General features: G+C 40.3%; 4 protein-coding genes and 4 long non-coding RNA genes across 9 annotated transcripts; 5 read left to right on the top strand and 3 right to left on the bottom strand.

The window, feature by feature from the left end:
• Nucleotides 1–34,272: 34,272 nt before the first annotated feature.
• On the bottom strand, nt 34,273–144,277 carry hsf2bp (heat shock transcription factor 2 binding protein). 2 transcript variants are annotated; one of them, XM_060040526.1, is made up of 9 exons: nt 144,196–144,277; nt 127,343–127,475; nt 123,979–124,082; nt 99,029–99,178; nt 36,529–36,673; nt 36,054–36,171; nt 35,684–35,787; nt 34,841–35,078; nt 34,273–34,688 (listed from the first exon to the last, which is right to left on the bottom strand). In XM_060040526.1, the coding sequence occupies exons 1-9, from the start codon at nt 144,214–144,216 to the stop codon at nt 34,655–34,657; spliced, it is 1,047 nt and encodes a 348-aa protein (XP_059896509.1). In that variant the 5' UTR covers nt 144,217–144,277; the 3' UTR covers nt 34,273–34,654. The 2 variants fall into 2 exon arrangements, with proteins under 2 accessions (XP_059896509.1, XP_059896508.1); XM_060040525.1 differs by having other exon boundaries at nt 34,278–34,691.
• On the top strand, nt 53,356–54,559 carry LOC132448965 (uncharacterized). Its single transcript, XR_009523466.1, has 3 exons — nt 53,356–53,506; nt 53,624–53,728; nt 54,242–54,559. It is a non-coding gene; the product is annotated as an uncharacterized LOC132448965 (long non-coding RNA).
• LOC132448970 (uncharacterized) lies at nt 64,744–65,167 on the bottom strand. Its single transcript, XR_009523471.1, has 2 exons — nt 65,086–65,167; nt 64,744–64,875 (listed from the first exon to the last, which is right to left on the bottom strand). It is a non-coding gene; the product is annotated as an uncharacterized LOC132448970 (long non-coding RNA).
• Nucleotides 65,210–66,059, top strand: LOC132448960 (piggyBac transposable element-derived protein 4-like). Its single transcript, XM_060040531.1, has 2 exons — nt 65,210–65,297; nt 65,582–66,059. Exons 1-2 carry the CDS (start codon nt 65,266–65,268, stop codon nt 66,021–66,023), a joined length of 474 nt encoding a protein of 157 aa, XP_059896514.1. The 5' UTR covers nt 65,210–65,265; the 3' UTR covers nt 66,024–66,059.
• LOC132448952 (uncharacterized) lies at nt 69,847–78,152 on the top strand. The gene is made up of 4 exons (XM_060040510.1): nt 69,847–71,167; nt 71,307–72,386; nt 72,581–72,749; nt 77,554–78,152. The coding sequence occupies exons 1-4, from the start codon at nt 70,963–70,965 to the stop codon at nt 77,684–77,686; spliced, it is 1,587 nt and encodes a 528-aa protein (XP_059896493.1). The 5' UTR covers nt 69,847–70,962; the 3' UTR covers nt 77,687–78,152.
• LOC132448855 (E3 SUMO-protein ligase ZBED1-like) lies at nt 140,499–142,333 on the top strand. The gene is made up of 2 exons (XM_060040403.1): nt 140,499–141,350; nt 141,452–142,333. The coding sequence occupies exons 1-2, from the start codon at nt 140,499–140,501 to the stop codon at nt 142,331–142,333; spliced, it is 1,734 nt and encodes a 577-aa protein (XP_059896386.1).
• Nucleotides 144,278–151,106: 6,829 nt separating the features above from the next.
• On the top strand, nt 151,107–152,681 carry LOC132448691 (uncharacterized). Its single transcript, XR_009523408.1, has 2 exons — nt 151,107–151,293; nt 152,378–152,681. It is a non-coding gene; the product is annotated as an uncharacterized LOC132448691 (long non-coding RNA).
• A 26-nt stretch (nt 152,682–152,707) lies between these two features.
• LOC132448692 (uncharacterized) lies at nt 152,708–153,616 on the bottom strand. Its single transcript, XR_009523409.1, has 2 exons — nt 153,296–153,616; nt 152,708–153,224 (listed from the first exon to the last, which is right to left on the bottom strand). It is a non-coding gene; the product is annotated as an uncharacterized LOC132448692 (long non-coding RNA).
• Between the last annotated feature and the right edge of the window lie 134,742 nt (nt 153,617–288,358).

The following is a 288,358-nucleotide window of genomic DNA, read 5'->3' on the forward strand; positions in this document are numbered from 1 at the left end:
CTTAAAGATCTTCCTCTATATTGTTCTATGTCTTTACGTCTTTATGTCTGTGCGTGTGTGAGGGAGAGGGAGAAAGATAGCGCACGTTGAACTGTCAAATGATACGATCACACTCAATCACAGTGGTGCGATTAGTCTGTGTTGTTACTGTACTGTAAACTTGCCTCGTACGGGACCGCAACCACCCCAACCCGTGCCGAAAATGTCTTCCCGGCCGTGCCTCTGCCAAATTCAGGTGTTTTGATCAAGGTTTTTTTTTTTGACCAGCAACCTCTTCATACAGCAACTGTTAAGCAACTGCAACAAATTATTTCTGGTGCCGCCACTGATAGATAGATAGATAGATAGATAGATAGATAGATAGATAGATAGATAGATAGATAGATAGATAGATAGATAGATAGATAGATAGATAGATAGATAGATAGATAGATAGATAGATAGATAGATAGATAGATAGATAGATAGATAGATAGATAGATAGATAGATAGATAGATAGATAGATAGATAGATAGATAGATAGATAGATAGATAGATAGATAGATAGATAGATAGATAGATAGATAGATAGATAGATAGATAGATAGATAGATAGATAGATAGATAGATAGATAGATAGATAGATAGATAGATAGATAGATAGATAGATAGATAGATAGATAGATAGATAGATAGATAGATAGATAGATAGATAGATAGATAGATAGATAGATAGATAGATAGATAGATAGATAGATAGATAGATAGATAGATAGATAGATAGATAGATAGATAGATAGATAGATAGATAGATAGATAGATAGATAGATAGATAGATAGATAGATAGATAGATAGATAGATAGATAGATAGATAGATAGATAGATAGATAGATAGATAGATAGATAGATAGATAGATAGATAGATAGATAGATAGATAGATAGATAGATAGATAGATAGATAGATAGATAGATAGATAGATAGATAGATAGATAGATAGATAGATAGATAGATAGATAGATAGATAGATAGATAGATAGATAGATAGATAGATAGATAGATAGATAGATAGATAGATAGATAGATAGATAGATAGATAGATAGATAGATAGATAGATAGATAGATAGATAGATAGATAGATAGATAGATAGATAGATAGATAGATAGATAGATAGATAGATAGATAGATAGATAGATAGATAGATAGATAGATAGATAGATAGATAGATAGATAGATAGATAGATAGATAGATAGATAGATAGATAGATAGATAGATAGATAGATAGATAGATAGATAGATAGATAGATAGATAGATAGATAGATAGATAGATAGATAGATAGATAGATAGATAGATAGATAGATAGATAGATAGATAGATAGATAGATAGATAGATAGATAGATCATAAATCATTTTCTGAACCTGTCTGTCTTCTCTATGTAGAATATATTGACACTGTTTGCACTATTGTCCACTGCACTAACACAACACTGACACTACCTTACACATAGCATCACTTAACCCATTCAATCTCAGTCTCATTTCAATTAATCTAACACCAGGCCACATATGAATAACATTTAATTATTTGCCTCAGATATACAACTAACATTGACAACAATCTTACATGTAATGATCATGCTTCAATATAAAATGAAAAAGTTGATAATGCAGTTTCTTGATGCATGTAATTTATAAGCGCTAAGTGACAGGTCTAGCTTGTTCCAGGTTCAGGTTGATGCACCACACTTCCAGAAGATGCTGATTCTTGATGTCCCTGGTGTTCTTTGGCCTCTGCATGGTAAACTCTTCCTGTCACGATGTCTTTGAGATAAGGCAAAAGAAGATAGACAAAGAAGGAAACAAATCCACAATGAAAAACAGAAATGGAATGGAAAAATTGTCTGTTTTAGTAGTAAGCCCACTCACCGACGTCAAGGTACAGACCTTTAATTTTTAAGGCTGACGCAACTCAACTCAAATGTATTTATAGAACACATTTAAAAACAAAAACGGTTGACCAAAGTGCTGTACAATCAAAAATAGCAAAAGCGTTAAACATATATTATTTATTCCAGAAATTAATCATTTATCAGGCTATATTATACTGTTTAGAAGATGCATTAAATATATATACAATATCCATAACATACGAACAGCAATATTGACAGTAGAACTATTAAGGAAAATCTGAATATTAACAAGAATCAAATAAGTCTCCAGCAAATGGACTCATGCCTACCAGTCCTACAAAGGAAGAAGACTGTGCAGAATAGTTAGAATATGATTTGACAATTTGGACAAATGTATTCATAAATATTCTGTACATTGCCCGATGGTCCGTCTGCAGAGGCAGTGCACATCCACATCAATGGCGAATGGCTCGGCAGTGGGGGACCTCATGGCTCTAGGGAAGAGTTGCACTTCTCCAGCCTGAAAACAGGAAAAGAGGTGACTGCGCATTTGTCCTTGATAGTATTGGAATGTGGTGGGACCCTCACCGCTGCAAAGAGCAAAACTGTTGGCAATAGCAAACAGTCCACAATCTGATCCACCTGCCTGCTGCTGTATGTCAGGCCGCTGCAGTCGGACACTCTTCCCTGGAAAGCAAGCAGACCTGTGACCTGTTCAATGAAGACCTCTTTTTGTCCTAGGGAGTCAAAAATGTTTACTGAACCTCCCTGGCAGCCAATTTCACTTACCGTAACCCAGTGATTTGCAGAAACACATTGAGTATCTGTACAAACCCTTGTGCTGGCTCGGTCAAAGTGGACAGCAAGGTAGGGAGGAGGTGGCGTAGAGCCCGTTGACGTTGGGGTACTTAGCCTTAAGCAGGGCCTGAGCATGGTCCATAGCATGGTCATCCAACCAAGTACTTGGGTTGCTGAGCATGGCCCTGAAGTCCTCCACCCTTTTGCTCAGTGAAGCTGGATAAGACTGGCCTGGCTGGACACTAGTGATGAAAACATCACAGTCCTGATACCAAAAAAACAAACATCTCACTCATTTAGCAACAATGTGAGCATGTAATAGAGCAACCAAAGTATTTATTAAGTGAAATTAAGACTGACTGAAATATTTACCTCTAGTGGGTCCTCCTCCAACTTTTAATCTGCTGACACTGATATATTGGACACAGTCTCCTTGGTGGGCCAGGCAGCCTGGGATCCTAAAAGGGAAAGAAGCACCTTATCAAAAAGCTTCATAATCACTTCTTAGTATAGTCTATAGTCTAGATTTTAATCATTCAATTAACATACTTCTTTGCACAGGCTTCACTGAAGCATAGGGTGTCCTGGTCTTCAATGGTTTTCCGTCCATGGTCTCGAGCTGCACAAGGTTATTGTCAGTAACCTCAGTAACTCAGAAAATATCAAACATCAATGTGAGAGCTAGATGATTTTTTTTTTTAATATATATAATTAAAGAAAGGATACGTGTTGGAAAATTTGACATAAAGTCAAACCTTTAATTAAATTTTATTGGCAGGTTAAGCCCCTTGAGATGAAGCTTCTTGTTTTCGAGGGGGTCCTCGAAACCTGATGCCTTTGATGTCTTAAAATTTTTTGGGTATCTTAACCATTTACCTGTACACAGTTGGCCAATCTGGGTCCATGGTTTGACCATGCCTTCCACGCTTCCTCTCATTCTTCTTCAGGACCTCCATGCCTGGTGTGATCCTGAAGCGCTTGGTCCCCCTCTTGGTCCTCCTCTTGTATGCCTCTTTCTGTCTCTCCTCGGCCTTCTGTATGTTGGCAGTCACCTGATACAGGATAGTTAATCGATATATTAATATTCTGCCCTCGCAATTGCCTTTCTGTGCACATAAATACATTATGATAATAATATAAACTAGAACTGCAAGCAGTTATGCAGGGGTCCAAGAAGTGTGCATTTCGCCGGCACAACGCGAAGCATGTGTTCGAAATTGAGAAACGGCGTATGCCAAAAGATGCAGCTGACTCCAGTGAATCTGTGAATATAAAGGTTTTGACTGTGGGAGGTTCGGTGTGGGAGTTATAGCCCAAAACGCGTTTTCAGAACATTCCATTGGGCAATTAGGAGATGTATTATTTCGTCGTTTTTTTGCGCCCTCTTGTGGCGAAATTTTCCAAAGACAATTTTCCTATTCCAAATAACTCCCGCCCACATTAATAATTCTTGGCCATAATTTTTATATAGACTCGGGTTTGCCCCTTGATGGTTCCCTCATAGTTTGAAGAACATTCCTTTGGCCAATTAGAAGATATACAATTTCCTCGTTTATTGCGCCCCCTAATGGCGACATTTTCCAAAATTTTTATCTAACGTCATTATGGTTAGCACCAACATGTGTGTAAAATTTGGACTCGATCCGATGTCTAATTTTGGATTCTTTGGGATTTTTGATTTTCCACGTCTAATTTAGCTAATAAACCAATATTCAAAACTCTACCGTTTCGTCGTCGAAGGTCGGATCAAAAGGAACCGACGATTCCTTTGCGTGTGCGTCTGAAGATGTCGTGTGCAAAGTTTGGTGTCGATTGGTGAAGAAATGTGGGAGGAGTAGGGAAAGAACAGTTTTGCGGTTTTCGCGATTTTGTGAAAAATATGAATAGACGCAAATGGGCGTGGCCTATGCCAAAAGATGCAGCAGACTCCAGTGCATCTGGGGGTACAAGTTTTTGGACTCTGGGAGGTTCGGTGTGGGAGTTAGAGCCCCAAACGCGTTTTCCTTGGTATAGCGCCACCTAGGGACCGGCGTGTCTGGATTTTGTCGTCTGCGTAGTCCGAAGAGATCTGGATCTAGTCATGCAATTGGCGTGTCCGCACCATTTACGGTTTGGGCTGTGGTACCAGTTTTAGGGAGGTAAGTATAGGAAGAAAACACTACAAAAACAATAGGGATCCAATCTGTTGGCTTGGACCCCTAATAATGATTTGCTTCCCATTTATAAAACACTTGCCTTGTCAATGACCTTTCCATCGCTCTCAGCCCTTGCCTGGACGTACTTCTCAATATCCTCCTTATCTGGAGAAGCAATGTCCACATCATCTGGAAGATCTCCAGTGGTCTTAAGTAACAGGAAAAAGAAAGGCAAAGGACAAGCAATAAAAGTATGCTCCAATCAGCCTCATAGAAATGATTATTTTGACACATATACTTTTCATGTTGATTCCCCACTGTTAAGTTGTCTCCTCATACCATACAAAGTGTAACTTCCTCCCTGAAGAGTAAAAATGTTGATTTAGAAATTGTTAACATGGTAACATGAAAAAGTCAACCACTACACACCTCTGAAAACAGACGTGGCTCCCGTCCATACATCAGACGAAAGGGTGAATACCTGGAAGAGGCTTGGACACAACAGTTATTTGAAAAAACAATTTCTTTTAATTTGTCTTCCCACCTCTCCTGTTGTCCATCAAGGGTCTTGCAAATGGACCTCTTCAGTGTCTGATTGTTCCTCTCATCCAGTCCGTTGGTTGTAAAAATAGCAAAGTACAAGCAAGGGGAATAGAGAATTGAAAGAGTGGCACAGATATGTATAAGTTAATAGTAACATTATTTAGAAGCTTATCGATCTTTCTTTTATGTCAGTTATATTTCTTAATTACACAGCTTTGTTGAATACTCGATTCTGATTGGTCAATTAGGGCATTCTACGGACTGTTATTTCTGCATAGCAGACCGCTGCTATGAATAACAGACTTTTGCTATGGTCGCCATTCTGATCATATTCGCGTCGGGGTCCTGCATCACCCTGTTGGGGTTTATTTCTCAATAATGACCGTCTCACAGTACATTATCCCATACATAATATACACTATACCTGAGGATGTTATGCTGATGTGATTCGGTGCTAGACACCAAACTCCTCAAAAAGGGACTTGTTTACCTGAATTAAGGAATTCAACAGTTATTAGATTTCTTGTTTGCCAGTGTTAATCAATCACTGTTAAATGACACATCTATATGTGTAAATACTTCACCTTGTTCCAGAATTCACGACCCTGGTCTGTGAAGATGACCTCAGGAGAACATGGGTGTAGAAAATGTCCATCATAGCCTGTGGAACATCAAAAGAAGCTGAAATCATTCTCCACCCCACCCCCCCAAAAAAATAAACCAAACTTTTCTGTCGGTTGTAACTACCTTCTGCATTCACAATATGTGGCTACGCTGCAAATGTTGCTATGACTTACACACCTGTGATGTGGCAGTTGCAGTCTTGTCCTTCATGGGCCTGGCCTCCACCCACTTGGTGAAGAAGTCAGTTGCTGTCAGACAGAAGCGGTTCCCATTCTTTGAGGCTTTGAATGGTCCAATTAGGTCATCACCTAGGGTAGGGACAGACATAAACACATGCCCACAGGCCATGACGTTAGAGAGATAGAAAAGGCAATACAGTACATTAAGAAAATAATAAAAATTAAACTATGACTTCGAGAGGTTGTAGCCATTTCACAGAACCCAAAAGCAAGATATCTCACCAATCATATGCCATGGTGACTTTGGTTTGATGGGCTTCAACTCTTGTGCCTCTGTTTTCACTCGCTCAAACCTCTGGCATGACATACAGGTGGGTTTAACATGTTCAGCTGTAATATCATCCTGACCACAGGCCTTGTTATCTCTTAACTTCAATATAGCTTCATGGAATTCAGCAGCAGTGACAATAACATCATCATTAAAATCTACACTATCCACTACAAACATATGACCTTTTACACAGTTTAACAGTTCATAGTATTGTTTCCGCCATAACTGTGAAATTTCATCAGGACCACTCACACCATCTATATTAGGGCCTGATATATTCACCCTACTACCGTAGGGTGAATTATATTATATTCCCGGTGGGAATCCCAAAAGAGATTCTCACTGACCAGGGCACCAATTTCATGTCACGCACGATGAAGGAACTTTACGGGTTGTTGAAGGTCAAGGCCATCCGCACGAGCGTCTATCACCCAGCCACTGACGGCTTGTGTGAGAGGTTTAACCGGACTTTAAAGTCCATGATCCGGAAGTTTGTACTGGAGGATGCTCGAAATTGGCATCAATGGCTAGACCCTCTGTTGTTTGCGGTGCGGGAAGTTCCTCAGGCTTCCACAGGGTTTTCCCCGTTCGAGTTGCTCTATGGGCGCAGGCCCAGGGGCGTCCTGGACCTCTTTAAAGAAAACTGGGAGGAGGGGTCCAGCGACAGTAAAAACGAAATCCATTACGTCATGGAATTGCGTGCAAAGCTCCACTCACTCGGGGTAATGTCACGTGAGCATTTGCACCTAGCTCAGGAGAATCAGAAACACCTGTACGACAGAGGGACTAGATTACGCGATCTTACACCGGGGGATAAGGTCCTCGTTCTGCTGTCCACCTCTAGCACCAAATTACTCGCGAAGTGGCAAGGTCCCTTTTTGGTCACACGGCGAGTCGGGGACGTGGATTACGAGGTAGTGCGGCCGGACAGGGGCGACTCCCGACAGACCTACCACATCAATCTGCTCAAAAGGTGGATTGATGTGGTCCCGGTCACGTTCGCCACGACACTACCGGAGGGAGAGGAGTTCGGACCGGAAGTCCCTACTCCGGGGCCTGTCCCTCCGGTCGGACGAGGAGAGGATCTGTCGGGGAGTCAGGCGGCGGACGTGGGCAGTCTGCAGCTCCAGTTCGCCGATGTCTTTTCGCCCCTGCCTGGTCGCACCCCGTTAATAACTCACAACATCGAGACGCAACCCGGGTTAACGGTGCGGACACGTCCCTACAGGCTGCCCGTCCACAAGCAAGACGTGGTACGGCGTGAATTGGCAGCAATGTTAGAGTTGGGCGTCGTCGAGGAGTCCCACAGTGACTGGTGCAGTCCCGTCGTGCTGGTGGGGAAGCCGGACGGGTCTGTCTGGTTCTGTGTCGACTACCGTAGGGTGAATGTGGTGTCAAAGTTCGATGCCTACCCAATGCCTCGGATCGACGAGCTAGTGGACCGGCTTGGCATGGCCACGTATTATATGACCCTGAACTGCACGAAGGGCTACTGGCAGATTCCGTTGTCTCCAGCAGCCCGAGAAAAAACTGCGTTCTCCACTCCGCTCGGTCTTTACCAGTTCAAGGTGCTTCCGTTTGGGTTGTTCGGGGCCCCGGCCACGTTTCAGCGACTGCTGGACCGTGTGTTACGGCCTCATGCTGCATATGCTGCCGCTTACCTGGATGACAGCGTCATCTATGGTGACGAGTGGGGGCAGCATGTGCAGCGGGTGGCAGACGTCCTTCAGTCGCTGAGACGGGCGGGGCTCACGGCCAACCCGAAGAAGTGCGTGATCGGGCGGAGGGAGATTCAGTATCTGGGGTTCCACCTGGGGCGGGGGAAGGTCCGGCCGCAGGTCGGTAAGACCGCGGCGGTCGCCGCCTCCCCTCGACCCAGGACCAAAAAGGAGGTGAGGCGGTTCATGGGGCTGGCGGGTTACTATCGGCAGTTCGTGCCGAACTTCTCCGACCTGGCCAGCCCCTTGACTGACCTCACCCGGAAGAGGGCCCCAGATACAGTCCAGTGGTCGGACCAATGCCAGGTGTCGTTTGAGGCTATTAAAACAGCCCTCTGTGGGGAAGCAGTCCTGTGTGTGCCTAATTTTGCTCTCCCTTTCTCCGTCCAGGCAGACGTGTCGGATAGGGGGTTGGGCGCGGTCCTGACCAAGCAGGTGGAGGGGACCGACCGTCCGGTGCTGTACCTGAGCCGCAAGCTGTCGGACCGCGAGGGTCGGTACAGCACGGTAGAGAAGGAGTGTCTCGCCATCCTGTGGGCGGTCGGTGCTCTTCGCTACTACCTGCTGGGTCGCCAGTTCACCCTCTACTACGACCACGCCCCCCTCCAGTGGCTCCACCGGATGAAGGATGCCAACGCGAGGATCACCCGGTGGTACCTCGCATTGCAGCCTTTCAATTTCCGGGTGGCCCACAGGCCGGGGGCGCAGATGGTCGTGGCAGACTTCCTCTCCCGTCCCGGGGGGGGGGAGGAGGTTTACGGCAGGATGGGTCCCCGGCCTGTGTCGGGTGGTGGGGGTATGTGGAGGTGGGGCGGCGTCTGGCCTGCAGGGGGAGTATGGAGCACCGGGTCTGCTGGGGTGATGGGGTCTGATTGCGGACAGGTGTCTGCAATCTGACCCAATCAGTGTGTATTTATGTGCCTGCTTGTCTTTCAGTGAGTGTTGGAGAGAGAGCGAGGGAAGACGATCTCTGCGAGCGAGAGAGCGTTGAAAGAGCACTAGACGGACGGAATGAACATTCAACGTTGTCCTTTTTTGTTCTTGTGCCATTGTGTTTGTTTGCCCGAAGGGGAATTAAACGGGAGTTCGCTCCATTTCGCTAAAGAACTGTGTCCTGACTCCGGTGAACCCGTTACAGTGACTATCAGATGATTTAATATTTCTGCTAGACATTTTTTTTTTTTATGCACTGTCCCTATTTATCTTTCTCAAATGTCAGGCAGAGGACAAGCTCAACCGCTCAACAGTTAGATGGTTATCTGTCTGAAGTCCCCATCCCCAGACGTGATAACCCTCTTGCCATAACAAAGGCCGCTTTCCTGACCTGGCAAAGATGGCACACAGGTACTTGTCTGCTACGTGCACAAGCACTGACAGCGAGAGACTGTTCAGTGCTGCAGCTCATATTCCCGATGAGAAGAGGAACAGACTTCACTGTGATAAAGCAGAGAAGCTATTCTTCATCAAGAAAAACCTGCCACTTTACCTGAAAAAGTAGAATGGGCTTGTGTCTGGTGTTTTAATATTTGTTTTCCACTTTGCAATTCTTGGTGCATTTGTTGTTAAAGGGCTATGGTTAACATATGGGCTATGGCAATCTTTGTTTTGATGTTATGTTGTAGGCCTACAGAGAAAGTATTGTTATTGTTGTTATTGTATCGATATATATATATTGTGTACTGTTGTTGCAGTCTTGTTCTGAATGCACTTTGTTGTAGCAGAATGCACTTTATTTAAATGCACGGTTTTTGTAATATATCTCATTTTACAATCTTTCAGCAGGCCCGTCAGTTAAAGGCCTGTAAATTATTATTTATTTGATGTACACATGAGTGGGGTCAAGTTAAACATTTTATTTGGAATTTTATTTTATTTTATATTGTGCCTTGTTGTAATGTCAGTGCTAAATAAATATTTTCATACATTTGGAATTTATTTATTATTCTTTGAACTGCAATGCTTTGATTTTAATGAAGTTGGTACTCAGTCATAGGCATAAATGCAATGGTACTAATAATTGGCATAATAATTTCTTTCGGTGTTTCGGTTTTCGGCCTTGGTTTCCTCATTTTCAGTTTTCGGTTTCGGCCAAGAATTTTCATTTCGGTGCATCCCTAATATATGTACTTCAGTGGAGGCTTCTCCATTGAGGAGAGGGAGGAAGATCCTCCCTAACATTGTTGAGAATAAAAAATGTAGATTGCCCAGACTACTGTAATGAATTATTGCCCTTAAATATGACTACTTTAATGCCTTTGAACATATAATGTTCGTTTCCCTGGGTAAAGGGTATTGACAATTACCTCAGGGAGGAAGGTCCTCCCTCAGCTTCCGTTGACTGGCGGCCGGTGATTTACATATTCCATGGCAGAGAGGAGGAAAGTCCTCCTCTGACTGGGTGTGACCTTAAAGGGAAACTTCACCCATTTCCATTAAGCTTTGTATCGTTAGAAACCCACTCATATTTTTGAATGGTCGTGCATCATTCCCTTATTTTCTGGAGAGACTGGAGAGATCCGTATCGATCTCCAACACTTCCTGTTTAAGATGACGCAATATGACGATTTTTGCGTAGAAGTAAATAGGAAGTGTAAGAGGAGAGGATTCTCGTAAGACTACAACCACTAGTCCCACCCCTCTATAGCGGGTGGGACCCACTGACGCTACAGACCTATTAGAGCAGTGCCAGTGGGTGGGACTTCACCAGCAGAAACTAACATCCACAACGTCTGAAGCTAAGCTAACAGAGGCTGTTGATAAAACTGAAGTACAATGGCGGAGGGCACTGGATCTGACATAGAAGATGGCACCATGCAAAAGTTCACCATTTCGAAAGAAATACAAACGAGGACTACCGTATTTTCCGCACTATAAGGTGCACCGGATTATAAGGCGCACCTTCAATGAATGGCCTATTTTAGAACTGTTTTCATATATAGGGCGCAACGGATTATAAGGCGCATAGAATAGAAGATACTGCAGTCAAACGTTTGACTGGGGTTGCGTTATGCATCGACTAGATGGAGCTGTGCTAAAGGGAATGTCAATAAAACAGTCAGATAAAGTCAAACTTTATTAAGCGTTCTGACAACTCCGTTCACTCCCATGGTAACGATGTTCAAACGTTAATGTGCATATTAACAATATCTCCCAGCCTTGTTCAGTTGTAAACACGTAAAAGAAACACAGTCTGATACCGCTAATTCAAACGTTAGTGCATAACTCAACATTGTTCAGTTACGTATAACACGTAAAGCTCACTTTTTCAGTTCATTCCCCGTCCACGAATCCCTTGAATTCTTCTTCTTCAGTGTCCGTTGGGCGAGTATGGCATCCAACATGCCCGGCTCGCTCTCGTCATTATCCGAGTCAGTGTCGCCTGGCAGTTCAGTGATTATTCCTGCCTTCGTGAAAGCTTGGACCACAGTTGAGACTGATATATCAGCCCAGGCATCCATGATCCATTGGCAGATAGTGGCGTAAGTCGCCCGGCGCTGTCTCCCCGTCTTGGTGAACGTGTGTTCGCCTTCTAAGGCCCCGTCCACACGAAGCCGATTTTATGGTGAAACCGCATAAGTCTTGTCCGTTCGGCCGACGTCCAGACGGAGCCGGCGAATCCGGTGCTTCTGAAACCACCCCCGGTGGTGGTTTCAAATCTATCCGGACCTATGCGGTTTCGTGTTATGATTCGTGTGGACGTCTGAAACGCTTGATGGCATTAGCCCCCTGTCGTGGAAATATCAATCATAACTATAAATATACAATCACATAAAAATTATATTAACCTTGTTTATATAATTATTACATTAGAAGGAACTGTATTCATTCTCCCTGTATCTTAAAACACATCCCTTCCTCCACTGGAGCCAGCCAGTCTGGTATTGAAATCAGGCCAATCTACTGACTTCTTTGTTGTGTAAACTGCTTACAGCCATGTCTTACAGACCTGCAGACATGTCCAATATCCACCTATTGTATTACAAATTTACTTGGCCTAAGGTCACTCCCACTCCCTACCCACAATGAAAACGTTTGACTATAAGAATCTTGTTCACCTATTGTCTCGGCGAATGTGTTCTTGGTAACCTTTGGAGCCAGTACTTTTCCCATGATCATGCCTTAAGATTAAATCAAATATTTCGCTGTCCAACGTGTCCGTGAGAGAACTTTCTCTTCATCACCCCCCAACCAGCTGGGGGATGTCAGAGTTGCGTTGAATTTTTTGTTTATTTTTTTGTATTCTTTTTGTAGCTTTAAATAAAGCCCCTTGATAAATGTAATTAGTAACTGTACATTAAAAAGTATTTCTGCTCAATTTAAAAGGTTGAATCTCCTCGTGACTGAATGTTTGTATACAGTGCTCAGGCTTGATGCGCTCCACTTTTTTCTGTGGAGAACAAGCGCCTTGAATATTTACTACAGCGTTTCTACAGCTCGACGCGGTTTCGAAATGACTCTGATCATCAGAGATATCCCTGAACCTCATAAACGAAATCGGATAGTTTTCACCAACTAATACTCTTAACTAGAAATGTTGTGTGAAATGATTTTCAAGCAGTCTTGCGGTATCAGCTTGGTAGATGGAACAGCGAGGTGTCCGATAGGCGGAGATCTAGATCAGCGGGAGTGGCCAGCGAAGCTGTGCATCGTGGTGCATGGTGGGAGTTGTTGTCTTCAATCCACAAGCGCCAAAAAGTCACTTTCTGCATTTTCTCGGTTAAGACGGCACCAAATTAGAATTCTATTTTATTATTCGACTACATATAGGACCCAATTTCAATGCATATTCATTCCTCCACCGGTGAAATGCTATTTTAAAGGCAAGGCCACACTGGACCGAAAATCGGCGTCGGTGACATGAGTCTATTTGGTGTGGTCGCTCAAATCGGCCACGTCTGCGTTCATTTCAGCCGATTCAAGATGTGTAATTGGCCATTCGATTCGGTCATTCTTTTACCATTCTGATTGGTGGAGGGCTAGCAGCTCGACTAGCGAATCAGGGAAGACCGGAAGTGAGGATGGTAAACATACCCATAGATATATATATTAATATGTTAATATATTAATATATATATCTATGAACATACCAGATAAACAGTGTAATCGAAGAAGAGGACCTGCTACTTCCGGTTTTCGTGTTTTTTGGCCCACAATACAGATTAGCGCCGCCTGTTGTTTTGGAGACATTACATTTCGCGCAAGCGCGGAACGTACGGCGTCGGCTGTAATCCCGTAGGTGTGTACCGCCCATGTCGGTGATCAAGTCGGCCAGATTAAATAGTCCGACTTCGGGCTGCGTTATGAACCAATAAGCAGGATCCCTGGCTGGTGAGCAGTGTTGCCAGAATGGGCAGATTTCCCACTCAATTGGGCTACTTTAACCACGTTAGGCTGGAAAAATTATCATTGGTCGGGAAATCTGCCCAAGCTGGCAACGCTGTCGAAAACAAACCCGCTCTGCCTGCATTGCCGCTCAGTCTAAGCGGCGCATAGCAGGTGAAATCATCTGGAGGATGACGAGATTCTAACAATTGCGAATAAACTGTACAAGGGAAACAATGGAAACGGAGGACATTGTTCATGTTTAATTACAAAGCATTCCATTCACTGAGTTACAGTGCTAAGTTAGCGACCAAAGAAAAGGTAGACCACTTCGCAAAATCGAGATCACCAAAAGCAATTGCAACGTCAGTGTTGTGGGTGCTACATGGTTTGCTAGGTACTCATGATAGCATTACTAGCAATCGACTGTATTGCTGGCCCTGTTTGCTAATGAATAATGGCAAATCTCCAACGTGGGCTGTTCATGGTTTCCCTGATGTGAAAAATCTTGATAGGGCAACCAAACGCCACGACAAGTGTCAAGTTCACGTTGGTGCTGCTATGCAACATTACTTGCTAGGCACCATGCCGATAGATCGGGGGCCGTATTCACAAAGCATTTTATCTTACCGCTAGGAGTACTCCTAACTCTTTTCTTAAAAGTTATTCACAAAGCCGCTGAGACCTACTCTTATTGGCTGGTTGGAAGGACCAAGTAGAAGAGCTCCATGCAGAGGCCCGAAATGCTTTTAAAGAATGGGCTGAGTCTGGAAAAAGCAGGCATGGCCCTTTTATTTGAAAATAAAAAATGCACTAATGCTAGATTTAAAAATGCACTTCGCTACATCAAAAGAAATGAAAACATGATGAGGTCAGATTCACTGGCAAGGAAGCTGCAAAAAAAATATTTTAATGATTTCTGGAAAGAAATAAAAAATATTAATAATTGCAAAAAAACTCTTCCATCTAATATAGATGGTGTGAGTGGTCCTGATGAAATTTCACAGTTATGGCGGAAACAATACTATGAACTGTTAAACTGTGTAAAAGGTCATATGTTTGTAGTGGATAGTGTAGATTTTAATGATGATGTTATTGTCACTGCTGCTGAAGTCCATGAAGCTATATTGAAGTTAAGAGATAACAAGGCCTGTGGTCAGGATGATATTACAGCTGAACATGTTAAACTTGCCAGTAAGAAATTATACCCTCTGGTGGCTCTATGTTACACAGGCCTTTTTGTTCATGGAGTGTTACCAGATTCTATGCTCTCTGTTGTGCTAGTACCAGTGATAAAAGATAAAGTGGGGAAGCTAAACAGCTCTGATAATTACAGGCCAATAGCTCTGGCCAGTGTCATGTCCAAAGTAATGGAGACAGTTATACTGAGTAGACTTGAGAGGTATGTCCTGTCTACTGACCACCAATTTGGTTTTAAAAGAAAGCATGGTACTGATTTATGTATTTTTGCACTAAAGGAAATTTTAGATAAATATAATAGGCAAAATTCCACAATGTTCATGTGTTTTATTGATGCTTCTAAAGCATTTGATCGTGTTAATCATGGGAAATTGTTTATAAAATTGTCTAAAAGTGGGGTCCCTGGTTTTTTAATTAGAATCTTGGTCTAACCTTCCCTGACTTCTATCTGTCTGGCACTGCACTCAATGTGTGCAGTGAAATTACATACTTGGGCCATATTATGTCAAATGACCTGTCTGATGACAAGGATATCTATAGGCAGCGTCGGAAGCTGTATGCAAGCAAACATGCTCTGCCGTAGGTTTAGTATGTGCTCTGTACCTGTTAAAATCTCACTCTTTCGAGCGTATTGTACGCCGCTGTATACTGCCCACCTGTGGTGTCGTTATAAACAAGGCAGCATTAGAAAGCTTACAGTGGCCTATAATGATAGCATGAGGCTACTGCTGAGAGCTCCAAGAAGCTCCAGCGCAAGCCAAATGTTTGTAAGTGTTGGGGTCCCTACCTGCTCTGCTGTGTTACGTGGCCTGATGTATGGATTTATGTGTAGGGCATCTGAGTCCGAAAATAACTTAATTGCAGTTTTGGCCAACCCTCTACGCAGTTCGGTTAGATTTTCTTCCAGACTGATTGGCGATCATGTCTGTATGCTCGGCACTATATATTGTGAATTTGTGTATTTTTTTTACTCTGTGTTTGGTTATTTGTTTATTTTGTTTGTGTTGATATGGATCCTCCTGGGTCTGAAATAAAGAATTATATATATATTAGGGCTGTAAAGATACGCGTATCAAACCGAAAATCGCGATACTCAAAGCCACGAACCTGTCTCGCGGTGTGAGAAGGCAGAAGCGCGATATGCCCTTTCTAACTCTTCGGTCAAATTGTCAGATTGAAATTTGCTAATAATTTGTCTAAATAATAGTCTGCTGACAGCGCCCCCTCCTATCGATGCCGTAAATATGTGACGAGATGCCCTCTCTGTGATCACAGCTCTCCGTGGCTACGGAGGATTGCATTTCTCCACAGCCGTCGAAGTCCTCATATGCGATATGAACGACATTTATCCAGAGTGGGCCAAGCGTGAAAAAAATTGCCTCCTCACACAAAAAAATCACACAAAACTATTGTTTTGTGTGATTTGACTGGCAGTTTGTCTGCTTATAGGTCGGAATGAAGCGGCCACCGATTATTGACAGGATGGGTACTTTATTCTACCGGACTCGTTCGCTTCTTCACCAGACACACTCGCTACCGCTCGCTCTCCTCGCTCGTCCACTCACTCGCTGACGTCACTCACACACGCATACGCACACTGCCATTCTCCCGCACACACATATGCTACTCGTAACAAATCTGTTCAGTGTTCCAAATTATTTGTTATTAAATGTTACATTAAGATAATTTGTATTTAAGTGTTGTTTAAATAAAATGCTTTTTAAATTTAAAAGAATCGTGGGATGTATCGAACCGTGGGTCAAAAATCGTGATACAAACCGAATCGTGAATTTGTGTATCGTTACAGCCCTAATATATATATATATATATTACTAAGGATAAATCACAAAGAGTGAACTAAGAGTGACGCGCCGTTGCTATAGATTACGTCAATTCTCGTGCACGAGTTTAGAAGCGGTCAGTTCGGTGATTGGTTGTTCAGACGAGCCCACTGAATCACCGAAAAACAAGGAAATAGCCTAGGCTAGAAATGAATTCCTATTAAGTAGTTATAGAGCAGTTAGCAGAATTGCATACCTGCAATTGCCATGAAGTTGGCTTTGATCCTGTGTAATTGTTGAATGGCCAAAGGAAAGTTTATGGCACGTGACTGATGGTTGCGATAATTTTAAATCGTCGGCATTGCAAAGTTGCATTTCCCCTGTTGCTAAATAACGTAGTGTGGCCAAACATTTTATTTCCGGACTAATCGGATTATTCCTGTTAGTCGGGGATGTTATTGCATCGCGCATCAACTCCACAACAAGTTGAATAATCTAACATTTCGTCTCGCAGGCATTTTACGATTCTTTGTGAATAGGTCTTACTGAGTTAGGAGTCCTCTTGAGGACTTTTAAGCTCTCCTAGACTTAGGTGCTACTTATAGGCCTAAAATACTTCGTGAATTGCTCTTGGTGAAAAAAGTTAGGAGTCCTAAATGTAAGAGCGACACTCCCATTATTTTTAGGAGTTACTCCTAAATTCGCCAGTTAGGACCTACTTTTAGCCCTAAGATCCTTTGTGAATACGGCCCCAGGTTGTTTGAAATAATGTTTGCATTCTTTTACTAGTTTGTTACTCTGACTGTTCTGTTTGTTATTGTGGAAAGGGTGAATGATTCAGATCATGATGCATTTTAAATGGCATCACTTTTGGTCTTGAGGCTTTTCTTAAAACAATTGTAACTGAAAATAAACATAGATAAATTACAACCAATAACTTCAGTCATTGAGGGCAAAAATAGGCTCCGATTTTTTTATTTACAAATCAAGAGTAGGCCTGATTTGACTAATGGGCTTTGCATCCTTTCCTTCCGCCCTTGTAGTCCATTTCAAAGACATGCTTCCCACCAGCTTTCAAATTACAGTGATGCCACTGGTGGCTTTGTATACATTTTATTCACTTAACTATCCCTCCCTACTATTTTGTAGTTCACGTAATTCACCCTGAACTTGAGTCTCACATTCTTATGTCACCATCAGGCCCGGTTCTACGGGGGTGTATAAGCATGCATTGCACCCCCAAAAAAATTGTTTGCACCCTCAATTGAAAAAAAAATCTTTTTTTTATAAATATGATAAAAATAATAAAATACTTGCTCACAAAAAAAATTGTAATGAAACTTGTGACAATTTCCATTAAATACCGTTGAGATATGAGCATCCGAAATCACTCTGACTGTTCACCAAACTGACAAAATCACTCCGCATTTATGTATGGTGTTTTGTTTATATGTTGCTTGGCAACAGTCCGCTCAGTGGGGATCTATTTTTGTTGCCGGAAGCAATTTCATTCGTTTATATGATTAAATAAACAAACAAATCACAATCTATTGTCAATTAACAGTACATTTTACTAGTATATATTTTGCTTTATACTGTTGTATAAAGCAATATCACACTCAAGGTCGCAATGTTGTCGCTCTATATCAGCGCTGCTGTGATTGGCCGCCGGCCGGCATCGTGTGTCATGCCGGCGTCGTTTGCAAAATGCACGCACCCATAGTATATCTATGGCGCGCACGGTAGTGACGTTGAACTTCTTCGGCAGCAACAGATATATCCGTTGGATATCCATTTAGCAATGGATATCCAAAAATGGCTAAAAAATAACACAGCAGAAGACATTAACCAGAGCAGGGAGGAGGATGGAGACAATGTGGGTCACGCGGCAGCCGGAACAGTTGACGTTACTTTGGCTTCTGTCAACGTCAGCGCTATAACCGTTGTGGAGGCTAGCACTAGCAACGCCAGCTCAATCCTGCCCGACTCGCTGCCTTTGCCGGCGCCGCCCTCACTCCCGGACAAGCAGCCTTCGGCTTCGTCACTGCCACCCGTTGGCGGCCCGCAAGTGCCAGGGGATCTCGGATCAACACAGCCTACCCAGGTATTTCTTAAAACATATCCGACTCGCCTGTACAGTGGGGTAAAGCGGTCCTTTTGCAGCTCGTGGTTTGCTGCTAGAGAATGGCTAGAGTATTCGTGTGAGAAAGATTCAATTTTCTGCTATGCCTGCAGAAACTTTGGGTCAAATATAAACAGCACCGATGCTTTCACCATGACTGGCTACAACAACTGGCGCCATGCTCTTGTACGTGGAAAGGGGCTGGGAAGGCACGAGTCCAGCAAAGAGCACATGAAGTCAGTGGCATTGTGGAAGGAGAGGCGTACAAGGAGTGTGACTGGTACAGAGATCTCCACACTTGTAAATACAGCACAACTGGAGAGGAACCGCACCTATGTAACAGCTATTGTTGACATCATTCAATTTATAGCTTTAAACCAGCTGCCTTTTCGTGGCTCAGATGATGCTTTGGATGCAAGAGGTTAGGTGGGCAGTGGCATTTTTCTTGCATTGATGGACTACACCCTTAAAAAGGACAAGGACCTTGCTAGGATTTTTAGCACCATCCCTGCGAATGCCACATACACATCACATCCAAAATGAAATTATTGAAATCATGAGTACAATCATCACAGAGGAAATAGTGAAAGATATAGGAGAGGCTTGGTACACATTAAAGGTTGATGGCACCAAAGATCCCACTGGCTGCGAAAATATATCCATAGTGCTTCGCTACGTGGACACGAGCAACACTGTAAGGGAGCGACTTGTCTCAATGGCCACTACCAAACAATGTGATGCCAAGTCTCTGACTCAGCTGGTTTTGGCACAGTTGAGAGACATTGGGCTAAATACAGTGAAGGTGCTCAGTCAGTGTTACGATGGGGCAAGTGTCATGTCTGGAGTACACGGAGGGATGCAGAAAATCGTGCAGGAAGAATTGCAGAGAGAGGTGCCATACGTACACTGCTTTAATCATCAGTTGCATTTGGTTGTGGTGCACGCCATGTCTTCTGATTTCGCACTGGAAAACATTTTCAGTGTATGCACCTCACTCTACAAGTACTTCAAGAAACCTACAGTGGCTGCAGTGTACACGGGCGAGAAGTTGAAGAGGTTGCTTGAGCAACGGTGGACAGGCCACCTGGCCACAGTGACGGTGATCCTGAAATTCAATTCAATTCAATTCAATTTTATTTGTATAGCCCTTAATCACCATTACAGTCTCAAAGGGCTTAACAGGCCAAATATTTGTGACACCCCCCTTTACCCATGCCCCCACACGGGCAAGAAAAAACTCCCTTGAATCAGCAAGGAAGAAATCTTGAGAAGAAACGCAGTGTAGGGGATCCCTTCTTCCAGGGATGGTCAGGAGTGCAATGGGTGCCACAAATGGCATACAGGTAAATACATGTACATCATATTAAAATGGTGATGGGGTTCTGGCCGGTTATCCATGAGGAGAGTCCAGGCATCCAGTCCAGCACCCGCAGCACGCTACAACTGACAGAATAGTGAATTAGAACGGAAAAGTACATAGTGGGAATGTATAATGTAATAAGAAAAGCACAAGCAAACAGAGTAGTCTTCACTACGCATCTGTTGTTTTCACACTCCAAATGCAAGATTGTAGAGGTGCGTTTTGAGCTTCCCTTTGAATAGCTCCACAGAGTCAGCTTCCCTGATCGCTGATGGCAGCCTATTCCATAAAAAGGGGGCTCGATAGGCAAATGCTCTCTGTCCAGACGATTTCTTTTTAACCTTCGGCAATGAAAGAAGGCCGGCTCCCGAAGACCGGAGAGACCGAGAAGGACTATAAGGAATAATCAGGTCCTTCAGGTACAATGGAGATAGTCCATGCAAGGCTTTATAGGTTAGCAATAGCACCTTAAAGTCTGATCTGAAAGTTATTGGTAGCCAATGTAAAGAGGCGAGAATAGGTGTAATATGATCAAACTTTCTCGTTCTGGTCAGCAATCTAGCTGCCGCATTGTGTACCAGCTGTAGACTCTTTGTAGTAGAGTTCGGTAATCCCGAGAACAGTGCATTGCAATAGTCCAGTCTTGACGAGACAAACGCATGAATCAGTGTCTCTGCATCCACTACAGATAACATTGATCTGATTCTTGCAATGTTTCTCAAATGGAAAAAGGCAATTCTAGTTATACTTCTTATATGCTGATCAAAGCATAGTTGAGGGTCAAACAAGACACCAAGATTTCTGACGGATGCACTCTGTGGGATGGCGAAGCCATCCAACCACAGAGAGACATCCTCAAACTTTTCCCGGTCCCGCTTCGAGCCGATAATCATCAGCTCTGTCTTCCCAGTATTAAGCTGTAGGAAGTTTTGTGACATCCAGCCCTTCACAGCAGCCAAACAGGACTCAACCTTTTGAATCTGGGCAGAATCCCCGGAATCTACAGGAATGTAGAGCTGGGTGTCATCCGCATAGCAATGGAAACTAATTCCGAAGCCGCGGATAACGTCACCGAGGGGAAGCATATAAATTGCAAAAAGCAATGGACCAAGAACCGACCCTTGTGGTACGCCAAAGCGCAATTTACAATGCTTCGATTCTGCACCCTCATGAAGCACAAATTGGGTTCTATCTGTGAGGTACGATTCAAGCCAACCAAGAGCCGTGCCCCCGAAACCAACATAGTGTTCAAGACGGTGAAGAAGAGTGCTATGGTCAATCGTATCAAACGCAGCGCTCAGATCCAACATCACAAGCATTGTGCTTGTGTTTTTATCCAAAGCAAGAAGGATGTCATTTACAACTCTTGTAATAGCAGTTTCAGTTGAGTGGAAATTCCTGAACCCCGACTGGAAAGGTTCGAAGAGATTATTCCTCGTCAAATAATCAACAATTTGCTTTGCTACAATCCTTTCCTGTACCTTAGACAAGAAGGGCAGATTCGATATAGGCCGATAGTTCCTGACTAATTCAGGATCTAGGCCAGGCTTTTTGAGTAGCGGTTTTAACACCGCAGCCTTGAAATTGGAAGGAACAATTCCTGTTGAAAACGAAAGATTCATTCATTTCTGAGTGAGACTCCTCACCGTGTCAAAAAGAAATGTAGGATTATTTCTATTCAAATTAATGATACTAGAAAAGTAGGCGTTCCTGGCGATAGTCAGCGCACCCTTATAGGTGATCAGACTATTATGCCATGCAAGATGAAAGACCTCAAGTTTAGTCGAGCGCCATTTGCGTTCAAGGATCCTGCAATTTCGCTTCAAAATGCGAGTTTCTGCATTAAACCAAGGAGCTGGTTTTTTCAATGTTCGTTTTTTAGTTACGTACGGAGCAACTGAATCAATGGCAACAGACAAGGCAATGTTGAGGTCATCAGTAAGGCACTCCACAGAACCACTATAGTTACAGAGAGGTGCAAGTGAACCAGATAACTTATCTTCCATAGCTGTAATGGTTGCAGGTGTGATGCGGCGACAGCTGAAAGTAGCTTGCTGATCGTCGCAGGGGCAGGATACCACCACCTGGAAAGTGAGCAAAAAGTGGTCTGATAAAGCTGAGGTGTAGGAAGAGACCACTAGCTGCGAAATGTCAACACCGCGGGTCAGAACGAGATCCAACGTGTTTCCACCGATGTGGGTTGGTTGCTGGACGAGCTGTTTGAAGCCAAGCGTATCTGTAATGGACAGAAAAGCCCTTGTGAGGGCATCAGACGGGTTATTCACGTGAATGTTGAAATCCCCAATAAGCAAAATATTGTCTGAGTATGTAGCCAAATCAACTGCAAAGTCAGAAAACTCATCCAGAAAAACTGAATACGGTCCTGGAGGACGGTATACTACAGCTAAAACAAAAGAGTCTGGAACTCGTTTTGCTTCTCGAGGAGCTGAGGTGCAGAGCGCTAGCACCTCAAAGGATCTGAAAATATATCTATTCTTCGGCTTTAAATTAAGCTTAGAATTAGATATCAGGGCTACTCCACCACCTATCTTAACTTCTCTAGATACTTGGGTGCTAACGTAATGGGGTGGAGTAGCTTCGTTTAAGGCTAGAAACTCATCTGGTTTTAACCAGGTTTCACAAAGGCCCAGTATGTCGATCTTTTTATCAATAATTAAATCATGGACCAAGAGCGCTTTAGATGAAAGCGACCTTATGTTCATGAACCCTATTCTGAGTGCTTCCTTTTTATTATTTTCAGAGGGAGTCTGGTTAACACTCAGCTCTGAAGCGGTCAAGGGGATACCGCGGTTTCGACATACTGGTTGCGGCCCTCGTCTGCGGGTTTTACACCTCGAGACAGCGCGAGGCCGCACCACCGTACATATAGGTACAGCGTTATTTTCAGACGGAGTCTGGTTAACACTCAGCTCTGAGGCGATCAGTGGGATCGCCAGAGTTGGACATACTGGTCGCGGCGCTCGCCTGCGGGTTTTACACCTCGAGACAGAGCAGGGCCGCGCCACCGTACATATAGGTACAGTGTTAATTTCAGGGGGAGTCCGGTTAGTTGTTAGTATTTGATTTGACATGCGGTTTATCATGCGATTTGCCAATGCGATTTTGCACGCCTGTACTAGGTACAGCGTTAATTTCTGAGGGAGTGTGCTTAACACTCAGCTCTGTCATGCGAGTTAACATGCGATTTTGCACGACTGTACATATAGGTACAGCGTTAATTTCATGCGATGCGTCATGCGTCATGCGATTTACCATGCGATTTGACATGCGGTTTGACATGCAGTTTTGGCCCACCGTACATATAGGTACAGCGTTAGTTACAGAGGGAGTCTGGTTAACACTCAGCTCTGAAACAATTGGTGCAATAGATCCTGGTTCAGCTAACCCATCTGCTATTCTAAACTCTGTTCTAGACTCTGCAACGTAGACTATCATGTTGCTAGCAGGTTTACTAAACTCCTGCAGCCCAGCGTGCTGTGAGTGGATGAGTCACGCCTGACTAAGACATCTATCTATGTTTTTTGACATAATTGAGGCACCTAACCCAGTAGGGTGTAGGCCGTCTCTCATGAGCACACCAGGGCGACCCCACAGGGAGGGCCAGTTATCTATGAAACCAAAGCCCTGCTCTGAGCTATATAGGGCCAGCCAGCGATTTAGAGACAATAGTCTACTATAACGCTCATCATTACCCTTATCGGGTAGAGGGCCAGAGAGAATTAATCGATGCCGACACATCTTTCTGGCGAAGTCACAAAGCCTAGCTATGTTGCTTTTTGTGACCTTAGTTTGTCTTGTCCTAGCATCGTTGGTGCCGACATGAACTACAATGTTGTCGAAGCTAATGTCGGTGTTTGGTGCATCTAATCTAACTCCGTATGAGGTCTCACCGCATGTTAGCACCCTAAATTTAGCTTCAATGTCGGGAGCCCTGGCCCCGGGTAGGCAAATAACTGTCGCTGGCGAGTGTAGCCTAACTTTACGTGTAACAGAGTCACCTATGACTAGCGTTTCTACCCCCGAAAAAGACTTGCGAGGCAGGGTACTGACCGCAGCCTGCCTCGCAAGTGGTTCTGCCGACAGGATTGCCTTGACGGAGTCACTGCTAACGATAGCGTTAGCTCCACGAGTCCGCCTGGCGGGTCTCTTCTCTATACTTTCTGGAATAACTGTTTTCTCTACTCTCGCTACCCTTTCGTCCTCTAACTGAGAGATACGTCTCTCTAACAGAGCTATCTTATCCATGAGAAAGGCAGAGCAAGAACAATCCTAATCCATGCTTACCGTGGTTGATGCAGACGGAGCTCCAGCGAGGAAGCAGCGAAAACAATACAGAGTATGCAGAACAGGTCACAGATATAAATACCGAAAAGTAGATACAAACCGAGATAGCAGGTCGACGCTAAGCGTCCTGCTAACCAAACCAAACAAACCAAACCAAGCCGGCTACCCGGAAGTTGCGTCTGCGGCATCACACGGCAGCCTCGGGTCAGCCTGTGGAGAGAGAGCACAGGTAATCCTTGCAAGGGCAAAGGAAATCAATTGACAACATTGTCCACTTGCTTCGTGGGATCGAAAGCACCCAAACCAGTGCAGCAGAGGTGCGAATGGAGGCCACAGGGCTTTTGAAGGCCATTACCCAGCCCAGCTTCCTGTTCATTGCCTGCATGACGCATCAAATATTGAGTTTGCTTGATCCTCCCAACACTGCACTCCAAGCCAAATCCACAGACCTCTACACTGGTGTCAGACTGGTCCAAAGTGCCTTGGCGTGTGTTGAGAAGCTGAGATGTGATACTCAGTTTGACATTTTGGGAGAAATTCTCTCAAGACAGACAGACCACAGAACCTCCTGCAGCAGCACCCCCACAGAAACGACCAAGAAATTTGAGCCACTTGAGTGACTATGTGGTGGACACCACAGTTGGTCACCGTCAAAAGGAAGCGGAAGAGAGGACTGGGTGTAAAAGACTGTATTTCAGTACTTTGGATGCTGTAGTGGGAGAGATTAAAGCAAGATTCAGCGTAAGAAACAGCCAACTGGTGCAGGCCCTGTGCACCTTACACCCAGGGAGTGAAGATTTCCTGAACACAAACAAAGTGAGACCACTGCTTGACCTAACAGGCACAGAGATGAAGGAAGCTGAGTTTGCTGTAGCACAGCAGTTTCTGCAGGACGAAATGGCCAAATCAAATGAAAACTGGACTACACAGGACATTTTGATACGATACTGTGAGCCTCTAGCAGCCATGCCTACTGTGCTAAAAACACTCAAGCTGAGCCTTACCTTCGGTGCATCAACTGCAACATGTGAAAATTCATTTTCAACTCTCAAAAATGTGTTCAGTGAACACAGAAGGAGCATGCTCCACAAAAGAAAAGCCTGTCTCATCCAGATTGCTGTGGAGAAGGACCTCACCAAGAAGTTAACTGGAGAGTGGAAAGAGACGCTGCTAAGAAGATTCAGCACAGCTTCAAGGAGGCTGCAGCTCTTCTGAGGGTAAGAAATATGTTTTGTAATCACATTTCAGATTTTATTGTATCAAGTATTATGTTTATTTTAACATGATTATGTATCCTACACTGCTATAGTTGTTGGGTAATGTTAGTCATTTTATTCTACTGAGGGGGGAATACCTCGTTTGTATTAAATATAATAATGTACAATTTGTTATGTACATAGTTTAACCTAGGGCTGGGCGATATGGGCAAAAATGAATATCTCGATATTTTTTTACTATATCGCGATACACGATATATATCTCGATATATTTTGAATCTCCTCTAGAGCACATCATAAATGCTCGATTCAACCATGTCTGGCATAATGTTACTACACGTTATAATAATTCGAGTATTCCTGAAACATAAGTCTGCATGTAGATTACATGAAACAAGATATTGTTTAAACTCATTAGTGCTTTCTATTGGAAGAATTTAGAACTTGCACATTTAGAACAAAGCATTTATTCAAACAGTTAATTATTTTCGAGCAAAAACAGAGCTCAAAGCCAAACAAATGTGCATTCAAAACACTGACAAGAAATAATGATCATAATACAAAATTAAATCAAAGTGCACCTTTTTTCCATCATGTTTTTTATGACTGGTTAACAAAAAGAGAGCTCAAAGCCAACAAAAAAATGCATTGAGCAACCCCTGACAAATAAATAGTAATAATAATTAACTAAATTAAAGTGCATCTTGTTTGCATTGTTCATTACAACATTAAATCCAAAAAAATTTCAAATAATATGTGAAGAAAAGAAGCTAAGGTCAGAAATGTCACTGTAAAACAAACACTTACAGGACAAGAACAATCATGTCACAGGTGTGTGGCAACATATGAAATGAGCTACAGGTTCTGTGCCAAAAACACAAGCCTATCCACAGTTTCAGGCTTGAGAGATGCCCGCTGGCATGTGACAATGTTCCCACTGGTACTGAATACCCTTTCCGAAGGGGAACTGGTGGCAGGCACACATAGATACTTAATGGCCAGATTTTTAAGGTTTGGGAACATGTCTTCATGTTTCTTCCACCACTGCAGGGGATCAGACTCACTGTCAGCAGCGGCAGACTGCAGGTAGGTGGACATCTCTGTGTGTATCTGGCCTCTCTGTGATGGTGTGGCAGAGGCAGAGCACGGCGTAGCTTTTTTGAAAAAACTTCCAAGAGTTTTCTTCTTTGGTGGCTCTTCTTGAGGCTGTGAAACAGTGGCCTCAGCTGCACCCTGGTCAGACAGCATTTTCTCCATCTCAGCCATGGCTCTGAGCTTGATGTCCTCGATATTTTCCTCTGCAATGTAGGTCGTTTTGAACCTGGGATCCATGAGAGAAGCCATGTCCAGCAACTTGTTTGTTTCAGGGTCAGCAAATTTCTCCTTCAGATAGTCCAGGATGGAGACTTTGATTGACTTTGTCAGTGGAGTGTCATCCTCCTGAACAGCCAAGATGCTGGACTCAAAGAGATGGAGCACAGGCTTGACGTAGGACACTGTGACATAGTCTTCACCTGATAAGGCATCAGTGAATTCGACTAGGGGTTTTAGAGCCCTATTAACGGATTCAAGGACTTCCAGGTCTTGCCAATGAAGAACAAGATGCCTTGTTTTTTTGTCGGAGCCCAAGATTTTGGAAATGGCACGCTCCTGCTCCAGCACCCTCTCTATCATTTTTTGTCTGGATCCCCACCTGGTAGGAGACTCGCTGATCAGCTGGTGTTCAGGAATGTTCAGCTCTTGCTGAGCTTTGGCCAGGTCTCTCCTTCTTTTCCAGCTAAAAGAGAAGCTGCTCACCACCTTTTTGCATAGGCTGACAGCACGGTCTATCCGGGGGTCTTTCATACTTCTCTCTGAGATTAAAAACAAACAAACATTTTAATGTTATAATATTTGTAAAGAAATCCATAATTCTTCAGCAACACCAAATTTATTTTTTCAAACATAATTTATAATTATCTTTTCATATTTTGTACATTTTATATTTGATTTTAAAATGAACTCTAACTTCAAATAGTTTTCTTTCAATATACACATGAATATGCATAAATCACATTATTATTTTTATTCTAGTCAATTTTAACATGGCTGATAAAAAAAAATCTAAAATAAATGATGACTTTACTACCACTAGGTGGATACCAGTACTCACCAATTGACAGGTGCAGCCGGTGGCCAAAACACTGCAGTCTTGTCCAACCAATCAGGTTACAAGCTTTAACGATGTTGGCCCCGTTATCTGTGGTGATGCTGACTTGACGGGCTTGTTGTAAATTCCATGCTGCCAGTACTTCCTCCAAGCCGTGTGCCAATATCTCGCCGGTATGATCTTCCGGGAAAAAGCTTGTTTGAAGGCACGCGCTCTTCAACTCCCAGTTGGCAATGTAGTGTACTGTGAAACTTAAATAAGGATCACACGTCCTGCTCGACCACAAATCGGTGGTCGACGCGTAAAAAGTCACGTCTGTGAGCGTGTGGGCCAGCTTCTCTCTCTCTGATATGTATAGCTCTGGTAGAGCTTTTTCGGCAAAAAACTTGCGACCAGGCAACTCATATTTAGGGTCAAGCGTCTTAACGAGGTTTTTGAAACCAGGCTTTTCAACGACCCTTATTGGGGCCATATCTTTGGCTATGTAGTGTGTGACAGCGGCAGTAATTTCTTTCCATTTCTGACTTTTTTTTTCATACGGGACTGCTTTGGAAAAGGACGCAGCCAAAGTCATTTGCTTCTGGGCTGGTTGTTTGTGTGTTGATGTGGATGGAGATTGGGCCATGCGCTGTTTTTGGCATTCTTCGTTTTGCAGCGGGTGGCATTTCAAATGGTGAAATAAATTTGTGGTGCTGCTTGATCTCGTGGCAATGGTTTTGCGGCATATTTTACATAACACCGTTTTTTGTTCCACATCTTCCTTTCGGTAGCCAAACCACTGCCAGACGACGGATCCTGTACTATTCTTTTTTGAAACCAAATCCTCCGTTTCCATCATCTTTTCTCTCTCTCTCTCGCTGTTCTCACTCAACGGTAGGAGATGAGTGACCGGTCGCTGTTCTCACTCACCGGTCGCGTGTGTGACGTCACACACGCGCGTAGAATCCTAGAATCTCGCGGGGGGAGTGAGTGTGTTTAATGCATATGAGTCTGTGAGGCAGAGAGCCACAGGAAAGAGCGAGAGAAGGGAACACAACGAGTATGCCGGCGGCGGCAAAAATAAACATATTACGTGCCAATTTGTATTCGATGTTCGCGACAGGGGCATTTTATACATCGCCTGGAGAACATCTCGCGATACACCGCATATATTCGATATATCGCCCAGCCCTAGTTTAACCTTTGACTTTTGACTGTCCAACAAGGATCCTGTGCCCCCTGGTGGATCAAGTGTGCCCATGTCTTGGAACCTGGGACAGTTTGAGAAAATGGCTGCTGACAGCCTGATGTCTACATACTGGTAGTTGTTACAATTTGAATGACATTGTAAAATTATTTGTTCATATATGTCAACAACAGCTTATTTTATTAATGTATTAAATGTATTATGTTCATAAGAACCCATATTTATTTTTATTGTATTTATTTACTGTTATGTTAACTTTAAGAATTATACTGATTACTTTTTGGACAAAGTTCAAAGTCTGAAAGTGTTCTTTCCTTGTTCAGCTAAAATCTGTTTTATTTTTAAGTGGCAATGTACAATTATTTGTTTTGTCAAATATCCTGCCCCAATTTATAAAAAATAAACGTTATTTTTGAATTGCAGTCACATGTTTATTTTTTTGTGTAGAATTCTGTTCTTTTTTACACATCACACATATCAAAAACCTATCTCATATTCAAAGCTATCTAAGATATCAATAAGCTAATGTTGCAGCTGAAATGTTCTCCACATCACAAGACATGATATGATACCATCTTTTAAGCACAGTAATTGTTTGTTGTCCCAACATGTCAGTAGAACTACGCAGAAGTGCTTGTCTATGGTAGAAAGGCCTGTGTGTAAAAAAGCGAAGTCTGAACTGAAGCTGGGTAGCTGGTTTGTATAGTACTGGTGCACCCCCTGTAATCTCAGATGCACCCCAAGGCATTCTGTTCTGGAACCGGGCCTGGTCACCATACACCAACGGTGCAAGCAGGCCAATGACAACCGAGCGCGCAGTCCTTCCTCCCTCACTTTAAAAACCACCAACCTCCACCGATGTACATATATATAAACAAACATATTGATATTTATTTATTTTGTTGTATATAGATGTTTATTTATTATATACAGAGACCACCAGACCTCCTCGAAGCAACGAAAATGATCTATTAAATTCAAGATGGGTGCATGGGCGAGAACAGGGATATATTACCATACCGTCAATCTGAATTTCATTCATATATATATGTATAGGCTATGGTCATTTCACGTATCCCGGTGAGACCAGGTTGACTCATTAGTTGAGACGGGATCTGTGTGTGTGTGCCACGGAATGAGTGTCATTATCATTATTATCACCAGTATCATTATCATGCCTCCGTCAACTTCATAGGCTTCCAATAAAACAACGCATCAATTTCAAGATACTCCTCACCACCTACAAAGCGCTAAACAACTTTGCACCCTTGTACATAACAGATCTCCTCCATCGCCACTCTCCCACTCGCAGCCTACGCTCCACTGATGCCAACCTTCTCACCTCCATCACCAAGACCAAGTATCGCACCCTGGGGACAGAGCCTTATCCATCGCCGCCCCTACCCTCTGGAATTCTCTCCCTCTGGCCATCTGAAACTCTGATACACTCTGTTCATTCAAAAGTCAACTTCAAACCTATCCCTTCAGGACCACCTACAACATTTACAACATGGAGGTTTATTCTCTGCTGGGGTCACGATGCATCCCAACGGTCACGACGCATCCGACGCATCCAAATCCACCGAGACGCACTTACGCTAGAGCGGACCTTCTGGAGCTTCAACTCGCTTGCCAGACAGTTGATTTATCACCCGAACAACTGGATTTCATACCATCAACTCTGATAAAGAAGACAATACGGAGGAAAAGAGGATCGAGAGGAGGAATTAGGAACAGGATTAGGAGACGAGGTAGTAAACTCGTTGCCAGGGCGGTGCGCATAGTCGCAGCGGCCCCTCTTGAGATCTGTGAGATTGAGATTGAATGTTTGAGTGTGAGACGTCCTACAAACATAGTTTATGACAGGGAAACATTATTAAACATTAGGACATTGCAAGCGAGTAACATCACTGGCATTCGCTGGCATCTGGACATACTACGCAAACACAGGATACTAACGGACACTGTGACACTGTGCCCGCAACTGCCCGGAGGAGGAAGCAGCAGAGACGGGGTGGACGTAAACAAAACAAAACATATCAAAACAAAACGTAAACTAAAGCGGGGAAAGAGGGCTGGCATCAAAGCTAGGCTAAAAACTAAACCCACCAGACCAGCAGTGCCAACAATCCTACTCTCCAACTTCCGATCTCTCGAAAACAAACTGGATGAGCTCCGTCTGATGAGAGGATCACTAAAGGTATGGAGAGACTGCTGTCTATTCATTTTTACCGAATCCTGGTTACATAAAAACATTCCGGACGAGGCTGTTCAGCTAGAGGGAACAACACTCTTCAGAGCTGACAGAGACGCGGCAAGTTCCGGTAAGAGCAGAGGCGGGGGGCTATGCATTTATATCAACAAAGACTGGTGTGTAAACGCTGCGTCGGTGGCTCAACACTGCTCTGAACTGGTGGAATTTTCCATAGTGATCTGTCGGCCATTCTACCTGCCAAGGGAATTCACCAGTGTGATTGTAGTAGCTGTTTACATAGCCCCTTGCGCCAACGCCAATGCTTACGAAGTACTCCGCCCCCTGTTTGACGTCATCAGCGCACTGTTGACAAAACACCCGGACAGCTTTGTGGTTGTTGCAGGAGACGACTTCAACCACATTAGCTTAAAGACTGTGCTCCCCGGATTCAAGCAATATGTGGAATTTAAAACAAGAGAAAATATACTTGATTTGGTCTATTCCAACACTGCTGAGGCATATAAGGCCATTCCTCAACCCCATATTGGCCTTTCAGACCATAAATCTGTGCTGCTGGTTCCAACTTACAAACCCAGGCTGATACGAACTAGGGCAACCCAGTCACACATCAGGGTGTGGCCAGATGGAGCAGTCTCAGCGCTGCAGGACTGTTTTAAATGCACTAACTGGGAGATTTTTAAAACAGCAGCATCTCAGGGTGAACATCATATTAACATTGAGGAATATGCTGAAACGGTGATGAGCTACATTGCCAAGTGCACAGAGGATGTTACTGTGATGAAGACCTATATAGTACGGAACAACCAAAAACCCTGGATGACTTGCCGCAGAGACTGATGGATAAACTTCTCCTCCTGGGCCTAAACCCCACCCTCTTTCACTGGATACTGGATTTCCTGTTGGAGCGACCACAGTCAGTTCGTGTTGGGGAAAAAATCTCCAAATCCATCACACTGAGTACAGGATCCCCCCAGGGATGTGTGCTCAGTCCTCTGCTGTACACGCTGCTGACCCATGACTGTGTGCCAAGGCACAAGAACAACATGATTGTTAAGTTTGCAGATGACACTACAGTCGTGGGTCTCATTCATGGGAATGAGGAATCCTATTACAGAGAGGAGGTCAATCTGTTTGAGAGATGGTGCAGAGACAACAACCTGGTGCTCAATGCGGAAAAGACCAAGGAAATGATCGTGGACTTCCGTAGATCAAAACCTAAGCACACACCCCTCTGCATCAGTAATCGTGAAGTGGAAAAGGTGGAGAACATCAAGTTCCTGGGAGTACAGATCTCTGACAACCTTTCCTGGTCCAAAAACACCACTGGGCTAGTGAAGCGAGCCCAACAGAGATTGTACTTCCTGAGGAAACTCCATCAGGCCTCACTACCTCCCAGTATCCTCACCACATTCTACAGGGGGGCTGTGGAGAGTGTGCTGACGTACGCCATCTCTACCTGGTTCTCCAGCTGCAGTGCGGCGGACAAAAAGGCCCTGCAAAGAGTGGTGAGATCAGCGGAAAAGGTCATTGGAGCCTCACTTCCCTCTGTCCAGGACATATTCCTAAGCCGCTGCAGGAATAGGGCCCAGAAAATAGTAAGAGACCCCTCTCACCCTCTGAACAACTTCTTTAAGCTCCTACCCTCCAAGAAGCGCTATCGCAGCTTAAGATGCTTCACCACCAGGCTGCGGAACAGCTTCCTGCCTCAAGCTGTCAGGATGCTCAATGCACCAGCGTCCTAAATCTTCCCACTGGACTTTATTTATTTATTCATCATTGGGACGTTTGTTTGTAATGTATGTGATCTTGATCCCTGAGAAACGCCTTCTCGTTTTGTTGTTCAATCAACAAAATGACAATAAATTTGATTTGATTTGATTTTGATTTGATTTGACAAATCATCCTCCGCCATCTTCTACTCTCTCCCGCTCTATATTGTTGTGGTGTTGTTTATTTATTTTTCCCTTTTGTTTGATTGTCTGTACTGTCTGTATGTATTCCTTTCTTATTTGTAAAGCATCTTTGAGTACTTAGAAAAGCGCTATAAAAAACGGATCAATTATTATTATTATTATTAACTTGCATTGGTGCAAATTCCGGTGGCATGTCACAGACAAATAAGTGATTCCGTGAGGCCACCAAGGATTACGAGTTAAGCGCCCGTGTTTGACTCGTTCATTGAAACGGGGATCTGTGTGTCTGCTACGGAATATGAGTGTCATCAACTTGCATTGGAGCAAAATCCGTGGCCATACCACGGAAATTGGCGTGTTTCCGTGAGGATTCCACGGATTTTGAGTTAAGCATCCGTGGTCATTTCACAGAATCCCGTGAGACCATTTTGTATTTAGCACGCATGTGTTCATCATCAACATCTACGTATACCTCCAACTGTTTTACAGTGTCTCACAGAAACTCAGTAGTAGCCCTACTCACATGATCTGGTAAAAACACTCATACCTATACATACATAAATTCACATGGTGCTGCTAGCTCAATGTTTAAGAAATATGCATATATTGGCATTGTGAAAAGTTGATCTTACCTTTTAAAAGGAGCAACAACACCAACAGTGCCATACTGAGTTGAACCATTGTTTGGCCATAAAGACCGGGAACCTGGGAACCTATACGTGTCTTTCAGTCCAACAAGCGCCACCAACTGAATCTCCATCTCACATCATATCATGCCACTTTTTTTAATGTTTAACCTAGATAACAGGTAATGATTGTGAGGTATTCTCTGAATATACTAGAGGAACTAAATTGAGGCTGCCTTCTCACCCTCCATACAGGCCTGTCTTACCCTCTATACAGGCCTGTCTCACCCTCCATACAGCCCTGCCTCACCCTCCATACACTTGCATGGGCCTTCACCCTCCATACACTTGCATGGGCCTTCATAACTTCCGGTGGTGAATAATTTTTTGATAATTCACCGTTGCTAAGCATATATTGACCGCTGTCAAGGAAAGTGATTTTTTTCTGTCATATCACTCCGCAAGTAGTCCGGTAAATTATCAACCCCAGCGTCCTCGGTTGCTAAGCGACGTCAACGTCTTTGGCGGAATATTTCTCTGCTGATGAACACTCCGAATGCTGGTAACAAATAAATTGTACACACCGTGTGAAATTATTTTTTTGCCCATAGTTTCCATATGCTAAAGACGTATCTAGTTCACCGTCATGCAGGCTGTGTTCAGTAAAATAAATAGCGATCTGCTTTCGGCGGAGGTAGGCCTATCTGCCTAAGCCCAGGTTGAAATGATTTTGATGTGTTGATGGTGCAGTTGTTGAAATAAACAGATTGATTTCATACAAATCATAAAAGCCTCACCCTGTGTCATTGTGTGTGCGTGTATACGAGGTGCTTGGGGGGTTCTTGATTGACTGATTTTTGAATATTATTCGAAATATTATTCAAAGCAAACTGAGTTTATTTAAACTCCAATTTTGTTTATTTCAAAATGTAAACATTACTATTAACAATCTAAAACTTGTTGTCTGAGCCATCAGGGTAGGGTCCTTAAAGAGGTTTACACATCCCTGCTTGTAGGAGGAAGGAGAAGGAACATCATGGTAGGGTCCTTACAGGGGTTTTCGTCTCTCTGCTGGTAGGAGGAAGGAGAAGGAACATTAGGGTAGGGTCCTAAAAGAGGTTTTTGTCCATCAGTTAAGTTGTGTCCTATGTAATGATATGTTTCTAATGACTGTTGGAAGCTCCTCTGGCGATCAGGTTTACTGAAATGTTAATAATTACTGTTGGAAGCTACTCTGGCGATCAGGTTTTCCTAGTTTGCAGAACAAGGCCTGAATGTCCTCCAAGGTGTCGCAGGCGGTCTGTTTGAGAGCAGGCTGCTGGCTGGAGGTCAGGCGGCAGACGTGCTCCAGACACGGAGAGGTCAACAGAGCCGCTCCCATGGTGGTCTCCACCTCCTCCTCCAGGAGCAGAGACTGCAGGAGGCGCAGGGAGTGAAGACATACGTCTGGGTCCTGGTCTAAGAGGGAGGGGGAGATAAAGGAACATTACCTGACTAACAGTCCTGTAAGCATCTCATTGTTTTCAAGTGATTCATCACTAGCAGCCAGGATTCTATTTATTTTAATTTCCTGGAAGTCGACCCCTGCCTTGTTGCAATCGTTTCATTTTCAGTTATACTGTGAAGGTGATTCAAGAAACACCAGGACAAACAGAACTCTGAAGTGGAGTGGAAACCAGAAAAGTAGGTCAGGAGTTAGAGAGCTAGATGTTGAAGTAATAGTAGCAATAGTAATAGTAGTAACAGTAGTAGTAGTCGTTCCTTATCCTCCAGCAGGGTCCAGACCATAGGTAGTAACACTAGTAGTAGTAGTGGTTATAGTAGTAATACTAGTAATAGTGATAGTAGGTAATAATAATTGGATTAGTAGTAGTAGTAAGTAGTAGTAGTACCTTATCCTCTAGCAGGGTCCAGACCATAGGTAGTAATAGTAGAAGTAGTACCAATAGTTATAGTAGTAGCAGTAGTCCTCAACCCCCAGCAGGGTTCAGACCAAAGGTAGAAATAGTAGTACTAGTAGTACTAATAGTAATAGTAGTAGTAGTAGTAGCAGTAGTCCTCACCCTCCAGAAGGGTCCAGACCATAGGGAGCAGACCGGGGCTCTGGCTGATGTACTTCAGTCCTCTGACACTGATGCTGACATTGTACAGAGCCATCAGCATCAGCCTGGAACACATCATAGCTGAATGAGGAGACCATGCAGGACAGGGATTGGCTGAATGAGGAAACCATGCAGGACAGGGATTGGCTAAATGAGGAGACCGTGCAGGACAGGGATTGGCTGAATGAGGAGACCATGCAGGTTAGGGCTTGGCTGAATAAGGAGACCATTCAGGACAGGGTTTGGTTGAATAAGGAGACCATGCAGGATAGACATTGGCTGAATGAGGACACCATGCAGGACAGGGATTGGCTGTGATTGTTTATCATACACTTTGAGTCTTGGCAAGGCGCCAGGCTTCCTGGGCTCCAGCAGCTGCATCAGTGTGCCCAGCAGCCCATGACCACTGCTTGACAGGAAGTCCCGCCCACAGGGCACCGCTGCTACGTCTACCGAGGAGAGGAACGAGATGGAGGCGTTGAGCTGCTAACGCTCAATGATATCGAGGTTCTTTTGGCAACTGGTTTACGCTTAACATACGGCAGTTGGTTTCTGCCAAGGTTGGTATGCGCTTTTCATAATTTCAATGTTAACTTAGCACTCAGAATGAAAGCACTTAGCATGTAAGCACTTAGCATGTTGGCACTTAGCATGTTAGCGGTTAGCATGTTAGAACTTATGTTAGCAATGAGTCTAGGGGTGTTGAGTAATAGGACCGAGTAGTCCAGGTCCCCCTGGGTCTAGTGGTGTTCTCATTGGAGGTCTGGTCTAGAGGTCAAGGGTTAGGGTCATCATACTGGACTCACTTGTGATTATCCCAGCCAGAGCAAGGACAAACTGGTGCTCAGTGGAGGTCTGATCTAGAGGTCCAGGCGTGGAGACATCCTCCCCAGACTGGACGAAGCTCTGAAGGGTCTGACCCGCCAGGTCCAAGAAGGAGGGCAGCTTCCCCTGACACAACATGGATCATGTACACATAAAAATAATGTTATATAATATATATATATATATATATATATAACATAATATAATATATAATATCATTTAATATATAGCCTCTTTATTGAAATGTGTCTTATTGTTCATATTAATATAAAGTGGTCTAAAGCAGGGTTTCTCAACCGGTGCCGGGCCATGGAGCATTGGCCACCGGGCTGCAAAGATTTAGAAAAAAAGTCTGACCCAAAAAATACATAATTTTATTATCAGAGATACTTTTATGAATAAATAAAACTTTTTTAATGATTAACACAACATTGTACTATTTTGCAGCTGCTGACAACACCGCGTTATTTCAACAAGATAGCTCGTCTTTTGAATAATAATATATATGCGGACAGCTCAGCAATGACGATATTTAGAACGATCTTCAGAAGAACAGTTATCTATTGGTCAAATACGGGGCAGGTGAGTTTGTCTGAGAATTCACACATTTTCCCAATGCCTCACTAGAAACAAGCTTTTCTATTTTTTCTAAGGGGATGTCAGACTCTGCACCACACAGACCTTAATATATTCCCGTCATGAATCTGCGGATTGCTTGCTCTAGTGCTGATGTTTTGAGGAGGCATGCTCTGGTTACACGCAACTGTTCCTTGTTCTTTACATGGGCTTTAGACTTTAAGTGGTCATCAAGCGTTATCTTACGGGTCCAATCAACAACATGTATGTTGACAGAATTAGCTTGAATTGGCTTGAATTCAAATTTAATAGTTTTTAAGAGGACTTGGCCGTCTCAGACAGCATCTTTTAGGGTTGAAAAAAAATAAGGGTTGAATAAAACTGAAACCTATTTTTTGCATGCTTCCATATTGTGTTATAATGCAAGCTGCATTCATTATTGCATTGTTCATAGAAAGTCATTTTTGTGAGAAAAGCTTTCTCTATTATGAAATAAGTTAATTCAATTGTTGATGTCTTTAAAGGGACACTGTGTTTACTGTGACACAGTTTGCACTGTGTTACTCCCATCTAGTGGTACAATTGTATATTGCATTCAAACTAATAGTACTCGCTTGTTCAAAAACTATGGTGGGCAGTATGTGCCAAGAAGCTGTGTCATGACATCCAATACTACCTCATCGAGTCATTCGAGTGACGATGGGGTTCGTTATTTCAAACAAATTTCAAATTGCATTGAATCATTAGTGTAAGCTAATGATGTATGAGTAATTATTCCTCGAGCAAGATGCTGAATTATTTCAGTCATCATTCACGCTGGCTTAGAGTGAAAACGCGTTTGCATTTCCTGTACCACGTAGTGCTTTTTGTCCCTCTCGGTAGTTCATAGACCGGAAGAACATGGAAGCCTCCATGAAGCTTACCCATCCTATGTAACTACATATTAATTATTCTTCGCTCTGGAGGATAAGTGAGATTTTTGGCAGAGATAATTTTACACCAATGAGGACTTATTTATGAATGAATACGTTGATTTGAGGTAATAAATGACTTAAAATATTACACAGTGTCCCTTTAATGATCATCACAAAAGTAGGAAGTGATTAGAAAACTGAGTAGCAAACCCAAATGTATATATATATTTTTGAAAATCACGCATGGAAATGTACATAAAAAAAATGGTTGCATCGAAATGCATCGATAATCGCTTCAGAATCGAATCGTTGACCTCATAATCGGGATCGAATCGTGAGGTGTAGGGCTGTAACGATACGCGTATCAAACCGAAAATCGCGATACTCAAAGCCACGAACCTGTCTCGCGGTGTGAGAAGGCAGAAGCGCGATATGCCCTTTCTAACTCTTCGGTCAAATTGTCCGATTGAAATTTGCTAATAATTTGTCTAAATAATAGTCTGCTGACAGCGCCCCCTCCTATCGATGCCGTAAATATGTGACGAGATGCCCTCTCTGTGATCACAGCTCTCCGTGGCTACGGAGGATTGCATTTCTCCACAGCCGTCGAAGTCCTCATATGAACGACATTTATCCAGAGTGGGCCAAGCGCGAAAAAAATTGCCTGTGTGATGCTGTCTCTATTGTTTTGTGTGATTTGACTGGCAGTTTGTCTGCTTATAGGTCGGAATGAAGCGGCCACCGATTATTGACAGGATGGGTACTTTATTCTACCGGACTCGTTCGCTTCTTCACTAGACACACGCGCTACCGCTCGCTCTCCTCGCTCGTCCACTCACTCGCTGACGTCACTCACACACGCATACGCACACTGCCATTCTCCCGCACACACATATGCTACTCGTAACACTATGCCTCGTTATTGCGACGTTCATGTTTTTCCTCATCTATTGAAAGTTAGGCTATTAAACATGTTGCATTCTATACGGCCTGATTATGTCATTATTTAAGCTACATAGCCTAATAAGAAGCGCTAATAAGGATATTTGAATAAACCAACCTAACAGTTAAAGGGGCCCTATTATGCCTACCAGCAAAAAGCATCCTCCAACTGCAATCTTTGGTTATTTCTTTATTAATTTAGCTATACTTTAATAGTATTCTTTCGGTTCAAATCTGTTCAGTGTTCCAAATTATTTGTTATTAAATGTTACATTAAGATAATTGGTATTTAAGTGTTGTTTCAATAAAATGCTTTTTAAATTTAAAAGAATCGTGGGATGTATCGAACCGTGGGTCAAAAATCGTGATACAAACCAAATCGTGAATTTGTGTATCGTTACAGCCCTAGTGAGGTGCCAAGAGATTCCCACCCCTATTTGACATGTTTCGTAAAGTAGTAACGATCCTCCGCCCCCCCTCCCAAAACTATCGGAAATGTAATTATGTATTTATTAATTAGCACATTAATAACGCGTTATTGCAATCATATTTTAACGCGATTAATAATAATTAACGCATTAACAGATGTTTTTGTTTTACTTCTGCTTTTGCCCACAGAATGTCAACATTGATATCAGAAATCATATGAATCTCCCTCAAGATTAATTGGTCTAGTTTTTGCTTATTAAGTACATTTGGTATGAATGACAACGTGTCATTCCATTTGATAATCTCATTTAATTTAAATTTAAAATATCCAGAGTCCAGAGTCTTTTCTGATCTCCTACCTGACGAGTGCTCCTATTTCAATTCTCCCCGGTCGTCTGGTCGAGGAGGAGGAATTGCGACTGTTTATAAGAGTGACTTTAAATGCAAACAAATATCACGGCCATCCCCCGTGAGCTTCGAACTGAGCGTGTCATTCCATTTGATAATCTCATTTAATTTAAATTTAAAATATCATTTTAAAGTGTGATTAATCGCGAGATAACTCACAAATACCATGCGCTTAATCACGATTAAGAACATTAATAGTTTGACAGCTTGTGAAGATGTGAATGGCATCTTCACTGTTTTATACCATGTTTTAAAAGATGCACATATTCCTGTCTGGCTGTTAGCCGTAATAGTCTGCAGCAGTGGAGGCTTCTTCATTGAGGAGAGGGAGGAAGATCCTCCTTAACATTGTTGAGAATAAAAAATGTAGATTGTCCGGACTACTGTAATGAATTAATGCCCTTAAATATGACTACTTTAATGCCTTTGAATATATAATGTTCGTTTCCCTGGGTAAAGGGACATTAGCACCCCCTATCGCCTTTTGACAATTTCTTCAGGGAGGAAGGTCCTCCCTCAGCCTCCGTTGACTGCGATTCATTTCCCAGAAAGTACTGGCGGCCGGTGAATAACATGGGTTTCAATGGGAGAGAGTGGGTGTGACCTTACAGGCGTCTGATTCGGGCAAAAATCTAGTCGCGCTGCGCTATGAACCAATAAGCAGGATCCATGGCTGGTGAGCAGTGTTGCCAGATTTCGCACCCAATTGGGCTACTTTTAACCACGTTAGGCTGGGAAAATTATCATTGGGCGGGATATTTGCCCAATCTGGCAACGCTGTCGATAACAAACCCGCTCTGCCTGCATTGCCGCTCATGAGACGCAAAGCACGTGAAATCATCTGATGGATAACGAAATTCTAACATTTGCAAATAAAGTGTACAATGGAAACATTGGAAACAGAGGACATTGTTCATGTTTAATTACGCAAAGCATTCCATTCATTGAGTTACAGTGCTAAGTTAGCGACCCAAGAAAAAGGTAGACCACTTCGCAAAATCGAGATCACCAAAAGTAATGGCAACGTCAGTGTTGTGGGTGCTACATGGTTTGTTAGGTACTCATGGCTTACTGGTAGCATTACTAGCAATCAACTGTATTGCTGGCCCTGTTTGCTAATGAATAATGGCAAATCTCCAGCGTGGGCTGTCTTGATAGGGCAACCAAACACCACGACTAGTGTCAAGTTCACGTTGGTGCTGCTATGCGACTTTCCTTGCTAGGCACCATGTCTATAGATCAGGTTGAATCTAGAATTATGTTCTTGTTCTTTTACTAGTTTGTTAATCTGACCGTTCTGTTTGATATTGTGGAAATTGTGTGGAAAGGGTGAATGATTCAGAGCATGATGCATTTTAAATGGCATCACTTTTGGTCAGTCTTTTCTTAAAAAAATTGCTACTGAAAATAAACATAGCTAAATTACAACCAATAACTTCAGTCATTGAGGGCAAAAATAGGCCCAGATTTTTTAATTTACTTTTACAAATCAAGAGTAGGCCTGATTTGACTAATGGGCTTTGCATCCTTTCCTTCTGCCCTTGTAGTCCATTTCAAAGACATGCTGCCCACCAGCTTTCAAATTACAGTGATGCCACTGGTGGCTTTGTATCAAAATTATTCACATAACTATCTCTCCATACTATTTTGTAGTTCACCAAAACACCCTGAAACAACTTGAGTCCGACATTCTTACGCCACCATACACCAACATTGCAAGCAGGCCAATGGCAACCAAGCGCGCAGTCCTTCCTCCCGCACTTTAAAAACTACCAGCCGCCACTGGTCTGCAGCTGTGGCTCACACCCATTCTGGTGCTCCTTAAGAGGGCCAGAGTTTTAGACTGGAGGGAGGCTTGAGTTAGAGTGGTAGGCCAAGATGGCGCCAGTGTGTCAGGCTCGCCGTCAGGTGCTCTACCTGTTGTGTTTGTTTTTGCTGCTTTTAACGCTTGTACATAACATCAACGCTCTTCTGGTCTATGATCGCCAAACATTGCTAGATCTGAGAAACGCTACTATAAATTTTCAAAAATCGGACTATTGTGAAGGGGGGACACCTTTCCCACCGGATCTCCCGGCCGACCTCCGCCGCACGCTTGCTCCACTACCTCGGAGAAGAAGGTACCGGCGACGGGGGAAACGTAGCGGCTATCTCGTGAAGCTGAGGTTGGGGTTGGCACGTCCTGATCGATATGGTGGATATGGTGCTGCCCCTCGCCTGTGTGTCTCTCAGCGCTTCCTGGATCCTGTTGCTTCCTCTCTGGTGAAGGTGACGGGCTGCGATGAGGCCTTCCAGCCCCACCGTCCCTGCTCCCCTTGTTTACGCTGGCGTGGAGCAAATCTGGAGTATCTTCGGCCCCTGGCTCGCGCCCCATCGTCAGCAGGTTGTCCGCCGGCTCCTGCTAGATTTGGCTTGGTTAACGCCAGATCACTTGGAAATAAAGCTTTTATCCTCAAGGACTTCTTCGTTACGCGGGAGCTGGACTTTCTTTTTATCTCCGAGACCTGGCTAAGTGCGGGTGAGTCCAGAGTCTTTTCTGATCTCCTACCTGACGAGTGCTCCTATTTCAATTCTCCCCGGTCGTCTGGTCGAGGAGGAGGAATTGCGACTGTTTATAAGAGTGACTTTAAATGCAAACAAATATCACGGCCATCCCCCGTGAGCTTCGAACTGAGCTTATTTGAGCTGGGTCATCCCCACACTGTGTTGTGTGCTGTGATTTATCGTCCTCCCAAATATAACAAAGACTTTTTGATGGACTTCTCTATATTCCTGTCGGATATTATGCCGAATTATGACCGGGTCCTCATCGTGGGGGATTGTAACATTCACGTCTGTTGTCCTGAGAAGAACTCATTGGCGAGAAACTTTTTAAATATCATTGACTCGTTTGACATTGTCCAAGCTGTACTTGGGCCGACACATGAACGCGGTCATACACTTTACCTCGTCTTATCCTATGGTTTGCCCGTTTGCAATCTGGAGATCTGTGATGCCTTTTTCTCTGATCATATGCCTGTTCTGTTTGAAGCCGCTGTGAACCGTTTGACAGCTAAACCTTGCGCAGTCGCTCGCAAATGTCGGGTTATGAACCCCTCCACTGCCGCACGTTTTTCCACTGTTTTCAACCAGAACTGTGTTATTCCTGAAAATGTGTCATATGATACTGAGTCACTGAACTGTTGGTTTCTCAACTCCTGTCAAACTGCCTTAGACATTGTGGCTCCACATAAAATCAGACGGCAAAAAACTAAATCGGAGGCTGAACCCTGGTTGAATGAAACCACCAGGGCTTCTAGACAGGAGTGTAGAAGAGCAGAGAGAAAGTGGAAAAAGGACAAACTACAAGTGTCTTTCCAAATTATGCGAGATTGCTGGCGCCCCTACCAGTCGTCTGTGAGAGAGGCCAAAAGAAAATATTTTTCTGAGATCCTCATCATCCTCATCGTCATCCGCTTATCCGGGGTCGGGTCGCGGGGGGAGCAGCTCAAGCAGGGGGCCCCAGACTTCCCTTTCCCGGGCCACATTGACCAGCTCTGACGGGGGGATCCCGAGGCGTTCCCAGGCCAGTGTTGAGATATAATCTCTCCACCTAGTCCTGGGTCTTCCCCGAGGTCTCCTCCCCACTGGACGTGCCTGAAACACCTCCCAAGGAAGGCGCCCAGTGGGCATCCTTACCAGATGCCCGAACCACCTCAGCTGACTCCTTTCTAAGTAAAGGAGCAGCGGCTCTAATCCGAGTTCCTCACGGATGGCTGAGCTTCTCACCCTATCCCTAAGGGAGACGCCAGCCACCCTTCTGAGAAAACTCATCTCGGCCGCTTGTACCCGCGATCTCGTCCTTTCGGTCATCACCCAGCCCTCATGACCATAGGTGAGGATAGGAACGAAGATCGACCGGTAGATCGAGAGCTTTGCCTTGCGGCTCAGCTCTCTTTTCGTTACAACGGTGCGGTAAAGCGAACGCAATACCGCCCCCGCTGCTCCGATTCTCCGGCCAATCTCACGCTCCATAGTACCCTCACTCGCGAACAAGACCCCGAGGTACTTGAACTCCTTCACTTGGGCTAAGGACTCATTTCCTACCCGGAGTAAGCAATCCACCGGTTTCCTGCTAAGAGTCATGGCCTCAGATTTAGCAGTGCTGATCCTCATCCCAGCCGATTCACACTCGGCCGCCAGCCGATCAAGTGAGTGCTGAAGGTCACAGGCCGATGATCCAATGAGGACCACATCATCTGCAAAAAGCAGTGACGAGATCCTCAGACCACCGAACTGCAACCCCTCCCCACCATGACTACGCCTCGATATCCTGTCCATGTATATCACAAACAGGATTGGTGACAAGGCGCAGCCCTGGCGGAGACCAGCACCCACTGAGAACGAAACTGACTGGCTGCCGAGAACACGAACACAGCTCTCGCTTTGGGAGTACAAAGATTGGATGGCCCTGAGGATAGACCCCCTTACCCCATACTCCCGCAGCACCTCCCACAGTTTCTCCCGGGGGACCCGGTCATACGCCTTCTCCAGATCCACAAAACACATGTAGACCGGATGTGCATACTCCCAGGCCCCCTCCAGGATCCTTGCGAGAGTGAAGAGCTGGTCCGTAGTTCCACGTCCGGGGCGAAAACCGCATTGTTCCTCTTCAATCTGAGGTTCGACGATCGGCCGAACCCTCCTTTCCAGCACCTTGGAGTAGACTTTACCAGGGAGGCTGAGAAGTGTGATACCCCGGTAATTGGCACACACTCTCTGGTCCCCCTTTTTGAACAGGGGAACCACCACCCCGGTTTGCCACTCCTTTGGCACTGTACCCGACTCCCACGCGATGTTGAATAGGCGTGTCAACCATGACAGCCCCTCAACACCCAGAGCCTTTAGCATTTCTGGCTGGATCTCATCAATCCCTGGGGCTTTGCCACTGCGGAGATGTTTGACTACCTCAGTGACCTCCACCAGGGAAATTGACGACGAAACACCATCAACCTCGAGCTCTGCCTCCAACATAGAGGGCGTGTTATTCGGATTCAGGAGTTCCTCAAAGTGTTCCTTCCAACGTCCGACGACCTCCTCAGTTGAGGTCAACAGAGTCCCGTCCTTACTGTACACAGCTTGGATGGTTCCCCGTTTCCCCCTCCTGAGGTGCCGGATAGTCTTCCAGAAACACTTTGGTGCCGACCGAAAGTCCTTCTCCATGGCCTCTCCGAACTTCTCCCACACCCGCTGCTTAGCCTCCGACACGGCAGCCGCTGCAGCCCTTCGAGCCAGTTGCACGATCTTAACGAGCCAGCATCCCTAAAACTCAGTATGATTATGAATTATGTCTAGAGTCCACCATAAGACTACACTTTGTTGTTGAAATGTCATGCGATATTGATATCCCCCCTCCCCCCTGCCGACTGTTTTAATTGTTTTCTTTTTATAATGTTTTGTGTGTAGGCTACATCCATGTGTGACTGTAGGCTACAGCTGCCTATCTTGGCCAGGTCACTTGAAGAGATGTTTAATCTAAATGACGTATTCTTCTGGTGAAAATAAAAGAACACCTTAAACTCTCACTTCAGGTAGACAATGTACAATCCGCAATCTTGGTTGCTGCCTTAGTTGTTGTTACACACATACTAGTTGCCATTCATTTTTTAAAAGTCAATGCACTTTGAGCCCTGAATAACAGTCAAAGCTATTGAATAATTGATTTGCATGCATAGTAATAGACTTTCCATTGAACAATTACCCCTGTAACCCATAAATTGACCCATTTTACAATGTAATCAAATGCTCACACACTAGCTGCTTTCAGACACACGTGTAAGTCCTGATATTCTCCGGCTATTCTCCTGATGGGCTGCATGTGTGAACAACATATCCTGCCATTTGTACCCTGAAAATCTCTTAAATAATACTACCGCTGAGGTAGTATTTTCTCTGTAGGAAATGTAAATGACCTTATATGTGAATAAGGAGTAGAAAGTCTGTATTTCTCACACCACTTAAGTGGGCGTGTTGATGACGCTTCTGCATGTCATTGAGTGGCCCCCTAAATGATAATCAGCCCGTTGCCTTTTATTCGCTGAATGGTTAAAATGTTAAATGTTGGCACTGCTCTTAAGAGTTATTTGTGTTGAACGCTAATAGATAGGACCTTTCATAACCCTAAAAGTACACATCATTCAATAAATTACAATACATGAGTTCACAGCTGCACGCGTATACAGAAAATGTTTTTTTTTATTATTATTATTGTCAACAGTTAGCTTAACATTATAGGGTCCCGTCCAGGCCTGGAATCTCATGATTTTAGGGGCACAAAGGCCACATGCAAGGGAATCAAGGCCATAAGTAAAAAAACAACATGATTTTGATTTCCCTTAAATAGATGAATCCATACCTAAAAGCATTAACGCCTTTCTTATAAACAGTGTTACACTTCTAGAGAAATTGAAATTGTTGTTTTTCAAAAAGGAAAAAAAGTTTAGTGAATTTGTCGAATTTGTAAAATGTTGTTAAACTCTATCATTGTCTATAAGATTGGAATTTGCCACAAGTAAGATATATTTTTTAATTCGATTTCGAAATGATAATAACCCTCCCCCAGCCGTCATGGGGGTCGCCAGATTGGGCAGGAAATCCGGCCTAATCTGGCAACACTGACGGAGGCGTCACTGCAGTAAAAAGCTCCACTGCGCTGGAACTTCGGAAATACTTGAGAAAATGTAACTTGTGTGGACGCTACCGTATTACTTGGTCAATAAAAGAGCTAAGCTTTTCATATGTTAATGTTGAATTTTATTGTAGCATGTAGCCTGGGACTCTTGTGTTGTGTTCTGTTTTTTTATCGTTGTAACCAGTTATTTTAACTGTTAACTTTCAATCTGTGTGGGTGGCCAATCACAGCGCGAGAGGGAGGGGCTTGGCCCGGCAACTAACATGCAGAGATGAAGGGGCAGCTTCGCGCTTCAACAGAGACAGGGCAGAGCGTGAGCGCGCAGGGGGAATTTTAGGAATGTAGGCGATAACTTCCCTTATTGCAGTTATACCCAACCGGTATTTGCGAAAAAGTAAAAGTTTGGTCACAAAACGATTTATACGTTCCGTGCATATTTTTAAGTGGGTACACGGAAATCCTGGACCGTTCCTAGTGGGTATACAGCGTATACCTGGGTATTACGTAGACCAGTGGTTTTCAAACTGTGGGGCGCGCCAGAGTTCTTCAGGGGGGGCGCGACGTGAGAAAAAAATAAACCCGAAAAATCCCCTGAAAGACGATGATTCAAATCATCAGTCGTACTTCAACTGTAGAAGTAACATAACTAAATCAATTTTCAACCGTTTATCTTCGTGCAAACCATTTAACAAATCTACACACTTGTATCTTCAATAATATCTTAACAGAATTTCGATATCATTTAAAATGTCTTCAGAATCACAGTTTTAGTTTCATACCGCTTCGTTTTCAGCTGTTTTCATTGAAGACGTCAGCCCATTCTGATACACCTACTTCTAGACATCGTAACTCATTCCGTTTTCAACCGTTTACCATCGTTCAAGCCATTAAACAAATCTACACACTTGTATCTTCAATACTATCTAAACGGAATTTTGATAGCATTTATACTTTTTTCAGAATCACAGTTTTAGTTTCAAACCGGCGTCGTTATCAGTTGCTTATAATAATTTAGGTCACCATAGCAACGCCGGTAAACAAACCCCGCCGAATAGTCGAATCTCTGGACTGAAAAGGCAGATCTGATTCGACTCAGAAAATTCAGAGTCGGGGACCCTGAATGAATCTGTAAACTGGCAGTTTACACAGATTAAGATGTTCAAATGTATTTAAAAAAGGTTAAGCTAAAACATGCTTAGATAAAGTTGTTAAATTGTGTTGTTTAAAAACGCAAAAATATGTAATGTTTCAGAAATATGTTTAAAAAATATGTTAAAAAATTTGTTTGAAATGTTTCAAAAATATGTTCCAAATGTTTTAAAATGATGATCGGAGATGTTTGAAATGTGTAAAATAATTAAAAAGGGCTCAGCTGAATTTTTTCTCTGAGGGGGGGCTCACTCTCTCATACTTTGAAAACCCCTGACGTAGACTACGCCACTGGGTGAAACTCACCCAGCCGTGAGCGCCTACGGAGGATGTACCCAAACACGGCCGCGTTTGGGTTTCCTACTCTCCTCGAACTCGAATCTCAGCCTTGTTTGTGGAGCAAAAGAAAAGTAGCGAGGGAAAATACGTTTTGGGCGGGCTCATCTAACTGCGTAAGGCGCCTTAGGCGCGTTGAACCATTTTTGTGACACACAATGATCCAACCCGGTATCACGCGATTTCGTGCTCATGCACACAAACGTTATTAATCTATTGAATCGTGTCCCAGATTACGATTGTCCGACTTTTTTAGTGCTACACAGAATGAAATGTAAACCAATGCATTCTGAATGGGAGCGTTAGTTAGTTAGTTATAACGTAGTTATTACACATTTTATACTTCACTGTGTGACTGGGTTGTTACAATTACAGTAAAGGAATTATATTCTATGTATAAATAACAACTGCCCATCTACTGTCATACATTCTGATGGGTCACAGACTTCAGTGTAAAACTGTAACCATTTAGTTCAAGCTTATTTTTTGTCAAGGCTTAATTATTAACCATGTTGATGTTCTTATTGCAGTACATCCTCTCTTTAAATTGGCACAAAGTCCTTCCGGCACAATATTTTAGAGGCTCATTCATGGCAAGAGCAAAAGGCACGAGCACTGTGCCGTTGCTGCCAGAGGAACAGAAGCACCCATGCCAGCTGTCATCAGTCTTCCAGGCTGTTACCAGTCTGACAAAGCCTGTGCTAGGTATGTAACAGCACTTATTACCAACGTTCCCAATCCTTCTTGGCTCAACATTTATTTACTAAACAAAAAATGTCATCCCATGTAAAATAAAATACACTTCTGTCCAATTTTCAGGTTCATCGTAGACATTTACGATATGGAGAGGGAAAGTTGCTGGATAAAATTTAAAAAGCCATATACTTTTCAATTCTCATTGAGGGGGCAACAGACAGCGCTACAATAGAGAATTAACTAATTTATGCTAGCTTTCTAGCAACGGATGGGCCAGTCAATGCCTACTTGTCTATCAAAGACGTTAATAGATCCCAATGAGTCTGCACCCTTCACAGTGGAGGAAGTCCGCCACCAGCTCAGCCGGTGTAACCCATCCAAGGCCACAGGACCCGACGGCATCCCAGCAAGGGTGCTGAAGACCTGTGCCACTGAGCTGGCTCCAATTGCCCACTCCCTCTTCTGTGAATCCTACCTGACTGCCACAATACCCCTCCTCTGGAAGAGCGCAACTATAATCCCGGTACCCAAGAAACCACAACCCACCAAACTAAATCATTACCGCCCCTTTGCCCTCACACCCATACTCATGAAATGCCTGGAAAAACTGGTGCTCAAAACCATCCTTCCATTCGTCAAACCATATCTGGACCCCCTTCAATTTGCCTGCTGCATCTTGTCCTCCAGCACCTAGATTCCCCAGGCAATTTCGCCAGGATCCTATTTGTGGACTTCAGCTCCGCCTTCAACACCATCCAAAGAAACCTGCTCATCCAAGAAGCTTCATCACCTCAGCACTCCACCCATCCTGATACACCTCCTGCACAACTTCCTCAGTGACAGACGGCAAGCTGTACGGGTAGGCACAACCACATCACCTTCACTCACCACCAACACCGGAGCCGGGCTGTGTGCTTAGCCCTTTCCTTTATACCCTGTACACTAATGAGTGCACCAGCCCCTCCCACACCACCACCTACCTCAAATACTCAGACGACACTGCCATCCTAGTTCTTCTGTCGGACAATAACTCTGTATTGGATTGCCACAACACTGTCACACACTTCTCTAAATGGTGCACACATAACCACCTGCATCTCAATATATCCAAAACAAAAGAAATAACAATAGGCACTCCATCATCCCAGCCCCCCACTCTCATCAACAACGACACAGTAGAAACAGTTGACAGCTTTAAATACCTCGGACTCACAATAGACAATAAACTCTCTTTCAACCAGCATACAACGGACATTCAAAAAAGGAGCCATCAAAGACTGTATGCCATCCGTAAACTTAAAGGACTCTATGTTGCATCCCATCTCCTCCTACTGCTGTACAAATGCATTGTCCAGCCCATCCTGCTCTACTGTTCCACCTGCTTCTTCAACATGCTCACTAGGGGTGTGCCAAAATATCGATACTACGACATATCGCGATATTTCGTCTTGCGGGACGTTATCGATATGCTGACGCCAAATATCGATATTAGTGGGCAACTAACACAGTATTCAAAGACGTTCCCGAAATTCAGCTGTGGTGCAGAGTTACAGCCACTCCGAGCCAGTCGCACATTGAGCTTCCCCCAAATGCGCTGTTTTGGGGGCCCTGAGCAGCTTGCAGCCACGGTACCATTCGCTCTGTTTACAGTGGATGTATCGCAATGGCGAGGCACACACAGCCTTTAGCCGTGTTCTGTAAATATTCTAGAACACACGGGAGTCCTGGAGCTCTATATCAAAATATTATCATATAGCCTACATAGATATCTATATCATATAATATATATTATAACCGCCAAAAGATGTGTGAGCCGATATTATGAATCTCAAACGACCGCGTTGGGTTCTCCGACGTTCCTTGTTCTTCAACGTCCTCATCAATGTGAAGTAGACTGAACCACGACAAGGAGGAGAAAGGGATCGTTGCCGGGCAGCGCTTAGGCACCTCCGCCTCCGGCGGTGGTCCCTCAGCGGGTCTCAAGCTGGAGACATTCGCCGCCAACAATCCCTTTCTCCTCCATGTCGTGGTTCATGTTCTTGAGGGAGTCAAAGCCAAAGTTCCTTCCCCCCAATTCATTCTCAACCTTGGCTGAGATAACCCCCAATACGAGTCTCGTTGTAGAAATACCAGAGACGAGAGTCCGACAGAACGGTTATCCAAATAACAAGGAAGTGTACAACACTTGCGATACAGTCCTGGAGCTCTATATCTAAATAATATCATATAATACATAGAAATCGATATCATTTAATACATATTATCACGGCCAAAAGCGGTGTGCGCCTCCAGACGATATAATGAATCACAAACGACTTTGTCGGGTTCTGCGACGTCTCTGGTTTTTCCACTTTCACATCAACCTGAAGTCGACTGAACCGGGCGCTGCCTGCTGCCCGCTGCCGGGCGATGGTGCCTCGCGGCAACCGGCGGCATGTCGCAGTTCATGTAGGCCTACTTCAGCCAGTCAAAGCCAAAGTTCCTTTCCCCCAATTCTTTCCCAACCATGGCTCAGATAACCCCCACAACAGTCTCGTTGTGGAAATACAAGACACGTCAAAGAACCGACAAGAAACACTTGCGTTACAGTGTGTGTATTCACACAAACACACACACATGTGGCGCTCGCACGGTCGAGTCTCATTGGCGGGCCAACGTTTCTGGGCGGGCAGATATCGTGATATATCGTGGGTGAAATTTCTTGCAATATATCGATAATCGCAGAATCGCTGTATCGTGATATTATCGTTATCGTGGGTAAAATATCGTGATAGTATCGTATCGTGGGGTACCTAGTGATACCCAGCCCTAATGCTCACTGTCAAAAGCCGGGTCATACTCACACGTGTCACAAACATAGCAGCCAAATTAATCGGTCGCCCCACACCCACACTGTCAAAGCTAAAGGCCATTTCACGCATCGCATCCACAATAGCACTGGACAACTCACACCCACTCAACTGCCACTTCACCATCATGCCCTCTGGACGCAGGTACAGGTCCCTGTTGTGCAGGAGGGCACGCTATGGCAAAAGCCTGGTGCCTGCAGCCATAGCAGCCTTAAATAAAATGCCAAGATAACTCACTCCTGTTCCACAATAGTTACATATTTTGTCTGCATGCTGTTTTTGTTTTGTTGGGAATGCTGTTTATCTGTTACTGTCTGTCTGCGTTCAGCCCACAAATGTACCTTGAAGTGAAAAAGAATTTCCCCCAGGGGACAATAAAGCTAAAGTCAAAGTCTAAACATGGCAAATAAAATTGCCTTGCATAATGTTTATCTAATGATTTACATTTTTCTCTTTTTGATCAGCTTTTGAGGAAGCTGGCATTATTGATTGGAAGGAGAAATTGGTTGGGTTTGGCAGCGATGGGGCAGCTGTGAATGTGGGCTGCAGAAATAGCTAGCAGCGCTTCTGCAGAAGGAACTCAACCACCCCCTCATCTCAATCCACTGTGTTGCCCACAGATTAGAGCTTGGCATCGTAAAGGCAATTAAAACCAACAAAAAGATGGAGCAAATGCAGACAATGCTTAAAAACCTGTACGATCAGTACTAGAGCCCGACCGATATAGGATTTATAAGGCCGATACAGATACGAATATTTTGTGATTTAGAAATCTGATATGCCGATATATCGGCCGATATATATTTTTAAAAAAAATCCAGAAACGCGCAACAAAACAAACAGATTTCCCTAACATTAGTTATTTGTAGTTATCCTTTAAATCCTTTTCACTCTCAGCTAACACGTAACAACAACAAAACTGGACATGGTAGTCATGAATTAAGTCATGCTTATCGACTTTAGAGAATTGATGGGGATGTTCTTTTAATTGTTATTCAAGCAATGTATGTCTCGTGACAGTTGCCAACTTACCATGAACACACATGCACACATGAGCTGTGTTCGAAATCATTCCCTATTCACTCCCTCACTATTCCCTATATAGTGTTCATGATATAGTGCACTATATAGGGAACGAACAAACGATAATTCGGACACTACGCTGAACATTTCTAAGCATCATTTGCGTCAGTAAATGCGCCGGGTATTTGTGTGACGCAGACAGATGCGCCCACATCATGTAAACAAACCGGGCACTCACGAGGAAAGCTGGAGCTTGTATTGATGTTGAATGCTACATTTCCTTGATCAAGGTTTTTATTTTATTAATTTTGAATGTTACATTTTCTATGTTAACTCCCAAATAAATTGTTGACATTTCTAAACGAAAGCCGGAGACTCCATCATTAAATGTATTCGTTTTCGCGGTTATTCAGCTTCTTCTCCACCAGGAAAACCTTGACCGCATTGCATTTTGGTATAAAAGAGTAACATGTAGGGAACATCGTATGTACACTCAAATTTAGGGAATTTAAGTGCACTATATAGTGCATGAAATTAACCACTGAGAATTCGAACACCACTACAAAATGGCAAGCACCCTATATAGTGCACTATATCCGTGAAAGGGAACGATTTCGAACACAGCTATGAACAACACCGATGATCTCCGTCATTCACTCTGCCTGACTCTGGCTGAATCAGCAGGTTTGAGGCGTTAGAGCCCCCTTTGGTGGACAAACATTATAATTTTTTTAATATTCATTTATCGGCCATTATAAATGCCGATACCGAATAGTTCGAAAAATGTCTAATATCGGCCGATAATATCGGCCTGCCGATATACCGGTCGGGATCTAATCAGTACCACTACTCCCCCAAGGCTGTCAGAGAGCTCAGAATGATTGCAGAGGCACTTGAAGAAAAGGTGTTGAAGCCATCAAATCTACACGGCGCCCGCTGGCTTCCCTATGTGCATCGTGCAATCAAGGTCAGAACTTTAGTAAATTATTAAACATAACCTGTTGAGTTAATCCTCTTGTTTATAATTTGACCAATAGAAAATGGTGCAATACAGGGTTAGGATTAGTGATAATATCTTTTACAGATTGTTTGTGACAGCTATCCTGTACTGATCGCACATTTTGAAGACATGGCGTCTGTGGAGAGGTTCCCTAAGCCTTCAGCTGCAGTTCTCTGCAGGGCCAAACAGGTCCTTTCCTGCCTGAAAGGATGCGATCATTTGCTCTTCCTCCACTTCATGTGTGATGATTTTAACCACCTTGCCACCTTGAGAAAAATTTTCCAAAAAGATGACCCGACTGTGTTTCGAGCAGTTGAGAGCCAGGAGGCCTGTTTCTGGGAACTCACTTCCTCGAGGGTAGACATGGGTCCCCAAATGGCCAAGGTCAACCAGGCCATAAAGGAGACTGCCGTGTATAAAGGAGTGAGGTTCCAGAATCCAACCCACAACACGCTTGAAGCAGAGAGGATCGAGGTGATTGGTAGAAAAAATGGTGTGTGTGTGATTTGGATTGATTAATTAACCTTTACAGTAAATAAGTAATGATTCACATTAACATTTCCTGTCAACAGATTTTATCATCAATCATTTGGAAGAGAGGCTGAAGGATCTGCAGCAAGGCGGCGCGGTTGCAAAGTTTAGGGCCTTTGACCTATCGTCCTGGCCAGCATGCAACCGCGCTGACCCAGTTGAAAGTGAGAGGTTCAGGCAGTGTGGTGTCGATGAGATGAGGGAGATGGCCACGTTCTATCAGGAGCTATTGAGACAAGCTGGCATTGAAGTCGATGAGGTTTTAGCAGAGTACAACCACTACAAGATCTTTGCCAAGGGACGAGCAGCAGTGCCAATGAGGGAGCTCTTCATGAGTGTCTTGCAGTCAGGTGTGAATATAGTGTACAATGTGTGACAGATTGGTAAAGTGCCAAGTTATCTTAGGAGAATTTTTATATAGAGCAGTTCAACAATGTTCATCTTTAAATATTATTTAAAACAACAACTGGGAGTCAGGTGTGTGACAAATGTTTTTTTATTGGTAAATTTTTTTAATTTATGTGAAATTCTAAATACGTTTCAAGAGCTTGGCCCCCCTCATGGATGTGTACCTGATCCTGCCAGTAAACATGGCAGTGTGTGAGCGGGGCTTTTCGACAATGAAGAGAGTGAAGACTGAATGGAGGTCAAGTCTTCCTCTCTTCAGCTGCAGAGACTGATGTTCCTGTCAGTGGAGGGCCCCTCACTGGATAAGTTTGATGCCGAAGCTGCAGTTCACAGGTTGTGGACAACCTGCCAAAGACAGCGTCGGCCATGGTTCAACCCCTGGGAGTTTAGGCAGGGCTCAGAGAATTAAATGGAAATTTGAAGCCCTAGTCCACATTCATCCAGACAATTCTGTTTTGCCAAAGTAAATCTACACTGTTCATTGTCTTTTTTTTCATCACAAATGGTTATGTATTTTAAGCAAAGACCGCGAGTTCAAGCTGGTCCCACCAGGCTAGGTTTCCTCGGTTCAGAGAATGAAATACATTTTGAGGCCCTTTCTTCTGTTGGGCTAGGTGGTTTGACAGCTTTGCAGACCATAATTGTTATGTTTTTTGTATTTAAATTTGTATTTAAATTATAATAAATTATTATAAAATTCAACAAATACCAGTAATATATATATATACCAGGTTTTATATATTTTCTTAATAGACCTACGTTTTCCATTTTGGGCAACTATATTTTGCTATTGGGCAAGTAAAACAATACTTAAAATGCTTAATGTCAAGGCCTGCCCACCGATGGACCCTGATCGAAAACATGCTGACCATCCTTGATCCATGTGAACAGCTGACCGGAAACAGCAGCAAGGCCACAGCCACAGCTGCAGACTTTATCCTCGCCATCCAAAGCTTGACGTGTTTGCTTAAGCAAAGTGTTACAACAGGCCACGGAGTGAAGACATCAAAGGAAACCCTTAAAAGCAGTGCAATCACGTTTTGGTCACGTCGAGGAGGAACCCCTGTACTATCTGGCAACAATACTGGACCCGAGATATAAGGACCGCTACTTCACCATTGCATCAAAATGGCAGGCAACAGGGCTCCAGACTAACTTTTTTCACTAGGCAAGGTAAGGCATATTTATTTGTATAGCACATTTCATACACGTGGCAATTTAATGTGCTTCACACAAAAGCAAAATGAAAAATAAAATGAATAATAAAATAAAGATACAAATTTGGAACCATACACAACTTTAGCAAAAGTAAAATGTAAAATATACATGGAATACCAACAGCAAAGAGTGAATTTAAAAGTAAAAGAGAAAATAGAAAAGATATAAAAAAAACAATGTGCATTAACTGCCGAAAGCATCTAAAAAGAGTTTGGTATTAACTCTTGTTGGAGTTTTTGATGGTCTCTGGAAGCTGGTTCCAGAGATGGACACCATAGTGGCTAAAAGCTGCTTCACCCTGCTTTGTTCTGACAGTCGGTTTCCGTAGTAATTGTTTATGTTGTGATCTAAGGGACCTTATTTGGGAATATTCTTTAAACATGTCATGTAAGTAGTTTGGCCCAACCCCCTTCAAAGACTTAAAAACAAGCAGAAGTGCTTTAAAATCAATTCTGCAACTAATTTTTACTTTAAAATTGGGGTGATGTGATCTCTCCTTTTTGTTTTAGTGAGGACCCTGGCTGCACTATTCTGTATCATTTGAAGTGGTTTTATACAATTTTTGGGAAGTCCTGTGAAAAGTAAATTACAATAATCAATCCTACTAGTGATGAATGCATGTATGATTTTTTCCAGATCCTCCTTTGAAATATGTCCTCTATGTTTGTTGATATTTTTAAGATGGAAGTATGCAGATTTTGTGACTGATTTAACGTGACTGCTAAAATTTAAGTTGTTATCTATAAGGACACCTAGGTTTTTTACCACATCTTTTGCTATTAGGCCTTTCCTTTCAAGTAAGGCAGAGATCTTTTGCCTTTCCTCCTTCTTTCCAAAAACTACCACCTCAGTTTTGTTTTTGTTGAGCTATAAAAAGTTCTGTGACATCCATTTATCTATTTCATAAATACAATGACAGAGACTTTCAACGGGGGTATAGTCATTGGGCATTAGCGGTAGATAGATTTGAGTGTCATCAGCGTAACTGTGGTAGGCGATTGAGTTCTTCTTTATAAGTTGACCAAGAGGCAGCATGTAAAGGTTAAATAATAGTGGACCCAAGATTGAGCCCTGGGGAACTCCACAGATCAGAGATGTAGATGCTGAGGAACAGTTTCCAACTGTAACAGAGAAGCTCCTGTCGAATAGGTAGGATTTTAGCCAACTGATTACAACACCAGTGAAGCCAACCCAGTGCTCAAGTCGCTGAAGCACTGTGGTCCACAGTGTCAAAGGCTGCACTGAGGTCCAGTACTAGGATTGATGACTTGCCTGAATCTGTATTTAGCCGAATGTCACTTGTGACTTTGGCCAGAGCTGTTTCGGTACTGTAGTCGGCCCGAAAACCTGACTGAAAGTTGTCAAGGCAGTTGTTGAGCGTTAGAAAAGAGGTTAGTTGATTAAAAAACAATTCTTTCAATAATTTTGCCAATGAACGGTAGGTTGGATATGGGCCTGTAATTGTTTAATATGGATTTATCTAGGTTTTTCTTTTTAAGTAGTGGTTTTATAATAGCAGTCTTTAGGGATTTGGGGAAAATGCCCGTCTGAATTTATGATTTTAAGCAGATCTGGCGTTAGTAGGTGAAGGACAGATTTAAAAAAGATGGTGGGCTGAGTATCTAGTGTGCACGTGGAGGAGCTGAGGCTTTGTACCGTTTCAGAGTTTCAGAGTCAATCATGCTGAAATCGGACATCAGGTTTACTGTTCCAGTCTTTATGGTTATTATTTCTGGTTGCTGAGTGATACGAGTTTGAGAGAGTATGTTTAGTCTGATCTGATTAATTTTTGTTTTAAAAAAAGAAGCAAGCTCATTGCACCTGCTGGTGGAGATGAGCTCAGGTCCTAGTTGAGGGGGGGGATTGCTCAGTTTTTCAGGACTCGAGGGTTGTTCAAGTTCCTGTTTATAATGTTGGAGAAGAACAACTTTCTTGCTGTATACGTCTCAGTATTAAAATTTCGAAGCATCTCCTTATATATTATGTAGTGTACAGGGAGCTTGGTTTTGCGCCACTGTCTTTCAGCCTTCCTACACTCTCTCCTTAAAAGCTTAACTGTTGGGTTTTGTTTCCATGGGGCTTTTTGTTTTCTATTAAGTTTTTTAAGTTTTAGTGGGGCTTTATCATCCATAATCTCTAACATTCGTGAATTTAAATTATCCATCACGTCATCTACTGAGTTTGATGTAGGACTCGAAAGCTGTGAGACAAACGCTTGTTCAAGGAGAACATTAGTGTGATCATTGATCATTCTCCTCCCTATCATCACAGAGCTGTTGGACTTTTGTGGGGACATGGATACATCAAAGAAAATACAGGAATGATCAGACAATGCTAAGTCCCTAACAGTTAACGAAATATCAACACCTTTTGTGATGACCAGGTCAAGTGTATAACCAAGGGAGTGTGTTGGCCCCTCTACATGTTGTGTTAGGTATAATGTGTCAAGTAATGAGAGCAGTTCAATGGCATAGCTGTTTTCCGGATTGTCAACATGCAGATTGAAATCCCAGATATGACACAGTCATACTATAAAAAAACAGTAGTTCACTTAGATCTTCAAGAAAAACTCCTGGAGAGTGCTTTGGTGGCCTGTAAATGATCAGTAATAGAATCTGAGGCAGGGTTTCCCCAGGTTTGATCAACCTAAATTTAAGACTTTTTTTAGACTTTTTTAAGACCACTTCAATGAAAATTAAGACCTACATCGCACCCATTAAGCAGTCGTAAAACGCGGTCGTGCATATGTTATTCATGTTTTTTTGGAACATATGAAACATTCATGTCAATACATTAATGAATGTGCCAAAGGATAAGTGTGCACTCACCAATCAAAGAGCCAAACTGAGGGCCTAACTCAAAGTCTAGAGGCCTACCCAGAAATGATAATAAAAGATTAAAAAAACAATACACAAAGTGATGGTGTGAAAGTGTAGCTGTATTTTTGGTTTAAACACACAATATAAAATATAAACAAACAAACTCTTTTCAAATTGCTGTAGTTTCTCAGCATTCAAATTTCCTCAACCATTTCAATGAATCCACCACTTGCCTCGTTGACCTCTTTTACTAACTCCTTCGTAATGTATGGAGCCAGCCCGAACCCTAACCCGTCCACAGACATGGTGACTAATGTATGATAGTAAGCATTATTGGCCCTTAACACTAATATTCGGAAACAACACTGCCTCAAAAGGATATTGGCCTAAGCAACACCAGTAGAGGCTATACTTTTCCCTGAACTTTTAAACGTTGTAAACGTGCAAAAACATAATTATATATTTATGTGGCATTCAGTCCAATGCTTAAAATATATCTGTGGCATTCAGTAGGCCAATGATGTGGTAAAGTGTGTAAAGTATTACCAAGTGTTTCTTTCTGTTCAATAGATAGAACTTTATCAATCCCCTGTAGGAGAAATTTGTTAATGTTTGTCCCTATAAAACAATAATGGCAACAAAAAAAATATATACAAAACATGACGGTAACTCTAAAGTCAAACCGTCCAATCTGAAGGCTCTACTTAACCACTCCCCCTACTCACTTCCAGCAATGCAAAGCGAACATAACTGAGGTGGGGAGGGCGTAGCTTAAGTAGTTTGTGACCGACCCAGAGGAACGCAACGCAAATTCAATGTGAACATGTATGAGGCTTTAATAAAATCCCGGACGATTTTGAAATTCCGCCCGGACACATTTATTTTTATAAGTGTCTCAAAAAGAGGGCATGTCTGGGCAAAAGAGGACGTCTGGTCACCCTTCGTAAGGGGAACCCATTTGATTCCTACCTGTTCCACTGTTTAATAGTGGCGCAAGTTGGTGGGCGCTATCCTGGTAATTTCTCTGCGTGAGAAATACGAAGTGTGGCGTGTGAGCGTGTGCATGGGTCGAATTGCGTGTCTCACGCCAAATGCGTGAGACTTGAGAGCCCTGCTTCCCCATGATGTGGCGCCTCCTCTCGACTGATTATGTGTTGAGATTGCCGGTGCGAAAACCCAAAGTATTGTTCGCGCATGCTCCAATAAATGAGACGTTCTCTGACGTTACGCAAAACGCCCCCTATGACTACGAAAACATATCCTAGTAGGAAATTTAAGACCATCTTTAAAAAATTAAGACTTGGGTAACGCAATTTAAGACTTTTTAAGGCCTTAATTTATTTTTTAGACTTTTAAGAACCCGCGGCTACCCTGTGAGGAGAACCCTTAATAATTGTGCTCAGGCATTCAAAAGAAACAAAGTCACAGAATAATGACTGTCTGCATTGAAAAGATGCATTAAAAATTGTGGCTATTCCACCTCCTTTTTTGTTTTCACGGATTGTACTCATAAAATTGTAGTTTGGGGTTGCTGATTCAATAAGGGTCAACACATTGTTAGCCAGGTCTAGCCAAGTCTCAGTTAGGAGCAAGAAATCAAGGTTATTAGAGCAAATAAGATCGTTGATTAAAAAAGTTTTTTTTAAGAGAGATCTGACATTCAATGGGGCAAGTTTCACTATGGTGGTGCGAGGTTTTTGACCATTCAGAGTTTGCTTAGCTACTCGTTAAAGATTTGCCACTAGGAGCACTGTGGCCCCTGACTGAAAATTTTAGGGTCACACACCGTAAATCAACATGCCAATGTGATTTTCTAATTTATTTTCACTGTATTACTCACACATATTTTGATAAAAGATGCAGAAATTACAATGTGCATTTTCATATTCAGTGTCACATTTTATTGTGATTCTCATCTATACCAACTGTTTCTGCGTGCGCGAGTATGCGTTAGACGAGCACGGAATCGACAGTTTCATGGGAGTGCGCCCGCTAGTCGTGCCGCTTGACAGGAAGCTGCGCCTCCTCTCTGCCAGCTCGCCTCTCCATTGAGAATGCAGCAGGAGCGACAAACGCCTCCCGTGTGAAAAGCCCTTTATGGCACATAAACCGGGTTCGGGTACCCGATGGGTGACCCGCACAATTTGGATGAAACGGTTGAAAAATAATGTACCGTGTCGGACACGGGTGCGGGTTGGGTCGGACGCCGGAACAGCGCGGGTCGGACGCAGGTTTTGCGATCGTGAGCGAGACTTCTCTGGTGCTGGATATGTTATTCAGGAGCGGAGGAGTCAACTAAAACCGTCAACAGTGAATGATGTGCTTTTTTTGCACAGCAATCTAAAGCAGCAGGCCAAACAACATACACTGTAAAAAAAGTCAGTAGAAATCACGGTAAAAAACGGTCAAATAGCAGCAATCAAAGGCCGTAAAATCTAAAATAGTATATCACCGTAGTAAAAACATTGAGTAACCGTAAATCAAGAAACAATACATAACTTTAATTTTTACAGTCGTAATATGTAGATAACACAGAAAATTTCCGGAAATTTAAAAAAAGGGTACAATTCATGGAAAAATCCTGTAAAGTCACAAAAGAGTAATTATCGTAAAATTAACGGCATTATTCTGCCTAAACTAAAGATTTTGCTGATGTTTACATTTTAATTTACAGTATAGAACTGAGAAACATTCAGCAAAATCATACCTTCATTTCTACGGGAAGAATATGTTAAAAAATATGGTCCAGAGGTAAATTCAATTTATGTAAGGAAAACCATTTTAATGATTTTAATAGCATCTGAAAACATCTTATGGATTTTAATAGCTTTTCAATACTGCTATATTTAAAAGCATCTCAAATTATGGGAATGGTTTTAAAACGAATTATATCGAAACTGATATAAATAATATGATGTAGAAGTTTTATTTCCCCTCGACAGTTGACATTAACGCGCCGAGTTTTAAATAGGCCAATCAGCGCACTGTATCTGACTCCTGGCTGTACTCCAGCATCTCCGGAGCTGGTTAACTTCGTTTCGGACTTCACCCGTTCAAATCGACGGTCTTCATCGGAGTGAAGTTTAATTTCATCAGCGACTTTTTATGACTTTGCCTCAGCCAGAAGTTGGAGCTGTTTTTCAGTTACCTCGGTACGTAAATCAAAGCGTTAGTTGAATTGTGTTTATTCGGCTTATCAAGAGGGTTGCAGAGGTAAATCAATTTATGTAAGGAAAACCATTTTAATGATTTTAAAAGCATCTGAAAACACCAGATGGATTTTAATAGCTTTTCAATACTGCTATATTTAAAAGCATCTCAAATTATGGGAATGGTTTTAAAACGAATTATATCGAAACTGATATAAATAATATGATGTAGAAGTTTTATTTCCCCTCGACGGTTGACATTAACACGCCGAGTTTTAAATAGGCCAATCAGCGCACTGTATCTGACTCCTGGCTGTACTCCGAGCATCTCCGGAGCTGGTTAACTTCGTTTCGGACTTCACCCGTTCAAATCGACGGTCTTCATCGGAGTGAAGTTAAATTTCATCAGCGACTTTTTATGACTTTGCCTCAGCCAGAAGTTGGAGCTGTTTTTCAGTTACCTCGGTATGTAAATCAAGGCGTTAGTTGAATTGTGTTTATTCAGCTTATCAAGAGGGTTGCATTACAGACAGTTAACATTGTGTTAATGTCCCCATAGCTTTACCTTTAGCTACATAAGACTTTCAGAACAGCCCGGAAACGCATGTTATATATGTGCAGACGTGTTTAGGAGACATTAGTTTGACTGCTTTTGAAAAATGCCGTGTGGGTTTATCCGCCTGACGGGATAAAGCAGGATCCGTCTATGTGCTGGAGCCTGCGGTTATCTTGCGGTGTGGGTTTATCCGCCTGGCGGGATAAATCAGGATCCGTCTATGTGCTGGAGCCTGCGGTTATCTTGCGGTGTGGGTTTATCCGCCTGGCGGGATAAAGCAGGATCCGTCTATGTGCTGGAGCCTGCGGTTATCTTGCGTGTGGGTTTATCCGCCTGGCGGGATAAAGCAGGATCCGTCTATGTGCGTGGTTATCTTGCGTGTGAGTCTACCCACCTGGCGGGCTAAAGCAGGATCCGTCTATGTGCTGAAGCTTATTGTGGATATGACGGCGTATTTGTCCATCGAAGATGTATTCTTGTAACATATGTGGAGAAAACGTTCAGTCTTTAAAAGCATATGTTTTGCATTGCAAACTGCACCGCAATGAACCCCGACATATTTTTAAATGTGTTGGAGCAAGTTGTAAGCAGGTGTTTTCAGGCTATACAGCTCTAAAGTCGCACTTCTATCGCCACCACAACAGTACATCAACCGTTGCTCAGAATGTGACCGTAACGCCATTAAAATGCACCGTCTCACTTTGTGAACGCCAGTGTGAGGGAACTAAACTGTTGGTTGCTCACTTAAAGGGACTCTCACCTTTGTTGCATTTTTACACTTTTTTTGGATAAGGTTAAATTGGTATTAATAAGGTAATAACACTCTAATATGCAAGACAGACCCACCAGGAGTAAAAACAAACAATTATTTTACTCTCATAATATTTAGTGAAAACTTCAACCAATAAAATTCTTCGGACCGAAGGACCTTATTGGCCGACAGACCTGTCTGTTTGCTGCATGGATATATAAGGTTTTCCGTCTGCTTCTTGTGGTGCATTCGGGCCCGCGTCATCAAGGCGCGTCCTCAACTAGAGGGTTTGTTTTGATTCCGCGGCAGACAGTAGCGAGTAGCGACAGTAGCAACTGACGTGGCAGACCAAAGTGGTCCACGGCGTACTGAATCTGCACCATTCAGTCCGATTAGGGGACTCACCTCGGACTCGGACTCACAGAGTTACCCTCCTCAGGAAGACCTCCAGACTGTTGGCCACCAACTGCACCATTCAGTCCGATTAGGGGACTCATCTCGGACTCAGACTCACAGAGTTACCCTCCTCTGGAGCCTCAGGAAGACCTCCAGACTGTTGGCCACCAACTGCACCATTCAGTCCGACAAGGGGACCCGATTCGGCCTCAGAAGCCAAGTGGTCCCGCTCCCCTGGATGATTCTCAGGACCTCCAGACCGTTGGCAACCAACCGCACCACTCAGTCCGATTACGGGACCCATTTCGGACTCAGACGCGACGTTGTCCCGCTACTCTGGAGCTCCAGGAAGATATCCAGACCATTGGCACCCAACCGCACCACTCAGTCCGATTACGGGACCCATTTCGGACTCAGACGCGACGTTGTCCCGCTACTCTGGAGCTCCAGGAAGACCTCCAGACCGTTGGCACCCAACCGCACCACTCAGTCCGATTACGGGATCCATTTCGGACTCAGACGCGACGTTGTCCCGCTACTCTGGAGCTCCAGGAAGACCTCCAGACCGTTGACACCCAACCGCACCACTCAGTCCGATTACGGGACCCATTTCGGACTCAGACGCGACGTGGTCCCGCTACTCTGGAGCTCCAGGAAGACATCCAGACCGTTGGCAACCAACCGCCACACTCAGTCCGATTACGGGACCCATTTCGGACTCAGACGCGACGTTGTCCCGCTACTCTGGAGCTCCAGGAAGACATCCAGACCGTTGGCAACCAACCGCCACACTCAGTCCGATTACGGGACCCATTTCGGACTCAGACGCGACGTTGTCCCGCTACTCTGGAGCTCCAGGAAGACCTCCAGACCGTTGGCAACCAACCGCCACACTCAGTCCGATTACGGGACACATTTCGGACGCGACGTTGTCCCGCTACTGGGAGTCTAGAACTTTTGTACTTTTGTAAAATAACGCTTAGTTTTGTACTAAGTATAACGCTTAGGGGGTGGGGCATTGGAGGAAGGCGGGATGATTTGAATGCGCTGTAATTCTCAAATGCAACAAAGGTGAGAGTCCCTTTAACCCATTGGCGCCGGATGCTGCGTAGCGCAGCATGGCCCCTCCTGCCGGTTGCTGCGTAGCGCAACATAGCCTTTCCTGCCGGTTGCTGCGTAGCGCAGCATTTTGTACACGTGCTGTTTTCATGACGAATGCAGCATATAACTCACTCTGGTTGGTTAAAAATACACATGGGGTGGGTCTTAAGGCTTTGGTAAAGATCAGGAGACCACCAAAACGAACTTTGGTTGGCTGAAAATCACGTCAATCAATCATATAGCCACGCGATATTCTATGTTTGTTTTTAGCGACGCGTCTAGCTGGCGACCGAGAAGTAGCAATGAACATGGAGGATTTTGATAGCGATGGCAGTGATATTGTCATAGAATTCAAGGGATTTGAGTATGAGAATGAGGACGAGAATGATTTTGTGCCGGTTGATCCACTGGATCGGGCACAGAAGTGGGAATTTTTGGACACCGAAGGAGAGGAGGAGGATGACTTTCGGGGATTCCAGGTGGACTGGAGAACCGGCAATTACCAGCCTCGGAAAACAAAGACATTCTCTCGCACACCGGGGTTGAAACAACCGATCCCCTTGGATGCTAGCCCACTCGATGTGTTTTCCAGGATCTTTACCGATCAGCTGTGGGACACGTTATTGACCGAAACGAATCGGTACGCGCAACAGGTACGAGCTCAGACCCCCACGACCTCAAGTGGACCCCGGTCCCGAAAACAGAAATTAAAACATTCCTCGGGCTGTGTCTTTGCTTTGGAATTTTAAAGCAAACTACTGATTACTGGAGGCAAACTAAGTGGCTCTACCAAACAAATGTCAAGGGACCGTTTCGACATGATCTGGAGGTAAATATTTATGTTTTCTTTTCTTGTGCTCTCTTCCGAGTTCCATTCTCTTCTCTTAGAAAACGGAATGGCCAGTAATGATAGTGGTGCTATAGCAATTACTAATGGTGATGATGGTTGATATTGAATAAATACAATGATGTTAGTTATAAATACAATAATGGAATAATGAATAAATAGTAATACAATTATGAATATAAATACTATAAATAACATAATACAAATAATCACAATGATGGAAATAAATGTCAGGCTCAAATTCTTTGTCATATATGCATTTTCAGATATCTCCATCTAGAAGATAACTTGGACCCTGCCTTGGATAAATCCGATAAGCTGTGGAAGATCCAGCGGTTCATGGACCTCCTCTTGCATCAGTTCCAGGCCCTCTATGAGGTCAATGGGTTTGTGAGCGTGGATGAGTCCATGGTAAAATACAAGGGACGCCTTGCCTTCCGGCAGTACCTCCCCATGAAGCCGGTGAAGTGGGGGATAAAGGTGTGGGTCATGGCAGAGAGCAATACAGGCTACGTAAACAATTTTCAAGTTTACACAGGGGCCATTGCAGGCAAGACCGAGACAGGCCTGGCTTACCGGATTGTGTCAGACCTGGCTAAACCGTATTTTGGGTCAAACTTGTGTGTTTACATGGACAACTTTTACACCAGCGTGAAGTTGTTGCTGGATCTGCAGGTCAGGGGTGTGCCTTTACAATGCTTTGGTTAAAATGTTATTTGTTGTATTTTATATCATCGATTTATACTGTTTTTTTCTTCTTAATCTTGTTTTGAGTGTTTTTAAAATGTTGCTGTTATGGTTGTGCTCAGGGAGCATGTTTTAATAAAACCTGTAGTTCTTACCTTTAAAATGCTTTTTATTTCATGTTTCTAGGTGCTCCAGAGGCTTAGATATTAAGGTTTATGTAGACGTTGACAATTCTTACTATTTTCTCAGAAAAACCTCAGGAAATGAGGTTCTTTTTCCTAGAATAGCATAGGATTTTAGCAGGCGTTTTTAGCAGGCGTTTTAGGCATAAATGGGTTAAAGGAGCACATAGCAGAAGGGTGTCATGTCGCTTGCCCAGTGAGAGGATGCAAAAGTGTGTTCACTGGAAAAACGTCTTTTACCTCTCACATGTCCAGAAAGCACAGACATTGGGCATTGGCATGTGATTTGTGCATCAATCCAAGATACACACTGTGAGACTCCCACTACAACTGCTACCATACAGGAACCTGCCAGTGTGTCAGATGCTGATGACACTGTAGGGGATGGGTCTAATTTCTGTGACCTGTATCTGAGAAATATATGTATGTTTTACATGAAACTACAGGGACAGCATCTTCTTCCAGTGTCTACCATTCAAAACATTGTTGAAGAAATACAGAATATACATGAGTTGGGACAGACATATACTTTGAATCGTCTAAACTTGCTTCTAAAAGATATGTCCGTTTCAGATGAAGACATTGTAAAAATTAGTGACACAATCAAACAATCTGACCTGTTTACAGCTTGCCACACAGGGCCAATGAGAACTGCTTACTCAAGAACCCAGTGCTTTAAAGACATGTTCAAATATGTGGAGCCCAAAAAAATCTTGTTGGGCAGAGATGAGAACAGGATAGAGAGGTGTGCCTATTATATTCCTGTGCTTAAGACTTTAAAGGGTATGCAGGAGTCCAGTTTTTGGCAGGGCCTCATGTCAGTGGATCATAATAATGTTTCCAAAACAGATGTTCTCTCTGACTGTTGTGATGGTAAGGTGTTTATGTCAAACACATTTTTTCAGGAAAACCCAAGTTGTCTCAAGCTGGTTTTGTACCAGGATGCATTCGAAGTTGTGAACCCATTGGGATCTGCAAAAAAGAAGCACAAGGTTTTAGCTGTGTACTTCTCTCTTCCCAACATGCCCCCCCATGTACGATAAAGAGTTGACCACATGCTGCTGGTTTTATTGTGTAGAGAGAAGGATTTTAAGGAATTTGGCCAGGCCAAGGTTTTTTCTGAACTCCTTACTGATCTGAAAGAACTGGAGGAAAATGGGATAACAATGGGAGATGAACTTGTAGTAAAGGGAGCTCTCTACTGCATTGCTGGAGACAACCTGGGCTCTCACGCCATTGGTGGTTTCACAGAAAATTTCAGTTCATCTCAGTACTTCTGCAGATATTGTTTGATTTCTCGAACTGAACTTCAGGGTGCTGATCCTAACATCTGTAGACTGGAGCGGACTCCAGAAACGTACAGCTCTGCCATTGAACAGCTGGAGACAGAGGATTCTCCACAAGTACAAGGGATAAAGTTTAGGTCACTATTTAACCTGTTAAGCCCTAGGCCTATTTCACAGGCCTCCTGCCCGAAATGACATGCCCATAATGAATAGAGTATGCCTCCACAACTACAAGGGCTACATAAATAAAGTTGGTTTCAAAAGGAAGGTAACACCTGTGAGGTGGCTTCAGAAGTGTCAGAATCAATATAGATGTTACTGTGTCAGAGTAAATTCAGCTAGAACATAGTAAGAAATGTCAATTTTTAATTTCCGCCTAGAGAAAACACATTATTTAGAGTGAATACCACCTTGAAACTATGGGATAGTAGCCCAAAACCTTTAGGGAAACATGTAACAACATCTGATGAGTACCCTGTTCCAGGATAAATGCTAATAAAGTGAATAAAGTGATTTTAGAGAGGTTTTAGTACAGGTAGGTCCAGACGGACTAAATGGTGCCATTTGGGCACTTTTGGGCACCATCAGTGCCATTTGACCTTTCTAAGGTACCAGACTGTAAAACTAATTTTATTTCACTGACATATCACTATAGGTATTCATTCCATCCAAATTCAACAGTTTTGACAGTTTTGAAATTTCACCCAGACCTCTATACATTTTCCCAGTCAAAGAAAACCATACAATCGAAATGAAGTTTGACTCCAACTGGAGCAGATATATTTGAGAACAACATATAATAAAACCAAACTGTAAAAACAAAGGTAAAAACACAGCTAAAAACTACAATCACTGGGGATAAAGATATATATATATATATATATATATATATATATATATATATATATATATATATATATATGCATATATATATAAACAGAGGTGGGTGGGCTGACGCTGGAGCAGGAGTAGTCGATGAAGTTGGCTCATAATCAGCATCATCATCACTGTGGAACCCAAGAAGAAGAAAGAAAATAATGTAACTTCAAACAGACAAGTAACAATATGTTGGGGTAAACAAGACATGTACTGGGGAAGTCAACTAACAATCCAGTTTGCACCAGTTTGAGTGTGTGCATTTACTAAATTCATTGCAGGATAATAAATCAAATCCAAGTTTATTTATCACTTACAAAGCAATGCTTGGTTTGCTAGGTCCTCTCAACAATGCAAAAATGAATAAAGAGAAGAAAGGATAGAGATAGTATCAAATAAACTATGTACAATATATTGATGATGATAATTGATGCAAATAATATCATAAATATAAATATAAGGCAAAGAGTACCGGAAGTGAGTGTGTGGAATGAGTAGAGTGAGTAGGGTGATCGATAGATAGATAATATCTAATATGACACCAAATCAATAAGTAATCGATAACAGAGATTACATACCTTTCAGGTGATGGAATTCGATATTCTGAATCACTGTTGTCCGTGTCCAGTTCTGGCAACAGCAAGTCACTGACGTCAGATGACGACTCAAGAGGGACTACGGTAGCCCCACTGTCGCTAATGATAGCGAATGCCTCCGCAAAAGTATAGGTCTTTCTCCTGCCTGCCATTATTTATTTTAAAATAATAACAAACAATGCAAGAAAATACAAAATAACTAGCTAACTACCAGCTAACTAGAAATGCAAACGAAGTAATAAGCGTGTAGTAGGAGCGTATGTCTCTATCTAGCCGGAGTGTCTGAAGAGCGCTCAGAAAGTCCTCGGCGCTTCTGGCGCGAATTATGCTGACCTTCCAGTCAAACCCTGGAAGATATCTTGGGTATCCATTGGTCAATTTGGATGATTGACCCCTCTATCGAACCGTTAGAGCCAATAGAGTCGAGGGACAGTCAAATCGAGGGACCCAAATTCATGTAAAAAAACACTATTCACCAATCAAAAGTATCACATTGTATAACGTTTTTTATTTGTTTATTTATTTTGCTCTTCTTTGGCTGCTAGTTCAGTGAGTTTTCGTCGTAGAGTGATGCCCGTTATATCATTGGAATCTGTGAAGCCTCAGCTTTCATATGACATATAGTTTGTTCGGGTGGCATGAAGTAGCGAAATCGGCGGCGGTCAGTATGAGCGCATGCACGTTTTGCGTGTTTTACTATGGGCTCATTTAGTTGCTTGGTGTTAGAATTGTATTTTGTTTAGGTAAAAATGGTTATCATGGGCTTTTAGCCGAGCTTCTTCCCGTTACGTGGGTATGCACCATGGACATGTTGGAGCATGGTGGTGCTGTTTACAGCTGTTTACAGCACACGTTGGCGCAGCTGCCCCCGCCCCCGGGGGCGCTCGGGTTTAAGAGGTTAATACTCTACAAAACTTTGATGTTTGTTCACCTGGCCTGCCCCCCTGTCTCGGTCATGACATCTTTGAGGGTGTCCTCTCATACGATGTTGCTCTTTACCTCAAGTATTCCATCAAAAAAAAAAAATGGTTCACCTACACAATTTTGAACAGGCGAATCAAGCAGTTAAAATACAAAGCAACAGATGCTTCCTCCAAACCTTGTGAGGTCAGTCCTCACACACTGAAACTGATTGGACATGTTGTCCAAAATTGGAACTTCTTGAGACTGTTGCCTCTGATAATTGGAGACAAAGTGCAGGACCCCGAAGATAATGTGTGGCAGTTAATTTTGCAGCTTAAGGACATTGTTGACCTGATTTGTGCTCAGCAAATTTCCAAGGCTCAGGTTGCCTATCTAGATGTTCTCATCCAAGAATATTTGGAAACCAGGAAGGCACTACTTCCAGAAATCAACTTGAGACCTAAACACCATTTTTTGCGGCATTATCCAGGACTGATCCTGAAATTTGGCCCACTCATGAGGGTATGGGCAATGCGTTTTGAGAGCAAACATAGTTGCTTCAAAAGATGTACAAGGCATCTGAAGAATTTCAAAAATCTGTGTTTGACTCTTTCAGAGAGGCATCAAATGTTTCAGGCCTTTCTTTCCGCTGGGTCAGTGAGTCCTCCAGCCTTGCAAATAAAAGATGGATCACCATTTTACTCAGAGCTTTACAGTGAGCAAGTTAAAGGCACAATTCTCCATTTTGGCTTCACTGAAAGAAATACAAAAAATCCTGGTGATGTGCAGTATAATGGGATAATTTACAGAAAGGGCCAATTTGTTGTCACTAAGAATGATGATTCAGTGGAGTTTGGTGAAATCATCCTCATTCTTGTGAAAGATGATTTTGCACTTCATTTTCTGATGAGAGTGTATGATGGGGAATTTCTTTCACACTACCACATGTACTGTGTAAAAAACACTGGAAGATTAGAATGCAGACTTGTTAGTGAACTAATTGACATGTGGCCTTTATCATATTACATAAACAATGGATACCATATTGTCCCATTGAAGCACAGTCTCTTGTCACACTGAATCAGCAGGCCAGATAATTTGGTCTGTCTTTACAGATATGGCTGAATCACTGCAGATAAGCAATGCCATAGCAGCAGTGCTTCCAGATCTTCCTGATCAAGTTGTCAAGTCAGTAGAAGATGCTTTGAAGACACTTGGTGCAGTAACAACAGATGATTTGAAGTACATTGCAGAGGGAGACTTGCTGCCAGTATTAAAGCCCATACAAGCCAGAAGACTGGTTGCTGCCTGGGCCCAAAAGGGTGAGTGTAAAACATTGACACCACTACACAGCACACTTCTCTTACAGGACTGCACAAGTAATGTAATAGTTTAATAATTTCTTTAAGAATAGAAAAACATTAAAGGTTTAATGATTTCTCTTTTGTTGTACTTTTACAGACTCATTCACTCCAACTCCAGCCCCGGCATGTTCCCCTCCAGTGTCTCTCCAATCCTCTCTGTCCTCAGTCACTCCCTCACCAACATCATCCACAGCTACATCATCACCCTCAGGAAGTTATCGACCTGCGCCAAACTGGATAGACAATTTTCAGATACCATGGCAGAAGCTCTCTGAAGAGATATTACAGAGTTTGGAAAGACAGAAAAGACCAAGTCCAAAACTACGACGAGAAATGATAAGGATTGTGGTCTCTGAGATGATCAAGATTTGTAAGAATCCAACCAAACACAACACCACAGAGATAGCAAAAAGGATGGTGGCCAGGTATCCAAAGTCTCTTCAAGATGTGATTGATGGTGATGTTATTGGACTTGGATATCATTCCCTGGCAAAGCAACTCCAGTCAAGAGTTGAAAATGTCAAACGACCTGAAACACCAAAGATACAGAAACGCAAAGCAGCATCAGATGATGACACAGATGAAATATCAGCTGAACAAAGAGCCAGTGTTCAAGACACCTATGGCTGTGTCAACTGGATGCCGAAACATCTGCCACTCCCTGAGACTGTGGAGAGTCAGCTAGAAAAAAAAGAAAAAATGAAGACATTTGAAGATATGAACTACAATTCAGATGTTGTGAAAGACTTAATCAAGTCCACATATTTCACGCAGCGTAAAGAGATCAATAATGGTGCTAGCATCCAGAAATTAAGCCAGGATTGGCCATTTTTGTTTAAGGAAGTTGGTATGGCAGCACACTTCCAGGAACTGACTGGCGTGAGTTTGATTGTGTCCTTCCTTGCCAATGTGGACAAAAAGGGGGCACGTCTCTTAAACTTCTTCAAACGTGTTGATGCACATAAACACAAACAAGTTCTGGATGCTCTTCTTAAGCTTGAAACTGAAAGAGGCCAGTCCACTGGTTGCTCAGAAGAGGTCATACAGATGGTGCTTCTTTTAATGGCTCATTTTGATGAGAAGGAACAGCATCTGTTCCATTACGTTGAGAAGACAAGCCTTGCTGAGGAGGTTCAGATGGAGAATGTGCCACCAACACCCTGCCTTATTGTGTGTGGTAAGTAAACTGAACCAAACCTGCAAGCTTTCTCTATCGGTATACTAACACCCACTTGTACTTGTACTTGGCTTGTTTATTTTCATGTTAGCTTTTAGCCCACTTTTAGACACTAGCTAATTTGAATTTATGGCTGTTATTGAAGCCCTTGTCATTATCATTGAAGTAAATTTTTTATTCATGTTTATTCTTAGGGTCCTCCTGCTTTGCCTCTGAGACATTTATGTTGAGCATCGACAGAAAGGTCGTCAATGACCACATCACTTCCTTCACATCTGCCATCTGCCTGATGTTTGGCAGTTACTACTGCCTGAACATACACTACCCGGTGGATCTACGGTCTACACTGGAGTTCCTCCAACGGTAACATTTCTTTCTTTGGTAACACTTTACAATAAGGTACGCAAAAACGTGTGTAGTTACTGAGGAACGAATGAGTAATGAATGATGAACGAATGATGAACGACCAGGTCCCTAACTGGGGCCCTAACGGGGCCCTAGCAGGGCCCTAAGCAGGCCCGGTTCTACGGGGGTGCATAAGCATGCATTGCACCCCCAAAACATTTTTTTGCACCCTCAATTGAAAAAAAATAAAAAAGATTTCTTTTTTTATAAATATGATAAAAATAATAAAATACTTGCTCACAAAACAAATTGTAATGAAACTTGTGACAATTTCCATTAAATACCGTTGAGATATGAGCATCCGAAATCACTCTGACTGTTCACCAAACTGACAAAATCACTCCGCATGTATGTATGGTGTTTTGTTTATATGTTGCTTGGCAACAGTCCGCTCAGTGGGGATCTACTTTTGTTGCCGGAAGCAATTTCATTCGTTTATATGATTAAATAAACAAACAAATCACAATCTATTGTCAATTATTATTATTAACAGTACATTTTACTAGTATATATTTTGCTTTATACTGTTGTATAAAGCAATATCACACTCGAGGTCGCAATGTTGTCGCTCTATATCAGCGCTGCTGTGATTGGCCGCCGGCCGGCATCGTGTGTCATGCCGGCGTCGTTTGCAAAATGCACGCACCCATAGTATATCTATGGCGCGCACGGTAGTGACGTTGAACTTCTTCGGCAGCAACAGATATATCCGTTGGATACCCATTTAGCAATGGATATCCGAAAATGGCTAAAAAAGAACACAGCAGAAGACATTAACCAGAGCAGGGAGGAGGATGGAGACAATGTGGGTCACGCGGCAGCCGGAACAGTTGACGTTACTTTGGCTTCTGTCAACGTCAGCGCTATAACCGTTGTGGAGGCTAGCACTAGCAACGCCAGCTCAATCCTGCCCGACTCGCTGCCTTTGCCGGCGCCGCCCTCACTCCCGGACAAGCAGCCTTCGGCTTCGTCACTGCCACACGTTGGCGGCCCGCAAGTGCCAGGGGATCTCGGATCAACACAGCCTACCCAGGTATTTCTTAAAACATATCCGACTCGCCTGTACAGTGGGGTAAAGCGGTCCTTTTGCAGCTCGTGGTTTGCTGCTAGAGAATGGCTAGAGTATTCGTGTGAGAAAGATTCAATTTTCTGCTATGCCTGCAGAAACTTTGGGTCAAATATAAACAGCACCGATGCTTTCACCATGACTGGCTACAACAACTGGCGCCATGCTCTTGTACGTGGAAAGGGGCTGGGAAGGCACGAGTCCAGCAAAGAGCACATGAAGTCAGTGGCATTGTGGAAGGAGAGGCGTACAAGGAGTGTGACTGGTACAGAGATCTCCACACTTGTAAATACAGCACAACTGGAGAGGAACCGCACCTATGTAGCAGCTATTGTTGACATCATTCAATTTATAGCTTTAAACCAGCTGCCTTTTCGTGGCTCAGATGATGCTTTGGATGCAAGAGGTGAGGTGGGCAGTGGCATTTTTCTTGCATTGATGGACTACACCCTTAAAAAGGACAAGGACCTTGCTAGGATTTTTAGCACCATCCCTGCGAATGCCACATACACATCACATCACATCCAAAATGAAATTATTGAAATCATGAGTACAATCATCACAGAGGAAATAGTGAAAGATATAGGAGAGGCTTGGTACACATTAAAGGTTGATGGCACCAAAGATCCCACTGGCTGCGGAAATATATCCATAGTGCTTCGCTACGTGGACACGAGCAACACTGTAAGGGAGCGACTTGTCTCAATGGCCACTACCAAACAATGTGATGCCAAGTCTCTGACTCAGCAGGTTTTGGCACAGTTGAGAGACATTGGGCTAAATACAGCGAAGGTTCTCAGTCAGTGTTACGATGGGGCAAGTGTCATGTCTGGAGTACACGGAGGGATGCAGAAAATCGTGCAGGAAGAATTGCAGAGAGAGGTGCCATACGTACACTGCTTTAATCATCAGTTGCATTTGGTTGTGGTGCACGCCATGTCTTCTGATTTCGCACTGGAAAACTTTTTCAGTGTATGCACCTCACTCTACAAGTACTTCAAGAAACCTACAGTGGCTGCAGTGTACACGGGCGAGAAGTTGAAGAGGTTGCTTGAGCAACGGTGGACAGGCCACCTGGCCACAGTGACGGTGATCCTGAAATCAATTGACAACATTGTCCACTTGCTTCGTGGGATCGAAAGCACCCAAACCAGTGCAGCAGAGGTGCGAATGGAGGCCACAGGGCTTTTGAAGGCCATTACCCAGCCCAGCTTCCTGTTCATTGCCTGCATGACGCATCAAATATTGAGTTTGCTTGATCCTCCCAACACTGCACTCCAAGCCAAATCCACAGACCTCTACACTGGTGTCAGACTGGTCCAAAGTGCCTTGGTGTGTGTTGAGAAGCTGAGATGTGATACTCAGTTTGACACATTTTGGGAGAAATTCTCTCAAGACAGACAGACCACAGAACCTCCTGCAGCAGCACCCCCACAGAAACGACCAAGAAATTTGAGCCACTTGAGTGACTATGTGGTGGACACCACAGTTGGTCACCGTCAAAAGGAAGCGGAAGAGAGGACTGGGTGTAAAAGACTGTATTTCAGTACTTTGGATGCTGTAGTGGGAGAGATTAAAGCAAGATTCAGCGTAAGAAACAGCCAACTGGTGCAGGCCCTGTGCACCTTACACCCAGGGAGTGAAGATTTCCTGAACACAAACAAAGTGAGACCACTGCTTGACCTAACAGGCACAGAGATGAAGGAAGCTGAGTTTGCTGTAGCACAGCAGTTTCTGCAGGACGAAATGGCCAAATCAAATGAAAACTGGACTACACAGGACATTTTGATACGATACTGTGAGCCTCTAGCAGCCATGCCTACTGTGCTAAAAACACTCAAGCTGAGCCTTACCTTCGGTTCATCAACTGCAACATGTGAAAATTCATTTTCAACTCTCAAAAATGTGTTCAGTGAACACAGAAGGAGCATGCTCCACAAAAGAAAAGCCTGTCTCATCCAGATTGCTGTGGAGAAGGACCTCACCAAGAAGTTAACTGGAGAGTGGAAAGAGACGCTGCTAAGAAGATTCAGCACAGCTTCAAGGAGGCTGCAGCTCTTCTGAGGGTAAGAAATATGTTTTGTAATCACATTTCAGATTTTATTGTATCAAGTATTATGTTTATTTTAACATGATTATGTATCCTACACTGCTATAGTTGTTGGGTAATGTTAGTCATTTTATTCTACTGAGGGGGGAATACCTCGTTTGTATTAAATATAATAATGTACAATTTGTTATGTACATAATTTAACCTTTGACTTTTGACCGTCCAACAAGGATCCTGTGCCCCCTGGTGGATCAAGTGTGCCCATGTCTTGGAACCTGGGACAGTTTGAGAAAATGGCTGCTGACAGCCTGATGTCTACATACTGGTAGTTGTTACAATTTGAATGACATTGTACAATTATTTGTTCATATATGTCAACAACAGCTCATTTTATTAATGTATTAAATGTATCATGTTCATAAGAACCCATATTTATTTTTATTGTATTTATTTACTGTTATGTTAACTTTAAGAATTATACTGATTACTTTTTGGACAAAGTTCAAAGTCTGAAAGTGTTCTTTCCTTGTTCAGCTAAAATCTGTTTTATTTTTAAGTGGCAATGTACAATTATTTGTTTTGTCAAATATCCTGCCCCAATTTATAAAAAATAAACGTTATTTTTGAATTGCAGTCACATGTTTTTTTTTTTGTGTAGAATTCTGTTCTTTTTTACACATCACACATATCAAAAACCTATCTCATATTCAAAGCTATCTAAGATATCAATAAGCTAATGTTGCAGCTGAAATGTTCTCCACATCACAAGACATGATATGATACCATCTTTTAAGCACAGTAATTTTTTGTTGTCCCAACATGTCAGCAGAACTACGCAGAAGTGCTTGTCTATGGTAGAAAGGCCTGTGTGTAAAAAAGCGAAGTCTGAACTGAAGCTGGGTAGCTGGTTTGTATAGTACTGGTGCACCCCCTGTAATCTCAGATGCACCCCAAGGCATTCTGTTCTGGAACCGGGCCTGGCCCTAAGTGACAGTTACTCAGTAACTACTGAAGAGTTACTGGTAAACAGACTAGGGGACTACTCTATTCGTTACTGAGTCTGGGTGTGTGTTTGGATCAGGCATTTGGGCTGTTATGTACTTGCTGATAAAGTCGTTACTGTGAATGATGAACAACCAGGGCCCTAACTGAGGAAGTGACAGTTACTCAGTAACTATTGAGGAATTACTGATAAACAGACTGGGGGACTAATGTATTCGTTACTGAGTAACTGTCACTTAGGGCCCTGTTAGGGTTCCAGTTAGGGCCCTGGTTGTTCATCATTCGATACTCAGTAACAAATACAGTAGTCCCCTAGTCTGTTTACCAGTAATTCCTCAGTAGTTACTGAGTAACTGTCACTTAGGGCCCTGTTAGGGCCCTGGTTGTTCATCATTCGTTACTCACTAATGAATACATTAGTCCCCCAGTCTGTTTACCAGTAACTTAGGGCCCTGTTAGGGCCCCGTTAGGGCCCCAGTTAGGGCCCTGGTCGTTCATCATTCGTTACTCATTTGTTCCTCAATAACTACACAAGTTTTTGCGTACCTTATTGTAAAGTGTTACCCTTTCTTTTTATTTAACATTAGAAAATACAAGGCATAAGATATCCCACCTGAGATGTTTTCTCTCTCTCTTTCTTAAAGGTGTTTCTTTTCAATAAATCCTGAGAACGGCACCAAAGTCGAGTGGAACAAGAAGAGAAAAGTGTTCTCAGTCAATCCCAGAGTCCTCACTCTGATCTCAGACCTGGCTGACCATGAGTGGACCTTCCAGTGAAGTTGAGGGACAATATGATAAAAGGTACACTCGATGTTATACACACTGCAGATATAGTGTTGTGTTTTTGTTAAGTTTTACAAGAAAAAAATTTGTCTGGTACACTTTGTACATGTTCAGCGTTACTGCACTGGTTTTGTACTTTCACTTAAGTGTAAAGGTATCTTGTTACATTGTGTAAGTAAAGTGTGTTCCGCTTACTACACTGGTTTTGAAATTGGAACAGTTTATTATGATACATTTAATTAACCTCACTGTTTTGTTCCAATTGGGCTTGCTGTAGATGAAGTATGTGGATTTAACATAGTGCTTTCAATTGAACGCCCCATAGTACTTGGTACATAGTACTTACGCTGGCCAACCATCAGTAAATGGAATTGATTACAATGTTAAACTCTTTTTTTTTCTATGCTCTTTTTCATTCTAAGATAGTTACAATTTTGATTCTCTTTTTTGAGCCATGCTTGCTTATTAGGGATGGGAAGATTCACCGGTTCGCACCGATGCATCGTCATAAAAGCTCACGATGCGATGGCCCGGATCAAAAATGGGTGCATCGGATACAATGTGGGATGAACCGCGATGCATCGTACCTAAAAATTTTGCATCGGTATAATCCGGTACAATTGTATATTTCTAGATTCCCCCTCTCTAACTGTTTCCTAAACGCGCTCTCATCTCCACTGCTGTCAGTGGCAGATTCTCGTGAAGTGTCGCGGCCAAGTATCGCGCGAGTTGAAGGAGTGTTCGGGAGAGTTACAATGGCTGATGAGGAGTTATACGTCCCTAAAGCTTGCAATAAGTCCAAGGTTTGGCAAAACTTTGGCTTTGCAAAGAAAGATGGAAAATTGGATAAGACCCATGCAATATGCAAAATATGTCGTGCTGCCATAAAGTACACAGGCAGCACGACTAATTTAGGTACTCACCTGAAGAGGCGACATGGTGAGACGTCTGCCTCATCCTCCGATTCATCTATGGCTACACAGTGGCTGCCTCAACAAGTACACCTGCGCAAAGTATTTCCACCTTTTTTCATGCCCCGCTGGCTACCAACTCAGCTCGATCAAAGGCAATAACCGAAGCCATTGCCTTCTTTATTTGCAAAGATATTCAGCCTTACAGTGTTGTTGAAAACTAGGGCTTCCAATACCTCCTAAACATTCTGGAGCCGAGGTACCACATCCCGAATAGGAAGCTTTTCACAGATAAAGAAATCCCTCTTCTGTATGAAAAAGTGAGGCATGAAATAGCTAAATCGTTGAGCAATGCCAAAAGAGTTGCTATTACAGTTGATGGTTGGACGTCTCGCGCCACTGACTCCTATGTCACCGTAACGGCACATTACATCGATGAAGAGTGGGTTTTACAAAACCACGTCCTTCAAACCAGACCGTTCAACGAGGCTCACACAGGGAATAATCTGGGACTTTTACTGAAGGACGTTTGTTGCACATGGAACATCGCAGACAAGAACCCAGCGTTGGTCACGGACAACGCAAAAAATATGTTACTGGCTGGAGTTCGTGCAGAGATAAACCCCCATGTGCGATGCATCGCGCACACGCTCAATCTGGCCTCACAAAAATCCCTGAAGGTGGACAGGGTGTCAGAGCTTCTGGTGAAAGTGAGGAAGATTACAACTTTTTTTCACAGAAGCCCACAAGCAACTGAGGTTCTACGTGAAATGCAGGCCCAGTTACACATGCCAAATCACAAGCTCATCCATGATGTTCCCACAAGATGGAACAGTTCACTTGACATGTTGGAGCGTTTTTGGGAGCAGCAGCCTGCTGTGTTGAACACTCTTCTGTCAAGGAAGATAGAGAGGGGAGAATGATTAGCCAGCCTGACAGAGGAAGACATGACACTGATCCCAGAGGTCATCAAATTGATGTCCCCTCTGAAAGTGGCAACAACACTCCTCAGTGAGGAAAAACACCCCACTATCTCAATGATCTCCCCAATACAGGCCAAACTTCAGAAGCATTTCCAGCCAGATGAGAGCGATCTGCTGGAAATTTCTGTGATGAAGGAGCGATTCCGACAGGATTTTGATGGTCGCTACACGTATCTCCAAGACCTCCTCTACTATGCTGCAGTGCTCGATCCACGGTTCAAAGACCTGGCTTTCTTGGAAGACCACGGCACCAAGGACATGGTATTCACGAAGCTAACAGCAGAGGTGGTGATGATGGAGGAAGAGGTAAGAATATACTCCATAAACCGTAGCTAAACTCTCTATTTGTTACTTGAATTTACCTGTGTCTTCTTTGAATTGGAAAAAGAAATCTAGCAGCTAGTCTCCTTTTACTGATTTTTGTCAGGCAAGTGACAGTGGCACACTCAATGAGGGCCAGGCAGGTGACAGTGGCACACTGACTGAGGGCCAGGCAGAGGTTGACAGAAGCCCAGAGGAAGAGAGAGGTTTGTTCTGATAGGAACTGTGCCAAAAGTTATAAAATAATGTTTTAAGATGCATTTATTATATATATATAGTTATAAAGTATTATTTAAATAATATATATGGAATGGAACAAAAGAGCACTGTGGATTATCAGTTGTGTTAAAAAAAAAAGTCACAATTATGACATACAATACTATCTTACGAAGTTATGACTTACAATACTATCTTACTATATTATATATATAGTAAGAAAGTATTGTAAATCATAATTTTTACATATTTTTTTAACACAACTGATAATTCACTGTGCTTTTCTGTTCCATTCCATAGATGATGTCCCCCCCAAGAAGACAGCCTTGAACCAGATGTTTGGGGATTTCCTCACTGCGAGAGCACCAATGAAGACCACAAGGGAGAGGGCTAGGGCAGAAATCTTAAAGTACAGAGAGAGGGATTCTTTAGCTTTGAGTGGTGATGTGTTGCAGTGGTGGAAAAAACAAGTGGATCTTCCACTGCTTTCAGCCTTGGCAAAGAGCTACCTGTGCATCCCAGCAACGAGTGTACCCTCTGAAAGAGTGTTTAGCACGGCTGGGGACATAGTTACAGCACAGCGCAGTTTGCTTCATCCTGATCATGTGGATCAACTCATATTCCTGAAAATAGGACAAATTAGTTAAATTTAGTGTGTGAGGCAGTTGATCCACATGTTTAGGATGAAGCAAACTGTGTTGTGACTGTCAGGTATAGTGAAAAAATGTTACATTCAGAACACACTTATGCACATACACACACATACACACATACACATTACACATACATGTTTTCTTTTGTCAGAAACCTTGTTACTGATTTGTTGTCTGACAAACAAAAATGTTACATTCAGAACACACTTACACACATACACATAAATGTTTTCTTTTGTCAGAAACCTGGTTACTGATTTGTTGTCTGACAAATAAATAAATCATTATGTATCATTTTAAATTGCATAGAATTGTATTATTTAGCATCGCATCTTGTTGAATCGCATCGTGTCGAATCGCACTGCATCGCAATAGGGGTGAATCGTATCGTATCGCATTAGTAGCTGCTTTTATGTATCTTGAATGTATCGGATCGTTGGCAGTGCATCGAGATGTGTATCGCATCGTCCTCCTGATGGAGATGCACATCCCTATTGCTTATACTTATAATCCAAATGTGCAACCATGCAATTTCAATTGCATGAGAAATCAGTCAAATAAGATCAGTAAATCTATAAAAAAGAACACACCATAGAAACAGATGGCCGATAGCAATAATCCACAACGCGTATCATTACTACAAATTGCTTTTGTGCTGCTCTCCCGAGAGCATGGGCTCTCCTTCATAACCCACCCGTCATTCATATATATTTTGTTATATGATCAACTTAAAATACTTGATGTTTACAACAAATTTCAAATAAAGAGTATATATTTGAAAAGTTTAAGGTGGATATTTTTTCTGGCTGTTTTGGTACATATAGTAATTTGACAATATTAATTCATGCTCTGTGTATTAACTTTACAGAATAGAATGTGGCACAGAATACACTATTGTCTGGCAAGTTCTGCATCCTCTGACAACAATCGAACTGCTAATTTGTCTGAATATTTTAAGTATATTTACAAAATATCTAAAAGATATTTTTTCCCGGAATTTCAGTTTTTTTTATTGTTAAAAAAACAAGCAAATTCTTTAACCGTAAAATCAACAGTATCAATATATACAGGTCCTTCTCAAAAAATTAGCATATTGTGATAAAGTTCATTCTTTTCCATAATGTAATGATAAAAATTAAACTTTCATATATTTTAGATTCATTGCACACCAACTGAAATATTTCAGGTCTTTTATTGTTTTAATACTGATGATTTTGGCATACAGCTCATGAAAACCCCAAATTCCTATCTCAAAAAATTAGCATATCATGAAAAGGTTCTCTAAACGAGCTATTAACCTAATCATCTGAATCAACGAATTAACTCTAAACACCTGCAAAAGATTCCTGAGGCTTTTAAAAACTCCCAGCCTGGTTCATTACTCAAAACCGCAATCATGGGTAAGACTGCCGACCTGACTGCTGTCCAGAAGGCCATCATTGACACCCTCAAGCAAGAGGGTAAGACACAGAAAGAAATTTCTGAACGAATAGGCTGTTCCCAGAGTGCCGTATCAAGGCACCTCAGTGGGAAGTCTGTGGGAAGGAAAAGTGTGGCAGAAAACGCTGCACGACGAGAAGAGGTGACCGGACCCTGAGGAAGATTGTGGAGAAGGGCAGATTCCAGACCTTGGGGGACCTGCGGAAGCAGTGGACTGAGTCTGGAGTAGAAACATCCAGAGCCACCGTGCACAGGCGTGTGCAGGAAATGGGCTACAGGTGCCGCATTCCCCAGGTCAAGCCACTTTTGAACCAGAAACAGCGGCAGAAGCGCCTGACCTGGGCTTCAGAGAAGCAGTTGCTCAGTGGTCCAAAGTACTTTTTTTCGGATGAAAGCAAATTTTGCATGTCATTCGGAAATCAAGGTGCCAGAGTCTGGAGGAAGACTGGGGAGAAGGAAATGCCAAAATGCCTGAACTCCAGTGTCAAGTACCCACAGTCAGTGATGGTCTGGGGTGCCATGTCAGCTGCTGGTGTTGGTCCACTGTGTTTTATCAAGGGCAGGGTCAATGCAGCTAGCTACCAGGAGATTTTGGAGCACTTCATGCTTCCATCTGCTGAAAAGCTTTATGGAGATGAAGATTTCATTTTTCAGCACGACCTGGCACCTGCTCACAGTGCCAAAACCACTGGTAAATGGTTTACTGACCATGGTATTACTGTGCTCAATTGGCCTGCCAACTCTCCTGACTTGAACCCCATAGATAATCTGTGGGATATTGTGAAGAGAAAGTTGTGAGACGCAAGACCCAACACTCTGGATGAGCTTAAGGCCGCTATCGAAGCATCCTGGGCCTCCATAAGACCTCAGCAGTGCCACAGGCTGATTGCCTCCATGCCACGCCGCATTGAAGCAGTCATTTCTGCAAAAGGATTCCCGACCAAGTATTGAGTGCATAACTGAACATAATTATTTGAAGGTTGACTTTTTTTTTGTATTAAAAACACTTTTCTTTTATTGGTCGGATGAAATATGCCAATTTTTTGAGATAGGAATTTTGGGTTTTCATGAGCTGTATGCCAAAATCATCAGTATTAAAACAATAAAAGACCTGAAATATTTCAGTTGGTGTGCAATGAATCTAAAATATATGAAAGTTACATTTTTATCATTACATTATGGAAAAGAATGAACTTTATCACAATATGCTAATTTTTTGAGAAGGACCTGTATTTTACCATAAAAGAAGAAAAAGTTTTACCGTAATTTAACAGTAGAGTTTTGGCAACCACAGCTGCCGGTATTTGACTGTAAACAATTACAACTTTTCATGTACATTTTCAGGTAAAAGAATGTTTATTTTTTACAGTAAAATATTGAATTAAGCACTTTTTTAAACTGTAAAATAAAACAACTTCTCATGCACATTTTCAGGTACAACAATGTTTTTTTAAAACGTAAAAACTTTATTTTTTACGGTAAAATATTGAGTTAAGCACTTTTTTTAACTGTTAAATAGAACAACTTTTCATGTACATTTTCAGGTAAATTTTTTTTTTCTAAAATATAAAAACTTACATTTTTAATGGTAAAATATTGAATTAAGCACTTTTTTAAACTGTAAAATAAAACAACTTTTCATGTACATTTTCAGGTAATTTATTTTTTTTTTATGTAAAAACTTTAATTTTTTACGCTAAAATATTGAATTAAGCACATTTTTTAACTATAAAATCAACAGTATCGGACTTCCGGTTGGCTACAGAACAAGATGGCAGGTTGAGCAGTTTGCTCCCGCGAGTCAGCGTATTATTAACCCCCGCTAACTTAATTAAAATATAACGAAGTGGTCTCTTTTAAGATTATGATGGGGGGAAAGAAAGGCAGAGGTAAAGGGGCGCAAGATACAGCGGAGAAGGATTCCCACCGTGTAGAACAAGCCGAGGACGACATGCGGGGAGATGAAGGCCAACATGGCGGCGACTCAACACCGGGAGCGGTGCGCACAGGGCTTGAAACTATAAGTAAGCAGATCAGCGAACTCAAGTCTGAACTAAAGGAAGATTTAAAAATGTTCAAAGACGAAATTAAACGTGACATGAGAGAAGAACTCATCGAGTTCAAGCAAGATGTTAACCGGCAGCTAGCTAAAAACATGCTAGCCATGCAGGAGCACAACGAGAAAATCGGCGCGATGGCTACGCGGATCGACGACACCGAAACGTGGAGCGCGGAGGCTAACGCAGCCCTTCAGCAAACCATACAGGATCAGCAGAAGCTAGAAGACAAGCTGAATGACATAGAGTCGAGGGCAAGACGAAACAACCTGAGGATCCACGGTGTGCCTGAGGATCCACGGTGTGCCGGAGGACGCAGAACGAGGCTCGGTGATGGAGTTTGTCGAAAAAATGCTCCGGTCCGAACTCAAGCTGAACGACGATGTGGATTTACAAATACAACGCGCACACAGAGCCCTGGCGCCCAAACCGGGCCCAAACTCGCCTCCAAAGGTCTATTATCATCCATTTCCAGCAATACAGCACCAAGGAGATGGTTATCCAAAAAGCATGGCGACAGAAAATCACAATGGGAGAGAAACCGCTGTATTTCGATCATGACTATACAGCTACCGTTCTACAACAGCGCAAGGCGTTCACCAATATCAAAAAGGCTCTCAAGGAAAAGGGCATTCGTTTCCAGACGCCCTTCACGCGGATGCGCATTCACTGGGAGAGCGGTGTGCAGGTGTACGGCAGTGCCTGGGAGGCAGCGCAGGAGCTCCGGCAGCGGGGATACAGCGTGGAGGTGCCAGAGAGACCACCCGGTAGGAGTCACCTGTTGGAGCTTCTCCAGCGGGCTACACCGTGGCAGCGAGTGGGATCAAATGCAGATGTAGGCACTGCCAGACGCGCTAAAGAGCGCCTACGGAAATTTCAGCATAGACGCCAGGAAGAACAGTAGTGTTTAAAAAACTGATGGTAAACAAGCGACCCTTAACATAAAGATTAACATTGTATTCATGCGCTGGCTGGCGGGGCAGCGAGAGTTCGGCCCTACCAACGGACTCGCACGTAAGTTCAAGTGACCGTTTGTAGCGGACTAATTGGGGAGGGGGCCCTTTCCTTGTGAGAGGTTTATTTCCCCCTCAGCTGAAAACTGGAGAATGCTCTTCAGACTTTGGAAGTCCTTTCACTTTACTGTTATAATGCTTGTTCTAAGCCGTTCTGGGCTTGTTATTGTGTTCCAGTTATCATTGGTTACTAAGTTAAGCCTGTGGAAACATAATGTTGTAAGATTGACCCAGTTAAGTTATGATGCAGCCTGATGAGGTAAAGCTAATGTCCTTAAATGTGAACGGTTTGGGAAACCCGATTAAAAGGTCTAAGGTAATGGCAAAATTGAAAAAAGAGAAGGCAGATATTATTTTTATGCAAGAAACCCATCTCTCCCAACAAGAGCATGAGAAATTGAAACGATTTGGTTTTAAAAATACTTTCTATAATTCATTTGTGCAAAGTCATAGAAGGGGGTTTGCTATTCTGGTCGCTAATAAATTCAAATTTGAATCTTTTAAAGAAATAAAAGAAAAGGAGGGCAGATATCTCATTGTTAAGGGTAGGATTGAACAGGATATAGTAACCTTAGTAAATGTATATGCACCACCTGATACTAACAAACTGTTTTTCAAATCATTAATGGATGTGATTGCACTGGAAGCTGAGGGTGTCTGTACATGTGGTGGAGATTTTAATGTAGTATTAAATCAACATTTAGACACAACTAGCTTAACGAGAAATAGAAATAAATTATCAAAATTGATTAACACAGCCTGGGATGATATCGGGTTTTGTGATGTCTGGAGACATATTAATCCATTTGACACAAACTACACTCACTACTCAGCTCCACATTGTACTTACTCCAGGATAGATTATTTTTTTATGCCAAAAAGTGACTGTTATAGGGTGAAAGAATGTAGAATTGGGGTAGCTGATGTCTCTGACCACAGTGCTGTGTACTTGACAGTTCAAATAGAAGGAAGGAAGAGGAAGACGGGTTGGAGGTTAAATGTAGGTATGTTAAATAACAAAGCAGCTGTAGAACAGATAAAACTGGAAATTAAAGATTATCTGAAGATAAATGACAATGGAGAGGTGGACCCATCTATACTGTGGGACTCATTGAAGGCGGTGATGCGTGGGAATTTGATTGCTTTAACAGCATTAAACAAAAAAAAGAAAATCAAGGAATATAATAACCTGGTATTAGATTTATCAAATGTGGAGCAACAACATAAAAAAAACAGAGACCCAGAACTGCTGGTGCATATAAAACAATTAAGGAAACAGATGAATGATCTATTAGAACAAGAAATTGAGAAGACGGCCCGATTCTATAAGCAGACCTATTATGAATCAGGTCCTAAAGCAGCCAAATTACTTGCCCGACGCTTGCGTAAACAACAAGTGGATAGTTCCATCCATAAGATACGGGACCCAGAAACAAATCCTTTGAAATATCAACCACAGGAAATAGAGGCCATTTTTCTAAATTATTATAAACAATTGTATACAGAGACCTCCGATACGAAAGTGGAAGCCATGCAAATGTTTCTTAATGAGCTTGATTTGCCTTGTATTGGCAAAGTACAAAATGATTTCATTATAGCAGATTTTACACTAGAAGAAATAAATAATGCAATTGGCAACTTAAAATCAAGTAAAACTCCAGGTAGTGATGGCTTCCCTGCGGAGTGGTATAAAACCTTTAAAGAAGAACTAGCTCCACTCCTGCTAAAAACATTTAATTGGATTAAAAGAGAATGTAAACTTCCGCCATCATGGAATGAGGCAGTCATTACAGTACTCCCAAAGGAGGGCAAAGATAGGGAATTTAGTAGTAATTATAGGCCTATTTCAATTAGCCATTATCGCAAAAAGACTTGAGAATATTCTCCCAGAATTAATAGACGAGGACCAAACAGGATTTGTAAAAAGCCGACAAACGCATGACAATATTAGAAGGACTCTACATTTGATATAGAATAGAAAGGGAAAATAAAAAGGCAGTAGTGCTAAGCCTCGACGCCGAAAAAGGCTTTTGATCGGGTCAATTGGCAATTCCTGTATCAAACTTTAGATAGATTTGGCTTCAATGAGCAATCTGTTGATTTAATAAGAACACTTTATCAACAACCAACAGCAAAAATTAAAATTAATGGGTCATTATCTCCATCATTTATATTACAAAGAGGAACTAGACAAGGTTGTTGTCTCAGCCCCACATTATTTGCTTTTTATATTGAACCCCTGGCCCAGACAATCCGTCAACATGAACAACTAAAAGGCATCACAATTGGACAGAGATAATTTAATTAGTTTATTCGCGGACGATATTTTGGTCCATTTAGTGGATCCTAAGAAGTCGTTCCCCATATTGATGGACATCCTCGAAGAATTTAATTATTATGCTGGTTACAAACTAAATATTACAAAGACACAACTTTTGTCATTTAATTACAAGCCTTCAGAAGAAATAAAACATAGGCATGATTTAAAATGGGATATGGAAGAAATAAAATATTTAGGGGTAATCATTACAAAAAATTTGAACAGATTATACGTGGCAAACTATAATTTGATTAATCAGAATATTAAAAAGGATATTGAACGATGGTCCACCTATCCATTGGATTTTGGCAGTAAGATAAATGTAATCAAGATGAACATGTTGCCTAGATTGCTATACCTGTTTCAAGCTTTGCCAGTAGGGGTTCCTAAACACCAGTTCTTTACCTGGGATAGACTTATTTCTAGGTTTATCTGGGATGGAAAGAAGCCTAGAATAAGATACACAACACTGCAGTTGACCAAGCATAAAGGAGGAATGGCACTCCCAAATCTCAAAGATTACTTTTATGCAGCTCAGTTCCGTCCCCTTTTTCTGTGGTGTAATGATAACTATTTTGCTAGATGGAAGGAAATTGAGACATATGTTGAGGGTTATCAGATCCAGTCGGTTTTAGGAGAAAAAGAAATCCCCCTATTAGCCAAAAGTCAAATAGATTCAATAACCTCTGGCTCACTGGAGTTTTGGTTTGATTTTGTAAGGCAATTCAAACTAAGGAAAGACCAGAAAGCACTTAGATGGTTAGCCTTTGACACTCAATTTAAACCAGGAGAAAATGATGCCATATTTAAGCAATGGGGAGTAAAAGGTATTAAGGCAGTGTGTACACTGATGGAAAAAAACAAAGAATTACAGACTTTCCAAAAACTAAAAGAAACATTTTCTCTTCATAATCGGGACTTATTTAGGTATATACAATTTAGAGATTATTATAATAAAGAAATTAAGATGGAAATTTCTCACGAAATAAACCCAGTTATAAAGAATATGATCAATGCATATAAACCAAATAGTAAAAGTGTAAAAGTAATCTCCATGTTTTATGACAGTATTATGGAATGTAAGGGCAACTCAACGTTGTATCTAAAATTAAGGTGTGAAAAAGAATTAAATGTAGACATTTCATCAGATGTATGGTACGATATGTGTGAAACTCAACATACTTCCACAAGTTCACATCAATTGAGGGTTTTCAACTGGAAAAATTTGGTGCGGTTTTTTATTACACCTAAAATCAGCAGTAAAGCATCTTCAACACCCCAACCATGTTGGAGACAGTGTGGCTGCTTAGAAGCACACCACACGCATATTTTTTGGAGTTGTGAAAAACTGAAGCCATTTTGGAAAGATGTACATTTAATCTTAATTATTGTGCTTGGATATAAGATTCCTTTGTCATGCACTGTCTTGTACTTTGGTCACATTTCACTGGTTACTCTACAGAGGGACAGATACTTGGTAAAAGTACTCCTTACAGCAGCAAGGAAAACCATTACTAGAAGCTGGTATAAACCTGATTCACCTAAACGGCAACAATGGTTTGATGTCATTCAGGAAATAAGCACAATGGAACGACTGACTTGTGTGATACATTTGAGGTTAGATTTGTATGCTAAAAGATGGCAGAAGTGGATACTTTACTTAGACGAACTATGAGGACACTGGCTCACAGTCTGTTTGCATTCAAGTGTAAGGCAGCTACTTGAGCTGCGCTTAATCTTTACATAGGTATGTATTTCATCTTTTTATCTACAACACGTTTTCCCACAGGCTCCGTTTTTGTATGTTTTTGTTATAATTGTTTGTACATTACTGTATGTTTGTTTTATCTGCACTGAATTAACATCTGCAAGTTGATCTTACTATGTGTAGTTGTGATGTGCTAAAAACTCAATAAAAACTAAAGTATAAAAAAAAAAAAAATCAACAGTGTCAATACATTTTTTTACCGTACATGACAAAAAAGTTTTACCGTAATTTCACGGTACAGTTTCGGCAACCACAGCTGCCGGTATTTTACCGTAAAAACAGCATATTTTTTTTTACAGTGTAGTAAAATTCCCCAGCGTTCCATCTACTGTAATGCGTCTAATTTTCCTTTGGGTGCAGGTCGGGCGTCAAGTGACTGGAGTCAACAGTCTGGAGCCCTCAGGTATGCTGCAGGAAAAGTTGCTTGAGAATGGTGGTGCCACAGCAGGCACTCCTCAGCAAGAGGAGCCACCAGAAAAGAGGAGCAGGGAAGATTGGAATAGCTAATTGTTGGGAATGTTTGAGGCAATACTGGAAGAAAACACTGATGCTGCCATTCACCAGCGGAGTGGATTCAGATGTAAGTGTATAGGTTTATTTAACATTTTCTAAAGACGCAACTTATAACAAGCTTTAATGGTCAGAACAACATCATAATTAGATTGCATTTTTCTGCTGTGTTTTGTTAACTTTTAGCTCCAGTCATATCTGTTTGAGCCAGCGCTTCACATGAGCCACTGGAATACTGGAGGAGCAACCAGTCCCGTTTTGAGTGCATGGCCCAGCTTGCTCGGAAATATCTGTCAGTGCCTTGCACTAGCGTCAACAGCGAGCACTTGCTTTCTGCTGCTGGACACCTGATGACCGAGGAAAGAAACAGACTTGCATGCGAAAAGGCAGAGATGCTGCTTCTCATTAAAAAAAGAAATCTTCCCCTGATCCATCAAGGGGTAGAAGAGTAGATAATACACACACACACACACACGCACGCAGACACACACCCTTTACTTTCGAGGAAAAAGTACTCATTTGAATGGAACCATAAGCCAAAATCATTTAAGGTCTATTTTTTGTTACTATAGAATGCACTTTTCAGTTTGTTTACATAGACAAGTCTAACTTGTGTCTAATAGTGCATTATTCACATTTTATTTGTTATTGAGGAATGCACTTTTTCAGATTGTGTTTACATAGACATGTTTGAATCTAACTTGAATATAATTATCTCCATTTAAAAATTCAAGGGTGTTTTTTGTTTTTTTCATAGCATTAATGTCATGATTATACATATGTATATGTGTGTTATCAGTTATCGTATCGGTATCGGCCTTTAGGAGCTGAAAGTTATCGGAATCGGTTAAAAAAATGTTTTTTAATTGGTTTTAAGACTATACAAGTATTAATAATAACATAAACATGTTTATTGTGAGATTATAAGACTTTTATAAGCACTTATAAGAAACTTGTTATATATTTATTGATCGCTTAATACAATTTATAATAGTCTTCTTATAGTTGTTAATAAAAGCATTGCAAACCCATTTATTGAGTCTTGCTAACGCACATGTTGAGTGAGTGTGATCTGTTTTGTGCCTCATATCAGATCCTTTAAGGCTTTTATTTTGAAGGTTGTGAAACCGGACGTTCTGTTTAAAGGTCCCATGGCATGAAAAAGTCCCTTTATGAGGTTTTCAAACATTAATATGAGTTCCCCTAGCCTGCCTGGTCCTCCATTGGCTAGAAATGACGTAAGGTGTAAAACGAGCACTCGGTATCCTGCTCCACCTCCCCTGTCTCTGCCTTGCCTGCCCAGAGAATTTGGCCCGCCAATGAGACAATGAGATACGACCGTGCAAGCGCCACATGCGTGTGTGTGAATATACACACACTGTAACGCAAGTGTTGTACACTTCTTTGTTATTTGGATAAACGTTGTCCTATTGGTGTTATGGCGCATAACACGCAACATAAGGTAAGGTTTGCGTTAAGCTCCCATTTGGTGAAAAGACTAGACTGCGTCGGGTTCTCTGTTCTCTGTCACTGGTACGTCCAAAACGAGACTCGTAGTGGGGGTTATCTCGGCCATGGTTGAGAAGAAATTGGGGGAAAGGAACTTTGGCTTTTACTCCCTGAAGTCTAGTTTGAACCGCGACATGGAGGAGAAAGGGATTGTTGCCCGCAATTGTTTCCCGCCTGAGCCCCGCGGCTGGGCGGTGGCGGTGGAGCCCCGCGGCAGTGAGGGAGGTGGAGCACTATCAGTTAGATCTGGTGGGGCTTACCTCCACGCACAGTCTCAGCTCTGGTACCGTACTCCTGGATAAGGGTTGGACTCTATTCTTCTCCGGAGTTGCCGAGGGCGTGAGGCGCCGGGCGTGTGTGGGGATACTCATAAATCCCCGGCTGAGCGCCGCGGTGTTGGAGTTTACCCCGGTAGACGAGAGGGTCGCCTCCCTGCGCCTAAGGGTTGTAGGGGGGAAAACTCTGACTGTTGTTTGTGCGTATGCACCAAACAGCAGCTCAGAGTACTCGGCCTTCTTGGAGACCCTGAATGGAGTCCTGTATGGGGCTCCAGTAGGGGACTCCGTAGTTCTGCTGGGAGACTTCAACGCCCACGTGGGCAACGATGGAGACACCTGGAGAGGCGTGGTGGGGAGGAACGGCCTCCCTGATCTAAACCCGAGCGGTCGTTTGTTATTGGACTTCTGTGCTAGTCATGGATTATCCATAACAAACACCATGTTCGAACATAAGGGTGCTCATAAGTGTACCTGGTACCAGAGTACCCTAGGCCGAAGATCGATGATCGATTTCGTGATCGTGTCATCTGATCTGAGGCCGCATGTTTTGGACACTCGGGTAAAGAGAGGGGCGGAACTGTCAACTGACCACCATCTGGTTGTGAGTTGGATCAGGGAATGGGGGAAATTTCCGGATAGACCTGGTAAGCCCAAACGAGTAGTGCGGGTGAACTGGGAACGTCTGGAGGAGGCCCCCGTCCTAGGTATCTTCAACTCACACCTCCGGCGGAGCTTTTCTGGCATTCCTGTGGAGGTTGGGGGCATTGAGCCGGAGTGGGCGGTGTTCAAAGCCTCCATTGCTGAAGCTGCGGTGGCTAGCTGTGGCCTCAGGGTCTTAGGCTCCTCAAGGGGCGGTAACCCTCGGACACCGTGGTGGACACCGGTGGTCAGGGAAGCCGTCCGACTGAAGAAGGAGGCCTTCCGGGATATGATATCCTGGAGGACTCCTGACTCGGTTGCAGGGTACCGACAGGCTCGAAGGGCTGCAGCGGCTGCCGTGTCGGAGGCTAAGCAGCGGGTGTGGGAGAAGTTCGGAGAGGCCATGGAGAAGGACTTTCGGTCGGCACCAAAGTGTTTCTGGAAGACTATCCGGCACCTCAGGAGGGGGAAACGGGGAACCATCCAAGCTGTGTACAGTAAGGACGGGACTCTGTTGACCTCAACTGAGGAGGTCGTCGGACGTTGGAAGGAACACTTTGAGGAACTCCTGAATCCGAATAACACGCCCTCTATGTTGGAGGCAGAGCTCGAGGTTGATGGTGTTTCGTCGTCAATTTCCCTGGTGGAGGTCACTGAGGTAGTCAAACATCTCCGCAGTGGCAAAGCCCCAGGGATTGATGAGATCCAGCCAGAAATGCTAAAGGCTCTGGGTGTTGAGGGGCTGTCATGGTTGACACGCCTATTCAACATCGCGTGGGAGTCGGGTACAGTGCCAAAGGAGTGGCAAACCGGGGTGGTGGTTCCCCTGTTCAAAAAGGGGGACCAGAGAGTGTGTGCCAATTACCGGGGTATCACACTTCTCAGCCTCCCTGGTAAAGTCTACTCCAAGGTGCTGGAAAGGAGGGTTCGGCCGATCGTCGAACCTCAGATTGAAGAGGAACAATGCGGTTTTCGCCCCGGACGTGGAACTACGGACCAGCTCTTCACTCTTGCAAGGATCCTGGAGGGGGCCTGGGAGTATGCCCATCCGGTCTACATGTGTTTTGTGGATCTGGAGAAGGCGTATGACCGGGTCCCCCGGGAGAAACTGTGGGAGGTGCTGCGGGAGTATGGGGTAAGGGGGTCTATCCTCAGGGCCATCCAATCTTTGTACTCCCAAAGCGAGAGCTGTGTTCGTGTTCTCGGCAGCCAGTCAGTTTCGTTCTCAGTGGTTGCTGGTCTCCGCCAGGGCTGCGCCTTGTCACCAATCCTGTTTGTGATATACATGGACAGGATATCGAGGCGTAGTCATGGTGGGGAGGGGTTGCAGTTCGGTGGTCTGAGGATCTCGTCACTGCTTTTTGCAGATGATGTGGTCCTCATTGGATCATCGGCCTGTGACCTTCAGCACTCACTTGATCGGCTGGCGGCCGAGTGTGAATCGGCTGGGATGAGGATCAGCACCGCTAAATCTGAGGCCATGACTCTTAGCAGGAAACCGGTGGATTGCTTACTCCGGGTAGGAAATGAGTCCTTAGTCCAAGTGAAGGAGTTCAAGTACCTCGGGGTCTTGTTCGCGAGTGAGGGTACTATGGAGCGTGAGATTGGCCGGAGAATCGGAGCAGCGGGGGCGGTATTGCGTTCGCTTTACCGCACCGTTGTAACGAAAAGAGAGCTGAGCCGCAAGGCAAAGCTCTCGATCTACCGGTCGATCTTCGTTCCTATCCTCACCTATGGTCATGAGGGCTGGGTGATGACCGAAAGGACGAGATCGCGGGTACAAGCGGCCGAGATGAGTTTTCTCAGAAGGGTGGCTGGCGTCTCCCTTAGGGATAGGGTGAGAAGCTCAGCCATCCGTGAGGAACTCGGATTAGAGCCGCTGCTCCTTTACTTAGAAAGGAGTCAGCTGAGGTGGTTCGGGCATCTGGTAAGGATGCCCACTGGGCGCCTTCCTTGGGAGGTGTTTCAGGCACGTCCAGTGGGGAGGAGACCTCGGGGAAGACCCAGGACTAGGTGGAGAGATTATATCTCAACACTGGCCTGGGAACGCCTCGGGATCCCCCCGTCAGAGTTGGTCAATGTGGCCCGGGAAAGGGAAGTCTGGGGCCCCCTGCTTGAGCTGCTCCCCCCGCGACCCGACCCCGGATAAGCGGATGACGATGAGGATGAGGATGAGGGCAGGGTTTCCCCAGGTTTGATCAACCCAAATTTTTTAGACTTTTTTAAGACCACTTCAATGAAAATTAAGACCTACATCGCACCCATTAAGCAGTCGTAAAACGCGGTTGTGCATATGTTCTTCATGTTTTTTTGGAACATATGAAACATTCATGTCAATACATTAATGAATGTGCCAAAGGATAAGTGTGCACTCACCAATCAAAGAGCCAAACTGAGGGCCTAACTCAAAGTCTAGAGGCCTGATGTCTCTTAAGACCATGTACCCAGAAATGATAATAAAAGATAAAAAAACAATACACAAAGTGATGGTGTGAAAGTGTAGCTGTATTTTTGGTTTAAATATCAAACTTTCAACACACAATATAAAATATAAACAAACAAACTCTTTTCAAATTGCTGTAGTTTCTCAGCATTCAAATTTCCTCAACCATTTCAATGAATCCACCACTTGCCTCGTTGACCTCTTTTACTAACTCCTTTGTAATCTAATATTTGGAAACAACACTGCCTCAAAAGGATATTGGCCTAAGCAACACCAGTAGAGGCTATACTTTTCCCTGAACTTTTAAACGTTGCAAACGTGCAAAAACATAATTATATATTTATGTGGCATTCAGTCCAATGCTTAAAATATATCTGTGGCATTCAGTAGGCCAATGCTGTGGTAAAGTGTGTAAAGTATGACCAAGTGTTTCTTTCTGTTCAATAGATAGAACTTTATCAATCCCCTGTAGGAGAAATTTGTTAATGTTTGTCCCTATAAAACAATAATGGCAACAAAAAAAAAAATACAATGACGGTAACTCTAAAGTCAAACCGTCCAATCTGAAGGCTCTACTTAACCACTCCCCCTACTCACTTCCAGCAATGCAAAGCGAACAGAACTGAGGTGGGGAGGGCGTAGCTTAAGTAGTTTGTGACCGACTCAGAGGAACGCAACGCAAATTCAATGTGAACATGTATGAGGCTTTAAAATCCCGGACGATTTTGAAATTCCGCCCGGACACATTTATTAGTGTCTCAAAAAGAGGGCATGTCTGGGCAAAAGAGGACGTCTGGTCACCCTTCTGATTCCTACCTGTTCCACTGTGGCGCAAGTTGGTGGGCGCTATCCTGGTAATTTCTCTGGCGTGTGAGCGTGTGCATGGGTCGAATTGCGTGTCTCACGCCGAATGCGTGAGACTTGAGAGCCCTGCTTCCCCATGATGTGGCGTCTCCTCTCGACTGATTATGTTTGTTGAGATTGCCGGCGCGAAAACCCAAAGTATTGTTCGCGCATACTCCAATAAATGAGACGTTCTCTGACGTTACGCAAAACCCAGATATGCAAAACGCCCCCTATTTTCACCTTGCGTTACAGTCCGGTTGACTACGAAAACATATCCTAGTAGGAAATTTAAGACCATCTTTATTTCATCTTTAATTTTTTTGACTTTTAAGACCCCGCGGCTACCCTGTTATGCTAATGTTTGAATTAGCGGTATAAGACTTTCTTGTACGTGTTTACAAATGAACAAAGAGTTGTCAGAACGCTTAATAAAGTTTGACTTTGTCTGTTTTGTTGACATTCCCTTTATTGCTGGTTCAGACTACACGATTCTCAGATATTCCTCCACGATTTAACATGTCACAGAGCCAGGAAATCGGCCTGAAGACTGGCCACACTACAAGATTCGAGGGTGCGATGCTCTCTACTTTGTATCATTCACGTTCGCAAGATATTTAGAAAATCGAAGGTTTAGAACTGCGTAAATGTGTTTTACTTTTTTGTCATAAAGGTTCAAGTTTTATATCTGACGTGACGAGCGATACAATTAGCACAGGTCCATCTAGTGGATGCATAACGCAACCCCAGTCAAACGTTTGACCGCAGTATCTTCTATTCTATGCGCCTAATAGTCCAATAGCTGAGCCTCCACTTATTCCAACAGTCCAAACCATATCATTCTGTGACTAAAACTCGCAAATAACAACTTAAGAAGAAACCGTCCCTTTTCTTTTAACAACCAAAAATGAAGTATTAGCTTTGTGATTTTTGTCCACCAAGTTTATTCTGGTCGAATAACACCACCATAAACCGATAACCCAGTGTCTGGGCCATTGCAGTTGGAGGATGCTTTTTGCTGGTAGGCATAATAGGGCCCCTTTAACTGTTTGGTTGGTTTATTCAAATATCCTTATTACCCATTTGATTCCTACCTGTTCCACTGTGGCGCAAGTTGGTGGGCGCTATCCTGGTAATTTCTCTGGCGTGTGAGCGTGTGCATGGGTCGAATTGCGTGTCTCACGCCGAATGCGTGAGACTTGAGAGCCCTGCTTCCCCATGATGTGGCGTCTCCTCTCGACTGATTATGTTTGTTGAGATTGCCGGCGCGAAAACCCAAAGTATTGTTCGCGCATACTCCAATAAATGAGACGTTCTCTGACGTTACGCAAAACCCAGATATGCAAAACGCCCCCTATTTTCACCTTGCGTTACAGTCCGGTTGACTACGAAAACATATCCTAGTAGGAAATTTAAGACCATCTTTAAAAAATTAAGACTTGGGTAACGCAATTTAAGACTTTTTAAGGCCTTAATTTAGGAACATGAAATTTAAGACATTTTTTAGACTTTTAAGACCCCGCGGCTACCCTGTTATGCTAATGTTTGAATTAGCGGTATTAGACTTTCTTGTACGTGTTTACAAATGAACAAAGAGTTGTCAGAACGCTTAATAAAGTTTGACTTTGTCTGTTTTGTTGACATTCCCTTTATTGCTGGTTCAGACTACACGATTCTCAGATATTCCTCCACGATTTAACATGTCACAGAGCCAGGAAATCGGCCTGAAGACTGGCCACACTACAAGATTCGAAGGTGCGATGCTCTCTACTTAGTATCATTCACGTTCGCAAGATATTTAGAAAATCGAAGGTTTAGAACTGCGTAAATGTGTTTTACTTTTTTGTCATAAAGGTTCAAGTTTTATATCTGACGTGACGAGCGATACAATTAGCACAGGTCCATCTAGTGGATGCATAACGCAACCCCAGTCAAACGTTTGACCGCAGTATCTTCTATTCTATGCGCCTAATAGTCCAATAGCTGAGCCTCCACTTATTCCAACAGTCCAAACCATATCATTCTGTGACTAAAACTCGCAAATAACAACTTAAGAAGAAACCGTCCCTTTTCTTTTAACAACCAAAAATGCTTTGTGTGATTTTTGTCCACCAAGTTTATTCTGGTCGAATAACACCACCATAAACCGATAACCCAGTGTCTGGGCCATTGCAGTTGGAGGATGCTTTTTGCTGGTAGGCATAATAGGGCCCCTTTAACTGTTTGGTTGGTTTATTCAAATATCCTTATTAGCGCTTCTTATTAGGCTATGTAGCTTAAATAATGACATAATCAGGCCGTATAGAATGCAACATGTTCATTGTTTAATAGCCTAACTTTCAATAGATGAGGAAAAACATGAACGTCGCAATAACGAGGCATAGTGTTACGAGTAGCATATGTGTGTGCGGGAGAATGGCAGTGTGCGTATGCGTGTGTGAGTGACGTCAGCGAGTGAGTGTGCGTATGCGTGTGTGAGTGACGTCAGCGAGTGAGTGGACGAGCGAGGAGAGCGAGCGGTAGCGCGTGTGTCTAGTGAAGAAGCGAACGAGTCCGGTAGAATAAAGTACCCATCCTGTCAATAATCGGTGGCCGCTTCATTCCGACCTATAAGCAGACAAACTGCCAGTCAAATCACACAAAACAATAGTTTTGTGTGATTTTTTTGTGCGAGGATCACACAGGCAATTTTTTTCACGCTTGGCCCACTCTGGATAAATGTCGTTCATATCGCATATGAGGACTTCGACGGCTGTGGAGAAATGCAATCCTCCGTAGCCACGGAGAGCTGTGATCACAGAGAGGGCATCTCGTCACATATTTACGGCATCGATAGGAGGGGGCGCTGTCAGCAGACTATTATTTAGACAAATTATTAGCAAATTTCAATCGGACAATTTGACCGAAGAGTTAGAAAGGGCATATCGCGCTTCTGCCTTCTCACACCGCGAGACAGGTTCGTGGCTTTGAGTATCGCGATTTTCGGTTTGATACGCGTATCGTTACAGCCCTAGTGATTAGCCATTACAAGCAGTTTTGAAAATCTGCCTCTTCTGACATCACAAGTGGGCGTGTCCACCTAGATGTGTGCAGGATAAATCAGTCTACCAGCCTACCCAGTGGACTCTAGCAAACGTTGCTCAACTATTTGTCCTACATTTAGGTGGACACACCCACTTGTGATATCAGAAGAGGCAGACTTTTAAAACGGCTTGTAATGGCTAATCACACTCAAACCTGGTGGCATAATGGTGGTGGCTGGTGGTGAGTTAGGTCATCCCCTTCACTGTAAGCGTCTTTGGGTCATTGAAAAGCGCTAGATAAATATAATGAATTATTATTATTATTATAATATGTCACCTTTAACGAGAGTCAGCCAGCATGTCCCCCACGGCCCCCTCGCGACCAATGAGGATGGAGTATTTAACTCACGTCGGCCAGCATGTCCCTCACGGCATCCTCCCGCCCCGAGGCGCTCCAGAGCACGGTGCAGGAGGCCGCGCCCAGCCCTCTGCAGAACTCAGCCTGTTGCTGCAGCTGCTCCCGGCACGCCCAGAGCTCTGCCTTCAGCAACAGCTTCTCCTGGTGGACGGTGAGAGACGGACAACAGGGTTAGGGTTAGGTACAGGTAGAGCGGGTTGGCTGGTAACCAGAAGGTTGCTAGTTAGATCCCCGGCTCCTCCTAGCGTCAGTGAGTGCCTCATCCTAAGTGTGAGTGCCTCACTCTGACTGCTCCTCTCCAGCTGGCTGTCTACTTGCACGGATGACACCTCCATCGGTGTGAGAATGTGTGCTTGAATGGGTGAATGTGTATGAATGGGCGACAGGTGCATGAATGGGTGAATATTAGGCAATATTGTTAAGCGCTTTGGGTGGCAACTGGTTAGAAGCACCATAAATGCAGTCCATTTGCGAAAGACAAATGGACTGGACGAGAGGGACCCCTCAAACCAGATCTCTAGAGGGACGTGTCCCCTCAGACCAGGTCTCTAGAGCAGAGGTAACAGGCAGACCACGGCCTGGGTCCAGACCCAGAAAAGCCTTTCCATACTGACCGAGACCTACAGCAGGTTAAGATCTAAAACCTGACGGGCTGCTTCTACTTTAACCAGCCTGCTTATTTAGTCTTTACAGTCGTGGTTTAGCGGATGAGGAAACACACAGACAAGTTGCATGCGAGTTAAGCCATCCCACGTGATACTACTCAGCCAATCAAATCTGTGCATTCCAGGTGGTAAACATTGAAACTCAGTGAAGACAGATGAGCGAGTAAGAGGCAAGTTACGCATGAAAAGGTGGCAGAAAGAAAAGAAACATAGCAATACAGGTAGGGCTGGGCGATTAATCGAATTTGGATCACGATTTCGATTTTAGCGTCAAACGATCACAAAATTAATATAATAGTCTTTTTTTTAATGTTTTATAGAAAGGGCAGAAAGCTAGATACATAACATTTTCTTTTTTGTGTATACCATTTTGTGTATTTTTTTTAAGGCAAGTTCTGAGTTACAAAGTGTTTTTTGGGCGAGACATGCTGAATAAATACATCATGTTTCAAACTCAAAAATAATTTTGAATAATCGTGATTTCAATATTAACCAAAATGATCGTTATTGTGATTTTTTTCCAAAATCGAGCATCCCTAGATACAGGTAGAGAAAACAAAGGGAGATACAGACGAGTGAGACAGAGAAAGGGAGAGATACAGACGAGGGAGACGGAGATAGGGAGACATACAGACAAGGGAGACAGAGAAAGAGAGATTCAGTTATCACAGAGAGTTTGTGAAACTATGAGACAAAACAAGGGTTTTTAACAAACATACCCACTCAAATCTGAAGTCAGATCACATAAATTACCGTATTTTCCGCACTATAAAGCGCACCGGATTATAAGGCGCACCTTCAATGAATGGCCTATTTTAGAACTTTTTTCATATATAGGGCACACCGGATTATAAGGCGCATAGAATAGAAGATACTGCAGACAAACGTTTGACTGGGGTTGCGTTATGCTTCGACTAGACGGAGCTGGGCTAAAGGGAATGTCAACAAAACAGTCAGATAAAGTCAAACTTTATTAAGCGTTCTGACAACTCCGTTCACTCCCATGGTAACGATGTTAAAACATTAATGTGCATATTAACAATATCTCCCAGCCTTGTTCAGTTGCAAACACATAAGAAACACAGTCTGATAGAAACCTAATTGAAACGTTAGTGCATAACTCAACATTGTTCAGTTACGTATAACACGTAAAGCTCACTTTTTAAGTTCATTCCCCGTCCACGAATCAATCGAATTCTTCTTCTTCAGTGTCCGCAGGCCTCGACATTAACGGTTGCCCGCTTGCCCGGGGCAACCAAAAGTCATATTTGGGCAAGTTGAGATGGATTTCTGGTTGCCCGAACGGGCAAGTGGATTTTGGGTGGATGCTAATATAGAGGCTATTTATTCAAATGTTTTTTGAAACTGCAGAACAACCTTTTTTTCCACAAAATAGAAGCATTTGCAATACTTCTGTTAACTCGGAAAGCGAGTTAACAGACACGCATCGCTTCAGTGCGAATATAGCCCCGCCTTCTGTCACTCGCTGTGCGTTCTCTGGCCGTGATTCGAAGGAGTTAGCTAAAGGTTAGCCAACAAAGCTAGCATCGCAAGTGCAGCGCCTCCGCGAACGGTTTAGGTAGAAGGAAAATGGAGTAGTGATGGAGGAGTGCAGCTTGGAAGTACTTTGGATTGAGGCAAATTACCAAGGAAAGTCATATGCAAGAACACGGTTTTGGGTTTCATAACCATGCACAGCAATAGCGATCTTTTTCACAAAATTGGACCCTCACAAACTATATATTACATGAAAGCTGAGCCTCCACTTATTCCAACAGTCCAAACCATATCATTCTGTGACTAAAACTCGCAAATAACAACTTAAGAAGAAACCGTCCCTTTTCTTTTAACAACCAAAAATGAAGTATTAGCTTTGTGATTTTTGTCCACCAAGTTTATTCTGGTCGAATAACACCACCATAAACCGATAACCCAGTGTCTGGGCCAAATTTGGCAACTAAACATGGTGTTTTCAACCAATGAATAAGAGAAGGATTCTTAGGAAATATATAATAGTGTATATAATCTAGTGGCCATATGTTTATTTGCGAGTGTTTGGCTTGGTGCATTCGAATATATTTGCCCTGAACTTTAAATAGAGGTGTCAAGTAGGGCTGGGCGATTAATCGAATTTTGATCGCGATTACGATTTTAGCGTCAAACGATCAGAAAATTAACATAATCAAGTTATCCGATTTTTTGTTAATTTTTTTTAATTTTTTTTATTTATTTTTTTAATGATTTATAGAAAGGTCAGAACAGCTGGACACATATCTGTATATCATTTTAGATTGGAACATTTTCTTTTTGACCATTTTGTGTATTTTTTTAAGGCGTGATTTCAAAGTTCTCAGTTGCAAACCGGCATCGTTTTCAGTTGCTTATAATAATTGAGGTCACCATAGCAACGCCGGTAAACAAACCCCGCCGAATAGTCGAATCTCTGGACTGAAAAGGCGATCTGATTAGACTCTGAAAATTCAGAGTCGGGGACCCTGAATGAATCTGTGTAAACTGGCGGTTTACACAGATTAAGATGTTCAAATTTATTTAAAAAAGGTTAAGCTAAAACATGCTTAGATAAAGTTGTCAAATTGTGTTAAGAAATATGTTTAAAAACGCATGTTGTAATGTTTCAGAAATATGTTTAAAATATGTTTCAAATGTTTTAAATTTATGATCAGAGATGTTTAAAATGTGTAAAATAATTAAGATAGCTTTCAAAACACAGGTATTTAGAAAAAAAAAAAATGGGGAGGGGGGGGGGGGGCTCATCTGAAAAAAATTCTCTGAGGGGGGGCTCACTCTCACACTTTGAAAACCCCTGGTATAGAATATCGATATTTTTCCAGGTAGTGTCAAAGTTAGAAAATTCAGTATCGTGACTGACAACACTACTAAAAACGCGATTGTGATTATTCAGTTAGAGCTACAAGAAACGTAAAAGTTAAAAAAGACATATCTTTGCTACTACCTCTGACATTTAGTTAAGTACATTTGCATGAAATCATGCAGGTCTACATATAACTTGGCGATAGCTTTAATAGGTTGCAACGGTGGACTGAAATCACTTCATGGCACGATGTGACCGCTCGATAAATAAGTAAACCAAGAGAAGTTTGTTATTTTTTAAACACAACATGTGTGGAAGCTAACATTCAGCTTCAGTCTGAGCTAGGATGATTTTTCTGAGCCCCCCCAAAACCAGGCCGCGTGCCTGGCAAAAAGAGGCCTGTTCACGATTCTGATTATAATTTGGGCAAGTGAACATCACATTCAGGCAAGTTGAACCTGACCTGTACTTGCCCGATGGGCAAGTGCTTTTGAAACCTTAGTGTCAACCCCTGGTCCGAATTGAACAGTTGGGCGAGTACGGCATCCAACATGCCGGGCTCCCTCTCATCATAATTAGAGTCAGTGTCGCTACTGTTGCCTGGCAGTTCAGTGATTATTCCTGCCTTCGTGATAGCTCAGATATATCAGCCCAGGCATCCACGATCGATTGTCAAATAGTGGCGTAAATCGCCCGGCGCTGTCTCCCCGACTTGGTGAACGTGTGTTCGCCTTCAGTTCAAAGGCCCCGTCCCCACGAAGCAGATTTTTTGGTGAAACCGCATAAGTCTTGTGCGTTTCGGCCGACCGTCCAGGCGGAGTGGGCGAATCCGGTCCCCGAAACCGCACATTTCTGAATGTCTATCCGGACATATGCAGTTTCGTGTTAGGATTCGTGTGGACGCCTGAAACGCAAACGATGACGTCATTAGCCCCCCACCAGCTGGGGTACGTCAGAGTTGCATTGAATTGTATATTTATTATTTTACCTGTATTCTTTTTGTAGCTTTAAATAAAGCCCCTTGATAAATGTAATTACTAACTGTACATTAAAAAGTAGTTCTGCTCAATTTAAAAGGTTGAATCTCCTCGTGACTGAATGTTTGCATACAGCGCGCAGGCTTGATGCGCTCCACTTTTTTCTGTGGAGAACCAGCGCCTTGAATATTTACTACAGCGTTTCGACAGCTCGATGCGGTTTCGTAATGACTCAGTTTTTACGGAGATATCCCTGAACCGCATAAATCGAAATCGGATCGTTTTCGCCCGTTTCGGCTCCGTGTGGACGGGGCATAAGTGTTTGTGTGTTCGCCATATATAAGGCGTTCCAGATTATAAGGCGCACTGTCGTTTTTTGAGAAAATTAAAGGCTTTTAAGTGCGCCTTATAGTGGGGAAAATACGGTAAATAGACTCAGAGCCCAATATGACGAGTCCACCAGGACCCTGAGCCACATATCCTCTGCCGAAAAACGTGCTCGTGAGTTTTCCCTCAGAGTGGCTTTGATTTTGGGTTAACAAAAAAAGCTGTTGACTGATGGAAGTATTGTCATATAGGTGATGAGTGCAGTACTTTATTTTCATATTTAATTTACTTTCTCTTATTTTACAATTGTATTTTATATCTGCAGTCATACATATACTCAATGTACAGTTCTATGTTGCGTGACAATACATGTTGTCAAAAAGTTTTTAAATCGTAGTGAAGTCATTTGAATGACAATGCAGAGGTTGATACAACTACGAGGCTACTTCAAATATGTATCACCCTAAACAGTTAGACATTATGATCTTCTTGACCTTTGCCTCAAGAAGTTCTCTAACTGGACCTCTTTTTTTTTCTCTAACTGGTCCCTCCAGAGCGACGTGTCCCCTCAGACCAGGGCACAGTTTCCCGATAACGATGGATCAAGGCTCCAGGGGTTAAAATTAACTTATTTCACCACCGTCCCGGAAAAGTCCCGAAAAAAAATTTGAACCGTCCCGAATTTTGCCAAGAATCTTTTTTACATTTTGAGTTGTTACTTACTGATAATATAATAAAAACACAATACATTAAGTTGATAAAATAATATATTTATTTCCAGACTAGATTTGTTTAGCTTCAAGATGAATAGACACAGAACGGGACCTTCTGCCAGTACTCCACCATTTAGTGATTGCATGTGAGTTGTATTCGTCAAGAGGAGGGTCATGCATTGAGATTTGCATGAGGCTGTTCAGAGTGTCATTGGCTACGCGAGACCTCCAGTCCGACTTCACCCGTTTCATGCAGGAGAAACCACGCTCGTAGCAGGAGCTGCTCACGCCTTTTTCGCGGCATGATCAGCGCATTAACACTGCCCGAGGTAAATTGCCTGCTTGAGCTAGCACCCCAATTTACCCTCCCAGACCCTATACACATTGGCGGTTTATTGGGTTTCATTCTGATGTAAATGCGACCGCTCCGCTGTTCCGGGGGGGGCTGGGGGGTTTGGGTAGAGGTGTTGCGCTGTCTCCACAGAGACAACGCAGCGATATCATCATGAGCAGTTCTAACTGGAGAGAAAGTGAAATCCCTGAGCCGCTGATTATGTAAGAGAAGGTGATGCAGTCACCTTAAACAAAGACGTTGAAAGATGGTGCGATCTACGAGAGAGACGCAGAGGAACTGTCCTTATGAGGCTTTTGTGGTGGTCAGCAATATAAAGAATATGTTGGCGTTTTTGCACTTGTGGGAGTTCACTCAGACGTGAACTCATTCTTGCATGCGGCTGTCTTCATTCATAAAAGAAATAAAACAATCAGGAGTATGCAAATTATTCTAAAGAGGTCTAGACTAGAGATGCGCGGTTGGCGCTCATACCCGCGGACACCGTGGATAATCCATGGGTTGGGTGGATTGCGTGAAAAAAAGTAACGACTTGGAGGAATTGCCGATGGGTCACGGTTGAAATAAATAAATATTAAGTAGGTTAACATATTGGCCAGAAAAACAGCAAACTGACAAATTTGACATATTTTTCTATAATCTCCCTGCGCCTTAAATGTGCGAACATCTCCGCTAGAGCTTAGATCGGGCCCAGAAAATCAAGCCCGACCCGGCCCGAGCCCGTGCACGTTCTGTCCGAGCCCGGCCCAACCCGACACATTAACTGTAATTATGAGCCCGAGCCCGATTTCATCCCGACATTTTTTTTAATACATTATGTCACTTTGTACACATTTGTTACTAGGCCTACTCTGCTAAATATATATGTAAGGGATAATGTATAGAACGCCGGTCATTATCGGGAAAATAAGCCCAGACAGGGCAAACAGTACACCGACGCGCAGCGAAGGTGTCTTCTATACATTATCCCGCTTTTTACACGGCTACTTGCCAAAACGAAAAAATAACTTCACATGGTGTGTCTTTTTACAATTTATTCGTTACCAGTATTCGTAGTGTTGATCAGCAGAGAAATAATTTGTCCGCAAAGACGGTGACGTCGCTTAGCAACGGAAGACGCTGGGGTTGACAAGTCACCGGACTACTGCAAGTGAACGGAATGTTCCACGGCATTGAGAAGACCCTTGTAATAAAGGCCTATAATATTTCTGTTTGTGTCATAGATTTCTCCTCAGATTAGGCCAATAAACCAATGATAAAAATAAAAATAAAAACGCTTGATCGAAGGCCCGGCCCGAGGATAGTGGTGGGAAATATCGGCCCGACCCGACCCATGGGTCGGGTCGGGCTCGGGCAGAGAATCACTAATCTCCACCCAGTGCGCGTCCGCTGGTTTTCCATAAGCATTCCACTGTGCGACCATCCCTGCTGCGTATGCCCTCACACCAGGGTTCGAGTTAGGTGGGAGCCAGTGGGAGCTGAGCTCCCAAAGAGAGAGGTCTGGCTCCCATGAAAGCAGCTAACTCAAATATCTGTGGGGGTCTCTAAAAATACAGCAGCATAATATTCTAATTACAAATCAAGCTATTTTCCCTTCCACATACAGAGTAATATTGACGTTAAGAAAGGGATAATAGAATGCCGGTCATTATCGGGAAAATAAGCCCAGACAGGGCGAACTGGATTCCGAGGCAAAACAGAAGTGTCTTGCATCGACCTGAAGGGGCTTATTTTCGATAATGAGCGGCTACTTGCCATACGAAAAAATAACCTCACACGGTGTCTTTTTAAAATTTATTTGTTACCATTCGCAGCGTTGATCAGCAGAGAAATAGTTAGCCAAAGACGTTGACGTCGCTTGTCAACCGAAGACGCTGGCGTTGTTGTGAAGGGCCCATGCAAGTGAACAGAGCGTTCCACGGCATTGAGAAGAGCCGTGTCATAATAGCCTATATTTACTTGCGTGTCTATATTTATTTATTTTTAAAGAGACCCCCACAGAGATTTAATCATAACTCAAACCCTGCCTCACACACATTATTGAAATATGCTTTATTCTTTCTATGTGTCTTTTAGTTAATGATAAGGCTATAATAAGACCATGTGTGCTATGAAATCGCTGACAACAGGGGACATTTCATACTGGTTGGACATTTTAGCGTGCCGACGCGGAACACGCAACTCAAAAGCGGGACGTCTGGTCACCCGATGATCGGGCAGGTGCGGGTATCAATTGTTGAAAAAGACATTGCTTCGGGTGGATATTGATATTAGGCAGTGGGTACGGATGACATTACAGCTCATCCGTGCATTTCTAGTCTAGACTCCGTGCGCATCCCTGACTTCACCAGTGAACCAAGAAAGCCCGCGCCGTGAGGAACAGGGGATTTTAACCCCTCGGTTTTACACAGGAAACTTGAAATAAGATGGTGAAATCGCCGGGTGTGCCCCGCTGCGACCGAACCGGCTTGGCAGTGTAAAAAGGCCATCACCATTGTTGCAAGGAGTCCCTGCGTCTCACTGAACAACACAAATGCGAGCGCGCCAGCCAATTGAACGAAGCTCAGTCCTTTTTCCATTTACCTTTTCACGTAAGTCTTTTCCAGCGACCGCAAACCCGTTCGGGTTCGCAGAAAGTGTTGAAAACTTAAACAGAAAAATGAAGTCAGTGCCCACAAAATTTTCTTCATCCTGAGGTCGACCCAAGAGAGATTATTGATCCTCCCGATGACAATTAATTACGGCCCCGGGACAACGTTAATTTTAATCCCTGCCAGGCTCGTACTAACATTCATCTTTCTGTTACGTATTTTAAGCACATAAACTGCCCCCACATTGCCACTAGGAAGCAGGATCGAACACACAAGCTACATTACCCTCACATAGCCACTAGGAAGCAGGATCGAACACATAAGCTGCAATAACTACTCCAGCCAGAGATGGCAGCACCTTTAGGATGGCGTAGCCATTACATCACACCGGCCACGCCCACTTCACATAGGCCACGCCCACTTGACGATGAGAGCGCAGAATTCAGATTAAGGGGCCAGAATCAATAGAAGCCCCGCCGAGAGGCCTGGGCCTTTGCCCGGGAATCGAAGTAGTGCCCGATATTATTTTCAATACGCGTTAGATATAATTCCCTCCCTTTTGCTTCATAGTTACCATACCAAAATAAGCCTACTTTAACAAATAAAGTGAGTTAAAAGCGACCAAGGAGTGGACTACTTTCTTCAAGAAAAAACGCAACATTTCGAACATTCGTAAAACAATGCCGTACGTTTCCCAAAACTCCTTTTAACTCGCATGCATTGCTCTAACGACGTTCGTAGGCTTGTAACTGCCCACTGACACAGTGCTAAATTGGGTTCTGTAGGAGGGGGAGACGCAGGAGTGTTGTTAGATGAAACTTTGTTGTTAGATGAATGATATTTTGTGGCAGCAAAATAATATCTCCCCATCAAGGCCAACAGCAGAGCAGCCTAATAAAAGAATAGACTGCAATAATATAAATGCTAAAAAATATTAAAGACAATTGATTAGGCCTAGGCTAGGGCTGCAACTAACGATTATTTTAATAATCGATTAATCTGTCGATTATTTTTTCGATTAATCGATGAATCGGATAAAAAAAAAAAAAAAATTGGAATTGCCGCATCTTTATTCAAAAACTGAACATTAATTCAATTTCACAGTGCAGACTAAAGTGTAAAACAACATGTTATTGCTCCAACGTCCCGGAACTATTAAAAGTAATATTAAATAATAAAAAAAAAATTAAAATATAACTGGGATAACACAAAAAAAAACATACAATGTATGATATACTTCTATATGTATTAGGGGTGTAACGAGATCTCGTGCCACGAGATCTCGCGAGATTAAACTCGACGATATTACCCGTCGCGTCAAAAATCGGTCTCGCGAGATTTGTGATTTATCCAAACTTCTATTTGTCGCCTGTGGGGGCAGTAATGCGCCTTTGCTACATCTAGCCTGCCAGAACCTAAAGAAGGAGAAGGAAAAGAAGAGGAGAAGGAGGGGAAGCAGGGGAAGCATCGAAAGCAGCCATAAGCTGTGTTCAAAATCGTTCCCTATCACGGATATAATGTACTATATAGGGTGCTCGCCATTTTGTAGTGGTGTTCAAATTCTCAGTGGTTAATTTCATGCACTATATAGTGCACTTAAAATATCCAAAATTTGAGTGTACATACGATGTAGCCTACATATTACTCCCGTATACCACAATGCAATGCGGTCGTGTTTTTCCGGAGGAGAAGAAGAGGCTGAATAACCGCGAAAACAAATACATTTAATCAAAGTACATTTTGGGTATTTTGATTTGGTTTTGCACATAATATTGTTTGCACTTGAAAAAAGAGAATTATTTAATTTAATTTATTTTAATTTAACTTTTATAAATTTTTGTTTTAGTTTCAATATCATGGATGTTAAGAGTTATAATAAAACATTTCAAAATGCATGCGCGACTTGGTTAAATAAAAGTCTGTTGGTGCAGTCATATATTTTGTCATTGTAGTTTTCTTAAAATCTCGTCTCGTTCTCGTGAACCCAATATCGTGTCGAGTGTATCGTCACACCCCTAATATGTATAGAAGGGATGTCCATGGTTAACCGGTCAAACCTATTGATACCATTTTCGAGACTCCTTGAAATAGAACTTGTAATATTGCTTTAATTGCTGATAAGATGATGATAGTTCAAGATTAAGGGCATTAAACAGGTCATAATTCTATCTTTACTATCTATTTTATATTACTGGGAAAACAAGTTTTCACCAAAATCTCAATTATTATTATTTTTTTTCTGTTGCATTTGAACGCATCAATCATATTACTGAGCCGACCTGAACACATCACATTTGACACTGTTTGTGACCATTGGTCAGTTTTTTTTTTAAGCTAACTAACTCTATATCCTGCCGATTTTAACATGGATTTAAAAACGGCATAACTATTTTTAACTGACGGGACTTTCTACACCGTCCGGTTGTGTGATTACTACTGCTGCTTTGAATGACTGTTGATGCACGCGGTGCCGACTCCGAGCCCGTATACACAACGTCTGCAGCAGCAGCAGCTGAACCCGACGCAGTCGTTTGTGATTCATAATATCGTCTGGAGGCGCACACAGCTTTTGGCCGTGATAATATGTATTATATGATATAGAATATCTACGCATAATATGATATTATTTAGATATAGATCTCCAGGACTCCCGCCGGAGCACCCGGAGTGTTCTAGAATATTTACAGAACATATATGCGCCTCGCCATACATCCACTGTAAACAGGCGCATGGTACCGTGGCCGCAAGCTGCGCAGGGCCACACCCACCCTCCTCCTTGACCCGCCTCACTCCTCCTCATTTGCATTAAAGCTACAGACACCGAAACGGCACGTTTGGGGAAAGCTCAATGTGCGACTGGCTCGTAGTGGCTGTAATTCTGCACCTCGGCTGAATTTCGGGAACATCTTCAAATACTGTGTTAGGGGCCCACTAATATCTAATTAAAGCATCCATAAAGTAGCATGCCATGGGACCTTAAATGTGCTTATTTCCAAAACATGCTTTGCGCAGCAAAGAGAGCAGACTTTATATGATCCCGCATGAGGTTTCATTGATTGGCGCGTACTCTCTAGTCTAGAATCTTTGGGGTAAACATAAAGAATACAACGTTCCATTCATTCATTATCATTCAAAAGCAGAAGCTAGGCATTGACACGGCTATTGCTGACCTGATTAGGAGAGCTTGGTCTAGATCCTGCCTATATGGTTGGGCAGGGATAAGATGGTGCGGGCAATGTAAGCAGGAAAGCGTGTGGCATTCAGGCATGAATCGCAGCAGTTTCCCGTTCGTAACTGTCTAGACAAGAAATAGTGAACTTCATCACAGCCTTGCTGAAGCGCCTGCAGTGCTTTATGGCAAACAATCGCAACAAAAAACGCCTGCAGATATTCTCAGACACCCGCTGGTCTAAGCATGATTCACGTATGTCTTTTGTCATTGATCACTTTGAGGACATTTTTAACACAATGGTTGAAATAAAATCAGAGGGTGACAGCGAGTGCAGCTCGAAAGCGACCTCCCACACGAGAGCAATGGAATCATTCGATTTTATTATATGCCTTGTGATAAGCTACAGCATATCGCTGTGGTTTGCCAGTTGCACTGCAGCTGATAGGAAAGCGCTCCAGAGGGTCATAAAAACTGCCCAAAAAGTCATTGGATGTCCTCTTCTCTCTCTTGAGGATGTCTACAATAGACACTGCCTCAGGAGAGCTCATAGCATCCTCAGACTCATCCCACCCAGTCCATAACCTGTTTGAACTGTTGCCCTCTGGGAGGCGCTACAGGGCAATCAGATCAAAAACAAAGAGGCTTTCTCTAAATAATGCAGAATCATAAATCATTGCGCATTATGATACAAATCTGACCTTTAAAATTGGCTGTCATTTTTTTATAAATATATTTGTTTTTTAATTCTTAACCATTCCATATATATATATATATATAGATACCGTATTTTCCGCACTGTAAGGCGCACCGGAGTATAAGCCGCAGCAGCTAAATTGAATGATGTGTACATATATAAGCCACACTGGACTATAAGCCGCAGGTGTTTTAATGTTTAATTACCATTAGGGCTGGCCCAAATGCCATTTTCCAGGCTTCAAATACTCATTGGTTTTTCCGATCGAATATTCGAATACTCGTTCCATAAAAAAACACCATCAAAAACAACATTAATAATCCCTATAGACTCCCTGGAACCAATTTTGACAGTATCTGCATATTTTGTTGAAGATAAAATAGCTTTTGAACGTTAATTAGTAGGCCGAAGTAAGTTGAAGTTCCTTAGTTTTTCCCTGTGAAAGCGAACAGCTGTTGTTCCGTTCCAAATCAGCTGTCCTCTGTCATCTCAGCCCTTACGGGAGCTTTTCAATTCATCCTGGACCGTGCATCTTTTCAGGGAATTTGTACAATAAATCCATAACAAATATCGAATATTGATTGTCCTATGTGTCCATATTATATACATTATATTGACCGGGTATTCCCAAGACGCTCACGCTCTGCAGCAAACCAGTCACAGTTGATTGGCGCGGCGCTGTACAGCGAACGTTAACAAACAACTAAGCTAAGGTTAGCATTTCGCTAAGTATTACTTTTCCTCCCGAGATCCCGCTAATGTTGTGTTATAAAGTAAAGGGAAACAATATATCTATTCTTCCTCCACCTCTCTCGCTTCTTTGCTTGGTGTCGCTGACGCTTATAGTTTGCCTCCCTCGCTCTGGTAACGTCACGTACGTGAAAAAAAAAACGAAGCTCCGAATACTGATTTAAGCTTTGAATACTAATTTTCCGAACGAGTATTTGAATATTCGAATAATTCGGGCCAGCCCTAATTACCATATGTAAGTGTTCGTGCACAGAGGGGATTGTCGGGAAAGAGATGGCTGTCTCGCTCTCGTAATGTCTGTCTTGCTCTCGTTCTGTCTCTCGTACCACTCTGGGTAGTTGCGCGCTACCTGTCTCACTCTTTTCCGGCCTCCAGCTTTTCCTGCTGGAGCCCGCCGCTTAAAGGTGGTGCCGCGGACCGGTCATAGAGCCCATAGAGTTAAAGTTCCAGTTTGATCCAGTTTAAAAAGCGGTTCAAACATATGGTTTTCACAAGGTACAGGGAGGAAGAAGGGCTTTAACAACGGGTGTTTTCATGAATTATAAATGACTTATGTATTTGTTTATTTAATCTATTTATTTACTATTTTTTTCTATTTTCTTTGTTTGTAAATATGTATTATTAGATATGTATATTTGGGGAGTTAGATTATTACTTGAGTAGTGGAGAAGGGGTAGGTTTAAATAAGCATATGCTTCATCCTACTCCTTTTCGGACATGTTGGGTTCACATTATTACTTTTTATACTGACTATTGTTATTGTTGTTTTCACTATTCTCATTGGATTTGTTTTTTGTTTTTGTTTTTTCAGTTCACTTTGTTGTGTTACCCGCACATGTTCGAAATAAACTATCTAAACTAAAGTTGGTGGACTGAAACCTATAAAATCCATAGATTTAGGAGGTCCCCTAGTGGCCGTTAGCTGTAAAAATCCATAGATTAGCCGCACCGTTATTTACATTTACATTTAGGGCATTTAGCAGACGCTTTTATCCAAAGCGACTTACAATAAGTACATTTGTCATAAGAAGTGCATCAATATATCGCTGTCGGTACAGAAAGGATGTTCATAGAACCAAGTGCAAGTACCACAATCACTAGGTTAATCAATTCCCCGTATTACAGACATGATAGCAGCTGCTGCAGTTGCTACACAGTTAAGTGCTACAATACAATACAATACAATACACTACAATACAGTGTACAATGGTGGTCAGAAGAGGAAAGGTGGCTATGCAGAGTCGAGGTGAACTCTGAACAGGTGAGTCTTGAGTCCTTTTCGGAAGATAGTGAGCGACTCTGCGGTCCTGAGAGCTGCAGGGAGCACGTTCCACCACTGAGGCCACAAAACCGAGAAAAGTTGTGACTTTGCTGATCGACCTTTGCTAGCTCTTAGCGATGGTGGTTCCAGTCGTCCAGCTGAGGTAGTCGAGCGGAGGGATCGAGCAGGGGTGTGTGGCTTTAGCAATGCTTGGAGGTAGGCAGGGGCAGTTCCATCGACTGCCTTGTATGCCAGTACCATCGTCTTAAATTTGATGCGAGCTACTACAGGGAGCCAGTGGAGGTCCCGGAAGAGGGGGGTCACATGGGAGAACTTTTGTAGGTTGAACACGAGGCGCGCTGCCGCATTCTGGATGCGCTGCAAAGGTTTAATCGCAGAGGCAGGAAGTCCAGCCAGGAGTGAGTTGCAGTAGTCGAGGCGGGAGATGACCAGTGATTGGACTAGAAGCTGAGCTGCTTCCCTAGTGAGGAAGGGCCGGATTCTGCGGATGTTGTAAAGTGCAAATCTGCAGGATCGGGCGACCGCAGTGATGTTTGCAGTGCAGCATGACTGCACAACATAACCGTTATATAAACTGCAGAATCGAAAAATGGGAAAAAAGGCGCGGCTTATAGTCCGAAAATTACGGTATACATAAAAAAGAAGCCTTTTTGTCATTTGTTTTAAAAAAACAACAACTTTTTTTAAAAAAGCACTTACTTTGAGAACCTCTACCCCAATTTCGTTGCACTTTTTGCATTGACAATAAAGAGATTCTGATTCTGATAGGGTTGTCTTGTGATTTTAAATGCAATAAATGTTGTTGTTGACTTCTAACATGTCTCTGTCTTTGCTGATTAAATCTAACAGTAGTGTACGAGTAATATATCGGCGGTAACCACTGTTGGGGTATTGAGAAATTGCGCCAGCTGTACATTTAATAATAATAGATTCAATTTATATAGCGCTTTTCTCACACTCAAAGCGCTTAGTGTGTTGTCTTATTTAGTGGTATTGGTGTTATTTTAAAAAAAATCCAATACCACTGAATCCCCAGCTGCTGACTCCACTGAAGCTAAAGTTACAATGCTCTTTGCACTCTACAAGTACCCCTGGAGCCCTCGTTAGCTACGAGTGTTTTCCCGCGTTCGTTACGCAGTGATGCTTTTGGGAAACAGTGTGAAAACTGTCTGATTCTCGTGTGACGAACTTCACGATCCACTTAGGCTAACAATTCTTTACCCAGGTCTCCAGTGCCCCCTCAGACCAGAGGGACGTCTCCTATCCGACCTGGGATCAGCTTCACGTTCCGCCCTGTACACGACCCTTTTTAACCATAAATGGTCAATGCAAATGACCTCATGAATGCAATCTGCATATAAAACAGACTCAGATGCAAGTATTATGTCTTGTCGGAAACAATGGCAGAAGGACTGAGAAAAGCAAAAAAGCGAAATTTCACAGAGGTTGAAGTGGAGACACTTGTGGGTGAGGTGGAGGCCCGAAAAGTAGTTTTGTTCGGCGGTCACGGGATTGGGATCGCCAACAACAAAAAGCAGAGTGAGTGGCAACATGTTGCTGCAGCAGTGAACTCTGTCAGTAGCACGGAGCGCACAGTCCCAGAATTAAAAAAGAAGTGGTCTGACATAAAGGTACACATTTTTATGTACCAATAAATCGTTATGGTCCCTAAAGACCCTCTCTCTCCGAATCCTGCCATTTGCATGGTCCGCCAGAAGTGCCATATGGTGCAGCATTACCACGGCGCTCACCTCTGTATTTATAGGGTTACGGTAGGGGTGTGACGATGCACTCAGCTCACGAGACGAGACGAGACACGATATTCGGTTCACGAGATCGAGACGAGACGAGATTTTAAAAAAACTACAATGACAAAATATATGACTGGAGCAACAGACTTTTATTTAACCGAGTTGCACATGCATTTTGAAATGTTTTATTATAACTCTTAACATTCATGAAATTGAAACTAAAACTAAAATTTATAAAAGTTGAAGTAAAATAAATTTAATTAAATAATTCTCTTTTTTTTCAAGTGCAAACAATATTATGTGCAAAACCAAATCAAAGTTCTACTCCATCAATACAGAGTGCAAATAGTGCAAACAGAGTCTGACCAAGTATGTCACTGACAACTTGGTATTGTCCGTGTCTTATCAGTCACTCTACTGCCATTCATAATTTCCGCCGGGTACCCAAAATGCTGCCAAACAAATCATTTAAAAGTGGCGGGGGCATCTTCGACGGTAATACGGGTATTTTCCGACGTCATTCTGGCTGCCTATGGCTGCTTCCCCTGCTTCCCCTCCTTCTCCTCCTCTTCTTCTTTTCCTTCTCCTTCGTAAGGTTCTGGCAGGCTAGACTTATCAAAGGTGCATTACTGCCCCTACAGGCCACAAATAGAAGTTTGGATAGCTCAGAAATCTCGCGAGACGGATTTTTAACGCGACGGGTAATATCGTCGAGTTTAATCTCGCGAGATCTCGTGGCACGAGATCTCGTCACACCCCTAGGTTACGGTAATAAGACTGACCGAGAACACCTTGGATAATCAGTTTGTAATCACCCACGTAAAATGTTCTTGAACATAACCCCTTTTTAATGCCCGATTTGTCATGAAAAGCATCAAGAGTAACGGACAACGATTGTGATGAGGAGTGTGGCTTGGTTTTCCACACTTGGGATTTAATTGACATTTGATTATGTGTTTACAGTGTCACATAAAAATATTATGTTATTGAGACATGTTGGACAGATGCTTTATTCCATGCAGTCGCGCTGTCAGTGGACAGTAGCCTATGGCGTGACGGGATTAATTATAGAGAATTTGTTTTTATTTCTATTCTAAGGAGATGTTTCTGGAGTAAATTATTCTGATTACATAGATTTAACGCATGATACGGGTTGAAATTAAATTTATGAAGGGCGATGATAAAACATAATCGTTCTTCTCACTCTACAATTCTTCTGTCTGACTTCAGTTCACCACCACACCATCTGTGTCGCCAATTCTCCTTTTCCTCCAAACCATGCGTACGCATGGGTCAGAGTTTGCTTAGGGCTACGCACATTCTCCCGTTAAGTGGGTTTTTTATAGATTGGAATGTCACGTATGACAATTTCAGCCCCGTTTGGTGCGTTAGTTAGTTAAGCCTTTGTATTCCTTTCGGAACATAGGCCATTGATGAATCGTTTCCACCCCCGTCTGTCTTGTGCCATCCTCTCCAGCTGTTTCCACGTCAGTCCCTTCTTTTTCACATCTAGCTCTGTGCTCCTTCTCCAGGTGTTTTTGGGCCTCCCTCTGCTCCGTTTGCCTTGTGGGTTCCATGTTCCACGTTTTGTGCGTACGCAACGGTTATAAATGAGACCCCAGGTCTCTAGAGGGACCTGTCCCCTCAGACAAGTGCTGTGTTCCGATATCCATACTTCCATGAGTACACTTAAACGTAGTACACTATCCGCACTCACTAAATACGCAGTTTTGTTCCAAATTGAATACTCTGTAGTGCACCTACCGGAAATTACGATCGCGACTACCACTGCGGCTCGACACCCGATATAAACACCCCGCTTTGAACGTTGAACCCTATGCACCTAGAAGCTATAAAAAAGCAAAAAAGCTATAAAGACGACTAAATGACTCCATTAAGGCAGGCTATGTGGAAAATGTGCCAAAGGTTGCTCAGCCTGGCTCCGCCTCTTCCGCTACGTAGCTAAGATGGCTTCCGTTGAGTGCGAAAAGTGTACGATCGATCCACACTTAACGTTTTGAGTACACCATCCCAGTCCTTTCAGTACACTTCTTTTCGCCCCGATCGCATTTGGATCGCCCTATGTACTCAAACTAAGTATAGTAAGTATGGAAAGTATGGATATTGGAACACGCCACTGGTCTCTAGAGGGTATTGTCCCCTCAGACCAGTTCTCTAGAGGGACGTCTCCCCTCAGACCAGAATGACGTGTCGCCTCAGAAGAGGTCTCTAGAGGGACATGACCCCTCAGACAAGGTCTCTAGTTTCCCTTCAGACCAGGTCTCTAGAGGGAGGTATCCCCTCAGACCAGAGGGATGCGTCCCCTCAGACCAAAGTGACGCGTCCCCTCAGACCAAAGGGACGCGTCCCTTCAGACCAGGTCTCTAGACGGACGTGACCCCTCAGACCACGTCTCTAGAGGGACATGACCCCTCAGACAAGGGCTCTAGTTTCCCTTCAGACCAGGTCTCTAGAGGGAGGTATCCCCTCAGACCAGAGGGATGCGTCCCCTCAGACCAAAGGGACGCGTCCCCTCAGACCACGCGTCCCTTCAGACCAGGTCTCTAGACGGACGTGACCCCTCAGACCACGTCTCTAGAGGGACATGTCCCCTCAGACAAGGGCTCTTGTTTCCCTTCAGACCAGGTCTCTAGAGGGACATGTCCCCTCAGACAAGGTCTCTTGTTTCCCTTCAGACCAGGTCTCTAAAGGGACGCGTCCCCTCAGACCAGGTCTCTAGCATCCCTTCAGACCAGGTCTCTAGACGGACGTGACCCGTCAGACCAGGTCTCTAGAGGGACGCTTCCACTCAGACCAGAGGGACGCGTCCCCGCAGACTAGGGATGCACCGAATATTCGGCCACCGAACATGTTCGGCCGAAAATGGCCCAAAACATAATTTTCGGTTTTGCCCGAAGGAGTAAAAAGGCCAAATAAAATACACCGAACATTTAGGTTTAAGTACTAATTCATCTGTTGTATAGTCATATTATTATGCCATGAAACAAAAAACACAACTATTTATTACAAAAAAACTACCGCAGGAAGGATTTTACTTAGCGCTCTCGAAAACAGCTGTTCGGGGGATAACATTTGAAGGTGGGACGTCATGACACAAAATTTCCCGGGGTTGGTCTGTCTTGGGTGCTGAACTTAGTGACGGAATTTGACGTGAAAGCCTTGCGTGGTTTTCGAGGAAATCGCTGTGATACAATCGTCCCAAGTTTCAATCGACCCGGCTCTCAGAAAAAAAGTGTGCGCACTGAGCAGAAAGAAATCTGCGCACACTTCATGCAGCAAACATGTCAGCAGTGTGGAAGCATTTTAAATAGGGATCGACCGATATATCGGTCGGCCGATATTATCGGCCGATATTCGCGGTTTTTACGTGTATCGTATCGGCCGATACGCGGCTGATTTTCGCCGATTTATTTATTTATTTATTTATTTTTATTTATTTTTTTTACTTGTTCTACCTCACCTGTTTTTAATATTTGTTAAATATTGTTCATCTACTTGTTCTTACTTGTTCTACTTCACCTGTTTTTACTATTTGTTAAATATTGTTTTTTATATTGAAGTTCAATAAATGTTCCTTAAAAAAATATAAAAAAAAAATAAAAAACAATCGGCTCAAGAAAATCGGTATCGGCGTATCGGCGTATCGGCTAAGGCTGAGGAAAAAATATCGGTATCGTATCGGCCCTAAAAAAATCGGTAGTGTGTGACAATGCTAGAAATATGACCAAAGCCATGGAAGACAGCAACCTTAAAGGCATACGGTGCATGGCCCACACGCTTCAACTGGCCGTCAACGAGGGAGTGTTGAGTCAGCGCAGTATAGCGGATGTAATAGGCCTATGTCACATTTCCTGCTTCCGGAACGCGTAGTAGGGTAAACCAACTTCCGGTCGCGTCTAGCAGCAACAACAATGGCAGCTCCCGTTCGCAGTTGTTCTTGTAGTGTACCGTGTTGCTCTACATCAGGACGTATACAGCCATACCTCACCTTCCACGCTTTCCCGAAGGACAAAATAAATCTTGGTTGAGATTATTTATGTTTGCCCAGTACTGTCCTAACGTGCGAGTGATTCTAGACTGCACAGAAATCAGGTGTGAGGCACCCTCATCACTCACCCTCCAGTCTGAAACATTCTCCCACCACAAGAATACCAACACCTTCAAAGGTCTGATTGGCATTGCTCCATGTGGAGGTATCACCTTAATTTCTAAGCTGTACACTGGTTCCATATCAGACAGAGAAATCACACAGCAGTCAGGAATCCTTAGTCTACTTCAGCCAGGAGATGCATGCATGGCTGACAAAGGCTTTGTCATCGACAAGATGCTTTCTGAAGTTGGGGCCACCCTCATAATGCCGCCATTTAAAAGAGGCGCCAGGTTCACCAGTGAGTATCGCCCAACTTAGAATTTTGGTGGAGAGGGCCATCAGAAGGGTCAAAGAATATCATATCTGGGACACGACCATTCCTCTGACTCTTTCAGGCTCTGTCAATCAGCTGTGGGTAAATTGTTGCTTGATGTTTAAATATCAAGGTCCTTTAGATGTGAAGGGTGATGTCCCAGTGTTACACATTAAAACACACATGACGTCACATGACTATTTTCAAACGTTTATTAATGTTCTTTGTTTACATTTAGCAGAAATAAATAAAAATGGTGTGTGTGTGTTTGTGTCCGTCCTCATCGTCATCGTCATCCGCTTATCCGGGGTCAGGTTGCGGGGGGAGCAGCTCAAGCAGGGGGCCCCAGACTTCCCTTTCCCTTTTTTTGTGTCCGTCTGTCCTTTTCAAATGTTTATTTAATGTTCGTTTCCAGTTCTTTTTTTTTTAAATATAAATTTTCATATATACATATTTACATTTAACAGAAAGAAATGAAATGTTCTGTGTGTGTTAGGCAAGGCTACTTTATTTATATAGCACTTTTCATACACAAGGCAGACTCAAAGTGCTTCACATATAAACATTGTCATACAATAAAATAGATAAGTAAAAGAAAACATATGCAGACAAATGAGTAAAATAGAAAGTTAAAGGCATTTTAGTATTAAAATAGAAAATAAAGGCAAAGTTAAAAAAGCTTTTTAGAAAGTGCAATTTATTTAAGATGTAGCAGAAAGCTAATGCAAACATAAAAGTCTTCAGGCTTGTTTTAAAGGTGCTCAGAGTGTGTTACCTTAAACAAATGTTCAGGAATGTTCGTTTCCAATTCTTTGATTAAAATATTTAAATATATACATTTAACAGAAATAAATAAATGAAATGGGGTGCGTGTATCCCTCGGCCATATTTACTTGGCATTCAGGAGGTATGTGTCCATGTATGTGTTAAAACAAAACACCTAACCCAAACCTTGGGTTTCCTGACCACAAGTTGGTCATTGGGTTCCGGGCGAATCCCCTGGAGAAAAAAGAAAAAATATGTCAGCACATAAATCATATTGTTAGTGTAGCAACACTTAAGTCAGTGTCGCGTCCGTCTATATACAAGAACTTAGAATACTATTATTGAGTAGACTATACAGGATGTTTGGCTAGGCCTGAGGTATACACATAAACCTGTGTCCTTGGTCCACGACTGCAGAACACTGGTGCACGACAGAGGTGTTGGCACGCTTTTCTCCCCTGTGAAGTGCTAGTCATGTGTCTGGAAGAGCAGATATAAAACAAAACATGACAATCTGCAACAGCAGACATGAAACAAAACATTACCATCTGCAACAGCAGATCTGGAGAAAGAGAGAGCATTTTGGAACAGCAACAAGAAACAATAATAATAAAAACACACAGACTGAACATGCAACTGAATCTGTGAAGGTCTGAAACCATGCTCTAGGCTATCCATTATGCTACATATTACGAGGTGGGCCTGTTGTTTAAATCACAAAATGTAAATCTAATTAAAGTGGTCAGAAAGGTAGGCCTAAGTAACAGTCCCATTGATTCACAAAAGACTATGAAAAGCGAGATAGAGTTTGATTTCAGACTCAGGCCTGACTTCCTAGCACTGTAACCTGCAGGGTGTGAGGCTCATCGTTTTTCTTCTGGGAACAGTAGCAGTTCGCCCGAACTGCTACTCTCCAAATTAACTAAATCTGACACTGCAGTAAGAGAGGGAAAGATTAACACACCATACAGCAAAATGTATGGGCATTGGTAGCCTATGACAGCCACCCAGCCACTATGTTCTGACAGTAGCCTGGAGCTAATCTGACATACTATCGACACTTACATGTACGGTAGGCACTGGCAGTGCCTACCTACCTATACCTAACATCTTGGGGTTCGTCAGGTAGTTTCAGAGACACTCAAACTAAATATGTATTCCTACCAGTGTAAATAATATTTTGCGATTAATTTAAAAGGATACGTTTTAACTGATGTATTACACTGAGTGTTATCTGTCACAGTCAAGCTACACAGTGACAACAGATTTGAAACACTTACCTCTGTAATTAAAAATGTACTTCTCCCAGAAGAACTTATATCCTTTGCGTAGTTTAGATGTTTCGACACGTGAGTGCTGATTTACGATCCTTACGACGTCTTCGTAGGACATTTAGGTAGGTTGGAGAGAGACTTGGTCCACAGGTATCGATCTGCCTCCGCCATGTTAAACAGCTTAGCTAAGCTAAGCGGAAGAGCAGTTACCCTACTCGGCGAGCTTCTTCCGGTCTTCAATTGTTCCGTGACATAGGCCTATTGCGACCGGCAGGAAAATTGTGGGCCATTTTAAGCATTCTCCGCTTGCCTATGGGCGCCTACAAGCAATCCAAGCGCAATAGTGAATGCCACCAAAACGTCTCCAACAGGATGTGTGCACAAGGTGGAACAGTACGTATTACATGCTTGAAAGCCTTTTTGCACAAAAGCGAGTCCTGGCTACATACATTGCCGATCATGATCTCCCCGCGACATTCAGCGCATACCAGTGGGTATTAATAGAGAACATTCTCTCTCTCCTTGCCCCCTTTGAGCAGAAGGAGATAAGCTCATCGGGTGCATCTGTGGCAGACGTTATCCCCTTACTTGCGGCATTAAAGCGTCTTTTAGGCAAAGAGGCTGAAACAGAGCACTGAGTGAGAACAACAAAAAGTGCGCTCTTAGATGCTGTGAACACTCGTTTTAGCCAGGCAGATTCCGAACCGCTGTACTGCATCGCGACAGTACTTGATCAAAGATATAAGGATCATTACTTGGATGCGGGGAAAAAGCAGCGCACAAGGGACATGATACAGGCTGAGTTGGATTTGGAAAAGCCGCTGTGTGATGGAGACGGTCGTGTGACGCACAGCGCAGCAGAACAGGGAGATGGTGTTGAGAAAAAAAGGGCACGCACTACAGATGATCAGCTGCGCAAACCCTTACTGTCTGACATGTTCGAAGAGATTCTCCAAGAGAGCAATCCAAAAACCAGTCAGAAGAAAAGCTCAACAGCTGGATGCTTTTCTATCAGATGTCCCCATCCCCAGGAGCAATAACCCTCTCGGATATTGGAGGGCCCATCAAGGCCGCTTTCCCGACCTGGCAGAGATGGCACGCAGGTTAGCTATTTAGTAAAATGGAATTAAATATGTTATTCATAAAGTTCTTGTTAGGCTATATATTTTGAACTATTATACTATACTTAGTGTGGAAAAATAGAAGCCATATACCAGCATTCAAAAATGTAATTATTTCTTAAGCAGAAAAGAAAAACATGCCGTCATCTATTAAAAATACAAAAAAAAAATACAAAAAATGGATAGCCTCCAATGTCGATGCTATGAGATAACTTTTTCGATTCTCCGTTCCGATCCTATATACTTGTCTGCTCCATGCACAAGCACCGATAGCGAGACACTGTTTAGCGCTGCTTCTCATGTCATCGATGAGAAGAGGAACAGACTTTCATGTGACAAAGCAGAAAAGCTCATTTTCATCAAGAAGAACCTGCCACTTTTCCTGAAGTAGACTTAATTTAGTTTATTTAAGTTGCCTGTTATTTAAATTCACTGTCAGAAATAGGGCACTGCACCCCCAGCCCCCACCCAATTTTTATTTTATCCAAGCAGTTGTTAATGCACTTTTTTTGTTGTGAGCATACAGAGTAAATACAGTTAATTTCTTGTTTAAGGCCAATTTAAGGGGGGCTCAAAGTTGGCCAAATAAAAATATTTTGTTTTACTCATTTACTTAAAGGTATATTGTTCATAAATTCTTCTGCTGGAATGTTAGAAAACGTTGAGTATTGAATAAATATTTTGCATCAAATTTGTAATTGATTTTTTTTTATTGAAAAGCAAGACAAAAAAGTTTATAAAGGACATTTAATTGTTTAATTTATGCAATGGTGAAAAATTAAACCAAAATGAACATCTGTTTCAGCATGTTCGGTTTCGGCCAAGAATTTTCATTTCGGTGCATCCCTACCTCAGACCAGAGGGACGCGTCCCCTCAGACCAGGTTTCTAGCGTCCCTTCAGACCAGGTCTCTAGACGGACGTGACCCTCAGACCTGGTCTCTAGAGGGCCGCGTCCCCTCAGACCAGAGGGACGCATCCCCTCAGACCAGGTTTCTAGCGTCCCTTCAGACCAGTTCTCTTGAGGGACGTGTCCCCAGAGTCCAGGTCTCTGGGGGGATGTATCCCCTCAGACCAGAGGGACGCATCCCCTCAGACCAAAGGGACGCATCCCCTCAGACCAGGTCTCTAGCGTCCCTTCAGACCAGATCTCTAGAGGGATGTGTCCCCTCAGACCAGGTCTCTAGTGTTCCCTCAGTTCTCTAGTCAGGTCCTTAATGATAACAGTAACAAGACATCAGGTCCTCTCACCTCCCGTTCCCTCTGGCGCTCCGTCTCCGCCGAGTCCAGCCGTGACCCGAGGTGGAGACACTGCTGACGGAGTCGATTTTGCTCCTGGCTGACGTGGTCACTCACTACAACACAAACAAACGCAAGTCCCTCACCTTCAGGCTCGGCGTTCATGTTCTCATCAGGGGACCTCACCTCTCTCTGCAGCATTGTTTTTGTGCAGGGTTTGTGTGTTCATCCGGGCCCTCACCGCTCTATTTAGGGCTGTTTCTTTGCAACTTTCATGCATTCGTCAGATCATCCTCACCTCTCTCTGTAGAACTGGTTCTGTGCATTGTTCATGTGATCATCAGTTCATCCTCACCTATTTTTGTAGCTCTGGGGCCGTATTCACAAAGGATCTTAGGGCTAAAAGTAGGTCCTAACTGGCGGATTTAGGAGTAACTCCTAAAAATAATGGGCGTGTCACTCTTAAATTTAGGACTCCTAACTTTTTTCACTAAGAGCAATTCACAAAGTATTTTAGGCCTAAAAGTAGCACCTAAGTCTAGGAGAGCTTAAAAGTCCTCAAGAGGACTCCTAACTCAGTAAGACCTATTCACAAAGAATCGTAAAATGCCTGCGAGACGAAATGTTAGGGTATTAAACTTGTTGTGGAGTAGTGCGCGATGCATTAACATCCCCGACTAACAGGAATAATCCGATTAGTCCGAAATAAAATGTTTGGCCACACTACGTTATTTAGCAACAGGGGAAATGCAACTTTGCAATGCCGACGATTTAAAAATATCGCAACCATCAGTCAGCCGTGCCATAAACTTTCCTTTGGACATTCAACAATTACACAGGATCAAAGCCAACTTCATGGCACTTGCAGGTATGCCCGGTGTGGTCGGTGCTATTGACGGGACGCACATAAAAATAATTGCGCCATCAGAAGACGAGGACGTGTTCGTCAATAGGAAGAAAGTGCATTCCATCAACACGCAGGTTGTTTTTGATGCAAATTTTAACATAGCCTACTGGATGTTGATGCAAAGTGGCCTGGAGCTTCAGCTACCCATGATTCGCGCATTTTAATGGTGTGCGGTCTGAGGCAGCTTTTTGAGATGTACCAGGTGTCACTTGCTGGGTGACAGTGACTATCCATGCAAGACGCGGCTCTAGACACCGTGGCTCTAGACACCCTACCTCAATCCACAACCGGTCGTGTATGTTTGTGTGCTCTAGCATATATGGAAGAAATCTGTAAACAATAATAAATATGGATTCAACTAATAAAAGGCATCAAAGAGCCAATACGATATGTTTTACGCATAGGACTAAGCGTAATCTGCGTAATCACTTAGATGGTCCTTACGACGTCTTAATGTTGTGGAGAGCAGTGGCGGCTGGTGGTTTTTAAAGTGAGGGAGGAAGGACTGCGCGCTTGGTTGCCATTGGCCTGCTTGTTGGTGTATGGTGGCATAAGAATGTGAGACTCAAGTTGTTTCAGGGTGTTTTGGTGAACTACAAAATAGCAGGGAGGGAGTTATGTGAACAAAATGTATACAAAGCCACCAGTGGCATCACTGTAATTTGAGAAGGAAAGGATGCAAAGCATATTAGTCAAATCAGGCCTACTATTGATTTGTAAAAGTAAATCAAAAAATCTGGGCCTATCATTGGGCCTATTTTTGCCCTCACTGACTGAAGTTATTTAGCTATGTTTAATTTCAGTTACAATTGCTTATAATGCTACCAGTAAGTCATGCATACCTAGCAAACCATGTAGCACTCACAACACTGACGTTGCCATTACTTCTGGTGACCTTGATTTTGGGAAGTGGTCTACCTCTTTCTTTGGTCGCTAACTTAGCACTGTAACTGAATGAATGGAATGCTTTTTGTAATAAGACGTTAACAATGTCCTCCGTTTCCAATGTTTCCATTGTGCATTTAGGATCTCGCTATCGCAGATTTCACTTGCTCTGCGTCTCTCAGATTGAGCACCGCGGCAATGCAGACCGGGTTTGCTATCGACAGCGTTGCCAGATTGGGCAGATTTCCCGCCCAATGATAATCTTTCCAGCCTAACATGGTTAAAAGTAGCCCAATTGGGTGGGAAATCGGACCAATCTGGCAACACTGCTCAACATCCAGGGATCCTGCTTATTGGTTCATAGCGCAGACGGATAGATTTTTGCGCGAATCAGACCCCTTAAGGTCCCACCCACTCAGAGGAGGATTTTCCTCCTCTCTCCCATTGAAACCCATGTTATCCACCGGCCGCCAGTACTTTCGGGGAAATGAATGGGAGTCAACGGAGGCGAACGGAGGCCGTTCCTCCCTGAAATAATTGGCGATAGGCGATAGGGGGTGCTAATGTCCCTTTACCCAGGGAAACTAACATTATATATTCAAAGGCAATAAAGTAGTCATATTTAAGGGCATTAATTCATTACAATAGTCTGGGCAATCTACATTTTTTATTCTCAACAATGTTAGGGAGGATCTTCCTCCCTCTCCTCAATGGAGAAGCCTCCACTGGTGGAGAGAGGAATTGGGCAGATGAAACGTCGGTTTCATGTCCTCCACAGCGAAATACGCCTCACCCCAGAGAGGGCAAGCACAGTAATCACTGTATGTGCCATTCTACACAACCTCTGCAAGCGGAGGAACATTCCACAGCCAGACGATGATGATGATGAGATGATGATGATGTCGATCAACATGACAAGGAATTTGGCCGTGTGGTACCGAGTGGACAGGCATTTAGGGATCACTGTGAAAACACATTTTAGGTAAACACCTTGGCACAAATCAGTCAACACTTAGGTAGTTCATAACATTTATTTTCTTTTAAATTTTACGCATTTTTATTGTTTGCTTTCTCTCTCTCTTGAACGTGCAGGCTACAACGTCATTATCGTGGTCTGCACAAAATTCTCATCATGCGTGTATTCTGCTAACTGCACTATAACTACTTAATAGGAATTCATTTCTAGCCTAGGCTATTTCCTTGTTTTTCTGTGATTCAGTGGGCTCGTCTGAACAACCAATCACCGAACTGACCGCTACTAAACTCGAGCACGAGAATTGACGTAATCCATAGCAACGGCGCGTCACTCTTAGTTCACTCTTTGTGATTTATCCTTAGTAAGAGTTGGTCTCAGCGGCTTTGTGAATAACTTTTAAGAAAAAACTCCAACGTAAAATGTTTTAGCGCGAGTTAGGAGCACTCCTAGCGGTAAGATAAAATGCTTTGTGAATACGGCCCCTGGCTCTGTGGAGCATCTCCAGCAGGTTGTTTATGTGTTCATCAGTTCATCCTCACCTCTCTGTGTTACTGGTTCTGTGGAGCGTCTCAAGCAGGTCGTTCATGTGTTCATCAGTTCACCCTCACCTCTCTCTGTGTTACTGGTTTTGTGCAGCGTATCAACGAGGTCGTTCACCATCCGAGGCAGGAACTCTCTGAGCTGCATGACCTCCGTGGTCAGCCTGTCCAGGTCTCCTCTCCCCACTTTGACAAAAACTTCCTGGAAGAGGATCCATGATCAGTACGTACATACATACATACATACATACATACATACATACATACATACAGACATACAGACATACAGACATACAGACATACATACATTAGACCTTTGACCTTATCAATAGCAATAAAGATATTAGATCATTAGTCACAAGTTTGACCTCATCATTAGAAATAAAGATAGATCTATAGTTCAACTTTGAGCTTATCAATACTAGTGCAGCTACTAATGACACATTTTCTAATGACTAATCTTTAGACAAATTTATCGATTAGTCGACTAATCTAAATGACTGATGAAAAAAATCAAGGGTTTGTTATTTCATTGTGTCCATTTTATTGGTTGCAAGGGGGTGTTTCGCAGGGGTTGCCAATTAGTTGGCCGCTGCCAGGGCTCCAACAGGGAATCTGAAGTTCAGAATGAACCGGGACATGGAGGAGAAAGGGATTGTTTCCGGCTTGCGGTTCATTATGGAATTCAGATTCCCCGTTGGTTGGGGACCGCTGAATTGCAGTGAGCCGTTTGAGACGGGAGAACAAATATGAATAGAAAATGCATTGCCTGCAGAAAATGCGGTGAGTGCTGTAGTACAAAGTGAGGTTGAAAATAAACAAAGTGAGGTTTAATAAAGCCACAAAGATTCAGACAAAAAGAAACATTGAATGGCTTAAATCAAGTGAAGGGATTTGAACAGAGTTCAAAAGACTAAATGGAGTAAACTATGTAAACATGCACACTAGGGCCGAACGATACACCAACTCACGATTCGGTTTGTATCACGATTTTTGATCCACGGTTCGATACATCCCAAGATTTTTTTAAATTTAAAAAGCATTTTATTTCAACAACACTTATATAACAATTAACTTAATGTAACATTTAATAACAAATAATTTTGAACACTGAACATAAAGAATACTATTAAAGTGTAGCTAAATTAATAAATAAATAACCAAAGATTGCAGTTGGAGGATGCTTGCAGGTAGGCAAAAACCCTCAACTAGTTTGGTGGTTCAGTCAAATATCCTATTAGCGCTTCTTATTAGGCTATTTAGCTTAAAGGTCCCATGACATGCTATTTTATGTATTCTTTAATATAGGTATTAGTGGGCAACTAACACAGTATTCAAAGACGTTCCCGAAATTCAGCCGTGGTGCAGTTACAGCCACTCCGAGCCAGTCGCACATTGAGCTTCCCCCAAATGCGCTGTTTCGGTGGGCGTGTCAAGGCAGGTCAGGGAGGAGGGTGGGGGTGTGGCCCTGAGCGACGGAGAAATTTGACGTCGACGAATTTTTGACGTCGACGCGTCGACATCATCGACGCGTCGCTACAGCTCTAATGTATAATATGGGTTTCTAAGAGCCATTGTGATACATCCACCGTAAACCGAGCGCATGGTACCGTGGCTACAAGCTGCTCAGGGCCAGGTGATAAGATATATTATATATTATATTATATAGATATCTATGTATAATATGGGTTTCTACGAGCCATTGCGATACATCCACCGTAAACAGAGCGCATGGTACTGTGGCTACAAGCTGCTCAGGGCCACACCCCCCACACCCCCGAATTTCGGGGACGTCTTTGAATACTGTGTTTGTGGCCCACTAATACCTATATTAAAGCATCCATAAAATAGCATGGCATGGGATCTTTAAGAGTTCACACAGCTCCAGTTTCACTGACTGACTGTGCCCAAAACAATGTAGTAATTACTCTTAGCCTTTTTCATGTTAGCAGCATTGTCTCTTAAAACGACATGGACCTTATTTTTCTCAATCTTCCAGCCATGCAGTATCTCCTCCATGGCGTGCGTGATTGCATCAGCTGTGTGCGATCCCCTGAATTCACGTGCATGTAACACTGCTCTCTGCAGTGTGAAGTCAGTGTCCACCCAGTGCGCAGTCAGGCTCAACAGAGACAGCGGACGATGGTCTGAGCTCCAGATGTCGGTGGTGAAGCTTATAGCATTTGCCTTCTCCACGTGTGCGGCAATACACTTTTTAACCTCTTCGTGCATCCGGGGTATAGTTTTGTCTACAATGTAGTGGCGGCTAGGAATAATGTAGCGAGGTTCGAGGTGCTCCATTAAGCGTTTAAACCCGACATTACTCACCACCGACAGGGGCTGGTCATCAAGCACAATAAACTGGGCTATCTTTTCTGTTATGGCCATTGCCATTTTGCTGTCCCGTGGTAGTTTTTCACGTCTTGGAAAGCTTTCGGCCAGTGTGGGTTGCTGAAGCGAGCCAGAGGCTTGTTGCTTCGCCTTGCTGCTCTCGCGAAAATCCTCACGTTCTTTTTTGTGGTGTTTTTTCAAATGTGCGATGAGGTTGCTTGTATTGAACCTTCCCGGTTCTGTCCCTCCACGGGACACTTGCGCCTGACAAATGTTGCATTTAGCTGCAACGTCTTTGTCCGAGTTTACGGTAAAATACTTCCACACAGCCGACATCACTACACCTTGCTGCAGGCACACACGTTGTCGTTGTTGATCACGTGGGCTGTGCATGCTGGATCAGAGACGCTCTTCTTCCGCGGCCGGCACCAACGTTAATTAAGGGGCATTACCACCTACTGTGTTCGAGTGTGATCAAACCAGAGTCACCTATTATAGAAGTCCTGGAGCGGTAAATGGACAGCTTATATCGGAGCGCTTATATCAGAGTTTTTAGATTCAGTCCGATAAAATCCGATATTCACTTTTTTGTCTGATATCGGACTGATTTCCGATAACAATATCGGATCGGGACATCCCTAACAATATTATAACCACATGAATAACGTTGGTAAGAAACCAAACCGTTGGTAAACCGGTTGAAAATGTAGCAAGTTATGGTTATTTAAAAGGTACATGTACCACTACCAACACAATGTTATGGGTGAGCAGCTGACTGGCAAGATGGCCGCAAGTTCGGACGTTCTAGACGCCGCCGTAAAACATTTCTATATATCTACACACGTAGGTGAAGGGTTTTATTTTGAAAACATTGCGAGATACCACCCAAAGGCTGTTTAGAGTAAAGGGGCACTGTTAAGTATTTTAAGAAGCTGCATTACCCTCACATAGCCACAAGGGGAGCAAGACCTTATTGAAGGCTGCTCCCTCCACAGAAGGCAGCACCTTTAGATAGGTGAAGAAGCCGAAGCCATTACGTCACCCCGGCCACGCCCACTGCATAGGCCACGCCCACTTGACGTCCTCTATCGGAGGACGTCAAGTGAAGAGGCCAGAGATCAATAGGTAGACAGCAGAGAAGTAGATCACGGTATTTACCTCTCCACGCGTTAGATACGATTCCCTCCCTTAAGCTTCATAGTTTACCATACCGAAACATGCCTACTTTATAACAAATAAAGTGAGTTAAAAGCAACCCGGGATTGGACTATTTTCTTCGAAGAATGCTGCAATAGCACGAAGATTTTGTGTGACAGCTGTAGGGCTGTAACGATACTAGAGCTGTAGTGATGCGTCGATGACGTCGACGTGTCGACGTCAAAAATTCGTCGACAATTTTCGACGGAGAAATGGACGAAAGTCACAATAAAAGGAAAATGTCCGCGCACGAAATCATCAAAGGTATGGAAATACTTCAAGTTAAGTCCCAAACGGAAAGGTGTTGTGATTTGCACTCTTTGCCAAATGGAGTTGGCATATCACAAGAGCACGACAGCAATGTTGGAGCATCTCAAACGAGAAAGTATCTCATGCGCATGAGAAAGTATCTCGTTCGCACGAGAAAGTATCTCATGAGCATGGGGAAACATCGTGCGCATATCACTGGCAGTGTGTGTGTGTGTGTGTGTGTGTGTGTCGTCAACGAGTAGCTGGACGAGCGAGGAGAGCGAGCGATAGCGTGCGTGTCAGTCTAGTGAAGTCATGAACGAGTCCGGTTGTGTTTAAGAATAAAATACCCAGCCTGTCAAGAATCGGTGGCCGCTTCATTCCATCATATTCCGACCTATAAGCAGACTCACTGTTGGTCAAAGTTAAGGGTCATGCCCCCGAGAGCACATCGGACCTGGAGGGAACGTATCACCTGTGCTCCTCGGTCTGGGAGCCGACAGCAGGAAAGATGTAACTAACCATCTCGTAGTTGGAGGCGGAGCGCAAGAGAGTATGCGCACACATTTTTTTCATGTCCCTTTACGGGTTCCGTATTAAATAAAGTATATTATTAAGAATTTTTTGGTATTTATTTGAGATACATTAAGGTTTTTATCAATCGAGCAACAGAAAAAAAAAAAAAAACGTCCAATTGGTCATTAGATTAGTCGACTAATCGATCAAATAATCGCCCGATTAATCGTTTGATAAATAATCGTTTACCCCCAGCCTTAAACGATACACAAACTCACGATTCGGTTTGCATCACAATTTTTGACCCACGGTTCGATACATCCCACGATTTTTTTACATTTAAAAAGCATTTTATTTAAACAACACTTATATACCAATTAACTTAATGTAACATTTAATAACAAATAATTTGGAACACTGAACAGATTTGAACAGAAAGAATACTAAATTAATAAAGAAATAACCAAAGATTGCAGTTGGAGGATGCTTTTTGCTGGTAGGCAAAAACCCTCAACTGTTTGGTTGGTTTAGTCAAATATCCTTATTAGTAGGGATGGGCATAATTAATCGATGCTCGATAATTGATCGTTAAGAAATGCGTCGATCAATTTATATTGTTATCGATTAAAAGGACGTTGTGTTGCATACTGTGAGTCTTGAAGCATTTAATTTAATATAACCCTGCCGACTGGTGGAAAGTGAATGGAAGAAGGTTCCCCAGGCTGTCAAAGTTAGCGCGACAATACCTCTGCATCCCCGCAACTTCGGTCCCGTCAGAGCGGGTGTTTTCTGCTGCTGGACTGACAGTTACAAGGCTGCGTTCGCGTCTGACCCCCGAGCATGTTAACATGCTTATATTCCTAAACAAAAATATGTAGGCTGGAGTTACTGTATGCTATGGACGACAGTCACCACCGTATGTGAGTCGCTCTTTTCTTTCTTAATGTGTTGACTCTCGCTCCGCTTGGTGCCTCTTGGAGTCGTTACATTTTGCCAAAACTGATATTTTAGCAACAAGTCCAGCCTTATATATGTTCAATAAGGTATTGCTTTTAGATAGACTAGTTCATGCAATTGTTTGTAAATGGGTGGCTCATCTTTTTGTTGCGAGCCTTTTCCGCGCGCCGGCTGCAGGCATTATATGTCGGCCTTCCCCCCCCCTTTTTTTTCATAACAGTTATACAGTTTAATGCCCACTTTTAGCCTACTGCCTTTGTTTGATTATTGTTGTCCGATAAATTCGCTACTTATTGTAATTGGAATAGGCTACAGATTTAGTCTTGTTGAATCGTTTCCAAACCTTTAAGAGCGCCTGTAGGCGCATTGTTCGGACTTTACGAGCGCCGCATAGGCCTATAACCTATAATGCCTGTATTTATTATTTTAAAACTGTTAAACAGTTGTAGGTCTTCAAGTTAACTGTATTGTATTAATTTTGGCCCATACATTATTGTTGGAATAAAGATTTAATTGATAAAAACATTAGAAAAAAAACATAGAAAAAAGTTAATGATTAATCGATAATTGATCGATAACTCTAGCGATGCTCGATCAAGAAAATTTCTTCAAATGCCCATCCCTACTTATTAGCGCTTCTTATTAGGCTATGTAGCTTAAATAATGACATAATCAGGCCGCATAGAATGCAACATGTTGAATAGCCTAACTTTCAATAGATGGGGAAAACATGAACGTCTTAACATGAACGTCACAATAACGAGGCATAGTGTTACGAGTAGCATATGTGTGTGTGCGAGATTGGCAGTGTGCGTATGCGTGTGTGAGTGACGTCAGCGAGTGAGTGGACGAGCGAGGAGAGCGAGCGGTAGCGCGTGTGTCTAGTGAAGAAGCGAACGAGTCCGGTAGAATAAAGTACCCAACCTGTCAATAATCGGTGGCCGCTTCATTCCGACCTATAAGCAGACAAACTGCCAGTCAAATCACACAAAACACTAGAGACAGGATCACAGAGAGGCAATTTTTTTCACGCTTGGCCCACTCTGGATAAATGTCGTTCATATCGCATATGAGGACTTCGACGGCTGTTAAGAAATGCAATCCTCCGTAGCCACGGAGAGCTGTCATCACAGAGAGGGCATCTCGTCGCATACTTACGGCATCGATAGGAGGGGGCGCTGTCAGCAGACTATTATTTAGACAATTATTAGCACATTTCAATCGGACAATTTGACCGGAGTTAGAAAGGGCATATCGCGCTTCTGCCTTCTCACACCGCGAGACAGGTTCGTGGCTTTGAGTGTCGCGATTTCCACGATCTCTTACCGCGGATGAACGAATGGCGGCTCACTTGACCGCAGTTTACCAACGTCCGCAGCGGTCTTCTTCTTTAATGTATCTCCTATTACACCAATAAATTGGGCACATGCTGTATCATTGCTGTAGGTCGGGTTGACGTTTAATCAATTTTTCTTCATCAAAATAATATCTGACTTAAATTTGGTGAACGGCATTTCCTCCTTTGCAATGTTGTATGCAACATTACATTTTATGATAATTTCGGATTCTTCCGAGGACCTGATTACTTCTGCCTGCCTCTGAAATGCAGCTGGGAGAGGGGCCACTTTATCTACACATTTGTCACGGCATATTGTATGCTTTTTGGACATTTAACGTTTTGATACGAAACGCCGTTGCCTCGCCTACGAATGCACTATTACCGGCCATATTCTGACCGCACTCCCGACAGTAAATGCAGTGCATTGCATTCCGTCCTTTGTCGTATCTCAGCCAGGGAAAATGTGTCAACCAGTCATGTCTGAAAGAGTAAATTTTGGGCTTTGTAATTTGAGTCTCGGGGCCGGGCTCAATCTCAGACTCGGTTGTCTCCTCTGGTTCCGAATCTAATGTTATCGCCGAAGGACCGGGGCCAGTTGGCATCTTCCCAGGGACCGTCGCCGAGGTCTCAAGTGTCTTGGCTGGATTTCTTAATGAAAAAGCTTTCAATGTTTCTACCTCTGTTCATTTTCACTCGTTTTGTCGTGTTTATTTTATTTTCTGTTTCATTTAGGCGACTCTGGCGCTCAGCCTGCTCAGGTCGATCGCATTTTTTGAACTCGCACTTCGAGCAGTGAAAAAGACGACAGCCAATCAGAGGCAAAGAAACGCCCTGAGCTCTGTCTCTTATTGGTGACAACAAATCAGGCGACCATAGAGAGATGATGCGCTTGCGCAAAAAAATTCACCCGAGCAGCGTCAGGTGCACCAGTGCGACCTTTTTTTTTGTCGCACTATTAAATATTTTGGTCGCACTCTGGAGCCCTGGTACGGTCTCTAGCTCATTGTCTTATGGGTGTGCCAAACTCTCTGGGCGGGCCAGGCAGAGTAAGGGGAGGAGCTCAGATGCTTTGTGACGACATACCTAAAGACATTCCAAATCAGCTCGCTTGAGCCTCAGTTTTTTCAAAAGGCGAGCAGAACAGCTAGTGCTCGTTTTACACCAAACGCAAGTTTTAGCCACTGGGGGACCATAGGCAGGCTAGGGGAACTCATATTTATGTTAGAAAACCTCATTAAGTGAGATTTTCATGTCATGGGACCTTTAAATAAGGACATAATCAGGCCGTATAGAATGCAACATGTTTAATAGCCTAACTTTCAATCGATGGGAAAAAACATGAACGTCTAACATGAACGTCGCAATAACGAGGCATAGTGTTACGAGTAGCGTATGTGTGTGCGCGAGAATGGCAGTGTGCGTATGCGTGTGTGAGTGACGTCAGCGAGTGAGTGGACGAGCGAGGAGAGCGAGCGGTAGCGTGTGTGTCTAGTGAAGAAGCGAACGAGTCCGGTAGAATAAAGTACCCATCCTGTCAATAATCAGTGGCCGCTTCATTCCGACCGATAAGCAGACCAACTGCCGGTCAAATCACACAAAACAATAGAGACAGGGATCACACAGGCAATTTTTTTCACGCTTGGCCCACTCTGGATAAATAACGTTCATATCGCATATGAGGAATTCGATGGCTGTGGAGAAATGCAATCCTCCGTAGCCACGGAGAGCTGTCATCACAGAGAGGGCATCTCGTCGCATACTTACGGCATCGATAAGAGGGGGCGGCAAATTATTAGCCAATTTCAATCTGACAATGACGAGTTAGAAAGGGCGTATCACGCTTCTGCCTTCTCACACCGCCAGACAGGCTCGTGGCTTTGAACGTCGCGATTTTGGTTTCGATACGCGTATCGTTACAGCCCTTATGCACACCATTTGAAAAAATCTGGTTGGAAACAAATAAAGTGACAGCTGAATGAAAAGCGAAAGCATTGCTAAAAATGCAGAAATGTTAAAGGAATTGAACTAAAGAATCTGAAAGGTCAAATGTATTGCCCTGCACTGCTGAAAAATCGGAAAGGACAAATGTATTGCAGTGCACTGCTAAAAAACCTGGAAGCTGTAATTTAAAAACGGACTACACTGAATAGCATTATATTTAGAAGCAAAGTGATGAAATACATTGTTACAAAAGCTGGAAGCTAATCTGTAATACTGTCAAAGCTGGAAGATAGTAGTATTAGTAGTAGTAGTAATAATGGTAGTAATGGTAGCAGTAGTAGAAGTAGCTGAAGTAGAAGTAGTAGCTGAAGTAGTAGTAGCTGAAGTATTAGTGGTACTAGCTGCACAAACGATATGCCTTATGAAAGGTATGGTAATGATTGATACCATGGATTTAGAAAGAATTATAATAATAATCCCGCCATTCTTTTTTTAACCCAGCCGAAATTGTATGTACATAATGAGCATAATGCTCATTTTTCCAGCCTTACGTTATTAATATTAGTCTAATTGGGCGGGATAATTACCCAATCTGGCATCAGTGCTTGCACGTCCACGCACTCTAACCTCAGCGTAAATCAATGAGACCAACTGAAAACAAGCCGACATGGAATTTAAACTGTGATTTTGAAAAAAGTATAAAAGGTAATCGAAATTCAGTTTTCAGATTATTGAAGATACAAGTGTGTTAATTTGTTAAACCTTTGAACTAAGGTTAACGAAAAAATATTGACCAAGTTACGAAGTCTGAAGTAAGTGTCAGATAATGGGCGGCACTGTCTCTGAGAAAGATCAGCGATATGCAGTTGGTAAGACATGTTCCAGTGACATTTCAAGAGGAGGAAGCATTAAACATGTAAACATCGGCCACTGCCATCGGTGATGTCATCTTATTTTCCGATTGGCCGATGGCAGTCAACAACGCGAATATCGGCCGTTACCAATGTTCGTCCGATGCATCGGTGCATTCCTAAGTTTAACAGCATTGGGACTTTTAACTACACATGTATCACTCCGCTTTACAGGTGTTCTCATAACCGTTAATGTATTGACGGTTCATTATGTAGCTTTGCACAGCAAATATGCAAATGTTTCCAGGCATAGCATTTGAGTGGAATTACGAATGGTCGTCAGAAGAGGACAGGGCTCCGAACCGGTTCAAGGAACGAAAACGAAAACAGAAAAACAGAATTTTACGAGGAACGGAAACCAAATGGTCTTCAACTGTTCCGGAACAGAAACGTTATTCTGAAATCCCCAAAACCGGTTAATAAAGGGTTTTTTCGTTCTCTATATAGCCTATAAAATTTCACAAAAGCATAGCCTATTTCATGAAAAAATTAAAATATTTCCGGTTGCCGCGTTCACTTCGCCGCCCGCTAAGCTCAGTTGTCACAAATTCCCACCACCACCCTGGCGAGAGGCGATTTGGAAGCAACAGTTGCACTGAGCTCTATTTTCAACAAAGGTAACGTGAGCTAAATTAACCGAGTCCACTGGGGCTGAACGATTTCAGGAAAAGATCGAATTGCGATTTTTTCTGGCAGATATTGCGATTTCGATTTTCTTCACGATTTTCTTCAAATCAAGCTTCAGTGCAATATTCACAATGTACAGTAATATTTACAAACATGACATCATACCATTAAAAACATTACATGCCATTACTCTAATATAAGAATGAAAACTAAAGTTAAGAATTGATTTTAAATATATTTATTAAGAAACATGCATATAAACTAAAGTCCTTGACCAACTGCAGTTGTTACAAATGAACTAAAAGAGCCATCTTCGACTGTCTTAACTTAGAAAAGTACTACTACTTTTTAGTTGTTTTTTTAAGGCGGTCAAAGATGGCTCTTTTAGTTAATTCGTGCATTAGAGTATAACAACAAAGGGAGAGACGTCGGAGAACCCAACACAGTCTATTCATAATATTGTAATGACCACGGAAGAGGCAGTGAATGAAGTATTGAATAGACAGAGATTTATGAGATAGGTCTACCTAATAAACCGTTGGAACACACAAGACCGGAAACATAGCAACGCCGGTAAACAAACCCAGAGAAGCCCAATCCCTATGAGAGCTCCCCGCGCTACGGCCATCCGGAGGCGCAGAGCTTTTGGCCGTGATATTATATATACAAATATTATATTATATACTATTATATTATATATAGAGCTCCAGGAGTCGCAAACGGCAACATTCACTTTCTTCTCCATGCTGCAGTTCACCCCGGACTGAACTGCACCGAGTTTGACGGTTGAACGCTGATTGGCTGTTACGTTACACATGTGACTCAGTGGCCACGCTGTTGAACGCATGTTAACTAGGGATGCAAATTATCGAGTAATACATTAATCGATAGTTGTTTCATCTTATCGATCGATTAATTGATAAGCGGCAATTTTTCTGAGAAGCTGAATTTCCTTCTGAATGTGACACATCTCATCTCATCTCATCGTAATCCGCTTATCCGGGGTCGGGTCGCGGGGGGAGCAGCTCAAGCAGGGGGCCCCAGACTTCCCTTTCCCGGGCCACATTGACCAGCTCTGACGGGGGGATCCCGAGGCGTTCCCAGGCCAGTGTTGAGATATAATCTCTCCAACTAGTCCTGGGTCTTCCCCGAGGTCTCCTCCCCACTGGACGTGCCTGAAACACCTCCCAAGGGAGGCGCCCAGTGGGCATCCTTGCCAGATGCCCGAACCACCTCAGCTGACTCCTTTCTAAGTAAAGGAGCAGCGACACATTTGAATGTGACACATTTAGGTGGTAATTCAACGATGTCGTTTAGTTGTTGTACTTTAAAATACTTCCACATATTGTGCATTTGGCGTCTTTGTCGTCATTAACCAACTTAAAGTGGCTCCATACTGCACTCCGTTTTGCCATCTTCATCGTGTCAGTGTCCCGCTTTTCGTTTGTCTTGTGCTGCTTCACTTGTGTTCCCGCGTGTGCGTCAAGTACGTCTGGCGTCAAGCGCGCCCTCACGTGGACGGGTGGGGAATTACGGGTTAAAAACGCGATTAATTGCAAGTAATTTATTTTAATCGAGTAATCTCTTATCGACAATTAATCGATAATCGATTAATTGTTTGCATCCCTAGTTACCATTGTTTTCCAACAAATGCGACATACCGGCTCGCACAGGTTAAGTGGTTCACCATGGTCATTCGGTTTGAATCCGAAGTGCTCCCACACGGCAGCTGTCGCGTTCGCCTTTCCAACCAATTCCATCTTCTCCGTCCAAATCTCAACTATCTCTGCCCTCACGGCGCTCTCATGCTGCACTCTGTGCAACGCCAGGGGTCCGCCTCCATAAACAAAGACAATGCGGCTGACTAGTGACACGTCACGTCACGACACGCAACAACGTCTCCTCATTGGGCTATTAAGGAAGCGAGTCACCAGAGTTTACTCTGGTCATCCAGGGACTTTGATAGAGAGAGACACGACGAAAACAAATAAGCATGCAAATGGGAATTATCGCAGCCGGCAAAATTATTGCGCTCATTTTAATTTATCGTGCGATTAATTGATTTATTGCTCATCGCGACAGGCCTAGTTGCCAATAGGGTTGGGCAATCGCCTACAAGCTTCCATCGTCCGATAGTGCCCCCTAGCGATCGCCGATAGTCGATGCTAGTCGATGCTAGTTTTTTTATTAAAAAAAACTCAACTTTTTTTTTATAAAAAAAATCAGCGTGAGCCTCCACTGATTTAAGTTTCGATACGGCGGTTCCAGCGGCACAGCACATGTGACATGTTCAGTGTTTCCCATACATAGACCATTGTGTGGCGCGGCGCCACAGAATCAACATCGAGCGCCACGAATTGATTCTGTCTTTTTTTTTCTTTTTTTTTTTTTTTAATAACGCGATTTGGAAATCTAAAAATCGTTCCGTCCATTCATCTCTGCATAGCACTCGTTCCCCCTGTCATTCTCACACACACACACACACACACACACACACGGAGCGAGAACGACGATGCTAACACATGAACCCACCGATGTCACCCGTCGCTTAGCAACCGGACACGCTGGGGTTGTTAAGTTACCGGACTACTGAAACTACTACGGAGTGATAATAACAAAGACGTGAATCAGGCAATAAATCCAATTTCCTTGACAGCGGTAAGGTTCGGTGTGCATTAAAGTACAGACGGAGTGGACCAATTGCGAACTACTGCAGCTGCTCCAAGTTAAACCCCAAACTAATCGGAATAAGTACTTATAGCGGACTACACCCCCTATTCTATTCCGCATAGAATTCTATTCCGAACCGATTGAGGTGTATATATATATATGATACTTTTCTATTCCGATTGAGCTGTTCTTCCACATCTATGCAAATCAGATGTGTCCGCATGTAAACGTGGAGTTACATGCACACTCACTGACGGCCGCGTCGCCGTGTCGCAGACGTCAGTGAGTGGTGCGCTGCCGCCGCCCCCCCGCACCACACATTGGTCCTTGGTCTGTGGGAAACACTGCATGTTACACAAAAATGGAGGCTATCTTAGTTAGTAAGACGACAGCAATTTCGCCCATATGGAAGTTTTTTGGATTCAAGCCAAATGAGAAAGGTGAACCTAAAGACGTCAACCAGCCGATATGTCGGCTTTGTAGAAGGATGATTCCGGTGAAGGATTCCCAGACAACAAATTTACATGGTCATTTGAGAGTGCATCACCCGGCAGATCATGCTTCTTTAGCGCCACGTGCCGCGGCCTCCGCTGCTGCTACAACCTCGCAGCAGCCCTCCATCCTGGGCGCCTTCTCAAGGGGAACCAAATACAAGCGAGACAGCCTTCGATGGAAGCAGTGTACCACAGCTGTGACCCGGTATTTGTGTAAAGAAATGGTGTCCTTCAAGACGGTGGAGAAGACCACCTTCAAAGAAATGCTGGCAACGTTGGACAAGCAGTATGAGTTGCCTACGCGCAAATACTTTTCCCAAACTGTCATCCCCAATATATACAATGAAACCAGAGCGTCGGTTGTCACCGAATTAAAATCGGCCTCCTTCATTGCCCTGACCTCAGACATGTGGTCATCTGTGAACATGACGCCATACATGTCTCTCACAGCCCATTATATAAGCAAAGACTGGCAACTGGAGGCGAAGTGTTTGGCCACATCCTTCGTCCCAGAAAATCAAACGAAAGATGTGCTGGCAGACGCCCTCAAAGTCGGCGCTCAAGAGTGGGGCATAGAGGAAGAGAAAATATCCTGCATCACAACCGACAATGGTGCAAACATTATTGCAGCCGTCCGGGAGCTCAAATGGCCCTGGTTGAACTGCTTTGGATATAATTTGAATGTGGCCATAAACAATGCACTTGACGGAGAAAAGGATCACACTAGTCGTGCGTTTGGGGTCTGCCGGGCAATCAACGGCGCCTTTTCGCATAGTTGGCAACGGAAACGGGAGCTGAGCAAAGCCCAGGATGAGCTACAACTCCCCAACCATGCTTTGATTACGGTAGGATTATTCGATTTTATTAGTAGGCTAGTGGTGTTATTATGAATAGGCAAATATTATTATGCAGGCTATTGGGCTAATCAGTCTTATTTTAAAAACAGGACTGTGCAACACGTTGGGGTTCGAAGCAGAAGATGGCAGAGAGGATACTGGAACAGGCCGCAGCAATCAAGAGGGTTTTCGCAAACGACAGAAGCCGCCGTCCCCTGCCAAACCTGACGTGGCAAGATGAAGCTGTGCTGGAGGCAGTGAACAAAGCTTTAAAACCTCTTTCTGACTTTACGGACATACTGTCTGGCGAAAACCATGTGACAGTCTCTTCCTTGCTGCCCACGCTACAATTATTGAAAGACAACGTCTTGAAGGAAGACGACGATGACGTCCGGATGACATCCGTCATTAAAAGCGGGGTGCTGCGGGAACTAGATAACAAATACGACAATGAAGCGTCATTAAAATTAATGCGCTTATCTGCTCTCCTCGACCCCCGCTACAAGGGCGACCATATCGATGCCGTTTCCCTCGACAGCACGAGAGTTCGATTGGAGTCAGAGATGGTGTCATTCTGCAGGAGGCAGACCACCGGACAGGTAAGGGTCAGAGTGGAGGATGTTGAGACGGAGCAGCCAGTGGCACCTATTCCACCACCACCACCACCTAAGAAAATAAAACCTTCCCTGGGTAGCCTTTTGAGAAAGGCGAAGCAACCTGTGACACTCACTGAGGAGCAACGGGCAAACGCAGAAGTAACAGCCTACCTGCAAGAAGATGCACTGGATGGGGACAGTGACCCACTCGCATGGTGGAAGGCAAACGAGAACCGCTTTCCGTTAATGGCCAAGATTGCGAGTAAATATCTTTGTGTATCTAGTTCACCTTCGGAGCGTGTATTTAGCACTGCAGGCAACGTTGTCACGCCACTGAGGAGCTTGTTGAAGCCAGAAAAGGTGAATATGCTGGTGTTCTTGTCCAGAAACCTGTAGGCTATGCACACACTTTAAAATGTGTATTTATTATTAGGCTTTTAGGCATACATTTGGATTATTTCGTTCCTCTGAATCCAAATTAGGTTTTCTTTCGATTGGTTCTACAGTCTGCAATAGTCCTAGCAAATGTTGTGCCCATTTTTATTTTATTTGCTTGAAAATATTTATTTTCATTTTTTAATTTGCGAAATGGACACTTAGACTTAATTTTAAATTGTATTTATTATTATGCTTTTAGGCCTACTTGCACTGAACAATACAATTGGACTATTATTGTTTGTCAGCTAAAGCATGTAAACATTGGATTATTTCGTTCCTTTGAATCCAAATTTCGTTTTCTTTCGACTGCGTTCTGCAGTCTGCAATAGGCCTATAGCCAATTTTGTGCCCATTTCTATTTTATTTGCTCTGCCAGCATTTTTTTTTCGTTTTAAAAGAGTTTTGTGAAGACTTCGCCATCTGTTATACTTGTGTTATGTTCAATACTCAGTTATAATTGTTCTTTAAAAGCGTTTTGTAAGTGGGCCTACATATAGGCCTATAGCCTACTTTGAAACGAATGTCTTATTATTCTGTTCCAAATAAACCCTGCAACCTTTTGACTTGGATGTTTTTATGTGAACGTCAATGGGACTGTCTTATGCACACCGACATAATTATATGAAATTGTCTCTTCTAATATTTCATTAGTTTGATCATATAGCCTGATATCATAAACTCCTAAACATTTCAAAAATATATACATCGCCCCGTAAGCTGTGCGCGCAGCCTTTGCCATTGCGCTGCAGGGTAGGCTAATATGGTGAAAGAAAACACAGGCTTTGAGTATAGTTACACATATCAGTGTTTCCCTTACAAATGAGAATGAATTGTGAAACATTTTCCCCTGCTGAAGCAGATTTCTTTCTATTTAATTCTTCTTTTCAAAGTTTTTCAAAGTGACATGTGCAGCGGGGTGTGATGTAATTTCGCCGTGCGAGCAGAGCGGTAGGTTTCGAGCCTCTCCCCTCTCCTCGTAGCAGTGAGTGAATACGGCAGGTCAGCGCTACATAGTGTGTTTCCACCTGTGCCAGATAACTTCAATTACAATTTGCGGGGCTTTTTAAGTTGTAAAAAAAAAAGCCACCACAGCGCCATTTTTCAATTTTTATTTTTTTATTATTAATAAAATTATCGCCTTTTTATCAGCAACTTGAGACGATCGACGATGGAATCCATCTATCGGCGATAGTCGATAGAATCGACTATCGGCCCATCCCTAGTTGCCAACGCTTTTAGTAATCGATTTTTATTGATTCTCCGTTGCAGCCCTAGTGGGAACTACAAAACGAGTACATAAACACATCAGAAGTGGTTTGATGTTGATAGGATGAATTTCCAGTGAGTTATTAAGAATTGAAAAAAAACGTCGCAATTTTTCGACGGTCCCTAAGCACTCCGCTGCCGTATGGCACTAGGAAGTATATTCGGCGCGGTTTCTTTGATCTGTCGCCCGACTCGCTGATTATGGTGAGTTGGTGAAGCCTGCAAAATAATACCATCCTGGAGACAATTGGTGCGGTTTTCGTCACGCTATTACAGTTGCAACCCCGGAAAATAGACGAATGTCGAATATAAAACCAATATCGCACCGCCAATAAAGACAGCATCAACCCCAACCAACACATAGCTATCAGCTAGCCTTCCGTTAGCTAATTAAAGACTAGCTTATGTTTCTTTATATATATATATATATATACACATATATATACACATCTCTATAACTTTTGGACCGGTTGGTCCATCTCGTTAGTGACCATCAGGGTTATCTAACCCTCTATAAATAGATACATGTATATATAGAGGTAAATATATCGTACCTTCTCGAGCGGTCGGTCCATCTCGTTTGTGCTCCTCGTGGTTAACTAACCTCTCAGGAATGATCCAGAATGATCCATGTTGATCCACAATAGGCTCTGTGCACTAGAACCCGGAAGTCAACTGACGGTGTCGGCATTCTAGTTTCCGGTCTACATACTGACCCAGTCCATGGCGTGAACATGTCTGGCTTTTCTAGATGTCTCCAAGACCTACCGACAATAAATGTCAACGATGTTCACCGCATTGTTGGTGCTAGTTCCCTTGCACCTACAAGCAAGCGGGAAAAGGGATTTAAGCTCTATGTTTCGAGTTATTTCCATAACTTTGAGGGTGGGTAACAGACTACCGGCTTTTTAGTGAACATTTGTTAGCGACAAAATGTTTTTCTGTATTTAAAACACTTAACTGTCCGATGTTGCACTAACAGTAGGCCTACTAACGTGTGTACATTTTTTAGTGTCTAGCAAAGATGAGGGAACATCGGAGGTGATTATCCGAGCATTGTGCCACAGGTCCATGAAGAAATCAGAGAAGCCTCACAGCTTGAGTGTATGTTATAGCTAGCGATAAACCAACCGTTATAAACAAACCGTTATACGCCTGTTTCTTTTATAACAGTGTCCGTGGGGGGATTTAGCTGAGGTCATATGTTTAATCAACTAATCAATACAAACATGTATATTTAAAAAAAACAGCACAAATGTACACACAAGCGCACTTTCCTCGTCAGCCACCACAACAAGCAGAAAGCTCCAGCCGAGAGCGCCCACCACGGCCCCAACACAGTGCAGGCACACGAGCCGCACACACACAAACACACCAGCTTCACATTGACTCAAACTCCACTAAAATGTATTGGATATCAAATAGCATATATGTCTCCATACAAAATCAGTGATGCACATTGAGCTAGTTTACTCTGCCACCGACTTTTTTCAACTCACCGTAGGTAGCAGGTGTGCAGTAAAATCCTCAAACATTAATCCTTATGCTGGTGATCATTTTCATCCTGGGATTATTTGTCCTTATTTTCGATTCGAAATCACATCTTAGAAATGGCAATGCTGACAAGCATGAGCAGTAATAATTTCACACTTCGCGCGCACTGACCTGTTTATATGTCACTGGCTTTAGTTGAAAGTGTAGAGCGAGGTTTTTTGTCCCACCCACTAGAATAGCAAAATGTGGTTGGTTATTTATCCGTCACTCACTAAAGTATCATGACGTCTTAACCAATGACTGAGCGAGCTTTATCCTTTTCCTTTTTTTTGCCTAGAGAGAACAATAAATACATTTTTTTTATCAACTATATTAGGCACTAATACCATGCACTAACAGTCATTTCTGAGGCAAACTTGATAGAATTATTTTCCAACAGTGTGTATTTGTGGGATGTATTTTTAAATAGATTTCCATCATATGAGCATCTGATGGCATTATGGAAAGTATTAACTGTAACATTTTACATTTGCAGGTTGTGCTGAAAGATTCCATGCCTGTTGAAATGACGCACCACAGTGGCTCGTGTGTGGCTGGAACAGCATTGTGCAACCACTGCGTTGCTCTGCTGTTTCAATCAGCACATTATTCACAGCTGAAGGTGCCAGTGGTACCCCCTTTTCTAAACTGTACTGAGGGAGAACAACAGTGGCACAAGAACCCAGAACTTTGGCAAGTCAACAAAAAAAGCATATGGACTTGTGTGTCTATATATAAATGTGTGTACACACACACACACACTTGTTGCAGGTTTTTTTCTAAACATAATCCTGCATAATCTTTTAGGGTGTAAAGCCAGGCCCTGTGGACAAGATGGCTGTGCTATCGGCAAAACCTAAATGTAGAACCACAACAACAGAGGGTGTAAGGTAAAAGCTGAGAATTGTAGAATAATTTCATAAACTACATGAATGTTTGAATGAAAACTATATACACCCTGATATAAAGCAAGTTGTATTATCCACACAGGAGCACACTCTACAAAGCCCTCCATGGGGACCTCCCTGATCTCTCTGTCCTCCGGGTGACAGAGGCCTATAGAGATTTTGGTGCAGCTGAAGCACAAATGATTTGCAGCATGGGCATCAGCAGTGACATTTCACTGGTTGACTCTGCCCTTGGCAAGGTCCAAGTTGGTAGTCCCCTGTCTTACCAGCAGCCAGCAACAGCAAGCAATGACCTCTCCTTCCATGTTGCTCCACCACGTCCATCTCTGCCTCTGTTTGGGTACCAACTGCAGCCATCCTCTTGCATGTTAGTGTGTACAGCACCAGAACAGCTACATTTAAAGAGTTTGGAGGTCACCTGGGATATGGCCCACAAGTTTGAGTGTGCAACCAGAGAGCAAAGTACATGCAGTGTTTGGCATCAGCTAAGGAGGCCTAGGCTGACTGCATCAAATTTCCGAGAGATATGCCATGTCAGAGGTAGCTCTGAAGAGGGATTAGCTGACCGAATATTACGAGGTACCCGCCAGACAGCAGCCATGAAAAGGGGGCTCGAATTGGAGGCAGATGCTATCTGGGAATATTGCCAAATGAAGAGGGTCAACCACTACCCCTGTGGTTTTGTAATCCACCCAGACACCCCTTGGCTTGGGGCATCTCCAGATGGCTTGGTTTATGACCCTTCAGAGCCATGTCCCTTTGGTCTGATAGAAATGAAGTGCCCAAATGTTAAAAGTTATGTTGACTGCCCTTACCTCAAAATGACATTAGGCAAATTATCATTGAAGAAAACACATGCGTATTACTGGCAAGTGCAGGGACAAATGCTAATAACTGGCATGAATTGGTGTGATTTTGTCATTTCAACAGAAGAAGACATGCTAATTGAGAGAGTATTTAGAGATAGTGAAGTACTGGAGGTGATGAGAGAGAGAGTAGACAGGTTTTATTTCCATGTTTACTTACAGAAATGTCTGTAATGTTGACAAACAAGGTTTTGTAAATACACATTAATTGATTAATCAAATGTTCCAATATTGAGATGATATTCCAGTCCAATATTGTTTGGTATGTAAATATATTAAAGGCGTATGAAGTGAATATGTTAATAAATATAGTGTAACTTAATAAATATAATAAGTTAATAAATATAGCAAGTAAATATAGTTAATAAGTTAATAAGTATAATAAGTTAATAAGTATAATATAGTTAATAAGTATAATAAGTTAATAAATATAGTGTAACGATAGCACTTTGGCCAAAGACAAAAATAGAGTTTAAAACTACAATTAATGAAAACTTGAAATGATTTTTTGAGACAAAAAAAGTGATTTGATTATTTATCAACTTAGACCTTCGGTGCTATGATGAGCACTGCAAAGACCAATAGCTAGCCTTAGGTCAAATTTTCCTGTCTCCATCTCTTGACCAGAGGTCCATTTCTGGTAATTGGATAGTAGACATGCCACAGTAAAAATTTGGTTTATGCTCCCTGTGATGGAGAGAGGGATCACTGAATCAAAGAGTTTGTTCTCCTTTACTCTCCTTATCATCCTCTCCACATGGACCCTCAAACGTGCAATTGACTGCGTCTGTAGGACGTCCACCTCCGGCATTTGGGTCCTCTTGGAGAGGAAAGCAGGACGATGGACCGTCCCGGGCACAAGGCTATCCACCAAGAACCCCTTGTCGACCATGATGGCCATGTCAGGTGTGAGGAGGGATGTTATGCCTGACTGTCGAAACACCTCCTTATCGCTCATGGACCCCTCGAATAAGGCTGACACAAATGTCAGGGCTCCATGCGGGGACATTCCCACCATGGCCTTGAAGGTGCAGTGAGATTTGTACTGTGAAAAAACTTCACTCTGGAGGAGCAGGGATGATGGTGTTTGGCATCGTAGCTCCGTGCAGTCAACTACGACTTGAGTGTCACTGTAGCCTGCATATTCCTGTGGAATATGGGCCTTCACAGCTTCTGGTGACATCCAGATAGACACGGAGCCCAGTAAGATGTACAGAAAGTTGGCCCATGTCACGATGATCCGACTCACTGTTGCCCTGTGTATTGTAAATCTGTGACTAAGCTCCCTCTGGGTGCAGCCGGTGGACAGATACATGAGGAACAGGAATAGCTCATCTATTGGCTTCAGTTTCTGGATGGATAAATGTCATATGAATGTTAATTGTTAGAATCATACTTTTCATTCTGTCAGCCGTATGGCGACGTCCTATGGCTACTTTATTTTTTCACTGTGTAGAAAACATTATGATGGCTATGTCTATCTTCACTATTATATGTCCATTGTGTGTGTGTGTGTGTGTGTGTGCGTGTGTGGTGGTAGGCCTATACTTACAGTTGGTCTGGTTAAAGGGCTTTCAGTAGTTGTGCTTGTGGCATAACTTCTGTTGGTTTTAGTGACCCTAATCATTTTGCTCGTTGCTGTCTCGAATTAGTTTCCAGAATGCCATCAGATGCTCATATGATGGAAATCTATTTAAAAATACATCACACAAATACACACTGTTAATGGAAAATATAGTGTTTTATTTATATTCAACACATTAAAATTAGTAAATGATCCCTCATGTTTGTCTGAATTATATCAAGTTTGCTTCAGAAATGAAAGTGTTAGTGCATGGTATTAGTGCCCAATATAGCCTAGTTGATAAAGTGTTATCCAAAAAACTGTATTTATCCAAAAAACTCGCTCTACGCTTTCAACTAAAGCCAGTGACATATAAACAGGAACTTGTTATGCTTTGTTTGAGAGCTGTTCACGTATTTTAAAAACATACCCAGAAAACATTAATTTATTCTACAACAATAAAAAATCTATAGACCTGGTGTAGAAGCGGATGTCTTCTGGGGAAGAAGCAAACCGCTCGAGCCCAAATATAACATGCAGCTGGTAGCTCTGGACCTGCTGTCTGAGCACCTCAATCTCTTTTTGTATAGCACTGTAGTGCTCACGGTCAACACACACTGTACTACTAGCAGTGTACTCATGGTCTAAGACCATCGGAACGGGTAGCTCAGGCTCTTCGGGGTCGGAGCAAGGCTCGGGACTCGCCGGTCTCTCTCTTCGCTCCCACACACCAGCCCGTGTTTGCCTTGCGACGAAGTTGTTCCAGTTGAACAAAGAAGGCACTGAGTTGGGCAAAAGGACCCGTAACCCTTTTCCAGTTGATTTGATCAACGTGTTGTCGAAATGCCGACTGCACACCTTCGTGTGGTTTGTGACTTCAAACCCCGTCCTCCTGATCTTCTGTATCCACTGCGCCCGAAGAGTTAGGTTTTTTGGGAAGCGGTGGAAACTTAAACTGCCATTATACCGGCTGGAAGCTGAGCACAACGGTACACAGCAGTGTTGGTTTGATCCGCCTTCACTCCGTTGAAGCTTGTGCAGTCTTCGAACATTAAATTTCGGTTGTTTGGTTGGGTTTTCCATCTTTTTACTATTTCTAGTTGCCGTGGTAACTGATGCGGGAAGTAGACCGGAAACTAGTATGCCGACACCTGGCGACACCGGACGTTCGCTTCTAGAGTTGTGCACAGAGCCTATTATCCAGAAACACTGGAAGAAACGAAATGACGCGCCAGAATCCGTTGCGCCTGCGCACTCCGTCCCGCGGAGCCACCTGTGCCGTGTTCCAATACCCGTACTTCCAGGAGTATACTTAAAGGAAGTATACTATCCGCACTATCTACTACGTTCATTTTTCAGATGTGAGTGCTGTTCCATATCGAGTACTCCGTGGTGCACTAACCGGAAATTACGATCACGACTGCCGCCGTGGCTCGTCCCCCGCAATAAACATCCCGCTTTGAACGGTGAACTCTTTACGCCTAGCAGCTATAAAAAGCTATAAAAACTATAAAAACTACAAAATGATTAATGCAGGCTATGTGGAAAATGCACCGACTTTGGCTCAGCCTGGCTCCGCCTCTTCCGCTACGTAGCTAAGATGGCTGCCGTTGAGTACGGGGAGTGTCCTTCGATCAACACTTCACGATTAGCCCGTTCTGAGTACGGCATCCGGGTCCTTGAAGTATACTTCTTTTCGCCGGATCTGAATTGGAACGTACTGCGTACTCAAATTTTGGCTAGTAAGTACGGACAGTACGGGTATTGGAACACGGCACAGGTGTGGCTGTTTCTCAATTCGCGTTCTTTTCTGTACTTGCGTTCTTGTAAAACGTCATCAGTCGTAGCCCAAGTACTGTTCCAATTCAAAGTACGCATCTATCGTAAAACCCGGAAGTGTTCTTGATGCGTTCTTAAATTGGCCGTTTCATAATTCCAAGTACGCGTACTACGGACACGCGGACTTGGAAGTTCGTACTTGGCAAGTCCGGACTTCAAGTACACACTTCCGAGGACGGGAGTACGCACCTGCAATAGGCTACTTGCACAAGCACTTCCTGATTCGCCGTAATACAGCTCATCAGCTTCCGGTTCCAAGATGGCAACGTTCTACACCCGGAGCTGCCGACAATAAATATCACAGATGTGCATCGTTTATGTCGGGAAACAAAAACTCTGACAAGCAAATTGGAGAAGGGTTTTAGGCTGTATGCTTCAATCTACATTCACAGCTACGAAGGTAAGAAAACGACGTCTAACAGACGCTAGCTACTGTCAAAGTCTAATCTGTCAGTTAACTGTCACTGTCGAACGTGTATTACGATGCAGAAACAGCAAACGCCAACAAGATTTCTTAACGAGTGTTTTATATCAGCCTTGATGTTTGCCTGTTGTGTTGAGTAATAATAGTTTAAGTATAGCCACAGTTTTGTGTATATAAAAGTAACATTACTTAGCTACCTAACTTTTCTTTCCATGTAGTAACATGTTGTAGATGTGATGATGCGAGTAACCCAGTACAATTGAAGCTTAATGAATTTGTATGTGTTATTTCATTCAGTGTCCAATAAAGAAAGCTGACAGTGCAGGTCAGCGTGAGAGCCTTGTGCTACAGGTCGATGGGGAGGAGCGAGGCACCACAGTTTGAGTCTAGGCAGGAAGCTGTGTTCATCCCTGTTCAGTGGTGTTTGTTCGGTTAAGCAGTAGCTAAGTGTAGTCCTCAAGGGCCACCAACTTGAATGTTTTTCATATCTCCCTGTTTTTCACACACAATTTAATATAGTCAAGGTCACACTGGTGTGCCACAAGGGTGCGTGCTCAGCCCCTTACTGTACACCCTCTTCACCTATGACTGCTCCCCCATTCACAACTCCAACTCCATCATCAAATTCGCAGACGACACAACAGTGCTCGGCCTGATCAGGAATAATGATGAATCAGCCTACAGGGAGGAAGTCCTGCACTTGGCAGCTTGGTGCGCTAGTAACAATCTTGTGCTCAACACCATCAAAACCAAAGAACTCATTGTTGACTTCCGGAAATCAAAGGCAAGCATACACTCACCCATTCACATCAACGGGGCTGAAGTGGAACGGGTCACCAACTTCAAGTTTCTGGGTGTCCATATTTCACAAGACCTCTCCTGGTCACTCAACACCTCCACTCTGATCAAGAAAGCTCAACAACGCCTCTTCTTCCTCAGAAAACTGAAAAAAGCTGGACTCTCCCCTCAGATCCTCCGGAACTTCTACCGCTGCACCGTTGAGAGCATCCTCACCAACTGCTTCACGGTGTGGTATGGTAACTGCACTATGGCTGATAGGAAAGCCCTACAGCGAGTCGTTAAAACTGCTCAGAAAATAATTGACACATCACTCCCTGCCCTCACTGATCTTCATCATTCACGGTGTCTGCAACGTGCAAACAAAATCATCAAGGACCACACACACCCCAGTCATGCCCTGTTCTCTCTCCTCCCGTCCGGGAGACGTTACAGGAGCCTCAGGAGTCGCACCAGCAGGCTCAGAAACAGCTTTTTCCACAATACTACAACACTGCTCAACACAAAGACCCTACACTAGCCCCCCCCCCTTCTTGAACATGGACTATGGTCAGTCTGACTACCTCAAACCACCTATGCACTTTACCTATGCACTTTACAATTAATGAGGATTAACTGTATTAACCATTTATGTATTACTGCACTTTATATTCAGCTGCTATCTGCTATCTGTGTTCTATGTATTATTATTATTCTTATAGCGCTGCTTTAACAAAAACGTTTTATTGATTGCACTACTGGTTAGAGGCTAAACTGCATTTCGTTGTACTGGTTGTCCTTACTTGTTGTGCAATGACAATAAAGTTGAATCTAATCTAATCTAATGAGTACAAGGCTACAACTTTTCAATAAACAAGATATTTATTGTTGTTTGCACAGCAGAAGTACAGGTACATTGGAATAATTGTGATTCTAGGAGTCCGCTTTAAAAAAACACATCTTTATTTAAAGAGGGAGAGAATATAACAGTAAGCATTCAGGGTGGTAGGCTTTTTCTAGCACAGTTGAAGTACCTTCATAAGAAACAAGTTGTTTTTTACACCCATGATGCTGAGGTTATATTTCTAATGATTTACCTTTTTCTCTTAGATCAAGCTTTGTGATTCATCAGCCAAGGGATGAAAAAAGAAAGAGTTAATCTATGGGCTGGAGCAGCTGTCTCTGAGAGGAAAAGAAAAAAAGTATAGCTCAAAAACAACAAATACAAATGCAATGGCATCACGTATAATTACATCTGTAACTACTTATAAAATACTGTTGATGCACGTGCAGGTGCGACCACTTCTTTTTTCTGGGCAGCTGATTTGGCTCTGGAAACACAGACCATCTTGTAGAGACAAGGCTCAATCAAAGACCAAAAAGCTATCGGATGGTTGTAGCTGGCAAATCTATTCACAAAAGACGTCGCATGAAAATGTTCGATTAGAAGTGTACATCAAAAGTATACATTGTTACCAAAATAATGTCAACAGTAACTACTAAGATTAAGATTTTATCGTGTATAGATAATATATACATATATATATATATATATGTAGCAGGGTGACCTGAATTTCTCCCATATATCTGTTTCAGCCTCAGTCACCTCCCTTTTACCTGTATTGTGACTTGTGCCACTACGCAACGGTTGCTCTACCGGATGGCGTCGTAACTAATCCCCGGCACTCCGCTGACAGGTTTGTTTAGTTTCCTCTTTGGGTGCAGTTCAATAACTGCCCCAACTTCCTGTAGGACAACATGATGTGTGTGGATATCCAATGCCCTAATGTGTTCTCTGTGCTCTCTTTTTAGAGTAGTGTTCCCGTCCGGGCCGTATCTTTGGGAGGCGCGGTTTGGTGGTTTGCCGTGTACTTGCATGTAGATAAGTAGGGTGTTTCCTGCTCAATTCATAAATTTTTACAATTGTTTATCAATAGTATTTTGTTCTAGGACCAGCATTGGTGGAGTTGGAGACGGTCACATTCTGGCGCTGGCGCTTCAGTGCTCCTATTTTCATCTCATAGAATAATAACATGACTTTTTTCAACCATTTAAAAATAAACTTTGTAGTAGGGATGTGCATCTCCATCAGGAGGACGATGCGATACACATCTCGATGCACTGCCAACGATCCGATACATTCAAGATACATAAAAGCAGCTACTAATGCGATACGATACGATTCACCCCTATTGCGATGCAGTGCGATTCGACACGATGCGATTCAACAAGATGCGATTCAACAAGATGCGATGCTAAATAATACAATTCTATGCAATTTAATATGATACATAATGATTTATTTATTTGTCAGACAACAAATCAGTAACCAGGTTTCTGACAAAAGAAAACATTTATGTGTATGTGTGTAAGTGTGTTCTGAATGTAACATTTTTGTTTGTCAGACAACAAATCAGTAACAAGGTTTCTGACAAAAGAAAACATGTATGTGTAATGTGTATGTGTGTATGTGTGTGTATGTGCATAAGTGTGTTCTGAATGTAATTTTTTTTCACTATACCTGACAGTCACAACACAGTTTGCTTCATCCTAAACATGTGGATCAACTGCCTCACACACTAAATTTAACTAATTTGTCCTATTTTCAGGTTTTTCTTAAGGAATATGAGTTGATCCACATGATCAGGATGAAGCAAACTGCGCTGTGCTGTAACTATGTCCCCAGCCGTGCTAAACACTCTTTCAGAGGGTACACTCGTTGCTGGGATGCACAGGTAGCTCTTTGCCAAGGCTGAAAGCAGTGGAAGATCCACTTGTTTTTTCCACCACTGCAACACATCACCACTCAAAGCTAAAGAATCCCTCTCTCTGTACTTTAAGATTTCTGCCCTAGCCCTCTCCCTTGTGGTCTTCATTGGTGCTCTCGCAGTGAGGAAATCCCCAAACATCTGGTTCAAGGCTGTCTTCTTGGGGGGGACATCATCTATGGAATGGAACAGAAAAGCACAGTGAATTATCAGTTGTGTTAAAAAAATATGTAAAAATTATGATTTACAATACTTTCTTACTATATATATAATATAGTAAGATAGTATTGTAAGTCATAACTTTGTAAGATAGAATTGTATGTCATAATTTTGACATTTTTTTTAACACAACTGATAATCCACAGTGCTCTTTTGTTCCATTCCATATATATTATTTAAATAATACTTTATAACTATATATATATAATAAATGCATCTTAAAACATTATTTTATAACTTTTGGCACAGTTCCTATCAGAACAAACATCTCTCTTCCTCTGGGCTTCTGTCAACCTCTGCCTGGCCCTCAGTCAGTGTGCCACTGTCACCTGCCTGGCCCTCATTGAGTGTGCCACTGTCACTTGCCTGACAAAAATCAGTAAAAGGAGACTAGCTGCTAGATTTCTTTTTCCAATTCAAAGAAGACACAGGTAAATTCAAGTAACAAATAGAGAGTTTAGCTACGGTTTATGGAGTATATTCTTACCTCTTCCTCCATCATCACCACCTCTGCTGTTAGCTTCGTGAATACCATGTCCTTGGTGCCGTGGTCTTCCAAGAAAGCCAGGTCTTTGAACCGTGGATCGAGCACTGCAGCATAGTAGAGGAGGTCTTGGAGATACGTGTAGCGACCATCAAAATCCTGTCGGAATCGCTCCTTCATCACAGAAATTTCCAGCAGATCGCTCTCATCTGGCTGGAAATGCTTCTGAAGTTTGGCCTGTATTGGGGAGATCATTGAGATAGTGGGGTGTTTTTCCTCACTGAGGAGTGTTGTTGCCACTTTCAGAGGGGACATCAATTTGATGACCTCTGGGATCAGTGTCATGTCTTCCTCTGTCAGGCTGGCTAATCCTTCTCCCCTCTTTATCTTCCTTGACAGAAGAGTGTTCAACACAGCAGGCTGCTGCTCCCAAAAACGCTCCGACATGTCAAGTGAACTGTTCCATCTTGTGGGAACATCATGGATGAGCTTGTGATTTGGCATGTGTAACTGGGCCTGCATTTCACGTAGAACCTCAGTTGCTTGTGGGCTTCTGTGAAAAAAAGTTGTAATCTTCCTCACTTTCACCAGAAGCTCTGACACCCTGTCCACCTTCAGGGATTTTTGTGAGGCCAGATTGAGCGTGTGCGCGATGCATCGCACATGGGGGTTTATCGCTGCACGAACTCCAGCCAGTAACATATTTTTTGCGTTGTCCGTGACCAACGCTGGGTTCTTGTCTGCGATGTTCCATGTGCAACAAACGTCCTTCAGTAAAAGTCCCAGATTATTCCCTGTGTGAGCCTCGTTGAACGGTCTGGTTTGAAGGACGTGGTTTTGTAAAACCCACTCTTCATCGATGTAATGTGCCGTTACGGTGACATAGGAGTCAGTGGCGCGAGACGTCCAACCATCAACTGTAATAGCAACTCTTTTGGCATTGCTCAACGATTTAGCTATTTCATGCCTCACTTTTTCATACAGAAGAGGGATTTCTTTATCTGTGAAAAGCTTCCTATTCGGGATGTGGTACCTCGGCTCCAGAATGTTTAGGAGGTATTGGAAGCCCTCGTTTTCAACAACACTGTAAGGCTGAATATCTTTGCAAATAAAGAAGGCAATGGCTTCGGTTATTGCCTTTGATCGAGCTGAGTTGGTAGCCAGCGGGGCATGAAAAAAGGTGGAAATACTTTGCGCAGGTGTACTTGTTGAGGCAGCCACTGTAGCCATAGATGAATCGGAGGATGAGGCAGACGGCTCACCATGTCGCCTCTTCAGGTGAGTACCTAAATTAGTCGTGCTGCCTGTGTACTTTATGGCAGCACGACATATTTTGCATATTGCATGGGTCTTATCCAATTTTCCATCTTTCTTTGCAAAGCCAAAGTTTTGCCAAACCTTGGACTTATTGCAAGCTTTAGGGACGTATAACTCCTCATCAGCCATTGTAACTCTCCCGAACACTCCTTCAACTCGCGCGATATTTGGCCGCGACACTTCACGAGAATCTGCCACTGACAGCAGTGGAGATGAGAGCGCGTTTAGGAAACAGTTAGAGAGGGGGAATCTAGAAATATACAATTGTACCGGATTATACCGATGCAAAATTTTTAGGTACGATGCATCGCGGTTCATCCCACATTGTATCCGATGCACCCATTTTTGATCCGGGCCATCGCATTGTGAGCTTTTATGACGATGCATCGGTGCGAACCGGTGAATCTTCCCATCCCTACTTTGTAGACTTGAACTGGAAACACGTCTCTGTAAGTCTTTACACAAATCGATATTATAAATGTTGTTTGTTTTTGTACTATTGGTGCGGTCACATTCATATATATAAATTCTGATAAGACATGGACATCCCCAACTCCAATTACACCATCTCTCAACATGCCACTACTTGTGTGCTATTAATCATTCACATAGACCTATTAAGAAATAATTTGGTACAGTACTATAAATTAATCTGTAACGTAAAGCTATTTTCCAACCAACAATGTCCCTGACTGACACATATCCCCGTCACGTAGGGACTAGGCTAATAACAGACTAATACAAAAAATGTGACTGTGAAAAAGTGACTTCCCTTGTGTAAATTCAGATGTCTGCGTCGGAGCCAGCAAACCGCTGCAGTCCAAACTCTCGCTGGAGACGTAACTCCTGTAGCTCCTTTCTCAGCTCCTGTACTTCATTTGAGATGCTTTCAACAGCGGATGCGGACATATCCATGGCAGTCGTTTCAGAGACAGAGCAGTAGTCATCGTTGAAAAGGAGATCAACTTCATCTTCCGGAGGGGCAGTTTCGACGAACCGATCCACTCTCTCCCACACGCCGCACCTTGGGGTTTCGACTGTATACTGGTTCCACTCAAAAAGGGTCGCTACGGCACCTTTAGTAAGTCTCCTTCGACCCTGAAGAGTAATTGGCTCAATCATCTTGTCAGAACTAAAGTGTCTGCTACCGACCTTAGAGTGAGTGGTGATGACATATTTATCCCGGCTTATGTTTACAATCCATTGACTCCTCACGTCAGTTTGGCTTGGAAAGCCATGGAAACTAAATACCCCTTTGGATTTGGCTGATGCTGTACAGTGAGGGACACAGTAGTGTGGTTACGTTTTGCGTCGAGGCATCGGGGCGTGTGTCGAGTATGTCGGCTCCTCCCCCAGCGAAGCTCCGCTTCGAGTAGGATTCACGTTGGCGAAATGACGTAGGGTGTGAGGTTCGAGGCTTCGCCTCGGGCTACTGCTTCGAAATATGGGTTCTGTATTGGCGGGAGATTTTGACTATAAAGATGTCCCGTATACGATCACAACCTTGTGGTATATTCAATATACCACTAGTCTGTGATCGTAGTAGTTTGAGCATTGCATTTTCTGTAGTATCAATCGAAATATCACGTTCATTATTCATCATGGAGTTTGCCAAAAAGAGAAGGTTTTCCCCTGTTTGGGAGCATTTTGATCTAGTTGCTCCCAATAAGGTTTGCCTATTCATACGGCTATTCATTTTAAAGCATGGTTTGGCAAGTAGTAGCGTAATGTTTTTTAATGTTGTCTTTTGTATTGGTTGTTTTTGTTTGTATAGGTGAAATGCCTAATCTGCAACAAGCTTCTTGGATATAATAACAATACATCTTCCATGTTGAGGCATTACCGTGCCCTTCATGAGAAAGAGGAGACAACCACAGCACCTGCTGGGACTTGCACAGGTGCGTTTTGGTGTTCTTTTTTATGCATGATGCATTATAAGAGGGCTATACCATAAGGTTGCTCCTTGTTCACTTGTTTTGTCTCTTTTGCCCAGCTTCCAGGAAAAAGGTACTGGGCGAGGCCTTAGTGGACATGGTGGTGAAGGATTGCCAGCCTTTTACTGTGGTCAACGACCAGGGATTAAGGGGGCTGGTACAATTACTTGACCCTTCATATGTTCTGCCCACCAGACAGGTATATATTATTATGTTATCATTCATTAACCTACATTATACTGTATATCTCTTTAAAAGTCATGCTAAAAAGTGTTCTTGTTTTCTCAGGCTTTAAAGCCCATGGTGGAGGAACGCTACCACCAAGGCAAAAGGGAGGCCAAGGCCCTTGTTCAGCAGGCTACTGCAGTCAGTCTTACGTCTGATATGTGGACATCCATGAATATGGAGGCCTACCTTGCAGTCACCTGCCACTTTATTGCAGATGGTGTGCTGAATACCACACTGCTTGGGGTTCAGCATTTCCCACAGAGCCATACAGCCCATAACCTGGCTGAAGCTAAGGGTGCCATTATGGAGGAGTGGGGCATCAGGCACAAGGTGACTTGTCTTGTTACTGATGCAGCTTCCAACATGCTTGCATGTGGCAGGGAGCTGCAGATGAAACAAGCCATCTGCATAGCTCATGCCATCAACCTGATGGTAAAGAAATCCTTGGATGACACCCCTGGACTTGAGCAGCTGTGTACAAGTGCCAGAAGAATTGTAACACTCTTTTGGTCTAGTACCACTGCTAAGGTATTATGGCTTGTGCTGCATATTCTTTGTTTTTAACATCACTTCTCTTTACTATATCATTGGTGTGAATGCTGGTAGCATTCACAGCTTTGAAATCCTACATATTTGGTGTGAATGCTGCAAGCATTCACATCTTTGAAATCCTATACATTTATTGGTGTAAATGCTGCAAGCATTCACATCTTTGAAATCCTATACATTTATTGGTGTGAATGCTGCAAGCATTCACATCTTTGAAATCCTACATATTTAATTGGTGTGAATGCTGCTAGCATTCACAGCTTTGAAATCCTACATATTTATTTTTGGTGTGAATGCTGCTAGCATTCACAGCTTTGAAATCCTACATATTTGGTGTGAATGCTGCTAGCATTCACAGCTTTGAAATCCTACATATTTATTTATTGGTGTGAATGCTGCTAGCATTCACAGCTTTGAAATCCTACATATTTATTTTTGGTGTGAATGCTGCAAACATTCACATCTTTGAAATCCTACGTATTTGGTGTGAATGCTGCTAGCATTCACAGCTTTGAAATCCTACATATTTATTTGTATTGGTGTGAATGCTGTAGCATTCACAGCTTTGAAATCCTACATATTTAATTGGTGTGAATGCTGCAAGCATTCACATCTTTGAAATCCTACGAATTGAATTGGTGTGAATGCTGTAGCATTCACAGCTTTGAAATCCTACATATTTATTGGTGTGAATGCTGTAGCATTCACAGCTTTGAAATCCTACATATTTATTGGTGTGAATGCTGCAAGCATTCACAGCTTTGAAATCCTACATATTTAATTGGTGTGAATGCTGCTAGCATTCACAGCTTTGAAATCCTACATATTTATTGGTGTGAATGCTGCTAGCATTCACAGCTTTGAAATCCTACATATTTGGTGTGAATGCTGCAAGCATTCACAGCCTTGTAAATCCTACATATTTATTGGTGTGAATGCTGCTAGCATTCACAGCTTTGAAATCCTACATATTTGGTGTGAATGCTGCTAGCATTCACAGCTTTGAAATCCTACGTATTTGGTGTGAATGCTGTAGCATTCACAGCTTTGAAATCCTACATATTTATTGGTGTGAATGCTGCTAGCATTCACAGCTTTGAAATCCTATACATTTATGGTTTCAGGATTTCAAAGATGTGAATGCTTGCAGCATTCACACCTTTGAAATCCTATACATTTATTGGTGTGAATGCCGTAGCATTCACAGCTTTAAAATCCTACATATTTAATTGGTGTGAATGCTGCAAGCATTCACATCTTTGAAATCCTACGTATTTGGTGTGAAGGCTGGTAGCATTCACAGCTTTGAAATCCTACATATTTAATTGGTGTGAATGCTGTAGCATTCACAGCTTTGAAATCCTACATATTTATTTTTGGTGTGAATGCTGCTAGCATTCACAGCTTTGAAATCCTACATATTTAATTGGTGTGAATGCTGCTAGCATTCACAGCTTTGAAATCCTATACATTTATTTTTATAATTATTCCGCCGTTATTGGTGTGAATGCTGCTAGCATTCACAGCTTTGAAATCCTACATATTTAATCGGTTCCAACATGCTTGCATGTGGCAGGGAGCTGCAGATGAAACAAGCCATCTGCATAGCTCATGCCATCAACCTGATGGTAAAGAAATCCTTGGATGACACCCCTGGACTTGAGCAGCTGTGTACAAGTGCCAGAAGAATTGTAACACTCTTTTGGTCTAGTACCACTGCTAAGGTATTATGGCTTGTGCTGCATATTCTTTGTTTTTAACATCACTTCTCTTTACTATATCATTGGTGTGAATGCTGGTAGCATTCACAGCTTTGAAATCCTACATATTTGGTGTGAATGCTGCAAGCATTCACATCTTTGAAATCCTATAAATGTATTGGTGTGAATGCTGCAAGCATTCACATCTTTGAAATCCTATACATTTATTGGTGTGAATGCTGCAAGCATTCACATCTTTGAAATCCTACATATTTAATTGGTGTGAATGCTGCTAGCATTCACAGCTTTGAAATCCTACATATTTATTTTTGGTGTGAATGCTGCTAGCATTCACAGCTTTGAAATCCTACATATTTGGTGTGAATGCTGCTAGCATTCACAGCTTTGAAATCCTACATATTTATTTATTGGTGTGAATGCTGCTAGCATTCACAGCTTTGAAATCCTACATATTTATTTTTGGTGTGAATGCTGCAAACATTCACATCTTTGAAATCCTACGTATTTGGTGTGAATGCTGCTAGCATTCACAGCTTTGAAATCCTACATATTTATTTTTATTGGTGTGAATGCTGTAGCATTCACAGCTTTGAAATCCTACATATTTAATTGGTGTGAATGCTGCAAGCATTCACATCTTTGAAATCCTACGAATTGAATTGGTGTGAATGCTGTAGCATACACAGCTTTGAAATCCTACATATTTATTTTTGGTGTGAATGCTGCAAACATTCACATCTTTGAAATCCTACGTATTTGGTGTGAATGCTGCTAGCATTCACAGCTTTGAAATCCTACATATTTATTTTTATTGGTGTGAATGCTGTAGCATTCACAGCTTTGAAATCCTACATATTTAATTGGTGTGAATGCTGCAAGCATTCACATCTTTGAAATCCTACGATTTGAATTGGTGTGAATGCTGGTAGCATTCACAGCTTTGAAATCCTACATATTTATTGGTGTGAATGCTGTAGCATTCACAGCTTTGAAATCCTACATATTTATTGGTGTGAATGCTGCAAGCATTCACAGCTTTGAAATCCTACACATTTAATTGGTGTGAATGCTGCTAGCATTCACAGCTTTGAAATCCTACATATTTATTGGTGTGAATGCTGCTAGCATTCACAGCTTTGAAATCCTACATATTTGGTGTGAATGCTGCAAGCATTCACAGCCTTGTAAATCCTACATGTTTATTGGTGTGAATGCTGCTAGCATTCACAGCTTTGAAATCCTACATATTTGGTGTGAATGCTGCTAGCATTCACAGCTTTGAAATCCTACGTATTTGGTGTGAATGCTGTAGCATCCACAGCTTTGAAATCCTACATATTTATTGGTGTGAATGCTGCTAGCATTCACAGCTTTGAAATCCTATACATTTATGGTTTCAGGATTTCAAAGATGTGAATGCTTGCAGCATTCACACCTTTGAAATCCTATAAATTTATTGGTGTGAATGCCGTAGCATTCACAGCTTTAAAATCCTACATATTTAATTGGTGTGAATGCTGCAAGCATTCACATCTTTGAAATCCTACGTATTTGGTGTGAAAGCTGGTAGCATTCCCAGCTTTGAAATCCTACATATTTAATTGGTGTGAATGCTGTAGCATTCACAGCTTTGAAATCCTACATATTTATTTTTGGTGTGAATGCTCCTAGCATTCACAGCTTTGAAATCCTACATATTTAATCGGTTCCAACATGCTTGCATGTGGCAGGGAGCTGCAGATGAAACAAGCCATCTGCATAGCTCATGCCATCAACCTGATGGTAAAGAAATCCTTGGATGACACCCCTGGACTTGAGCAGCTGTGTACAAGTGCCAGAAGAATTGTAACACTCTTTTGGTCTAGTACCACTGCTAAGGTATTATGGCTTGTGCTGCATATTCTTTATTTTTAACATCACTTCTCTTTACTATATCATTGGTGTGAATGCTGGTAGCATTCACAGCTTTGAAATCCTACATATTTGGTGTGAATGCTGCAAGCATTCACATCTTTGAAATCCTATAAATGTATTGGTGTGAATGCTGCAAGCATTCACATCTTTGAAATCCTATACATTTATTGGTGTGAATGCTGCAAGCATTCACATCTTTGAAATCCTACGTATTTGGTGTGAATGCTGCTAGCATTCACAGCTTTGAAATCCTACATATTTATTTTTATTGGTGTGAATGCTGTAGCATTCACAGCTTTGAAATCCTACATATTTAATTGGTGTGAATGCTGCAAGCATTCACATCTTTGAAATCCTACGAATTGAATTGGTGTGAATGCTGTAGCATTCACAGCTTTGAAATCCTACATATTTATTTTTGGTGTGAATGCTGCAAACATTCACATCTTTGAAATCCTACGTATTTGGTGTGAATGCTGCTAGCATTCACAGCTTTGAAATCCTACATATTTATTTTTATTGGTGTGAATGCTGTAGCATTCACAGCTTTGAAATCCTACATATTTAATTGGTGTGAATGCTGCAAGCATTCACATCTTTGAAATCCTACGAATTGAATTGGTGTGAATGCTGGTAGCATTCACAGCTTTGAAATCCTACATATTTATTGGTGTGAATGCTGTAGCATTCACAGCTTTGAAATCCTACATATTTGGTGTGAATGCTGCTAGCATTCACAGCTTTGAAATCCTACGTATTTGGTGTGAATGCTGTAGCATCCACAGCTTTGAAATCCTACATATTTATTGGTGTGAATGCTGCTAGCATTCACAGCTTTGAAATCCTATACATTTATGGTTTCAGGATTTCAAAGATGTGAATGCTTGCAGCATTCACACCTTTGAAATCCTATAAATGTATTGGTGTGAATGCCGTAGCATTCACAGCTTTAAAATCCTACATATTTAATTGGTGTGAATGCTGCAAGCATTCACATCTTTGAAATCCTACGTATTTGGTGTGAAATCTGGTAGCATTCACAGCTTTGAAATCCTACATATTTAATTGGTGTGAATGCTGTAGCATTCACAGCTTTGAAATCCTACATATTTATTTTTGGTGTGAATGCTCCTAGCATTCACAGCTTTGAAATCCTACATATTTAATCGGTTCCAACATGCTTGCATGTGGCAGGGAGCTGCAGATGAAACAAGCCATCTGCATAGCTCATGCCATCAACCTGATGGTAAAGAAATCCTTGGATGACACCCCTGGACTTGAGCAGCTGTGTACAAGTGCCAGAAGAATTGTAACACTCTTTTGGTCTAGTACCACTGCTAAGGTATTATGGCTTGTGCTGCATATTCTTTGTTTTTAACATCACTTCTCTTTACTATATCATTGGTGTGAATGCTGGTAGCATTCACAGCTTTGAAATCCTACATATTTGGTGTGAATGCTGCAAGCATTCACATCTTTGAAATCCTATAAATGTATTGGTGTGAATGCTGCAAGCATTCACATCTTTGAAATCCTATACATTTATTGGTGTGAATGCTGCAAGCATTCACATCTTTGAAATCCTACGTATTTGGTGTGAATGCTGCTAGCATTCACAGCTTTGAAATCCTACATATTTATTTTTATTGGTGTGAATGCTGTAGCATTCACAGCTTTGAAATCCTACATATTTAATTGGTGTGAATGCTGCAAGCATTCACATCTTTGAAATCCTACGAATTGAATTGGTGTGAATGCTGTAGCATTCACAGCTTTGAAATCCTACATATTTATTTTTGGTGTGAATGCTGCAAACATTCACATCTTTGAAATCCTACGTATTTGGTGTGAATGCTGCTAGCATTCACAGCTTTGAAATCCTACATATTTATTTTTATTGGTGTGAATGCTGTAGCATTCACAGCTTTGAAATCCTACATATTTAATTGGTGTGAATGCTGCAAGCATTCACATCTTTGAAATCCTACGAATTGAATTGGTGTGAATGCTGTAGCATTCACATCTTTGAAATCCTACATATTTATTTTTGGTGTGAATGCTGCAAACATTCACAGCTTTGAAATCCTACATATTTATTTGTATTGGTGTGAATGCTGTAGCATTCACAGCTTTGAAATCCTACATATTTAATTGGTGTGAATGCTGTAAGCATTCACATCTTTGAAATCCTACGAATTGAATTGGTGTGAATGCTGTAGCATTCACAGCTTTGAAATCCTACATATTTATTGGTGTGAATGCTGTAGCATTCACAGCTTTGAAATCCTACATATTTATTGGTGTGAATGCTGCAAGCATTCACAGCTTTGAAATCCTACATATTTAATTGGTGTGAATGCTGCTAGCATTCACAGCTTTGAAATCCTACATATTTATTGGTGTGAATGCTGCTAGCATTCACAGCTTTGAAATCCTACATATTTGGTGTGAATGCTGCTAGCATTCACAGCTTTGAAATCCTACGTATTTGGTGTGAATGCTGTAGCATTCACAGCTTTGAAATCCTACATATTTATTGGTGTGAATGCTGCTAGCATTCACAGCTTTGAAATCCTATACATTTATGGTTTCAGGATTTCAAAGATGTGAATGCTTGCAGCATTCACACCTTTGAAATCCTATAAATTTATTGGTGTGAATGCCGTAGCATTCACAGCTTTAAAATCCTACATATTTAATTGGTGTGAATGCTGCAAGCATTCACATCTTTGAAATCCTACGTATTTGGTGTGAAGGCTGGTAGCATTCACAGCTTTGAAATCCTACATATTTAATTGGTGTGAATGCTGTAGCATTCACAGCTTTGAAATCCTACATATTTATTTTTGGTGTGAATGCTGCTAGCATTCACAGCTTTGAAATCCTACATATTTAATTGGTGTGAATGCTGCTAGCATTCACAGCTTTGAAATCCTATACATTTATTTTTATAATTATTCCGCCGTTATTGGTGTGAATGCTGCTAGCATTCACAGCTTTGAAATCCTACATATTTAATCGGTTCCAACATGCTTGCATGTGGCAGGGAGCTGCAGATGAAACAAGCCATCTGCATAGCTCATGCCATCAACCTGATGGTAAAGAAATCCTTGGATGACACCCCTGGACTTGAGCAGCTGTGTACAAGTGCCAGAAGAATTGTAACACTCTTTTGGTCTAGTACCACTGCTAAGGTATTATGGCTTGTGCTGCATATTCTTTGTTTTTAACATCACTTCTCTTTACTATATCATTGGTGTGAATGCTGGTAGCATTCACAGCTTTGAAATCCTACATATTTGGTGTGAATGCTGCAAGCATTCACATCTTTGAAATCCTATAAATTTATTGGTGTGAATGCTGCAAGCATTCACATCTTTGAAATCCTATACATTTATTGGTGTGAATGCTGCAAGCATTCACATCTTTGAAATCCTACATATTTAATTGGTGTGAATGCTGCTAGCATTCACAGCTTTGAAATCCTACATATTTATTTTTGGTGTGAATGCTGCTAGCATTCACAGCTTTGAAATCCTACATATTTGGTGTGAATGCTGCTAGCATTCACAGCTTTGAAATCATACATATTTATTTATTGGTGTGAATGCTGCTAGCATTCACAGCTTTGAAATCCTACATATTTATTTTTGGTGTGAATGCTGCAAACATTCACATCTTTGAAATCCTACGTATTTGGTGTGAATGCTGCTAGCATTCACAGCTTTGAAATCCTACATATTTATTTTTATTGGTGTGAATGCTGTAGCATTCACAGCTTTGAAATCCTACATATTTAATTGGTGTGAATGCTGCAAGCATTCACATCTTTGAAATCCTACGAATTGAATTGGTGTGAATGCTGTAGCATTCACAGCTTTGAAATCCTACATATTTATTTTTGGTGTGAATGCTGCAAACATTCACATCTTTGAAATCCTACGTATTTGGTGTGAATGCTGCTAGCATTCACAGCTTTGAAATCCTACATATTTATTTTTATTGGTGTGAATGCTGTAGCATTCACAGCTTTGAAATCCTACATATTTAATTGGTGTGAATGCTGCAAGCATTCACATCTTTGAAATCCTACGAATTGAATTGGTGTGAATGCTGGTAGCATTCACAGCTTTGAAATCCTACATATTTATTGGTGTGAATGCTGTAGCATTCACAGCTTTGAAATCCTACATATTTATTGGTGTGAATGCTGCAAGCATTCACAGCTTTGAAATCCTACACATTTAATTGGTGTGAATGCTGCTAGCATTCACAGCTTTGAAATCCTACATATTTATTGGTGTGAATGCTGCTAGCATTCACAGCTTTGAAATCCTACATATTTGGTGTGAATGCTGCTAGCATTCACAGCTTTGAAATCCTACGTATTTGGTGTGAATGCTGTAGCATCCACAGCTTTGAAATCCTACATATTTATTGGTGTGAATGCTGCTAGCATTCACAGCTTTGAAATCCTATACATTTATGGTTTCAGGATTTCAAAGATGTGAATGCTTGCAGCATTCACACCTTTGAAATCCTATAAATTTATTGGTGTGAATGCCGTAGCATTCACAGCTTTAAAATCCTACATATTTAATTGGTGTGAATGCTGCAAGCATTCACATCTTTGAAATCCTACGTATTTGGTGTGAAAGCTGGTAGCATTCACAGCTTTGAAATCCTACATATTTAATTGGTGTGAATGCTGTAGCATTCACAGCTTTGAAATCCTACATATTTATTTTTGGTGTGAATGCTCCTAGCATTCACAGCTTTGAAATCCTACATATTTAATCGGTTCCAACATGCTTGCATGTGGCAGGGAGCTGCAGATGAAACAAGCCATCTGCATAGCTCATGCCATCAACCTGATGGTAAAGAAATCCTTGGATGACACCCCTGGACTTGAGCAGCTGTGTACAAGTGCCAGAAGAATTGTAACACTCTTTTGGTCTAGTACCACTGCTAAGGTATTATGGCTTGTGCTGCATATTCTTTGTTTTTAACATCACTTCTCTTTACTATATCATTGGTGTGAATGCTGGTATCATTCACAGCTTTGAAATCCTACATATTTGGTGTGAATGCTGCAAGCATTCACATCTTTGAAATCCTATAAATTTATTGGTGTGAATGCTGCAAGCATTCACATCTTTGAAATCCTATACATTTATTGGTGTGAATGCTGCAAGCATTCACATCTTTGAAATCCTACATATTTAATTGGTGTGAATGCTGCTAGCATTCACAGCTTTGAAATCCTACATATTTATTTTTGGTGTGAATGCTGCTAGCATTCACAGCTTTGAAATCCTACATATTTGGTGTGAATGCTGCTAGCATTCACAGCTTTGAAATCATACATATTTATTTATTGGTGTGAATGCTGCTAGCATTCACAGCTTTGAAATCCTACATATTTATTTTTGGTGTGAATGCTGCAAACATTCACATCTTTGAAATCCTACGTATTTGGTGTGAATGCTGCTAGCATTCACAGCTTTGAAATCCTACATATTTATTTTTATTGGTGTGAATGCTGTAGCATTCACAGCTTTGAAATCCTACATATTTAATTGGTGTGAATGCTGCAAGCATTCACATCTTTGAAATCCTACGAATTGAATTGGTGTGAATGCTGTAGCATACACAGCTTTGAAATCCTACATATTTATTTTTGGTGTGAATGCTGCAAACATTCACATCTTTGAAATCCTACGTATTTGGTGTGAATGCTGCTAGCATTCACAGCTTTGAAATCCTACATATTTATTTTTATTGGTGTGAATGCTGTAGCATTCACAGCTTTGAAATCCTACATATTTAATTGGTGTGAATGCTGCAAGCATTCACATCTTTGAAATCCTACGATTTGAATTGGTGTGAATGCTGGTAGCATTCACAGCTTTGAAATCCTACATATTTATTGGTGTGAATGCTGCTAGCATTCACAGCTTTGAAATCCTACGTATTTGGTGTGAATGCTGTAGCATCCACAGCTTTGAAATCCTACATATTTATTGGTGTGAATGCTGCTAGCATTCACAGCTTTGAAATCCTATACATTTATGGTTTCAGGATTTCAAAGATGTGAATGCTTGCAGCATTCACACCTTTGAAATCCTATAAATTTATTGGTGTGAATGCCGTAGCATTCACAGCTTTAAAATCCTACATATTTAATTGGTGTGAATGCTGCAAGCATTCACATCTTTGAAATCCTACGTATTTGGTGTGAAAGCTGGTAGCATTCCCAGCTTTGAAATCCTACATATTTAATTGGTGTGAATGCTGTAGCATTCACAGCTTTGAAATCCTACATATTTATTTTTGGTGTGAATGCTCCTAGCATTCACAGCTTTGAAATCCTACATATTTAATCGGTTCCAACATGCTTGCATGTGGCAGGGAGCTGCAGATGAAACAAGCCATCTGCATAGCTCATGCCATCAACCTGATGGTAAAGAAATCCTTGGATGACACCCCTGGACTTGAGCAGCTGTGTACAAGTGCCAGAAGAATTGTAACACTCTTTTGGTCTAGTACCACTGCTAAGGTATTATGGCTTGTGCTGCATATTCTTTATTTTTAACATCACTTCTCTTTACTATATCATTGGTGTGAATGCTGGTAGCATTCACAGCTTTGAAATCCTACATATTTGGTGTGAATGCTGCAAGCATTCACATCTTTGAAATCCTATAAATGTATTGGTGTGAATGCTGCAAGCATTCACATCTTTGAAATCCTATACATTTATTGGTGTGAATGCTGCAAGCATTCACATCTTTGAAATCCTACGTATTTGGTGTGAATGCTGCTAGCATTCACAGCTTTGAAATCCTACATATTTATTTTTATTGGTGTGAATGCTGTAGCATTCACAGCTTTGAAATCCTACATATTTAATTGGTGTGAATGCTGCAAGCATTCACATCTTTGAAATCCTACGAATTGAATTGGTGTGAATGCTGTAGCATTCACAGCTTTGAAATCCTACATATTTATTTTTGGTGTGAATGCTGCAAACATTCACATCTTTGAAATCCTACGTATTTGGTGTGAATGCTGCTAGCATTCACAGCTTTGAAATCCTACATATTTATTTTTATTGGTGTGAATGCTGTAGCATTCACAGCTTTGAAATCCTACATATTTAATTGGTGTGAATGCTGCAAGCATTCACATCTTTGAAATCCTACGAATTGAATTGGTGTGAATGCTGGTAGCATTCACAGCTTTGAAATCCTACATATTTATTGGTGTGAATGCTGTAGCATTCACAGCTTTGAAATCCTACATATTTGGTGTGAATGCTGCTAGCATTCACAGCTTTGAAATCCTACGTATTTGGTGTGAATGCTGTAGCATCCACAGCTTTGAAATCCTACATATTTATTGGTGTGAATGCTGCTAGCATTCACAGCTTTGAAATCCTATACATTTATGGTTTCAGGATTTCAAAGATGTGAATGCTTGCAGCATTCACACCTTTGAAATCCTATAAATGTATTGGTGTGAATGCCGTAGCATTCACAGCTTTAAAATCCTACATATTTAATTGGTGTGAATGCTGCAAGCATTCACATCTTTGAAATCCTACGTATTTGGTGTGAAATCTGGTAGCATTCACAGCTTTGAAATCCTACATATTTAATTGGTGTGAATGCTGTAGCATTCACAGCTTTGAAATCCTACATATTTATTTTTGGTGTGAATGCTCCTAGCATTCACAGCTTTGAAATCCTACATATTTAATCGGTTCCAACATGCTTGCATGTGGCAGGGAGCTGCAGATGAAACAAGCCATCTGCATAGCTCATGCCATCAACCTGATGGTAAAGAAATCCTTGGATGACACCCCTGGACTTGAGCAGCTGTGTACAAGTGCCAGAAGAATTGTAACACTCTTTTGGTCTAGTACCACTGCTAAGGTATTATGGCTTGTGCTGCATATTCTTTGTTTTTAACATCACTTCTCTTTACTATATCATTGGTGTGAATGCTGGTAGCATTCACAGCTTTGAAATCCTACATATTTGGTGTGAATGCTGCAAGCATTCACATCTTTGAAATCCTATAAATGTATTGGTGTGAATGCTGCAAGCATTCACATCTTTGAAATCCTATACATTTATTGGTGTGAATGCTGCAAGCATTCACATCTTTGAAATCATACATATTTAATTGGTGTGAATGCTGCTAGCATTCACAGCTTTGAAATCCTACATATTTATTTTTGGTGTGAATGCTGCTAGCATTCACAGCTTTGAAATCCTACATATTTGGTGTGAATGCTGCTAGCATTCACAGCTTTGAAATCATACATATTTATTTATTGGTGTGAATGCTGCTAGCATTCACAGCTTTGAAATCCTACATATTTATTTTTGGTGTGAATGCTGCAAACATTCACATCTTTGAAATCCTACGTATTTGGTGTGAATGCTGCTAGCATTCACAGCTTTGAAATCCTACATATTTATTTTTATTGGTGTGAATGCTGTAGCATTCACAGCTTTGAAATCCTACATATTTAATTGGTGTGAATGCTGCAAGCATTCACATCTTTGAAATCCTACGAATTGAATTGGTGTGAATGCTGTAGCATTCACAGCTTTGAAATCCTACATATTTATTTTTGGTGTGAATGCTGCAAACATTCACATCTTTGAAATCCTACGTATTTGGTGTGAATGCTGCTAGCATTCACAGCTTTGAAATCCTACATATTTATTTTTATTGGTGTGAATGCTGTAGCATTCACAGCTTTGAAATCCTACATATTTAATTGGTGTGAATGCTGCAAGCATTCACATCTTTGAAATCCTACGAATTGAATTGGTGTGAATGCTGGTAGCATTCACAGCTTTGAAATCCTACATATTTATTGGTGTGAATGCTGTAGCATTCACAGCTTTGAAATCCTACATATTTATTGGTGTGAATGCTGCAAGCATTCACAGCTTTGAAATCCTACACATTTAATTGGTGTGAATGCTGCTAGCATTCACAGCTTTGAAATCCTACATATTTATTGGTGTGAATGCTGCTAGCATTCACAGCTTTGAAATCCTACATATTTGGTGTGAATGCTGCAAGCATTCACAGCCTTGTAAATCCTACATGTTTATTGGTGTGAATGCTGCTAGCATTCACAGCTTTGAAATCCTACATATTTGGTGTGAATGCTGCTAGCATTCACAGCTTTGAAATCCTACGTATTTGGTGTGAATGCTGTAGCATCCACAGCTTTGAAATCCTACATATTTATTGGTGTGAATGCTGCTAGCATTCACAGCTTTGAAATCCTATACATTTATGGTTTCAGGATTTCAAAGATGTGAATGCTTGCAGCATTCACACCTTTGAAATCCTATAAATTTATTGGTGTGAATGCCGTAGCATTCACAGCTTTAAAATCCTACATATTTAATTGGTGTGAATGCTGCAAGCATTCACATCTTTGAAATCCTACGTATTTGGTGTGAAAGCTGGTAGCATTCACAGCTTTGAAATCCTACATATTTAATTGGTGTGAATGCTGTAGCATTCACAGCTTTGAAATCCTACATATTTATTTTTGGTGTGAATGCTCCTAGCATTCACAGCTTTGAAATCCTACATATTTAATCGGTTCCAACATGCTTGCATGTGGCAGGGAGCTGCAGATGAAACAAGCCATCTGCATAGCTCATGCCATCAACCTGATGGTAAAGAAATCCTTGGATGACACCCCTGGACTTGAGCAGCTGTGTACAAGTGCCAGAAGAATTGTAACACTCTTTTGGTCTAGTACCACTGCTAAGGTATTATGGCTTGTGCTGCATATTCTTTGTTTTTAACATCACTTCTCTTTACTATATCATTGGTGTGAATGCTGGTAGCATTCACAGCTTTGAAATCCTACATATTTGGTGTGAATGCTGCAAGCATTCACATCTTTGAAATCCTATAAATTTATTGGTGTAAATGCTGCAAGCATTCACATCTTTGAAATCCTATACATTTATTGGTGTGAATGCTGCAAGCATTCACATCTTTGAAATCCTACATATTTAATTGGTGTGAATGCTGCTAGCATTCACAGCTTTGAAATCATACATATTTATTTTTGGTGTGAATGCTGCTAGCATTCACAGCTTTGAAATCCTACATATTTGGTGTGAATGCTGCTAGCATTCACAGCTTTGAAATCCTACATATTTATTTATTGGTGTGAATGCTGCTAGCATTCACAGCTTTGAAATCCTACATATTTATTTTTGGTGTGAATGCTGCAAACATTCACATCTTTGAAATCCTACGTATTTGGTGTGAATGCTGCTAGCATTCACAGCTTTGAAATCCTACATATTTATTTGTATTGGTGTGAATGCTGTTGCATTCACAGCTTTGAAATCCTACATATTTAATTGGTGTGAATGCTGCAAGCATTCACATCTTTGAAATCCTACGAATTGAATTGGTGTGAATGCTGTAGCATTCACAGCTTTGAAATCCTACATATTTATTGGTGTGAATGCTGTAGCATTCACAGCTTTGAAATCCTACATATTTATTGGTGTGAATGCTGCAAGCATTCACAGCTTTGAAATCCTACATATTTAATTGGTGTGAATGCTGCTAGCATTCACAGCTTTGAAATCCTACATATTTATTGGTGTGAATGCTGCTAGCATTCACAGCTTTGAAATCCTACATATTTGGTGTGAATGCTGCAAGCATTCACAGCCTTGTAAATCCTACATATTTATTGGTGTGAATGCTGCTAGCATTCACAGCTTTGAAATCCTACATATTTGGTGTGAATGCTGCTAGCATTCACAGCTTTGAAATCCTACGTATTTGGTGTGAATGCTGTAGCATTCACAGCTTTGAAATCCTACATATTTATTGGTGTGAATGCTGCTAGCATTCACAGCTTTGAAATCCTATACATTTATGGTTTCAGGATTTCAAAGATGTGAATGCTTGCAGCATTCACACCTTTGAAATCCTATACATTTATTGGTGTGAATGCCGTAGCATTCACAGCTTTAAAATCCTACATATTTAATTGGTGTGAATGCTGCAAGCATTCACATCTTTGAAATCCTACGTATTTGGTGTGAAGGCTGGTAGCATTCACAGCTTTGAAATCCTACATATTTAATTGGTGTGAATGCTGTAGCATTCACAGCTTTGAAATCCTACATATTTATTTTTGGTGTGAATGCTGCTAGCATTCACAGCTTTGAAATCCTACATATTTAATTGGTGTGAATGCTGCTAGCATTCACAGCTTTGAAATCCTATACATTTATTTTTATAATTATTCCGCCGTTATTGGTGTGAATGCTGCTAGCATTCACAGCTTTGAAATCCTACATATTTAATCGGTTCCAACATGCTTGCATGTGGCAGGGAGCTGCAGATGAAACAAGCCATCTGCATAGCTCATGCCATCAACCTGATGGTAAAGAAATCCTTGGATGACACCCCTGGACTTGAGCAGCTGTGTACAAGTGCCAGAAGAATTGTAACACTCTTTTGGTCTAGTACCACTGCTAAGGTATTATGGCTTGTGCTGCATATTCTTTGTTTTTAACATCACTTCTCTTTACTATATCATTGGTGTGAATGCTGGTAGCATTCACAGCTTTGAAATCCTACATATTTGGTGTGAATGCTGCAAGCATTCACATCTTTGAAATCCTATAAATGTATTGGTGTGAATGCTGCAAGCATTCACATCTTTGAAATCCTATACATTTATTGGTGTGAATGCTGCAAGCATTCACATCTTTGAAATCCTACATATTTAATTGGTGTGAATGCTGCTAGCATTCACAGCTTTGAAATCCTACATATTTATTTTTTGGTGTGAATGCTGCTAGCATTCACAGCTTTGAAATCCTACATATTTGGTGTGAATGCTGCTAGCATTCACAGCTTTGAAATCCTACATATTTATTTATTGGTGTGAATGCTGCTAGCATTCACAGCTTTGAAATCCTACATATTTATTTTTGGTGTGAATGCTGCAAACATTCACATCTTTGAAATCCTACGTATTTGGTGTGAATGCTGCTAGCATTCACAGCTTTGAAATCCTACATATTTATTTTTATTGGTGTGAATGCTGTAGCATTCACAGCTTTGAAATCCTACATATTTAATTGGTGTGAATGCTGCAAGCATTCACATCTTTGAAATCCTACGAATTGAATTGGTGTGAATGCTGTAGCATACACAGCTTTGAAATCCTACATATTTATTTTTGGTGTGAATGCTGCAAACATTCACATCTTTGAAATCCTACGTATTTGGTGTGAATGCTGCTAGCATTCACAGCTTTGAAATCCTACATATTTATTTTTATTGGTGTGAATGCTGTAGCATTCACAGCTTTGAAATCCTACATATTTAATTGGTGTGAATGCTGCAAGCATTCACATCTTTGAAATCCTACGATTTGAATTGGTGTGAATGCTGGTAGCATTCACAGCTTTGAAATCCTACATATTTATTGGTGTGAATGCTGTAGCATTCACAGCTTTGAAATCCTACATATTTATTGGTGTGAATGCTGCAAGCATTCACAGCTTTGAAATCCTACACATTTAATTGGTGTGAATGCTGCTAGCATTCACAGCTTTGAAATCCTACATATTTATTGGTGTGAATGCTGCTAGCATTCACAGCTTTGAAATCCTACATATTTGGTGTGAATGCTGCAAGCATTCACAGCCTTGTAAATCCTACATGTTTATTGGTGTGAATGCTGCTAGCATTCACAGCTTTGAAATCCTACATATTTGGTGTGAATGCTGCTAGCATTCACAGCTTTGAAATCCTACGTATTTGGTGTGAATGCTGTAGCATCCACAGCTTTGAAATCCTACATATTTATTGGTGTGAATGCTGCTAGCATTCACAGCTTTGAAATCCTATACATTTATGGTTTCAGGATTTCAAAGATGTGAATGCTTGCAGCATTCACACCTTTGAAATCCTATAAATTTATTGGTGTGAATGCCGTAGCATTCACAGCTTTAAAATCCTACATATTTAATTGGTGTGAATGCTGCAAGCATTCACATCTTTGAAATCCTACGTATTTGGTGTGAAAGCTGGTAGCATTCCCAGCTTTGAAATCCTACATATTTAATTGGTGTGAATGCTGTAGCATTCACAGCTTTGAAATCCTACATATTTATTTTTGGTGTGAATGCTCCTAGCATTCACAGCTTTGAAATCCTACATATTTAATCGGTTCCAACATGCTTGCATGTGGCAGGGAGCTACAGATGAAACAAGCCATCTGCATAGCTCATGCCATCAACCTGATGGTAAAGAAATCCTTGGATGACACCCCTGGACTTGAGCAGCTGTGTACAAGTGCCAGAAGAATTGTAACACTCTTTTGGTCTAGTACCACTGCTAAGGTATTATGGCTTGTGCTGCATATTCTTTATTTTTAACATCACTTCTCTTTACTATATCATTGGTGTGAATGCTGGTAGCATTCACAGCTTTGAAATCCTACATATTTGGTGTGAATGCTGCAAGCATTCACATCTTTGAAATCCTATAAATGTATTGGTGTGAATGCTGCAAGCATTCACATCTTTGAAATCCTATACATTTATTGGTGTGAATGCTGCAAGCATTCACATCTTTGAAATCCTACGTATTTGGTGTGAATGCTGCTAGCATTCACAGCTTTGAAATCCTACATATTTATTTTTATTGGTGTGAATGCTGTAGCATTCACAGCTTTGAAATCCTACATATTTAATTGGTGTGAATGCTGCAAGCATTCACATCTTTGAAATCCTACGAATTGAATTGGTGTGAATGCTGTAGCATTCACAGCTTTGAAATCCTACATATTTATTTTTGGTGTGAATGCTGCAAACATTCACATCTTTGAAATCCTACGTATTTGGTGTGAATGCTGCTAGCATTCACAGCTTTGAAATCCTACATATTTATTTTTATTGGTGTGAATGCTGTAGCATTCACAGCTTTGAAATCCTACATATTTAATTGGTGTGAATGCTGCAAGCATTCACATCTTTGAAATCCTACGAATTGAATTGGTGTGAATGCTGGTAGCATTCACAGCTTTGAAATCCTACATATTTATTGGTGTGAATGCTGTAGCATTCACAGCTTTGAAATCCTACATATTTGGTGTGAATGCTGCTAGCATTCACAGCTTTGAAATCCTACGTATTTGGTGTGAATGCTGTAGCATCCACAGCTTTGAAATCCTACATATTTATTGGTGTGAATGCTGCTAGCATTCACAGCTTTGAAATCCTATACATTTATGGTTTCAGGATTTCAAAGATGTGAATGCTTGCAGCATTCACACCTTTGAAATCCTATAAATGTATTGGTGTGAATGCCGTAGCATTCACAGCTTTAAAATCCTACATATTTAATTGGTGTGAATGCTGCAAGCATTCACATCTTTGAAATCCTACGTATTTGGTGTGAAATCTGGTAGCATTCACAGCTTTGAAATCCTACATATTTAATTGGTGTGAATGCTGTAGCATTCACAGCTTTGAAATCCTACATATTTATTTTTGGTGTGAATGCTCCTAGCATTCACAGCTTTGAAATCCTACATATTTAATCGGTTCCAACATGCTTGCATGTGGCAGGGAGCTGCAGATGAAACAAGCCATCTGCATAGCTCATGCCATCAACCTGATGGTAAAGAAATCCTTGGATGACACCCCTGGACTTGAGCAGCTGTGTACAAGTGCCAGAAGAATTGTAACACTCTTTTGGTCTAGTACCACTGCTAAGGTATTATGGCTTGTGCTGCATATTCTTTGTTTTTAACATCACTTCTCTTTACTATATCATTGGTGTGAATGCTGGTAGCATTCACAGCTTTGAAATCCTACATATTTGGTGTGAATGCTGCAAGCATTCACATCTTTGAAATCCTATAAATGTATTGGTGTGAATGCTGCAAGCATTCACATCTTTGAAATCCTATACATTTATTGGTGTGAATGCTGCAAGCATTCACATCTTTGAAATCCTACGTATTTGGTGTGAATGCTGCTAGCATTCACAGCTTTGAAATCCTACATATTTATTTTTATTGGTGTGAATGCTGTAGCATTCACAGCTTTGAAATCCTACATATTTAATTGGTGTGAATGCTGCAAGCATTCACATCTTTGAAATCCTACGAATTGAATTGGTGTGAATGCTGTAGCATTCACAGCTTTGAAATCCTACATATTTATTTTTGGTGTGAATGCTGCAAACATTCACATCTTTGAAATCCTACGTATTTGGTGTGAATGCTGCTAGCATTCACAGCTTTGAAATCCTACATATTTATTTTTATTGGTGTGAATGCTGTAGCATTCACAGCTTTGAAATCCTACATATTTAATTGGTGTGAATGCTGCAAGCATTCACATCTTTGAAATCCTACGAATTGAATTGGTGTGAATGCTGTAGCATTCACATCTTTGAAATCCTACATATTTATTTTTGGTGTGAATGCTGCAAACATTCACAGCTTTGAAATCCTACATATTTATTTGTATTGGTGTGAATGCTGTAGCATTCACAGCTTTGAAATCCTACATATTTAATTGGTGTGAATGCTGTAAGCATTCACATCTTTGAAATCCTACGAATTGAATTGGTGTGAATGCTGTAGCATTCACAGCTTTGAAATCCTACATATTTATTGGTGTGAATGCTGTAGCATTCACAGCTTTGAAATCCTACATATTTATTGGTGTGAATGCTGCAAGCATTCACAGCTTTGAAATCCTACATATTTAATTGGTGTGAATGCTGCTAGCATTCACAGCTTTGAAATCCTACATATTTATTGGTGTGAATGCTGCTAGCATTCACAGCTTTGAAATCCTACATATTTGGTGTGAATGCTGCTAGCATTCACAGCTTTGAAATCCTACGTATTTGGTGTGAATGCTGTAGCATTCACAGCTTTGAAATCCTACATATTTATTGGTGTGAATGCTGCTAGCATTCACAGCTTTGAAATCCTATACATTTATGGTTTCAGGATTTCAAAGATGTGAATGCTTGCAGCATTCACACCTTTGAAATCCTATAAATTTATTGGTGTGAATGCCGTAGCATTCACAGCTTTAAAATCCTACATATTTAATTGGTGTGAATGCTGCAAGCATTCACATCTTTGAAATCCTACGTATTTGGTGTGAAGGCTGGTAGCATTCACAGCTTTGAAATCCTACATATTTAATTGGTGTGAATGCTGTAGCATTCACAGCTTTGAAATCCTACATATTTATTTTTGGTGTGAATGCTGCTAGCATTCACAGCTTTGAAATCCTACATATTTAATTGGTGTGAATGCTGCTAGCATTCACAGCTTTGAAATCCTATACATTTATTTTTATAATTATTCCGCCGTTATTGGTGTGAATGCTGCTAGCATTCACAGCTTTGAAATCCTACATATTTAATCGGTTCCAACATGCTTGCATGTGGCAGGGAGCTGCAGATGAAACAAGCCATCTGCATAGCTCATGCCATCAACCTGATGGTAAAGAAATCCTTGGATGACACCCCTGGACTTGAGCAGCTGTGTACAAGTGCCAGAAGAATTGTAACACTCTTTTGGTCTAGTACCACTGCTAAGGTATTATGGCTTGTGCTGCATATTCTTTGTTTTTAACATCACTTCTCTTTACTATATCATTGGTGTGAATGCTGGTATCATTCACAGCTTTGAAATCCTACATATTTGGTGTGAATGCTGCAAGCATTCACATCTTTGAAATCCTATAAATTTATTGGTGTGAATGCTGCAAGCATTCACATCTTTGAAATCCTATACATTTATTGGTGTGAATGCTGCAAGCATTCACATCTTTGAAATCCTACATATTTAATTGGTGTGAATGCTGCTAGCATTCACAGCTTTGAAATCCTACATATTTATTTTTGGTGTGAATGCTACTAGCATTCACAGCTTTGAAATCCTACATATTTGGTGTGAATGCTGCTAGCATTCACAGCTTTGAAATCATACATATTTATTTATTGGTGTGAATGCTGCTAGCATTCACAGCTTTGAAATCCTACATATTTATTTTTGGTGTGAATGCTGCAAACATTCACATCTTTGAAATCCTACGTATTTGGTGTGAATGCTGCTAGCATTCACAGCTTTGAAATCCTACATATTTATTTTTATTGGTGTGAATGCTGTAGCATTCACAGCTTTGAAATCCTACATATTTAATTGGTGTGAATGCTGCAAGCATTCACATCTTTGAAATCCTACGAATTGAATTGGTGTGAATGCTGTAGCATACACAGCTTTGAAATCCTACATATTTATTTTTGGTGTGAATGCTGCAAACATTCACATCTTTGAAATCCTACGTATTTGGTGTGAATGCTGCTAGCATTCACAGCTTTGAAATCCTACATATTTATTTTTATTGGTGTGAATGCTGTAGCATTCACAGCTTTGAAATCCTACATATTTAATTGGTGTGAATGCTGCAAGCATTCACATCTTTGAAATCCTACGATTTGAATTGGTGTGAATGCTGGTAGCATTCACAGCTTTGAAATCCTACATATTTATTGGTGTGAATGCTGTAGCATTCACAGCTTTGAAATCCTACATATTTATTGGTGTGAATGCTGCAAGCATTCACAGCTTTGAAATCCTACACATTTAATTGGTGTGAATGCTGCTAGCATTCACAGCTTTGAAATCCTACATATTTATTGGTGTGAATGCTGCTAGCATTCACAGCTTTGAAATCCTACATATTTGGTGTGAATGCTGCAAGCATTCACAGCCTTGTAAATCCTACATGTTTATTGGTGTGAATGCTGCTAGCATTCACAGCTTTGAAATCCTACATATTTGGTGTGAATGCTGCTAGCATTCACAGCTTTGAAATCCTACGTATTTGGTGTGAATGCTGTAGCATCCACAGCTTTGAAATCCTACATATTTATTTGTATTGGTGTGAATGCTGTAGCATTCACAGCTTTGAAATCCTACATATTTAATTGGTGTGAATGCTGCAAGCATTCACATCTTTGAAATCCTACGAATTGAATTGGTGTGAATGCTGTAGCATTCACAGCTTTGAAATCCTACATATTTATTGGTGTGAATGCTGTAGCATTCACAGCTTTGAAATCCTACATATTTATTGGTGTGAATGCTGCAAGCATTCACAGCTTTGAAATCCTACATATTTAATTGGTGTGAATGCTGCTAGCATTCACAGCTTTGAAATCCTACATATTTATTGGTGTGAATGCTGCTAGCATTCACAGCTTTGAAATCCTACATATTTGGTGTGAATGCTGCAAGCATTCACAGCCTTGTAAATCCTACATATTTATTGGTGTGAATGCTGCTAGCATTCACAGCTTTGAAATCCTACATATTTGGTGTGAATGCTGCTAGCATTCACAGCTTTGAAATCCTACGTATTTGGTGTGAATGCTGTAGCATTCACAGCTTTGAAATCCTACATATTTATTGGTGTGAATGCTGCTAGCATTCACAGCTTTGAAATCCTATACATTTATGGTTTCAGGATTTCAAAGATGTGAATGCTTGCAGCATTCACACCTTTGAAATCCTATAAATTTATTGGTGTGAATGCCGTAGCATTCACAGCTTTAAAATCCTACATATTTAATTGGTGTGAATGCTGCAAGCATTCACATCTTTGAAATCCTACGTATTTGGTGTGAAGGCTGGTAGCATTCACAGCTTTGAAATCCTACATATTTAATTGGTGTGAATGCTGTAGCATTCACAGCTTTGAAATCCTACATATTTATTTTTGGTGTGAATGCTGCTAGCATTCACAGCTTTGAAATCCTACATATTTAATTGGTGTGAATGCTGCTAGCATTCACAGCTTTGAAATCCTATACATTTATTTTTATAATTATTCCGCCGTTATTGGTGTGAATGCTGCTAGCATTCACAGCTTTGAAATCCTACATATTTAATCGGTTCCAACATGCTTGCATGTGGCAGGGAGCTGCAGATGAAACAAGCCATCTGCATAGCTCATGCCATCAACCTGATGGTAAAGAAATCCTTGGATGACACCCCTGGACTTGAGCAGCTGTGTACAAGTGCCAGAAGAATTGTAACACTCTTTTGGTCTAGTACCACTGCTAAGGTATTATGGCTTGTGCTGCATATTCTTTGTTTTTAACATCACTTCTCTTTACTATATCATTGGTGTGAATGCTGGTAGCATTCACAGCTTTGAAATCCTACATATTTGGTGTGAATGCTGCAAGCATTCACATCTTTGAAATCCTATAAATGTATTGGTGTGAATGCTGCAAGCATTCACATCTTTGAAATCCTATACATTTATTGGTGTGAATGCTGCAAGCATTCACATCTTTGAAATCCTACATATTTAATTGGTGTGAATGCTGCTAGCATTCACAGCTTTGAAATCCTACATATTTATTTTTGGTGTGAATGCTGCAAACATTCACAGCTTTGAAATCCTACATATTTGGTGTGAATGCTGCTAGCATTCACAGCTTTGAAATCCTACATATTTATTTATTGGTGTGAATGCTGCTAGCATTCACAGCTTTGAAATCCTACATATTTATTTTTGGTGTGAATGCTGCAAACATTCACATCTTTGAAATCCTACGTATTTGGTGTGAATGCTGCTAGCATTCACAGCTTTGAAATTCTACATATTTATTTTTATTGGTGTGAATGCTGTAGCATTCACAGCTTTGAAATCCTACATATTTAATTGGTGTGAATGCTGCAAGCATTCACATCTTTGAAATCCTACGAATTGAATTGGTGTGAATGCTGTAGCATTCACAGCTTTGAAATCCTACATATTTATTTTTGGTGTGAATGCTGCAAACATTCACATCTTTGAAATCCTACGTATTTGGTGTGAATGCTGCTAGCATTCACAGCTTTGAAATCCTACATATTTATTTGTATTGGTGTGAATGCTGTAGCATTCACAGCTTTGAAATCCTACATATTTAATTGGTGTGAATGCTGCAAGCATTCACATCTTTGAAATCCTACGAATTGAATTGGTGTGAATGCTGTAGCATTCACAGCTTTGAAATCCTACATATTTATTGGTGTGAATGCTGTAGCATTCACAGCTTTGAAATCCTACATATTTATTGGTGTGAATGCTGCAAGCATTCACAGCTTTGAAATCCTACATATTTAATTGGTGTGAATGCTGCTAGCATTCACAGCTTTGAAATCCTACATATTTATTGGTGTGAATGCTGCTAGCATTCACAGCTTTGAAATCCTACATATTTGGTGTGAATGCTGCAAGCATTCACAGCCTTGTAAATCCTACATATTTATTGGTGTGAATGCTGCTAGCATTCACAGCTTTGAAATCCTACATATTTGGTGTGAATGCTGCTAGCATTCACAGCTTTGAAATCCTACGTATTTGGTGTGAATGCTGTAGCATTCACAGCTTTGAAATCCTACATATTTATTGGTGTGAATGCTGCTAGCATTCACAGCTTTGAAATCCTATACATTTATGGTTTCAGGATTTCAAAGATGTCAATGCTTGCAGCATTCACACCTTTGAAATCCTATACATTTATTGGTGTGAATGCCGTAGCATTCACAGCTTTAAAATCCTACATATTTAATTGGTGTGAATGCTGCAAGCATTCACATCTTTGAAATCCTACGTATTTGGTGTGAAGGCTGGTAGCATTCACAGCTTTGAAATCCTACATATTTAATTGGTGTGAATGCTGTAGCATTCACAGCTTTGAAATCCTACATATTTATTTTTGGTGTGAATGCTGCTAGCATTCACAGCTTTGAAATCCTACATATTTAATTGGTGTGAATGCTGCTAGCATTCACAGCTTTGAAATCCTATACATTTATTTTTATAATTATTCCGCCGTTATTGGTGTGAATGCTGCTAGCATTCACAGCTTTGAAATCCTACATATTTAATCGGTTCCAACATGCTTGCATGTGGCAGGGAGCTGCAGATGAAACAAGCCATCTGCATAGCTCATGCCATCAACCTGATGGTAAAGAAATCCTTGGATGACACCCCTGGACTTGAGCAGCTGTGTACAAGTGCCAGAAGAATTGTAACACTCTTTTGGTCTAGTACCACTGCTAAGGTATTATGGCTTGTGCTGCATATTCTTTGTTTTTAACATCACTTCTCTTTACTATATCATTGGTGTGAATGCTGGTAGCATTCACAGCTTTGAAATCCTACATATTTGGTGTGAATGCTTGCAGCATTCACATCTTTGAAATCCTATAAATTTATTGGTGTGAATGCTGCAAGCATTCACATCTTTGAAATCCTATACATTTATTGGTGTGAATGCTGCAAGCATTCACATCTTTGAAATCCTACATATTTAATTGGTGTGAATGCTGCTAGCATTCACAGCTTTGAAATCCTACATATTTATTTTTGGTGTGAATGCTGCTAGCATTCACAGCTTTGAAATCCTACATATTTGGTGTGAATGCTGCTAGCATTCACAGCTTTGAAATCATACATATTTATTTATTGGTGTGAATGCTGCTAGCATTCACAGCTTTGAAATCCTACATATTTATTTTTGGTGTGAATGCTGCAAACATTCACATCTTTGAAATCCTACGTATTTGGTGTGAATGCTGCTAGCATTCACAGCTTTGAAATCCTACATATTTATTTTTATTGGTGTGAATGCTGTAGCATTCACAGCTTTGAAATCCTACATATTTAATTGGTGTGAATACTGCAAGCATTCACATCTTTGAAATCCTACGAATTGAATTGGTGTGAATGCTGTAGCATTCACAGCTTTGAAATCCTACATATTTATTTTTGGTGTGAATGCTGCAAACATTCACATATTTGAAATCCTACGTATTTGGTGTGAATGCTGCTAGCATTCACAGCTTTGAAATCCTACATATTTATTTTTATTGGTGTGAATGCTGTAGCATTCACAGCTTTGAAATCCTACATATTTAATTGGTGTGAATGCTGCAAGCATTCACATCTTTGAAATCCTACGAATTGAATTGGTGTGAATGCTGGTAGCATTCACAGCTTTGAAATCCTACATATTTATTGGTGTGAATGCTGTAGCATTCACAGCTTTGAAATCCTACATATTTATTGGTGTGAATGCTGCAAGCATTCACAGCTTTGAAATCCTACACATTTAATTGGTGTGAATGCTGCTAGCATTCACAGCTTTGAAATCCTACATATTTATTGGTGTGAATGCTGCTAGCATTCACAGCTTTGAAATCCTACATATTTGGTGTGAATGCTGCTAGCATTCACAGCTTTGAAATCCTACGTATTTGGTGTGAATGCTGTAGCATCCACAGCTTTGAAATCCTACATATTTATTGGTGTGAATGCTGCTAGCATTCACAGCTTTGAAATCCTACGTATTAGGTGTGAATGCTTGCAGCATTCACACCTTTGAAATCCTATAAATTTATTGGTGTGAATGCCGTAGCATTCACAGCTTTAAAATCCTACATATTTAATTGGTGTGAATGCTGCAAGCATTCACATCTTTGAAATCCTACGTATTTGGTGTGAAAGCTGGTAGCATTCACAGCTTTGAAATCCTACATATTTAATTGGTGTGAATGCTGTAGCATTCACAGCTTTGAAATCCTACATATTTATTTTTGGTGTGAATGCTCCTAGCATTCACAGCTTTGAAATCCTACATATTTAATCGGTTCCAACATGCTTGCATGTGGCAGGGAGCTGCAGATGAAACAAGCCATCTGCATAGCTCATGCCATCAACCTGATGGTAAAGAAATCCTTGGATGACACCCCTGGACTTGAGCAGCTGTGTACAAGTGCCAGAAGAATTGTAACACTCTTTTGGTCTAGTACCACTGCTAAGGTATTATGGCTTGTGCTGCATATTCTTTGTTTTTAACATCACTTCTCTTTACTATATCATTGGTGTGAATGCTGGTATCATTCACAGCTTTGAAATCCTACATATTTGGTGTGAATGCTGCAAGCATTCACATCTTTGAAATCCTATAAATTTATTGGTGTGAATGCTGCAAGCATTCACATCTTTGAAATCCTATACATTTATTGGTGTGAATGCTGCAAGCATTCACATCTTTGAAATCCTACATATTTAATTGGTGTGAATGCTGCTAGCATTCACAGCTTTGAAATCCTACATATTTATTTTTGGTGTGAATGCTGCTAGCATTCACAGCTTTGAAATCCTACATATTTGGTGTGAATGCTGCTAGCATTCACAGCTTTGAAATCATACATATTTATTTATTGGTGTGAATGCTGCTAGCATTCACAGCTTTGAAATCCTACATATTTATTTTTGGTGTGAATGCTGCAAACATTCACATCTTTGAAATCCTACGTATTTGGTGTGAATGCTGCTAGCATTCACAGCTTTGAAATCCTACATATTTATTTTTATTGGTGTGAATGCTGTAGCATTCACAGCTTTGAAATCCTACATATTTAATTGGTGTGAATGCTGCAAGCATTCACATCTTTGAAATCCTACGAATTGAATTGGTGTGAATGCTGTAGCATACACAGCTTTGAAATCCTACATATTTATTTTTGGTGTGAATGCTGCAAACATTCACATCTTTGAAATCCTACGTATTTGGTGTGAATGCTGCTAGCATTCACAGCTTTGAAATCCTACATATTTATTTTTATTGGTGTGAATGCTGTAGCATTCACAGCTTTGAAATCCTACATATTTAATTGGTGTGAATGCTGCAAGCATTCACATCTTTGAAATCCTACGATTTGAATTGGTGTGAATGCTGGTAGCATTCACAGCTTTGAAATCCTACATATTTATTGGTGTGAATGCTGTAGCATTCACAGCTTTGAAATCCTACATATTTATTGGTGTGAATGCTGCAAGCATTCACAGCTTTGAAATCCTACACATTTAATTGGTGTGAATGCTGCTAGCATTCACAGCTTTGAAATCCTACATATTTATTGGTGTGAATGCTGCTAGCATTCACAGCTTTGAAATCCTACATATTTGGTGTGAATGCTGCAAGCATTCACAGCCTTGTAAATCCTACATGTTTATTGGTGTGAATGCTGCTAGCATTCACAGCTTTGAAATCCTACATATTTGGTGTGAATGCTGCTAGCATTCACAGCTTTGAAATCCTACGTATTTGGTGTGAATGCTGTAGCATCCACAGCTTTGAAATCCTACATATTTATTTGTATTGGTGTGAATGCTGTAGCATTCACAGCTTTGAAATCCTACATATTTAATTGGTGTGAATGCTGCAAGCATTCACATCTTTGAAATCCTACGAATTGAATTGGTGTGAATGCTGTAGCATTCACAGCTTTGAAATCCTACATATTTATTGGTGTGAATGCTGTAGCATTCACAGCTTTGAAATCCTACATATTTATTGGTGTGAATGCTGCAAGCATTCACAGCTTTGAAATCCTACATATTTAATTGGTGTGAATGCTGCTAGCATTCACAGCTTTGAAATCCTACATATTTATTGGTGTGAATGCTGCTAGCATTCACAGCTTTGAAATCCTACATATTTGGTGTGAATGCTGCAAGCATTCACAGCCTTGTAAATCCTACATATTTATTGGTGTGAATGCTGCTAGCATTCACAGCTTTGAAATCCTACATATTTGGTGTGAATGCTGCTAGCATTCACAGCTTTGAAATCCTACGTATTTGGTGTGAATGCTGTAGCATTCACAGCTTTGAAATCCTACATATTTATTGGTGTGAATGCTGCTAGCATTCACAGCTTTGAAATCCTATACATTTATGGTTTCAGGATTTCAAAGATGTGAATGCTTGCAGCATTCACACCTTTGAAATCCTATAAATTTATTGGTGTGAATGCCGTAGCATTCACAGCTTTAAAATCCTACATATTTAATTGGTGTGAATGCTGCAAGCATTCACATCTTTGAAATCCTACGTATTTGGTGTGAAGGCTGGTAGCATTCACAGCTTTGAAATCCTACATATTTAATTGGTGTGAATGCTGTAGCATTCACAGCTTTGAAATCCTACATATTTATTTTTGGTGTGAATGCTGCTAGCATTCACAGCTTTGAAATCCTACATATTTAATTGGTGTGAATGCTGCTAGCATTCACAGCTTTGAAATCCTATACATTTATTTTTATAATTATTCCGCCGTTATTGGTGTGAATGCTGCTAGCATTCACAGCTTTGAAATCCTACATATTTAATCGGTTCCAACATGCTTGCATGTGGCAGGGAGCTGCAGATGAAACAAGCCATCTGCATAGCTCATGCCATCAACCTGATGGTAAAGAAATCCTTGGATGACACCCCTGGACTTGAGCAGCTGTGTACAAGTGCCAGAAGAATTGTAACACTCTTTTGGTCTAGTACCACTGCTAAGGTATTATGGCTTGTGCTGCATATTCTTTGTTTTTAACATCACTTCTCTTTACTATATCATTGGTGTGAATGCTGGTAGCATTCACAGCTTTGAAATCCTACATATTTGGTGTGAATGCTGCAAGCATTCACATCTTTGAAATCCTATAAATGTATTGGTGTGAATGCTGCAAGCATTCACATCTTTGAAATCCTATACATTTATTGGTGTGAATGCTGCAAGCATTCACATCTTTGAAATCCTACATATTTAATTGGTGTGAATGCTGCTAGCATTCACAGCTTTGAAATCCTACATATTTATTTTTGGTGTGAATGCTGCAAACATTCACAGCTTTGAAATCCTACATATTTGGTGTGAATGCTGCTAGCATTCACAGCTTTGAAATCCTACATATTTATTTATTGGTGTGAATGCTGCTAGCATTCACAGCTTTGAAATCCTACATATTTATTTTTGGTGTGAATGCTGCAAACATTCACATCTTTGAAATCCTACGTATTTGGTGTGAATGCTGCTAGCATTCACAGCTTTGAAATTCTACATATTTATTTTTATTGGTGTGAATGCTGTAGCATTCACAGCTTTGAAATCCTACATATTTAATTGGTGTGAATGCTGCAAGCATTCACATCTTTGAAATCCTACGAATTGAATTGGTGTGAATGCTGTAGCATTCACAGCTTTGAAATCCTACATATTTATTTTTGGTGTGAATGCTGCAAACATTCACATCTTTGAAATCCTACGTATTTGGTGTGAATGCTGCTAGCATTCACAGCTTTGAAATCCTACATATTTATTTGTATTGGTGTGAATGCTGTAGCATTCACAGCTTTGAAATCCTACATATTTAATTGGTGTGAATGCTGCAAGCATTCACATCTTTGAAATCCTACGAATTGAATTGGTGTGAATGCTGTAGCATTCACAGCTTTGAAATCCTACATATTTATTGGTGTGAATGCTGTAGCATTCACAGCTTTGAAATCCTACATATTTATTGGTGTGAATGCTGCAAGCATTCACAGCTTTGAAATCCTACATATTTAATTGGTGTGAATGCTGCTAGCATTCACAGCTTTGAAATCCTACATATTTATTGGTGTGAATGCTGCTAGCATTCACAGCTTTGAAATCCTACATATTTGGTGTGAATGCTGCAAGCATTCACAGCCTTGTAAATCCTACATATTTATTGGTGTGAATGCTGCTAGCATTCACAGCTTTGAAATCCTACATATTTGGTGTGAATGCTGCTAGCATTCACAGCTTTGAAATCCTACGTATTTGGTGTGAATGCTGTAGCATTCACAGCTTTGAAATCCTACATATTTATTGGTGTGAATGCTGCTAGCATTCACAGCTTTGAAATCCTATACATTTATGGTTTCAGGATTTCAAAGATGTCAATGCTTGCAGCATTCACACCTTTGAAATCCTATACATTTATTGGTGTGAATGCCGTAGCATTCACAGCTTTAAAATCCTACATATTTAATTGGTGTGAATGCTGCAAGCATTCACATCTTTGAAATCCTACGTATTTGGTGTGAAGGCTGGTAGCATTCACAGCTTTGAAATCCTACATATTTAATTGGTGTGAATGCTATAGCATTCACAGCTTTGAAATCCTACATATTTATTTTTGGTGTGAATGCTGCTAGCATTCACAGCTTTGAAATCCTACATATTTAATTGGTGTGAATGCTGCTAGCATTCACAGCTTTGAAATCCTATACATTTATTTTTATAATTATTCCGCCGTTATTGGTGTGAATGCTGCTAGCATTCACAGCTTTGAAATCCTACATATTTAATCGGTTCCAACATGCTTGCATGTGGCAGGGAGCTGCAGATGAAACAAGCCATCTGCATAGCTCATGCCATCAACCTGATGGTAAAGAAATCCTTGGATGACACCCCTGGACTTGAGCAGCTGTGTACAAGTGCCAGAAGAATTGTAACACTCTTTTGGTCTAGTACCACTGCTAAGGTATTATGGCTTGTGCTGCATATTCTTTGTTTTTAACATCACTTCTCTTTACTATATCATTGGTGTGAATGCTGGTAGCATTCACAGCTTTGAAATCCTACATATTTGGTGTGAATGCTGCAAGCATTCACATCTTTGAAATCCTATAAATTTATTGGTGTGAATGCTGCAAGCATTCACATCTTTGAAATCCTATACATTTATTGGTGTGAATGCTGCAAGCATTCACATCTTTGAAATCCTACATATTTAATTGGTGTGAATGCTGCTAGCATTCACAGCTTTGAAATCCTACATATTTATTTTTGGTGTGAATGCTGCTAGCATTCACAGCTTTGAAATCCTACATATTTGGTGTGAATGCTGCTAGCATTCACAGCTTTGAAATCATACATATTTATTTATTGGTGTGAATGCTGCTAGCATTCACAGCTTTGAAATCCTACATATTTATTTTTGGTGTGAATGCTGCAAACATTCACATCTTTGAAATCCTACGTATTTGGTGTGAATGCTGCTAGCATTCACAGCTTTGAAATCCTACATATTTATTTTTATTGGTGTGAATGCTGTAGCATTCACAGCTTTGAAATCCTACATATTTAATTGGTGTGAATGCTGCAAGCATTCACATCTTTGAAATCCTACGAATTGAATTGGTGTGAATGCTGTAGCATTCACAGCTTTGAAATCCTACATATTTATTTTTGGTGTGAATGCTGCAAACATTCACATCTTTGAAATCCTACGTATTTGGTGTGAATGCTGCTAGCATTCACAGCTTTGAAATCCTACATATTTATTTTTATTGGTGTGAATGCTGTAGCATTCACAGCTTTGAAATCCTACATATTTAATTGGTGTGAATGCTGCAAGCATTCACATCTTTGAAATCCTACGAATTGAATTGGTGTGAATGCTGGTAGCATTCACAGCTTTGAAATCCTACATATTTATTGGTGTGAATGCTGTAGCATTCACAGCTTTGAAATCCTACATATTTATTGGTGTGAATGCTGCAAGCATTCACAGCTTTGAAATCCTACACATTTAATTGGTGTGAATGCTGCTAGCATTCACAGCTTTGAAATCCTACATATTTATTGGTGTGAATGCTGCTAGCATTCACAGCTTTGAAATCCTACATATTTGGTGTGAATGCTGCTAGCATTCACAGCTTTGAAATCCTACGTATTTGGTGTGAATGCTGTAGCATCCACAGCTTTGAAATCCTACATATTTATTGGTGTGAATGCTGCTAGCATTCACAGCTTTGAAATCCTACGTATTAGGTGTGAATGCTTGCAGCATTCACACCTTTGAAATCCTATAAATTTATTGGTGTGAATGCCGTAGCATTCACAGCTTTAAAATCCTACATATTTAATTGGTGTGAATGCTGCAAGCATTCACATCTTTGAAATCCTACGTATTTGGTGTGAAAGCTGGTAGCATTCACAGCTTTGAAATCCTACATATTTAATTGGTGTGAATGCTGTAGCATTCACAGCTTTGAAATCCTACATATTTATTTTTGGTGTGAATGCTCCTAGCATTCACAGCTTTGAAATCCTACATATTTAATCGGTTCCAACATGCTTGCATGTGGCAGGGAGCTGCAGATGAAACAAGCCATCTGCATAGCTCATGCCATCAACCTGATGGTAAAGAAATCCTTGGATGACACCCCTGGACTTGAGCAGCTGTGTACAAGTGCCAGAAGAATTGTAACACTCTTTTGGTCTAGTACCACTGCTAAGGTATTATGGCTTGTGCTGCATATTCTTTGTTTTTAACATCACTTCTCTTTACTATATCATTGGTGTGAATGCTGGTATCATTCACAGCTTTGAAATCCTACATATTTGGTGTGAATGCTGCAAGCATTCACATCTTTGAAATCCTATAAATTTATTGGTGTGAATGCTGCAAGCATTCACATCTTTGAAATCCTATACATTTATTGGTGTGAATGCTGCAAGCATTCACATCTTTGAAATCCTACATATTTAATTGGTGTGAATGCTGCTAGCATTCACAGCTTTGAAATCCTACATATTTATTTTTGGTGTGAATGCTGCTAGCATTCACAGCTTTGAAATCCTACATATTTGGTGTGAATGCTGCTAGCATTCACAGCTTTGAAATCATACATATTTATTTATTGGTGTGAATGCTGCTAGCATTCACAGCTTTGAAATCCTACATATTTATTTTTGGTGTGAATGCTGCAAACATTCACATCTTTGAAATCCTACGTATTTGGTGTGAATGCTGCTAGCATTCACAGCTTTGAAATCCTACATATTTATTTTTATTGGTGTGAATGCTGTAGCATTCACAGCTTTGAAATCCTACATATTTAATTGGTGTGAATGCTGCAAGCATTCACATCTTTGAAATCCTACGAATTGAATTGGTGTGAATGCTGTAGCATACACAGCTTTGAAATCCTACATATTTATTTTTGGTGTGAATGCTGCAAACATTCACATCTTTGAAATCCTACGTATTTGGTGTGAATGCTGCTAGCATTCACAGCTTTGAAATCCTACATATTTATTTTTATTGGTGTGAATGCTGTAGCATTCACAGCTTTGAAATCCTACATATTTAATTGGTGTGAATGCTGCAAGCATTCACATCTTTGAAATCCTACGATTTGAATTGGTGTGAATGCTGGTAGCATTCACAGCTTTGAAATCCTACATATTTATTGGTGTGAATGCTGTAGCATTCACAGCTTTGAAATCCTACATATTTATTGGTGTGAATGCTGCAAGCATTCACAGCTTTGAAATCCTACACATTTAATTGGTGTGAATGCTGCTAGCATTCACAGCTTTGAAATCCTACATATTTATTGGTGTGAATGCTGCTAGCATTCACAGCTTTGAAATCCTACATATTTGGTGTGAATGCTGCAAGCATTCACAGCCTTGTAAATCCTACATGTTTATTGGTGTGAATGCTGCTAGCATTCACAGCTTTGAAATCCTACATATTTGGTGTGAATGCTGCTAGCATTCACAGCTTTGAAATCCTACGTATTTGGTGTGAATGCTGTAGCATCCACAGCTTTGAAATCCTACATATTTATTTGTATTGGTGTGAATGCTGTAGCATTCACAGCTTTGAAATCCTACATATTTAATTGGTGTGAATGCTGCAAGCATTCACATCTTTGAAATCCTACGAATTGAATTGGTGTGAATGCTGTAGCATTCACAGCTTTGAAATCCTACATATTTATTGGTGTGAATGCTGTAGCATTCACAGCTTTGAAATCCTACATATTTATTGGTGTGAATGCTGCAAGCATTCACAGCTTTGAAATCCTACATATTTAATTGGTGTGAATGCTGCTAGCATTCACAGCTTTGAAATCCTACATATTTATTGGTGTGAATGCTGCTAGCATTCACAGCTTTGAAATCCTACATATTTGGTGTGAATGCTGCAAGCATTCACAGCCTTGTAAATCCTACATATTTATTGGTGTGAATGCTGCTAGCATTCACAGCTTTGAAATCCTACATATTTGGTGTGAATGCTGCTAGCATTCACAGCTTTGAAATCCTACGTATTTGGTGTGAATGCTGTAGCATTCACAGCTTTGAAATCCTACATATTTATTGGTGTGAATGCTGCTAGCATTCACAGCTTTGAAATCCTATACATTTATGGTTTCAGGATTTCAAAGATGTGAATGCTTGCAGCATTCACACCTTTGAAATCCTATAAATTTATTGGTGTGAATGCCGTAGCATTCACAGCTTTAAAATCCTACATATTTAGTTGGTGTGAATGCTGCAAGCATTCACATCTTTGAAATCCTACGTATTTGGTGTGAAGGCTGGTAGCATTCACAGCTTTGAAATCCTACATATTTAATTGGTGTGAATGCTGTAGCATTCACAGCTTTGAAATCCTACATATTTATTTTTGGTGTGAATGCTGCTAGCATTCACAGCTTTGAAATCCTACATATTTAATTGGTGTGAATGCTGCTAGCATTCACAGCTTTGAAATCCTATACATTTATTTTTATAATTATTCCGCCGTTATTGGTGTGAATGCTGCTAGCATTCACAGCTTTGAAATCCTACATATTTAATCGGTTCCAACATGCTTGCATGTGGCAGGGAGCTGCAGATGAAACAAGCCATCTGCATAGCTCATGCCATCAACCTGATGGTAAAGAAATCCTTGGATGACACCCCTGGACTTGAGCAGCTGTGTACAAGTGCCAGAAGAATTGTAACACTCTTTTGGTCTAGTACCACTGCTAAGGTATTATGGCTTGTGCTGCATATTCTTTGTTTTTAACATCACTTCTCTTTACTATATCATTGGTGTGAATGCTGGTAGCATTCACAGCTTTGAAATCCTACATATTTGGTGTGAATGCTGCAAGCATTCACATCTTTGAAATCCTATAAATGTATTGGTGTGAATGCTGCAAGCATTCACATCTTTGAAATCCTATACATTTATTGGTGTGAATGCTGCAAGCATTCACATCTTTGAAATCCTACATATTTAATTGGTGTGAATGCTGCTAGCATTCACAGCTTTGAAATCCTACATATTTATTTTTGGTGTGAATGCTGCAAACATTCACAGCTTTGAAATCCTACATATTTGGTGTGAATGCTGCTAGCATTCACAGCTTTGAAATCCTACATATTTATTTATTGGTGTGAATGCTGCTAGCATTCACAGCTTTGAAATCCTACATATTTATTTTTGGTGTGAATGCTGCAAACATTCACATCTTTGAAATCCTACGTATTTGGTGTGAATGCTGCTAGCATTCACAGCTTTGAAATTCTACATATTTATTTTTATTGGTGTGAATGCTGTAGCATTCACAGCTTTGAAATCCTACATATTTAATTGGTGTGAATGCTGCAAGCATTCACATCTTTGAAATCCTACGAATTGAATTGGTGTGAATGCTGTAGCATTCACAGCTTTGAAATCCTACATATTTATTTTTGGTGTGAATGCTGCAAACATTCACATCTTTGAAATCCTACGTATTTGGTGTGAATGCTGCTAGCATTCACAGCTTTGAAATCCTACATATTTATTTGTATTGGTGTGAATGCTGTAGCATTCACAGCTTTGAAATCCTACATATTTAATTGGTGTGAATGCTGCAAGCATTCACATCTTTGAAATCCTACGAATTGAATTGGTGTGAATGCTGTAGCATTCACAGCTTTGAAATCCTACATATTTATTGGTGTGAATGCTGTAGCATTCACAGCTTTGAAATCCTACATATTTATTGGTGTGAATGCTGCAAGCATTCACAGCTTTGAAATCCTACATATTTAATTGGTGTGAATGCTGCTAGCATTCACAGCTTTGAAATCCTACATATTTATTGGTGTGAATGCTGCTAGCATTCACAGCTTTGAAATCCTACATATTTGGTGTGAATGCTGCAAGCATTCACAGCCTTGTAAATCCTACATATTTATTGGTGTGAATGCTGCTAGCATTCACAGCTTTGAAATCCTACATATTTGGTGTGAATGCTGCTAGCATTCACAGCTTTGAAATCCTACGTATTTGGTGTGAATGCTGTAGCATTCACAGCTTTGAAATCCTACATATTTATTGGTGTGAATGCTGCTAGCATTCACAGCTTTGAAATCCTATACATTTATGGTTTCAGGATTTCAAAGATGTCAATGCTTGCAGCATTCACACCTTTGAAATCCTATACATTTTTTGGTGTGAATGCCGTAGCATTCACAGCTTTAAAATCCTACATATTTAATTGGTGTGAATGCTGCAAGCATTCACATCTTTGAAATCCTACGTATTTGGTGTGAAGGCTGGTAGCATTCACAGCTTTGAAATCCTACATATTTAATTGGTGTGAATGCTGTAGCATTCACAGCTTTGAAATCCTACATATTTATTTTTGGTGTGAATGCTGCTAGCATTCACAGCTTTGAAATCCTACATATTTAATTGGTGTGAATGCTGCTAGCATTCACAGCTTTGAAATCCTATACATTTATTTTTATAATTATTCCGCCGTTATTGGTGTGAATGCTGCTAGCATTCACAGCTTTGAAATCCTACATATTTAATCGGTTCCAACATGCTTGCATGTGGCAGGGAGCTGCAGATGAAACAAGCCATCTGCATAGCTCATGCCATCAACCTGATGGTAAAGAAATCCTTGGATGACACCCCTGGACTTGAGCAGCTGTGTACAAGTGCCAGAAGAATTGTAACACTCTTTTGGTCTAGTACCACTGCTAAGGTATTATGGCTTGTGCTGCATATTCTTTGTTTTTAACATCACTTCTCTTTACTATATCATTGGTGTGAATGCTGGTAGCATTCACAGCTTTGAAATCCTACATATTTGGTGTGAATGCTGCAAGCATTCACATCTTTGAAATCCTATAAATTTATTGGTGTGAATGCTGCAAGCATTCACATCTTTGAAATCCTATACATTTATTGGTGTGAATGCTGCAAGCATTCACATCTTTGAAATCCTACATATTTAATTGGTGTGAATGCTGCTAGCATTCACAGCTTTGAAATCCTACATATTTATTTTTGGTGTGAATGCTGCTAGCATTCACAGCTTTGAAATCCTACATATTTATTTATTGGTGTGAATGCTGCTAGCATTCACAGCTTTGAAATCCTACATATTTATTTTTGGTGTGAATGCTGCAAACATTCACATCTTTGAAATCCTACGTATTTGGTGTGAATGCTGCTAGCATTCACAGCTTTGAAATCCTACATATTTATTTTTATTGGTGTGAATGCTGTAGCATTCACAGCTTTGAAATCCTACATATTTAATTGGTGTGAATGCTGCAAGCATTCACATCTTTGAAATCCTACGAATTGAATTGGTGTGAATGCTGTAGAATTCACAGCTTTGAAATCCTACATATTTATTTTTGGTGTGAATGCTGCAAACATTCACATCTTTGAAATCCTACGTATTTGGTGTGAATGCTGCTAGCATTCACAGCTTTGAAATCCTACATATTTATTTTTATTGGTGTGAATGCTGTAGCATTCACAGCTTTGAAATCCTACATATTTAATTGGTGTGAATGCTGCAAGCATTCACATCTTTGAAATCCTACGAATTGAATTGGTGTGAATGCTGGTAGCATTCACAGCTTTGAAATCCTACATATTTATTGGTGTGAATGCTGTAGCATTCACAGCTTTGAAATCCTACATATTTATTGGTGTGAATGCTGCAAGCATTCACAGCTTTGAAATCCTACATATTTAATTGGTGTGAATGCTGCTAGCATTCACAGCTTTGAAATCCTACATATTTATTGGTGTGAATGCTGCTAGCATTCACAGCTTTGAAATCCTACATATTTGGTGTGAATGCTGCAAGCATTCACAGCCTTGTAAATCCTACATGTTTATTGGTGTGAATGCTGCTAGCATTCACAGCTTTGAAATCCTACATATTTGGTGTGAATGCTGCTAGCATTCACAGCTTTGAAATCCTACGTATTTGGTGTGAATGCTGTAGCATCCACAGCTTTGAAATCCTACATATTTATTTTTGGTGTGAATGCTGCAAACATTCACATCTTTGAAATCCTACGTATTTGGTGTGAATGCTGCTAGCATTCACAGCTTTGAAATCCTACATATTTATTTATTGGTGTGAATGCTGCTAGCATTCACAGCTTTGAAATCCTACATATTTATTTTTGGTGTGAATGCTGCAAACATTCACATCTTTGAAATCCTACGTATTTGGTGTGAATGCTGCTAGCATTCACAGCTTTGAAATCCTACATATTTATTTTTATTGGTGTGAATGCTGTAGCATTCACAGCTTTGAAATCCTACATATTTAATTGGTGTGAATGCTGCAAGCATTCACATCTTTGAAATCCTACGAATTGAATTGGTGTGAATGCTGTAGCATTCACAGCTTTGAAATCCTACATATTTATTGGTGTGAATGCTGTAGCATTCACAGCTTTGAAATCCTACATATTTATTGGTGTGAATGCTGCAAGCATTCACAGCTTTGAAATCCTACATATTTAATTGGTGCGAATGCTGCTAGCATTCACAGCTTTGAAATCCTACATATTTATTGGTGTGAATGCTGCTAGCATTCACAGCTTTGAAATCCTACATATTTGGTGTGAATGCTGCAAGCATTCACAGCCTTGTAAATCCTACATGTTTATTGGTGTGAATGCTGCTAGCATTCACAGCTTTGAAATCCTACATATTTGGTGTGAATGCTGCTAGCATTCACAGCTTTGAAATCCTACGTATTTGGTGTGAATGCTGTAGCATCCACAGCTTTGAAATCCTACATATTTATTGGTGTGAATGCTGCTAGCATTCACAGCTTTGAAATCCTACATATTTATTTTTGGTGTGAATGCTGCTAGTATTCACAGCTTTGAAATCCTACATATTTAATTGGTGTGAATGCTGCTAGCATTCACAGCTTTGAAATCCTATACATTTATTTTTATAATTATTCCGCCGTTATTGGTGTGAATGCTGCTAGCATTCACAGCTTTGAAATCCTACATATTTAATCGGTTCCAACATGCTTGCATGTGGCAGGGAGCTGCAGATGAAACAAGCCATCTGCATAGCTCATGCCATCAACCTGATGGTAAAGAAATCCTTGGATGACACCCCTGGACTTGAGCAGCTGTGTACAAGTGCCAGAAGAATTGTAACACTCTTTTGGTCTAGTACCACTGCTAAGGTATTATGGCTTGTGCTGCATATTCTTTGTTTTTAACATCACTTCTCTTTACTATATCATTGGTGTGAATGCTGGTAGCATTCAAAGCTTTGAAATCCTACATATTTGGTGTGAATGCTGCAAGCATTCACATCTTTGAAATCCTATAAATTTATTGGTGTGAATGCTGCAAGCATTCACATCTTTGAAATCCTATACATTTATTGGTGTGAATGCTGCAAGCATTCACATCTTTGAAATCCTACATATTTAATTGGTGTGAATGCTGCTAGCATTCACAGCTTTGAAATCCTACATATTTATTTTTGGTGTGAATGCTGCTAGCATTCACAGCTTTGAAATCCTACATATTTGGTGTGAATGCTGCTAGCATTCACAGCTTTGAAATCATACATATTTATTTATTGGTGTGAATGCTGCTAGCATTCACAGCTTTGAAATCCTACATATTTATTTTTGGTGTGAATGCTGCAAACATTCACATCTTTGAAATCCTACGTATTTGGTGTGAATGCTGCTAGCATTCACAGCTTTGAAATCCTACATATTTATTTTTATTGGTGTGAATGCTGTAGCATTCACAGCTTTGAAATCCTACATATTTAATTGGTGTGAATGCTGCAAGCATTCACATCTTTGAAATCCTACGAATTGAATTGGTGTGAATGCTGCAAACATTCACATCTTTGAAATCCTACGTATTTGGTGTGAATGCTGCTAGCATTCACAGCTTCGAAATCCTACATATTTATTTTTATTGGTGTGAATGCTGTAGCATTCACAGCTTTGAAATCCTACATATTTATTTTTGGTGTGAATGCTGCAAACATTCACATCTTTGAAATCCTACGTATTTGGTGTGAATGCTGCTAGCATTCACAGCTTTGAAATCCTACATATTTATTTTTATTGGTGTGAATGCTGTAGCATTCACAGCTTTGAAATCCTACATATTTAATTGGTGTGAATGCTGCAAGCATTCACATCTTTGAAATCCTACGAATTGAATTGGTGTGAATGCTGGTAGCATTCACAGCTTTGAAATCCCACATATTTATTGGTGTGAATGCTGTAGCATTCACAGCTTTGAAATCCTACATATTTATTGGTGTGAATGCTGCTAGCATTCACAGCTTTGAAATCCTACATATTTGGTGTGAATGCTGCTAGCATTCACAGCTTTGAAATCCTACGTATTTGGTGTGAATGCTGTAGCATCCACAGCTTTGAAATCCTACATATTTATTGGTGTGAATGCTGCTAGCATTCACAGCTTTGAAATCCTATACATTTATGGTTTCAGGATTTCAAAGATGTGAATGCTTGCAGCATTCACACCTTTGAAATCCTATAAATTTATTGGTGTGAATGCCGTAGCATTCACAGCTTTAAAATCCTACATATTTAATTGGTGTGAATGCTGCAAGCATTCACATCTTTGAAATCCTACGTATTTGGTGTGAAAGCTGGTAGCATTCACAGCTTTGAAATCCTACATATTTAATTGGTGTGAATGCTGTAGCATTCACAGCTTTGAAATCCTACATATTTATTTTTGGTGTGAATGCTCCTAGCATTCACAGCTTTGAAATCCTACATATTTAATCGGTTCCAACATGCTTGCATGTGGCAGGGAGCTGCAGATGAAACAAGCCATCTGCATAGCTCATGCCATCAACCTGATGGTAAAGAAATCCTTGGATGACACCCCTGGACTTGAGCAGCTGTGTACAAGTGCCAGAAGAATTGTAACACTCTTTTGGTCTAGTACCACTGCTAAGGTATTATGGCTTGTGCTGCATATTCTTTGTTTTTAACATCACTTCTCTTTACTATATCATTGGTGTGAATGCTGGTATCATTCACAGCTTTGAAATCCTACATATTTGGTGTGAATGCTGCAAGCATTCACATCTTTGAAATCCTATAAATTTATTGGTGTGAATGCTGCAAGCATTCACATCTTTGAAATCCTATACATTTATTGGTGTGAATGCTGCAAGCATTCACATCTTTGAAATCCTACATATTTAATTGGTGTGAATGCTGCTAGCATTCACAGCTTTGAAATCCTACATATTTATTTTTGGTGTGAATGCTGCTAGCATTCACAGCTTTGAAATCCTACATATTTGGTGTGAATGCTGCTAGCATTCACAGCTTTGAAATCATACATATTTATTTATTGGTGTGAATGCTGCTAGCATTCACAGCTTTGAAATCCTACATATTTATTTTTGGTGTGAATGCTGCAAACATTCACATCTTTGAAATCCTACGTATTTGGTGTGAATGCTGCTAGCATTCACAGCTTTGAAATCCTACATATTTATTTTTATTGGTGTGAATGCTGTAGCATTCACAGCTTTGAAATCCTACATATTTAATTGGTGTGAATGCTGCAAGCATTCACATCTTTGAAATCCTACGAATTGAATTGGTGTGAATGCTGTAGCATACACAGCTTTGAAATCCTACATATTTATTTTTGGTGTGAATGCTGCAAACATTCACATCTTTGAAATCCTACGTATTTGGTGTGAATGCTGCTAGCATTCACAGCTTTGAAATCCTACATATTTATTTTTATTGGTGTGAATGCTGTAGCATTCACAGCTTTGAAATCCTACATATTTAATTGGTGTGAATGCTGCAAGCATTCACATCTTTGAAATCCTACGATTTGAATTGGTGTGAATGCTGGTAGCATTCACAGCTTTGAAATCCTACATATTTATTGGTGTGAATGCTGTAGCATTCACAGCTTTGAAATCCTACATATTTATTGGTGTGAATGCTGCAAGCATTCACAGCTTTGAAATCCTACACATTTAATTGGTGTGAATGCTGCTAGCATTCACAGCTTTGAAATCCTACATATTTATTGGTGTGAATGCTGCTAGCATTCACAGCTTTGAAATCCTACATATTTGGTGTGAATGCTGCAAGCATTCACAGCCTTGTAAATCCTACATGTTTATTGGTGTGAATGCTGCTAGCATTCACAGCTTTGAAATCCTACATATATGGTGTGAATGCTGCTAGCATTCACAGCTTTGAAATCCTACGTATTTGGTGTGAATGCTGTAGCATCCACAGCTTTGAAATCCTACATATTTATTTGTATTGGTGTGAATGCTGTAGCATTCACAGCTTTGAAATCCTACATATTTAATTGGTGTGAATGCTGCAAGCATTCACATCTTTGAAATCCTACGAATTGAATTGGTGTGAATGCTGTAGCATTCACAGCTTTGAAATCCTACATATTTATTGGTGTGAATGCTGTAGCATTCACAGCTTTGAAATCCTACATATTTATTGGTGTGAATGCTGCAAGCATTCACAGCTTTGAAATCCTACATATTTAATTGGTGTGAATGCTGCTAGCATTCACAGCTTTGAAATCCTACATATTTATTGGTGTGAATGCTGCTAGCATTCACAGCTTTGAAATCCTACATATTTGGTGTGAATGCTGCAAGCATTCACAGCCTTGTAAATCCTACATATTTATTGGTGTGAATGCTGCTAGCATTCACAGCTTTGAAATCCTACATATTTGGTGTGAATGCTGCTAGCATTCACAGCTTTGAAATCCTACGTATTTGGTGTGAATGCTGTAGCATTCACAGCTTTGAAATCCTACATATTTATTGGTGTGAATGCTGCTAGCATTCACAGCTTTGAAATCCTATACATTTATGGTTTCAGGATTTCAAAGATGTGAATGCTTGCAGCATTCACACCTTTGAAATCCTATAAATTTATTGGTGTGAATGCCGTAGCATTCACAGCTTTAAAATCCTACATATTTAATTGGTGTGAATGCTGCAAGCATTCACATCTTTGAAATCCTACGTATTTGGTGTGAAGGCTGGTAGCATTCACAGCTTTGAAATCCTACATATTTAATTGGTGTGAATGCTGTAGCATTCACAGCTTTGAAATCCTACATATTTATTTTTGGTGTGAATGCTGCTAGCATTCACAGCTTTGAAATCCTACATATTTAATTGGTGTGAATGCTGCTAGCATTCACAGCTTTGAAATCCTATACATTTATTTTTATAATTATTCCGCCGTTATTGGTGTGAATGCTGCTAGCATTCACAGCTTTGAAATCCTACATATTTAATCGGTTCCAACATGCTTGCATGTGGCAGGGAGCTGCAGATGAAACAAGCCATCTGCATAGCTCATGCCATCAACCTGATGGTAAAGAAATCCTTGGATGACACCCCTGGACTTGAGCAGCTGTGTACAAGTGCCAGAAGAATTGTAACACTCTTTTGGTCTAGTACCACTGCTAAGGTATTATGGCTTGTGCTGCATATTCTTTGTTTTTAACATCACTTCTCTTTACTATATCATTGGTGTGAATGCTGGTAGCATTCACAGCTTTGAAATCCTACATATTTGGTGTGAATGCTGCAAGCATTCACATCTTTGAAATCCTATAAATGTATTGGTGTGAATGCTGCAAGCATTCACATCTTTGAAATCCTATACATTTATTGGTGTGAATGCTGCAAGCATTCACATCTTTGAAATCCTACATATTTAATTGGTGTGAATGCTGCTAGCATTCACAGCTTTGAAATCCTACATATTTATTTTTGGTGTGAATGCTGCAAACATTCACAGCTTTGAAATCCTACATATTTGGTGTGAATGCTGCTAGCATTCACAGCTTTGAAATCCTACATATTTATTTATTGGTGTGAATGCTGCTAGCATTCACAGCTTTGAAATCCTACATATTTATTTTTGGTGTGAATGCTGCAAACATTCACATCTTTGAAATCCTACGTATTTGGTGTGAATGCTGCTAGCATTCACAGCTTTGAAATTCTACATATTTATTTTTATTGGTGTGAATGCTGTAGCATTCACAGCTTTGAAATCCTACATATTTAATTGGTGTGAATGCTGCAAGCATTCACATCTTTGAAATCCTACGAATTGAATTGGTGTGAATGCTGTAGCATTCACAGCTTTGAAATCCTACATATTTATTTTTGGTGTGAATGCTGCAAACATTCACATCTTTGAAATCCTACGTATTTGGTGTGAATGCTGCTAGCATTCACAGCTTTGAAATCCTACATATTTATTTGTATTGGTGTGAATGCTGTAGCATTCACAGCTTTGAAATCCTACATATTTAATTGGTGTGAATGCTGCAAGCATTCACATCTTTGAAATCCTACGAATTGAATTGGTGTGAATGCTGTAGCATTCACAGCTTTGAAATCCTACATATTTAATTGGTGTGAATGCTGCAAGCATTCACATCTTTGAAATCCTACGAATTGAATTGGTGTGAATGCTGTAGCATACACAGCTTTGAAATCCTACATATTTATTTTTGGTGTGAATGCTGCAAACATTCACATCTTTGAAATCCTACGTATTTGGTGTGAATGCTGCTAGCATTCACAGCTTTGAAATCCTACATATTTATTTTTATTGGTGTGAATGCTGTAGCATTCACAGCTTTGAAATCCTACATATTTAATTGGTGTGAATGCTGCAAGCATTCACATCTTTGAAATCCTACGATTTGAATTGGTGTGAATGCTGGTAGCATTCACAGCTTTGAAATCCTACATATTTATTGGTGTGAATGCTGTAGCATTCACAGCTTTGAAATCCTACATATTTATTGGTGTGAATGCTGCAAGCATTCACAGCTTTGAAATCCTACACATTTAATTGGTGTGAATGCTGCTAGCATTCACAGCTTTGAAATCCTACATATTTATTGGTGTGAATGCTGCTAGCATTCACAGCTTTGAAATCCTACATATTTGGTGTGAATGCTGCAAGCATTCACAGCCTTGTAAATCCTACATGTTTATTGGTGTGAATGCTGCTAGCATTCACAGCTTTGAAATCCTACATATTTGGTGTGAATGCTGCTAGCATTCACAGCTTTGAAATCCTACGTATTTGGTGTGAATGCTGTAGCATCCACAGCTTTGAAATCCTACATATTTATTTGTATTGGTGTGAATGCTGTAGCATTCACAGCTTTGAAATCCTACATATTTAATTGGTGTGAATGCTGCAAGCATTCACATCTTTGAAATCCTACGAATTGAATTGGTGTGAATGCTGTAGCATTCACAGCTTTGAAATCCTACATATTTATTGGTGTGAATGCTGTAGCATTCACAGCTTTGAAATCCTACATATTTATTGGTGTGAATGCTGCAAGCATTCACAGCTTTGAAATCCTACATATTTAATTGGTGTGAATGCTGCTAGCATTCACAGCTTTGAAATCCTACATATTTATTGGTGTGAATGCTGCAAGCATTCACAGCTTTGAAATCCTACACATTTAATTGGTGTGAATGCTGCTAGCATTCACAGCTTTGAAATCCTACATATTTATTGGTGTGAATGCTGCTAGCATTCACAGCTTTGAAATCCTACATATTTGGTGTGAATGCTGCAAGCATTCACAGCCTTGTAAATCCTACATGTTTATTGGTGTGAATGCTGCTAGCATTCACAGCTTTGAAATCCTACATATATGGTGTGAATGCTGCTAGCATTCACAGCTTTGAAATCCTACGTATTTGGTGTGAATGCTGTAGCATCCACAGCTTTGAAATCCTACATATTTATTTGTATTGGTGTGAATGCTGTAGCATTCACAGCTTTGAAATCCTACATATTTAATTGGTGTGAATGCTGCAAGCATTCACATCTTTGAAATCCTACGAATTGAATTGGTGTGAATGCTGTAGCATTCACAGCTTTGAAATCCTACATATTTATTGGTGTGAATGCTGTAGCATTCACAGCTTTGAAATCCTACATATTTATTGGTGTGAATGCTGCAAGCATTCACAGCTTTGAAATCCTACATATTTAATTGGTGTGAATGCTGCTAGCATTCACAGCTTTGAAATCCTACATATTTATTGGTGTGAATGCTGCTAGCATTCACAGCTTTGAAATCCTACATATTTGGTGTGAATGCTGCAAGCATTCACAGCCTTGTAAATCCTACATATTTATTGGTGTGAATGCTGCTAGCATTCACAGCTTTGAAATCCTACATATTTGGTGTGAATGCTGCTAGCATTCACAGCTTTGAAATCCTACGTATTTGGTGTGAATGCTGTAGCATTCACAGCTTTGAAATCCTACATATTTATTGGTGTGAATGCTGCTAGCATTCACAGCTTTGAAATCCTATACATTTATGGTTTCAGGATTTCAAAGATGTGAATGCTTGCAGCATTCACACCTTTGAAATCCTATAAATTTATTGGTGTGAATGCCGTAGCATTCACAGCTTTAAAATCCTACATATTTAATTGGTGTGAATGCTGCAAGCATTCACATCTTTGAAATCCTACGTATTTGGTGTGAAGGCTGGTAGCATTCACAGCTTTGAAATCCTACATATTTAATTGGTGTGAATGCTGTAGCATTCACAGCTTTGAAATCCTACATATTTATTTTTGGTGTGAATGCTGCTAGCATTCACAGCTTTGAAATCCTACATATTTAATTGGTGTGAATGCTGCTAGCATTCACAGCTTTGAAATCCTATACATTTATTTTTATAATTATTCCGCCGTTATTGGTGTGAATGCTGCTAGCATTCACAGCTTTGAAATCCTACATATTTAATCGGTTCCAACATGCTTGCATGTGGCAGGGAGCTGCAGATGAAACAAGCCATCTGCATAGCTCATGCCATCAACCTGATGGTAAAGAAATCCTTGGATGACACCCCTGGACTTGAGCAGCTGTGTACAAGTGCCAGAAGAATTGTAACACTCTTTTGGTCTAGTACCACTGCTAAGGTATTATGGCTTGTGCTGCATATTCTTTGTTTTTAACATCACTTCTCTTTACTATATCATTGGTGTGAATGCTGGTAGCATTCACAGCTTTGAAATCCTACATATTTGGTGTGAATGCTGCAAGCATTCACATCTTTGAAATCCTATAAATGTATTGGTGTGAATGCTGCAAGCATTCACATCTTTGAAATCCTATACATTTATTGGTGTGAATGCTGCAAGCATTCACATCTTTGAAATCCTACATATTTAATTGGTGTGAATGCTGCTAGCATTCACAGCTTTGAAATCCTACATATTTATTTTTGGTGTGAATGCTGCAAACATTCACAGCTTTGAAATCCTACATATTTGGTGTGAATGCTGCTAGCATTCACAGCTTTGAAATCCTACATATTTATTTATTGGTGTGAATGCTGCTAGCATTCACAGCTTTGAAATCCTACATATTTATTTTTGGTGTGAATGCTGCAAACATTCACATCTTTGAAATCCTACGTATTTGGTGTGAATGCTGCTAGCATTCACAGCTTTGAAATTCTACATATTTATTTTTATTGGTGTGAATGCTGTAGCATTCACAGCTTTGAAATCCTACATATTTAATTGGTGTGAATGCTGCAAGCATTCACATCTTTGAAATCCTACGAATTGAATTGGTGTGAATGCTGTAGCATTCACAGCTTTGAAATCCTACATATTTATTTTTGGTGTGAATGCTGCAAACATTCACATCTTTGAAATCCTACGTATTTGGTGTGAATGCTGCTAGCATTCACAGCTTTGAAATCCTACATATTTATTTGTATTGGTGTGAATGCTGTAGCATTCACAGCTTTGAAATCCTACATATTTAATTGGTGTGAATGCTGCAAGCATTCACATCTTTGAAATCCTACGAATTGAATTGGTGTGAATGCTGTAGCATTCACAGCTTTGAAATCCTACATATTTAATTGGTGTGAATGCTGCAAGCATTCACATCTTTGAAATCCTACGAATTGAATTGGTGTGAATGCTGTAGCATACACAGCTTTGAAATCCTACATATTTATTTTTGGTGTGAATGCTGCAAACATTCACATCTTTGAAATCCTACGTATTTGGTGTGAATGCTGCTAGCATTCACAGCTTTGAAATCCTACATATTTATTTTTATTGGTGTGAATGCTGTAGCATTCACAGCTTTGAAATCCTACATATTTAATTGGTGTGAATGCTGCAAGCATTCACATCTTTGAAATCCTACGATTTGAATTGGTGTGAATGCTGGTAGCATTCACAGCTTTGAAATCCTACATATTTATTGGTGTGAATGCTGTAGCATTCACAGCTTTGAAATCCTACATATTTATTGGTGTGAATGCTGCAAGCATTCACAGCTTTGAAATCCTACACATTTAATTGGTGTGAATGCTGCTAGCATTCACAGCTTTGAAATCCTACATATTTATTGGTGTGAATGCTGCTAGCATTCACAGCTTTGAAATCCTACATATTTGGTGTGAATGCTGCAAGCATTCACAGCCTTGTAAATCCTACATGTTTATTGGTGTGAATGCTGCTAGCATTCACAGCTTTGAAATCCTACATATTTGGTGTGAATGCTGCTAGCATTCACAGCTTTGAAATCCTACGTATTTGGTGTGAATGCTGTAGCATCCACAGCTTTGAAATCCTACATATTTATTTGTATTGGTGTGAATGCTGTAGCATTCACAGCTTTGAAATCCTACATATTTAATTGGTGTGAATGCTGCAAGCATTCACATCTTTGAAATCCTACGAATTGAATTGGTGTGAATGCTGTAGCATTCACAGCTTTGAAATCCTACATATTTATTGGTGTGAATGCTGTAGCATTCACAGCTTTGAAATCCTACATATTTATTGGTGTGAATGCTGCAAGCATTCACAGCTTTGAAATCCTACATATTTAATTGGTGTGAATGCTGCTAGCATTCACAGCTTTGAAATCCTACATATTTATTGGTGTGAATGCTGTAGCATTCACAGCTTTGAAATCCTACATATTTATTGGTGTGAATGCTGCAAGCATTCACAGCTTTGAAATCCTACACATTTAATTGGTGTGAATGCTGCTAGCATTCACAGCTTTGAAATCCTACATATTTATTGGTGTGAATGCTGCTAGCATTCACAGCTTTGAAATCCTACATATTTGGTGTGAATGCTGCTAGCATTCACAGCTTTGAAATCCTACGTATTTGGTGTGAATGCTGTAGCATCCACAGCTTTGAAATCCTACATATTTATTGGTGTGAATGCTGCTAGCATTCACAGCTTTGAAATCCTACGTATTAGGTGTGAATGCTTGCAGCATTCACACCTTTGAAATCCTATAAATTTATTGGTGTGAATGCCGTAGCATTCACAGCTTTAAAATCCTACATATTTAATTGGTGTGAATGCTGCAAGCATTCACATCTTTGAAATCCTACGTATTTGGTGTGAAAGCTGGTAGCATTCACAGCTTTGAAATCCTACATATTTAATTGGTGTGAATGCTGTAGCATTCACAGCTTTGAAATCCTACATATTTATTTTTGGTGTGAATGCTCCTAGCATTCACAGCTTTGAAATCCTACATATTTAATCGGTTCCAACATGCTTGCATGTGGCAGGGAGCTGCAGATGAAACAAGCCATCTGCATAGCTCATGCCATCAACCTGATGGTAAAGAAATCCTTGGATGACACCCCTGGACTTGAGCAGCTGTGTACAAGTGCCAGAAGAATTGTAACACTCTTTTGGTCTAGTACCACTGCTAAGGTATTATGGCTTGTGCTGCATATTCTTTGTTTTTAACATCACTTCTCTTTACTATATCATTGGTGTGAATGCTGGTATCATTCACAGCTTTGAAATCCTACATATTTGGTGTGAATGCTGCAAGCATTCACATCTTTGAAATCCTATAAATTTATTGGTGTGAATGCTGCAAGCATTCACATCTTTGAAATCCTATACATTTATTGGTGTGAATGCTGCAAGCATTCACATCTTTGAAATCCTACATATTTAATTGGTGTGAATGCTGCTAGCATTCACAGCTTTGAAATCCTACATATTTATTTTTGGTGTGAATGCTGCTAGCATTCACAGCTTTGAAATCCTACATATTTGGTGTGAATGCTGCTAGCATTCACAGCTTTGAAATCATACATATTTATTTATTGGTGTGAATGCTGCTAGCATTCACAGCTTTGAAATCCTACATATTTATTTTTGGTGTGAATGCTGCAAACATTCACATCTTTGAAATCCTACGTATTTGGTGTGAATGCTGCTAGCATTCACAGCTTTGAAATCCTACATATTTATTTTTATTGGTGTGAATGCTGTAGCATTCACAGCTTTGAAATCCTACATATTTAATTGGTGTGAATGCTGCAAGCATTCACATCTTTGAAATCCTACGAATTGAATTGGTGTGAATGCTGTAGCATACACAGCTTTGAAATCCTACATATTTATTTTTGGTGTGAATGCTGCAAACATTCACATCTTTGAAATCCTACGTATTTGGTGTGAATGCTGCTAGCATTCACAGCTTTGAAATCCTACATATTTATTTTTATTGGTGTGAATGCTGTAGCATTCACAGCTTTGAAATCCTACATATTTAATTGGTGTGAATGCTGCAAGCATTCACATCTTTGAAATCCTACGATTTGAATTGGTGTGAATGCTGGTAGCATTCACAGCTTTGAAATCCTACATATTTATTGGTGTGAATGCTGTAGCATTCACAGCTTTGAAATCCTACATATTTATTGGTGTGAATGCTGCAAGCATTCACAGCTTTGAAATCCTACACATTTAATTGGTGTGAATGCTGCTAGCATTCACAGCTTTGAAATCCTACATATTTATTGGTGTGAATGCTGCTAGCATTCACAGCTTTGAAATCCTACATATTTGGTGTGAATGCTGCAAGCATTCACAGCCTTGTAAATCCTACATGTTTATTGGTGTGAATGCTGCTAGCATTCACAGCTTTGAAATCCTACATATTTGGTGTGAATGCTGCTAGCATTCACAGCTTTGAAATCCTACGTATTTGGTGTGAATGCTGTAGCATCCACAGCTTTGAAATCCTACATATTTATTTGTATTGGTGTGAATGCTGTAGCATTCACAGCTTTGAAATCCTACATATTTAATTGGTGTGAATGCTGCAAGCATTCACATCTTTGAAATCCTACGAATTGAATTGGTGTGAATGCTGTAGCATTCACAGCTTTGAAATCCTACATATTTATTGGTGTGAATGCTGTAGCATTCACAGCTTTGAAATCCTACATATTTATTGGTGTGAATGCTGCAAGCATTCACAGCTTTGAAATCCTACATATTTAATTGGTGTGAATGCTGCTAGCATTCACAGCTTTGAAATCCTACATATTTATTGGTGTGAATGCTGCTAGCATTCACAGCTTTGAAATCCTACATATTTGGTGTGAATGCTGCAAGCATTCACAGCCTTGTAAATCCTACATATTTATTGGTGTGAATGCTGCTAGCATTCACAGCTTTGAAATCCTACATATTTGGTGTGAATGCTGCTAGCATTCACAGCTTTGAAATCCTACGTATTTGGTGTGAATGCTGTAGCATTCACAGCTTTGAAATCCTACATATTTATTGGTGTGAATGCTGCTAGCATTCACAGCTTTGAAATCCTATACATTTATGGTTTCAGGATTTCAAAGATGTGAATGCTTGCAGCATTCACACCTTTGAAATCCTATAAATTTATTGGTGTGAATGCCGTAGCATTCACAGCTTTAAAATCCTACATATTTAATTGGTGTGAATGCTGCAAGCATTCACATCTTTGAAATCCTACGTATTTGGTGTGAAGGCTGGTAGCATTCACAGCTTTGAAATCCTACATATTTAATTGGTGTGAATGCTGTAGCATTCACAGCTTTGAAATCCTACATATTTATTTTTGGTGTGAATGCTGCTAGCATTCACAGCTTTGAAATCCTACATATTTATTTTTATTGGTGTGAATGCTGTAGCATTCACAGCTTTGAAATCCTACATATTTAATTGGTGTGAATGCTGCAAGCATTCACATCTTTGAAATCCTACGAATTGAATTGGTGTGAATGCTGTAGCATTCACAGCTTTGAAATCCTACATATTTATTTTTGGTGTGAATGCTGCAAACATTCACATCTTTGAAATCCTACGTATTTGGTGTGAATGCTGCTAGCATTCACAGCTTTGAAATCCTACATATTTATTTTTATTGGTGTGAATGCTGTAGCATTCACAGCTTTGAAATCCTACATATTTAATTGGTGTGAATGCTGCAAGCATTCACATCTTTGAAATCCTACGAATTGAATTGGTGTGAATGCTGGTAGCATTCACAGCTTTGAAATCCTACATATTTATTGGTGTGAATGCTGTAGCATTCACAGCTTTGAAATCCTACATATTTATTGGTGTGAATGCTGCAAGCATTCACAGCTTTGAAATCCTACACATTTAATTGGTGTGAATGCTGCTAGCATTCACAGCTTTGAAATCCTACATATTTATTGGTGTGAATGCTGCTAGCATTCACAGCTTTGAAATCCTACATATTTGGTGTGAATGCTGCTAGCATTCACAGCTTTGAAATCCTACGTATTTGGTGTGAATGCTGTAGCATCCACAGCTTTGAAATCCTACATATTTATTGGTGTGAATGCTGCTAGCATTCACAGCTTTGAAATCCTACGTATTAGGTGTGAATGCTTGCAGCATTCACACCTTTGAAATCCTATAAATTTATTGGTGTGAATGCCGTAGCATTCACAGCTTTAAAATCCTACATATTTAATTGGTGTGAATGCTGCAAGCATTCACATCTTTGAAATCCTACGTATTTGGTGTGAAAGCTGGTAGCATTCACAGCTTTGAAATCCTACATATTTAATTGGTGTGAATGCTGTAGCATTCACAGCTTTGAAATCCTACATATTTATTTTTGGTGTGAATGCTCCTAGCATTCACAGCTTTGAAATCCTACATATTTAATCGGTTCCAACATGCTTGCATGTGGCAGGGAGCTGCAGATGAAACAAGCCATCTGCATAGCTCATGCCATCAACCTGATGGTAAAGAAATCCTTGGATGACACCCCTGGACTTGAGCAGCTGTGTACAAGTGCCAGAAGAATTGTAACACTCTTTTGGTCTAGTACCACTGCTAAGGTATTATGGCTTGTGCTGCATATTCTTTGTTTTTAACATCACTTCTCTTTACTATATCATTGGTGTGAATGCTGGTATCATTCACAGCTTTGAAATCCTACATATTTGGTGTGAATGCTGCAAGCATTCACATCTTTGAAATCCTATAAATTTATTGGTGTGAATGCTGCAAGCATTCACATCTTTGAAATCCTATACATTTATTGGTGTGAATGCTGCAAGCATTCACATCTTTGAAATCCTACATATTTAATTGGTGTGAATGCTGCTAGCATTCACAGCTTTGAAATCCTACATATTTATTTTTGGTGTGAATGCTGCTAGCATTCACAGCTTTGAAATCCTACATATTTGGTGTGAATGCTGCTAGCATTCACAGCTTTGAAATCATACATATTTATTTATTGGTGTGAATGCTGCTAGCATTCACAGCTTTGAAATCCTACATATTTATTTTTGGTGTGAATGCTGCAAACATTCACATCTTTGAAATCCTACGTATTTGGTGTGAATGCTGCTAGCATTCACAGCTTTGAAATCCTACATATTTATTTTTATTGGTGTGAATGCTGTAGCATTCACAGCTTTGAAATCCTACATATTTAATTGGTGTGAATGCTGCAAGCATTCACATCTTTGAAATCCTACGAATTGAATTGGTGTGAATGCTGTAGCATACACAGCTTTGAAATCCTACATATTTATTTTTGGTGTGAATGCTGCAAACATTCACATCTTTGAAATCCTACGTATTTGGTGTGAATGCTGCTAGCATTCACAGCTTTGAAATCCTACATATTTATTTTTATTGGTGTGAATGCTGTAGCATTCACAGCTTTGAAATCCTACATATTTAATTGGTGTGAATGCTGCAAGCATTCACATCTTTGAAATCCTACGATTTGAATTGGTGTGAATGCTGGTAGCATTCACAGCTTTGAAATCCTACATATTTATTGGTGTGAATGCTGTAGCATTCACAGCTTTGAAATCCTACATATTTATTGGTGTGAATGCTGCAAGCATTCACAGCTTTGAAATCCTACACATTTAATTGGTGTGAATGCTGCTAGCATTCACAGCTTTGAAATCCTACATATTTATTGGTGTGAATGCTGCTAGCATTCACAGCTTTGAAATCCTACATATTTGGTGTGAATGCTGCAAGCATTCACAGCCTTGTAAATCCTACATGTTTATTGGTGTGAATGCTGCTAGCATTCACAGCTTTGAAATCCTACATATTTGGTGTGAATGCTGCTAGCATTCACAGCTTTGAAATCCTACGTATTTGGTGTGAATGCTGTAGCATCCACAGCTTTGAAATCCTACATATTTATTTGTATTGGTGTGAATGCTGTAGCATTCACAGCTTTGAAATCCTACATATTTAATTGGTGTGAATGCTGCAAGCATTCACATCTTTGAAATCCTACGAATTGAATTGGTGTGAATGCTGTAGCATTCACAGCTTTGAAATCCTACATATTTATTGGTGTGAATGCTGTAGCATTCACAGCTTTGAAATCCTACATATTTATTGGTGTGAATGCTGCAAGCATTCACAGCTTTGAAATCCTACATATTTAATTGGTGTGAATGCTGCTAGCATTCACAGCTTTGAAATCCTACATATTTATTGGTGTGAATGCTGCTAGCATTCACAGCTTTGAAATCCTACATATTTGGTGTGAATGCTGCAAGCATTCACAGCCTTGTAAATCCTACATATTTATTGGTGTGAATGCTGCTAGCATTCACAGCTTTGAAATCCTACATATTTGGTGTGAATGCTGCTAGCATTCACAGCTTTGAAATCCTACGTATTTGGTGTGAATGCTGTAGCATTCACAGCTTTGAAATCCTACATATTTATTGGTGTGAATGCTGCTAGCATTCACAGCTTTGAAATCCTATACATTTATGGTTTCAGGATTTCAAAGATGTGAATGCTTGCAGCATTCACACCTTTGAAATCCTATAAATTTATTGGTGTGAATGCCGTAGCATTCACAGCTTTAAAATCCTACATATTTAATTGGTGTGAATGCTGCAAGCATTCACATCTTTGAAATCCTACGTATTTGGTGTGAAGGCTGGTAGCATTCACAGCTTTGAAATCCTACATATTTAATTGGTGTGAATGCTGTAGCATTCACAGCTTTGAAATCCTACATATTTATTTTTGGTGTGAATGCTGCTAGCATTCACAGCTTTGAAATCCTACATATTTAATTGGTGTGAATGCTGCTAGCATTCACAGCTTTGAAATCCTATACATTTATTTTTATAATTATTCCGCCGTTATTGGTGTGAATGCTGCTAGCATTCACAGCTTTGAAATCCTACATATTTAATCGGTTCCAACATGCTTGCATGTGGCAGGGAGCTGCAGATGAAACAAGCCATCTGCATAGCTCATGCCATCAACCTGATGGTAAAGAAATCCTTGGATGACACCCCTGGACTTGAGCAGCTGTGTACAAGTGCCAGAAGAATTGTAACACTCTTTTGGTCTAGTACCACTGCTAAGGTATTATGGCTTGTGCTGCATATTCTTTGTTTTTAACATCACTTCTCTTTACTATATCATTGGTGTGAATGCTGGTAGCATTCACAGCTTTGAAATCCTACATATTTGGTGTGAATGCTGCAAGCATTCACATCTTTGAAATCCTATAAATGTATTGGTGTGAATGCTGCAAGCATTCACATCTTTGAAATCCTATACATTTATTGGTGTGAATGCTGCAAGCATTCACATCTTTGAAATCCTACATATTTAATTGGTGTGAATGCTGCTAGCATTCACAGCTTTGAAATCCTACATATTTATTTTTGGTGTGAATGCTGCAAACATTCACAGCTTTGAAATCCTACATATTTGGTGTGAATGCTGCTAGCATTCACAGCTTTGAAATCCTACATATTTATTTATTGGTGTGAATGCTGCTAGCATTCACAGCTTTGAAATCCTACATATTTATTTTTGGTGTGAATGCTGCAAACATTCACATCTTTGAAATCCTACGTATTTGGTGTGAATGCTGCTAGCATTCACAGCTTTGAAATTCTACATATTTATTTTTATTGGTGTGAATGCTGTAGCATTCACAGCTTTGAAATCCTACATATTTAATTGGTGTGAATGCTGCAAGCATTCACATCTTTGAAATCCTACGAATTGAATTGGTGTGAATGCTGTAGCATTCACAGCTTTGAAATCCTACATATTTATTTTTGGTGTGAATGCTGCAAACATTCACATCTTTGAAATCCTACGTATTTGGTGTGAATGCTGCTAGCATTCACAGCTTTGAAATCCTACATATTTATTTGTATTGGTGTGAATGCTGTAGCATTCACAGCTTTGAAATCCTACATATTTAATTGGTGTGAATGCTGCAAGCATTCACATCTTTGAAATCCTACGAATTGAATTGGTGTGAATGCTGTAGCATTCACAGCTTTGAAATCCTACATATTTATTGGTGTGAATGCTGTAGCATTCACAGCTTTGAAATCCTACATATTTATTGGTGTGAATGCTGCAAGCATTCACAGCTTTGAAATCCTACATATTTAATTGGTGTGAATGCTGCTAGCATTCACAGCTTTGAAATCCTACATATTTATTGGTGTGAATGCTGCTAGCATTCACAGCTTTGAAATCCTACATATTTGGTGTGAATGCTGCAAGCATTCACAGCCTTGTAAATCCTACATATTTATTGGTGTGAATGCTGCTAGCATTCACAGCTTTGAAATCCTACATATTTGGTGTGAATGCTGCTAGCATTCACAGCTTTGAAATCCTACGTATTTGGTGTGAATGCTGTAGCATTCACAGCTTTGAAATCCTACATATTTATTGGTGTGAATGCTGCTAGCATTCACAGCTTTGAAATCCTATACATTTATGGTTTCAGGATTTCAAAGATGTCAATGCTTGCAGCATTCACACCTTTGAAATCCTATACATTTTTTGGTGTGAATGCCGTAGCATTCACAGCTTTAAAATCCTACATATTTAATTGGTGTGAATGCTGCAAGCATTCACATCTTTGAAATCCTACGTATTTGGTGTGAAGGCTGGTAGCATTCACAGCTTTGAAATCCTACATATTTAATTGGTGTGAATGCTGTAGCATTCACAGCTTTGAAATCCTACATATTTATTTTTGGTGTGAATGCTGCTAGCATTCACAGCTTTGAAATCCTACATATTTAATTGGTGTGAATGCTGCTAGCATTCACAGCTTTGAAATCCTATACATTTATTTTTATAATTATTCCGCCGTTATTGGTGTGAATGCTGCTAGCATTCACAGCTTTGAAATCCTACATATTTAATCGGTTCCAACATGCTTGCATGTGGCAGGGAGCTGCAGATGAAACAAGCCATCTGCATAGCTCATGCCATCAACCTGATGGTAAAGAAATCCTTGGATGACACCCCTGGACTTGAGCAGCTGTGTACAAGTGCCAGAAGAATTGTAACACTCTTTTGGTCTAGTACCACTGCTAAGGTATTATGGCTTGTGCTGCATATTCTTTGTTTTTAACATCACTTCTCTTTACTATATCATTGGTGTGAATGCTGGTAGCATTCACAGCTTTGAAATCCTACATATTTGGTGTGAATGCTGCAAGCATTCACATCTTTGAAATCCTATAAATGTATTGGTGTGAATGCTGCAAGCATTCACATCTTTGAAATCCTATACATTTATTGGTGTGAATGCTGCAAGCATTCACATCTTTGAAATCCTACATATTTAATTGGTGTGAATGCTGCTAGCATTCACAGCTTTGAAATCCTACATATTTATTTTTGGTGTGAATGCTGCTAGCATTCACAGCTTTGAAATCCTACATATTTATTTATTGGTGTGAATGCTGCTAGCATTCACAGCTTTGAAATCCTACATATTTATTTTTGGTGTGAATGCTGCAAACATTCACATCTTTGAAATCCTACGTATTTGGTGTGAATGCTGCTAGCATTCACAGCTTTGAAATCCTACATATTTATTTTTATTGGTGTGAATGCTGTAGCATTCACAGCTTTGAAATCCTACATATTTAATTGGTGTGAATGCTGCAAGCATTCACATCTTTGAAATCCTACGAATTGAATTGGTGTGAATGCTGTAGAATTCACAGCTTTGAAATCCTACATATTTATTTTTGGTGTGAATGCTGCAAACATTCACATCTTTGAAATCCTACGTATTTGGTGTGAATGCTGCTAGCATTCACAGCTTTGAAATCCTACATATTTATTTTTATTGGTGTGAATGCTGTAGCATTCACAGCTTTGAAATCCTACATATTTAATTGGTGTGAATGCTGCAAGCATTCACATCTTTGAAATCCTACGAATTGAATTGGTGTGAATGCTGGTAGCATTCACAGCTTTGAAATCCTACATATTTATTGGTGTGAATGCTGTAGCATTCACAGCTTTGAAATCCTACATATTTATTGGTGTGAATGCTGCAAGCATTCACAGCTTTGAAATCCTACATATTTAATTGGTGTGAATGCTGCTAGCATTCACAGCTTTGAAATCCTACATATTTATTGGTGTGAATGCTGCTAGCATTCACAGCTTTGAAATCCTACATATTTGGTGTGAATGCTGCAAGCATTCACAGCCTTGTAAATCCTACATGTTTATTGGTGTGAATGCTGCTAGCATTCACAGCTTTGAAATCCTACATATTTGGTGTGAATGCTGCTAGCATTCACAGCTTTGAAATCCTACGTATTTGGTGTGAATGCTGTAGCATCCACAGCTTTGAAATCCTACATATTTATTTTTGGTGTGAATGCTGCAAACATTCACATCTTTGAAATCCTACGTATTTGGTGTGAATGCTGCTAGCATTCACAGCTTTGAAATCCTACATATTTATTTATTGGTGTGAATGCTGCTAGCATTCACAGCTTTGAAATCCTACATATTTATTTTTGGTGTGAATGCTGCAAACATTCACATCTTTGAAATCCTACGTATTTGGTGTGAATGCTGCTAGCATTCACAGCTTTGAAATCCTACATATTTATTTTTATTGGTGTGAATGCTGTAGCATTCACAGCTTTGAAATCCTACATATTTAATTGGTGTGAATGCTGCAAGCATTCACATCTTTGAAATCCTACGAATTGAATTGGTGTGAATGCTGTAGCATTCACAGCTTTGAAATCCTACATATTTATTGGTGTGAATGCTGTAGCATTCACAGCTTTGAAATCCTACATATTTATTGGTGTGAATGCTGCAAGCATTCACAGCTTTGAAATCCTACATATTTAATTGGTGCGAATGCTGCTAGCATTCACAGCTTTGAAATCCTACATATTTATTGGTGTGAATGCTGCTAGCATTCACAGCTTTGAAATCCTACATATTTGGTGTGAATGCTGCAAGCATTCACAGCCTTGTAAATCCTACATGTTTATTGGTGTGAATGCTGCTAGCATTCACAGCTTTGAAATCCTACATATTTGGTGTGAATGCTGCTAGCATTCACAGCTTTGAAATCCTACGTATTTGGTGTGAATGCTGTAGCATCCACAGCTTTGAAATCCTACATATTTATTGGTGTGAATGCTGCTAGCATTCACAGCTTTGAAATCCTACATATTTATTTTTGGTGTGAATGCTGCTAGTATTCACAGCTTTGAAATCCTACATATTTAATTGGTGTGAATGCTGCTAGCATTCACAGCTTTGAAATCCTATACATTTATTTTTATAATTATTCCGCCGTTATTGGTGTGAATGCTGCTAGCATTCACAGCTTTGAAATCCTACATATTTAATCGGTTCCAACATGCTTGCATGTGGCAGGGAGCTGCAGATGAAACAAGCCATCTGCATAGCTCATGCCATCAACCTGATGGTAAAGAAATCCTTGGATGACACCCCTGGACTTGAGCAGCTGTGTACAAGTGCCAGAAGAATTGTAACACTCTTTTGGTCTAGTACCACTGCTAAGGTATTATGGCTTGTGCTGCATATTCTTTGTTTTTAACATCACTTCTCTTTACTATATCATTGGTGTGAATGCTGGTAGCATTCAAAGCTTTGAAATCCTACATATTTGGTGTGAATGCTGCAAGCATTCACATCTTTGAAATCCTATAAATTTATTGGTGTGAATGCTGCAAGCATTCACATCTTTGAAATCCTATACATTTATTGGTGTGAATGCTGCAAGCATTCACATCTTTGAAATCCTACATATTTAATTGGTGTGAATGCTGCTAGCATTCACAGCTTTGAAATCCTACATATTTATTTTTGGTGTGAATGCTGCTAGCATTCACAGCTTTGAAATCCTACATATTTGGTGTGAATGCTGCTAGCATTCACAGCTTTGAAATCATACATATTTATTTATTGGTGTGAATGCTGCTAGCATTCACAGCTTTGAAATCCTACATATTTATTTTTGGTGTGAATGCTGCAAACATTCACATCTTTGAAATCCTACGTATTTGGTGTGAATGCTGCTAGCATTCACAGCTTTGAAATCCTACATATTTATTTTTATTGGTGTGAATGCTGTAGCATTCACAGCTTTGAAATCCTACATATTTAATTGGTGTGAATGCTGCAAGCATTCACATCTTTGAAATCCTACGAATTGAATTGGTGTGAATGCTGCAAACATTCACATCTTTGAAATCCTACGTATTTGGTGTGAATGCTGCTAGCATTCACAGCTTTGAAATCCTACATATTTATTTTTATTGGTGTGAATGCTGTAGCATTCACAGCTTTGAAATCCTACATATTTATTTTTGGTGTGAATGCTGCAAACATTCACATCTTTGAAATCCTACGTATTTGGTGTGAATGCTGCTAGCATTCACAGCTTTGAAATCCTACATATTTATTTTTATTGGTGTGAATGCTGTAGCATTCACAGCTTTGAAATCCTACATATTTAATTGGTGTGAATGCTGCAAGCATTCACATCTTTGAAATCCTACGAATTGAATTGGTGTGAATGCTGGTAGCATTCACAGCTTTGAAATCCCACATATTTATTGGTGTGAATGCTGTAGCATTCACAGCTTTGAAATCCTACATATTTATTGGTGTGAATGCTGCTAGCATTCACAGCTTTGAAATCCTACATATTTGGTGTGAATGCTGCTAGCATTCACAGCTTTGAAATCCTACGTATTTGGTGTGAATGCTGTAGCATCCACAGCTTTGAAATCCTACATATTTATTGGTGTGAATGCTGCTAGCATTCACAGCTTTGAAATCCTATACATTTATGGTTTCAGGATTTCAAAGATGTGAATGCTTGCAGCATTCACACCTTTGAAATCCTATAAATTTATTGGTGTGAATGCCGTAGCATTCACAGCTTTAAAATCCTACATATTTAATTGGTGTGAATGCTGCAAGCATTCACATCTTTGAAATCCTACGTATTTGGTGTGAAAGCTGGTAGCATTCACAGCTTTGAAATCCTACATATTTAATTGGTGTGAATGCTGTGGCATTCACAGCTTTGAAATCCTACATATTTATTTTTGGTGTGAATGCTCCTAGCATTCACAGCTTTGAAATCCTACATATTTAATCGGTTCCAACATGCTTGCATGTGGCAGGGAGCTGCAGATGAAACAAGCCATCTGCATAGCTCATGCCATCAACCTGATGGTAAAGAAATCCTTGGATGACACCCCTGGACTTGAGCAGCTGTGTACAAGTGCCTGAAGAATTGTAACACTCTTTTGGTCTAGTACCACTGCTAAGGTATTATGGCTTGTGCTGCATATTCTTTGTTTTTAACATCACTTCTCTTTACTATATCATTGGTGTGAATGCTGGTAGCATTCACAGCTTTGAAATCCTACATATTTGGTGTGAATGCTGCAAGCATTCACATCTTTGAAATCCTATAAATGTATTGGTGTGAATGCTGCAAGCATTCACATCTTTGAAATCCTATACATTTATTGGTGTGAATGCTGCAAGCATTCACATCTTTGAAATCCTACATATTTAATTGGTGTGAATGCTGCTAGCATTCACAGCTTTGAAATCCTACATATTTATTTTTGGTGTGAATGCTGCTAGCATTCACAGCTTTGAAATCCTACATATTTGGTGTGAATGCTGCTAGCATTCACAGCTTTGAAATCCTACATATTTATTTATTGGTGTGAATGCTGCTAGCATTCACAGCTTTGAAATCCTACATATTTATTTTTGGTGTGAATGCTGCAAACATTCACATCTTTGAAATCCTACGTATTTGGTGTGAATGCTGCTAGCATTCACAGCTTTGAAATTCTACATATTTATTTTTATTGGTGTGAATGCTGTAGCATTCACAGCTTTGAAATCCTACATATTTAATTGGTGTGAATGCTGCAAGCATTCACATCTTTGAAATCCTACGAATTGAATTGGTGTGAATGCTGTAGCATTCACAGCTTTGAAATCCTACATATTTATTTTTGGTGTGAATGCTGCAAACATTCACATCTTTGAAATCCTACGTATTTGGTGTGAATGCTGCTAGCATTCACAGCTTTGAAATCCTACATATTTATTTGTATTGGTGTGAATGCTGTAGCATTCACAGCTTTGAAATCCTACATATTTAATTGGTGTGAATGCTGCAAGCATTCACATCTTTGAAATCCTACGAATTGAATTGGTGTGAATGCTGTAGCATTCACAGCTTTGAAATCCTACATATTTATTGGTGTGAATGCTGTGGCATTCACAGCTTTGAAATCCTACATATTTATTGGTGTGAATGCTGCAAGCATTCACAGCTTTGAAATCCTACATATTTAATTGGTGTGAATGCTGCTAGCATTCACAGCTTTGAAATCCTACATATTTATTGGTGTGAATGCTGCTAGCATTCACAGCTTTGAAATCCTACATATTTGGTGTGAATGCTGCAAGCATTCACAGCCTTGTAAATCCTACATATTTATTGGTGTGAATGCTGCTAGCATTCACAGCTTTGAAATCCTACATATTTGGTGTGAATGCTGCAGCATTCACAGCTTTGAAATCCTACATATTTATTGGTGTGAATGCTGCTAGCATTCACAGCTTTGAAATCCTATACATTTATGGTTTCAGGATTTCAAAGATGTCAATGCTTGCAGCATTCACACCTTTGAAATCCTATAAATTTATTGGTGTGAATGCCGTAGCATTCACAGCTTTAAAATCCTACATATTTAATTGGTGTGAATGCTGCAAGCATTCACATCTTTGAAATCCTACGTATTTGGTGTGAAGGCTGGTAGCATTCACAGCTTTGAAATCCTACATATTTAATTGGTGTGAATGCTGCTAGCATTCACAGCTTTGAAATCCTACATATTTATTTTTGGTGTGAATGCTGCTAGCATTCACAGCTTTGAAATCCTACATATTTGGTGTGAATGCTGCTAGCATTCACAGCTTTGAAATCCTACATATTTATTTATTGGTGTGCATGCTGCTAGCATTCACAGCTTTGAAATCCTACATATTTATTTTTGGTGTGAATGCTGCAAACATTCACATCTTTGAAATCCTACGTATTTGGTGTGAATGCTGCTAGCATTCACAGCTTTGAAATTCTACATATTTATTTTTATTGGTGTGAATGCTGTAGCATTCACAGCTTTGAAATCCTACATATTTAATTGGTGTGAATGCTGCAAGCATTCACATCTTTGAAATCCTACGAATTGAATTGGTGTGAATGCTGTAGCATTCACAGCTTTGAAATCCTACATATTTATTTTTGGTGTGAATGCTGCAAACATTCACATCTTTGAAATCCTACGTATTTGGTGTGAATGCTGCTAGCATTCACAGCTTTGAAATCCTACATATTTATTTGTATTGGTGTGAATGCTGTAGCATTCACAGCTTTGAAATCCTACATATTTAATTGGTGTGAATGCTGCAAGCATTCACATCTTTGAAATCCTACGAATTGAATTGGTGTGAATGCTGTAGCATTCACAGCTTTGAAATCCTACATATTTATTGGTGTGAATGCTGTGGCATTCACAGCTTTGAAATCCTACATATTTATTGGTGTGAATGCTGCAAGCATTCACAGCTTTGAAATCCTACATATTTAATTGGTGTGAATGCTGCTAGCATTCACAGCTTTGAAATCCTACATATTTATTGGTGTGAATGCTGCTAGCATTCACAGCTTTGAAATCCTACATATTTGGTGTGAATGCTGCAAGCATTCACAGCCTTGTAAATCCTACATATTTATTGGTGTGAATGCTGCTAGCATTCACAGCTTTGAAATCCTACATATTTGGTGTGAATGCTGCTAGCATTCACAGCTTTGAAATCCTACGTATTTGGTGTGAATGCTGTAGCATTCACAGCTTTGAAATCCTACATATTTATTGGTGTGAATGCTGCTAGCATTCACAGCTTTGAAATCCTATACATTTATGGTTTCAGGATTTCAAAGATGTCAATGCTTGCAGCATTCACACCTTTGAAATCCTATAAATTTATTGGTGTGAATGCCGTAGCATTCACAGCTTTAAAATCCTACATATTTAATTGGTGTGAATGCTGCAAGCATTCACATCTTTGAAATCCTACGTATTTGGTGTGAAGGCTGGTAGCATTCACAGCTTTGAAATCCTACATATTTAATTGGTGTGAATGCTGTAGCATTCACAGCTTTGAAATCCTACATATTTATTTTTGGTGTGAATGCTGCTAGCATTCACAGCTTTGAAATCCTACATATTTAATTGGTGTGAATGCTGCTAGCATTCACAGCTTTGAAATCCTATACATTTATTTTTATAATTATTCCGCCGTTATTGGTGTGAATGCTGCTAGCATTCACAGCTTTGAAATCCTACATATTTAATCGGTTCCAACATGCTTGCATGTGGCAGGGAGCTGCAGATGAAACAAGCCATCTGCATAGCTCATGCCATCAACCTGATGGTAAAGAAATCCTTGGATGACACCCCTGGACTTGAGCAGCTGTGTACAAGTGCCAGAAGAATTGTAACACTCTTTTGGTCTAGTACCACTGCTAAGGTATTATGGCTTGTGCTGCATATTCTTTGTTTTTAACATCACTTCTCTTTACTATATCATTGGTGTGAATGCTGGTAGCATTCACAGCTTTGAAATCCTACATATTTGGTGTGAATGCTGCAAGCATTCACATCTTTGAAATCCTATAAATTTATTGGTGTGAATGCTGCAAGCATTCACATCTTTGAAATCCTATACATTTATTGGTGTGAATGCTGCAAGCATTCACATCTTTGAAATCCTACATATTTAATTGGTGTGAATGCTGCTAGCATTCACAGCTTTGAAATCCTACATATTTATTTTTGGTGTGAATGCTGCTAGCATTCACAGCTTTGAAATCCTACATATTTGGTGTGAATGCTGCTAGCATTCACAGCTTTGAAATCCTACATATTTATTTATTGGTGTGAATGCTGCTAGCATTCACAGCTTTGAAATCCTACATATTTATTTTTGGTGTGAATGCTGCAAACATTCACATCTTTGAAATCCTACGTATTTGGTGTGAATGCTGCTAGCATTCACAGCTTTGAAATCCTACATATTTATTTTTATTGGTGTGAATGCTGTAGCATTCACAGCTTTGAAATCCTACATATTTAATTGGTGTGAATGCTGCAAGCATTCACATCTTTGAAATCCTACGAATTGAATTGGTGTGAATGCTGTAGCATTCACAGCTTTGAAATCCTACATATTTATTTTTGGTGTGAATGCTGCAAACATTCACATCTTTGAAATCCTACGTATTTGGTGTGAATGCTGCTAGCATTCACAGCTTTGAAATCCTATATATTTATTTTTATTGGTGTGAATGCTGTAGCATTCACAGCTTTGAAATCCTACATATTTAATTGCTGTGAATGCTGCAAGCATTCACATCTTTGAAATCCTACGAATTGAATTGGTGTGAATGCTGGTAGCATTCACAGCTTTGAAATCCTACATATTTATTGGTGTGAATGCTGTAGCATTCACAGCTTTGAAATCCTACATATTTATTGGTGTGAATGCTGCAAGCATTCACAGCTTTGAAATCCTACACATTTAATTGGTGTGAATGCTGCTAGCATTCACAGCTTTGAAATCCTACATATTTATTGGTGTGAATGCTGCTAGCATTCACAGCTTTGAAATCCTACATATTTGGTGTGAATGCTGCAAGCATTCACAGCCTTGTAAATCCTACATGTTTATTGGTGTGAATGCTGCTAGCATTCACAGCTTTGAAATCCTACATATTTGGTGTGAATGCTGCTAGCATTCACAGCTTTGAAATCCTACGTATTTGGTGTGAATGCTGTAGCATCCACAGCTTTGAAATCCTACATATTTATTGGTGTGAATGCTGCTAGCATTCACAGCTTTGAAATCCTATACATTTATGGTTTCAGGATTTCAAAGATGTGAATGCTTGCAGCATTCACACCTTTGAAATCCTATAAATGTATTGGTGTGAATGCCGTAGCATTCACAGCTTTAAAATCCTACATATTTCATTGGTGTGAATGCTGCAAGCATTCACATCTTTGAAATCCTACGTATTTGGTGTGAAAGCTGGTAGCATTCACAGCTTTGAAATCCTACATATTTAATTGGTGTGAATGCTGTAGCATTCACAGCTTTGAAATCCTACATATTTATTTTTGGTGTGAATGCTCCTAGCATTCACAGCTTTGAAATCCTACATATTTAATCGGTTCCAACATGCTTGCATGTGGCAGGGAGCTGCAGATGAAACAAGCCATCTGCATAGCTCATGCCATCAACCTGATGGTAAAGAAATCCTTGGATGACACCCCTGGACTTGAGCAGCTGTGTACAAGTGCCAGAAGAATTGTAACACTCTTTTGGTCTAGTACCACTGCTAAGGTATTATGGCTTGTGCTGCATATTCTTTGTTTTTAACATCACTTCTCTTTACTATATCATTGGTGTGAATGCTGGTAGCATTCACAGCTTTGAAATCCTACATATTTGGTGTGAATGCTGCAAGCATTCACATCTTTGAAATCCTATAAATGTATTGGTGTGAATGCTGCAAGCATTCACATCTTTGAAATCCTATACATTTATTGGTGTGAATGCTGCAAGCATTCACATCTTTGAAATCCTACATATTTAATTGGTGTGAATGCTGCTAGCATTCACAGCTTTGAAATCCTACATATTTATTTTTGGTGTGAATGCTGCTAGCATTCACAGCTTTGAAATCCTACATATTTGGTGTGAATGCTGCTAGCATTCACAGCTTTGAAATCCTACATATTTATTTATTGGTGTGAATGCTGCTAGCATTCACAGCTTTGAAATCCTACATATTTATTTTTGGTGTGAATGCTGCAAACATTCACATCTTTGAAATCCTACGTATTTGGTGTGAATGCTGCTAGCATTCACAGCTTTGAAATTCTACATATTTATTTTTATTGGTGTGAATGCTGTAGCATTCACAGCTTTGAAATCCTACATATTTAATTGGTGTGAATGCTGCAAGCATTCACATCTTTGAAATCCTACGAATTGAATTGGTGTGAATGCTGTAGCATTCACAGCTTTGAAATCCTACATATTTATTTTTGGTGTGAATGCTGCAAACATTCACATCTTTGAAATCCTACGTATTTGGTGTGAATGCTGCTAGCATTCACAGCTTTGAAATCCTACATATTTATTTGTATTGGTGTGAATGCTGTAGCATTCACAGCTTTGAAATCCTACATATTTAATTGGTGTGAATGCTGCAAGCATTCACATCTTTGAAATCCTACGAATTGAATTGGTGTGAATGCTGTAGCATTCACAGCTTTGAAATCCTACATATTTATTGGTGTGAATGCTGTAGCATTCACAGCTTTGAAATCCTACATATTTAATTGGTGTGAATGCTGCTAGCATTCACAGCTTTGAAATCCTACATATTTATTGGTGTGAATGCTGCTAGCATTCACAGCTTTGAAATCCTACATATTTGGTGTGAATGCTGCAAGCATTCACAGCCTTGTAAATCCTACATATTTATTGGTGTGAATGCTGCTAGCATTCACAGCTTTGAAATCCTACATATTTGGTGTGAATGCTGCAGCATTCACAGCTTTGAAATCCTACATATTTATTGGTGTGAATGCTGCTAGCATTCACAGCTTTGAAATCCTATACATTTATGGTTTCAGGATTTCAAAGATGTCAATGCTTGCAGCATTCACACCTTTGAAATCCTATAAATTTATTGGTGTGAATGCCGTAGCATTCACAGCTTTAAAATCCTACATATTTAATTGGTGTGAATGCTGCAAGCATTCACATCTTTGAAATCCTACGTATTTGGTGTGAAGGCTGGTAGCATTCACAGCTTTGAAATCCTACATATTTAATTGGTGTGAATGCTGCTAGCATTCACAGCTTTGAAATCCTACATATTTATTTTTGGTGTGAATGCTGCTAGCATTCACAGCTTTGAAATCCTACATATTTGGTGTGAATGCTGCTAGCATTCACAGCTTTGAAATCCTACATATTTATTTATTGGTGTGCATGCTGCTAGCATTCACAGCTTTGAAATCCTACATATTTATTTTTGGTGTGAATGCTGCAAACATTCACATCTTTGAAATCCTACGTATTTGGTGTGAATGCTGCTAGCATTCACAGCTTTGAAATTCTACATATTTATTTTTATTGGTGTGAATGCTGTAGCATTCACAGCTTTGAAATCCTACATATTTAATTGGTGTGAATGCTGCAAGCATTCACATCTTTGAAATCCTACGAATTGAATTGGTGTGAATGCTGTAGCATTCACAGCTTTGAAATCCTACATATTTATTTTTGGTGTGAATGCTGCAAACATTCACATCTTTGAAATCCTACGTATTTGGTGTGAATGCTGCTAGCATTCACAGCTTTGAAATCCTACATATTTATTTGTATTGGTGTGAATGCTGTAGCATTCACAGCTTTGAAATCCTACATATTTAATTGGTGTGAATGCTGCAAGCATTCACATCTTTGAAATCCTACGAATTGAATTGGTGTGAATGCTGTAGCATTCACAGCTTTGAAATCCTACATATTTATTGGTGTGAATGCTGTGGCATTCACAGCTTTGAAATCCTACATATTTATTGGTGTGAATGCTGCAAGCATTCACAGCTTTGAAATCCTACATATTTAATTGGTGTGAATGCTGCTAGCATTCACAGCTTTGAAATCCTACATATTTATTGGTGTGAATGCTGCTAGCATTCACAGCTTTGAAATCCTACATATTTGGTGTGAATGCTGCAAGCATTCACAGCCTTGTAAATCCTACATATTTATTGGTGTGAATGCTGCTAGCATTCACAGCTTTGAAATCCTACATATTTGGTGTGAATGCTGCTAGCATTCACAGCTTTGAAATCCTACGTATTTGGTGTGAATGCTGTAGCATTCACAGCTTTGAAATCCTACATATTTATTGGTGTGAATGCTGCTAGCATTCACAGCTTTGAAATCCTATACATTTATGGTTTCAGGATTTCAAAGATGTCAATGCTTGCAGCATTCACACCTTTGAAATCCTATAAATTTATTGGTGTGAATGCCGTAGCATTCACAGCTTTAAAATCCTACATATTTAATTGGTGTGAATGCTGCAAGCATTCACATCTTTGAAATCCTACGTATTTGGTGTGAAGGCTGGTAGCATTCACAGCTTTGAAATCCTACATATTTAATTGGTGTGAATGCTGTAGCATTCACAGCTTTGAAATCCTACATATTTATTTTTGGTGTGAATGCTGCTAGCATTCACAGCTTTGAAATCCTACATATTTAATTGGTGTGAATGCTGCTAGCATTCACAGCTTTGAAATCCTATACATTTATTTTTATAATTATTCCGCCGTTATTGGTGTGAATGCTGCTAGCATTCACAGCTTTGAAATCCTACATATTTAATCGGTTCCAACATGCTTGCATGTGGCAGGGAGCTGCAGATGAAACAAGCCATCTGCATAGCTCATGCCATCAACCTGATGGTAAAGAAATCCTTGGATGACACCCCTGGACTTGAGCAGCTGTGTACAAGTGCCAGAAGAATTGTAACACTCTTTTGGTCTAGTACCACTGCTAAGGTATTATGGCTTGTGCTGCATATTCTTTGTTTTTAACATCACTTCTCTTTACTATATCATTGGTGTGAATGCTGGTAGCATTCACAGCTTTGAAATCCTACATATTTGGTGTGAATGCTGCAAGCATTCACATCTTTGAAATCCTATAAATTTATTGGTGTGAATGCTGCAAGCATTCACATCTTTGAAATCCTATACATTTATTGGTGTGAATGCTGCAAGCATTCACATCTTTGAAATCCTACATATTTAATTGGTGTGAATGCTGCTAGCATTCACAGCTTTGAAATCCTACATATTTATTTTTGGTGTGAATGCTGCTAGCATTCACAGCTTTGAAATCCTACATATTTGGTGTGAATGCTGCTAGCATTCACAGCTTTGAAATCCTACATATTTATTTATTGGTGTGAATGCTGCTAGCATTCACAGCTTTGAAATCCTACATATTTATTTTTGGTGTGAATGCTGCAAACATTCACATCTTTGAAATCCTACGTATTTGGTGTGAATGCTGCTAGCATTCACAGCTTTGAAATCCTACATATTTATTTTTATTGGTGTGAATGCTGTAGCATTCACAGCTTTGAAATCCTACATATTTAATTGGTGTGAATGCTGCAAGCATTCACATCTTTGAAATCCTACGAATTGAATTGGTGTGAATGCTGTAGCATTCACAGCTTTGAAATCCTACATATTTATTTTTGGTGTGAATGCTGCAAACATTCACATCTTTGAAATCCTACGTATTTGGTGTGAATGCTGCTAGCATTCACAGCTTTGAAATCCTATGTATTTATTTTTATTGGTGTGAATGCTGTAGCATTCACAGCTTTGAAATCCTACATATTTAATTGCTGTGAATGCTGCAAGCATTCACATCTTTGAAATCCTACGAATTGAATTGGTGTGAATGCTGGTAGCATTCACAGCTTTGAAATCCTACATATTTATTGGTGTGAATGCTGTAGCATTCACAGCTTTGAAATCCTACATATTTATTGGTGTGAATGCTGCAAGCATTCACAGCTTTGAAATCCTACACATTTAATTGGTGTGAATGCTGCTAGCATTCACAGCTTTGAAATCCTACATATTTATTGGTGTGAATGCTGCTAGCATTCACAGCTTTGAAATCCTACATATTTGGTGTGAATGCTGCAAGCATTCACAGCCTTGTAAATCCTACATGTTTATTGGTGTGAATGCTGCTAGCATTCACAGCTTTGAAATCCTACATATTTGGTGTGAATGCTGCTAGCATTCACAGCTTTGAAATCCTACGTATTTGGTGTGAATGCTGTAGCATCCACAGCTTTGAAATCCTACATATTTATTGGTGTGAATGCTGCTAGCATTCACAGCTTTGAAATCCTATACATTTATGGTTTCAGGATTTCAAAGATGTGAATGCTTGCAGCATTCACACCTTTGAAATCCTATAAATGTATTGGTGTGAATGCCGTAGCATTCACAGCTTTAAAATCCTACATATTTAATTGGTGTGAATGCTGCAAGCATTCACATCTTTGAAATCCTACGTATTTGGTGTGAAAGCTGGTAGCATTCACAGCTTTGAAATCCTACATATTTAATTGGTGTGAATGCTGTAGCATTCACAGCTTTGAAATCCTACATATTTATTTTTGGTGTGAATGCTCCTAGCATTCACAGCTTTGAAATCCTACATATTTAATCGGTTCCAACATGCTTGCATGTGGCAGGGAGCTGCAGATGAAACAAGCCATCTGCATAGCTCATGCCATCAACCTGATGGTAAAGAAATCCTTGGATGACACCCCTGGACTTGAGCAGCTGTGTACAAGTGCCAGAAGAATTGTAACACTCTTTTGGTCTAGTACCACTGCTAAGGTATTATGGCTTGTGCTGCATATTCTTTGTTTTTAACATCACTTCTCTTTACTATATCATTGGTGTGAATGCTGGTAGCATTCACAGCTTTGAAATCCTACATATTTGGTGTGAATGCTGCAAGCATTCACATCTTTGAAATCCTATAAATGTATTGGTGTGAATGCTGCAAGCATTCACATCTTTGAAATCCTATACATTTATTGGTGTGAATGCTGCAAGCATTCACATCTTTGAAATCCTACATATTTAATTGGTGTGAATGCTGCTAGCATTCACAGCTTTGAAATCCTACATATTTATTTTTGGTGTGAATGCTGCTAGCATTCACAGCTTTGAAATCCTACATATTTGGTGTGAATGCTGCTAGCATTCACAGCTTTGAAATCCTACATATTTATTTATTGGTGTGAATGCTGCTAGCATTCACAGCTTTGAAATCCTACATATTTATTTTTGGTGTGAATGCTGCAAACATTCACATCTTTGAAATCCTACGTATTTGGTGTGAATGCTGCTAGCATTCACAGCTTTGAAATTCTACATATTTATTTTTATTGGTGTGAATGCTGTAGCATTCACAGCTTTGAAATCCTACATATTTAATTGGTGTGAATGCTGCAAGCATTCACATCTTTGAAATCCTACGAATTGAATTGGTGTGAATGCTGTAGCATTCACAGCTTTGAAATCCTACATATTTATTTTTGGTGTGAATGCTGCAAACATTCACATCTTTGAAATCCTACGTATTTGGTGTGAATGCTGCTAGCATTCACAGCTTTGAAATCCTACATATTTATTTGTATTGGTGTGAATGCTGTAGCATTCACAGCTTTGAAATCCTACATATTTATTGGTGTGAATGCTGTAGCATTCACAGCTTTGAAATCCTACATATTTATTGGTGTGAATGCTGCAAGCATTCACAGCTTTGAAATCCTACATATTTAATTGGTGTGAATGCTGCTAGCATTCACAGCTTTGAAATCCTACATATTTATTGGTGTGAATGCTGCTAGCATTCACAGCTTTGAAATCCTACATATTTGGTGTGAATGCTGCAAGCATTCACAGCCTTGTAAATCCTACATATTTATTGGTGTGAATGCTGCTAGCATTCACAGCTTTGAAATCCTACATATTTGGTGTGAATGCTGCTAGCATTCACAGCTTTGAAATCCTACGTATTTGGTGTGAATGCTGTAGCATTCACAGCTTTGAAATCCTACATATTTATTGGTGTGAATGCTGCTAGCATTCACAGCTTTGAAATCCTATACATTTATGGTTTCAGGATTTCAAAGATGTCAATGCTTGCAGCATTCACACCTTTGAAATCCTATACATTTATTGGTGTGAATGCCGTAGCATTCACAGCTTTAAAATCCTACATATTTAATTGGTGTGAATGCTGCAAGCATTCACATCTTTGAAATCCTACGTATTTGGTGTGAAGGCTGGTAGCATTCACAGCTTTGAAATCCTACATATTTAATTGGTGTGAATGCTGTAGCATTCACAGCTTTGAAATCCTACATATTTATTTTTGGTGTGAATGCTGCTAGCATTCACAGCTTTGAAATCCTACATATTTAATTGGTGTGAATGCTGCTAGCATTCACAGCTTTGAAATCCTATACATTTATTTTTATAATTATTCCGCCGTTATTGGTGTGAATGCTGCTAGCATTCACAGCTTTGAAATCCTACATATTTAATCGGTTCCAACATGCTTGCATGTGGCAGGGAGCTGCAGATGAAACAAGCCATCTGCATAGCTCATGCCATCAACCTGATGGTAAAGAAATCCTTGGATGACACCCCTGGACTTGAGCAGCTGTGTACAAGTGCCAGAAGAATTGTAACACTCTTTTGGTCTAGTACCACTGCTAAGGTATTATGGCTTGTGCTGCATATTCTTTGTTTTTAACATCACTTCTCTTTACTATATCATTGGTGTGAATGCTGGTAGCATTCACAGCTTTGAAATCCTACATATTTGGTGTGAATGCTGCAAGCATTCACATCTTTGAAATCCTATAAATTTATTGGTGTGAATGCTGCAAGCATTCACATCTTTGAAATCCTATACATTTATTGGTGTGAATGCTGCAAGCATTCACATCTTTGAAATCCTACATATTTAATTGGTGTGAATGCTGCTAGCATTCACAGCTTTGAAATCCTACATATTTATTTTTGGTGTGAATGCTGCTAGCATTCACAGCTTTGAAATCCTACATATTTGGTGTGAATGCTGCTAGCATTCACAGCTTTGAAATCCTACATATTTATTTATTGGTGTGAATGCTGCTAGCATTCACAGCTTTGAAATCCTACATATTTATTTTTGGTGTGAATGCTGCAAACATTCACATCTTTGAAATCCTACGTATTTGGTGTGAATGCTGCTAGCATTCACAGCTTTGAAATTCTACATATTTATTTTTATTGGTGTGAATGCTGTAGCATTCACAGCTTTGAAATCCTACATATTTAATTGGTGTGAATGCTGCAAGCATTCACATCTTTGAAATCCTACGAATTGAATTGGTGTGAATGCTGTAGCATTCACAGCTTTGAAATCCTACATATTTATTTTTGGTGTGAATGCTGCAAACATTCACATCTTTGAAATCCTACGTATTTGGTGTGAATGCTGCTAGCATTCACAGCTTTGAAATCCTACATATTTATTTGTATTGGTGTGAATGCTGTAGCATTCACAGCTTTGAAATCCTACATATTTAATTGGTGTGAATGCTGCAAGCATTCACATCTTTGAAATCCTACGAATTGAATTGGTGTGAATGCTGTAGCATTCACAGCTTTGAAATCCTACATATTTATTGGTGTGAATGCTGTAGCATTCACAGCTTTGAAATCCTACATATTTATTGGTGTGAATGCTGCAAGCATTCACAGCTTTGAAATCCTACATATTTAATTGGTGTGAATGCTGCTAGCATTCACAGCTTTGAAATCCTACATATTTATTGGTGTGAATGCTGCTAGCATTCACAGCTTTGAAATCCTACATATTTGGTGTGAATGCTGCAAGCATTCACAGCCTTGTAAATCCTACATATTTATTGGTGTGAATGCTGCTAGCATTCACAGCTTTGAAATCCTACATATTTGGTGTGAATGCTGCTAGCATTCACAGCTTTGAAATCCTACGTATTTGGTGTGAATGCTGTAGCATTCACAGCTTTGAAATCCTACATATTTATTGGTGTGAATGCTGCTAGCATTCACAGCTTTGAAATCCTATACATTTATGGTTTCAGGATTTCAAAGATGTCAATGCTTGCAGCATTCACACCTTTGAAATCCTATAAATGTATTGGTGTGAATGCCGTAGCATTCACAGCTTTAAAATCCTACATATTTAATTGGTGTGAATGCTGCAAGCATTCACATCTTTGAAATCCTACGTATTTGGTGTGAAGGCTGGTAGCATTCACAGCTTTGAAATCCTACATATTTAATTGGTGTGAATGCTGTAGCATTCACAGCTTTGAAATCCTACATATTTATTTTTGGTGTGAATGCTGCTAGCATTCACAGCTTTGAAATCCTACATATTTAATTGGTGTGAATGCTGCTAGCATTCACAGCTTTGAAATCCTATACATTTATTTTTATAATTATTCCGCCGTTATTGGTGTGAATGCTGCTAGCATTCACAGCTTTGAAATCCTACATATTTAATCGGTTCCAACATGCTTGCATGTGGCAGGGAGCTGCAGATGAAACAAGCCATCTGCATAGCTCATGCCATCAACCTGATGGTAAAGAAATCCTTGGATGACACCCCTGGACTTGAGCAGCTGTGTACAAGTGCCAGAAGAATTGTAACACTCTTTTGGTCTAGTACCACTGCTAAGGTATTATGGCTTGTGCTGCATATTCTTTGTTTTTAACATCACTTCTCTTTACTATATCATTGGTGTGAATGCTGGTAGCATTCACAGCTTTGAAATCCTACATATTTGGTGTGAATGCTGCAAGCATTCACATCTTTGAAATCCTATAAATTTATTGGTGTGAATGCTGCAAGCATTCACATCTTTGAAATCCTATACATTTATTGGTGTGAATGCTGCAAGCATTCACATCTTTGAAATCCTACATATTTAATTGGTGTGAATGCTGCTAGCATTCACAGCTTTGAAATCCTACATATTTATTTTTGGTGTGAATGCTGCTAGCATTCACAGCTTTGAAATCCTACATATTTGGTGTGAATGCTGCTAGCATTCACAGCTTTGAAATCATACATATTTATTTATTGGTGTGAATGCTGCTAGCATTCACAGCTTTGAAATCCTACATATTTATTTTTGGTGTGAATGCTGCAAACATTCACATCTTTGAAATCCTACGTATTTGGTGTGAATGCTGCTAGCATTCACAGCTTTGAAATCCTACATATTTATTTTTATTGGTGTGAATGCTGTAGCATTCACAGCTTTGAAATCCTACATGTTTAATTGGTGTGAATGCTGCAAGCATTCACATCTTTGAAATCCTACGAATTGAATTGGTGTGAATGCTGTAGCATTCACAGCTTTGAAATCCTACATATTTATTTTTGGTGTGAATGCTGCAAACATTCACATCTTTGAAATCCTACGTATTTGGTGTGAATGCTGCTAGCATTCACAGCTTTGAAATCCTACATATTTATTTTTATTGGTGTGAATGCTGTAGCATTCACAGCTTTGAAATCCTACATATTTAATTGGTGTGAATGCTGCAAGCATTCACATCTTTGAAATCCTACGAATTGAATTGGTGTGAATGCTGGTAGCATTCACAGCTTTGAAATCCTACATATTTATTGGTGTGAATGCTGTAGCATTCACAGCTTTGAAATCCTACATATTTATTGGTGTGAATGCTGCAAGCATTCACAGCTTTGAAATCCTACACATTTAATTGGTGTGAATGCTGCTAGCATTCACAGCTTTGAAATCCTACATATTTATTGGTGTGAATGCTGCTAGCATTCACAGCTTTGAAATCCTACATATTTGGTGTGAATGCTGCAAGCATTCACAGCCTTGTAAATCCTACATGTTTATTGGTGTGAATGCTGCTAGCATTCACAGCTTTGAAATCCTACATATTTGGTGTGAATGCTGCTAGCATTCACAGCTTTGAAATCCTACGTATTTGGTGTGAATGCTGTAGCATCCACAGCTTTGAAATCCTACATATTTATTGGTGTGAATGCTGCTAGCATTCACAGCTTTGAAATCCTATACATTTATGGTTTCAGGATTTCAAAGATGTGAATGCTTGCAGCATTCACACCTTTGAAATCCTATAAATTTATTGGTGTGAATGCCGTAGCATTCACAGCTTTAAAATCCTACATATTTAATTGGTGTGAATGCTGCAAGCATTCACATCTTTGAAATCCTACGTATTTGGTGTGAAAGCTGGTAGCATTCACAGCTTTGAAATCCTACATATTTAATTGGTGTGAATGCTGTAGCATTCACAGCTTTGAAATCCTACATATTTATTTTTGGTGTGAATGCTCCTAGCATTCACAGCTTTGAAATCCTACATATTTAATCGGTTCCAACATGCTTGCATGTGGCAGGGAGCTGCAGATGAAACAAGCCATCTGCATAGCTCATGCCATCAACCTGATGGTAAAGAAATCCTTGGATGACACCCCTGGACTTGAGCAGCTGTGTACAAGTGCCAGAAGAATTGTAACACTCTTTTGGTCTAGTACCACTGCTAAGGTATTATGGCTTGTGCTGCATATTCTTTGTTTTTAACATCACTTCTCTTTACTATATCATTGGTGTGAATGCTGGTAGCATTCACAGCTTTGAAATCCTACATATTTGGTGTGAATGCTGCAAGCATTCACATCTTTGAAATCCTATAAATGTATTGGTGTGAATGCTGCAAGCATTCACATCTTTGAAATCCTATACATTTATTGGTGTGAATGCTGCAAGCATTCACATCTTTGAAATCCTACGTATTTGGTGTGAATGCTGCTAGCATTCACAGCTTTGAAATCCTACATATTTATTTTTATTGGTGTGAATGCTGTAGCATTCACAGCTTTGAAATCCTACATATTTAATTGGTGTGAATGCTGCAAGCATTCACATCTTTGAAATCCTACGAATTGAATTGGTGTGAATGCTGTAGCATTCACAGCTTTGAAATCCTACATATTTATTTTTGGTGTGAATGCTGCAAACATTCACATCTTTGAAATCCTACGTATTTGGTGTGAATGCTGCTAGCATTCACAGCTTTGAAATCCTACATATTTATTTGTATTGGTGTGAATGCTGTAGCATTCACAGCTTTGAAATCCTACATATTTAATTGGTGTGAATGCTGCAAGCATTCACTTCTTTGAAATCCTACGAATTGAATTGGTGTGAATGCTGGTAGCATTCACAGCTTTGAAATCCTACATATTTATTGGTGTGAATGCTGTAGCATTCACAGCTTTGAAATCCTACATATTTATTGGTGTGAATGCTGCAAGCATTCACAGCTTTGAAATCCTACACATTTAATTGGTGTGAATGCTGCTAGCATTCACAGCTTTGAAATCCTACATATTTATTGGTGTGAATGCTGCTAGCATTCACAGCTTTGAAATCCTACATATTTGGTGTGAATGCTGCAAGCATTCACAGCCTTGTAAATCCTACATGTTTATTGGTGTGAATGCTGCTAGCATTCACAGCTTTGAAATCCTACATATTTGGTGTGAATGCTGCTAGCATTCACAGCTTTGAAATCCTACGTATTTGGTGTGAATGCTGTAGCATCCACAGCTTTGAAATCCTACATATTTATTGGTGTGAATGCTGCTAGCATTCACAGCTTTGAAATCCTATACATTTATGGTTTCAGGATTTCAAAGATGTGAATGCTTGCAGCATTCACACCTTTGAAATCCTATACATTTATTGGTGTGAATGCCGTAGCATTCACAGCTTTAAAATCCTACATATTTAATTGGTGTGAATGCTGCAAGCATTCACATCTTTGAAATCCTACGTATTTGGTGTGAAAGCTGGTAGCATTCACAGCTTTGAAATCCTACATATTTAATTGGTGTGAATGCTGTAGCATTCACAGCTTTGAAATCCTACATATTTATTTTTGGTGTGAATGCTCCTAGCATTCACAGCTTTGAAATCCTACATATTGAATCGGTTCCAACATGCTTGCATGTGGCAGGGAGCTGCAGATGAAACAAGCCATCTGCATAGCTCATGCCATCAACCTGATGGTAAAGAAATCCTTGGATGACACCCCTGGACTTGAGCAGCTGTGTACAAGTGCCAGAAGAATTGTAACACTCTTTTGGTCTAGTACCACTGCTAAGGTATTATGGCTTGTGCTGCATATTATTTGTTTTTAACATCACTTCTCTTTACTATATCATTGGTGTGAATGCTGGTAGCATTCACAGCTTTGAAATCCTACATATTTGGTGTGAATGCTGCAAGCATTCACATCTTTGAAATCCTATAAATGTATTGGTGTGAATGCTGCTAGCATTCACAGCTTTGAAATCCTACATATTTGGTGTGAATGCTGCTAGCATTCACAGCTTTGAAATCCTACATATTTATTTATTGGTGTGAATGCTGCTAGCATTCACAGCTTTGAAATCCTACATATTTATTTTTGGTGTGAATGCTGCAAACATTCACATCTTTGAAATCCTACGTATTTGGTGTGAATGCTGCTAGCATTCACAGCTTTGAAATCCTACATATTTATTTTTATTGGTGTGAATGCTGTAGCATTCACAGCTTTGAAATCCTACATATTTAATTGGTGTGAATGCTGCAAGCATTCACATCTTTGAAATCCTACGAATTGAATTGTTGTGAATGCTGTAGCATTCACAGCTTTGAAATCCTACATATTTATTTTTGGTGTGAATGCTGCAAACATTCACATCTTTGAAATCCTACGTATTTGGTGTGAATGCTGCTAACATTCACAGCTTTGAAATCCTACATATTTATTGGTGTGAATGCTGCAAGCATTCACAGCTTTGAAATCCTACATATTTAATTGGTGTGAATGCTGCTAGCATTCACAGCTTTGAAATCCTGCATATTTATTGGTGTGAATGCTGCTAGCATTCACAGCTTTGAAATCCTACATATTTGGTGTGAATGCTGCTAGCATTCACAGCTTTGAAATCCTACGTATTTGGTGTGAATGCTGTAGCATTCACAGCTTTGAAATCCTACATATTTATTTTTGGTGTGAATGCTGCAAACATTCACATCTTTGAAATCCTACGTATTTGGTGTGAATGCTGCTAGCATTCACAGCTTTGAAATCCTACATATTTATTTATTGGTGTGAATGCTGCTAGCATTCACAGCTTTGAAATCCTACATATTTATTTTTGGTGTGAATGCTGCAAACATTCACATCTTTGAAATCCTACGTATTTGGTGTGAATGCTGCTAGCATTCACAGCTTTGAAATCCTACATATTTATTTTTATTGGTGTGAATGCTGTAGCATTCACAGCTTTGAAATCCTACATATTTAATTGGTGTGAATGCTGCAAGCATTCACATCTTTGAAATCCTACGAATTGAATTGGTGTGAATGCTGTAGCATTCACAGCTTTGAAATCCTACATATTTATTGGTGTGAATGCTGTAGCATTCACAGCTTTGAAATCCTACATATTTATTGGTGTGAATGCTGCAAGCATTCACAGCTTTGAAATCCTACATATTTAATTGGTGCGAATGCTGCTAGCATTCACAGCTTTGAAATCCTACATATTTATTGGTGTGAATGCTGCTAGCATTCACAGCTTTGAAATCCTACATATTTGGTGTGAATGCTGCAAGCATTCACAGCCTTGTAAATCCTACATGTTTATTGGTGTGAATGCTGCTAGCATTCACAGCTTTGAAATCCTACATATTTGGTGTGAATGCTGCTAGCATTCACAGCTTTGAAATCCTACGTATTTGGTGTGAATGCTGTAGCATCCACAGCTTTGAAATCCTACATATTTATTGGTGTGAATGCTGCTAGCATTCACAGCTTTGAAATCCTATACATTTATGGTTTCAGGATTTCAAAGATGTGAATGCTTGCAGCATTCACACCTTTGAAATCCTATAAATGTATTGGTGTGAATGCCGTAGCATCCACAGCTTTGAAATCCTACATATTTATTGGTGTGAATGCTGCAAGCATTCACATCTTTGAAATCCTACGTATTTGGTGTGAAGGCTGGTAGCATTCACAGCTTTGAAATCCTACATATTTAATTGGTGTGAATGCTGTAGCATTCACAGCTTTGAAATCCTACATATTTATTTTTGGTGTGAATGCTGCTAGCATTCACAGCTTTGAAATCCTACATATTTAATTGGTGTGAATGCTGCTAGCATTCACAGCTTTGAAATCCTATACATTTATTTTTATAATTATTCCGCCGTTATTGGTGTGAATGCTGCTAGCATTCACAGCTTTGAAATCCTACATATTTAATCGGTTCCAACATGCTTGCATGTGGCAGGGTGCTGCAGATGAAACAAGCCATCTGCATAGCTCATGCCATCAACCTGATGGTAAAGAAATCCTTGGATGACACCCCTGGACTTGAGCAGCTGTGTACAAGTGCCAGAAGAATTGTAACACTCTTTTGGTCTAGTACCACTGCTAAGGTATTATGGCTTGTGCTGCATATTCTTTGTTTTTAACATCACTTCTCTTTACTATATCATTGGTGTGAATGCTGGTAGCATTCACAGCTTTGAAATCCTACATATTTGGTGTGAATGCTGCAAGCATTCACATCTTTGAAATCCTATAAATGTATTGGTGTGAATGCTGCAAGCTTTCACATCTTTGAAATCCTATACATTTATTGGTGTGAATGCTGCAAGCATTCACATCTTTGAAATCCTACGTATTTGGTGTGAATGCTGCTAGCATTCACAGCTTTGAAATCCTACATATTTATTTTTATTGGTGTGAATGCTGTAGCATTCACAGCTTTGAAATCCTACATATTTAATTGGTGTGAATGCTGCAAGCATTCACATCTTTGAAATCCTACGAATTGAATTGGTGTGAATGCTGTAGCATTCACAGCTTTGAAATCCTACATATTTATTTTTGGTGTGAATGCTGCAAACATTCACATCTTTGAAATCCTACGTATTTGGTGTGAATGCTGCTAGCATTCACAGCTTTGAAATCCTACATATTTATTTGTATTGGTGTGAATGCTGTAGCATTCACAGCTTTGAAATCCTACATATTTAATTGGTGTGAATGCTGCAAGCATTCACTTCTTTGAAATCCTACGAATTGAATTGGTGTGAATGCTGGTAGCATTCACAGCTTTGAAATCCTACATATTTATTGGTGTGAATGCTGTAGCATTCACAGCTTTGAAATCCTACATATTTATTGGTGTGAATGCTGCAAGCATTCACAGCTTTGAAATCCTACACATTTAATTGGTGTGAATGCTGCTAGCATTCACAGCTTTGAAATCCTACATATTTATTGGTGTGAATGCTGCTAGCATTCACAGCTTTGAAATCCTACATATTTGGTGTGAATGCTGCAAGCATTCACAGCCTTGTAAATCCTACATGTTTATTGGTGTGAATGCTGCTAGCATTCACAGCTTTGAAATCCTACATATTTGGTGTGAATGCTGCTAGCATTCACAGCTTTGAAATCCTACGTATTTGGTGTGAATGCTGTAGCATCCACAGCTTTGAAATCCTACATATTTATTGGTGTGAATGCTGCTAGCATTCACAGCTTTGAAATCCTATACATTTATGGTTTCAGGATTTCAAAGATGTGAATGCTTGCAGCATTCACACCTTTGAAATCCTATACATTTATTGGTGTGAATGCCGTAGCATTCACAGCTTTAAAATCCTACATATTTAATTGGTGTGAATGCTGCAAGCATTCACATCTTTGAAATCCTACGTATTTGGTGTGAAAGCTGGTAGCATTCACAGCTTTGAAATCCTACATATTTAATTGGTGTGAATGCTGTAGCATTCACTGCTTTGAAATCCTACATATTTATTTTTGGTGTGAATGCTCCTAGCATTCACAGCTTTGAAATCCTACATATTGAATCGGTTCCAACATGCTTGCATGTGGCAGGGAGCTGCAGATGAAACAAGCCATCTGCATAGCTCATGCCATCAACCTGATGGTAAAGAAATCCTTGGATGACACCCCTGGACTTGAGCAGCTGTGTACAAGTGCCAGAAGAATTGTAACACTCTTTTGGTCTAGTACCACTGCTAAGGTATTATGGCTTGTGCTGCATATTCTTTGTTTTTAACATCACTTCTCTTTACTATATCATTGGTGTGAATGCTGGTAGCATTCACAGCTTTGAAATCCTACATATTTGGTGTGAATGCTGCAAGCATTCACATCTTTGAAATCCTATAAATGTATTGGTGTGAATGCTGCTAGCATTCACAGCTTTGAAATCCTACATATTTGGTGTGAATGCTGCTAGCATTCACAGCTTTGAAATCCTACATATTTATTTATTGGTGTGAATGCTGCTAGCATTCACAGCTTTGAAATCCTACATATTTATTTTTGGTGTGAATGCTGCAAACATTCACATCTTTGAAATCCTACGTATTTGGTGTGAATGCTGCTAGCATTCACAGCTTTGAAATCCTACATATTTATTTTTATTGGTGTGAATGCTGTAGCATTCACAGCTTTGAAATCCTACATATTTAATTGGTGTGAATGCTGCAAGCATTCACATCTTTGAAATCCTACGAATTGAATTGTTGTGAATGCTGTAGCATTCACAGCTTTGAAATCCTACATATTTATTTTTGGTGTGAATGCTGCAAACATTCACATCTTTGAAATCCTACGTATTTGGTGTGAATGCTGCTAACATTCACAGCTTTGAAATCCTACATATTTATTGGTGTGAATGCTGCAAGCATTCACAGCTTTGAAATCCTACATATTTAATTGGTGTGAATGCTGCTAGCATTCACAGCTTTGAAATCCTACATATTTATTGGTGTGAATGCTGCTAGCATTCACAGCTTTGAAATCCTACATATTTGGTGTGAATGCTGCAAGCATTCACAGCTTTGAAATCCTACATATTTAATTGGTGTGAATGCTGCTAGCATTCACAGCTTTGAAATCCTACATATTTATTTTTGGTGTGAATGCTGCTAGCATTCACAGCTTTGAAATCCTACATGTTTGGTGTGAATGCTGCTAGCATTCACAGCTTTGAAATCATACATATTTATTTATTGGTGTGAATGCTGCTAGCATTCACAGCTTTGAAATCCTACATATTTATTTTTGGTGTGAATGCTGCAAACATTCACATCTTTGAAATCCTACGTATTTGGTGTGAATGCTGCTAGCATTCACAGCTTTGAAATCCTACGTATTTATTTTTATTGGTGTGAATGCTGTAGCATTCACAGCTTTGAAATCCTACATATTTAATTGGTGTGAATGCTGCAAGCATTCACATCTTTGAAATCCTACGAATTGAATTGGTGTGAATGCTGTAGCATTCACAGCTTTGAAATCCTACATATTTATTTTTGGTGTGAATGCTGCAAACATTCACATCTTTGAAATCCTACGTATTTGGTGTGAATGCTGCTAGCATTCACAGCTTTGAAATCCTACATATTTATTTTTATTGGTGTGAATGCTGTAGCATTCACAGCTTTGAAATCCTACATATTTAATTGGTGTGAATGCTGCAAGCATTCACATCTTTGAAATCCTACGAATTGAATTGGTGTGAATGCTGGTAGCATTCACAGCTTTGAAATCCTACATATTTATTGGTGTGAATGCTGTAGCATTCACAGCTTTGAAATCCTACATATTTATTGGTGTGAATGCTGCAAGCATTCACAGCTTTGAAATCCTACACATTTAATTGGTGTGAATGCTGCTAGCATTCACAGCTTTGAAATCCTACATATTTATTGGTGTGAATGCTGCTAGCATTCACAGCTTTGAAATCCTACATATTTGGTGTGAATGCTGCAAGCATTCACAGCCTTGTAAATCCTACATGTTTATTGGTGTGAATGCTGCTAGCATTCACAGCTTTGAAATCCTACATATTTGGTGTGAATGCTGCTAGCATTCACAGCTTTGAAATCCTACGTATTTGGTGTGAATGCTGTAGCATCCACAGCTTTGAAATCCTACATATTTATTGGTGTGAATGCTGCTAGCATTCACAGCTTTGAAATCCTATACATTTATGGTTTAGGGATTTCAAAGATGTGAATGCTTGCAGCATTCACACCTTTGAAATCCTATAAATTTATTGGTGTGAATGCCGTAGCATTCACAGCTTTAAAATCCTACATATTTAATTGGTGTGAATGCTGCAAGCATTCACATCTTTGAAATCCTACGTATTTGGTGTGAAAGCTGGTAGCATTCACAGCTTTGAAATCCTACATATTTAATTGGTGTGAATGCTGTAGCATTCACAGCTTTGAAATCCTACATATTTATTTTTGGTGTGAATGCTCCTAGCATTCACAGCTTTGAAATCCTACATATTTGATCGGTTCCAACATGCTTGCATGTGGCAGGGAGCTGCAGATGAAACAAGCCATCTGCATAGCTCATGCCATCAACCTGATGGTAAAGAAATCCTTGGATGACACCCCTGGACTTGAGCAGCTGTGTACAAGTGCCAGAAGAATTGTAACACTCTTTTGGTCTAGTACCACTGCTAAGGTATTATGGCTTGTGCTGCATATTCTTTGTTTTTAACATCACTTCTCTTTACTATATCATTGGTGTGAATGCTGGTAGCATTCACAGCTTTGAAATCCTACATATTTGGTGTGAATGCTGCAAGCATTCACATCTTTGAAATCCTATAAATGTATTGGTGTGAATGCTGCTAGCATTCACAGCTTTGAAATCCTACATATTTATTTTTGGTGTGAATGCTGCTAGCATTCACAGCTTTGAAATCCTACATATTTGGTGTGAATGCTGCTAGCATTCACAGCTTTGAAATCCTACATATTTATTTATTGGTGTGAATGCTGCTAGCATTCACAGCTTTGAAATCCTACATATTTATTTTTGGTGTGAATGCTGCAAACATTCACATCTTTGAAATCCTACGTATTTGGTGTGAATGCTGCTAGCATTCACAGCTTTGAAATTCTACATATTTATTTTTATTGGTGTGAATGCTGTAGCATTCACAGCTTTGAAATCCTACATATTTAATTGGTGTGAATGCTGCAAGCATTCACATCTTTGAAATCCTACGAATTGAATTGGTGTGAATGCTGTAGCATTCACAGCTTTGAAATCCTACATATTTATTTTTGGTGTGAATGCTGCAAACATTCACATCTTTGAAATCCTACGTATTTGGTGTGAATGCTGCTAGCATTCACAGCTTTGAAATCCTACATATTTATTTGTATTGGTGTGAATGCTGTAGCATTCACAGCTTTGAAATCCTACATATTTAATTGGTGTGAATGCTGCTAGCATTCACAGCTTTGAAATCCTACATATTTATTTTTGGTGTGAATGCTGCTAGCATTCACAGCTTTGAAATCCTACATATTTGGTGTGAATGCTGCTAGCATTCACAGCTTTGAAATCCTACATATTTATTTATTGGTGTGAATGCTGCTAGCATTCACAGCTTTGAAATCCTACATATTTATTTTTGGTGTGAATGCTGCAAACATTCACATCTTTGAAATCCTACGTATTTGGTGTGAATGCTGCTAGCATTCACAGCTTTGAAATTCTACATATTTATTTTTATTGGTGTGAATGCTGTAGCATTCACAGCTTTGAAATCCTACATATTTAATTGGTGTGAATGCTGCAAGCATTCACATCTTTGAAATCCTACGAATTGAATTGGTGTGAATGCTGTAGCATTCACAGCTTTGAAATCCTACATATTTATTTTTGGTGTGAATGCTGCAAACATTCACATCTTTGAAATCCTACGTATTTGGTGTGAATGCTGCTAGCATTCACAGCTTTGAAATCCTACATATTTATTTGTATTGGTGTGAATGCTGTAGCATTCACAGCTTTGAAATCCTACATATTTAATTGGTGTGAATGCTGCAAGCATTCACATCTTTGAAATCCTACGAATTGAATTGGTGTGAATGCTGTAGCATTCACAGCTTTGAAATCCTACATATTTATTGGTGTGAATGCTGTAGCATTCACAGCTTTGAAATCCTACATATTTATTGGTGTGAATGCTGCAAGCATTCACAGCTTTGAAATCCTACATATTTAATTGGTGTGAATGCTGCTAGCATTCACAGCTTTGAAATCCTACATATTTATTGGTGTGAATGCTGCTAGCATTCACAGCTTTGAAATCCTACATATTTGGTGTGAATGCTGCAAGCATTCACAGCCTTGTAAATCCTACATATTTATTGGTGTGAATGCTGCTAGCATTCACAGCTTTGAAATCCTACATATTTGGTGTGAATGCTGCTAGCATTCACAGCTTTGAAATCCTACGTATTTGGTGTGAATGCTGTAGCATTCACAGCTTTGAAATCCTACATATTTATTGGTGTGAATGCTGCTAGCATTCACAGCTTTGAAATCCTATACATTTATGGTTTCAGGATTTCAAAGATGTCAATGCTTGCAGCATTCACACCTTTGAAATCCTACATATTTATTGGTGTGAATGCTGTAGCATTCACAGCTTTGAAATCCTACATATTTATTGGTGTGAATGCTGTAGCATTCACAGCTTTGAAATCCTACATATTTAATTGGTGTGAATGCTGCTAGCATTCACAGCTTTGAAATCCTACATATTTATTTTTGGTGTGAATGCTGCTAGCATTCACAGCTTTGAAATCCTACATATTTGGTGTGAATGCTGCTAGCATTCACAGCTTTGAAATCCTACATATTTATTTATTGGTGTGAATGCTGTAGCATTCACAGCTTTGAAATCCTACATATTTAATTGGTGTGAATGCTGCAAGCATTCACATCTTTGAAATCCTACGTATTTGGTGTGAATGCTGCTAGCATTCACAGCTTTGAAATCCTACATATTTATTTTTATTGGTGTGAATGCTGTAGCATTCACAGCTTTGAAATCCTACATATTTAATTGGTGTGAATGCTGCAAGCATTCACATCTTTGAAATCCTACGAATTGAATTGGCGTGAATGCTGTAGCATTCACAGCTTTGAAATCCTACATATTTATTTTTGGTGTGAATGCTGCAAACATTCACATCTTTGAAATCCTACGTATTTGGTGTGAATGCTGCTAGCATTCACAGCTTTGAAATCCTACATATTTATTTTTATTGGTGTGAATGCTGTAGCATTCACAGCTTTGAAATCCTACATATTTAATTGGTGTGAATGCTGCAAGCATTCACATCTTTGAAATCCTACGAATTGAATTGGTGTGAATGCTGGTAGCATTCACAGCTTTGAAATCCTACATATTTATTGGTGTGAATGCTGTAGCATTCACAGCTTTGAAATCCTACATATTTATTGGTGTGAATGCTGCAAGCATTCACAGCTTTGAAATCCTACATATTTAATTGGTGTGAATGCTGCTAGCATTCACAGCTTTGAAATCCTACATATTTATTGGTGTGAATGCTGCTAGCATTCACAGCTTTGAAATCCTACATATTTGGTGTGAATGCTGCTAGCATTCACAGCTTTGAAATCCTACGTATTTGGTGTGAATGCTGTAGCATCCACAGCTTTGAAATCCTACATATTTATTTTTGGTGTGAATGCTGCAAACATTCACATCTTTGAAATCCTACGTATTTGGTGTGAATGCTGCTAGCATTCACAGCTTTGAAATCCTACATATTTATTTGTATTGGTGTGAATGCTGTAGCATTCACAGCTTTGAAATCCTACATATTTAATTGGTGTGAATGCTGCAAGCATTCACATCTTTGAAATCCTACGAATTGAATTGGTGTGAATGCTGTAGCATTCACAGCTTTGAAATCCTACATATTTATTTTTGGTGTGAATGCTGCAAACATTCACATCTTTGAAATCCTACGTATTTGGTGTGAATGCTGCTAGCATTCACAGCTTTGAAATCCTACATATTTATTTATTGGTGTGAATGCTGCTAGCATTCACAGCATTGAAATCCTACATATTTATTTTTGGTGTGAATGCTGCAAACATTCACATCTTTGAAATCCTACGTATTTGGTGTGAATGCTGCTAGCATTCACAGCTTTGAAATCCTACGTATTTATTTTTATTGGTGTGAATGCTGTAGCATTCACAGCTTTGAAATCCTACATATTTAATTGGTGTGAATGCTGCAAGCATTCACATCTTTGAAATCCTACGAATTGAATTGGTGTGAATGCTGTAGCATTCACAGCTTTGAAATCCTACATATTTATTGGTGTGAATGCTGTAGCATTCACAGCTTTGAAATCCTACATATTTATTGGTGTGAATGCTGCAAGCATTCACAGCTTTGAAATCCTACATATTTAATTGGTGCGAATGCTGCTAGCATTCACAGCTTTGAAATCCTACATATTTATTGGTGTGAATGCTGCTAGCATTCACAGCTTTGAAATCCTACATATTTGGTGTGAATGCTGCAAGCATTCACAGCCTTGTAAATCCTACATGTTTATTGGTGTGAATGCTGCTAGCATTCACAGCTTTGAAATCCTACATATTTGGTGTGAATGCTGCTAGCATTCACAGCTTTGAAATCCTACGTATTTGGTGTGAATGCTGTAGCATCCACAGCTTTGAAATCCTACATATTTATTGGTGTGAATGCTGCTAGCATTCACAGCTTTGAAATCCTATACATTTATGGTTTCAGGATTTCAAAGATGTGAATGCTTGCAGCATTCACACCTTTGAAATCCTATAAATTTATTGGTGTGAATGCCGTAGCATTCACAGCTTTAAAATCCTACATATTTAATTGGTGTGAATGCTGCAAGCATTCACATCTTTGAAATCCTACGTATTTGGTGTGAAGGCTGGTAGCATTCACAGCTTTGAAATCCTACATATTTAATTGGTGTGAATGCTGTAGCATTCACAGCTTTGAAATCCTACATATTTATTTTTGGTGTGAATGCTGCTAGCATTCACAGCTTTGAAATCCTACATATTTAATTGGTGTGAATGCTGCTAGCATTCACAGCTTTGAAATCCTATACATTTATTTTTATAATTATTCCGCCGTTATTGGTGTGAATGCTGCTAGCATTCACAGCTTTGAAATCCTACATATTTAATCGGTTCCAACATGCTTGCATGTGGCAGGGAGCTGCAGATGAAACAAGCCATCTGCATAGCTCATGCCATCAACCTGATGGTAAAGAAATCCTTGGATGACACCCCTGGACTTGAGCAGCTGTGTACAAGTGCCAGAAGAATTGTAACACTCTTTTGGTCTAGTACCACTGCTAAGGTATTATGGCTTGTGCTGCATATTCTTTGTTTTTAACATCACTTCTCTTTACTATATCATTGGTGTGAATGCTGGTAGCATTCACAGCTTTGAAATCCTACATATTTGGTGTGAATGCTGCAAGCATTCACATCTTTGAAATCCTATAAATGTATTGGTGTGAATGCTGCAAGCATTCACATCTTTGAAATCCTATACATTTATTGGTGTGAATGCTGCAAGCATTCACATCTTTGAAATCCTACGTATTTGGTGTGAATGCTGCTAGCATTCACAGCTTTGAAATCCTACATATTTATTTTTATTGGTGTGAATGCTGTAGCATTCACAGCTTTGAAATCCTACATATTTATTTGGTGTGAATGCTGCAAGCATTCACATCTTTGAAATCCTACGAATTGAATTGGTGTGAATGCTGTAGCATTCACAGCTTTGAAATCCTACATATTTATTTTTGGTGTGAATGCTGCAAACATTCACATCTTTGAAATCCTACGTATTTGGTGTGAATGCTGCTAGCATTCACAGCTTTGAAATCCTACATATTTATTTGTATTGGTGTGAATGCTGTAGCATTCACAGCTTTGAAATCCTACATATTTAATTGGTGTGAATGCTGCAAGCATTCACTTCTTTGAAATCCTACGAATTGAATTGGTGTGAATGCTGGTAGCATTCACAGCTTTGAAATCCTACATATTTATTGGTGTGAATGCTGTAGCATTCACAGCTTTGAAATCCTACATATTTATTGGTGTGAATGCTGCAAGCATTCACAGCTTTGAAATCCTACACATTTAATTGGTGTGAATGCTGCTAGCATTCACAGCTTTGAAATCCTACATATTTGGTGTGAATGCTGCTAGCATTCACAGCTTTGAAATCCTACGTATTTGGTGTGAATGCTGTAGCATCCACAGCTTTGAAATCCTACATATTTATTGGTGTGAATGCTGCTAGCATTCACAGCTTTGAAATCCTATACATTTATGGTTTCAGGATTTCAAAGATGTGAATGCTTGCAGCATTCACACCTTTGAAATCCTATACATTTATTGGTGTGAATGCCGTAGCATTCACAGCTTTAAAATCCTACATATTTAATTGGTGTGAATGCTGCAAGCATTCACATCTTTGAAATCCTACGTATTTGGTGTGAAAGCTGGTAGCATTCACAGCTTTGAAATCCTACATATTTAATTGGTGTGAATGCTGTAGCATTCACAGCTTTGAAATCCTACATATTTATTTTTGGTGTGAATGCTCCTAGCATTCACAGCTTTGAAATCCTACATATTGAATCGGTTCCAACATGCTTGCATGTGGCAGGGAGCTGCAGATGAAACAAGCCATCTGCATAGCTCATGCCATCAACCTGATGGTAAAGAAATCCTTGGATGACACCCCTGGACTTGAGCAGCTGTGTACAAGTGCCAGAAGAATTGTAACACTCTTTTGGTCTAGTACCACTGCTAAGGTATTATGGCTTGTGCTGCATATTCTTTGTTTTTAACATCACTTCTCTTTACTATATCATTGGTGTGAATGCTGGTAGCATTCACAGCTTTGAAATCCTACATATTTGGTGTGAATGCTGCAAGCATTCACATCTTTGAAATCCTATAAATGTATTGGTGTGAATGCTGCTAGCATTCACAGCTTTGAAATCCTACATATTTGGTGTGAATGCTGCTAGCATTCACAGCTTTGAAATCCTACATATTTATTTATTGGTGTGAATGCTGCTAGCATTCACAGCTTTGAAATCCTACATATTTATTTTTGGTGTGAATGCTGCAAACATTCACATCTTTGAAATCCTACGTATTTGGTGTGAATGCTGCTAGCATTCACAGCTTTGAAATCCTACATATTTATTTTTATTGGTGTGAATGCTGTAGCATTCACAGCTTTGAAATCCTACATATTTAATTGGTGTGAATGCTGCAAGCATTCACATCTTTGAAATCCTACGAATTGAATTGTTGTGAATGCTGTAGCATTCACAGCTTTGAAATCCTACATATTTATTTTTGGTGTGAATGCTGCAAACATTCACATCTTTGAAATCCTACGTATTTGGTGTGAATGCTGCTAACATTCACAGCTTTGAAATCCTACATATTTATTGGTGTGAATGCTGCAAGCATTCACAGCTTTGAAATCCTACATATTTAATTGGTGTGAATGCTGCTAGCATTCACAGCTTTGAAATCCTACATATTTATTGGTGTGAATGCTGCTAGCATTCACAGCTTTGAAATCCTACATATTTGGTGTGAATGCTGCTAGCATTCACAGCTTTGAAATCCTACGTATTTGGTGTGAATGCTGTAGCATTCACAGCTTTGAAATCCTACATATTTATTTTTGGTGTGAATGCTGCAAACATTCACATCTTTGAAATCCTACGTATTTGGTGTGAATGCTGCTAGCATTCACAGCTTTGAAATCCTACATATTTATTTATTGGTGTGAATGCTGCTAGCATTCACAGCTTTGAAATCCTACATATTTATTTTTGGTGTGAATGCTGCAAACATTCACATCTTTGAAATCCTACGTATTTGGTGTGAATGCTGCTAGCATTCACAGCTTTGAAATCCTACATATTTATTTTTATTGGTGTGAATGCTGTAGCATTCACAGCTTTGAAATCCTACATATTTAATTGGTGTGAATGCTGCAAGCATTCACATCTTTGAAATCCTACGAATTGAATTGGTGTGAATGCTGTAGCATTCACAGCTTTGAAATCCTACATATTTATTGGTGTGAATGCTGTAGCATTCACAGCTTTGAAATCCTACATATTTATTGGTGTGAATGCTGCAAGCATTCACAGCTTTGAAATCCTACATATTTAATTGGTGTGAATGCTGCTAGCATTCACAGCTTTGAAATCCTACATATTTATTGGTGTGAATGCTGCTAGCATTCACAGCTTTGAAATCCTACATATTTGGTGTGAATGCTGCAAGCATTCACAGCCTTGTAAATCCTACATGTTTATTGGTGTGAATGCTGCTAGCATTCACAGCTTTGAAATCCTACATATTTGGTGTGAATGCTGCTAGCATTCACAGCTTTGAAATCCTACGTATTTGGTGTGAATGCTGTAGCATCCACAGCTTTGAAATCCTACATATTTATTGGTGTGAATGCTGCTAGCATTCACAGCTTTGAAATCCTATACATTTATGGTTTCAGGATTTCAAAGATGTGAATGCTTGCAGCATTCACACCTTTGAAATCCTATAAATGTATTGGTGTGAATGCCGTAGCATCCACAGCTTTGAAATCCTACATATTTATTGGTGTGAATGCTGCAAGCATTCACATCTTTGAAATCCTACGTATTTGGTGTGAAGGCTGGTAGCATTCACAGCTTTGAAATCCTACATATTTAATTGGTGTGAATGCTGTAGCATTCACAGCTTTGAAATCCTACATATTTATTTTTGGTGTGAATGCTGCTAGCATTCACAGCTTTGAAATCCTACATATTTAATTGGTGTGAATGCTGCTAGCATTCACAGCTTTGAAATCCTATACATTTATTTTTATAATTATTCCGCCGTTATTGGTGTGAATGCTGCTAGCATTCACAGCTTTGAAATCCTACATATTTAATCGGTTCCAACATGCTTGCATGTGGCAGGGAGCTGCAGATGAAACAAGCCATCTGCATAGCTCATGCCATCAACCTGATGGTAAAGAAATCCTTGGATGACACCCCTGGACTTGAGCAGCTGTGTACAAGTGCCAGAAGAATTGTAACACTCTTTTGGTCTAGTACCACTGCTAAGGTATTATGGCTTGTGCTGCATATTCTTTGTTTTTAACATCACTTCTCTTTACTATATCATTGGTGTGAATGCTGGTAGCATTCACAGCTTTGAAATCCTACATATTTGGTGTGAATGCTGCAAGCATTCACATCTTTGAAATCCTATAAATGTATTGGTGTGAATGCTGCAAGCTTTCACATCTTTGAAATCCTATACATTTATTGGTGTGAATGCTGCAAGCATTCACATCTTTGAAATCCTACGTATTTGGTGTGAATGCTGCTAGCATTCACAGCTTTGAAATCCTACATATTTATTTTTATTGGTGTGAATGCTGTAGCATTCACAGCTTTGAAATCCTACATATTTAATTGGTGTGAATGCTGCAAGCATTCACATCTTTGAAATCCTACGAATTGAATTGGTGTGAATGCTGTAGCATTCACAGCTTTGAAATCCTACATATTTATTTTTGGTGTGAATGCTGCAAACATTCACATCTTTGAAATCCTACGTATTTGGTGTGAATGCTGCTAGCATTCACAGCTTTGAAATCCTACATATTTATTTGTATTGGTGTGAATGCTGTAGCATTCACAGCTTTGAAATCCTACATATTTAATTGGTGTGAATGCTGCAAGCATTCACTTCTTTGAAATCCTACGAATTGAATTGGTGTGAATGCTGGTAGCATTCACAGCTTTGAAATCCTACATATTTATTGGTGTGAATGCTGTAGCATTCACAGCTTTGAAATCCTACATATTTATTGGTGTGAATGCTGCAAGCATTCACAGCTTTGAAATCCTACACATTTAATTGGTGTGAATGCTGCTAGCATTCACAGCTTTGAAATCCTACATATTTATTGGTGTGAATGCTGCTAGCATTCACAGCTTTGAAATCCTACATATTTGGTGTGAATGCTGCAAGCATTCACAGCCTTGTAAATCCTACATGTTTATTGGTGTGAATGCTGCTAGCATTCACAGCTTTGAAATCCTACATATTTGGTGTGAATGCTGCTAGCATTCACAGCTTTGAAATCCTACGTATTTGGTGTGAATGCTGTAGCATCCACAGCTTTGAAATCCTACATATTTATTGGTGTGAATGCTGCTAGCATTCACAGCTTTGAAATCCTATACATTTATGGTTTCAGGATTTCAAAGATGTGAATGCTTGCAGCATTCACACCTTTGAAATCCTATACATTTATCGGTGTGAATGCCGTAGCATTCACAGCTTTAAAATCCTACATATTTAATTGGTGTGAATGCTGCAAGCATTCACATCTTTGAAATCCTACGTATTTGGTGTGAAAGCTGGTAGCATTCACAGCTTTGAAATCCTACATATTTAATTGGTGTGAATGCTGTAGCATTCACTGCTTTGAAATCCTACATATTTATTTTTGGTGTGAATGCTCCTAGCATTCACAGCTTTGAAATCCTACATATTGAATCGGTTCCAACATGCTTGCATGTGGCAGGGAGCTGCAGATGAAACAAGCCATCTGCATAGCTCATGCCATCAACCTGATGGTAAAGAAATCCTTGGATGACACCCCTGGACTTGAGCAGCTGTGTACAAGTGCCAGAAGAATTGTAACACTCTTTTGGTCTAGTACCACTGCTAAGGTATTATGGCTTGTGCTGCATATTCTTTGTTTTTAACATCACTTCTCTTTACTATATCATTGGTGTGAATGCTGGTAGCATTCACAGCTTTGAAATCCTACATATTTGGTGTGAATGCTGCAAGCATTCACATCTTTGAAATCCTATAAATGTATTGGTGTGAATGCTGCTAGCATTCACAGCTTTGAAATCCTACATATTTGGTGTGAATGCTGCTAGCATTCACAGCTTTGAAATCCTACATATTTATTTATTGGTGTGAATGCTGCTAGCATTCACAGCTTTGAAATCCTACATATTTATTTTTGGTGTGAATGCTGCAAACATTCACATCTTTGAAATCCTACGTATTTGGTGTGAATGCTGCTAGCATTCACAGCTTTGAAATCCTACATATTTATTTTTATTGGTGTGAATGCTGTAGCATTCACAGCTTTGAAATCCTACATATTTAATTGGTGTGAATGCTGCAAGCATTCACATCTTTGAAATCCTACGAATTGAATTGTTGTGAATGCTGTAGCATTCACAGCTTTGAAATCCTACATATTTATTTTTGGTGTGAATGCTGCAAACATTCACATCTTTGAAATCCTACGTATTTGGTGTGAATGCTGCTAACATTCACAGCTTTGAAATCCTACATATTTATTGGTGTGAATGCTGCAAGCATTCACAGCTTTGAAATCCTACATATTTAATTGGTGTGAATGCTGCTAGCATTCACAGCTTTGAAATCCTACATATTTATTGGTGTGAATGCTGCTAGCATTCACAGCTTTGAAATCCTACATATTTGGTGTGAATGCTGCAAGCATTCACAGCTTTGAAATCCTACATATTTAATTGGTGTGAATGCTGCTAGCATTCACAGCTTTGAAATCCTACATATTTATTTTTGGTGTGAATGCTGCTAGCATTCACAGCTTTGAAATCCTACATGTTTGGTGTGAATGCTGCTAGCATTCACAGCTTTGAAATCATACATATTTATTTATTGGTGTGAATGCTGCTAGCATTCACAGCTTTGAAATCCTACATATTTATTTTTGGTGTGAATGCTGCAAACATTCACATCTTTGAAATCCTACGTATTTGGTGTGAATGCTGCTAGCATTCACAGCTTTGAAATCCTACGTATTTATTTTTATTGGTGTGAATGCTGTAGCATTCACAGCTTTGAAATCCTACATATTTAATTGGTGTGAATGCTGCAAGCATTCACATCTTTGAAATCCTACGAATTGAATTGGTGTGAATGCTGTAGCATTCACAGCTTTGAAATCCTACATATTTATTTTTGGTGTGAATGCTGCAAACATTCACATCTTTGAAATCCTACGTATTTGGTGTGAATGCTGCTAGCATTCACAGCTTTGAAATCCTACATATTTATTTTTATTGGTGTGAATGCTGTAGCATTCACAGCTTTGAAATCCTACATATTTAATTGGTGTGAATGCTGCAAGCATTCACATCTTTGAAATCCTACGAATTGAATTGGTGTGAATGCTGGTAGCATTCACAGCTTTGAAATCCTACATATTTATTGGTGTGAATGCTGTAGCATTCACAGCTTTGAAATCCTACATATTTATTGGTGTGAATGCTGCAAGCATTCACAGCTTTGAAATCCTACACATTTAATTGGTGTGAATGCTGCTAGCATTCACAGCTTTGAAATCCTACATATTTATTGGTGTGAATGCTGCTAGCATTCACAGCTTTGAAATCCTACATATTTGGTGTGAATGCTGCAAGCATTCACAGCCTTGTAAATCCTACATGTTTATTGGTGTGAATGCTGCTAGCATTCACAGCTTTGAAATCCTACATATTTGGTGTGAATGCTGCTAGCATTCACAGCTTTGAAATCCTACGTATTTGGTGTGAATGCTGTAGCATCCACAGCTTTGAAATCCTACATATTTATTGGTGTGAATGCTGCTAGCATTCACAGCTTTGAAATCCTATACATTTATGGTTTAGGGATTTCAAAGATGTGAATGCTTGCAGCATTCACACCTTTGAAATCCTATAAATTTATTGGTGTGAATGCCGTAGCATTCACAGCTTTAAAATCCTACATATTTAATTGGTGTGAATGCTGCAAGCATTCACATCTTTGAAATCCTACGTATTTGGTGTGAAAGCTGGTAGCATTCACAGCTTTGAAATCCTACATATTTAATTGGTGTGAATGCTGTAGCATTCACAGCTTTGAAATCCTACATATTTATTTTTGGTGTGAATGCTCCTAGCATTCACAGCTTTGAAATCCTACATATTTGATCGGTTCCAACATGCTTGCATGTGGCAGGGAGCTGCAGATGAAACAAGCCATCTGCATAGCTCATGCCATCAACCTGATGGTAAAGAAATCCTTGGATGACACCCCTGGACTTGAGCAGCTGTGTACAAGTGCCAGAAGAATTGTAACACTCTTTTGGTCTAGTACCACTGCTAAGGTATTATGGCTTGTGCTGCATATTCTTTGTTTTTAACATCACTTCTCTTTACTATATCATTGGTGTGAATGCTGGTAGCATTCACAGCTTTGAAATCCTACATATTTGGTGTGAATGCTGCAAGCATTCACATCTTTGAAATCCTATAAATGTATTGGTGTGAATGCTGCTAGCATTCACAGCTTTGAAATCCTACATATTTATTTTTGGTGTGAATGCTGCTAGCATTCACAGCTTTGAAATCCTACATATTTGGTGTGAATGCTGCTAGCATTCACAGCTTTGAAATCCTACATATTTATTTATTGGTGTGAATGCTGCTAGCATTCACAGCTTTGAAATCCTACATATTTATTTTTGGTGTGAATGCTGCAAACATTCACATCTTTGAAATCCTACGTATTTGGTGTGAATGCTGCTAGCATTCACAGCTTTGAAATTCTACATATTTATTTTTATTGGTGTGAATGCTGTAGCATTCACAGCTTTGAAATCCTACATATTTAATTGGTGTGAATGCTGCAAGCATTCACATCTTTGAAATCCTACGAATTGAATTGGTGTGAATGCTGTAGCATTCACAGCTTTGAAATCCTACATATTTATTTTTGGTGTGAATGCTGCAAACATTCACATCTTTGAAATCCTACGTATTTGGTGTGAATGCTGCTAGCATTCACAGCTTTGAAATCCTACATATTTATTTGTATTGGTGTGAATGCTGTAGCATTCACAGCTTTGAAATCCTACATATTTAATTGGTGTGAATGCTGCTAGCATTCACAGCTTTGAAATCCTACATATTTATTTTTGGTGTGAATGCTGCTAGCATTCACAGCTTTGAAATCCTACATATTTGGTGTGAATGCTGCTAGCATTCACAGCTTTGAAATCCTACATATTTATTTATTGGTGTGAATGCTGCTAGCATTCACAGCTTTGAAATCCTACATATTTATTTTTGGTGTGAATGCTGCAAACATTCACATCTTTGAAATCCTACGTATTTGGTGTGAATGCTGCTAGCATTCACAGCTTTGAAATTCTACATATTTATTTTTATTGGTGTGAATGCTGTAGCATTCACAGCTTTGAAATCCTACATATTTAATTGGTGTGAATGCTGCAAGCATTCACATCTTTGAAATCCTACGAATTGAATTGGTGTGAATGCTGTAGCATTCACAGCTTTGAAATCCTACATATTTATTTTTGGTGTGAATGCTGCAAACATTCACATCTTTGAAATCCTACGTATTTGGTGTGAATGCTGCTAGCATTCACAGCTTTGAAATCCTACATATTTATTTGTATTGGTGTGAATGCTGTAGCATTCACAGCTTTGAAATCCTACATATTTAATTGGTGTGAATGCTGCAAGCATTCACATCTTTGAAATCCTACGAATTGAATTGGTGTGAATGCTGTAGCATTCACAGCTTTGAAATCCTACATATTTATTGGTGTGAATGCTGTAGCATTCACAGCTTTGAAATCCTACATATTTATTGGTGTGAATGCTGCAAGCATTCACAGCTTTGAAATCCTACATATTTAATTGGTGTGAATGCTGCTAGCATTCACAGCTTTGAAATCCTACATATTTATTGGTGTGAATGCTGCTAGCATTCACAGCTTTGAAATCCTACATATTTGGTGTGAATGCTGCAAGCATTCACAGCCTTGTAAATCCTACATATTTATTGGTGTGAATGCTGCTAGCATTCACAGCTTTGAAATCCTACATATTTGGTGTGAATGCTGCTAGCATTCACAGCTTTGAAATCCTACGTATTTGGTGTGAATGCTGTAGCATTCACAGCTTTGAAATCCTACATATTTATTGGTGTGAATGCTGCTAGCATTCACAGCTTTGAAATCCTATACATTTATGGTTTCAGGATTTCAAAGATGTCAATGCTTGCAGCATTCACACCTTTGAAATCCTACATATTTATTGGTGTGAATGCTGTAGCATTCACAGCTTTGAAATCCTACATATTTATTGGTGTGAATGCTGTAGCATTCACAGCTTTGAAATCCTACATATTTAATTGGTGTGAATGCTGCTAGCATTCACAGCTTTGAAATCCTACATATTTATTTTTGGTGTGAATGCTGCTAGCATTCACAGCTTTGAAATCCTACATATTTGGTGTGAATGCTGCTAGCATTCACAGCTTTGAAATCCTACATATTTATTTATTGGTGTGAATGCTGTAGCATTCACAGCTTTGAAATCCTACATATTTAATTGGTGTGAATGCTGCAAGCATTCACATCTTTGAAATCCTACGTATTTGGTGTGAATGCTGCTAGCATTCACAGCTTTGAAATCCTACATATTTATTTTTATTGGTGTGAATGCTGTAGCATTCACAGCTTTGAAATCCTACATATTTAATTGGTGTGAATGCTGCAAGCATTCACATCTTTGAAATCCTACGAATTGAATTGGCGTGAATGCTGTAGCATTCACAGCTTTGAAATCCTACATATTTATTTTTGGTGTGAATGCTGCAAACATTCACATCTTTGAAATCCTACGTATTTGGTGTGAATGCTGCTAGCATTCACAGCTTTGAAATCCTACATATTTATTTTTATTGGTGTGAATGCTGTAGCATTCACAGCTTTGAAATCCTACATATTTAATTGGTGTGAATGCTGCAAGCATTCACATCTTTGAAATCCTACGAATTGAATTGGTGTGAATGCTGGTAGCATTCACAGCTTTGAAATCCTACATATTTATTGGTGTGAATGCTGTAGCATTCACAGCTTTGAAATCCTACATATTTATTGGTGTGAATGCTGCAAGCATTCACAGCTTTGAAATCCTACATATTTAATTGGTGTGAATGCTGCTAGCATTCACAGCTTTGAAATCCTACATATTTATTGGTGTGAATGCTGCTAGCATTCACAGCTTTGAAATCCTACATATTTGGTGTGAATGCTGCTAGCATTCACAGCTTTGAAATCCTACGTATTTGGTGTGAATGCTGTAGCATCCACAGCTTTGAAATCCTACATATTTATTTTTGGTGTGAATGCTGCAAACATTCACATCTTTGAAATCCTACGTATTTGGTGTGAATGCTGCTAGCATTCACAGCTTTGAAATCCTACATATTTATTTATTGGTGTGAATGCTGCTAGCATTCACAGCTTTGAAATCCTACATATTTATTTTTGGTGTGAATGCTGCAAACATTCACATCTTTGAAATCCTACGTATTTGGTGTGAATGCTGCTAGCATTCACAGCTTTGAAATCCTACATATTTATTTGTATTGGTGTGAATGCTGTAGCATTCACAGCTTTGAAATCCTACATATTTAATTGGTGTGAATGCTGCAAGCATTCACATCTTTGAAATCCTACGAATTGAATTGGTGTGAATGCTGTAGCATTCACAGCTTTGAAATCCTACATATTTATTTTTGGTGTGAATGCTGCAAACATTCACATCTTTGAAATCCTACGTATTTGGTGTGAATGCTGCTAGCATTCACAGCTTTGAAATCCTACATATTTATTTATTGGTGTGAATGCTGCTAGCATTCACAGCATTGAAATCCTACATATTTATTTTTGGTGTGAATGCTGCAAACATTCACATCTTTGAAATCCTACGTATTTGGTGTGAATGCTGCTAGCATTCACAGCTTTGAAATCCTACATATTTATTTTTATTGGTGTGAATGCTGTAGCATTCACAGCTTTGAAATCCTACATATTTAATTGGTGTGAATGCTGCAAGCATTCACATCTTTGAAATCCTACGAATTGAATTGGTGTGAATGCTGTAGCATTCACAGCTTTGAAATCCTACATATTTATTGGTGTGAATGCTGTAGCATTCACAGCTTTGAAATCCTACATATTTATTGGTGTGAATGCTGCAAGCATTCACAGCTTTGAAATCCTACATATTTAATTGGTGCGAATGCTGCTAGCATTCACAGCTTTGAAATCCTACATATTTATTGGTGTGAATGCTGCTAGCATTCACAGCTTTGAAATCCTACATATTTGGTGTGAATGCTGCAAGCATTCACAGCCTTGTAAATCCTACATGTTTATTGGTGTGAATGCTGCTAGCATTCACAGCTTTGAAATCCTACATATTTGGTGTGAATGCTGCTAGCATTCACAGCTTTGAAATCCTACGTATTTGGTGTGAATGCTGTAGCATCCACAGCTTTGAAATCCTACATATTTATTGGTGTGAATGCTGCTAGCATTCACAGCTTTGAAATCCTATACATTTATGGTTTCAGGATTTCAAAGATGTGAATGCTTGCAGCATTCACACCTTTGAAATCCTATAAATTTATTGGTGTGAATGCCGTAGCATTCACAGCTTTAAAATCCTACATATTTAATTGGTGTGAATGCTGCAAGCATTCACATCTTTGAAATCCTACGTATTTGGTGTGAAGGCTGGTAGCATTCACAGCTTTGAAATCCTACATATTTAATTGGTGTGAATGCTGTAGCATTCACAGCTTTGAAATCCTACATATTTATTTTTGGTGTGAATGCTGCTAGCATTCACAGCTTTGAAATCCTACATATTTAATTGGTGTGAATGCTGCTAGCATTCACAGCTTTGAAATCCTATACATTTATTTTTATAATTATTCCGCCGTTATTGGTGTGAATGCTGCTAGCATTCACAGCTTTGAAATCCTACATATTTAATCGGTTCCAACATGCTTGCATGTGGCAGGGAGCTGCAGATGAAACAAGCCATCTGCATAGCTCATGCCATCAACCTGATGGTAAAGAAATCCTTGGATGACACCCCTGGACTTGAGCAGCTGTGTACAAGTGCCAGAAGAATTGTAACACTCTTTTGGTCTAGTACCACTGCTAAGGTATTATGGCTTGTGCTGCATATTCTTTGTTTTTAACATCACTTCTCTTTACTATATCATTGGTGTGAATGCTGCTAGCATTCACAGCTTTGAAATCCTACATATTTATTTGTATTGGTGTGAATGCTGTAGCATTCACAGCTTTGAAATCCTACATATTTAATTGGTGTGAATGCTGCAAGCATTCACATCTTTGAAATCCTACGAATTGAATTGGTGTGAATGCTGTAGCATTCACAGCTTTGAAATCCTACATATTTATTGGTGTGAATGCTGTAGCATTCACAGCTTTGAAATCCTACATATTTATTGGTGTGAATGCTGCAAGCATTCACAGCTTTGAAATCCTACATATTTAATTGGTGTGAATGCTGCTAGCATTCACAGCTTTGAAATCCTACATATTTATTGGTGTGAATGCTGCTAGCATTCACAGCTTTGAAATCCTACATATTTGGTGTGAATGCTGCAAGCATTCACAGCCTTGTAAATCCTACATATTTATTGGTGTGAATGCTGCTAGCATTCACAGCTTTGAAATCCTACATATTTGGTGTGAATGCTGCTAGCATTCACAGCTTTGAAATCCTACGTATTTGGTGTGAATGCTGTAGCATTCACAGCTTTGAAATCCTACATATTTATTGGTGTGAATGCTGCTAGCATTCACAGCTTTGAAATCCTATACATTTATGGTTTCAGGATTTCAAAGATGTCAATGCTTGCAGCATTCACACCTTTGAAATCCTACATATTTATTGGTGTGAATGCTGTAGCATTCACAGCTTTGAAATCCTACATATTTATTGGTGTGAATGCTGTAGCATTCACAGCTTTGAAATCCTACATATTTAATTGGTGTGAATGCTGCTAGCATTCACAGCTTTGAAATCCTACATATTTATTTTTGGTGTGAATGCTGCTAGCATTCACAGCTTTGAAATCCTACATATTTGGTGTGAATGCTGCTAGCATTCACAGCTTTGAAATCCTACATATTTATTTATTGGTGTGAATGCTGTAGCATTCACAGCTTTGAAATCCTACATATTTAATTGGTGTGAATGCTGCAAGCATTCACATCTTTGAAATCCTACGTATTTGGTGTGAATGCTGCTAGCATTCACAGCTTTGAAATCCTACATATTTATTTTTATTGGTGTGAATGCTGTAGCATTCACAGCTTTGAAATCCTACATATTTAATTGGTGTGAATGCTGCAAGCATTCACATCTTTGAAATCCTACGAATTGAATTGGCGTGAATGCTGTAGCATTCACAGCTTTGAAATCCTACATATTTATTTTTGGTGTGAATGCTGCAAACATTCACATCTTTGAAATCCTACGTATTTGGTGTGAATGCTGCTAGCATTCACAGCTTTGAAATCCTACATATTTATTTTTATTGGTGTGAATGCTGTAGCATTCACAGCTTTGAAATCCTACATATTTATTGGTGTGAATGCTGCTAGCATTCACAGCTTTGAAATCCTACATATTTGGTGTGAATGCTGCAAGCATTCACAGCCTTGTAAATCCTACATGTTTATTGGTGTGAATGCTGCTAGCATTCACAGCTTTGAAATCCTACATATTTGGTGTGAATGCTGCTAGCATTCACAGCTTTGAAATCCTACGTATTTGGTGCGAATGCTGTAGCATCCACAGCTTTGAAATCCTACATATTTATTGGTGTGAATGCTGCTAGCATTCACAGCTTTGAAATCCTATACATTTATGGTTTCAGGATTTCAAAGATGTGAATGCTTGCAGCATTCACACCTTTGAAATCCTATAAATGTATTGGTGTGAATGCCGTAGCATCCACAGCTTTGAAATCCTACATATTTATTGGTGTGAATGCTGTAGCATTCACAGCTTTGAAATCCTACATATTTATTTTTGGTGTGAATGCTGCTAGTATTCACAGCTTTGAAATCCTACATGTTTAATTGGTGTGAATGCTGCTAGCATTCACAGCTTTGAAATCCTATACATTTATTTTTATAATTATTCCGCCGTTATTGGTGTGAATGCTGCTAGCATTCACAGCTTTGAAATCCTACATATTTAATCGGTTCCAACATGCTTGCATGTGGCAGGGAGCTGCAGATGAAACAAGCCATCTGCATAGCTCATGCCATCAACCTGATGGTAAAGAAATCCTTGGATGACACCCCTGGACTTGAGCAGCTGTGTACAAGTGCCAGAAGAATTGTAACACTCTTTTGGTCTAGTACCACTGCTAAGGTATTATGGCTTGTGCTGCATATTCTTTGTTTTTAACATCACTTCTCTTTACTATATCATTGGTGTGAATGCTGGTAGCATTCACAGCTTTGAAATCCTACATATTTGGTGTGAATGCTGCAAGCATTCACATCTTTGAAATCCTATAAATGTATTGGTGTGAATGCTGCAAGCATTCACATCTTTGAAATCCTATACATTTATTGGTGTGAATGCTGCAAGCATTCACATCTTTGAAATCCTACATATTTAATTGGTGTGAATGCTGCTAGCATTCACAGCTTTGAAATCCTACATATTTATTTTTGGTGTGAATGCTGCTAGCATTCACAGCTTTGAAATCCTACATATTTGGTGTGAATGCTGCTAGCATTCACAGCTTTGAAATCCTACATATTTATTTATTGGTGTGAATGCTGCTAGCATTCACAGCTTTGAAATCCTACATATTTATTTTTGGTGTGAATGCTGCAAACATTCACATCTTTGAAATCCTACGTATTTGGTGTGAATGCTGCTAGCATTCACAGCTTTGAAATTCTACATATTTATTTTTATTGGTGTGAATGCTGTAGCATTCACAGCTTTGAAATCCTACATATTTAATTGGTGTGAATGCTGCAAGCATTCACATCTTTGAAATCCTACGAATTGAATTGGTGTGAATGCTGTAGCATTCACAGCTTTGAAATCCTACATATTTATTTTTGGTGTGAATGCTGCAAACATTCACATCTTTGAAATCCTACGTATTTGGTGTGAATGCTGCTAGCATTCACAGCTTTGAAATCCTACATATTTGTTTGTATTGGTGTGAATGCTGTAGCATTCACAGCTTTGAAATCCTACATATTTAATTGGTGTGAATGCTGCAAGCATTCACATCTTTGAAATCCTACGAATTGAATTGGTGTGAATGCTGTAGCATTCACAGCTTTGAAATCCTACATATTTATTGGTGTGAATGCTGTAGCATTCACAGCTTTGAAATCCTACATATTTATTGGTGTGAATGCTGCAAGCATTCACAGCTTTGAAATCCTACATATTTAATTGGTGTGAATGCTGCTAGCATTCACAGCTTTGAAATCCTACATATTTATTGGTGTGAATGCTGCTAGCATTCACAGCTTTGAAATCCTACATATTTGGTGTGAATGCTGCAAGCATTCACAGCCTTGTAAATCCTACATATTTATTGGTGTGAATGCTGCTAGCATTCACAGCTTTGAAATCCTACATATTTGGTGTGAATGCTGCTAGCATTCACAGCTTTGAAATCCTACGTATTTGGTGTGAATGCTGTAGCATTCACAGCTTTGAAATCCTACATATTTATTGGTGTGAATGCTGCTAGCATTCACAGCTTTGAAATCCTATACATTTATGGTTTCAGGATTTCAAAGATGTCAATGTTTGCAGCATTCACACCTTTGAAATCCTATAAATTTATTGGTGTGAATGCCGTAGCATTCACAGCTTTAAAATCCTACATATTTAATTGGTGTGAATGCTGCAAGCATTCACATCTTTGAAATCCTACGTATTTGGTGTGAAGGCTGGTAGCATTCACAGCTTTGAAATCCTACATATTTAATTGGTGTGAATGCTGTAGCATTCACAGCTTTGAAATCCTACATATTTATTTTTGGTGTGAATGCTGCTAGCATTCACAGCTTTGAAATCCTACATATTTAATTGGTGTGAATGCTGCTAGCATTCACAGCTTTGAAATCCTATACATTTATTTTTATAATTATTCCGCCGTTATTGGTGTGAATGCTGCTAGCATTCACAGCTTTGAAATCCTACATATTTAATCGGTTCCAACATGCTTGCATGTGGCAGGGAGCTGCAGATGAAACAAGCCATCTGCATAGCTCATGCCATCAACCTGATGGTAAAGAAATCCTTGGATGACACCCCTGGACTTGAGCAGCTGTGTACAAGTGCCAGAAGAATTGTAACACTCTTTTGGTCTAGTACCACTGCTAAGGTATTATGGCTTGTGCTGCATATTCTTTGTTTTTAACATCACTTCTCTTTACTATATCATTGGTGTGAATGCTGGTAGCATTCACAGCTTTGAAATCCTACATATTTGGTGTGAATGCTGCAAGCATTCACATCTTTGAAATCCTATACATTTATTGGTGTGAATGCTGCAAGCATTCACATCTTTGAAATCCTATACATTTATTGGTGTCTTTGATCTTTGAAATCCTACATATTTAATTGGTGTGAATGCTGCTAGCATTCACAGCTTTGAAATCCTACATATTTATTTTTGGTGTGAATGCTGCTAGCATTCACAGCTTTGAAATCCTACATATTTGGTGTGAATGCTGCTAGCATTCACAGCTTTGAAATCCTACATATTTATTTATTGGTGTGAATGCTGCTAGCATTCACAGCTTTGAAATCCTACATATTTATTTTTGGTGTGAATGCTGCAAACATTCACATCTTTGAAATCCTACGTATTTGGTGTGAATGCTGCTAGCATTCACAGCTTTGAAATCCTACATATTTATTTTTATTGGTGTGAATGCTGTAGCATTCACAGCTTTGAAATCCTACATATTTAATTGGTGTGAATGCTGCAAGCATTCACATCTTTGAAATCCTATACATTTATTGGTGTCTTTGATCTTTGAAATCCTACATATTTAATTGGTGTGAATGCTGCTAGCATTCACAGCTTTGAAATCCTACATATTTATTTTTGGTGTGAATGCTGCTAGCATTCACAGCTTTGAAATCCTACATATTTGGTGTGAATGCTGCTAGCATTCACAGCTTTGAAATCCTACATATTTATTTATTGGTGTGAATGCTGCTAGCATTCACAGCTTTGAAATCCTACATATTTATTTTTGGTGTGAATGCTGCAAACATTCACATCTTTGAAATCCTACGTATTTGGTGTGAATGCTGCTAGCATTCACAGCTTTGAAATCCTACATATTTATTTTTATTGGTGTGAATGCTGTAGCATTCACAGCTTTGAAATCCTACATATTTAATTGGTGTGAATGCTGCAAGCATTCACATCTTTGAAATCCTACATATTTATTGGTGTGAATGCTGTAGCATTCACAGCTTTGAAATCCTACATATTTAATTGGTGTGAATGCTGCTAGCATTCACAGCTTTGAAATCCTACATATTTATTGGTGTGAATGCTGCTAGCATTCACAGCTTTGAAATCCTACATATTTGGTGTGAATGCTGCAAGCATTCACAGCCTTGTAAATCCTACATGTTTATTGGTGTGAATGCTGCTAGCATTCACAGCTTTGAAATCCTACATATTTGGTGTGAATGCTGCTAGCATTCACAGTTTTGAAATCCTACGTATTTGGTGTGAATGCTGTAGCATTCACAGCTTTGAAATCCTACATATTTATTGGTGTGAATGCTGCTAGCATTCACAGCTTTGAAATCCTATACATTTATGGTTTCAGGATTTCAAAGATGTGAATGCTTGCAGCATTCACACCTTTGAAATCCTATAAATTTATTGGTGTGAATGCCGTAGCATTCACAGCTTTGAAATCCTACATATTTAATTGGTGTGAATGCTGCAAGCATTCACATCTTTGAAATCCTACGTATTTGGTGTGAAGGCTGGTAGCATTCACAGCTTTGAAATCCTACATATTTAATTGGTGTGAATGCTGTAGCATTCACAGCTTTGAAATCCTACATATTTATTTTTGGTGTGAATGCTGCTAGCATTCACAGCTTTGAAATCCTACATATTTAATTGGTGTGAATGCTGCTAGCATTCACAGCTTTGAAATCCTATGCATTTATTTTTATAATTATTCCGCCGTTATTGGTGTGAATGCTGCTAGCATTCACAGCTTTGAAATCCTACATATTTAATCGGTGTGAATGCTGTAGCATTCACAGCTTTGAAATCCTACATATTTATTTTTGGTGTGAATGCTGTAGCATTCACAGCTTTGAAATCCTACGTATTTATTTTTATTTTCGTTATTCCGACACTTTTTCGACTTGCGACTCCTTCAACATACTTCAACGTAGAAACATCATTCAAACATTAAAACGTTCGGCTCGATTAGGAATGGCGCGCTATTATTTTTATTATTGATATTCTTCATAATTCCCAAGATATTCAACTTTATTCACCGAAAATTCCCCCATTCACTCCCATTCAAAATTCAAAAAACGCTGATTCACCCTTGATCCGATTCAACCCTTCCAACATTCAAACAGAATTTCGATATCATTTATAGTTTTTTCAGATTCACAGTTTTAGTTTTAAATCCGGATTCGTTTTCAGTTGCTCTCACTCTAACCGTTTGCCATGGCAACAGCTCGTTGACCAATCAGTGGTCTCCAACAGTCGATATTCAAATGAGGCTGATTCATCCTTGACTCGATTCAACCCTTCCAACATTCAAACCTTCATAACTTGGTCAAATTTCAACCGTTTACAATCATTCAAAGAATTAAACAGATTTACACATTTGTCGCTTCAATAATATTCAAACATAATTTCAATATCATTTATAGTTTTTTGAGATTCACAGTTTTAGTTTTATTCCGGATTCGTTAACTGTTTTCCACAGCTGTTGCTCGTTGACAATCAGTGGCGAGCGCACCACTCTGGAGTCTGGTTAAAGCCAGTGTGGTGGAGGGTAGTGTAGTCTTTGTCATGGACTACAACAATGGACGTTAGCAGTGACGTTAGCATTAGCGCTGAATTAGCATTGACGTTAGCATTAGCGCTAACGTTGGAGTTGACGTTATCCCTGACGGTAGCATTAGCACTGAAGTTAGCGTTGACGTTAGCGTTGACGTTAGCGTTAGCATTAGCGCTGAATTAGCATTGACGTTAGCGCTAATGTTAAGATTGACGTTACCATAAGCGCTGACGTTAGAGTTGACGTTAGCGTTAGCGCTGACATTTGAGTTGACCTTAGCGTTAGCGCTGAGGTTAGCATTCAAACATTAAAACGTTCAGCTGCATTAGTACCATCTTGCTATTATATTTCCTAGATTGAGCGTCTTCAGTCTACAGGCTTCATTCTACCTTCAAAATGTTCAGCAGATTTCCTAGATTCAGCGTCTTCATGACCAAACGTGACCAAAAACACGTTGTTGGTCGAAAAGTGATTCTGGCGCTCTGAAAAGCATTTTGCAGGCATAAAAACAAGAGATGTTGATATCTGTCAATTTCAGTTCAAACGTGTTACTAAGCTTACTAAAGGGTTATCAGGCGATACTAAACCATTTGGAAGTGGATTACATTAGTTTTGAGCAAAATCAACAATGTAAGGTCAAAAACACATTGTTGGTCGGAAAGTGATTCTAGCGCTCTGAAAAGCATTTTGCAGGCATAAAAACAAGAAATGTTGATATCCGTCAATTTCAATGCAAACGTGTTACTAAGCTTACCAAAGGCTTATTGGGCCATACGAAACCATTTGGAAGTGGAATACATTCGTTTTGAGAGAAATCAACAATGTGAGGTCAAAAACACGCTGTTGGTCGAAAAGTGATTCTGGCGCTCTGAAAAGCATTTCGCAGGCATAAAAACAAGAGATGTTGATATCTGTCAATTTCAGTTCAAACGTGCTACTAAGCTTGCTAAAGGGTTATCAGGCCATACTAAACCATTTGGAAGTGGATTACATTAGCTTTGAGCAAAATCAACAATGTAAGGTCAAAAACACATTGTTGGTCGAAAAGTGATTCTGGCGCTCTGAAAAGCATTTTGCAGGCATAAAAACAAGAAATGTTGATATCCGTCAATTTCAATGCAAACGTGTTACTAAGCTTACCAAAGGCTTATTGGGCCATACTAAACCATTTGGAAGTGGAATACATTCGTTTTGAGAGAAATCAACAATGTGAGGTCAAAAACACGCTGTTGGTCGAAAAGTGATTCTGGCGCTCTGAAAAGCATTTCGCAGGCATAAAAACAAGAAATGTTGATATCCGTCAATTTCAATGCAAACGTGTTACTAAGCTTACCAAAGGCTTATTGGGCCATACTAAACCATTTGGAAGTGGAATACATTCGTTTTGAGAGAAATCAACAATGTGAGGTCAAAAACACGCTGTTGGTCGAAAAGTGATTCTGGCGCTCTGAAAAGCATTTCGCAGGCATAAAAACAAGAGATGTTGATATCTGTCAATTTCAGTTCAAACGTGCTACTAAGCTTGCTAAAGGGTTATCAGGCCATACTAAACCATTTGGAAGTGGATTACATTAGCTTTGAGCAAAATCAACAATGTAAGGTCAAAAACACATTGTTGGTCGAAAAGTGATTCTGGCGCTCTGAAAAGCATTTTGCAGGCATAAAAACAAGAAATGTTGATATCCGTCAATTTCAATGCAAACGTGTTACTAAGCTTACCAAAGGCTTATTGGGCCATACTAAACCATTTGGAAGTGGAATACATTCGTTTTGAGAGAAATCAACAATGTGAGGTCAAAAACACGCTGTTGGTCGAAAAGTGATTCTGGCGCTCTGAAAAGCATTTCGCAGGCATAAAAACAAGAGATGTTGATATCTGTCAATTTCAGTTCAAACGTGCTACTAAGCTTGCTAAAGGGTTATCAGGCCATACTAAACCATTTGGAAGTGGATTACATTAGCTTTGAGCAAAATCAACAATGTAAGGTCAAAAACACATTGTTGGTCGAAAAGTGATTCTGGCGCTCTGAAAAGCATTTTGCAGGCATAAAAACAAGAGATGTTGATATCTGTCAATTTCAGTTCAAACGTGCTACTAAGCTTACTAAAGGGTTATCAGGCCATCCTAAACCATTTGGAAGTGGATTACATTAGTTTTGAGCAAAATCAACAATGTAAGGTCAAAAACACATTGTTGGTCGAAAAGTGATTCTGGCGCTCTGAAAAGCATTTTGCAGGCATAAAAACAAGAAATGTTGATATCCGTCAATTTCAATGCAAACGTGTTACTAAGCTTACCAAAGGCTTATTGGGCCATACTAAACCATTTGGAAGTGGAATACATTCGTTTTGAGAGAAATCAACAATGTGAGGTCAAAAACACGCTGTTGGTCGAAAAGTGATTCTGGCGCTCTGAAAAGCATTTCGCAGGCATAAAAACAAGAGATGTTGATATCTGTCAATTTCAGTTCAAACGTGCTACTAAGCTTGCTAAAGGGTTATCAGGCCATACTAAACCATTTGGAAGTGGATTACATTAGCTTTGAGCAAAATCAACAATGTAAGGTCAAAAACACATTGTTGGTCGAAAAGTGATTCTGGCGCTCTGAAAAGCATTTTGCAGGCATAAAAACAAGAAATGTTGATATCCGTCAATTTCAATGCAAACGTGTTACTAAGCTTACCAAAGGGTTATTGGGCCATACTAAACCATTTGGAAGTGGAATACATTCGTTTTGAGAGAAATCAACAATGTGAGGTCAAAAACACATTGTTGGTCGAAAAGTGATTCTTGCGCTCTGAAAAGCATTTTGCAGGCATAAAAACAAGAGATGTTGATATCTGTCAATTTCAGTTCAAACGTGCTACTAAGCTTACTAAAGGGTTATCAGGCCATACTAAACCATTTGGAAGTGGATTACATTAGCTTTGAGCAAAATCAATAATGTAAGGTCAAAAACACATTGTTGGTCGAAAAGTGATTCTGGCGCTCTGAAAAGCATTTTGCAGGCATAAAAACAAGAGATGTTGATATCTGACAATTTCAGTTCAAACGTGTTCCTAAGCTTACCAAAGCGTTATTGGGCCATACTAAACCATTTGGAAGTGGAATACATTAGTTTTGAGCAAAATCAACAATGTAAGGTCAAAAACACATTGTTGGTCGGAAAGTGATTCTAGCGCTCTGAAAAGCATTTTGCAGGCATAAAAACAAGAAATGTTGATATCCGTCAATTTCAATGCAAACGTGTTCCTAAGCTTACCAAAGGCTTATTGGGCCATACTAAACCATTTGGAAGTGGAATACATTCGTTTTGAGAGAAATCAACAATGTGAGGTCAAAAACACGTTGTTGGTCGAAAAGTGATTCTGGCGCTCTGAAAAGCATTTTGCAGGCATAAAAACAAGAGATGTTGATATCTGTCAATTTCAGTTCAAACGTGCTACTAAGCTTACTAAAGGGTTATCAGGCCATACTAAACCATTTGGAAGTGGATTACATTAGTTTTGAGCAAAATCAACAATGTAAGGTCAAAAACACATTGTTGGTCGAAAAGTGATTCTGGCGCTCTGAAAAGCATTTTGCAGGCATAAAAACAAGAGATGTTGATATCTGTCAATTTCAGTTCAAACGTGTTACTAAGCTTACCAAAGGGTTATTGGGCCATAGTAAACCATTTGGAAGTGGAATACATTCGTTTTGAGAGAAATCAACAATGTGAGGTCAAAAACACGTTGTTGGTTGAAAAGTGATTCTGGCGCTCTGAAAAGCATTTTGCAGGCATAAAAACAAGAGATGTTGATATCTGTCAATTTCAGTTCAAACGTGCTACTAAGCTTACTAAAGGGTTATCAGGCCATCCTAAACCATTTGGAAGTGGATTACATTAGTTTTGAGCAAAATCAACAATGTAAGGTCAAAAACACATTGTTGGTCGAAAAGTGATTCTGGCGCTCTCAAAAGCATTTTGCAGGCATAAAAACAAGACATTTTGATATTCGTCAATTTCAATGCAAACGTGTTACTAAGCTTACCAAAGGGTTATTGGGCCATACTAAACCATTTTGAAGTGGAATACATTCGTTTTGAGTGAAATCAACAATGTGAGGTCAAAAACACGTTGTTGGTCGAAAAGTGATTCTGGCGCTCTGAAAAGCATTTTGCAGGCATAAAAACAAGAAACGTTGATATCTCTGTCAATTTCAATGCAAACGTGTTACTAAGCTCAGCAATGGGTTATAGGGCCATACTCCACCATTTGGAAGTAGTTTTGAGCAAAATCAACCATGTAAAGTCAAAAACACGTTGTTGGTCGAAAAGTGATTCTGGCGCTCTGAAAAGCATTTTGCAGGCATAAAAACAAGAAACGTTGATATCTCTGTCAATTTCAATACAAACGTGTTACTAAGCTCAGCAATGGGTTATAGGGCCAAACTCCACCATTTGGAAGTAGTTTTGAGCAAAATCAACCATGTAAAGTCAAAAACACATTGTCTGTCAAAAAGTGATTCTGGCGCTCTGAAAAGCATTTTGCAGGCATAAAAACAAGAAACGTTGATATCTCTGTCAATTTAAATTCAAACGTGTTACTAAGCTCAGCAATGGGTTATAGGGCCATACTCCACCATTTGGAAGTAGTTTTGAGCAAAATCAACCATGTAAAGTCAAAAACACATTGTCTGTCAAAAAGTGATTCTGGCGCTCTGAAAAGCATTTTGCAGGCATAAAAACAAGAAACGTTGATATCTCTGTCAATTTCAGTTCAAACGTGTTACTAAGCTTACTAAAGGGTTATTGGGCCATACTAAACCATTTTGAAGTGGAATACATTCGTTTTGAGTGAAATCAACAATGTGAGGTCAAAAACACGTTGTTGGTCGAAAAGTGATTCTGGCGCTCTGAAAAGCATTTTAAAGGCATAAAAACAAGAAACGTTGATATCTCTGTCAATTTCAGTTCAAACGTGTTACTAAGCTTACTAAAGGGTTATTGGGCCATACTAAACCATTTGGAAGTGGAATACATTCGTTTTGAGTGAAATCAACAATGTGAGGTCAAAAACACGTTGTTGGTCGAAAAGTGATTCTGGCGCTCTGAAAAGCATTTTAAAGGCATAAAAACAAGAAACGTTGATATCTCTGTCAATTTCAATGCAAACGTGTTACTAAGCTCAGCAATGGATTATAGGGCCATACTCCACCATTTGGAAGTAGTTTTGAGTAAAATCAACCATGTAAAGTCAAAAACACATTGTCTGTCAAAAAGTGATTCTGGCGCTCTGAAAAGCATTTTGCGGGCATAAAAACAAGAAACGTTGATATCTGTGTCAATTTCAGTTCAAACGTGTTACTAAGCTTACTAAAGGGTTATTGGGCCATACTAAACCATTTGGAAGTGGATTACATTAGCTTTGAGCAAAATCAACAATGTAAGGTCAAAAACACATTGTTGGTCGAAAAGTGATTCTGGCGCTCTGAAAAGCATTTTGCAGGCATAAAAACAAGAAATGTTGATATCCGTCAATTTCAATGCAAACGTGTTACTAAGCTTACCAAAGGGTTATTGGGCCATACTAAACCATTTGGAAGTGGAATACATTCGTTTTGAGAGAAATCAACAATGTGAGGTCAAAAACACATTGTTGGTCGAAAAGTGATTCTTGCGCTCTGAAAAGCATTTTGCAGGCATAAAAACAAGAGATGTTGATATCTGTCAATTTCAGTTCAAACGTGCTACTAAGCTTACTAAAGGGTTATCAGGCCATACTAAACCATTTGGAAGTGGATTACATTAGCTTTGAGCAAAATCAACAATGTAAGGTCAAAAACACATTGTTGGTCGAAAAGTGATTCTGGCGCTCTGAAAAGCATTTTGCAGGCATAAAAACAAGAGATGTTGATATCTGTCAATTTCAGTTCAAACGTGTTCCTAAGCTTACCAAAGCGTTATTGGGCCATACTAAACCATTTGGAAGTGGAATACATTAGTTTTGAGCAAAATCAACAATGTAAGGTCAAAAACACATTGTTGGTCGGAAAGTGATTCTAGCGCTCTGAAAAGCATTTTGCAGGCATAAAAACAAGAAATGTTGATATCCGTCAATTTCAATGCAAACGTGTTCCTAAGCTTACCAAAGGCTTATTGGGCCATACTAAACCATTTGGAAGTGGAATACATTCGTTTTGAGAGAAATCAACAATGTGAGGTCAAAAACACGTTGTTGGTCGAAAAGTGATTCTGGCGCTCTGAAAAGCATTTTGCAGGCATAAAAACAAGAGATGTTGATATCTGTCAATTTCAGTTCAAACGTGCTACTAAGCTTACTAAAGGGTTATCAGGCCATACTAAACCATTTGGAAGTGGATTACATTAGTTTTGAGCAAAATCAACAATGTAAGGTCAAAAACACATTGTTGGTCGAAAAGTGATTCTGGCGCTCTGAAAAGCATTTCGCAGGCATAAAAAAAAGAGATGTTGAAATCTGTCAATTTCAGTTCAAACGTGCTACTAAGCTTACTAAAGGGTTATCAGGCCATACTAAACCATTTGGAAGTGGATTACATTAGTTTTGAGCAAAATCAACAATGTAAGGTCAAAAACACATTGTTGGTCGAAAAGTGATTCTGGCGCTCTGAAAAGCATTTTGCAGGCATAAAAACAAGAGATGTTGATATCTGTCAATTTCAGTTCAAACGTGTTACTAAGCTTACCAAAGGGTTATTGGGCCATAGTAAACCATTTGGAAGTGGAATACATTCGTTTTGAGAGAAATCAACAATGTGAGGTCAAAAACACGTTGTTGGTTGAAAAGTGATTCTGGCGCTCTGAAAAGCATTTTGCAGGCATAAAAACAAGAGATGTTGATATCTGTCAATTTCAGTTCAAACGTGCTACTAAGCTTACTAAAGGGTTATCAGGCCATCCTAAACCATTTGGAAGTGGATTACATTAGTTTTGAGCAAAATCAACAATGTAAGGTCAAAAACACATTGTTGGTCGAAAAGTGATTCTGGCGCTCTCAAAAGCATTTTGCAGGCATAAAAACAAGACATTTTGATATTCGTCAATTTCAATGCAAACGTGTTACTAAGCTTACCAAAGGGTTATTGGGCCATACTAAACCATTTTGAAGTGGAATACATTCGTTTTGAGTGAAATCAACAATGTGAGGTCAAAAACACGTTGTTGGTCGAAAAGTGATTCTGGCGCTCTGAAAAGCATTTTGCAGGCATAAAAACAAGAAACGTTGATATCTCTGTCAATTTCAATGCAAACGTGTTACTAAGCTCAGCAATGGGTTATAGGGCCATACTCCACCATTTGGAAGTAGTTTTGAGCAAAATCAACCATGTAAAGTCAAAAACACGTTGTTGGTCGAAAAGTGATTCTGGCGCTCTGAAAAGCATTTTGCAGGCATAAAAACAAGAAACGTTGATATCTCTGTCAATTTCAATACAAACGTGTTACTAAGCTCAGCAATGGGTTATAGGGCCAAACTCCACCATTTGGAAGTAGTTTTGAGCAAAATCAACCATGTAAAGTCAAAAACACATTGTCTGTCAAAAAGTGATTCTGGCGCTCTGAAAAGCATTTTGCAGGCATAAAAACAAGAAACGTTGATATCTCTGTCAATTTCAATTCAAACGTGTTACTAAGCTCAGCAATGGGTTATAGGGCCATACTCCACCATTTGGAAGTAGTTTTGAGCAAAATCAACCATGTAAAGTCAAAAACACATTGTCTGTCAAAAAGTGATTCTGGCGCTCTGAAAAGCATTTTGCAGGCATAAAAACAAGAAACGTTGATATCTCTGTCAATTTCAGTTCAAACGTGTTACTAAGCTTACTAAAGGGTTATTGGGCCATACTAAACCATTTTGAAGTGGAATACATTCGTTTTGAGTGAAATCAACAATGTGAGGTCAAAAACACGTTGTTGGTCGAAAAGTGATTCTGGCGCTCTGAAAAGCATTTTAAAGGCATAAAAACAAGAAACGTTGATATCTCTGTCAATTTCAGTTCAAACGTGTTACTAAGCTTACTAAAGGGTTATTGGGCCATACTAAACCATTTGGAAGTGGAATACATTCGTTTTGAGTGAAATCAACAATGTGAGGTCAAAAACACGTTGTTGGTCGAAAAGTGATTCTGGCGCTCTGAAAAGCATTTTAAAGGCATAAAAACAAGAAACGTTGATATCTCTGTCAATTTCAATGCAAACGTGTTACTAAGCTCAGCAATGGGTTATAGGGCCATACTCCACCATTTGGAAGTAGTTTTGAGCAAAATCAACCATGTAAAGTCAAAGACCCGTTGTTGGTCAAAAAGTGATTCTGGCGCTCTGAAAAGCATTTTGCAGGCATAAAAACAAGAAACGTTGATATCTCTGTCAATTTCAATGCAAACGTGTTACTAAGCTCAGCAATGGATTATAGGGCCATACTCCACCATTTGGAAGTAGAATACATTCGTTTTGAGAGAAATCAACAATGTGAGGTCAAAAACACATTGTTGGTCGAAAAGTGATTCTTGCGCTCTGAAAAGCATTTTGCAGGCATAAAAACAAGAGATGTTGATATCTGTCAATTTCAGTTCAAACGTGCTACTAAGCTTACTAAAGGGTTATCAGGCCATACTAAACCATTTGGAAGTGGATTACATTAGCTTTGAGCAAAATCAACAATGTAAGGTCAAAAACACATTGTTGGTCGAAAAGTGATTCTGGCGCTCTGAAAAGCATTTTGCAGGCATAAAAACAAGAGATGTTGATATCTGTCAATTTCAGTTCAAACGTGTTCCTAAGCTTACCAAAGCGTTATTGGGCCATACTAAACCATTTGGAAGTGGAATACATTAGTTTTGAGCAAAATCAACAATGTAAGGTCAAAAACACATTGTTGGTCGGAAAGTGATTCTAGCGCTCTGAAAAGCATTTTGCAGGCATAAAAACAAGAAATGTTGATATCCGTCAATTTCAATGCAAACGTGTTCCTAAGCTTACCAAAGGCTTATTGGGCCATACTAAACCATTTGGAAGTGGAATACATTCGTTTTGAGAGAAATCAACAATGTGAGGTCAAAAACACGTTGTTGGTCGAAAAGTGATTCTGGCGCTCTGAAAAGCATTTTGCAGGCATAAAAACAAGAGATGTTGATATCTGTCAATTTCAGTTCAAACGTGCTACTAAGCTTACTAAAGGGTTATCAGGCCATACTAAACCATTTGGAAGTGGATTACATTAGTTTTGAGCAAAATCAACAATGTAAGGTCAAAAACACATTGTTGGTCGAAAAGTGATTCTGGCGCTCTGAAAAGCATTTCGCAGGCATAAAAACAAGAGATGTTGAAATCTGTCAATTTCAGTTCAAACGTGCTACTAAGCTTACTAAAGGGTTATCAGGCCATACTAAACCATTTGGAAGTGGATTACATTAGTTTTGAGCAAAATCAACAATGTAAGGTCAAAAACACATTGTTGGTCGAAAAGTGATTCTGGCGCTCTGAAAAGCATTTTGCAGGCATAAAAACAAGAGATGTTGATATCTGTCAATTTCAGTTCAAACGTGTTACTAAGCTTACCAAAGGGTTATTGGGCCATAGTAAACCATTTGGAAGTGGAATACATTCGTTTTGAGAGAAATCAACAATGTGAGGTCAAAAACACGTTGTTGGTTGAAAAGTGATTCTGGCGCTCTGAAAAGCATTTTGCAGGCATAAAAACAAGAGATGTTGATATCTGTCAATTTCAGTTCAAACGTGCTACTAAGCTTACTAAAGGGTTATCAGGCCATCCTAAACCATTTGGAAGTGGATTACATTAGTTTTGAGCAAAATCAACAATGTAAGGTCAAAAACACATTGTTGGTCGAAAAGTGATTCTGGCGCTCTCAAAAGCATTTTGCAGGCATAAAAACAAGACATTTTGATATTCGTCAATTTCAATGCAAACGTGTTACTAAGCTTACCAAAGGGTTATTGGGCCATACTAAACCATTTTGAAGTGGAATACATTCGTTTTGAGTGAAATCAACAATGTGAGGTCAAAAACACGTTGTTGGTCGAAAAGTGATTCTGGCGCTCTGAAAAGCATTTTGCAGGCATAAAAACAAGAAACGTTGATATCTCTGTCAATTTCAATGCAAACGTGTTACTAAGCTCAGCAATGGGTTATAGGGCCATACTCCACCATTTGGAAGTAGTTTTGAGCAAAATCAACCATGTAAAGTCAAAAACACGTTGTTGGTCGAAAAGTGATTCTGGCGCTCTGAAAAGCATTTTGCAGGCATAAAAACAAGAAACGTTGATATCTCTGTCAATTTCAATACAAACGTGTTACTAAGCTCAGCAATGGGTTATAGGGCCAAACTCCACCATTTGGAAGTAGTTTTGAGCAAAATCAACCATGTAAAGTCAAAAACACATTGTCTGTCAAAAAGTGATTCTGGCGCTCTGAAAAGCATTTTGCAGGCATAAAAACAAGAAACGTTGATATCTCTGTCAATTTCAATTCAAACGTGTTACTAAGCTCAGCAATGGGTTATAGGGCCATACTCCACCATTTGGAAGTAGTTTTGAGCAAAATCAACCATGTAAAGTCAAAAACACATTGTCTGTCAAAAAGTGATTCTGGCGCTCTGAAAAGCATTTTGCAGGCATAAAAACAAGAAACGTTGATATCTCTGTCAATTTCAGTTCAAACGTGTTACTAAGCTTACTAAAGGGTTATTGGGCCATACTAAACCATTTTGAAGTGGAATACATTCGTTTTGAGTGAAATCAACAATGTGAGGTCAAAAACACGTTGTTGGTCGAAAAGTGATTCTGGCGCTCTGAAAAGCATTTTAAAGGCATAAAAACAAGAAACGTTGATATCTCTGTCAATTTCAGTTCAAACGTGTTACTAAGCTTACTAAAGGGTTATTGGGCCATACTAAACCATTTGGAAGTGGAATACATTCGTTTTGAGTGAAATCAACAATGTGAGGTCAAAAACACGTTGTTGGTCGAAAAGTGATTCTGGCGCTCTGAAAAGCATTTTAAAGGCATAAAAACAAGAAACGTTGATATCTCTGTCAATTTCAATGCAAACGTGTTACTAAGCTCAGCAATGGGTTATAGGGCCATACTCCACCATTTGGAAGTAGTTTTGAGCAAAATCAACCATGTAAAGTCAAAGACCCGTTGTTGGTCAAAAAGTGATTCTGGCGCTCTGAAAAGCATTTTGCAGGCATAAAAACAAGAAACGTTGATATCTCTGTCAATTTCAATGCAAACGTGTTACTAAGCTCAGCAATGGATTATAGGGCCATACTCCACCATTTGGAAGTAGTTTTGAGCAAAATCAACCATGTAAAGTCAAAAACACATTGTCTGTCAAAAAGTGATTCTGGCGCTCTGAAAAGCATTTTGCGGGCATAAAAACAAGAAACGTTGATATCTCTGTCAATTTCAGTTCAAACGTGTTACTAAGCTTACTAAAGGGTTATTGGGCCATACTAAACCATTTGGAAGTGGAATACATTCGTTTTGAGTGAAATCAACAATGTGAGGTCAAAAACACGTTGTTGGTCGAAAAGTGATTCTGGCGCTCTGAAAAGCATTTTAAAGGCATAAAAACAAGAAACGTTGATATCTCTGTCAATTTCAATGCAAACGTGTTACTAAGCTCAGCAATGGATTATAGGGCCATACTCCACCATTTGGAAGTAGTTTTGAGTAAAATCAACCATGTAAAGTCAAAAACACATTGTCTGTCAAAAAGTGATTCTGGCGCTCTGAAAAGCATTTTGCGGGCATAAAAACAAGAAACGTTGATATCTCTGTCAATTTCAGTTCAAACGTGTTACTAAGCTTACTAAAGGGTTATTGGGCCATACTAAACCATTTGGAAGTGGAATACATTCGTTTTGAGTGAAATCAACAATGTGAGGTCAAAAACACGTTGTTGGTCGAAAAGTGATTCTGGCGCTCTGAAAAGCATTTTAAAGGCATAAAAACAAGAAACGTTGATATCTCTGTCAATTTCAATGCAAACGTGTTACTAAGCTCAGCAATGGATTATAGGGCCATACTCCACCATTTGGAAGTAGTTTTGAGTAAAATCAACCATGTAAAGTCAAAAACACATTGTCTGTCAAAAAGTGATTCTGGCGCTCTGAAAAGCATTTTGCGGGCATAAAAACAAGAAACGTTGATATCTGTGTCAATTTCAGTTCAAACGTGTTACTAAGCTTACTAAAGGGTTATTGGGCCATACTAAACCATTTGGAAGTGGAATACATTCGTTTTGAGTGAAATCAACAATGTGAGGTCAAAAACACGTTGTTGGTCGAAAAGTGATTCTGGCGCTCTGAAAAGCATTTTAAAGGCATAAAAACAAGAAACGTTGATATCTCTGTCAATTTCAATGCAAACGTGTTACTAAGCTCAGCAATGGATTATAGGGCCATACTCCACCATTTGGAAGTAGTTTTGAGTAAAATCAACCATGTAAAGTCAAAAACACATTGTCTGTCAAAAAGTGATTCTGGCGCTCTGAAAAGCATTTTGCGGGCATAAAAACAAGAAACGTTGATATCTCTGTCAATTTCAGTTCAAACGTGTTACTAAGCTTACTAAAGGGTTATTGGGCCATACTAAACCATTTGGAAGTGGAATACATTCGTTTTGAGTGAAATCAACAATGTGAGGTCAAAAACACGTTGTTGGTCGAAAAGTGATTCTGGCGCTCTGAAAAGCATTTTAAAGGCATAAAAACAAGAAACGTTGATATCTCTGTCAATTTCAATGCAAACGTGTTACTAAGCTCAGCAATGGATTATAGGGCCATACTCCACCATTTGGAAGTAGTTTTGAGTAAAATCAACCATGTAAAGTCAAAAACACATTGTCTGTCAAAAAGTGATTCTGGCGCTCTGAAAAGCATTTTGCGGGCATAAAAACAAGAAACGTTGATATCTGTGTCAATTTCAGTTCAAACGTGTTACTAAGCTTACTAAAGGGTTATTGGGCCATACTAAACCATTTGGAAGTGGAATACATTCGTTTTGAGTGAAATCAACAATGTGAGGTCAAAAACACGTTGTTGGTCGAAAAGTGATTCTGGCGCTCTGAAAAGCAATCATTTTAAAGGCATAAAAACAAGAAACGTTGATATCTCTGTCAATTTCAATGCAAACGTGTTACTAAGCTCAGCAATGGATTATAGGGCCATACTCCACCATTTGGAAGTAGTTTTGAGTAAAATCAACCATGTAAAGTCAAAAACACATTGTCTGTCAAAAAGTGATTCTGGCGCTCTGAAAAGCATTTTGCGGGCATAAAAACAAGAAACGTTGATATCTGTGTCAATTTCAGTTCAAACGTGTTGCTAAGCTTACTAAAGGGTTATTGGGCCATACTAAACCATTTGGAAGTGGAATACATTCGTTTTGAGTGAAATCAACAATGTGAGGTCAAAAACACGTTGTTGGTCGAAAAGTGATTCTGGCGCTCTGAAAAGCATTTTGCGGGCATAAAAACAAGAAACGTTGATATCTCTGTCAATTTCAATGCAAACGTGTTACTAAGCTCAGCAATGGATTATAGGGCCATACTCCACCATTTGGAAGTAGTTTTGAGCAAAATCAACCATGTAAAGTCAAAAACACATTGTCTGTCAAAAAGTGATTCTGGCGCTCTGAAAAGCATTTTGCGGGCATAAAAACAAGAAACGTTGATATCTCTGTCAATTTCAATGCAAACGTGTTACTAAGCTCAGCAATGGATTATAGGGCCATACTCCACCATTTGGAAGTAGTTTTGAGTAAAATCAACCATGTAAAGTCAAAAACACATTGTCTGTCAAAAAGTGATTCTGGCGCTCTGAAAAGCATTTTGCGGGCATAAAAACAAGAAACGTTGATATCTCTGTCAATTTCAGTTCAAACGTGTTACTAAGCTTACTAAAGGGTTATTGGGCCATACTAAACCATTTGGAAGTGGAATACATTCGTTTTGAGTGAAATCAACAATGTGAGGTCAAAAACACGTTGTTGGTCGAAAAGTGATTCTAGCGCTCTGAAAAGCATTTTAAAGGCATAAAAACAAGAAACGTTGATATCTCTGTCAATTTCAATGCAAACGTGTTACTAAGCTCAGCAATGGATTATAGGGCCATACTCCACCATTTGGAAGTAGTTTTGAGTAAAATCAACCATGTAAAGTCAAAAACACATTGTCTGTCAAAAAGTGATTCTGGCGCTCTGAAAAGCATTTTGCGGGCATAAAAACAAGAAACGTTGATATCTCTGTCAATTTCAGTTCAAACGTGTTACTAAGCTTACTAAAGGGTTATTGGGCCATACTAAACCATTTGGAAGTGGAATACATTCGTTTTGAGTGAAATCAACAATGTGAGGTCAAAAACACGTTGTTGGTCGAAAAGTGATTCTGGCGCTCTGAAAAGCATTTTAAAGGCATAAAAACAAGAAACGTTGATATCTCTGTCAATTTCAATGCAAACGTGTTACTAAGCTCAGCAATGGATTATAGGGCCATACTCCACCATTTGGAAGTAGTTTTGAGTAAAATCAACCATGTAAAGTCAAAAACACATTGTCTATCAAAAAGTGATTCTGGCGCTCTGAAAAGCATTTTGCGGGCATAAAAACAAGAAACGTTGATATCTGTGTCAATTTCAGTTCAAACGTGTTACTAAGCTTACTAAAGGGTTATTGGGCCATACTAAACCATTTGGAAGTGGAATACATTCGTTTTGAGTGAAATCAACAATGTGAGGTCAAAAACACGTTGTTGGTCGAAAAGTGATTCTGGCGCTCTGAAAAGCATTTTAAAGGCATAAAAACAAGAAACGTTGATATCTCTGTCAATTTCAATGCAAACGTGTTACTAAGCTCAGCAATGGATTATAGGGCCATACTCCACCATTTGGAAGTAGTTTTGAGTAAAATCAACCATGTAAAGTCAAAAACACATTGTCTGTCAAAAAGTGATTCTGGCGCTCTGAAAAGCATTTTGCAGGCATAAAAACAAGAAACGTTGATATCTCTGTCAATTTCAATTCAAACGTGTTACTAAGCTCAGCAATGGGTTATAGGGCCATACTCCACCATTTGGAAGTAGTTTTGAGCAAAATCAACCATGTAAAGTCAAAAACACATTGTCTGTCAAAAAGTGATTCTGGCGCTCTGAAAAGCATTTTGCAGGCATAAAAACAAGAAACGTTGATATCTCTGTCAATTTCAGTTCAAACGTGTTACTAAGCTTACTAAAGGGTTATTGGGCCATACTAAACCATTTTGAAGTGGAATACATTCGTTTTGAGTGAAATCAACAATGTGAGGTCAAAAACACGTTGTTGGTCGAAAAGTGATTCTGGCGCTCTGAAAAGCATTTTAAAGGCATAAAAACAAGAAACGTTGATATCTCTGTCAATTTCAGTTCAAACGTGTTACTAAGCTTACTAAAGGGTTATTGGGCCATACTAAACCATTTGGAAGTGGAATACATTCGTTTTGAGTGAAATCAACAATGTGAGGTCAAAAACACGTTGTTGGTCGAAAAGTGATTCTGGCGCTCTGAAAAGCATTTTAAAGGCATAAAAACAAGAAACGTTGATATCTCTGTCAATTTCAATGCAAACGTGTTACTAAGCTCAGCAATGGATTATAGGGCCATACTCCACCATTTGGAAGTAGTTTTGAGCAAAATCAACCATGTAAAGTCAAAAACACATTGTCTGTCAAAAAGTGATTCTGGCGCTCTGAAAAGCATTTTGCGGGCATAAAAACAAGAAACGTTGATATCTCTGTCAATTTCAGTTCAAACGTGTTACTAAGCTTACTAAAGGGTTATTGGGCCATACTAAACCATTTGGAAGTGGAATACATTCGTTTTGAGTGAAATCAACAATGTGAGGTCAAAAACACGTTGTTGGTCGAAAAGTGATTCTGGCGCTCTGAAAAGCATTTTAAAGGCATAAAAACAAGAAACGTTGATATCTCTGTCAATTTCAATGCAAACGTGTTACTAAGCTCAGCAATGGATTATAGGGCCATACTCCACCATTTGGAAGTAGTTTTGAGTAAAATCAACCATGTAAAGTCAAAAACACATTGTCTGTCAAAAAGTGATTCTGGCGCTCTGAAAAGCATTTTGCGGGCATAAAAACAAGAAACGTTGATATCTCTGTCAATTTCAGTTCAAACGTGTTACTAAGCTTACTAAAGGGTTATTGGGCCATACTAAACCATTTGGAAGTGGAATACATTCGTTTTGAGTGAAATCAACAATGTGAGGTCAAAAACACGTTGTTGGTCGAAAAGTGATTCTGGCGCTCTGAAAAGCATTTTAAAGGCATAAAAACAAGAAACGTTGATATCTCTGTCAATTTCAATGCAAACGTGTTACTAAGCTCAGCAATGGATTATAGGGCCATACTCCACCATTTGGAAGTAGTTTTGAGTAAAATCAACCATGTAAAGTCAAAAACACATTGTCTGTCAAAAAGTGATTCTGGCGCTCTGAAAAGCATTTTGCGGGCATAAAAACAAGAAACGTTGATATCTGTGTCAATTTCAGTTCAAACGTGTTACTAAGCTTACTAAAGGGTTATTGGGCCATACTAAACCATTTGGAAGTGGAATACATTCGTTTTGAGTGAAATCAACAATGTGAGGTCAAAAACACGTTGTTGGTCGAAAAGTGATTCTGGCGCTCTGAAAAGCAATCATTTTAAAGGCATAAAAACAAGAAACGTTGATATCTCTGTCAATTTCAATGCAAACGTGTTACTAAGCTCAGCAATGGATTATAGGGCCATACTCCACCATTTGGAAGTAGTTTTGAGTAAAATCAACCATGTAAAGTCAAAAACACATTGTCTGTCAAAAAGTGATTCTGGCGCTCTGAAAAGCATTTTGCGGGCATAAAAACAAGAAACGTTGATATCTGTGTCAATTTCAGTTCAAACGTGTTGCTAAGCTTACTAAATGGTTATTGGGCCATACTAAACAATTTGGAAGTGGAATACATTCGTTTTGAGTGAAATCAACAATGTGAGGTCAAAAACACGTTGTTGGTCGAAAAGTGATTCTGGCGCTCTGAAAAGCATTTTGCGGGCATAAAAACAAGAAACGTTGATATCTCTGTCAATTTCAATGCAAACGTGTTACTAAGCTCAGCAATGGATTATAGGGCCATACTCCACCATTTGGAAGTAGTTTTGAGCAAAATCAACCATGTAAAGTCAAAAACACATTGTCTGTCAAAAAGTGATTCTGGCGCTCTGAAAAGCATTTTGCGGGCATAAAAACAAGAAACGTTGATATCTCTGTCAATTTCAATGCAAACGTGTTACTAAGCTCAGCAATGGATTATAGGGCCATACTCCACCATTTGGAAGTAGTTTTGAGTAAAATCAACCATGTAAAGTCAAAAACACATTGTCTGTCAAAAAGTGATTCTGGCGCTCTGAAAAGCATTTTGCGGGCATAAAAACAAGAAACGTTGATATCTCTGTCAATTTCAGTTCAAACGTGTTACTAAGCTTACTAAAGGGTTATTGGGCCATACTAAACCATTTGGAAGTGGAATACATTCGTTTTGAGTGAAATCAACAATGTGAGGTCAAAAACACGTTGTTGGTCGAAAAGTGATTCTAGCGCTCTGAAAAGCATTTTAAAGGCATAAAAACAAGAAACGTTGATATCTCTGTCAATTTCAATGCAAACGTGTTACTAAGCTCAGCAATGGATTATAGGGCCATACTCCACCATTTGGAAGTAGTTTTGAGTAAAATCAACCATGTAAAGTCAAAAACACATTGTCTGTCAAAAAGTGATTCTGGCGCTCTGAAAAGCATTTTGCGGGCATAAAAACAAGAAACGTTGATATCTGTGTCAATTTCAGTTCAAACGTGTTACTAAGCTTACTAAAGGGTTATTGGGCCATACTAAACCATTTGGAAGTGGAATACATTCGTTTTGAGTGAAATCAACAATGTGAGGTCAAAAACAC

This window comes from Gadus macrocephalus, chromosome 20 (assembly GCF_031168955.1).
Source record: "Gadus macrocephalus chromosome 20, ASM3116895v1".
NCBI classification, from domain to species: Eukaryota; Metazoa; Chordata; class Actinopteri; order Gadiformes; family Gadidae; genus Gadus; species Gadus macrocephalus.

Bases quoted from the DNA above. Each gene is read 5' to 3' on its own strand.
- LOC132448960 (XM_060040531.1), top strand. From the start codon at position 65,266: ATGTCAAGGGACCGTTTCGACATGATCTGGAG. The intron at 65,298-65,581 runs GTAAATATTTAT...ATGCATTTTCAG, and splicing joins CGTTTCGACATGATCTGGAG to ATATCTCCATCTAGAAGATA.
- LOC132448952 (XM_060040510.1), top strand. From the start codon at position 70,963: ATGGCTGAATCACTGCAGATAAGCAATGCCATAGCAGCAGTGCTTCCA. The intron at 72,387-72,580 runs GTAAGTAAACTG...GTTTATTCTTAG, and splicing joins ACCCTGCCTTATTGTGTGTG to GGTCCTCCTGCTTTGCCTCT. The intron at 72,750-77,553 runs GTAACATTTCTT...TCTTTCTTAAAG, and splicing joins ACACTGGAGTTCCTCCAACG to GTGTTTCTTTTCAATAAATC.
- LOC132448855 (XM_060040403.1), top strand. From the start codon at position 140,499: ATGATTCCGGTGAAGGATTCCCAGACAACAAATTTACATGGTCATTTG. The intron at 141,351-141,451 runs GTAGGATTATTC...TTTTAAAAACAG, and splicing joins CCAACCATGCTTTGATTACG to GACTGTGCAACACGTTGGGG.
- hsf2bp (XM_060040525.1), bottom strand. From the start codon at position 144,216: ATGGACCGACCGCTCGAGAAG. The intron at 99,179-123,978 runs GTGAGAGGACCT...ACCGTCCACCAG, and splicing joins AGCGCCAGAGGGAACGGGAG to GAGAAGCTGTTGCTGAAGGC. The intron at 36,674-99,028 runs GTGAGTTAAATA...ATGTTGTGTCAG, and splicing joins TGAGGGACATGCTGGCCGAC to GGGAAGCTGCCCTCCTTCTT.